This window comes from Ursus americanus, chromosome 30, assembly GCF_024610735.1.
Source record: "Ursus americanus isolate L20-20 chromosome 30, mUrsAme1.1.p, whole genome shotgun sequence".
NCBI classification, from domain to species: Eukaryota; Metazoa; Chordata; class Mammalia; order Carnivora; family Ursidae; genus Ursus; species Ursus americanus.
The window spans coordinates 34,138,242-34,419,739 of NC_142156.1; positions in this window are offsets into that span (position 1 = coordinate 34,138,242).

Consider the following 281,498-nt stretch of genomic DNA (forward strand, 5'->3'; position numbering starts at 1 on the left):
AAGCCCTGCCCCTTCTTTCGCCATGAATAACCGGCTGCGCCCTTAGCGGCCCGGGTGTGTCAAGGCGGCAGGGTGAGTCCGGCACTGGGGCTCGGGGGTCCACATTACCTGGCTTGCAGAGCTAGGCCCCTTGGGAGGATCCACTCGGGGGACGACCTAGGGTTAGGGTTAGCCCCCAGGAGGCCGGCAGGCCCTATTCGCTGGCTGTGCGGTGAGCTGATCAGTGGGCCGAGGTGAGGGCGCTGGCGAGTGGGAGCATGTGCCCAAGCATTTTGGCTCGGGGGGCCTTCGAAGGTCGCTGGGGCTCGGAGGGCCCTGACCGTTCTCCCATCCTGAATGACCAGCGGCACCCCTAGCGGCCCAGGAGGCGGCGGGGCGACAGGGTGAGTCCGGCGCCGGTGCTCTGGGGTCCCCAATCCCCGGCGTTGCGGTGCCAGTCCCCTTGGAAGGTGCCCCTCGAGGACTGACCTAGGGTTAAGTTAGACCCCAGGAGGGCAGCAGCCCCGATCGGTGTGCGGAGCAGCGGTCCGAGGTAAGGGAGTTGGTGAGCAGGAGCGTGGGCCAAAGCGTTTTGGCGTGGGTGCCTACGAACTTCGCCAGGGGCTCGGAGGGCCCTGCCCGTTCTTTCGCCCTGAATGACCTGCGGCGCCACTCGCAGCCCGGGTGTGGCGGGGCGGCAGGGTGAGTGCGGCACTGGGGCTCGGGGGTTCGAAATCCCTGGCGTTGCGGCACCAGGCCATCTGGGAGGTTCCACTTGGGGCCGACCTAGGGTTAGGGTTATCCCCCAGGAGGCCGGCAGGCCAGATCCACTGGCTGTGTGGTGTGCGAGCGGAGGGCGAGGTGAGGGCGCTGGCGAGCGGGAGCGTGGGCCCAAGCGTTTTGACCTGTTGGGCCTTCAAAAGTCACCGGGGGTTCGGAGGGCCCTGCCTGTTCTTCCCTGAATGACCGGTGGTGCCACTCAAGGCCCAAGTGGCATAGGGGCAGCAGGGTGAGTCCAGCGCTGGGGCTCGGCGGTGCCCAATCCCCAGCGTTGCAGCACAAGACCCCTTCGGAGGGGCCCCTCGGGGGCCAACCAAGGGTTAGGGTTATCCCCAGGAGGCCGGCCGGCCAGATCCACTGGCTGTGTGGTGTGCGGAGCAGCGGTCAGAGGTGAGGGCGCTGGCCAGAGGAAGCATGGGCCCCGGCGTTTTGGCGTGGTGGGCCTTTGAAGTTCGCCATGTCTCGGAGCGCCTTGCCCGTTCTCCCGTCCTGAATGAACGGCAGCACCCCAAACCCCTGGGCGGTGGCTCGGCATCAGGGTGAGTCCAGTGCTGAGGTTCGGGGTCCCCAATCCCGGGCGTTGCAGCACCAGGCCCCTTGGGAGAGGCCGCTCGGGGTCGATCTAGGGTTACGGTTGGCCCCCAGGAGGCCGGTGGACCCGATCAGCGGCTGTGCAGCACGCGGAGGGTTGGGCCGAGGTGAGGGCACTGGCGAGACGGAGCATGAGCCCAAGTGTTTTAGTGCGGGGGGTCTTCGAAGGTCGGTGGGGGCTCAGAAGGACCTGCCCGTTCTCCCACTCTGAATGACCGGTGGGGCCCCTAGAGGCTCTGGGGCCTGAAGGGCAGCAGGTTGAGACCGGCACTTGGGTTGGGGTCCCTATTCCCAGCGTTGTGGCGCCAGGCCACTTGGGAAGGGCCCCTCGTGGCCGACCTACAGTTAGGGTTAGCCCTCAGGAGGCCAGCAGGCTCGTACACCACCTGTGCATAGAGAGGACAGTTGGGCCGAGGTGAGGGTGCTGGTGAACATGAGCCTGGGCCCAAGCGTTTTGGTTCTGGGCGACTTCGAAGGTAGGCGGTTGTTCGGAGGGCCCTGCCAGTTCTCCCACCCCGAATGAATGGCGGCGCCACTAGCGGCCCGTGTGGGGCGGGGCGGCAGCATGCATCGGCGCTGGGGCTTGGAGTTACCCAATCCCCAGCGTTGCGGTGCCAGGCCCCTTAGAAGGGACCCTCACTGGCCGTCCTAGGGTTCTAGTTAGTGCCCAGGAGGCCGGCAGGCCCCAGTCGCCAGCTGTGCAAGGAGCGGAGGTGCAGGCCGAGTTGAGGGTGCTGGTGAACATGAGTCTGGGCCCAAGCGTTTTGATTCGGGGCGCCTTCGAAAGTAGGTGGGGGCTCGGAGGGACCTGCCCATTCTCCCGCTCTGAATGACCGGCGGTGCCCCTAGTGGCTCAGGTGGCTGAAGGGCAGCAGGGTGAGTCCGGCACTTGGGCTTGGTTGCCCCATCCCTGGAGTTGGGGCGCCAGGCCACTTGAGAAGGGCCCCTCGGGGGCCGACCTACAGTTAAGGTTAGCCCCCAGGAGGCTGGCAGGCCGTATACACCGCCTGTGCGTGGAGCGGAGAGTTGGGCCTAGGTGAGGGTGCTGGTGAACATGAGCCTGGGCACAAGCATTTTGGTTCTGGGCGCCATAGAAGGTGGGCGGGGGTTTGGAGGCCCCTGCCAGTTCTCCCACCCAGAATGAATGGCGTCCCATGTGGGGCGAGGCAGCAGGGTGCACCTGGCGCTGGGGCATGGGGGTACCCAATCCCCGGCATTGTGCCGCAAGGCTCCTTAGGAAGGGACCCTCAGGGGCCGTCCTAGGGTTAGGGTTAGTGCCCAGGAGGCCGGCAGGCCCAATCTGCCGGCTGTGCGAGGAGGGTGTTTTGGGCCGAGTTGAGGGGGGTGCGGAGAGGGAGCGTGGGCCCCAGCGTTTTGGCGTCCTGGGCCTTCGAATGTTGACATGTCTCTGAGGGCCCTGCCCATTCTCCTGCCCTGAATAACCAGCGGCGCCCTTAGCGGCTCCATTGGTGGTGGGGCTGCAGGGTGAGTCCTGAGCTGCGGCTCGGGGATCCCCAATCCCCAGCATTGTGGGGCCAGGCCCCTTGGGAGGGGCTCCTCGTAGGCCGACCTAGGGTTAGAGTTAACACCCAGGAGGCCGGCAGGCCCAATCCTCTGGCTGGGCGGCGAGAGGTGGGCAGGCCGAGGTAAAGGCGCTGGGGAGCGGGAGCGTGGGCCCCTGCATTTTGGCATGGGAGACTTCAAATTTTGTCCCTATCTCCAGGGCCCTGTCCGTTCCCCCGCCCTGAATGAGCGGCAGCGCCCCTAGCGGCCAGGGTGGCGGCGTTGCGGCATCGTGAGTCTGGTTCTGGGGCTTGGGGTCCCAGATCCCTGGCGTATAGGCACCAGAATCCTTGGGAGGGACCCTGGAGGGCCGACCTACGGTTAGGGTTAGCCCACACAAGGCCGGGAGGCCGGATCCGCCATCTGTGCAGGGAGCAGAGGGGCGGGCCGAGGTGAGGGCGCTGGGGAGCGGGAGCATGGGCACCAGGGTTTGGGAGCGGGGAGCCTTCATAGGTCTCCAGTGGCTCGGAGGACCCTGTCCATTCTCACGCCCTGAATGACCGGCAGCGCCCCTAGTGGCCTGAGTGGCAGCAGGGAGGCAGGGTGAGTCTGGCGATAGGGCCTGTGGTCCTAGTCCCAGGCTTGGTGGCGCCAGGCCCCTTGGGAGGGGCCCCTCTGGGGCCTGTCTAGCTTTAGGGTTACCCCCAGGAGTCCGGTGGCCTGATCCGCTGGCTGTGCATCGAGCGGAGGGGCGGGCCGACGTGAATGCGCTGGCGAGCGGGAGCGTGGGCCCAAGCGTTTTGGCGTGGGGGGCCTTCGAAGGTCACTGGGGGCTCAGAGGGCCCTGCCTGTTCTCTCGCCCTGTGAGGACGTTGCCCCTAGTGGGCCAGGTCACTGCGGGGCGGCAGGATGAGTCTGGAGCTAGGGCTCGTGGGTCCCCAATCCCCAGCGTGGCAACGCCAGCCACTTGGGAGTGGTCCCTCGGGGGCCACCTAGGGTTAGGGTTAGCCCAAAGGAGGCCAGCAGGCCCGTTCTGCCGGCTGTGCGGCGAGAGGAGTGGTGGGCCAAGGTGAGGGCGCTGGCGAGCGGAAGCGTGGGCCCAAGCGTTTTGGCGCGGGACTCCTTCAAAAGTCGCTGAGGGCTCAGAGATCCATGCCCCTTCTCCCGCCCTGAATGACTGGCGGCGCCCCTAGCAGCCAGGGTGGCGGCGGGGCGGCAGGGTGAGTCTGGCGCTCATGCTCGTGGGTGCCCAATCTCCGGCGTGGCAGAGCCAGTACCCTTGGGAAGGGCCCCTTGGGGGCCGACCTAGGTTTAGGGTTAGCCCCCAGGAGCCGGGCAGGCCCGATCCGCCAACTGTGTGGCGAGCAGAGGGGAGGGCTGAGGTGAGCGCGCTGGTGAGCAGGAGCGTGGGCCCAAGCGTTTTGGCGCAGGGGACCTTCGAAGGTCGCCAGGGATCGGAGGGCCCTGCCCCTTCCTCTGCCCCGAAGGACCGGTGGCGCCCCTAGCAGCCCGGGTGGCGGCGGGGTGGCAGTGAAAGTCCGGCGCTGGGGCTCGATTGTCCCCAATCCCTGGCTGGACGGCGCCAGTCCCCTTGGGAGGGGCTCCTCAGGGGCTGAACTAGGGTTAGGGTTAGCCCCCAGGAGGCTGGCAGGCCTGATCCGCTGGCTGTGTGGCAAGCGGAGGGCGGGGCCCAGGTGAGGGCGATGGTGAACAGGAGCGCGGGCCCTGCCGTTTTGGCGCGGGTTGCCTTCGAAGGCCGCAGGGTGTGCAGAGGGCCCTGCAAGTTCTCCCACTCTGAATGAGGACGGCGACCCTAGCGGCCCGGGTGTCGGCGGGGTGGCAGGGTGTGTCCCGCAGTTTGGCTCGGGGGTCCCCAATCACCGGCGTGGCAGCGCCAGGCCCCTTGGAAGGGGCCTCTCGTGAGCTGACCTAGGGAAGGGTTAGCCCCCAGGAGGCCAGCAGGCCCGATCCGCCGGCTGTGCAGCGAGTGAGGGGCGGGCTGGGTGAGCACGCTGGCGAGTGGGAGCGTGGGCCCAAGCATTTTGGCACAGGGGGCCTTCAAATGTCACTGGGGGCTCGGAAGGCCCTGTCCGTTCTCCCGCCCTGAATGACCGGTGGCGCCCCTAGCGGCCGGTGTGGTAGTGGACTGGCAGGGTGAGTCTGGAGCTGGGGCTCAGGGGTCCCCAATCCCGGCGTGACAGCGCCGGGCACTTGGGAGTGGTCCCTCGGGAGCTGACCTAGCGTTAGGGTTAGCTCAAAGGAGGCCGGCAGGCCCCATCCACCGGCTTTGCGGATTATGGAGTGGCGGGGCAAGGTGAGGGCTCTGGCTAGCGGGAGCATGGGCCCAAATGTTTTTGCGTGGGGGGCCTTCCAAGGTCGCCAGGGGCTCAGAGGTCCCTGCCTGTTCTCCCGCCCTGAATGAGCGTCGGCGCCCCTAGCAGCCCGGGTGGCTGCAGGGCGGCAGGGTGAGTTCGGCCCTGGTGCTTGGGGTCCCCAAGCAGGGGCGTGGTGGCTCCAGGCCCCTTGGGAGGGGCCTGTCGGGGGCTGACATAGGGTTTGTGTTAGCCCCCAGGAGGCCGGCAGTCCTGATCTGCCAGCTGTGCGGCGTGCAGAGGGGCAGGCTGAGGTAAAGGTGCTGGAGAGTGGGAGCGTGGGCCCAGGCGTTTTGGCGCGGGGGCCTTCGAAGATCGAGGGTGGCTCGGAAGGCTCTGCACGTTCTCCAGCCCGGAATGACCAGCGGTGCCCCTAGCAGCCCTGGTGGTGGCAGGGTGGCAGGGTGCGTCTGGTGTTGCGGCTCAGGGGTCCCCAATCCCTGGCGTGGCAGCGCCAGGCCCCTTGGGATGGGCCACTCTGGGGCCCACCTAGGGTTAGGGTTAGCCCCCAGGAGGATTGCAGGCCCGATCCGCCAGCTATTCAGAGAGTGGAGGGGTGGGCCGACATGAGGGCGCTGGTGAGTGGTAGCGTTGGCCCAAGCGTTTTGGCGCGGGAGGCCTTGGATGTTCACCGGGGGCTCGGAGGACCCTACCAGTTCTCCCGCCCTGAATGACCGGCGGCGCCCCTAGCAGCCACGGTGGCAGCAGGACACAGGGTGAGTCTGGAGCTGGGGCTCAGGGGTCCCCAATCCCGGTGTGGCAGCTCCAGGCACTTGGGGGGGAACCTCAGGGGCTGACCTAGGTTTAGGGTTAGCTCAAAGGAGGCCGGCAGGCCAGATACACCAGCTGTGCAGTGAGGGGAGTGGCGGGCCGAGGTCAGGGCGCTGGCGAGCGGGAGCGTGGGCCCAAGCGTTTTGGCGAGGGGGCCTTCGAAGGTCGCCGGGGGCTCAGAAGGGCCCTGCCCGTTCTCCCGCCCTGAATGACCGGTGGCACCCCTAGTGGGCCGGGTGACGGCGGGGCGGCAGGGTGTGTTCAGAGCTGGGGCTCAGGGGTCCCCAATCTCTGTTGTTGTGGTGCCAGGCCCCCTGGGAGGGGCCCCTTGGGCGCCGACCTAGAGTTAGGGATATCCCCCAGGGCACTGGCAGGCCCGATCTGCCGGCTGTGCAGTGACGGTGGTGCGGGCTGAGGTGAGGGCGCTGGTGAGTGGGAGCGTGGGCCCAAGCGTTTTGGCGTGGGGGGCCTTCAAATGTTGCCGGGGGCTCGGAGGGCCCTGCCCGTTCTCCCGCCCTGAATAACCGGCTGTGCCCCTGGCACCCCGGGTTGCGGTGGGGTGGCCGGATGAGTCTGGTGCTGGGACTCGGGGGTCCCCAATCCCAGGCCCTGCAGCTCCAGGCTCCTTGGGAGGGGCCCATCAGGGGCTGACCTAGGTTGAGGGTTAGCCCCCAGGAAGCTGGCAAGCTTCATCCACTGGCTGTGCTGCGAGCAGAGCTGCGCACCGAGGTGAGGGCGCTGGCGTACGGGGGCATGGGCCCAGCCTTTTGGCACGGGGGGCCTTCAAAAGTCCCTGGGGGCTCAGAAGGCCCTGCCCGTTCTCTCGACCTGAATGACCGGCGATGCACCTAGTGGCCCGGGTTGCGGTGGGGCAGCACAGTAAGTCCAGCGCTGGGGCACGGGGGTCCCCAATACTCGGCGTTGGGGCGCCAGACCCCTTGGGAAGGGCCCTCGGGGTCCGAACCAGCGTTAGTGTTAGCCTCCAGGAGTCTGGCAGACCCGATCCGCCAGCTGTGTAGCGAGCAGTGGGGCAAGCCGAGGTGAGGGCACTGTAGAGCGGGAGCGTGGGCCGAAGCGTTTTGGCGTGGGGGCATTTGAAAGTCACCGGGGATTCAGAGCGCACTTCCCATTCTACCGCGCTGAAAGCCCGACGGCGCACCTAGCGGCTTGGGTTGCAGAGGGGCGGCAGGGTGAGTCCGGTGCTGGGGCTCGGGGATCCCCAATCCCTGCCGTTTCGGCACCAGACCCCTTGGGAGGGGCCCCTCGGGGGCTGACTTAGGGTTTGGGTTAGCCTCCAGGAGGCCAGCAGGCCCGATCCGCCAGCTGTGCAGCGAGTGGATGGTCGGGCGGAGGTGAGGTCGCTGGCGATCGGGAGCGTGGGCCCAAGCATTTTGGGGTGGGGGGCATTCAAAGGTCGCCGGGGGCTCGGAGGTCCCTGCCCGATCTCCCGCCCTGAATGAGGACGTTGCCCCTAGCGGGCCGTTCGCAGTGAGGCGGTAGGGTGAGTCCGGCGCTGGGGCTCGGGAGTCCCCAATCCCCGGCATGGCTGTGCCAGGCCCCTTGGGAGGGGCCCCTTGGGGGCCGACCTAGGCTTAGAGTTAGCCCCCCGGAGGCCAGCAGCCCCGATCTGCCCGCTGTACGGCGAGTGATGTGGCGGGCCGAAGTGAGGGTTCTGGCGAGCGGGAGCGTGGGCCCGAGTTTTTTCGCATGGGGGGCCTTCGAAGGTCGCCGTTGGCTCGGAGGGCCCTGCCCGTTCTCCCGCCCTTAATGACCGGCGGGGACCCTAGCGGCCCGGGTGGCAGCGGGGCGGAAGGGTGAGGCTGGCAATGGCGCTCGGGGGACACCAAACCCCGATGTGGTGGCACCAGGCACGTTTGGAGAGGCCCCTCGGGGGCTGACTTAGGTTTAGGGTTAGCCCCCAGGAGGCCGGCAGGCCCGATCCGCTGGCTGTGCGGCGAGTGGAGGGGTGGGCCGAGGTGAGGGCGTTGGCGAGAGGGAGCGTGGGCCCAAGCGTTTTGGCAAGGGTGGCCTTCGAAGGTCGCCGGGGGCTCGGAGTGCCCTGCCCGTTCTCCTGCCCCGTGAGGACATTGCCCCTAGCAGGCTGGGTCGTGGTGGGGCAGCAGGGTAAGCCCGCAGCAAGTGCTCGTGGGTCCCCAATCCCCGGCGTGGCGGTGCCAGGCATTTGGGAGTGGTCCCTCGGGGGCCGACCTAGGGTAGGGTTAGCCTAAAGGATGCCAGCAGGCCCGATCCACCAGCTATGCGGCGAGCGGAGGGGCGGTCGGAGGTAAGGCCGCTGGCGATCTGGAGAGTGGGCGCAGGCGTTTTGGCGTTGGGGCCCTTCGAAGTTCGCCAGGGGTTCGGAGGCCCCTGCCCGTTCTCCTGCCCTGAATGACGGGTGGCTCCCCTAGCGGCCCTGGTGGAGGAGGGGCGTTAGGGTAAGTCGGGCGGTGGGGCTCGGGGGTTCCCAATCCTCGGCGTTGGGGTGCCAGGCCCCTTCGGAAGGGCTCTCAGGGGCCGACCAAGCGTTAGTGTTACCCCCAGGAGGCCGGCAGACCCGATCCGCCAGCTGTGTGGCGAGCACAGGGACGGGCCGAGGTGAGGGCGCTGGAGAGTGGGAGCGTGGGCCCAAGCGTTTTGGTGTGGGGGGCATTCGAAAGTCATCGGGGGCTCAGAGTGCCCTTCCCTTTGTACCGCGCTGAATGCCCGAAGGCCCACCTAGTGGCCTGGGTCCCCAATCCCTGGTGTTGCGGCACCACGCCCCTTGGGATTGGCCCCGAGGGGGCCAACCAAGGGATATTGTTAGCCCCCAGGGGTGGGGTGGGCTCGAATGGCCAGCTGTAGGGCGAGTGGAGGGGTAGGCCGAAGGGAGGGCGCTGGCGAGCGGGAGTGTGGGCCCAAGCGTTTTGGCGCAGATGGCGTTTGAAGGTCACTCGGGGCTCAGAGGGCCCTGCCCATTCTCCCGCCCTGAATGACCTGCGCAGCCCCAAGCAGCCCGGGTGGTGGAGGGGCGGTAGGTTGAGTCAGGCGCTGGGGCTCGGTGGTCCCCAATCCCCGACATTGCAGCACCAAGCCCCTTGGGAGGGGCCCCTGGGGTCCGACCTAGGGTTAGGGTTAGCCCCCAGGAGGCCGGCAGGCCCAATCCACCAGCTATGCAGCGAGCAGAGGGGTGGGCCGAGGGGCGGGCGCTGGAGAGCAGGAGCGTGGTCCTAAGCCTTTTGGCGCGGGGGGCCTTCGAAGTTCGCTGGGGGCTCAGAGGGCCCTACCCGTTCTCCCGCTCTGAATGACCTGCGGCGCCCCTAGCGGCCCGGAAGGCGGCGGGGCAGCAGCGTGAGTTTGGCTCTGGGGCTCGGTGTCCCCAATCCCCGGTGTTGGGCAGCCAGGCCCCTTGGGAGATTGCCTCAGGGGCCGACCTAGGGTTAGGGTTATCCCCCAAAAGCCTGTTAGGCCCGATCCGCCAGCTGTGTGGTGAGCGGAGGGGTGGGCCGAGGTGAGGGCGTTGGTGAGCGGGAGCGTGGGCCCAAGCGTTTTGGCGCAGGTTGCCTTCGAAGATCGCCGGGGGATTGGAGGGCCCTGCCCATTCTCCCTCCCTGAATGACTGGCGGCACCCCTAGCAGCCCGGGTGGCGGCGGCGCGACACGGTGAGTCTGGTGATGGGGCTCGGGGGTCCCCAATCCCAGGCATTGCGGTGCCAGGCCCCTTCGGAGAGGCCCCTCAGGGGCCCACCTAGGGTTATGGGTAGCCCCCAGGAGGAGGGCAGGCTTCATCTGCCGGCTCTCCGGTGAGCGGAGGGGCGGGCCGACGTGAGGGCGCTGAGGAGCGGGAGCCTGGGCTCAAGAGTTTTGGATGGGGGGGCCTTCGAAGGTCGCCGCAGGCTCGGAGGGCCCTGCCCGTTCTCCCGCCCTGAATGACCAGTGGCACCCCTACTGGACCGGGTGGCGGTGGGGCGGCACGGTGAGTTTGGCGCTGGGGCTCGGGGGTCCCCAATCCCCGGTGTTGCGGTGCCAGGCCCCTAGGGATGGCCCCCTAGGGGGCCTACCTAGGGATTGGGTTAGCCCCCAGGAGGCTGGGAGGCCAGATCCACCGGCAGTGTGGCAAGTGGAGGGGCAGGCCGAGGTAAGGGCGATGGCGAGCGGGAGCATGGTCCCAAGCACTTAGGCACGGGTGGCCTTCGAAGGTCGCTGGGGGCTCGGAGGGCCCTGCTCATTCTCCCGCCCTGAATGACCAGCGGAGCCCCTAGCGGCTCGGGTGGCAGTTGAGCCGCAGGGTGAGTCTGGCACTGGGGATCGGGGGTCCGAATCCCTGGCGTTGTGGGCCAGGCTCCTTGGGAAGGGCCCCTCGGGGGCCGACCTAGGGTTAGGGTTAACCCCAAATATGCTGGCAGGCCTGATCCGCCAGCTGTGGGGCGAGTGGAGGGGCAGGCCAAGGTGAAGCACTGGCGAGCAGGAATGTGGGCCAAGCGTTTTGGCGCGGGGAGCCTTTGAAGTTCGCCGAGGGCTCAGAGAGACCTACCGTTCTCCTGCCCTGAATGACCGGCGGCACCCCTAGCGGGCCGGGTGGTGGCGGGGTGGCACGGTGTGTTCGGAGCTCGGGCTCGGGGGTCCCCAATCCCCAGCGTGGCAGCGCCGGGCACTTGGGAGTGGTCCCTCGGGTGCCAACCTAGCGTTAGGGTTAGCTCAAAGGAGGCCGGCAGGCCCCATCCACCGGCTGTGCGGATTATGGAGTGGCGGGCCAAGCTGAGGGCTCTGGCGAGCGGGAGCGTGGGCCCCAGGGTTTTGGCGTCCTGGGCCTTTGAATGTTGCCATGGCTCGGAGGGCCCTGCCCTTTCTCCTGCCCTGAATAACCAGCAACGCCCCTAGGGGCTCCGTTGGCGGTGGGGCAGCAGGGTGAATCCCAGGCTGTGGCTCTGGGATCCCCAATCCCTGGCGTTGTGGTGCCAGGCCCCTTGGGAGGGGCTCCTCGTGGGCCGACCCAGGGTTAGAGTTAGCCCCCATAAGGCCGGCAGGCCAGATCCTCTGGCTGGGCGGTGAGAGGTGGGCGGGCCGAGGTAAAGGCGCTGGGGTGCGGGATTGTGGGCCCCTGCATTTTGGGGTGGGAGGCTTCAAATGTCGCCGGTTTCTCCAGGGCCCTGTCAGTTCTCCCGCCCTGAATGACCCGCGGAGCCCCTCGCGGCCCGGGTGGCAGCGTTGTGGGAGGGTGAGTCTGGCTTTGGGGCTTGGGGTTCCAGATCCCTGGCGTAGTGGCACCAAAACACTTGGGAGGGGCCCCTGGGGGGCCGACCTAGGGTTAGGGTTAGCCCCCAGGAGACCGTCAGGCCCAACCGCACACTGTGCAGCGAGCTGAGGTGCGGCCCAAGGTGAAGGCGCTGGGGAGCGGGAGCGTGGGCACCAGCGTTTTGGCACGGGGAGCCTTTGAAGGTCACCTGGGACTCAGAAGGCCCTGCCCTTCTCTTGCCCTCTATGACCCGCGGCGCCCCTAGCGGCCCAGGTGGGGACAGTGCGGCAGGGTGAGTCTGGCTCTGGGGCTCTGAGTCACCAATCCCCAGCATTGCAGAGCCAGGCCACTTGGGATGTCCCCACAGGGCCAACCTAGGGTTTTGGTTAGCTGCCAGGAGCCCGGCAGGCCCTATCCACCGTCCCTGAAGAAAGCGGTGGGGTGGGGCGGGCCTAGGTGAGGGCGCTGGCGAGCAGGATCCTGGGAGCCAACGTTTTTGCGCGGGGAGCCTTCAAAGGTCAGCGTGGGCTCGGAGGGCCCTGCCCGATCTCTTGCCCTGATTGACCTGCGGGGCCTCTAGTGGCTCGGGTGGCTGAAGGGCAGCAGGGTGAGTGCGGCACATGAGCTCGGGGTCCCCATCCCCAGCGTTGCGATGCCAGGCCCCTTGGGAAGTGCCACTCGGTGGCCGACCTATGGTTAGGGTTAGCCTCCAGGAGCCCCGCAGGCCCGATACACCGCCTGTGCGTCGAGCGAAGAGTTGGGCCGAGGCGAGGGTGCTGGTGAACATGAGCCTGGGCCCAAGCGTTTTGGTTCGGTGCGCCTTCGAAGGTCGGCAGGGGTTCGGAGGGCCCTGCCAGTTCTCCCACCCTGAATGAATGGCGGCGCCCCTAGCGGCCTGTGTGGGTTGGGGTGGCAGTGTGCATCCGGCGCTGGGGCTTGGGGGCCCCCAATGCCTGGCGTTGCAGCGCCAGGCCCCTTAGGAAGGGACCTTCAGGGGCTGTCCTAGGGTAAGGGTTAGCTCCCAGTAGGCCGGCAGGCCCGAGTCGCTGGCTCTGCGAAGAGCGGAGGTGCGGGCCGAGTTGAGGGTGATGCAGAGCGGGAGCGTGGTCCCCAGCGTTTTGGCGCCCTGGGCCTTCGACTGTTGCCATGGCTCCAAGGGCCCTGCCGGTTCTCCTGCCCTGAAGAACCAGCGGCGCCCTTAGCAGCTCCCTTGGCGGTGGAGCGGCATGTTGAGTCCATGCTGCGGCTCGGGGATCCCCAATCCCCAGCGTTGCGGGGCCAGGCCTCTTGGGAGGGGCTCCTCGTGGGCGGACCTAGGTTTAGTGTTAGCACCCAGGAGGCCAGCAGACCCAATCCTCTGGCTGGGCGGCGAGAGGTGGGCGGCCCGAGGTAAAGGCGCTGGCGATCGGGAGCGTGGGCCCCTGCATTTTGGCGCAGGAGGCTTCAAATATCGCCGGTTTCTCCAGGGCCCTGTCCCTTCTCCCGCCCTGAATGACGGGCGGCGCCACTAGCGGCCCGGGTGGCGATGTTGCGGCAGGGTGAGTCTGGCTCTGGGTCTTGGGGTCCCTGATCCCCAGTGTAGCGGCACCAGGACCCTTGGGAGGGGCCCCTGGGTGGCTGACCTAGGGTTAGGGTTAGCCCCCAGGAGGCCGGCAGGTGGGATCCGGCCACTGTCCGGGGAGCGGAGGGCGGGGCCGAGGTGAGGGCGTTGGGGAGCGGGAGCGTGGGCACCAGCGCTTTGGCACGGGGAGCCTTTGAAGGCCACCGGGGGCTCGGAAGGCCGTGCCCCTTCTCTCGCCCTGAATGACCCGCAGTGCTCCTAGCGGCCCGGGTGGCGGCGTTGCGGTAGGGTGAGTGTGGCTCTGGGGCTTGAGGTTCCCGATCCCCGGCGAAGCGGCACCAGGACCCTTGGGAGAGGCCCCTGGGTGGCCGACCTAGGGTTAGGGTTAGCACCCGGGAGGCCGGCAGGCGGGATCCGCCCGCTGTGCCTGGAGCTGAGGGGCGGGCCGAGGTGAGGGCGCTGGCGAGCAAGAGCCTGGGCCCAAGCGTTTTGGCACTGGGGGCCTTCGAATGTCTCCGGGGACTCGGCGGGCCCTGCCCATTCTCCTCCCTGAATGACCGGCAGCGCCCCTAGCAGCCCAGGTGGCGGCGGGGCGGCATGTAAGTCCGGGCATAGGGCTCGGGGGTCCCCAGTCCACCGCATTACGGCGCCAGGCCCCTTGGGAGGGGCCCCTCGGAGGCTGACCTAGGGTTAGGTTTAGCCCCTAGGATGCCTGCAGACCCTATTCGCCAGCTGTGTGGAGACTGGAGTGGTGGACTGAGGTGAGGGCACTGGTGAGCGGGAGCGTGGGCCTGGGTGTTTTGGCGCGGGGGGCCTTTGAAGGTCGCCATGTCTTGGAGGGCCCTGCCCGTGCTCCTGCCCTGAATGAACGGCACCACCGCAAGCCCCCGGGTGGCGGCTGGGTGGCAGGGTGAGTCCAGTGCTGAGGCTCGGGGGTCCCCAATCCCCAGCGTTGCGGCACCCGATCCCTTGGGAGGGGCCCCTCGGGGGTCGATCTAGGGTTCCGGTTAGCCCCCAGGAGGCCGGTGGACCTGATCAGCGGCTGTGCGGCACGCGGAGGGTTGGGCCAAGGTGAGGGCGCTGGCGAGACTGAGTGTGAGCCCAGGCGTTTTAGTGCGGGGGGCCTTCGAAGGTCGGTGGGGGCTCGGAGGGACCTGCCCGTTCTCCCGCTCTGAATGACCGGCGGGGCCCCTAGAGGCTCCGGTGCCTGAAGGGCAGCAGGGTGAGTCCGGCACTTGGGTTGGGGTCCCCATTCCCAGCGTTGTGGCGCCAGGCCACTTGGGAAGGGCCCCTCCGTGGCCAACCTACAGTTAGGGTTAGCCGCCAGGAGGCCAGCAGGCCCGATACACCGCCTGCGCGTCGAGCGGAGGGTTGGGCCGAGGTGAGGGTGCTGGTGAACATGAGCCCGGGCCCAAGCGTTTTGGTTCGGGGCGCCTTCGAAGGTCGGTGGGGCTTCGAAGGGCCCTGCCTCTTCTCCCACCCTGAATGAATGGCGGCGCCCCTAGTGGCATGTGTGGGGCGGGGCAGCAGGGTGCATCCAGCACTGGGGCTTGGGGGATCCCAATCCCCGGCGTTGCGGCGCCAGGCCCCTTAGGAAGCGACCCTCGGGGCCTTCCTAGGGTTAGGGTTAGCGCCCAGGAGGCCGGCAGGCCCCATCCGCCGGCTGTGCGAGGAGTGGAGATGCAGGCCGAGTTGAGGGCAATGGCGAGCAGGAGCGTGGGCCTCAGCGTTTTGGCGTCCTGGGCCTTTGAATGTTGCCATGGCTCGGAGGGCCCTGCCCTTTCTCCTGCCCTGAATAACCAGCAACGCCCCTAGCGGCTCCGTTGGCGGTGGGGCAGCAGGGTGAACCCCAGGCTGCGGCTCGGGGATCCCCAATCCCCGGCGTTTTGGTGCCAGGCCCCTTGGGAGGGCCTCCTCGTGGGCCGACCCAGGGTTAGAGTTAGCCCCCATAAGGCCTGCAGGCCAGATCCTCTGGCTGGGCGGTGAGAGGTGGGCGGTCCGAGGTAAAGGCGCTGGGGTGCGGGATTGTGGGCCCCTGCATTTTGGGGTGGGAGGCTTCAAATGTCGCCGGTTTCTCCAGGGCCCTGTCAGTTCTCCCGCCCTGAATGACCAGCGGCGCCCCTCGCGGCCCGCTTGGCAGCATTGTGGGAGGGTGAGTTTGGCTTTGGGGCTTGGGGTTCCAGATCCCTGGCGTAGTGGCACCAAAACCCTTGGGAGGGGCCCCTGGGGGGCCGACCTAGGGTTAGGGTTAGCCCCCAGGAGACCGTCAGGCCCAACCGCACACTGTGCGGCAAGGTGAGGTGCGGCCCGAGGTGAAGGCGCTGGGGAGCGGGAGCGTGGGCACCAGCGTTTTGGCACAGGGAGCCTTTGAAGGTCATCGGGGACTCAGAAGGCCCTGCCCTTCTCTTGCCCTCTATGACCCGCGGCGCCCCTAGCGGCCCAGGTGGGGACAGTGCGGCAGGGTGAGTCAGGCTCTGGGGCTCTGAGTCACCAATCCCCAGCATTGCAGAGCCAGGCCGCTTGGGATGTCCCCTCAGGGCCGACCTAGGGTTTTGGTTAGCTGCCAGGAGCCCGGCAGGCCCCATCCACCGGCTCTGAAGCAAGCGGTGGGGTGGGCCTAGGTGAGGGCGCTGGCGAGCAGGATCCTGGGAGCCAACGTTTTTGTGCGGGGAGCCTTCAAAGGTCAGCGTGGGCTCGGAGGGCCCTGCCCGATCTCTTGCCCTGATTGACCGGCGGGGCCTCTAGTGGCTCGGGTGGCTGAAGGGCAGCAGGGTGAGTGCGGCACATGAGCTCGGGGTCCCCATCCCCAGCGTTGCGACGCCAGGCCCCTTGGGAAGTGCCCCTCGGTGGCCGACCTATGGTTAGGGTTAGCCTCCAGGAGCCCCGCAGGCCCGATACACCACCTGTGCATCGAGCGGAGAGTTGGGCCGAGGAGAGGGTGCTGGTGAACATGAGCCTGGGCCCAAGCGTTTTGGTTCGGTGCGCCTTCGAAGGTCGGCAGGGGTTCGGAGGGCCCTGCCAGTTCTCCCACCCTGAATGAATGGCGGTGCCTCTAGCGGCCTGTGTGGGTTGGGGTGGCAGCGTGCATCCGGCGCTGGGGCTTGGGGGCCCCCAATGCCTGGCGTTGCAGCGCCAGGCCCCTTAGGAAGGGACCTTCAGGGGCTGTCCTAGGGTTAGGGTTAGCTGCCAGGAGGCCGGCAGGCCGGAGTCGCTGGCTCTGCGAAGAGCGGAGGTGCGGGCCGAGTTGAGGGTGATGCAGAGTGGGAGCGTTGGCCCCAGCGTTTTGGCACCCTGGGCCTTCGAATGTTGCCATTTCTGAAAGGGCCCTGCCCATTCTCCTGCCCTGAATAACCAGCGGTGCCCCTAGCGGCTCCATTGGCAGTGGGGCTGCAGGGTGAGTCCTGAGCTGTGGCTCAGGGATCCCCAATCCCCAGCATTGTAGGGCCAGGCCTCTTGGGAGGGGCTTCTCATGGGCAGACCTAGGGTCAGAGTTAGCACCCAGGAGGCCAGCAGGCCTAATCCTCTGGCTGGGAGGCGAGAGGTGGGCGGGCCAAGGTAAAGGCGCTGGTGAGCGGGAGCGAGGGCCCCTGCATTTTGGCGTGGGAGGCTTCAAATGTCGCCGGTTTCTCCAGGGCCCTGTCCCTTCTCCCGCCCTGAATGAGCGGCCACGCCCCTAGCGGCCCGGGTGGTGGCATTGCGGCAGCGTGAGTCTAGTTCTGGGGCTTGGGGTCCCAGATCCCTGGCATATAGGCACCAGAATCCTTGGGAGGGATCCTGGAGGGCTGACCTATGGTTAGGGTTAGCCCACACAAGGCTGGCAGGCCGGATCCGCCCTCTGTGCAGGGAGCAGAGGGGCGGGCCAAGGTGAGGGCGCTGGGGAGCGGGAGCGTGGGCACCAGGGTTTTGGCGCGGAGAGCCTTCGAAGGTCGCCAGTGGCTCAGAGGACCCTGTCCATTCTTGCGCCCTGAATGACCAGCGGCGCCCTTTGTGGCCCGAGTGGCAGCTGGGAGGCAGGGTGAGTCTGGCGATGGGGCCTATGGTCCTAGTCCCAGGCTTGGTGGCGCCAGGGCCCTTGGGAGGGGCCTCTCTGGGTCCTGCCTAGCTTTAGGGTTACCCCCAGGAGTCCGGCGGCCTGATCCGCTGGCTGTGCATCGAGCGGAGGGGCGGGCCGACATGAATGCGCTGGCGAGCGGGAGCGTGGGCCCAAGCGTTTTGGCACGGGGAGCCTTTGAAGGTCACCGGGGGCTCAGAGGGCTCTGCCTATTCTCTCGCCCTGTGAGGACGTTGCCCCTAGAGGGCCGGGTCATGGCGGGGCGGCAGGGTGAGTCTGGAGCTAGGGCTCATGGGTCCCCAATCCCCAGCGTGGCGTCGCCAGGCACTTGGGAGTGGTCCCTTGGGGGCCTACCTAGGGTTAGGGTTAGCCCAAAGGAGGCCGGCAGGCCCGTTCTGCTGGCTGTGCGGCGAGAGGAGTGGTGGGCAGAGGTGAGGGCGCTGGCGAGCGGGAGCATGGTCCCAAGCGTTTTGGCGTGGGGGGCCTTCGAAAGTCGCTGAGGGCTCAGAGATCCATGCCCCTTCTCCCGCCCTGAATGACTGGCGGCGCCCCTAGCAGCCCGGGTGGCGGCGGGGCAGCTGGGTGAGTCTGGCGCTCATGCTCGTGGGTCCCCAGTCCCCGGCGTGGTGGAGCCAGGACCCTTGGAAAGGGCCCCTCGGGGGCCGACCTAGGTTTAGGGTTAGCCTCCAGGAGCCCAGCAGGCCCTATCTGCCAGCTGTGTGTTCGAGCGGAGGGGCCGGCTGAGGTGAGGGCAATGGTGAGCGGGAGCGTGGGCCCAAGCGTTTTGGCGCAGGGGGCCTTCGAAGGTCACGGGGGGCTCAGAGGGCCCTGCCCCTTCTCCTGCCCCGAAGGACCGGCGGCGCCCCTAGCAGCCCAGGTGGCGGCGGGGTGGCAGTGAAATTCCAGCACTGGGACTCGATTGTCCCCAATCCCCGGCGTGACGGCGCCAGTCCCCTTGGGAGGGGCTCCTCAGGGGCTGAACTAGGGTTAGGGTTAGCCCCCAGGAGGCTGGCAGGCCCGATCTGACAGCTGTGTGGCGAGCAGAGGGTGGGTCCCAGGTGAGGGCAATGGTGAGCGGGAGCGTGGGCCCTAGCGTTTTGGCGTGGGTTGCCTTCAAAGGTCGCAGGGGGCACGGAGGGCCCTGCAAGTTCTCCCACTCTGAATGAGGATGATGACCCTAGCGGGCCAGGTCTCGGCAGGGCAGCAGGGTGAGTCCGGTGCTGGTGCTCGGGGTCCCCAATCCCCGGCGTGTTGGTGCCAGACCCCTTGGGAGGGACCCCTCGACAGCCAACCTAGGGTTAGGGTTAGACCCCAGGAGGCGGCCAGGCCCGATCCGCTGGTTGTGTGGCTTGCGGAGGGGCTGGCTGAGGTGAGGGCACTGGTGAGCAGAAGCGTGGGCTGAAGCATTTTGGCACAGGGGGCCTTCAAATGTCACCGGTGGCTCGGAGGGCCCTGCCCGTTCTCCAACGTAGATGACCAGCGGCACCCCTAGCGGCCTGGGTGCTGGCGGGGCGGCAGGGTGTGTCCGGCGGTTTGGCTCGGGGGTCCCCAATCACCGGAGTGGCAGCGCCAGGCCCCTTTGGAGGGGCCCCTCGTGAGCTGACCTAGGGTTAGGGTTAGCCCCCAGGAGGCCGGTAGTCCCGGTCCGCCAGCTGTGCTATAAGCAGAGGGGCGGGATGAGGAGAGGGTGCTGGCGAGCAGGAGCGTAGACCCAAGCATATTGGTGCGGGGGCCTTCAAAGTTCGCCGGGGGCTCGGAGGGCCCTGCCAGTTCTACCGCCCTGAATGAGGACGGCCCCCTAGTGCGCTGGGTTGGGGCGGGGCAGCAGGGTGAGTTCAGCGCTGGTGCTCAGGGGTCCCCAATCCCCAGCGTGGCAGGGCCAGGCACCTTGGGAGGGGCACCTCCTGAGCCGACCTAGGGTTAGGTTTAGCCCAAAGGAGGCCAACAGCACCGATCGACCGGCTGTGCTGCGAGCAGAGGGGTGGGCTGAAGTGAGCACGCTGGCGAGCGGAAGCGTGGGCCCAAGCGTTTTGGCACAGGGGGCCTTCGAAGGGGGCTGGGGGCTCAGAGGGCCCTGCCCATTCTCCATCCCTGAATGAGGACGGTGCCCCTAGCGGGCTGGGTTGCGGCGGGGTGGCAGGGTGGGTCTGGCGCTGGTGCTCAGGGATCCCCAATCCACGGCATGTTGGCACCAGGCCCTTTGGTAGGGGCCTCTCGTGAGCTGACCTAGGGAAGGGTTAGCCCCCAGGAGGCCAGCAGGCCCCATCCACCGGCTGTGCGGATTATGGAGTGGCGTGCCAAGGTGAGGACTCTGGCGAGTGGGAGCGTGGGCCCAAGTGTTTTTGCGCGGGGGGCCTTCCAAGGTCGCCAGGGGCTCAGAGGGCCCTGCCCGTTCTCCCGCCCTGAATGATAGTCAGCGCCCCTAGCAGCCCGGGTGGCTGTGAGGCGGCAGGGTGAGTTCGGCGCTGGTGCTTGGGGGTCCCCAAGCAGGGGCGTGGCAGCTCCAGGCCCCTTGGGAGGGGCCCGTCGGGGGCTGACATAGGGTTTGTGTTAGCCCCCAGGAGGCCAGCAGGCCTGATCTGCCAGCTGTGCGGCGTGCAGAGGGGCAGGCTGAGGTAAAGGTGCTGGAGAGCGGGAGCGTGGGCCTAGGCGTTTTGGCACGGGGGCCTTCGAAGATCGAGGGTGGCTCGGAAGGCTCTGCACGTTCTCCAGCCCGGAATGACCGGCGGTGCTCCTAGCGGCCCTGGTGGTGGCGGGGAGGCAGGGTGTGTCTGGTGTTGCGGCTCGGGGGTCCCCAATCCCTGGCGTGGCAGTGCCAGGCCTCTTGGGATGGGCCCCTCTGGGGCCGACCTAGGGTTAGGGTTAGCCCCCAGGAGGATTGCAGGCCTGATCCGCCAGCTGTTCAGAGAGTGGAGGGGCGGGCTGACCTGAGGGCGCTGGTGAGTGGTAGCGTTGGCCCAAGCGTTTTGGCGAGGGGGCCTCGAAGTTCGCTGGGGGCTCGGAAGGGCCCTGCCTGTTCTCCCACCCTGAATGACCGGTGGCGCCCCTAGTGGCCAGGGTGGCGGTGGGTCGGCAGGATGAGTCCGGATCTCTGGCTCAGGGGTCCCCAATCCCCAGCATGGCGGCGCCAGGCCCCTTGGGAGGGGACCCTCTTGAGCCGACCTAGGGTTAGGGTTAGCCCCCAGGAGGCCGGCAGGTCTGATCCACCAGCTGTGAGTCGAGCGTAGGGGCGGGTCGAGGTGAGGGCACTGGCGAGCGGGAGCATGAGCCCAAGCGTTTTGTTGTGGCGGGCCTTCAAAGGTCGCCGTGGGTTCGGAGGGCCCTGCCCATTCTCCCGCCCTGAATGAGGACAGCACCCCTAGCGGGCCTGCTCACAGCGGGGTGGCAGGGTGAGTCTGGCGATGGGGTTCGGGGGTGTCCAATCCCCAGCGAGGTGGCGCCACGCACCTTGGGAGGGGCCCCTAGGGGGCCGACCTAGGTTTAGGGTTAGCCCACAAGAGGCTGGCAGGCCGGATCCTCCAGCTGTGCGTGAGCGGAGGGGCGGGCCAGGGGAGTGCGCTTGTGAGCGGGAGCGTGGGCCCAAGAGTTTTGGCATGGCCAGCCATCGAAGTCCCCCGGGGGCTCAGAGGGCCCTGCCCGCCTCCCTCCTGGAATGAGGACAGCGCTCCTAGTGGGCCAGGTCGAAGCGGGGTGGCAGGGTGAGTTCAGCGCTGGTGCTCGGGGGTCCCCAATCCCTGGTCTGGCGGCCCCAGTCCCCTTCGGAGGGGCCCCTCGTGAGCCGACCTAGGGATAGGGTTAGACCGCAGGAGGCCAGCAGGCTGGATCTGCCGGCCTTGCGGCGAGCGGAGTGGCGGGGTGAGGTGAACGCACTGGTGCGCGGGAGTGTGGCCCAGGCGTTTTGGCGCAGGAGGCCTTCAAAGTTCGCCGGGGGCTCGGAGGGCCCTGCCCGTTCTCTCGCCCTGAATGACCCGTGGCGCCCTAGTGGCCCGGGTGGCGACAGGGTGGCAGGGTAAGTCCGGCGCTGGGGCTTGGGGGTCCCCAATCCCTGCCATGGCAGCAGCAGTCCCATTGGGAGGGGCTCCTTGGGGACCGACACTGGGTTAGGGTACGGGTTAGGGTTAGGGTACAGTTTAGGGATATGGTACAGGTTAGGTTATGGTTTAGGGTTAGGGTTAGGGTACGGGTTAGGGAACGGGTTAGGGATAGGGATTGGGTACGGTTTAGGGTTAAGGTATGGGTTTGGGTATGGGTTCGGGTACAGGTTAGGGTTAGGTATGGGTAGGGTATGGTTTAGGGTCCGGGTTAGAGATAGGGTACGGGTTAGGGTATGGGTTAGGGTTAAGGTAAGGGTACTGTTTATGGTTAGGGTACGGGTTACGGTTTAGGGTTACCGTTAGGGTACGGGTTAGGGTTAGCGTACGGGTAGGGTTAGGGTACGGGTTATGGTATGAGTTAGGGTATGGGTTAGGGTCAGTGTTTAGGGTTTAGGGTTAAGGTTAGGATATGGGTTAGGGTACTTGTTAGGGTTACGGTTAGGTTTAGGGTACGGTTTAAGTTACGGGTTAGGGTACAGTTTAGCGTTAGGGTTAGGGTACGGGTTAGGGTACGGGTTAGAGTACGTGTTAGGGTTACAGTTAGGGTTAGGGTACAGGTTAGGGGTAGGGTTAGGGTACGGGTTAGATTTAGGGTTAGAGTACATTTTAAGGTTAGGTTTAGGGTTAGGTTACGGGTTAGGGGTAGGGTTAGCTGATGTGGTAGGGTTAGGGGTAGGGTTAAGGGTATGGTTGGGGTCGGGGTAGGGTTAGGGTTTAGGGTTAGGGTTTGGGGTTTGGGGTTAGTGGTTAAGGTTAGGATTTAGTGTTTAGGGTTTCGGGATTAGGGTTAGGGATTAGGGTTTATGGTTTAGTGTTAATGTTAGGGTTTAGGGTTTAAGGATTAGTGTTTAGGGTGAGGTTAGGGTAGGGTTAGGGTTAGGGTAAGGGTTAGGGGTTAGGATTAGGATTAGGGGTTAAGGTTTGGGGTTTAAGGTTAGTGCTTAGGGTTTAGGGTTAGGGTTAAACCCCAGTAGGCCAGAAGGATGGATACGCTGGCTGTGCGACGAGCGGAGGAGTGGGCCGAGGTGAGGGCACTGGCGAGCAGGAGTATGGTATCCAGCGTTTTGGTGCAGGGGGCCTTTGAACATCACTAGAGGCTCGGAGGGCCCTGCCTGTTCTCTCGCCCTGAATGACCGGCGGCGCCCCTAGCGGCCTGGGTGGTGGCGGGGTGGCAGTGTGAGTCTGGCAGTGAGGTTTGGGGGTCTGCCATGCCATGCGTTGCAGCGCAAGGCCCCTTGGGAGGGGCCCCTCTGGGGCCGTCCTAGGGTTCGTGTTAGCACCTAGGAGTCCGGCAGGCATGATCCGCCAGCTGTGCGGTAGCGGAGGGCCAGGCCGAGGTGAGGGCGCTGGAGAGCTGGAGCGTGGGCCCAATAATTTTGGCACAGGGGGCCTTGGAAGGTCGCCAGGGGATTGCAGGGCTCTGCCAGTTCTCCCACCCTGAAGGAACATTGGCGCCCCTAGCGGCCTGTGTGGGGCGGGGTGGCAGGGTGCATCCGGCGCTGGGGCTTGGGGGTCCCCAATCCCTGGTGTTGCGGCACCAGGCCCATTAGGAAGGGACCCTCAGGGGCCATCCTAGGGTTAGGGTTAGTGCCCAGGAGGCCGACAGGCCTGATCTGCTGGCTGTGTGAGGAGAGGAGTTGCGGGCCGAGTTGAGGGCGATGGCGAGTGGGAGCGTGGGCCCCAGCGTTTTGGCGCCTTGGGCCTTCGAATGTTGCCATGGCTCATAGTGCCCTGCCCATTCTCCTGCCCTGAATAAGCAGCGGCACCCCTAGCGGATCCATTGGTGGTGGGGTGGCAGGGTGAGTCCTGCACTGCGGCTCGGGGATCCCCAATCCCCAGCGTTGCGGCGCCAGGCCCCTTGGAAGGGGCTCCTCCTGGGCCTACCTAGGGTTAGAGTTAGCCCCCAGGAGGACAGCAGGCGCAATCCTCTGGCTGGGCGGTGAGAGTTGGGCAGGCCGAGGTAAAGGCCCTGGCAAGCAGAAGCGTGTGCCCCTGCATTTTGGCATGGGAGCCTTCAAATGTCGCTGGTTTCTCCAGGGCCCTGACTGTTCTACCACCCTGAATGACCGGCAGCGCCCCTAGAGGCCCAGGTGGCGACAGTGTGGCAAGGTGAATCTGGCTCTGGGGCTCTGAGTCACTAATCCCAAGCATTGCAGAGCCAGGCCCCTTGGGATGTGCCCTACTGGGTCGACCTAGGGTTTTGGTTAGCCCCCAGGAGCCTGGCAGGAACTATCCACTGGCTCTGCAGCAAGCGGAGGGGCGGGCCGAGGTGAGGGCGCTGGCGAGCAGGAGCATGGGAGCCAACTTTTTTGTGCAGGGGGCCTTCGAATTTCGCAGGGGAAATGGAGGGCCCTGCCAATTATCCCAGTCTGAATGACCCGCGGGGACCCTAGTGGCCTGGGTGGTGGCGGGTCGGCAGGTGAGTCCGGCGCTGTGGCTCGGGGGTCCCCAATCCACCGCGTTGGGGCACCAGGCCGCTAGGGAGGGGCCCCTCGGGGGATGACCTAGGGTTAGGTTTAGCCCCCGGGACGTAAGCAGGCTCAATCCGCCAGCTGTGCGGCGAAAGGAGGGGTGGGTCGAGGTGAGGTCTCTGTGGAGCGGGAGCGTGGGCCCAAGCGTTTTGGCGCCAGGGTCCTTCGAATGTCTCCGGGTCTCGGCGGGCCGTGCCCATTCTCCTCCCTGAATGACTGGCGGCACCCCTAGCAGCCCAAGTGGCAGTGGGGCGGCAGGGTGAGTCAGGCAATGTGTCTCGGGTATCCCCAATTCCCCGCATTCTGGCGCCAGGCCCCTTGGGAGGGGCCCTTCGGGGGCCAACCTAGGGTTAGGGTAGCCCCTAGGAGGCCAGCAGGCCCTATTCGCCAGCTGTGTGGATAGCAGAGTGGCGGACCGAGTTGAGGGCACTGGTGAGCGGGAGCGTGGGCCCGGGTGTTTTGGCACAGGGGTCCTTTGAAGGTCGCCGTGTCTCGGAGGGCCCCATCCGTTCTCCCGCCCTGAATGAAGGGCAGGACCCCAAGACCCGGGTAGCAGCTGGCGGCAGGGTGAGGCCAGTGCTGAGGTTGGGGTCCCCAATCCCCGGCGTTGCGGCACCAGGCCCCTTGGGAGGGGCCCCTCAGGGGTCGATCTAGGGTTACGGTTACCCCCAGAAGGCCGGTGGACCCGATCAGCGGCTGTGCAACACGCGGAGGGTTGGGTCAAGGTGAGGGCGCTGGCGAGCCTGAGCATGAGCCCAAGTGTTTAGCGCAGTGGGCCTTCGAAGGTCAGCGGGGGCTGGGAGGGCCCTGACCGTTCTCCTTCCCTGATTGACCGGTGGGCCCCTATTGGCTCTGGTGGCTGAATGGCAGCAGGGTGAGTCTGGCACTTGGGCTCGGAGTCCCCATCCCCAGCATTGCAACGACAGGCCCCTTGGGAGGGGTTTTCGGGGGCCAACCTTGGGTTACGTTTAGCCCCCAGGAGCCCAGCAGGCCCTATCTGCCAGCTGTGTGTTCGAGCGGAGGGGCCGGCTGAGGTGAGGGCAACGGTGAGCGGGAGCGTGGGCCCAAGCGTTTTGGCGCAGGGGGCCTTCGAAGGTCACGGGGGGCTCGGAGGGCCCTGCCCCTTCTCCTGCCCCGAAGGACCGGCGGCGCCCCTAGCAGCCCAGGTGGCGGCGGGGGTGGCAGTGAAATTCCAGCACTGGGACTCGATTGTCCCCAATCCCCGGCGTGACGGCGCCAGTCCCCTTGGGAGGGGCTCCTCAGGGGCCGAACTAGGGTTAGGGTTAGCCCCCAGGAGGCTGGCAGGCCCGATCTGACAGCTGTGTGGCGAGCAGAGGGTGGGTCCCAGGTGAGGGCAATGGTGAGCGGGAGCGTGGGCCCTAGCGTTTTGGCGTGGGTTGCCTTCAAAGGTCGCAGGGGGCACGGAGGGCCCTGCAAGTTCTCCCACTCTGAATGAGGATGATGACCCTAGCGGGCCAGGTCTCGGCAGGGCAGCAGGGTGAGTCCGGTGCTGGTGCTCGGGGTCCCCAATCCCCGGCGTGTTGGTGCCAGACCCCTTGGGAGGGACCCCTCGACAGCCAACCTAGGGTTAGGGTTAGACCCCAGGAGGCGGCCAGGCCCGATCCGCTGGTTGTGTGGCTTGCGGAGGGGCTGGCTGAGGTGAGGGCACTGGTGAGCAGAAGCGTGGGCTGAAGCATTTTGGCACAGGGGGCCTTCAAATGTCACCGGTGGCTCGGAGGGCCCTGCCCGTTCTCCAACGTAGATGACCAGCGGCACCCCTAGCGGCCTGGGTGCTGGCGGGGCGGCAGGGTGTGTCCGGCGGTTTGGCTCGGGGGTCCCCAATCACCGGAGTGGCAGCGCCAGGCCCCTTTGGAGGGGCCCCTCGTGAGCTGACCTAGGGTTAGGGTTAGCCCCCAGGAGGCCGGTAGTCCCGGTCCGCCAGCTGTGCTATAAGCAGAGGGGCGGGATGAGGAGAGGGTGCTGGCGAGCAGGAGCGTAGACCCAAGCATATTGGTGCGGGGGCCTTCAAAGTTCGCCGGGGGCTCGGAGGGCCCTGCCAGTTCTACCGCCCTGAATGAGGACGGCCCCCTAGTGCGCTGGGTTGGGGCGGGGCAGCAGGGTGAGTTCAGCGCTGGTGCTCAGGGGTCCCCAATCCCCAGCGTGGCAGGGCCAGGCACCTTGGGAGGGGCACCTCCTGAGCCGACCTAGGGTTAGGTTTAGCCCAAAGGAGGCCAACAGCACCGATCGACCGGCTGTGCTGCGAGCAGAGGGGTGGGCTGAAGTGAGCACGCTGGCGAGCGGAAGCGTGGGCCCAAGCGTTTTGGCACAGGGGGCCTTCGAAGGGGGCTGGGGGCTCAGAGGGCCCTGCCCATTCTCCATCCCTGAATGAGGACGGTGCCCCTAGCGGGCTGGGTTGCGGCGGGGTGGCAGGGTGGGTCTGGCGCTGGTGCTCAGGGATCCCCAATCCACGGCATGTTGGCACCAGGCCCTTTGGTAGGGGCCTCTCGTGAGCTGACCTAGGGAAGGGTTAGCCCCCAGGAGGCCAGCAGGCCCCATCCACCGGCTGTGCGGATTATGGAGTGGCGTGCCAAGGTGAGGACTCTGGCGAGTGGGAGCGTGGGCCCAAGTGTTTTTGCGCGGGGGGCCTTCCAAGGTCGCCAGGGGCTCAGAGGGCCCTGCCCGTTCTCCCGCCCTGAATGATAGTCAGCGCCCCTAGCAGCCCGGGTGGCTGTGAGGCGGCAGGGTGAGTTCGGCGCTGGTGCTTGGGGGTCCCCAAGCAGGGGCGTGGCAGCTCCAGGCCCCTTGGGAGGGGCCCGTCGGGGGCTGACATAGGGTTTGTGTTAGCCCCCAGGAGGCCAGCAGGCCTGATCTGCCAGCTGTGCGGCGTGCAGAGGGGCAGGCTGAGGTAAAGGTGCTGGAGAGCGGGAGCGTGGGCCTAGGCGTTTTGGCACGGGGGCCTTCGAAGATCGAGGGTGGCTCGGAAGGCTCTGCACGTTCTCCAGCCCGGAATGACCGGCGGTGCTCCTAGCGGCCCTGGTGGTGGCGGGGAGGCAGGGTGTGTCTGGTGTTGCGGCTCGGGGGTCCCCAATCCCTGGCGTGGCAGTGCCAGGCCTCTTGGGATGGGCCCCTCTGGGGCCGACCTAGGGTTAGGGTTAGCCCCCAGGAGGATTGCAGGCCTGATCCGCCAGCTGTTCAGAGAGTGGAGGGGCGGGCTGACCTGAGGGCGCTGGTGAGTGGTAGCGTTGGCCCAAGCGTTTTGGCGAGGGGGCCTCGAAGTTCGCTGGGGGCTCGGAAGGGCCCTGCCTGTTCTCCCACCCTGAATGACCGGTGGCGCCCCTAGTGGCCAGGGTGGCGGTGGGTCGGCAGGATGAGTCCGGATCTCTGGCTCAGGGGTCCCCAATCCCCAGCATGGCGGCGCCAGGCCCCTTGGGAGGGGACCCTCTTGAGCCGACCTAGGGTTAGGGTTAGCCCCCAGGAGGCCGGCAGGTCTGATCCACCAGCTGTGAGTCGAGCGTAGGGGCGGGTCGAGGTGAGGGCACTGGCGAGCGGGAGCATGAGCCCAAGCGTTTTGTTGTGGCGGGCCTTCAAAGGTCGCCGTGGGTTCGGAGGGCCCTGCCCATTCTCCCGCCCTGAATGAGGACAGCACCCCTAGCGGGCCTGCTCACAGCGGGGTGGCAGGGTGAGTCTGGCGATGGGGTTCGGGGGTGTCCAATCCCCAGCGAGGTGGCGCCACGCACCTTGGGAGGGGCCCCTAGGGGGCCGACCTAGGTTTAGGGTTAGCCCACAAGAGGCTGGCAGGCCGGATCCTCCAGCTGTGCGTGAGCGGAGGGGCGGGCCAGGGGAGTGCGCTTGTGAGCGGGAGCGTGGGCCCAAGAGTTTTGGCATGGCCAGCCATCGAAGTCCCCCGGGGGCTCAGAGGGCCCTGCCCGTCTCCCTCCTGGAATGAGGACAGCGCTCCTAGTGGGCCAGGTCGAAGCGGGGTGGCAGGGTGAGTTCAGCGCTGGTGCTCGGGGGTCCCCAATCCCTGGTCTGGCGGCCCCAGTCCCCTTCGGAGGGGCCCCTCGTGAGCCGACCTAGGGATAGGGTTAGACCGCAGGAGGCCAGCAGGCTGGATCTGCCGGCCTTGCGGCGAGCGGAGTGGCGGGGTGAGGTGAACGCACTGGCGCGCGGGAGTGTGGCCCAGGCGTTTTGGCGCAGGAGGCCTTCAAAGTTCGCCGGGGGCTCGGAGGGCCCTGCCCGTTCTCCCGCCCTGAATGACCCGTGGCGCCCTAGTGGCCCGGGTGGCGACAGGGTGGCAGGGTAAGTCCGGCGCTGGGGCTTGGGGGTCCCCAATCCCTGCCATGGCAGCAGCAGTCCCATTGGGAGGGGCTCCTTGGGGACCGACACTGGGTTAGGGTACGGGTTAGGGTTAGGGTACAGTTTAGGGATATGGTACAGGTTAGGTTATGGTTTAGGGTTAGGGTTAGGGTACGGGTTAGGGAACGGGTTAGGGATAGGGATTGGGTACGGTTTAGGGTTAAGGTATGGGTTTGGGTATGGGTTCGGGTACAGGTTAGGGTTAGGTATGGGTAGGGTATGGTTTAGGGTCCGGGTTAGAGATAGGGTACGGGTTAGGGTATGGGTTAGGGTTAAGGTAAGGGTACTGTTTATGGTTAGGGTACGGGTTACGGTTTAGGGTTACCGTTAGGGTACGGGTTAGGGTTAGCGTACGGGTAGGGTTAGGGTACGGGTTATGGTATGAGTTAGGGTATGGGTTAGGGTCAGTGTTTAGGGTTTAGGGTTAAGGTTAGGATATGGGTTAGGGTACTTGTTAGGGTTACGGTTAGGTTTAGGGTACGGTTTAAGTTACGGGTTAGGGTACAGTTTAGCGTTAGGGTTAGGGTACGGGTTAGGGTACGGGTTAGAGTACGTGTTAGGGTTACAGTTAGGGTTAGGGTACAGGTTAGGGGTAGGGTTAGGGTACGGGTTAGATTTAGGGTTAGAGTACATTTTAAGGTTAGGTTTAGGGTTAGGTTACGGGTTAGGGGTAGGGTTAGCTGATGTGGTAGGGTTAGGGGTAGGGTTAAGGGTATGGTTGGGGTCGGGGTAGGGTTAGGGTTTAGGGTTAGGGTTTGGGGTTTGGGGTTAGTGGTTAAGGTTAGGATTTAGTGTTTAGGGTTTCGGGATTAGGGTTAGGGATTAGGGTTTATGGTTTAGTGTTAATGTTAGGGTTTAGGGTTTAAGGATTAGTGTTTAGGGTGAGGTTAGGGTAGGGTTAGGGTTAGGGTAAGGGTTAGGGGTTAGGATTAGGATTAGGGGTTAAGGTTTGGGGTTTAAGGTTAGTGCTTAGGGTTTAGGGTTAGGGTTAAACCCCAGTAGGCCAGAAGGATGGATACGCTGGCTGTGCGACGAGCGGAGGAGTGGGCCGAGGTGAGGGCACTGGCGAGCAGGAGTATGGTATCCAGCGTTTTGGTGCAGGGGGCCTTTGAACATCACTAGAGGCTCGGAGGGCCCTGCCTGTTCTCTCGCCCTGAATGACCGGCGGCGCCCCTAGCGGCCTGGGTGGTGGCGGGGTGGCAGTGTGAGTCTGGCAGTGAGGTTTGGGGGTCTGCCATGCCATGCGTTGCAGCGCAAGGCCCCTTGGGAGGGGCCCCTCTGGGGCCGTCCTAGGGTTCGTGTTAGCACCTAGGAGTCCGGCAGGCATGATCCGCCAGCTGTGCGGTAGCGGAGGGCCAGGCCGAGGTGAGGGCGCTGGAGAGCTGGAGCGTGGGCCCAATAATTTTGGCACAGGGGGCCTTGGAAGGTCGCCAGGGGATTGCAGGGCTCTGCCAGTTCTCCCACCCTGAAGGAACATTGGCGCCCCTAGCGGCCTGTGTGGGGCGGGGTGGCAGGGTGCATCCGGCGCTGGGGCTTGGGGGTCCCCAATCCCTGGTGTTGCGGCACCAGGCCCATTAGGAAGGGACCCTCAGGGGCCATCCTAGGGTTAGGGTTAGTGCCCAGGAGGCCGACAGGCCTGATCTGCTGGCTGTGTGAGGAGAGGAGTTGCGGGCCGAGTTGAGGGCGATGGCGAGTGGGAGCGTGGGCCCCAGCGTTTTGGCGCCTTGGGCCTTCGAATGTTGCCATGGCTCATAGTGCCCTGCCCATTCTCCTGCCCTGAATAAGCAGCGGCACCCCTAGCGGATCCATTGGTGGTGGGGTGGCAGGGTGAGTCCTGCACTGCGGCTCGGGGATCCCCAATCCCCAGCGTTGCGGCGCCAGGCCCCTTGGAAGGGGCTCCTCCTGGGCCTACCTAGGGTTAGAGTTAGCCCCCAGGAGGACAGCAGGCGCAATCCTCTGGCTGGGCGGTGAGAGTTGGGCAGGCCGAGGTAAAGGCCCTGGCAAGCAGAAGCGTGTGCCCCTGCATTTTGGCATGGGAGCCTTCAAATGTCGCTGGTTTCTCCAGGGCCCTGACTGTTCTACCACCCTGAATGACCGGCAGCGCCCCTAGAGGCCCAGGTGGCGACAGTGTGGCAAGGTGAATCTGGCTCTGGGGCTCTGAGTCACTAATCCCAAGCATTGCAGAGCCAGGCCCCTTGGGATGTGCCCTACTGGGTCGACCTAGGGTTTTGGTTAGCCCCCAGGAGCCTGGCAGGAACTATCCACTGGCTCTGCAGCAAGCGGAGGGGCGGGCCGAGGTGAGGGCGCTGGCGAGCAGGAGCATGGGAGCCAACTTTTTTGTGCAGGGGGCCTTCGAATTTCGCAGGGGAAATGGAGGGCCCTGCCAATTATCCCAGTCTGAATGACCCGCGGGGACCCTAGTGGCCTGGGTGGTGGCGGGTCGGCAGGTGAGTCCGGCGCTGTGGCTCGGGGGTCCCCAATCCACCGCGTTGGGGCACCAGGCCGCTAGGGAGGGGCCCCTCGGGGGATGACCTAGGGTTAGGTTTAGCCCCCGGGACGTAAGCAGGCTCAATCCGCCAGCTGTGCGGCGAAAGGAGGGGTGGGTCGAGGTGAGGTCTCTGTGGAGCGGGAGCGTGGGCCCAAGCGTTTTGGCGCCAGGGTCCTTCGAATGTCTCCGGGTCTCGGCGGGCCGTGCCCATTCTCCTCCCTGAATGACTGGCGGCACCCCTAGCAGCCCAAGTGGCAGTGGGGCGGCAGGGTGAGTCAGGCAATGTGTCTCGGGTATCCCCAATTCCCCGCATTCTGGCGCCAGGCCCCTTGGGAGGGGCCCTTCGGGGGCCAACCTAGGGTTAGGGTAGCCCCTAGGAGGCCAGCAGGCCCTATTCGCCAGCTGTGTGGATAGCAGAGTGGCGGACCGAGTTGAGGGCACTGGTGAGCGGGAGCGTGGGCCCGGGTGTTTTGGCACAGGGGTCCTTTGAAGGTCGCCGTGTCTCGGAGGGCCCCATCCGTTCTCCCGCCCTGAATGAAGGGCAGGACCCCAAGACCCGGGTAGCAGCTGGCGGCAGGGTGAGGCCAGTGCTGAGGTTGGGGTCCCCAATCCCCGGCGTTGCGGCACCAGGCCCCTTGGGAGGGGCCCCTCAGGGGTCGATCTAGGGTTACGGTTACCCCCAGAAGGCCGGTGGACCCGATCAGCGGCTGTGCAACACGCGGAGGGTTGGGTCAAGGTGAGGGCGCTGGCGAGCCTGAGCATGAGCCCAAGTGTTTAGCGCAGTGGGCCTTCGAAGGTCAGCGGGGGCTGGGAGGGCCCTGACCGTTCTCCTTCCCTGATTGACCGGTGGGCCCCTATTGGCTCTGGTGGCTGAATGGCAGCAGGGTGAGTCTGGCACTTGGGCTCGGAGTCCCCATCCCCAGCATTGCAACGACAGGCCCCTTGGGAGGGGTTTTCGGGGGCCAACCTTGGGTTACGTTTAGCCCCCAGGAGCCCAGCAGGCCCTATCTGCCAGCTGTGTGTTCGAGCGGAGGGGCCGGCTGAGGTGAGGGCAACGGTGAGCGGGAGCGTGGGCCCAAGCGTTTTGGCGCAGGGGGCCTTCGAAGGTCACGGGGGGCTCGGAGGGCCCTGCCCCTTCTCCTGCCCCGAAGGACCGGCGGCGCCCCTAGCAGCCCAGGTGGCGGCGGGGTGGCAGTGAAATTCCAGCACTGGGACTCGATTGTCCCCAATCCCCGGCGTGACGGCGCCAGTCCCCTTGGGAGGGGCTCCTCAGGGGCCGAACTAGGGTTAGGGTTAGCCCCCAGGAGGCTGGCAGGCCCGATCTGACAGCTGTGTGGCGAGCAGAGGGTGGGTCCCAGGTGAGGGCAATGGTGAGCGGGAGCGTGGGCCCTAGCGTTTTGGCGTGGGTTGCCTTCAAAGGTCGCAGGGGGCACGGAGGGCCCTGCAAGTTCTCCCACTCTGAATGAGGATGATGACCCTAGCGGGCCAGGTCTCGGCAGGGCAGCAGGGTGAGTCCGGTGCTGGTGCTCGGGGTCCCCAATCCCCGGCGTGTTGGTGCCAGACCCCTTGGGAGGGACCCCTCGACAGCCAACCTAGGGTTAGGGTTAGACCCCAGGAGGCGGCCAGGCCCGATCCGCTGGTTGTGTGGCTTGCGGAGGGGCTGGCTGAGGTGAGGGCACTGGTGAGCAGAAGCGTGGGCTGAAGCATTTTGGCACAGGGGGCCTTCAAATGTCACCGGTGGCTCGGAGGGCCCTGCCCGTTCTCCAACGTAGATGACCAGCGGCACCCCTAGCGGCCTGGGTGCTGGCGGGGCGGCAGGGTGTGTCCGGCGGTTTGGCTCGGGGGTCCCCAATCACCGGAGTGGCAGCGCCAGGCCCCTTTGGAGGGGCCCCTCGTGAGCTGACCTAGGGTTAGGGTTAGCCCCCAGGAGGCCGGTAGTCCCGGTCCGCCAGCTGTGCTATAAGCAGAGGGGCGGGATGAGGAGAGGGTGCTGGCGAGCAGGAGCGTAGACCCAAGCATATTGGTGCGGGGGCCTTCAAAGTTCGCCGGGGGCTCGGAGGGCCCTGCCAGTTCTACCGCCCTGAATGAGGACGGCCCCCTAGTGCGCTGGGTTGGGGCGGGGCAGCAGGGTGAGTTCAGCGCTGGTGCTCAGGGGTCCCCAATCCCCAGCGTGGCAGGGCCAGGCACCTTGGGAGGGGCACCTCCTGAGCCGACCTAGGGTTAGGTTTAGCCCAAAGGAGGCCAACAGCACCGATCGACCGGCTGTGCTGCGAGCAGAGGGGTGGGCTGAAGTGAGCACGCTGGCGAGCGGAAGCGTGGGCCCAAGCGTTTTGGCACAGGGGGCCTTCGAAGGGGGCTGGGGGCTCAGAGGGCCCTGCCCATTCTCCATCCCTGAATGAGGACGGTGCCCCTAGCGGGCTGGGTTGCGGCGGGGTGGCAGGGTGGGTCTGGCGCTGGTGCTCAGGGATCCCCAATCCACGGCATGTTGGCACCAGGCCCTTTGGTAGGGGCCTCTCGTGAGCTGACCTAGGGAAGGGTTAGCCCCCAGGAGGCCAGCAGGCCCCATCCACCGGCTGTGCGGATTATGGAGTGGCGTGCCAAGGTGAGGACTCTGGCGAGTGGGAGCGTGGGCCCAAGTGTTTTTGCGCGGGGGGCCTTCCAAGGTCGCCAGGGGCTCAGAGGGCCCTGCCCGTTCTCCCGCCCTGAATGATAGTCAGCGCCCCTAGCAGCCCGGGTGGCTGTGAGGCGGCAGGGTGAGTTCGGCGCTGGTGCTTGGGGGTCCCCAAGCAGGGGCGTGGCAGCTCCAGGCCCCTTGGGAGGGGCCCGTCGGGGGCTGACATAGGGTTTGTGTTAGCCCCCAGGAGGCCAGCAGGCCTGATCTGCCAGCTGTGCGGCGTGCAGAGGGGCAGGCTGAGGTAAAGGTGCTGGAGAGCGGGAGCGTGGGCCTAGGCGTTTTGGCACGGGGGCCTTCGAAGATCGAGGGTGGCTCGGAAGGCTCTGCACGTTCTCCAGCCCGGAATGACCGGCGGTGCTCCTAGCGGCCCTGGTGGTGGCGGGGAGGCAGGGTGTGTCTGGTGTTGCGGCTCGGGGGTCCCCAATCCCTGGCGTGGCAGTGCCAGGCCTCTTGGGATGGGCCCCTCTGGGGCCGACCTAGGGTTAGGGTTAGCCCCCAGGAGGATTGCAGGCCTGATCCGCCAGCTGTTCAGAGAGTGGAGGGGCGGGCTGACCTGAGGGCGCTGGTGAGTGGTAGCGTTGGCCCAAGCGTTTTGGCGAGGGGGCCTCGAAGTTCGCTGGGGGCTCGGAAGGGCCCTGCCTGTTCTCCCACCCTGAATGACCGGTGGCGCCCCTAGTGGCCAGGGTGGCGGTGGGTCGGCAGGATGAGTCCGGATCTCTGGCTCAGGGGGTCCCCAATCCCCAGCATGGCGGCGCCAGGCCCCTTGGGAGGGGACCCTCTTGAGCCGACCTAGGGTTAGGGTTAGCCCCCAGGAGGCCGGCAGGTCTGATCCACCAGCTGTGAGTCGAGCGTAGGGGCGGGTCGAGGTGAGGGCACTGGCGAGCGGGAGCATGAGCCCAAGCGTTTTGTTGTGGCGGGCCTTCAAAGGTCGCCGTGGGTTCGGAGGGCCCTGCCCATTCTCCCGCCCTGAATGAGGACAGCACCCCTAGCGGGCCTGCTCACAGCGGGGTGGCAGGGTGAGTCTGGCGATGGGGTTCGGGGGTGTCCAATCCCCAGCGAGGTGGCGCCACGCACCTTGGGAGGGGCCCCTAGGGGGCCGACCTAGGTTTAGGGTTAGCCCACAAGAGGCTGGCAGGCCGGATCCTCCAGCTGTGCGTGAGCGGAGGGGCGGGCCAGGGGAGTGCGCTTGTGAGCGGGAGCGTGGGCCCAAGAGTTTTGGCATGGCCAGCCATCGAAGTCCCCCGGGGGCTCAGAGGGCCCTGCCCGTCTCCCTCCTGGAATGAGGACAGCGCTCCTAGTGGGCCAGGTCGAAGCGGGGTGGCAGGGTGAGTTCAGCGCTGGTGCTCGGGGGTCCCCAATCCCTGGTCTGGCGGCCCCAGTCCCCTTCGGAGGGGCCCCTCGTGAGCCGACCTAGGGATAGGGTTAGACCGCAGGAGGCCAGCAGGCTGGATCTGCCGGCCTTGCGGCGAGCGGAGTGGCGGGGTGAGGTGAACGCACTGGCGCGCGGGAGTGTGGCCCAGGCGTTTTGGCGCAGGAGGCCTTCAAAGTTCGCCGGGGGCTCGGAGGGCCCTGCCCGTTCTCCCGCCCTGAATGACCCGTGGCGCCCTAGTGGCCCGGGTGGCGACAGGGTGGCAGGGTAAGTCCGGCGCTGGGGCTTGGGGGTCCCCCAATCCCTGCCATGGCAGCAGCAGTCCCATTGGGAGGGGCTCCTTGGGGACCGACACTGGGTTAGGGTACGGGTTAGGGTTAGGGTACAGTTTAGGGATATGGTACAGGTTAGGTTATGGTTTAGGGTTAGGGTTAGGGTACGGGTTAGGGAACGGGTTAGGGATAGGGATTGGGTACGGTTTAGGGTTAAGGTATGGGTTTGGGTATGGGTTCGGGTACAGGTTAGGGTTAGGTATGGGTAGGGTATGGTTTAGGGTCCGGGTTAGAGATAGGGTACGGGTTAGGGTATGGGTTAGGGTTAAGGTAAGGGTACTGTTTATGGTTAGGGTACGGGTTACGGTTTAGGGTTACCGTTAGGGTACGGGTTAGGGTTAGCGTACGGGTAGGGTTAGGGTACGGGTTATGGTATGAGTTAGGGTATGGGTTAGGGTCAGTGTTTAGGGTTTAGGGTTAAGGTTAGGATATGGGTTAGGGTACTTGTTAGGGTTACGGTTAGGTTTAGGGTACGGTTTAAGTTACGGGTTAGGGTACAGTTTAGCGTTAGGGTTAGGGTACGGGTTAGGGTACGGGTTAGAGTACGTGTTAGGGTTACAGTTAGGGTTAGGGTACAGGTTAGGGGTAGGGTTAGGGTACGGGTTAGATTTAGGGTTAGAGTACATTTTAAGGTTAGGTTTAGGGTTAGGTTACGGGTTAGGGGTAGGGTTAGCTGATGTGGTAGGGTTAGGGGTAGGGTTAAGGGTATGGTTGGGGTCGGGGTAGGGTTAGGGTTTAGGGTTAGGGTTTGGGGTTTGGGGTTAGTGGTTAAGGTTAGGATTTAGTGTTTAGGGTTTCGGGATTAGGGTTAGGGATTAGGGTTTATGGTTTAGTGTTAATGTTAGGGTTTAGGGTTTAAGGATTAGTGTTTAGGGTGAGGTTAGGGTAGGGTTAGGGTTAGGGTAAGGGTTAGGGGTTAGGATTAGGATTAGGGGTTAAGGTTTGGGGTTTAAGGTTAGTGCTTAGGGTTTAGGGTTAGGGTTAAACCCCAGTAGGCCAGAAGGATGGATACGCTGGCTGTGCGACGAGCGGAGGAGTGGGCCGAGGTGAGGGCACTGGCGAGCAGGAGTATGGTATCCAGCGTTTTGGTGCAGGGGGCCTTTGAACATCACTAGAGGCTCGGAGGGCCCTGCCTGTTCTCTCGCCCTGAATGACCGGCGGCGCCCCTAGCGGCCTGGGTGGTGGCGGGGTGGCAGTGTGAGTCTGGCAGTGAGGTTTGGGGGTCTGCCATGCCATGCGTTGCAGCGCAAGGCCCCTTGGGAGGGGCCCCTCTGGGGCCGTCCTAGGGTTCGTGTTAGCACCTAGGAGTCCGGCAGGCATGATCCGCCAGCTGTGCGGTAGCGGAGGGCCAGGCCGAGGTGAGGGCGCTGGAGAGCTGGAGCGTGGGCCCAATAATTTTGGCACAGGGGGCCTTGGAAGGTCGCCAGGGGATTGCAGGGCTCTGCCAGTTCTCCCACCCTGAAGGAACATTGGCGCCCCTAGCGGCCTGTGTGGGGCGGGGTGGCAGGGTGCATCCGGCGCTGGGGCTTGGGGGTCCCCAATCCCTGGTGTTGCGGCACCAGGCCCATTAGGAAGGGACCCTCAGGGGCCATCCTAGGGTTAGGGTTAGTGCCCAGGAGGCCGACAGGCCTGATCTGCTGGCTGTGTGAGGAGAGGAGTTGCGGGCCGAGTTGAGGGCGATGGCGAGTGGGAGCGTGGGCCCCAGCGTTTTGGCGCCTTGGGCCTTCGAATGTTGCCATGGCTCATAGTGCCCTGCCCATTCTCCTGCCCTGAATAAGCAGCGGCACCCCTAGCGGATCCATTGGTGGTGGGGTGGCAGGGTGAGTCCTGCACTGCGGCTCGGGGATCCCCAATCCCCAGCGTTGCGGCGCCAGGCCCCTTGGAAGGGGCTCCTCCTGGGCCTACCTAGGGTTAGAGTTAGCCCCCAGGAGGACAGCAGGCGCAATCCTCTGGCTGGGCGGTGAGAGTTGGGCAGGCCGAGGTAAAGGCCCTGGCAAGCAGAAGCGTGTGCCCCTGCATTTTGGCATGGGAGCCTTCAAATGTCGCTGGTTTCTCCAGGGCCCTGACTGTTCTACCACCCTGAATGACCGGCAGCGCCCCTAGAGGCCCAGGTGGCGACAGTGTGGCAAGGTGAATCTGGCTCTGGGGCTCTGAGTCACTAATCCCAAGCATTGCAGAGCCAGGCCCCTTGGGATGTGCCCTACTGGGTCGACCTAGGGTTTTGGTTAGCCCCCAGGAGCCTGGCAGGAACTATCCACTGGCTCTGCAGCAAGCGGAGGGGCGGGCCGAGGTGAGGGCGCTGGCGAGCAGGAGCATGGGAGCCAACTTTTTTGTGCAGGGGGCCTTCGAATTTCGCAGGGGAAATGGAGGGCCCTGCCAATTATCCCAGTCTGAATGACCCGCGGGGACCCTAGTGGCCTGGGTGGTGGCGGGTCGGCAGGTGAGTCCGGCGCTGTGGCTCGGGGGTCCCCAATCCACCGCGTTGGGGCACCAGGCCGCTAGGGAGGGGCCCCTCGGGGGATGACCTAGGGTTAGGTTTAGCCCCCGGGACGTAAGCAGGCTCAATCCGCCAGCTGTGCGGCGAAAGGAGGGGTGGGTCGAGGTGAGGTCTCTGTGGAGCGGGAGCGTGGGCCCAAGCGTTTTGGCGCCAGGGTCCTTCGAATGTCTCCGGGTCTCGGCGGGCCGTGCCCATTCTCCTCCCTGAATGACTGGCGGCACCCCTAGCAGCCCAAGTGGCAGTGGGGCGGCAGGGTGAGTCAGGCAATGTGTCTCGGGTATCCCCAATTCCCCGCATTCTGGCGCCAGGCCCCTTGGGAGGGGCCCTTCGGGGGCCAACCTAGGGTTAGGGTAGCCCCTAGGAGGCCAGCAGGCCCTATTCGCCAGCTGTGTGGATAGCAGAGTGGCGGACCGAGTTGAGGGCACTGGTGAGCGGGAGCGTGGGCCCGGGTGTTTTGGCACAGGGGTCCTTTGAAGGTCGCCGTGTCTCGGAGGGCCCCATCCGTTCTCCCGCCCTGAATGAAGGGCAGGACCCCAAGACCCGGGTAGCAGCTGGCGGCAGGGTGAGGCCAGTGCTGAGGTTGGGGTCCCCAATCCCCGGCGTTGCGGCGCCAGGCCCCTTGGGAGGGGCCCCTCAGGGGTCGATCTAGGGTTACGGTTACCCCCAGAAGGCCGGTGGACCCGATCAGCGGCTGTGCAACACGCGGAGGGTTGGGTCAAGGTGAGGGCGCTGGCGAGCCTGAGCATGAGCCCAAGTGTTTAGCGCAGTGGGCCTTCGAAGGTCAGCGGGGGCTGGGAGGGCCCTGACCGTTCTCCTTCCCTGATTGACCGGTGGGCCCCTATTGGCTCTGGTGGCTGAATGGCAGCAGGGTGAGTCTGGCACTTGGGCTCGGAGTCCCCATCCCCAGCATTGCAACGACAGGCCCCTTGGGAGGGGTTTTCGGGGGCCAACCTTGGGTTACGTTTAGCCCCCAGGAGGCCAGCAGGTCCTATTCGCAACCTGTGTGGAGAGTGAAGTGGCGGACCGAGGTGAGGGTGCAGGTGATTGAGAGCGTGGGCCTGGGCATTTTGGCGCAGGGGGCCTTCGAAGGTCACCGTGTCTCGGAGGGCCCTGCCCGTTCTACCGCCCTGAATGAAGGGCAGCACCCCAAGCCCCCGGGTGGTGGCTGGGCGACAGGGTGAGTCAGGTGCTGAGGCTCGGAGTCCCCAATCCCCGGCTTTGCAGCGCCAGGCCCCTTGGGAGGGGCCCTCGGGGGTCCATCTAGGGTTACAGTTAGCCCCCAGGAAACCGGTGGACCCGATCAGCGGCTGTGCAGCATGAGGAGGGTTCGGCCAAGGTGAGGGCGCTGGCGAGACTGGGCATGAGCCCAAGCCTTTTAGCGCGGGGGGGCCTTCAAAGGTCACCATGTCTCAGAGGACCCTGTCAGTTCTCCCAACCTGAATGACCCGCGGTGCCCCTAGCAGCCCAGGTGGCGGCGGGGCGGTTTGTGAGTCCGGTGCTGGGGCTCGGGGGTCCCCAATCTACAGCGTTGCAGCTTCAGGCCCCTTGGGAAGGGCCCCTCGGGGGCCTACCTATGGTTAGATTAGCCCCCAGGAGGCCGGCAGACCCGATACACCACCTGTGCATCGGGCAGAGAGTTGGGCCGAGGTGAGGGTGCTGGTGAACATGAGCCTGGGCCCAAGCGTTTTGGTTCGCGGCGCCTTTGAAGGTCGGTGCTGGTTCGGAGTGCCCTGCCCGTTCTCCCACCCTGAATGACCGGCGGCATCCCTAGTGGCCCAGGTGGTGACAGTGCAGCAGGGTGAATCCAGCTCTGGGGCTCTGAGTCACCAATCCCCAGCGTTGCAGACCAGGCCCCTTGGGATGTGCCCCACGGTGCCGACCTAGGTTTTCGGTTAGCCCCCAGGAGCCCGGCAGGCACTATCCACTGGCTCTGCAGCAAGCAGAGGGGCAGGCCGAGGTGAGGGCGCTGGCGAGCAGGAGCGTGGGAGCCAATTTTTTTGAGCGGGGGGACTTCAAAGGTCGCAGGGGAAACGGAAGGGCCTGCCAGTTCTCCCACCTGAATGACCCGTGGCTCCCCTAGCCGCCCGGGTGGCGGCAGGGCGGCATGTGAGTCCGACACTGGGGATCGGGGGTCCCCAATCCACCATGTTGTGGCGCCAGGCCCCTTGGGAGGGGCCCTTCGGGGGCTGACCTAGGGTTAGCGTGAGACCCCAGGACGCCAGCAGGCTCAATCTGCCAGCTGTGCGGGAAAGGAGTGGTGGATCGAGGTGAGATCTCTATGGAGCGGGAGCGTGGGCCCAAGCATTTTGGCACGGGGGGCCTTCGAATGTCTTCAGGGACTCGGCGGGCCCTACCTATTCTCCTCCCTGAATGACTGGCGGCGCACCTAGCTGCCCTGGTGGCAGCGGGGCAGCAGGGTGAGTCAGGCGCTTCGTCTCTGTTATCTCCAATCCCCAGTGTTGCAGCGCCAGGCCCCTTGGGAACGGCCCCTCAGGGATCAACCTAGGGTTAGGTTTAGCCCCTAGGATGCCGGCAGGCCCTATTCGCCAGCTGTGTGGATAGCGGAGTGGCGGACCAAGGTGAGGGCGCTGGTGAGCGGGAGTGTGGGCCCGGGCATTTTGGCGCCGGGGGCCTTTGAAGGTCACCGTGTCTCAGAGGGCCCTGCCCTTTCTCCCTCCCTGAATAATAGCAGCACCCCAAGACCCCGGGTGGCAGCTGGGCGGCAGGGTGAGTCCAGCGCTGGGGCTCAGGGGTCCCCAATCTCCAGCGTTGAGGCGCCAGGCCCATTGGGAGGGGCCATTCGGGGGTCAATCTAGGGTTACGGTTAGCCCCCAGAAGGCTGGTGGACCCGATCAGCAGCTGTGCAACACGCGGAGGGTTGCCCCGAAGTGAGGGCACTGGCGAGCCTGAGCATGACCCCAAGCATTTTAGCGCAAGGGGCCTTCGAAGGTCAGCGGGGGCTCGGAGGGACCTGCCCGTTCTCCCGCTCTGAATGACCGGCGGGGCCCCTAGAGGCTCCGGTGCCTGAAGGGCAGCAGGGTGAGTCCGGCACTTGGGTTGGGGTCCCCATTCCCGGCGTTGTGGCGCCAGGCCACTTGGGAAGGGCCCCTCCATGGCCGACCTACAGTTAGGGTTAGCCCCCAGGAGGCCAGCAGGCCCGATACACCGCCTGTGCGTCGAGCGGAGAGTTGGGCCGAGGTGAGGGTGCTGGTGAACATGAGCCTGGGCCCAAGCGTTTCAGTTCGGGGCACCTTCGAACGTCGGTGGGGGTTCGAAGGGCCCTGCCCATTCTCCCACCCTGAACGAATGGCGGCGCCCCTCGTGGCACGTGTGGGGTGGGGCGGCAGGGTGCATCCAGCACTGGGGTTTGGGGGTTTGCGGTCCGAGGTGAGGGGGCTGGGGAGTGGGAGCGTGGGCACCAGCATTTTGGCACCTTGAGCCTTGGAATGTTGCCATGGCTCGGAGGGCCCTGCCCTTTCTCCTGAACTGAATAACCAGTGAAGCCCCTAGCGGCTCCGTAGCTGTGGGGTGGCAGGGTGAGTCCTGTGCTGTGGCTCGGGGATCCCCATTCCCCAGAATTGCGGGGCCAGGCCCCTTGGGAGGGGCTCCTCTTGGGCCGACCTAGGGATAGAGTTAGCACCTAGCAGGCCGGCAGGCCCAATCCTCTGGCTGGGTGGTGAGAGGTGTGCGGGCCGAGCTAAAGGCACTGGGGAGCGGGATTGTGGGCCCCTGCATTTTGGTGCAGGAGGCTTCAAATATCGCTGGTTTCCCCAGGGCCCTGTCCCTTCTCCTGCCGTGAATGACCGGCAGCGCCCCTAGCGGCCTGGGTGGCAGTGTTGCGGCAGGGTGAGTCTGGCTCTAGGGCTTGGGGTCCCTGATCCCCAGAGTAGCAGCACCAGGACCCTTGGGAGGGGCCCCTGGGGGGCCGACCTAGGGTTAGGGTTAGCCCCAGCAGACCGGCAGGCCCGATCCGCCTGCTGTGCGGGGAGCAGAGGGGCAGGCCAAGGTGAGGGCGCTGGGGAGTGGGAGCGTGGGCACCAGCGTTTGGCGCGGGGATCCTTTGAAGGTGACCAGGGACTCGGAAGGCCCTGCCCCTTCTCTCGCCCTGAATGACCGGCGATGCCCCTAGCAGCCTGGGTGTCGACAGTGTGGCAGGGTGAGTCTGGCTCTGGGGCTCTGAGTCACGAATCCCCAGCATTGCAGAATCAGTCCCCTTGGGATGTGCCCGACGAGGCCGACCTAGGGTTTCAATTAGCCCCCAAGAGCACGGCAGGCCCTATCCACCGGGTCTGCATCAAGCGGAGGGGTGGGCCGAGGTGAGGGCACTGGCGAGCAGGAGCATGGGAGCCTACGTTTTTGCCCTGGGGGCCTTCGAAATTCAGGGGGCCTCGGAGGGCCTGCCCGTTCTCCTGCCCTAATTGACCGGTGGGCCCCTAGCGGCTCGGGTGCCTGAAGGGCAGAAGGGTGAGTCCAGCACTTGGGCCAGGGGTCCCCATCCCCGGTGTTGTGGCGCCAGGCCACTTGGGAAGGGCCCCTCGGGGGCCGACCTACAGTTAGGGTTAGCACCCAGGAGGCTGGCAGGCCCGAGACACCACCTGTGCGTAGAGGGGAGAGTTGGGCCAAGGTGAGGGTGCTGGTGAACATGAGCCTAGGCCCAAGCGCTTTGTTTCCAGGCGCCTTCGAATGTCGGCGGGGGTTCAGAGGGCCCTGCCAGTTCTCCCACCCTGAATGAATGGCGGCGTCCCTAGTGGCCCGTGTGGGGCGGGGCGGCAGCGTGCATCCGGCACTGGGGCTTGGGGGTCCCCAATCCCCGGCGTTGTGGCGCCAGGCCCCTTAGGAAGGGACCCTCAGGGGCCGTCCTAGGGTTAGGGTTAGTGCCCAGGAGGCCGGCAGGCCCGAGTCGCCGGCTCTGCCAGGAGCGGAGGTGCGGGCTGAGTTGAGGGCGATGCAGAGCGGGAGTGTGGTCCCCAGTGTTTTGGCGCCCGGGGCCTTCAAATGTTGCCATGGCTCGAAGGGCCCTGCCCATTATCCTGCCCTGAATAACCAGCGGCGCCCTTAGCGGCTGTGTTGCTGGTGGGGCGGCAGGGTGAGTCCCGCAAGGCGGCTCGGGTATCCCCAATCCACAGCGTTGCGGGGCCAGGCCCCTTGGGAGGGGCTCCTCGTGGACCGACCTAGGGTTAGAGTTAGCACCCAGGAAGCCAGCCGGCCCAATCCTCTGGCTGGGCGGTGAGAGATGTGTGGGCCGAGGTAAACGCTCTGGCGAGCGGGAGTGTGGGCCCCTGCATTTTGGCGTGGGAGGCTTCAAATATCGCTGGTTTCTCCAGAGCCCTGTCCGTTCTCCCGCCCTGAATGGCCGGTGGCGCCCCTAGCGGCCTGGGTGGTGGCGGGGCCGCAGGGTTCATCTTGTGGTGGGGCTCGGATGTCCCCAATCCCTGGCATGGCAGCAACAGGCCCCTTGCGAGGGGTCCCTCTGGGGCCTACCTAGCTTTAAGGTTAACCCCCAGGAGGCCAGCAGACCGGATCTGCCAACTGTTCGGCGAGCGGAGGGGCGTGCTGATGTGAATGCGCTGGCGAGCGGGAGCGTGGGACCAAGCGTTTTGGCACGGGGGGCCTTCGAAAGTCACCGGGGTCTAGGAGGGCCCTGCCTGTTCTCCCGCCCTGTGAGGACGTTGCCCCTAGCAGGCCGGAACAAAGGGGTGGCAAGATGAGTCCGTAGCTGGGGCTCGGGGGTCCCCAATCCCCAGCGTGGGATCGCCCGGCCCCTTGGGAGGGTTCCCTCTGGGCTGACCTACGGTTATGGTTAGCCCAAAGGAGGTCGGCAGGCCCGATCCGCCGGCTGTGCGGCGAGCGGAGGGATGGGCGGAGGTGAGGGCGTTGGCGAGTGGGAGCTTGAACCCAAGCGTTTTCGCGTGGTGGGCCTTCGAAGGTTGCTGTGGGCTCAGAGGGCCCTGCCCCTTCTTCCGCCCTGAAATAGGACAGCAACCCCAGCGGGTAGGGTCACGGTGAGGCGGCAGGTTGAGTCCGGCGCTGGTGCTTGTGGGTCCCCAATCCCTGGCGTGGCGGCACCAGGCCCCTTGGGAAGGGCCCCTCGTGAGCCGTCCTAGGGTTAGAGTTAGACCCCAGGAGGCTGGCAGGCCTGGTCTGCCAGCTGTGCGGGGAGCAGAGGGGCGGGCCGAGGTGAGGGCGCTGGCGAGCGGGATCCTGGGCCCTAGCGTTTTGGCGCGTGGGGCCTTTGAATGTCGCTGGGAGCTCGGAGGCCCCTGCCTGTTCTCCCGCCCTGAATACCCGGCGGCTACCTAGTGGCCAGGGTGGTGGAGGGGCGGCAGGGTGAGTCCGGAGCTGGGGCTCGGGGGTCCCCAATACCCGCCGTGGCACTGCCTGTCCCCTTGGGAGGAGTCCCTCGGGGGCCGACCTAGGGTTATTGTTAGCCCAAAGGAGGCTGGCAGTCCCGGTTCGCTGGCTATGCGGCATGCGGAGGGGCTGGCCTAGGTGAGGGCGCTGGTGAGCGGGAGCGTGGGCCCAAGCGTTTTGGCGTGGGGGCCTTTGAAGGTCGCCGGGGGCTTGGGAGGACCTGCCCCTCCTCTCGCCCTGAAAGACTGGCGGCGCCCCTAGCGCCCAGGTTGCTGCGGGGCGGCAGGGTGACTCCGGCGCTGGGCTCGGGGGTCCCCAATCCCCGGCGTTGTGGTGCCAGGCCCCTTGGGAGGGGCCCCTCGGGGGCCGACTAGGGTTACGGTTCATCTCCAGGAGGCCGGCAAGCCCGGCGCTAAGTGGTTCTGGCAATGTAACAAAAATGCCATGCACTTATCTGTAAGAAATAACAGTGTACAGGAACCCTCTTAGCCCTAACATCATCCTTTGTGAATATGGAAGCCAGCCCCAAAGTGTTCGTGGAAGTCTGACGAAAGAGCTAAGCACTTTCTCTGAGTCACCACACTATATAGGGAAAGACCAATGTACATCATCTTTCAGGAGTAGGAAGCATTAATGAAAAGGTTCTGGAATTTCGAGGACTCTGACCCATCCTTATTTGTAATAAACCACCCTGTACAGGAAAACACCTTCAACTCTCATCAGCGTCCTCAATCCTGATTCTGATTCAACTTTGGGTGTGTAGGACTAGGGAAATGTCCACATCTTATTGCTAAGAAAGAACGATGTCAGGGTAATGCCCTTCAAGTCACATCAGCCTTCCTGAAGACGGAAGCAGGAATCAAGGTGGTTATGTTACCATGAGGTAAGGAAGATGAGCATATAAGTGAGAAACAACAGTGGGCAGGACCTCTCTTCCAATGAACAATATCTTTGCTTAATGTTGAATCCCTATGGGGGCACCTGGGTAGCGCAGTCGTTAAAGCGTCTGCCTTCGGCACAGGGCGTGATCCCGGCGTACCGGGATCGAGTCCCACATCGGGCTCCTCCGCTGTGAGCCTGCTTCTTCCTCTCCCACTCCCCCTGCTGTGTTCCCTCTCTCGCTGGCTGTCTCTCTGTCACATAAATAAATAAATAAAATCTTAAAAAAAATGTTGAATCCCTATGGTAAGTGGTTGTGGGCATTTGTGAGGTCAAAATCTTGAGTGTTTTGTAAAACCTCTTGGTCATTCACAGTTGAGACTAAGGTAGTTTGGGACTCCTAGGCAGTGATTTGTCCACTGTCAAAAATATGAAAAGATAAAAGAGACAGATGGGGTCTCCTCAGGCATTGTCCTTTATCCTCATCCTCCGTGAGGATGGCCATCTCTGGACAGCTCAGTGGCAGGGTCTCATTCACAGTGGGGGCAGCTGTTCCTCACAGACATCAGGCAGGGAAATGGATTTGGTTCTCTGTGCCAGCCCAGCCACAGCTGAGTGTCACAGCACCCACTCGTGGGCTCATAAGAGTTTCACTGTCACCAGGTAGGTCATTGTATTTGATAAACCACTGTGAGAGTTTGCAATTGCCTTCATCTGCAACCTCCTAGAGGCAAATGCAGGGATCTGGTACCATGTGAAGTCATGTGAAGGCATTGTGAGAAAGTGTCATTTTGCTTAAGAAAAACATGGCTGGGGCTCCTGGCTGGCTCAGCCAGTTAAGCATGTGCCTTTGGCTCAGGTTATGATCTCAGGGTTCTGGGATCGAGCCCGGGCTCCCTGCTCAGCAGGAAAGGAAGTAGGGAAATAGCTTAGAACCCACAGAGAATGTGAATAAAGGGGAGTGAAATGGAACTTGGTCTGTGTTTTGCTTTAGGGATTGGAAGTTAGTTTTTTCTCAATTGTGATTGTTCTTGAAACAGAAAAGCTGTATTGTTTTTTTACCTTTAATTTTTTTTCTAATAATAATTTTTTATTATGATATGTTAGTCACTATACAGTATTTCCTTAGTTTTTGATGTAGTGTTCCGTGATTCATTATTTGCATATAACCCCCAGTGCTCCATGCAATATGTACCTTCCTTAATACCCATCACTGGCCCATCCCAATCCCCCACCCCTCTCCCCTCTGAAGCCCTCAGTTTGTTTCCCAGAGTCCATAGTCTCTCGTGGTTCATTCCCCCTTCTGTTTAGGGTCCATTGTTTAAAGGGACAGACAGTGGAAGTTCACCAAATATAAGATCGAAATTTAATTGTTCGTTATAGATGCCGCCAAGTAGTTCCCAGACATTTCATTCTACTGTAGTAATTCATTATACCTGTGCAGGTGCACGTGGAAGACAACTGATGCATGCATAGTGATAATAAAACACGCCCCTCAGTAGTAGAATAATAGGGGATGCATATGTGATTTTTGCTATTTCCTACTACTCCTATCTGTTTCTCATCTTTTTCTTTTATGGTAGGGGTTGGGAAGCAACCTTTGTGGTGTAGGAAGGGGTGTGGTAGTTGTCTGCCTTCACAGGACCGAATGATGCCTAGAAATTGTACTGTAGTTTGAGGTCAATTGTCCATCCTCTGAGTGTCAGGAATTCCATCACTTTACTTTGATGCTAGTCTGTTCTTCAAGCTGTCCTCAGAAATAAGGACGTCATCCAACTAGGGAATACTGGTTTCTGTGTATGTTTTCATTTTAGGAAAGGCCTTGCTGTTCCTGAAAATAATACTGTAGATCACCCTTTCCTGTTCTTATTGGCCATCAGTCAATCTTTTGTGAAGTATTCGTTTATAAATAGACTTCTTATGGTTGATGAGCAGGAATTCTTTATGGACAAGTCTTTGTCAGTGTGTGTATTGCAAATCTTTACTTCCCAGCCTCCAGTTCACTTTTTCATTTTCTTATGGTCATAAGATAAGGAGAAATGTCACATTTTTATGAAGTCCCACTGAATTCTTCTAAATGGTTAGTGCACCCTATGTCCTACCCCAAGATTGACAGGTTCTACATTTTCTTTCAGAAACTGTCCAATGGGAAGCTACAATCCATCTCAAATTTATAAATTGCATTTTTATTCTAATAGGGTATTTATAGACTGTTTTGAATTTTCTATGTACACAATCGTATTATCTGTGAATAGTCACAATTATCCCCTCAATTCTTATCCTTTTTGTTTCTCTTGCCTTCTAACACTGGTAGATTCTCCAATGCCACATTGAATAGAGCAGCATTGTTTGAAGATTTTAATATACCTTTCTCAAAATATGACAGAAAAAGCAGACAAAACATTGGTAACAAATGTGACCTAATTGACATATAGGGAACATTCCATAATAAGTGCAGAATACATTATTTTCAAGTGGTCATAGACTCTTTACCCAAATAGATGATAGGTGGGGCCACGAATCAAGGCTACAAATGTTAAACCCTGAAATTAACTAGATTCTATTCTTAGACCACAGGGGAATTGAGCCACAGTCATAGCGAAAAGAAAACCAGGAAGTCCTTCAATGTTTAAAAATTAAATGGAACTTTGCTACATATCCTGAAGGTCAGAGAAGGAATCTCAACGGAAATTCTGAACCTTTTCTACATGAGGGCTCACACACAATGGCACTTTCTTTGTGAAGAGCATTATAATAACCTAGACAGGAGTTGAGCCTTAAGTCAGAGTTCTGCCTGCCCCAGCCACACCTGGCAGCCTTGGGCTGTGGTCCCCCTCAGCTGTGATTTCTGGTGGCCCTGAGCTAAGGGGGTCAACATGGCCGTATGGAAATTAGAAGCTCCCCACTCTTAGTGATGACGTTGCTATCGTATCATCCTCACCAGTCCAACAACATGATTTCTGAGTGAAATATGACACAAGAGTGACTTCTTGGCCTTCCTTCAGGTTTGAAAATCATCTGGTGAGTCATCTATTAGGAATATGGATTCAACATGTGTTCTTTCTTCTGGAAAAGAAATAGACCCAATAGCAATTATGGCTTCCTGAGCACCTGTTCCTGAGAGACATCGTACTGGCTCTTTGTAGCATTCTGCCTCTTAAAATTCTCAACTACGGTGTAGATATTTTTAGGCACATTTTCAGGTGGTTAGACAGGGACTCAGATGATATGAGTCACAGAGGATTTTAGTGTCAGAAACCTAAGTGGGATCCCCAAATTGACTCCAAATCCCTTGTTATTCCATACAGGGTACTATTTCCCTCTTATCTCTGGTCTTCTCAATCTGGAAACCTATCAAGTATCTGGATTTTCTTCTCATGTGGAAAACTGGAATGAATTCAGCGGGCCTTTTCACCTCTGCCCATGGTGATCATTAAGATCATTATCTCAGTGGAGGACCTCTGGGTAAGATACTCAAAGATCCTTAGGAATACAGACAGTATAATATTTTCCTGGTATTAAAGTTACTGAAACCAACTATCTTTTTTAGTCCATTCAGGATCTGGTATGTTCAGAGGGTGCTGTAAAACAGGTCTGAAATAGTATTTAAAAACACTCAGCTCAGCCTCTTCTACAATGTGAGCCAATGATTATAAACATGGCTAAAATATTCCCTTACCTACGATGACTTCCCAGCCATCGCAGTGTTTATATGGTATGACTGTGACTTACATTAGTCAACATTTGCAGAGAAAGAACTTAGTGCATCCAGGGGGCACTTCATGTTGAAATTAGTTTGTGACAACGAGCTACTGTGTTTTATTCTGCAGTCCAAGGGAATGGTGCCAGACATCTCTAAGGTGTCTAGCAGTTCTACAATTCTGATTTTAAGTGGTCTGTGTGCTTCAGAGATTTGGGCAGGAGAAGGGCAGGAGTCCAGAGACTGTGAACACTTCTGTTACCTGTGCTGACCATGGAGCAGGCAGCCTTCTGTGGACATCATTTTGATTTCTTGGTACTCTTGTGAAAGGTGCTTTTGTCTCACATCGTCCATTTAGGAGTAATTATAATGATAAAAGTAATTTTTATCTTATATCATCTGTGGGCCCTGGTCCTGGGCTCCCATGGAAACTATCCTTTAACATTTTACCCAGTTCAAAATGACTGGGCAAAACCTGAAAGCATGGGCCCTATTTCTGCCCCAAGCACATGTTGTACATCTACTTTTAGAAGAAAACAATAACCAAAAATGCCAACATAAAGGTAAGAAAAAATAAAGAACCTCTTTGGCTCCCATAAGATTAAAGTCATACTGACATGTACATACTGAAAATGCATGAAATCATTGCATTTCCTAAAGCCCAAGTCTTGGAGGGTCTGAGAGTACTGACCTTGCCCAGAACCAGGCACACCCCAGCAGGGAGGGCTGGTGCAGAAAGGGAAGGGGCAGGACTCTGAGGGTGGTCTGCAGCTAGAGGGGTCCCTGGAAGGGGCCAGGTGTGTGTGGGGGCCCCAGCCCAGGAGCCCACCCATGCCTGTGCCTGGTCTTGGGTAGAGGAGGCTCCTCCTGGGCCCCCTGCACTTTCAGGGTTCCAGGGGCTTGAGGGAGGGTTGCCCAGCATCCAAGGAGCTCAGGCACCACCCTCCCAGACCATTCACAACTTGGGGGTGGAGCTACATCACTGTGGGCGGTCCCAGATTTGCAGTGGGTTGCAGACCTGGGGCAGAAGAAGGGGCACTGAGAGAGAGAGAGTTGCCCTGTGGAGATCCCTGCTGGTGAGTGAGCAGCATGCACTGGGGTGGGGGTCCAGGGGTAGGGTGCGCCCCAGGTGGGAGGCAGGGTTCTGGAAGGGAACCTGGAGAGGGTTCATTGTGGGGACTCAGGTGACTTTTCTTTTTCCCTTTAAAGTCTCTTCTGCCCCATGTCCTCAACTGACCTTATTCCCCATACCCATGAACTCCAGGGCGCCCGCTCACCTGAGCTTTGGTGGGATGGGTTGCAGAATTTCAGGGTTTCCCCTGTTCCCCTGGAAGAGTGTGGGAAAGGACCTCACACAATCCCCACCTCAGTTCCTTGACACAGTGCAGGTGATGCCTCTTGAGCAGTACCCCGAGTTCAGCAGGGTGTGCTCTGGTCCCCCAGGCACAGGTGTGGCAGTAGCAAGCCCCAGAGCCGTCCCCCAACTTCATCATTATGCCCCATGTGCCCCCAGGTTAGTGGTAATTGGCTATTAGAATCATGCAGGAAAATCCTCCAGGTGGGGGCCTGGAGGCGGACATAAACCAGACCCCACTCTAGTTGCATTGGGAATAGACGAATTGAGGGTTTCTTTAGAAGAGTAAGTCTCCTTTCCAGAAAAGGCAAGGTCATTGGTCTATTGAGAATGAAGATAATTACTGCTAAACAACAAGTATGTGTTGCCCCTTCGCCAAGAAACCGAAGCAGGTGTGCAGGCTTTAGGTCAGAGGTACCTTCTTGTCCCCAGCTGACAACACTTCTCTGCTCTGGCTCCAAGACACCCGAGGTTTTGAACGTCAGCATCGGAGTCAGCGAGGCAGCTTGTCACAGGACGCCGTGTTCAGAGAAAGCACAGGTATGTTTGGCAAAATGTCCTATCTATGTCAGGGCTGGAGGTAAAACCTCTCATTATCCCAAAACCTCCTGGGCTTTTCTCTTTTCTCTAGTTGGAACACAAAGTAAAATTGAAGTAGCTGTCAGCATTCTGGGTTTGGTGGAAGAATTACTTAGTTTCCCTGCTGGTAGAATTTTGCAGGGGATCACAAATTCTCTGTCCATTTATTGCTTACAAATGTATTTTGACCATCTGTTTCCTAGGAACCCTCTTTTATTAGAAAGGGAAGGTGAGATTCACTCTGTGCCTGTTTGTAACATCTCATTTGTTCCTTCATCTAACAGTGTTTATTCAATTGGGCCTAAGATATGGTTGAGTGGCCAGCATCTAGACTTAGGTGGCTTTTTTTCATCTGATACAGACTTGGATGGTGTCATTTAACAAAGGTGATGTTTCATCATTGATTAGTTTATTCATCAGAAGAGTTAAAATTAGGGTGGAGGGAAAATTGAAAATTATCCAAAGCGGCCTGTTCCTGTTTAAAAGTTGAGCTTGACTTTTTAGTTTTACGAAATGTATTATCTCGATATTTTGAGGTGCCATATTCTCTCTGTAGTTTCTTTGGTGGTGGAGTCAGAAGGAGAGTCTGGGAATTCTTTCGAATAGTGGCATGCTGGTGGCTTCAAAGGGCTTGGCGTCAGGAGCCTTGGGGTGAATTCTGCAACTGCTTGCCTGACCATGGGTACATCTCCCAGAGGTTTTGTTTCCTCTTATTAAATTGCCGGCAGATAATGTTCTGCTTAAAGGGGAACCCTCCCATCCTGTTGGTGGGAATGCAAAGTGGTGCAGCCAGTCTAGGAAACAGTGTGGGGGTTCCTCAAAAAGTTAAACATTGAACAACCCCATGATCCAGCTATTTCTTTCCTAGGTGTTTAACCAAAGGATACAAAAATGCGGATTCAAAGGGGGTCCATGCACCATGATGTTTATAGCAGAAATGTCCACAGTATCCAAACTATGGAGAGAATCCCAAAGTCCATGCACTGATGAATGGATCAAGCAGATGTGGGATACCTATATATAATGGAATATGACCCAGCTTCAAAAAGAATGAAATCTTACCATTTGCAAGGATGTGGATAGACCTAGAGTGTATTAAGCTAAGCAAAATCAGTGAGGAAAGACAAATATCCTATCATCCCACGCTTGTGGAATTTCGAAAAGAAAATAGATGAACATAGTTGAGGGGTGATTAGAGAGGCAAACAAGGAAATAGACTCAATCATGGAGAACAAACTGAGTGTTGGTGCAGGACAGGGGCGAGGGGTGTCAGAGTTAAATGGGTGAGTGGTATTAAGGAGGGTACTTGTGATGAGCACCAGGTACTGTATGCAGGTGAGGAATCACTAAATCCTACCCCTGAAGTGAATATTCCATGGCATGTGAACTAACTGGAATTTAGGTAAAAGAAGAAAGGAAAAAGTGTTCTGCTTCATGAAGAGTGAGGTAAAATTGTAGTGATTTGGGCTGTACTATTCTATAGATGAGAGTTGTAGAACACCCTGTTGTAGGATACACTAGTTTCTTATCACATAAGGAGTCCTCAGAAAGCTGCAATGAAAGATTCAGGTCTCAGAGCATGTTCATGTTCCACTGATATGTTACAATTTGCACAAGTAGGAAAGAAGGTGGAGAGAAAGGCAACAGAAGGGGAAAGTAGGTGTGAACCTTTCATTAGTTAGCATTATAGCTTTCTCATGAAAGCCTTGCGCCAGTGTGATTTTGAAAGAAGAGGGGGAATCCGGGAGCATTGCAGGAGACGGGTGGAGTTCCAGGTCTGGGTAAAGCTGACAGGGGTCCTAGATGAGAGCTGAATGCATTCTGCAGCAGGGTGTGGGCAGGGTGGGCTCCAGGGCTGGCTGTGGGTCTCCTGGGTGAGAGTTGTGACAGGTGAGGGCTGTGTGCAAGTTCCTGGCTGAGGACAAGTGAGGCACAGGCAGAGAGCTGGCAGAGAACCTTCTTCTGGGCCACCAGCCTCACCCACCACACACAGCCTCATCTTCTGTCCCTGTCACTCCAATTCAGACTTCTCAGAAGGTGAGTGAGAACACATCAAAAGCATTCTTAACAGAAGGGAAAGCATGTGCAAAGGCTTTGGGGCAGGAGAATTCCAGGTATGTCCAGGAGCAGCAAGAAGGCCCTGTGGCCACAGGAGACAGCTTAGGACATGAGCTCAGAGAGGTGAAAGAAAGCCATTGCAGGGCTATAACCCCATGAGACCCTGTTTCACTGGGCCATCCTGGCTACAGTGTTGAGAACAGATGAGAGAGGGTTGAAGACGGCAAGGCACGTCAATGATGAAGCATTTCCAGGAACTCAGTCACTGTGGACCAGACGGGTGGCCTTGGATGGAGTGGTTAGACCTATTCTGGGTCCATTTTGAAGATGGAGCTCACAGGATTTGCTGATGGGTTAGCTATTAGGAGCAGGAGAACGGAGGAGTTGGGGTAACTCCCAGCTGTTGCGGGTTATCCTGATCGAGGGGAAAGAGAGGGTTTCTGGGGTTAGGAGGTAGTCCGTGTTCCGCATGCTGAGGAAGGTGCCTTTCCCAGTGGATCTGCTGAGATTTGTGTCTGGGAGAGCCTTTCACATCTCCTCCCTCAGAAATGCTCAAGTACAAGTATCCCCCACTTTTTCAACGTTCACAGTAAGACACTGGGCTTTCTTGAAAGAACTATGTTATTACCCATCTTCAGTAAGAGGAAGAGACCTGAAGAGGCTTTCCCTCTTATGAAAAAAGGTGAACAGTGAGAATCGCGTTCAGCATCTGTTTTGGGGAGAAGCACGACAGAGGCGGCGTGCACCCCAACCAGGTCCTTCCGCTGGGAACATCTCTCCGCATCCAGCCACCAGCACTTTGAATGGTGTCTGTGAGCCTCTGCTGTGCTTTATCTTCATTTATGCTGGGCCTCCCTTAGAAACTTGTGTCCTGAGGCCTAAGAAAAGCCAAGGAGAAGGAATTTTGGAGTCTGAGCACACTGTCTAATTGTTCTTGTAAATTAATGGCCATTCCTTGTTGACACCATTTCTGCTGTGCAAGGTTTCTCAGAAGCCCTGTACTTTCAAAGAGCAGGGAAACCTATACCCGATGCTTCAGGGTTAGTTTTAGTCTCCATGCTGGACAGAACATTTCATGACTGTCGGATTTTCTCACTCAAACATTGAGACTTTGACTACCTTCACCCGTTTCTACCACCCCATCCCTGAATCTGGCACCTACCAATCTGCTCTCAGTGTCTATGTGTTCAGTATTTGTTTAATCCTCGTGGATTGTACATGAGAGCATCTGGTATTGGTCTTTCTGTGTCTGAGTTACTTGGAATTAGGCCCCCAAGGTCTGTGTTTCCATGTCTGGTTCTTGTGAATAAATCTGCAGTGAACGTGGGAGTGCATCTGTCTTTTTGAGGCAGCATTTTTTTGTTCTCCGAATCAATACTCAGTAGAGCCATTATTGGGTCATGTCGTAGTTGCTTTTATTTTTTCAGGAACCTCCATACCGTTTGTCACAGTGGCTGCACCAATTTCCATTCCTACCAACAGTGCACAATGTCTCCTCATCTGCACACCCTTGACCCCACCTGGTGTCTGTCTCTGGGACAATAGGTGTTCCAACAGCTGTGAGGGAATAGCCAATTGTGGGTTTGACTGATGTTTCCCTGACGATATTTAGTGATGTCGAACAACTTTTTCTGTCTGTTGGCACCTGTGTGCCGTCTTTGGAAAGTATCTATTCACATATTCCCCACATTTTTTATACAATTTTTTTTTTGGTTTTGATTTGTATGAGTGTTGTGTGTATTTTGGATATTAGCCTCTTCTCACACATATGATTCGCAGATATTTTTTTCTTATTGGGTCAGTGGCCTTGTAAGTTTTTGCTGGTTTCTTTTTCCGTGTGGAAGATTTCAGTTTGAAGTCGTTCTACTTGTTTATTTTTGCTTTTGTTGCTTTGCATTTGGTGTCCGATCTGAAGACTCTTTGCCAAAACTAATGTCGAGAGACTTAGTACCTGTGTCTTCTTGGTGGTTTATGGATTCAGGTCTTACGTTCAAATCATTCATCCATTAAAAATTTTGTGTGTGGTGTAAGAAAGTGACCCAGTTACATTCTTCTGCATTTAGTGTCCAGTTTGCCTGTTACCGCTCACTGAAGAGACAGTCCTTCCCTCATGGCATATCTTCTGCTGCTGTGTCGTAAGTTAGGATCAACTACCTGTGGGAAAGTTTCTGACCTTTCTGTTCTGTTCCACTGACCTGGTGTCTTGGTTTATGCCAGTACCATCCTGTTTTGATGACAACAGCTTTGTAATCTAGCTTGAAATCCAACAGTGTGTTGTCTGCACCTTTCTTTCTCCAGGTTCCTTTGGGTATTTGGGGTGTTTTGTGATTCCATACAAGTTTGAGGACTGTTTTCTATTTGCTCGAATAATGCTACTGGAATTCAGATAGGGATTTTATCACATCTGTCGATTGCTTTGGGTACGATGGACATGTTCACATAATTAACTCTTCCAGTTAAGGAGCGTGGCGTATGTTTCCATTTGTTTGTGTTGCCTTCCAAATCTTTGACCCATACATCCTGCCCCCCTCGACACACATGCTTTTCATTTCTTTTCTTCCATGTGTTGAGTGTACTATGTCTTTCTCATTCTTGGTTACTTTTATTCCTAGATTTTTTTTATGCAATTGTAAATGGCATTGCTTTCTTAATTTCTCTTTGCGAAAGTGTGTCATCAGTATACAGAAATGCAAGAAGTTGGGTCATCTGGGTGGCGCCATAGGTGAAGCATCTGCCTTCAGCTCAGGTCATGAACCCAGAGTTCTGGGATCGAGCCCCGTGTTGGGCTCCCCGCTTAGCGAGGGTCTGCTTCTCCCTCTTTCTCACACTCCCCCTGCTCGTGCTTTTTCTCTTACTGTCAAATAAATAAATAAAATTTGAAAATAAATAAAGACAGCAGGTCTCTGTATATTGACTTTATATCCTGCAGCTTTCTTGAATTTGTTTATTCTAACAGTTGTGTGTGTGTGTGTGTGTGTGTGTGTGTGTGTGGAATCATTCGGGATTTCATGTCATTTGCAAATTGTGACAGTTTTCCTGTATGGATTTCATATCTTTCTTTTTTTAAAATGATGTCACCCTACAGTACTTCATTTGTTTTTGATGTAGTGTTCCATGATTCATTGTTTGCATATAACACCTACTGCTCATTATGACACGTGCCCTCCTTTTTTTAAAAAGAATTTATTTATATATTCGACATATATAGAGACTGCCAGTGAGAGAGGGAACACAATTAGAGGGAGTGGGAGAGGAAGAAGCAGGCTCTCAGCGGAGGAGCCTGTTGTGGGGCTCGATCCCATAACGCCGGGATCACGCCCTGAGCCGAAGGCAGATGCTTAACCGCTGTGCCACCCAGGTGCCCCAACACGTGCCCTCCTTAATACCCATCACCAGGATAACCCATTCCCCTTCCCCTCCCTTTCTGCAACCTTCAGATTGTTTCCCAGTGTCAGTAGTCTCTCATGGTTCATCTCCCCCTCTCATTCCCCCCCTTCACTTTTCCCTTCCTTCTTCTAATGTCCTCCATGCTATTCCTTCCATTCCACATAGGAAGGAAACCATATGATAATTGTCTTTCTCTGCTTGACTTAATTTCACTTAGCATAATCCCCTCCTGGTCCATCCACGTTGGTGCAAATGGGGGGTATTCATCCTTTCTGATGACTGAGTAATATTCCATTGTATAGATGAACCACATCTTCTTTGTCCATTCATCTGCTGAAGGACATCTTGGCTCCTTCCAATGTTTGGCTATTATGGACATTGCTGCTATGAACATTGGGATACAGGTACCCCTTCTTTTCATTACTCTGTGTCTATGGGGTAAATACCCAGTAGTGCAATTGGTGGGTCCTAGGATAGCTCTGTGTTTAACGTCTTGAGGAACCTCCATATCGTTTTCAAAAGTGGCTGTACCAGCTTGAATTCTCACAAGTAGTGTAAGAGGGCTCCCCTTTCTTCACATCCTCTCTGACTTTTTTTTATTTCTGTCTTGTTAATTTTTTTTCAAGATTTTATTTATTCATTCCACAGAGATAGAGACACCAGCGAGAGAGGGAACACAAGCAGGGGAGTGGGAGAGGAAGAAGCAGGCTCATAACGGAGGAGCCTGATGTGGGGTTCGATCCCATAATGCCAGGATCACGCCCTTAGCCGAAGGCAGATGCCTAACCTCTGTGCCACCCAGGTGCCCCCTGCCTTGTTAATTTTAACCATTCTAAATGGTGTAAGGTGGTATCTCATTGTCATTTTGATTTGTATTTGCCTGATGGCAAGTGATATGGAGCATTTTTTCATGTGTCTGTTGGCCATTTGTAAGTCTTCTCTGGAGAAGTATCTCTTTGTGTCTTCTGCCCATTTTTTGGGTGTCGACTTTGAGGAGTTCTTTATAGATCTTGGATACCAACCCTTTATCTGTAATATCATTTGCAGATATCTTCTTCAATTCCATAGGTTGCCTTTTTGTTTTTTGATCATTTGCTTTGCCAAACAGAAGTTTTTTGTCCTGATGAAGTGCCAAAAGTTCATTTTTTGCTTTTATTTCCTTTGCATTTAGAGACGTGGCTTGCAAGAAGTTGTTGTGTCCAAGGTTGAAGAGTACTTTTGATTTTGATATGAGACAGGAATCCATTATCTTATTTTCCTGATTATATTCGAGTCCTCTGTCTTTCTTGGTGAGTCTAGCTAAGTTTGTCAGTTTTGTTTATCTTTCCAAAAAAGGCTGCTCTCATTTTCATTGATTTTTTTGTCTCTTTAGTCTCCGTTTGATTTATTTATGCATTCGTTTTTGTTATTTCCTTATTTCTACTAATTTGGGGCTTTGTTTGTTGTTTTTTTTTCTACTTCTTTACCACATAAATCAGGTTGTTTATTGGAGAGCATTTTCATGGATTGATGAAGACTTGAATTTCTATGAATGTCCCCCATAAAGCTACTTTTGCTGCATCCCATAAGTTTTTGTAGGTTGTCTTTTTCATCAGTGTCAAGGTACTTCTAAATTTTTTTTTATTTCTTCTTTGACTGTTGGTTGTTCAGTAGCATGTTGTTAAATCTCCACATATTTTTTTTAAGATTATTTAAGTATCTGACAGAGAGTGAGACAGCGAGAGAGGGAACACAAGCAGGATGGTGGGAGAGGGAGAAGCGGGCTTCCCACTGAGCAAGGAGCCTGATTTCGGGCTAGATCCCAGGATCCGGGGTCAAGATCTGAGCTGAAAGCACATCCTCAAGGACAGAATGACCCAGGCCCCAAAAATCTCCACCTATTTTTGACTGTCCCATTTTTTTCTTGAGACTGATTTCTATTTTCATATCATTGTGGTTGGACAAGATTTGAAGCAGAAGGTGAAGAGAGCATTCAGATGAAAGGTTTGTTTCCTGGAGGGTTTTCTGAGGGCAGACCATGAGTTCAGTGGGGATGGAGGAAGGTTTTGTGAGACGGGGGGTGGGGTTAACGCTTGTTAGAATTACTGACTACTACCATGCAGTCTGTGTGCTACCATTCACACCATAGTCCTGATGGACTTGTACTTCATTAAATATTTTCTAGGAGGTGTAGGCATAGCCTTCACTTAAAGAAAGGTGCCATGTGGGTTCATGGCATGACCCCAGGTCAGCAACCAGGATGTATGGTATTGTGGGGCATCAGAACCAGGCTTTCTGTGGGAAGTGACAGAAATAGGGTATGGTGAGCTCCATGACCATAGGTGAGGTCCCTAGTGACCCACTGGGTGTTGGGTTCTGTGGATCTGTCTCATCAGGTGCTGTGGAATTCAGGGACACCCTCCTGTCTGTGGACTTGTGTGGAGACAGGTAGACATCAGTGTCTGGTCAGGCACGAGGGTCGCACTGGACCAATACCAGAGGTGCAGCATGCGTGGGAGCCACTGCTTGGTTTCCACGAAAGCTGACCAGGGTCTGTGACCATGATTCCTAGCAGCTGCAAGGGGAGAGGAGGCCGGGGGTGGTGCACACTTCCTAGACTTGTGTTCAGGACTAGTCTGGAGCACACTGAAGTCAGCCACACCGGGCACAGAAGGCACCCAGTCAGTGTAGCTGTGGGCACTGCTCCCATGGCACTTTCGGGCTGGCTCCATGCTGCCACCCCCTGCTTTTCATCATCATCTTCAAGGTCATGTGCCTCTCCTCTTGCCCCATGGCCTCCGGGGTATTGTCCGTCCTCCATCTAGCCCTCGTCCCTGTTGCCCTGTGCAGTCCGATGCCAGGGTAGCCTTCTCGAGACAAACATCTGGCCCTGATGGAACACTTCCATGGATCTCGTGTGATGCGAGGATGATGCCCTGCCCTGGAAGGGGGCTGCAGGTCCCCAATCAGGAGAGCCATGTCTCCCTTTTCAGCATGGCCTGCCCTCCCCTCAGTCTTCTTCAGGGAAGCTCTCCCAACTTCCTGAGATGACAGGTCTGAACTTAAAAATGAATGTTATTTTACATATCTCTATGCCTTAGTTCATCCATGGCATGTCTTTCAACCCCGTTAGTGGGTATTTTTTAGCAGTTCTGAAGGGCTGTCTGCTCAAGGAGGGGATGACCTGGGTGGGGCAGCTTTCCCTCTCATCTCCCTCAGCATGTCTCTGAGCCCTGGGGCCAGCTGTCCCACTGAGGATTGAGGGACCCGAGCCAGCCCATCCTGAGCCTAGGCTGTGTCAGCTCATAGACTGATGCGTGTCGGAGCGGTGGGTAGCTGGCATGGGCCTGGGGCAGGCAGTGTCTCCCTCTCATTCCTTCCCTCCCTTCCTCCCAGAGGTAGCTCAGAGCAGCCTTCAACCCCTGCATCTCGAGATCCCTTGACCTGTGCCTCCTGTGTTCAGCTGGTGACCTTGGAGTTTCACATGGATTCTACCTCCTGTACCCTCTCCCGTAGCAGTTCCTGGATCTGGGGAGGCTGGGATCCTTGTCTGTTTTTGGTCTTCTTCCTGTCCCACACCAAGCCCACCCACCTTTGCATCTTCCATGTATGTGCTTGGAAGCAAGCCCATCCACAGGGAACCTATTAGCCAAATGGATCCAGGCAATGAACATTGAAGTAGAGATCCAGGATCCATAATAAACCTGCTCTGAAACCTGTCCCAAAGTCTGTGACTCTCTCACACTGAAATAGAAACAATAATAGCTTTCTGGACTGTGAAGTGACATGTGTCTCTACTTCCAATCTTGAATGCATAGGTGCTGAGCCTGGACAGAAAAGGACCATGGCTCCCGTGGGCTGGGATCCACAGTAAGAACTCAGTGAAATCTGAATTCGAGGCATAGAGTGAATAATTATTGTAGAGTGAATCCTCCCAAGTAGGGCTTATGCACATTGCACAGGAAAAACTTTTTCAAAGAGGTTCCTGAAAGAAAATTCTTTTTTAAATATATATTTTAATTCCAGTAGAGCTAACATACAGTGTTACATTCGTTTCAGGTGTACAATAGAGTGACTCAGTAATTCTCTATATTACTCAGTGGTCGTCAAGAAAAGCGTCCTCTTAATCACCTTCATCTATTTCACTCATCTCTCTATCCACTTCCTCTCTAGTAACCATCCGTTTGTTCTCTATTGATAAGAGTTTGTATTTTGGTGTGTCTCCTTTTTCTCCTTTAGTTATTTATTTTTGTTTGTTTCTTAAATTCCCTATTAGGGTGACATCGTATGGGATTTGTCTTTCTCTGACTGACTGATTTTAGTTTGGATAATACACTCTAGCTCCATCCATATGGCTGCAAATTGCAAGGTTTCATTCTTTTGCAAGCCGAGTAATACTCCATTGTGTGTGTGTGTGTCTGTGTGTGTGTGTGTGTGTGTGTGTATGTGTGTGAATACACACATCTATCATCTCATTTGTCAATTTTTCTACAGATACTTGGGTTGCTTCCATATTGTGATATTGTAAATAATGGTGCAAGACACATAGGGGTGCACGTATCCTTTTAAGTTACTGTTTTCCTATTCTTTGGGTAAATAGGAGGAGTATGATTATTGGATCGTAGGGTAGTTCTATATTTAATTTTTTGAGGAACCTTCATACTGTTTTCCAAGGTGGCCACCACAGTTTGCATTCCCACCCACAGTTCGCGAGGATTCCCCTTTATCCACAGCCTCCCAACAGCTGCTCTTTCTTGTGCTTTTGATGTTAGCCATTCTGACAAGTTTGAGGTATTACCGCATTGTCCTTTGGATTTACATTTTCCTGATGATGTGTGATGGTGAACATCTTTTCACGGGACTGTTGGCCATTTGTATTTCTTCTTTGGAGAAATGTCTGTCCATGTCTTCTGCCTATTTTTTAACTGGATAATTTGTTTTTTGGGGGTCGAGTAGTATCAGTTGTATATGTTTTGGACACTATCCCTTTATTGCATATGATCTTTGCAAATATCTTCTCCCTTTGAGTAGGTTGTCTTATTATTTTTACGTTTTCATTGTTCTTCTGTCGTGTGGAAACTTTTTATTTTGCTGTATTCCCAATAGTTTATTTTTGCTTTCATTTCCTTTGCCTCAGGACACAGTCTAGAAAAACGTTGGTATGGTCCATGTCAAGAAGTCACTGTCTTCCCTCCTGTAGGATTTTTATGGATTCAGGTCTCATATTGAGGTCTTGAAACTGTTTTGTGTTTGTCTGTATTCTGTAAGAAAGCAGTCTAATTTCATTCTTTTGTGCGTAGCTGTCTAGTTTTCCCAATACCATTTGTTGTAGAGACTGTCCGTTTCCCTTTTGATATCGTTGCTTGCTTTGTGGAAGATTCATGGACCACATAATTGTGGGTTTCTGTCTGAACTTGTATCCTGTTCCTTTGGTCGCTGTGTCTATTTTTGTGCCATACTCTCTTGTTAGGATGACTGCAGCTTTGTAGTATAACCTGAAATCTGAAATTGTGAGTCCTCCAGCTTTGTTTTTCTTTTCCACATTGCACTGCCTGTTCGGAATCTTTAGTGGTTCCATACAAATGTTTAGGATTGTTTATTCGAGGTCTTTTGTTCTTTAATTTAAATTCAATTAGCCGACTTACAGTACATCATTAGTTTCAGATGTAGTCTTCAATAAATTTTCAGTCGTGTGTAACACCCAGTGCTCATTGTATCATGTGACCTCCTTAATGCTACTCACCCAGATACACCCCCCCAAGTTCTCCTCCAACAATCATCAGTTTCTTGTGATAGTTAAGAGTCCATCATGGGTTTTCTTCCTCTCTGATGACTTCCCATTCTATTTTCCCTTCCTTCCCCTATGGTCTTCTTCCTTGTTTCTGATATTCCACATAGGAGTGAAAGCATATGATCATTGTCTTTCTTTCATTGACTTATTCCACTCAGCATAATACCCTCCAGCTCCACCCAGGTCGGTGTGATGGTAAGTATTCATCCTTTCTGATGGCTGAGTAATATTCCATTGTATATATGATCCACATCTTCTTTATCCATTCATCTATCCATGGTCATCTGCACTCCTTCCACAGTTTGTCTATTATGGATATTGTTGCCCTGAACACTGGGGTGCATGTGTCCCGTCTTCACTACCTCTGTCTCTTTGGGGTCAATACCCAGTAGTGCAATTGCTGGGACATAGGGTAGCTTTATTTATAACTTCTTGAGGAAACTCCATACCATTTTCAAGAGTGGCTGTACCGGACTGCATTCGTACAGGGCTGTAAGAGTGTTCCCGTTTCTCCACATCCTCTCCAACATGTATAGTTTCATGTCTTCTTATTTTTAGATATTCGGCCTCGTGTGATATGGCATCTATAGGGGTTTAGATTTGCATTTCCCTGAAGCCAAGTGATATGAAGCATTTATGCATGTATCTTTTGGTCACCAGTACGTCATCATCAGTGAAATAACTTCCCATTTTAATCCATCTCAAGACCTAAAGCTGGGTAAGGAACTGAAGCTGGATGATGCCATCGGTTGGAAGTGTGGAGAATTTCAAAAGATCTCCGTGGAGAGCAAGTTTAAAGGTCAGTGTGAAGCTACTAATTGGATCCGGGGAGTTCTCTGAAAGTGGGGGTTCCGTGGGATGGGCTAAGGGGGGCCCTCTGATTTTCCTGCTATGAATCCTTGCTGTAGCCCCAAACAGACAGTTTCCTGCTGTGGGTCATGCTGAGTCCTCTAGTCGTGCAGAGGTGAGCCCAATGCCTGGTACCTTGGAGGCAGGCAAATGGGGAGGGGACCCTCAGCAGAAGACCCAGGGTTAGGTTAGGCCTCAAGAGACAGCAGGTCTGAACTGCCCAGTGCTCAGAGAACTCACAGGCCGAGTGAGATGAGGGCACAAGGGCGGGTGAATGTGAGCCTTAGGGTTTCATCCAGAAGGGCCCACAAATGTCGGAGTTCACCAGCAGGGGCACTCAGGGGGTGCCCCAATTCTCTTGCCCTGAATGCTGTTTTGCCCCAAAATGGTACAGTTTACTGTGGGCTGCAGGCTGAGTCCTACAGTGGGGCTTGGGTGTCCCCAATCCCTCAGAGTGGGGTGCCAGGACCCTGGGGACTGGCCCGTCTGTGGCCAACCTAGGGTAAGGGTTAGGGTCCTGGAGACCGGCAGCGCCAATCTGCAGGCTGTGCGGTGAGTTCCATGGAGGGCTGAGATGAGGTCATGGGGGAGAGTGAACATGGGCCTTAGGGTTGGGGCACGGGGGCTGCCAAAGCTGAGGACAGGCTCCAGGGGCCTCCCCAAGTTCTCGAGCCCTGTATGCTCCATAGAGACCCAAGAGGCACAGTTTCCTGCGGGGTGGCGGGCTTTGTCCTGCAGTGGGGCTCAGGTGTCCCCAGTCCCCGGGGCTACAGCCCGGGCCCCGGGGGAGGGCCCTCCCCAGCCGACCTAGGGTCAGGGCTACGCCCCAGGAACCCGGCAGGCCTGATCTGCCGGCTTTGCGACGAGCTCGGTGGCAGGCTGAAGGGAAGGCATGAGGCCGGATGAGCGTGGGCATCAGGGTTGGGGTGTAGGGGGCCGCTGAGGATCGCTGGGGGCTCAGGTGGGCCTTACCAGTTCTCCTGCAGAGGATGCTCTGTGGCGCCCCAAGGGGCATGGTTTCCTGAGGGATGGCAGGCTGAGTCCCGTGGTGGGGTTCAGGTGTACCCAATCCCCAGGGTTAGGGTACAGATTAGGGTACGGGTTAGGGTTAGGGTATGGGTTACTGTTAGGGTACGGTTGAGGGTAGGGTTTAGGGTTAGGTTAAGGTGAGGGTATGGGTTGGGGTTGGTTTTAGGGGTTACAGGTTAGGGGTTATGGGTTAGGGTACGGATTAAGGTTTAGGGTACGGGTTAGGGATTAGGGTTTGGGTTTAGGTTAGGGTTAGAGTTGAAGTTCGGGTTAGTGTTAGGGTATGGGTTAGGGTTAGTGTACGGGTTAGGGTAGGCGTTAGGTACGGTTTAGGTTACGGGTTAGGGTACGGTTTAGGGTACAGGTTAGCATACGGGTTAGGGTACGGTTTAGGGTACGGTTTAGGGTTAGGGTATGGGTTAGGGTTATGATACGGGTTTGGTTACGGTTTAGGGTTAGAGTTAGGATACGAGTTAGGGAACAGGTTAGGGATAGGGTACGGTTTAGGGTTAGGGTATGGTTTAGGGTACATGTTAGGGTTAGGTTCGGGTTAGGGTATGGGTTAGGGTCCGGGTTAGGGATAGGGTACGGGTTAGCGTATGGGTTAGGGTACGGGTTAGGGTACGGTTTAGGGTTAGGGTACGGGTTAGGGTTATGCTACGGGTTTGGTTATGGTTTAGGGTTAGAGTTAGTATACGAGTTAGGGAACAGGTTAGGGATAGTGTACGGTTTAGGGTTAGGGTACAGGTTAGGGTACATGTTAGGTTTAGGTACAGGTTAGGGTATGGGTTAGAGTCCGGGTTAGGGATAGGGTACGGGTTAGTGTATGGGTTAGAGTACGGGTTAGGGGTAGGGTTAGCTGAAGGTGTAGGGTTAGGGGTAGGGTTGGGGGTAGGGTAGGGGTCGGGGTAAGTTTAGGGTTTAGGGTTAGGGTTTGGTGTTTGGGGTTAGCGGTTAGGATTAGGGTTTAGAATTTAGGCTTTCGGGTTTAGGGTTAGTGATTAAGGTTTAGGGATTAGTGTTAGGGTTTAGGGTTTAAGGTTTAGGGTTTAGGGTTAGGGTTAGGGTAAGGGTTAGGGTTTAGGGTTAGGGTTAGGGTTAGGGTTAGGGGTTAGGGTTTAGGGCTTAGGGTTAGGGGTTAGGGGTTAGGGTTAGGGTTAGACGCCAGTAGGCCAGCAGGCCCGATCCGCCTGCTGTGCCACGAGCGGATGGTCGGGCCGAGGTGAGGGCGATGGTGAGTGGGAGTGTTGGCCCCTGAGTTTTGGCGTGGGGTGCCTTCGAAAGTCGCCGGGGGCTTGGAGGGACCTGCCCATACTCCCGCCCTGAATGACCAGCGGCGCCTTTAGCAGACTGGGTGGCGGCGTGTCAGCAGAGTGAGTGAGGTGCTGGGGCTCGGTGTCCCCAATCCCTGGCATTGCTGCGCCAGGCCCCTTGTGAGAGGCCTCTCAGGGGCCCACCTAGTGTTAGGGTTAGCCCCCAGGATGCCAGCAGGCCCAATCCGCCAGCTCTGCAGCGAGCGGAGGGGTGGGCCGAGGTTAGGGCGCTGGGGAGCAGGCACATGCGAGCCAGAGTTTTTACGCAGGGGGCCTTTGAATGTCGCAGGTGGATCGGAGGGCCCTGCCCGATCTCCCTTCCTGAATGACTGGCAATGCCCCTAGTGCCCTGGGTGCTTGCGGGGTGGCAGAGTGAGTCCAGCACTGGGGCTCGGGGGTCCCAAATCCCCGGCATTGCGGTGCCAGGCTCTTTGGGAGGGGCCCCTCGGGGGCCAACCTAGGGTAAGTGTTAGCCCCCAGGAGTCCAGCAGGCCCGTTCCGCCAGCTCTGAGGCAGGTGGAGGGGCAGGCCGAGGTGAGGGCACTGGCGAGAGGGAGTGTGGGCCCAAGCGTTTTGGCCTGGGGGTCCTTCGAAGGTCGCCGGGGGCTTGGAGGGCCCTGCCCGTTCTCTCGCCCTGAAAGACTGGTGGCGCCCCTAGCAGCCCGCGTTGCTGCGGGGCGGAAGGGTGACTCCGGCGCTGGGCTCAGGGGTCCCCATTCCCCGGCATTGTGGTGCCAGGCCCCTTGGGAGGGGCCCCTGGGGGGCCCACCTAGGGTTGGTGTTAGTCCCCAAGAGGCCAGCAAGCCCGGTGCTAAGTGGTTCTGGCAATGTAACAAAAATGCCATACACTTATCTGTAAGAAATAACAGTGTACAGGAACCCTCTTAGCCCTAACATCATCCTTTGTGAATATGGAAGCCAGCCCCAAAGTGGTCGTGGAAGTCTGACGAAAGGGCTAAGCACTTTTCTCTGAATCACCACACTATACAGGGAAAGACCAATGTACATCATCTTTCACGAGTAGGAAGCATTAATGAAAAGGTTCTGGAATTTCGAGGACTCTGACCCGTCCTTATTGGTAATAAACCACCGTGTACAGGAAAACACCTTCAACTCTCATCAGCCTCCTCAATCCTGATTCCGATTCAACTTTGGGTGTGTAGGACTAGGGAAATGTCCACATCTTATTGCTAAGAAATCGATGTCAGGGTAATGCCCTTCAAATCACATCAGCCTTCCTGAAGACGGAAACAGGAATCAAGGTGGTTATGTTACCATGAGGTAAGGAAGATGAGCATATAAGTGAGAAACAACAGTGAGCAGGACCTCTCTTCCAAGGAACATTATCTTTGCTTAATGTTGAATCCCTATGGTAAGTGGTTGTGGGCATTTATGAGGTGAAAATCTTAGGTGTTTTGTAAAACCTCTTGGTCATTCACAGTTGAGACTAAGGTAGTTGGGGACTCCTAGGCAGTGATTTGTCCACTGTCAAAAATATGACAAGATAAAAGAGACAGATGAGGTCTCCTCAGGCATTGTCCTTTATCCTCATCCTCCGTGAGGATGGCCATCTCTGGACAGCTCAGTGGCAAGGTCTCATTCACAGTGGGGGCATCTGTTCCTCACAGACATCAGGCAGGGAAATGGATTTGGTTCTCTGTGCCAGCCCAGCCACAGCTGAGTGTCACAGCACCCTCTTGTGGGCTCATAAGAGTTTCACTGTCACCAGGCAGGTCATTGTATTTGATAAACCGCTGTGAGAGTTTGCAATTGCCTTCATCTGCAACCTCCTAGAGGCAAATGCAGATCTCTGGTACCATGTGAAGTCATGTGAAGGCATTGTGAGAAAGTGTCATTTTGCTTAAGAAAAACATGGCTGGGGCTCCTGGCTGGCTCAGCCAGTTAAGCATGTGCCTTTGGCTCAGGTTATGATCTCAGAGTTCTGGGATCGAGCCCGGGCTCCCTGCTCAGCAGGAAAGGAGGTAGGGAAATAGCTTAGAACCCACAGAGAATGTGAATAAAGGGGAGTGAAATGGAACTTGGTCTGTGTTTTGCTTTAGGGATTGGAAGTTAGTTTTTTCTCAATTGTGATTGTTCTTGAAACAGAAAAGCTGTATTGTTTTTTTTTACCTTTCATTTTTTTCTACTAATAATTTTTTATTATGATATGTTAGTCACTATACAGTATTTCCTTAGTTTTTGATGTAGTGTTCCGTTATTCATTATTTGCTTATAACACCCAGTGCTCCATGCAATATGTACCTTCCTTAATACCCATCACTGGCCCATCCCAATGCCCACCTTTCTCCCCTCTGAAGCCCTCAGTTTGTTTCCCAGAGTCCATAGTCTCTCGTGGTTCATTCTCCCTTCTGTTTAGGGTCCATTGTCTAAAGGGACAGACAGTGGAAGTTCACCAAATATAAGATCGAAATTTCATTGTTCATTATAGATGCCGCCAACTAGTTCCCAGACATTTCATTCTACTGTAGTAATTCATTATACCTGTACAGGTGCACGTGGAAGACAGTTGATGCATGTATAGTGGTAATAAAACACGCCCCTCTGTAGTAGAATAATAGAGGATGAACATGTGTAAAATTATTCGACTACAGCTTCCATGCTTTCCCTTTGGTTCCTTATTATCTATGAAATTGGACAATTTTTGTTCTCTAGGCCTAAAACTCATTGTCAGTATTCAGAGTTTTTCAATGCTGATCTTCTCCTGTATAAGTTACCAAAAACCTAAAATATGTATGAACTTTAAAAAACGCTATATTGAAAATTACAGCAGGGAAGTTCCATTTTGTGAATATTGTGTCAATGGATCTCTATTTTGACATCAGTGTTCATTAGAAATGATGAAATTTCATGTGAGTATAAATATCAATGTGAAAAAGAAAAGGTAGGAAGAACCTTGAATGTTTAAGTAATTGCTGAAATGACAGGTGTGTGTGTGTGTGTGTGTGTGTGTGTGTGTGTGTGTGTGTGTGTAATTGATTTTCAGTGAATGGTTCAGCTTCTTGTAGGGCCTCCGAGAGAGCCCAGGTGAACCTTTCAATGAGTTGGTATCTGTTTTCAGAACATGGGAATCTCTTAGTCCAATAGTCAATCAGGCAAGCTTTTAGGTCTTGAAGAGTTTCAGTCCTCAGCGATGGTGTTGCAGACCCTTGTGAGCAAACCCTAGGGTATGCTCATAGCCCTCATTAGCTCGTACCATGGTGTGACGATTTCAGACAGCATTTCCCAATGAAGTACCTCTTGAGTCTCTGTCCTTGTCAGTTCCCTACACTTCCTTACACTAATTATGTGATCAGTGTGTTTCAGGATAATCCCCACATGTGAGTTTTGCTATTTCCTACTAGTCCTATCTGTTTCTCATCTTCTTCCTTTATGGTAGGGGTTGGGAAGCAACCTGTGTGGTGTAGGAAGGGGTGTGGTAGTTGTCTGCCTTCAGAGGACCGAATGATGCCTAGAAATTGTACTGTAGTTTGAGGTCAATTGTCCATCCTCTGAGTGTCAGGAATTGCATCACTTTACTTTGATGCTAGTCTGTTCTTCAAGCTGTCCTCAGAAATAAGGACGTCATCCATCTAGGGAATACTGGTTTGTGTGTATGTTTTCATTTTAGGAAAGGCCTTGCTGTTCCTGAAAATAATACTGTAGAGCACCCTTTCCTGTTCTTATTGGCCATCAGTCAATCTTTTGTGAAGTATTCGTTTATAAATAGACTTCTTATGGTTGATGAGCAGGAATTCTTTATTGAAAAGTCTTTGTCAGTGTGTGTATTGCAAATCTTTACTTCCCAGCCTCCAGTTCACTTTTTCATTTTCTTATGGTCATAAGATAAGGAGAAATGTCACATTTTTATGAAGTCCCACTGAATTCTTTTAAATGGTTAGTGCACCCTATGTCCTACCCCAAGACTGACAGGTTCTAAGTTTTCTTTCAGAAACTGTCCAATGGGAAGCTACAATCCATCTCAAATTTATAAATTGCATTTTTAATTCTAATAGGGTATTTATAGACTGGTTTGGATTTTCTATGTACACAATCGTATTATCTGTGAATAGTCACAATTATCCCCTCAATTCTTATACTTTTTGTTTCTCTTGCCTTCTAACACTGGTAGATTCTCCGATGCCATGTCGAGTAGAGCAACATTGTTTGAAGATTTTAATATACCTTTCTCAATATCTGACAGAAAAAGCAGACAAAACATTGGTAACAAATGTGACCTAATTGACATATAGGGAACATTCCATAATAAGTGTAGAATACATTATTTTCAAGTGGTCATAGACTCTTTACCCAAATAGATGATAGGTGGGGCCACGAATCAAGTCTACAAATGTTAAACCCTGAAATTAACTAGATTCTATTCTTAGACCACAGGGGAATTGAGCCACAGTCATAGTGAAAAGAAAACCAGGAAGTCCTTCAATGTTTAAAAATTAAATGGAACTTTGCTACATATCCTAAAGGTCAGAGAGGGAATCTCAATGGAAATTCTGAACCTTTTCTACATGAGGGCTCACACACAATGGCACTTTCTTTGTGAAGAGCATTATAATAACCTAGAGAGGAGTTGAGCCTTAAGTCAGAGTTCTGCCTGCCCCAGCCACACCTGGCAGCCTTGGCCTGTGGCCCCCCTCAGCTGTCCTTTCTGGTGGCCCTGAGCTAAGGGGGTCAACATGGCCATATGGAAATGGGAAGCTCCCCTCTCATAGTGATGACGGTGCCCCCTCCCCAGCTGCCCTTTCTGGTGGCTCTGAGCTAAGGGGGTCAACATGGCCGTGTGGAAATTAGAAGCTCCCCACTCTTAGTGATGACGTTGCTATCGTATCGTCCTCACCAGTCCAACAACATGATTTCTGAGTGAAATATGACACAAGAGTGACTTCTTGGCCTTCCTTCCGTTTGAAAATCATCTGGTGAGTCATCTATTAGAAATATGGATTCAGGGGCGCCTGGGTAGCGCAGTCGTTAAAGCGTCTGCCTTCGGCTCAGGGCGTGATCCTGGTGATCATGGATCGAGTCCCACATCAGGCTCTTCCGCTGTGAGCCTGCTTCTTCCTCTCCCACTCCCCCTGCTGTGTTCCCTCTCTCGCTGGCTGTCTCTCTGTCACATAAATAAATAAAAAAAAATCGTAAAAAAGAAAAAAAAAAGAAATATGGATTCAATATGTGTTCTTTCTTCTGGAAAAGAAATAGACCTAATAGCAATTATGGGTTCCTGAGAACCTGTTCTTGAGAGACATCACACTGGCTCTTTGTAGCATTTTGCCTCTTAAACTTCAAACTAGGGTGTAGATATTTATAGGCACATTTTCAGACGGTTAGAAAGGGACTCAGATGATATGAGTCACAGAGGATTTTAGTGTCAGAAACCTAAGTGGGATCCCCAAATTGACTCCAAATCCCTTGTTGTTCCATACAGGGTACTATTTCCCTCTTATCTCTGGTCTTCTCGATCTGGAAACCTATCAAGTATCAGGATTTTCTTCTCATGTGGAAAACTGGAATAAATTCACCGGGCCTTCTCACATCTGCCCATGGTGATCATTAAGATCATTATCTCAGTGGAGGATCTCTGGGTGAGATCCTCAAAGATCCTAAGGAAAACAAACAGTATAATATTTTTCTGGTATTAAAGTTACTGAAACCAGCTATCTTTTTTAGTCGATTCAGGCTCTGGTATGTTCAGAGGGTGCTGTAAAACAGGTCTGAAATAGTATTTAAAAACACTCAGCTCAGCCTCTTCTACAAAGTGAGCCAATGCTTATAAACATGGCTAAAATATTCCCTTACCTACGATGACTTCCCAGCCATCGCAGTGTTTATATGGTATGACTGTGACTTACATTAGTCAACATTTGCAGAGAAAGAACTTAGTGCATCCAGGGGGCACTTCATGTTGAAATTAGTTGGTGACAACGAGCTACTGTGTTTTATTCTGCAGTCCAAGGGAATGGTGCCAGACATCTCTAAGGTGTCTAGCAGTTCTACAATTCTGATTTTAAGTGGTCTGTGTGCATCAGAGATTTGGGCAGGAGAAGGGCAGGAGTCCAGAGACTGTGAACACTTCTGTTACCTGTGCTGACCATGGAGCAGCCAGCCTTCCGTGGGCATCATATTGATTTCTTGATACTCTTGTGAAAGGTGCTTTTGTCTAAAATTCCTCCATTCAGGAGTAATTATAATGATAAACGGAATTTTTATCTTATATCATCTGTGGGCCCTGATCCTGGGCTCCCAGGGAAGCTATCCTTTAACATTTTACCCGGCTCAAAATGACTGGGCAACACCTCAAAGCATGGGCCCTATTTCTGCCCCAAGCACATGTTGTACATCTGCTTTGAGAAGAAAACAATAACCAAAAAATGCCAACATAAATATAAGAAAAAATAAAGAACCTCTTTGGCTCCCATAAGATTAAAATCATACTGACATGTACATACTGAAAACATAAGAAAGAGTCTGTCACTTTCTGTAATCCTAGAAGATCCTCATTGTGGTGTGTAACTCTGTACGTAAAACAAAACAGAAAAAAATATATAAGCCTGCCCCAAATGTTCTTTCCCCAGAGCAATCCCTTCTTGGTGAAGATTGTGTCTCCCAGGCAGCTGTCCTGACTTGGGTTTGAATAAAGGTCTCTTCCTTTCTCTCTAAAATGTTTTTAAAAGTTCATTCACGCAGTGTTGACAATAACAGTGTTTTCTATTTAAGTGAGAAATAAATGTTCCACTCTACTTGCATTGGGAATAGACGAATTGAGGGTTTCTTTAGAAGAGTAAGTCTGCTTTCCAGAAAAGGCAAGGCCATTGGTCTATTGAGAATGAAGATAATTACTGCTAAACAACAAGTATGTGTTGCCCCTTCGCCAAGAAACCGAAGCAGGTGTGCAGGCTTTAGGTCAGAGGTGGCTTCTTGTCCCCAGCTGACAACACTTCTCTGCTCTGGCTCCAAGACACCCGTGGTTTTGAACGTCAGCATCGGAGTCAGCGAGGCAGCTTGTCACAGGACGCCAGTGTTCAGAGAAAGCACAGGTATGTTTGGCAAAATGTCCTATCTATGTCAGGGCTGGAGGTAAAACCTCTCATTATCCCAAAACCTCCTGGGCTTTTCTCTTTTCTCTAGTTGGAACACAAAGTAAAATTGAAGTAGCTGTCAGCATTCTGGGTTTGGTGGAAGAATTACTTAGTTTCCCTGCTGGTAGAATTTTGCAGGGGATCACAAATTCTCTGTCCATTTATTGCTTACAAATGTATTTTGACCATCTGTTTCCTAGGAACCCTCTTTTATTAGAAAGGGAAGGTGAGATTCACTCTGTGCCTGTTTGTAACATCTCATTTGTTCCTTCATCTAACAGTGTTTATTCAATTGGGCTTAAGATATGGTTGAGTGGCCAGCATCTAGACTTAGGTGGCTTTTTTTCATCTGATACAGAATTGGATGATGTCATTTGACAAAGGTGATGTTTCATCATTGATTAGTTTATTCATCAGAAGAGTTAAAATTAGGGTGGAGATGAAATTCAAAATTATCCAAAGCGGCCTGTTCCTGTTTAAAAGTTGAGCTTGACTTTCTAGTTTTACTAAATGTATTATCTCGATATTTCGAGGTGCCATATTCTTTCTGTAGTTTCTTTGGTGGTGGAGTCAGAAGGAGAGTCTGGGAAGTCTTTTGGATAGTGGCATGCTGGTGACTTCAAGGGGCTTGGCGTCAGGAGCCTTGGGGTGAAGTCTGCAACTGCTTGCCTGACCCTGGGTGCATCTCACAGAGGTTTTGTTTCCTCTTATTAAATTGTCCGCAGATAATGCTCTGCTTAAAGGGGAACCCTCCCATTCTGTTGGTGGGAATGCAAAGTGGTGCAGCCAGTCTGGGAAACAGTGTGGGGGTTCCTCAAAAGTTAAACATTTATCAACCACAGGATCCAGCAATTGCTCTCCTAGGTATTTACCCAAAGGATACAGAAATGCAGATTCGAAGGGGGTCCATGCACCATGATGTTTATGGCAGTAATGTCCGCAGTAGCCAAACTATGGAGAGAATCTCAAAGTCCATGCACTGATGAATGGATAAAGCAGATGTGGGATACATATATATAATGGAATATGACCCAGCTTCAAAAAGAATGAAATCTTACCATTTGCAAGGATGTGGATGGATCTAGAGTGTATTAAGCTAAGCAAAATCAGTGAGGAAAGACAAATATCCTATACTCTCATGCTTCTGGAATTTCAGAAAAAAAACAGATGAGCAGAGTGGAGGGGTGATGAGAGAAGCAAACAAGGAAATAGACTCAACATTGGAGAACAAACTGAGTGTTGCTTCAGGACAAGGGTGTGGGGAGAAGTGTTAAATGGGTGAGGGGTATTAAGGAGGGCACTTGTGATGAGCACCGGGTACTGTATGCAGGTGAGGAATCACTAAATCCTACTCCTGAAGCAAATATTCCATGGCATGGGAACTAACTGGAATTTAAGTAAAAGAAAGGAAAAAGTGTTCTGCTTCATGAAGAGTGAGGTAAAATTATAGTGATTTGGGCTGTACTATTCTATAGAGGATAGATGTAAAACACCCTGTTGTAGGATACAATAGAGTCTTATCACATAAGGAGTCCTCAGAAAGCTGCAATGAAAGATTCGGATCTCAGAGCATGTTCGTGTTCCACTGATATGTTACAGTTTGCACAGGTAGGATAGAAGGTGGAGAGAAAGGCAACAGAAGGGGAAAGTACGTGTGAAACTTTCATTAGTTAGTGTTATAGCTTTCTCATGAAAGCTTGCGCCAGTATTATTTTGGAAGAAGAGGAGGAATCCGTGAACTTTGCAGGAGACAGGGGAGTTCCAGGTCTGGGTAAAGCTGACAGGGGTCCCAGAGGAGAGCTGAATGCATTCTGCATCAGGGTGTGTTCAGGGTGGGCTCCAGGGGTGGCTGTGGGTCTCCTGGGTGAGAGTTGTGACAGGTGAGGGCTGTGTGCAAGTTCCTGGCTGAGGTTAAGTGAGGCACAGGCGGAGAGCTTGCAGAGAACCTTCTTCTGAGCCACCAGCCTCACCCAACACACACAGCCTCATCTTCTGTCCCTGTCACTCCAATTCAGACTTCTCCGAAGGTGAGTGAGAACACATCAAGAGCATTCTGAACAGAAGGGAAACCATGTGCAAAGGCTCTGGGGCAGGAGAATTCCAGGTATGTCCAGGAGCAGCAAGAAGGCCCTGTGGCCACAGGAGACAGCTTAGGACATGAGTTCAGAGAGGTAACAGAGGGTGACAGAAAGCCATTCCAGGGCTATAACCCCATGAGTGGCTGTCTCACTGGGCCATCCTGGCTACAGTGTTGAGAACAGATGACAGAGGGTTGAAGATGGCAAGGCAGGTCAATGATGAAGCTTTTCCAGGAACTAAGGCACTGTGGACCAGACAGGTGGTCTTGGATGGAGTGGTTAGAACTATTCTAGGTCCATTTTGAAGATGGAGCGCACAGGATTTGCTGAGGGGTTAGCTATTAGGAGCAGGAGAACGGAGGAGTTGGGGTAACTCCCAGCTGTTGTGGGTTGTCCTGATCGAGGGGAAGGAGAGGGTTTCTCAGGGGGTAGGAGGTAGTCTGTGTTCTGCATGCTGAGGAAGGTGCCTTTCCCAGTGGATCTGCTGAGGTTTGTGTCTGGGAGGACCTTTCACATCTCCTCCCTCATCAATGCTCAGGTACAAGTATCCCCCACTTATAAACGTTCACAGTAAGACACTGGGCTTTCTTGAAAGAACTACGTTATTACCCAGCTTCAGTAAGAGGAAGAGACCTGAAGAGGATTTCCCTCTTATGAAAAAAGGTGAACAGTGAGAATCGCGTTCAGCATCTGTTTTTGGGAGAAGCACAACAGAGGCGGCAGCACCCCAACCAGCTTCTTTCTCTGGGAACCGCTCTCCGCATCCAGCCACCAGCACTTTGAATGGTGTCTGTGAGCCTCTGCTGTGCTTTATCTTCATTTATGCTGGGCCTCCCTTAGAAACTTGTGTCCTGAGGCCAAGAAAAGCCAAGGAGAAGGAATTTTGGAGTCTGAGCACACTGTCTATTTGTTCGTGTAAATTAATGGTCATTCCTTCTTGACACCATTTCTGCTGTGCAAGGTTTCTCAGAAGCCCTGTACTTTCAAAGAGCAGGGAAACCTATACCCCATGCTGCAGGATTAGTTTTAGTCTCCATGCCTGACAGAACATTTCATGACTGTAGGATTTTCTCACTCAAACATTGAGACTTTGACCACCTTTACCCTTTTCTACCACCCCATCCCCGAATCTGGCACCTACCAAACTGCTCTCAGTATCTATGCGTTCAGTATTTGTTTATTCCACGTGGAATGTACGTGAGAGCATCTGGTATTGGTCTTTCTGTGTCTGAGTTACTTGGCATAAGGCCCCCAAGGTCTGTGTTTCCATGTCTAGTTCTTGTGAATAATGCTGCAGTGAACTTGTGAGTGAATCTGTCTTTTTGAGGCAGCATTTTTGTGTTCTTCAAATCAATACTCAGTAGAGCCATTACTGGGTCATGGGGTAGTTTATTTATTTTTTCAGGAACCTCCATACCGTTTGTCACAGTGGCTGCACCAATTTCCATTCCCACCAACAGTGCACAGTGTCTCCTCGTCTGCACACCCTTGACCCCACCTGGTGTCTGTCTCTGGGACAATTGCTGTTCCAACAGTTGTGAGAGGATACCGATTGTGGGTTTGACTGATGTTTCTCTGACGATGCTTAGTGATGTCGAACAACTTTTTCTGTCTGTTGGCACCTGTGTGCCATCTTTGGAAAGTATCTATTCACATATTCCTCCCATTTTTTTATATAGTTTTTTTTTAATTTGTATGAGTGTTGTGTGTATTTTGGATATTAGCCTCTTCTCACACATATGATTCGCAGATATTTTTTTTCTTATTGGGTCCGTGGCCTATTAAGTTTTTGATGGTTTCTTTTGCCGTGTGGAAGATTTCAGTTTGATGTTGTTCCACTTGTTTATTTTTGCTTTTGTTGCCTTTGCATTTAGTGTCCGATCTGAAGACTCTTTGCCAAAACCAATGTTGAGAGACTTAGTACCTGTGTCCTCTTGGAGGTTTGTGGATTCAGGTCTTATGTTAAAATCATTCATCCATTAAAAATTTTGTGTGTGGTGTAAGAAAGTGGCCCAGTTATATTCTTCTGCATTTAGTGTCCAGTTTGCCTGTTACCGCTCACTGAAGAGACAGTCCTTCCCTCATGGCATATCTTCTGCTGCTGTGTTGTAAGTTAGGATCATCTCCGTGTGGGTAATTTTCTGAGCTTCCTGTTCTGTTCCACTGACCTGGTGTCTGTGTTTCTGCCAGTACCATCCTGTTTTGATGACAACAGCTTTGTAATCTAGCTTGAAATCCAGGAGTGTGTTGACTGCACCTCTTTCTCCAGGTTGCTTTGGGTATTTGGGGTCTTTTGTGATTCCATACAAGTTTGAGGACTGTTTTCTATTTCCTCGAATAATGCCACTGGAATTCAGATAGGCATTTAATCACATCTTTCGATTGCTTTGAGTATGATGGACATGTTCACATAATTAACTCTATCAGTTAAGGAGCATGGTGTATGTTTCCATTTGTTTGTGTTGCCTTCCAAATCTTTGACCCATACATTCTGCCCCCCTCGACATACATGTTTTTCATTTCTTTTCTGCCATGTGTTGAGTGTACTATGTCTTTCTCATTCTTGGTTACTTTTTTTTCTAGATTTTTTATGCAATTTTAAATGGTGTTGCTTTTTTAATTTCTCTGTGCGAAAGTGTGTCATCAGTATACAGAAATGCAAGAAGTTGGGTCATCTGGGTGGCTCCATAAGTGAAGCGTCTACCTTCAGCTCAGGTCATGATCCCAGAGTTCTGGGATTGAGCCCCGTGTTGGGCTGCCCGCTTAGCTAGGGTCTGCTTTTCCCTCTTTCTGGCACTCCCCCTGCTCGTGCTTTTTCTATTCCTGTCAAATAAATAAATAAAATCTGAAAAAAACAAAGACAAGAGGTCTCTGTATATTGACTTTATATCCTGAAGCTTTCTTGAATTTTTTTATTCTTTTTTTTTAAGATTTTATTTATTTATTCGACAGAGATAGAGACAGCAGCGAGAGAGGAACACAAGCAGGGGGAGTGGGAGAGGGAGAAGCAGGCTCATAGCAGAGGAGCCGAATTTTTTTTATTCTAACAGTTGTTTTTTTTTTTTTTTTTTTGTGGAATCATTCGGGATTTCATGTCATTTGCAAATTGTGACAGTTTTCCTGTATGGATTTCATATCTTTCTCTTTTATTAAAATTGTTATTCACCCTACAGTACTTCATTTGTTTTTGATGTAGTGTTCCATGATTCATTGTTTGCATATAACACCTACTGCTCAATATGACACGTGTCCTCCTTTTTTAAAAAAAGAATTTATTTATTTATTCGACAGAGATAGACACAGCCAGCGAGAGAGGGAACACAAGTAGGGGGTGTGGGAGAGGAAGAAGCAGGCTCACAGCGGAAGAGCCTGTTGTGGTGCTCGATCCCATAACGCCGGGATCATGCCCTGAGCCAAAGGCAGACGCTTAACTGCTGTGCCACCCAGGTGCCCCAACACGTGCCCTCCTTAATACCCATCACCAGGATAACCCATTCCCCTTCCCCTCCCTTTCTGCAACCTTCAGATTGTTTCCCAGTGTCAGTAGTCTCTCATGGTTCATCTCCCCCTCTCATTCCCCCCCTTCACATTTCCCTTCCTTCTTCTAATGTCCTCCATGCTATTCCTTCCATTCCACATAGGAGTGAAACCATATGATAATTGTCTTTCTCTGCTTGACTTAATTTCACTTAGCATAATCCCCTCCTGGTCCATCCACGTTGGTGCAAATGGGGGGTATTCATCCTTTCTGATGACTGAGTAATATTCCATTGTATAGATGAACCACATCTTCTTTGTCCATTCATCTGCTGAAGGACATCTTGGCTCCTTCCAATGTTTGGCTATTATGGACATTGCTGCTATGAACATTGGGTTACAGGTGCCCCTTCTTTTCATTACTCTGTGTCTATGGGGTAAATACCCAGTGGTGCAATTGGTGGGTCGTGGGATAGCTTTGTGTTTAACGTCTTGAGGAACCTCCATATTGTTTTCAAAAGTGGCTGTACCAGGTTGAATTCTCACAAGTAGTGTAAGAGGGCTCCCCTTTCTTCACATCCTCTCTGACTTTTTTTTATTTCTGTCTTGTTAATTTTTTTTCAAGATTTTATTTATTCATTCCACAGAGATAGAGACATCCAGCAAGAGATGGAACACAAGCAGGGGAGTGGGAGAGGAAGAACCAGGCTCATAACGGAGGAGACTGATGTGGGGTTCGATCCCATAATGCCAGGATCACGCCCTTAGCCGAAGGCAGATGCTTAACCTCTGTGCCACCCAGGTGCCCCCTGCCTTGTTAATTTTAACCATTCTAAATGGTGTAAGGTGGTATCTCATTGTCATTTTGATTTCTATTTGCCTGATGGCAAGTGATGGGGAGCAGTTTTTCATGTGTCTGTTGGCCATTTGTAAGTCTTCTCTGGAGAAGTATCTCTTTGTGTCTTCTGCCCATTTTTTGGGTGTCGAGTTTGAGGAGTTCTTTATAGATCTTGGATACCAACCCTTTATCTGTAATATAATTTGCAGATATCTTCTTCAATTCCATAGGTTGCCTTCTTGTTTTGTTGATCTTTTACTTTGCCAAGCAGAAGCTTTCTATCCTGATGAAGTGCCAATAGTTCATTTTTTGCTTTTATTTCCTTTGCCTTTAGAGACGTGGCTGGCAAGAAGTTGTTGTGTCCAAGGTTGAAGAGTTCTTTTGATTTTGATATGAGACAGGAATCCATTATCTTATTTTCCTGATTGTATTCGAGTCCTCTGTCTTTCTTGGTGAGTCTAGCTAAGTTTGTCAGTTTTGTTTATCTTTTCAAAAAAGGCTGCTCTCATTTTCATTTTTTTTGTCTTTTTAGTCTCCGTTGGATTTATTTATGCATTTGTTTTTGTTATTTCCTTATTTCTACTAATTTGGGGCTTTGTTTGTTGTTTTTTTTTCTACTTCTTTACCACATAAATCAGGTTGTTTATTGGAGAGCATTTTCATGGATTGATGAAGACTTGAATTTCTATGAATGTCCCCCATAAAGCTACTTTTGCTGCATCCCATAAGTTTTTGTAGGTTGTCTTTTTCATCAGTGTCAAGGTATTTCTAAATTTTTTTTGATTTCTTCTTTGACTGTCGGTTGTTCAGTAGCATGTTGTTAAATCTCCACATATTTTTTTTAAGATTATTTAAGTATCTGACAGAGAGTGAGACAGCGAGAGAGGGAACGCAAGCAGGGTGGTGGGAGAGGGAGAAGCGGGCTTCCCACTGAGTAAGGAGCCTGATTTCGGGCTAGATCCCAGGATCCGGGGTCGAGACCTGAGCTGAAAGCACATCCTTAACTACAGAGCGACCCAGGCCCCAAAAATCTCCACCTATTTTTTACTGTCCCATTTTTTTCTTGAGACTGATTTCTATTTTCATATCATTGTGGTTGGACAAGATTTGAAGCAGAAGGTGAAGAGAGCATTCAGATGAAAGGTTTGTTTCCTGGAGGGTTTTCTGAGGGCAGACCATGAGTTCAGTGGGGATGGAGGAAGGTTTGGTGAGATGGGGGGTGGGGTTAACGCTTGTTAGAATTACTGACTACTACCATGCAGTCTGTGTGCTACCATTCACACCATAGTCCTGATGGACTTGTACTTCATTAAATATTTTCTAGGAGGTGTAGGCATAGCCTTCACTTAAAGAAAGGTGCCATGTGGGTTCATGGCATGACCCCAGGTCAGCAACCAGGATGTATGGTATTGTGGGGGATCAGAACCAGGCTTTCTGTGGGAAGTGACAGAAATAGGGTATGGTGAGCTCCATGACCATAGGTGAGGTCCCGAGTGACCCACTGGGTGTTGGGTTCTGTGGATCTGTCTCATCAGGTGCTGTGGAATTCAGGGACACCCTCCTGTCTGTGGATTTGTGTGGAGACAGGTAGACATCAGTGTCTGGCCAGGCACGAGGGTCCCACTGGACCTCCACCAGAGGTACAGCGTGCGGGGGAGCCACTGCTTGGTTTCCACGGAAGCTGACCAGGGTCTGTGACTGTGTTTCCTAGCAGCTGCAAGGGGAGAGGAGGCCGGGGGTGGTGCACACTTCCTAGACTTGTGGTCAGGACTTGTCTGGAGCCCACTGAAGTCAGCCACACCGGGCACAGAAGGCACCCAGTCAGTGTAGCTGTGGGCACTGCTCCCATGGCACTTTTGGGCCTGCTCCATGCTGCCACCCCCTGCTTTTCATCATCATCTTCAAGGTCATGTGCCTCTGCTCTTGTCCCATGGCCTCGGGGGTATTGTTCGTCCTCCATCTAGCCCTCGTCCCTGTTGCCCTGTGCAGTCCGATGCCAGGGTAGCCTTCTCGACACAAACATCTGGCCTTGATGGAAAACTTCCATGGATCTCTTGTGATGCGAGGATGATGCCCTGCCCTGGAAGGGGGCTGCAGGTCCCCAATCAGGAGAGCCATGTCTCCCTTTTCAGCATGGCCTGCCCTCCCCTCAGTCTTCTTCAGGGAAGCTCTCCCCACTTCCTGAGATGACTGCTCTGAACTGAAAAATGAATGTTATTTTACATATCTGTATGCCTTAGTTCATCCATGGCATGTCTTTCAACCCCATTAGTGGGTATTTTTTAGCAGTTCTGAAGGGCTGTCTGCTCAAGGAGGGGATGACCTGGGTGGGGCAGCTTTCCCTCTCATCTCCCTCAGCATGTCTCTGAGCCCTGGGGCCAGCTGTCCCACTGAGGATTGAGGGACCCGAGCCAGCCCATCTGAGCCCAGGCTGTGTCGGCTTATAGACTGATGCGTGTCGGAGCAGTGGGCCGCTGGCATGGGCCAGGGGCAGGCAGTGTCTCCCTCTCATTCCCTCCCTCCCTTCCTCCCAGAGGTAGCTCAGGGCAGCCTTCAACCCCTGCATCTCCAGATCCCTTGACCTGTGCCTCCTGTGTTCAGCTGGTGACCTTAGAGTTTCGCATGGATTCTACCTCCTGTACCCTCTCCCATAGCAGTTCCTGAATCAGGGGAAGGGTCGGACCCTTGTCTGTTTTTGGTCTTCTTCCTGTCCCGCACCAAGCCCACCCACCTTTGCATCTTCCATGCATGTGCTTGGAAGCAAGCCCATCCACAGGGAACCTATTAGCCAAATGGATCCAGGCAATGAACATTGAAGTAGAGATCCAGGATCCATAATATACCTGCACTGAAACCTGTCCCAAAGTCTGTGACTCTCTCACACTGAAACAGAAACAATAATAGCTTTCTAGACTGTGAAGTGATATGTGTCTCTACTTCCAATCTTGAATGCATAGGTGCTGAGCCTGGACTGAAAAGGACCATGGCTCCCGTGGGCTGGGATCCACAGTAAGAACTCAGTGAAATCTGAATTTTAGGCATGAAGTGCATAATTATTGTAGAGTGAATCCTCCCAAGTAGGGCTTTTGACATTGCACAGGAAAAGCTTTTTCAAAGAGGTTTCTGAAAGAAAAATATTTTTTTAAAATTTATTTTAATTCCATTAGAGCTAACATACAGTGTTACATTCGTTTCAGGTGTACAGTAGAGTGATGCAGTAATTCTATATATTACCCAGTGGTCATCAAGAAAAGCGTCCTCTTAATCCCCTTCATCTATTTCACTCATCCCTCTATCCACCTCCTCTCTGGTAACCATCCGTTTGATCTCTATTGATAAGAGTTTGTATTTTGGTGTGTCTCCTTTTTCTCTTTTAGTTATTTATTTTTGTTTGTTTTTTAAATTCCCCATTAGAGTGACATCGTATGGGATTTGTCTTTCTCTGTCTGACTGATTTTAGTTTGGATAATACTCTCTAGCTCCATCCATGTGGCTGCAAATGGCAAGATTTCATTCTTTTGCAAGCCGAGTAATACTCCATTGTGTGTGTATGTGTGTGTGTTTGTGTGTGTGTGTGTGTGTGTGTGTGTGTGAATACACACATCTATCATCTCATTTGTCAATTTTTCTACAGACATTTGGGTTGCTTCCATATTGTGATATTGTAAATAATGGTGCAAGAAACATAGGGGTGCACGTATCCTTTTATGTTACTGTTTTCCTATTCTTTGGGTAAATACGAGTAGTGTGATTGTTGGATCGTAGGGTAGTTCTATATTTAATTTTTTGAGGAAACTTCATACTCTTTTCCACGGTGGCCACCACAGTTTGCATTCCCACCCACAGTTCATGAGGATTCCCCTTTATGCACATCCTCCCAACACCTGCTCTTTGTTGTGCTTTTGATGTTAGCCATTCTGACAGGTTTGAGGTATTACCTCATTGTCCTTTGGATTTACATTTTCCTGATGATGTGTGATGGTGAACATCTTTTCACGGGACTGTTGGCCATTTGTATTTCTTCTTTGGAGAAATGTCTGTCCATGTCCTCTGCCTATTTTTTAACTGGATTATTTGTTTTTTGGGGGTCGAGTAGTATCAGTTGTATATGTTTTGGACACTATCCCTTTATTGCATATGATCTTTGCAAATATCTTCTCCCTTTGAGTAGGTTGTCTTATTATTTTTACGTTTTCATTGTTCTTCTGCCGTGTGGAAACTTTTTATTTTGCTGTATTCCCAATTGTTTATTTTTGCTTTCATTTCCTTTGCCTCAGGACACAGTCTAGAGAAACGTTGGTATGGTCCATGTCAAGAAGTTACTGTCTTCCCTCCTGTAGGATTTTTATGGATTCAGGTCTCATATTGAGGTCTTGAAACTGTTTTGTGTTTGTCTGTATTGTGTAAGAAAGCAGTTTAATTTCATTCTTTTGTGCATAGCTGTGTAGTTTTCTTAACACCATTTGTTGTAGAGACTTTCCTTTTCCCTTTTGATATCGTTGCTAGCTTTGTGGAAGATTCATGGACCACATAATTGTGGGTTTCTGTCTGAACTTGTATCCTGTTCCTTTGGTCACTGTGTCTATTTTTGTGCCGTACTGTCTTGTTAGGATGACTGCAGCTTTGTAGTATAACCTGAAATCTGAAATTGTGAGTCCTCCAGCTTTGTTTTTCTTTTCCACATTGCACTGTCTTTTCGGAATCTTTAGTGGTTCCATACAAATGTTTAGGATTGTTTATTCGAGGTCTTTTGTTCTTTAATTTAAATTCAATTAGCCAACTTACAGTACACCATTAGTTTCAGATGTAGTCTTCAATAAATTTTCAGTCGTGTGTAACACCCAGTGCTCATTGTATCGTGTGGCCTCCTTAATGCTACTCACCCAGTTGTCCCCCCCTCCCCAACTTCTCCAACAATCCTCAGTTTCTTGCGATAGTTAAGAGTCCATCATGGGTTTTCTCCCTCTCTGATGACTTCCCATTCTATTTTCCCTTCCTTCCCCTATGGTCATCTTCCTTGTTTCTGATATTCCACGTAGGAGTGAAAGCATATGATCATTGTCTTTCTTTCATTGACTTATTCCACTCAGCATAATACCCTCCAGCTCCACCCAGGTCGGTGTGATGGTAAGTATTCATCCTTTCTGATGGCTGAGTAATATTCCATTGTATATATGATCCACATCTTCTTTATCCATTCATCTATCCATGGTCATCTGCACTCCTTCCACAGTTTGTCTATTATGGATATTGCTGCTATGAACACTGTGGTGCATGTGTCCCGTCTTCACTACCTCTGTCTCTTTGTGGTCAATATCCAGTAGTGCAATTGCTGGGACATAGGGTAGCTTTATTTATAACTTCTTGAGGAAACTCTGTACCATTTTCAAGCGTGGCTGTACCGGACTGCATTCATACAGGGGTGTAAGAGGGTTCCCGTTTCTCCACATCCTCTCCAACATGTATAGTTTCATGTCTTCTTATTTTTAGATATTCAGCCTCGTGTGATATGGCATCTATAGGCGTTTAGATTTGCATTTCCCTGAAGCCAAGTGATATAAAGCATTTATGCATTTATCTTTTTTTTTTACTGTGGAAAGGATAATTGTTTATAGTATCAGAACTGAAGAATGGAGACAGTGTGTTGCCTTGTTTGACCTTAGCTAGGAACATGTGCATTGGGTGCAGCTCATGTTTTTCAACACTCTGTACTCATTTGTGAATGACAACGAAAGCAGCATGAATATTGATTTTGAGGTTTCAAATAACTTTTGACAAGTAGACACATTTGCAAATATGGAATCCATGAATAATAATTGACTATATCCTTGCTCTTATGTTTTCTCTCTCATTAAATGACACCACCATCAAACCAGCTACCCAGGTTGGAAAACTCACGTTAGCTTGCTGTTTTTTCTGTCCTTCACCACCAATATCCAATCAATCATCAGCTTGTACCTCCTAAATATATATCAAGTTCATGCTGATCTTTTTGTATCTAGTGTTCCGTTTCTTCATTCTACTCAGTACATTGCAACTTACAAATGTCTAAAACTCTGATTGTCTCTAGAGTTGAAGTCCAAATATCTTAACAAAATTTACAAAGCCCTCCAGCCTTTATTTCTTGTCATTCCTCTCCCTTACACTCTGAAGGTCCTGCCATGAAGAACTTCTTTCAATTCATGGGATGTGTGATGCCTTTTTTCTTTGAACCTCTGTGTCTCTATGAGAAATATTTTCCCTTTCTTTTTACGTGGCTTATTCTGACTCATTCTTCAACTATGAATATAAATGGCATTTTTTTTTCCTGGGAAGCTTTTTCTGACATTCCTCCCACCCACCACACACACACACACACACACACACACACACACACACACTCCAATCCATAGGATTCTATAGTATTTTTTATTTAATTGTTAGTTTTCCATCATAGGCTATAAATTCAATGATGACAAGAACTATTCTTTATTGTATGTATGATATTATGTGTGTTAATTAATTATTACAAAGCCTTTGGACCACTGTAATACTAATGACATAAAATGAAAACAAACTAAAACAACTTTCACTGGCTGTTATTTTATATCTATTTCCTATACTTTCACTAGTTTTTGAGGGTTTTTTAAAATTAATATTAATGATTAGAGGAGCTTGAAACTGAAGTGGCAAACTTTTATAGTTCATCTGTTGTTGATCTGTTTGGAAAAAGACAGGCACTCAGCCAGACTGGTCAGACGTCCACTTCAAATTCCACCTGTAAGCATTGAGTTGACAAAATTGGCAGAGGAAATAGAATACTCAGAGGTGAATTTATTTAGCAGCCACTAGGGAAAATCTAACTCATTTTTGTAAATGGAGAAGCCAGAAGTATTAGATAAATTCATCTTTTTTGTGTTATTTTATCAAATGAATATTTGAAAGGCAAAACTGTATCTAGTTTAGAACTAAGTAGAGGTCTATGATAGGTTTTTTTTTTTATAATGATTTTTTATTATATTATGTTAGTCACCATACAGTACATCCCCGGTTTTCGATATAAGGCTCCATGATTCGTTAGTTGTGTATAACACCCAGTGCACCATGCAATATGTGCCCTCCTTACTACCCATCACCGGCCTATCCCATTCCCCCACCCCCCTCCCCTCTGGAGCCCTCAGTTTGTTTCTCATAGTCCATAGTCTCTCATGTTTCATTCCCCCTTCTGATTTCCCCCCCTTTCTTTATCCCTTTCTTCCCCTACTGATCATTCTAGTTCTTATGTTCCATAGATGAGAGAAATCATATGATAGTTGTCTTTCTCTGCTTGACTTATTTCACTTAGCATTATCTCCTCCAGTGCCGTCCATGTTGTAGCAAATGTTGAGAACTCGTTCTTTCTGATAGCTGAGTAATATTCCATTGTATATATGGACCACAACTTCTTAATCCAGTCATCTGTTGCAGGGCATCTCGGCTCCTTCCACGATTTAGCTATTGTTGACATTGCTGCTATGAACATTGGGGTGCATATGGCCCTTCTCTTCACTACGTCTGTATCTTTGGGGTAAACACCCAGTAGTGCAATGGCTGGATCATAGGGTAGCTCAATTTTTAACTTTTTAAGGGACCTCCACACGGTTTTCCAGAGTGGCTGTACCAACTTGCATTCCCACCAACAATGTAGGAGGGATCCCCTTTCTCCACATCCTCTCCAACAATTGTTGTTTCTTGCCTTGTCTATTTTTGCCATTCTAACTGGCGTAAGGTGGTATCTCAGTGTGGTTTTGATTTGAATTTCCTTGATGGCTAATGATTTTGAACATTTTTTCATGTGTCTGTTAGCCATTTGTATGTCTTCATTGGAAAAGTGTCTGTTCATATCTTCTGCCCATTTTTTGATTTGTTTATTTGTTTCTCGTGTATTGAGTTTGAGAAGTTCTTTGTAGATCTTGGATACCAGTCCTTTATCTGTAGTGTCATTTGCAAATATATTCTCCCATTCCGTGGGCTGCCTCTTAGTTTTTCTGACTGTTTCCTTGGCTGTGCAGAAACTTTTAATCTTGATGAAGTCCCATAAATTCATTTTATCTTTTGTTTCTCTTGCCTTTGGGGATGTATCATGAAAAAGGTTGCTTTGGCCGATGTCGTAGAGGTTGCTGCCTATGTTCTCCTCTAGAATTTTGATGGATTCCTGTCTCACATCGAGGTCTTTCATCCATTTGGAGTTTATTTTTGTGTATGGTGTGAGATAGTGGTCAAGTTTCATTCTTTTGCATGTAGCTGTCCAATTTTCCCAGCACCATTTATTGAAGAGACTGTCTTTTTCCCACCGGATGTTTTTTCCTGCTTTATCAAATATTAGTTGCCCAAAGAGCTGAGGGTCCATTTCTGGGCTCTCTATTCTGTTCCATTGGTCTATGTGTCTGTTTTTGTGCCAGTACCATGCTGTCTTTGTGATCACAGCTTTGTAGTACAGCTCAAAATCCGGCATTGTGATGCCCCCAGCTTTGTTTTTCCTTTTCTTTTTTTTTTTTTTAAGATTTTATTTATTTATTCGACAGAGAGAGACAGCCAGCGAGAGAGGGAACACAAGCAGGGGGAGTGGGAGAGGAAGAAGCAGGCTCATAGCGAAAGAGCCTGATGTGGGACTCGATCCCGGAACGCCGGGATCACGCCCTGACCCGAAGGCAGACGATTAACCGCTGTGCCATCCAGGCGCCCCTCCTTTTCAACAGTTCCTTGGAGATTCGGGGTCTTTTCTGGTTCCATACAAATTTAAGGACTATTTCTTCCAGTTCTTTGAAAAATGTCCTCGGTATTTTGATCGGGATAGCATTGAAAGTGTAGATTGCTCTGGGTAGCATGGACATTTTAACTATGTTAATTCTTCCGATCCATGAGCATGGAATATCTTTCCATCTTTTTATGTCTTCCTCAATGTCTTTTAAGAGTGATTTATAGTTTCTAGAATAAAGGTCCTTTACGTCTCTGGTGAAGTTAATTCCAAGGTAACGTATGGTTTTTGGTGCTATTGTAAATGGGATGGATTCCCTAATTTCTCTTTCTTCGTTCTCGTTATTCGTGTACAGAAATGCAACTGATTTCTGAGCATTGATTTTGTATCCCGCCACGTTACTGAATTGCTGTATAACTTCTAATAGTTTGGGAGTGGCTTCTTTTGCGTTTTCCATATAGAGTATCATGTCATCTGCGAAGAGAGACATTTTGACTTCTTCTTTGCCGATTTGAATACCTTTGATCCCTTTTTGTCTTCTGATTGCTGTTGCAAGGACTTCTAGTACTATGTTGAATAATAGTGGCGAGAGTGGGCATCCTTGTCGTGTTCCTGATCTTAAGGGAAAGGCTTCCAGCTTTTCCCCATTGAGAATAATATTTGCAGTAGGCTTTTCATAGATGGCTTTTATGAGATTGAGAAATGTACCTTCTTTTTTTTTTATTAATAATGATTTTTTATTATATTATGTTAGTCACCATATAGTACATCCCCGGTTTTCGATGTAAGGCTCGATGATTCATTAGTTGTGTATAACACCCAGTGCACCATGCAATATGTGCCCTCCTTACTACCCATCACCGGTCTATCCCATTCCCCCACCCCCCTCCCCTCTGTAGCCCTCAGTTTGTTTCTCATAGTCCATAGTCTCTCATGTTTCATTCCCCCTTCTGATTACCCCCCCTTTCTTTATCCCTTTCTTCCCCTACTGATCATTCTAGTTCTTATGTTCCATAGATGAGAGAAATCATATGATAGTTGTCTTTCTCTGCTTGACTTATTTCACTTAGCATTATCTCCTCCAGTGCCGTCCATGTTGTAGCAAATGTTGAGAACTCATTCTTTCTGATTGCTGAGTAATATTCCATTGTATATATGGACCACAACTTCTTAATCCAGTCATCTGTTGCAGGGCATCTCGGCTCCTTCCACGATTTAGCTATTGTGGACATTGCTGCTATGAACATTGGGGTGCATATGGCCCTTCTCTTCACTACGTCTGTATCTTTGGGGTAAACACCCAGTAGTGCAATGGCTGGATCATAGGGTAGCTCAATTTTTAACTTTTTAAGGGACCTCCACACGGTTTTCCAGAGTGGCTGTACCAACTTGCATTCCCACCAACAATGTAGGAGGGATCCCCTTTCTCCACATCCTCTCCAACAATTGTTGTTTCTTGCCTTGTCTATTTTTGCCATTCTAACTGGCGTAAGGTGGTATCTCAGTGTGGTTTTGATTTGAATTTCCTTGATGGCTAATGATTTTGAACATTTTTTCATGTGTCTGTTAGCCATTTGTATGTCTTCATTGGAAAAGTGTCTGTTCATATCTTCTGCCCATTTTTTGATTTGTTTATTTGTTTCTCGTGTATTGAGTTTGAGAAGTTCTTTGTAGATCTTGGATACCAGTCCTTTATCTGTAGTGTCATTTGCAAATATATTCTCCCATTCCGTGGGCTGCCTCTTAGTTTTTCTGACTGTTTCCTTGGATGTGCAGAAACTTTTAATCTTGATGAAGTCCCATAAATTCAACAAGAAAAGACTCAAGAACCATATGATCCTCTCAATCGATGCTGAAAAAGCATTTGACAAAATACAGCATCCTTTCCTGATTAAAACCCTTCAGAGTGTAGGAATAGAAGGTACATTTCTCAATCTCATAAAAGCCATCTATGAAAAGCCTACTGCAAATATTATTCTCAATGGGGAAAAGCTGGAAGCCTTTCCCCTAAGATCAGGAACACGACAAGGATGCCCACTTTCGCCACTATTATTCAACATAGTACTAGAAGTCCTTGCAACAGCAATCAGACAACAAAAAGGGATCAAAGGTATTCAAATCGGCAAAGAAGAAGTCAAAATGTCTCTCTTCGCAGACGACATCATACTCTATATGGAAAACCCAAAAGAAGCCACTCCCAAACTATTAGAAGTTATAGAGCAATTCAGTAACGTGGCGGGATACAAAATCAATGCTCAGAAATCAGTTGCATTTCTGTACACGAATAACGAGAACGAAGAAAGAGAAATCAGGGAATCCATCCCATTTACAATAGCACCAAAAACCATACGTTACCTTGGAATTAACTTAACCAGAGATGTAAAGGACCTTTATTCTAGAAACTATAAATCACTCTTAAAAGACATTGAGGAAGACATAAAAAGATGGAAAGATATTCCATGCTCATGGATCGGAAGAATTAACATAGTTAAAATGTCCATGCTACCCAGAGCAATCTACACTTTCAATGCTATCCCGATCAAAATACCGAGAACGTTTTTCAAAGAACTGGAAGAAATAGTCCTTAAATTTGTATGGAACCAGAAAAGACCCCGAATCTCCAAGGAACTGTTGAAAAGGAAAAACAAAGCTGGGGGCATCACAATGCCGGATTTCGAGCTGTACTACAAAGCTGTGATCACAAAGACAGCATGGTACTGGCACAAAAACAGACACATAGACCAATGGAACAGAATAGAGGGCCCAGAAATGGACCCTCAGCTCTTTGGGCAACTAATATTTGATAAAGCAGGAAAAAACATCCGGTGGGAAAAAGACAGTCTCTTCAATAAATGGTGCTGGGAAAATTGGACAGCTACATGCAAAAGAATGAAACTTGACCACTATCTCACACCATACACAAAAATAAACTCCAAATGGATGAAAGACCTCGATGTGAGACAGGAATCCATCAAAATTCTAGAGGAGAACATAGGCAGCAACCTCTACGACATCAGCCAAAGCAACCTTTTTCATGACACATCCCCAAAGGCAAGAGAAACAAAAGATAGAAATGTACCTTCTATTCCTACACTCTGAAGGGTTTTAATCAGGAAAGGATGCTGTATTTTGTCAAATGCTTTTTCGGCATCGATTGAGAGGATCGTATGGTTCTTGAGTCTTTTCTTGTTGATATGATGTATCACGCTGATTGATTTGCAAATATTGAACCACGCTTGCATCCCAGGTATGAATCCCACTTGATCGTGGTGGGTAATCCTTTTAATGAACTGTTGGATTCTATTAGCAAGTATCTTGTTGAGGATTTTGGCATCCATATTCATTAGGGAAATCGGTCTGTAATTCTCCTTTTTGAGGGGGTCTTTGCCTGGTTTGGGGATCAAGGTAATATTGGCCTCATAGAATGAGTTTGGTAGCTTTCCTTCTGTTTCTATTTTTTGAAATAGCTTTAGGAGAATAGGTATTATTTCTTCTTTGAATGTTTGGTAGAATTCTCCAGGAAAACTGTCCAGGCCTGGAGTTTTGTTATTTGGAAGGTTGTTTATCACTGACTCAATTTCTTCATAATTAATTGGCCTGTTTAAGAAATCAATTTCTTCCTGTTTCAATCTTGGTAGTTTATAGGTTTCCAGGAAGGATTCCATCTCTTCCGGATTGCTTAGTTTATTGGCATATAGCTGTTGATAAAAATTTCTAATAATCTTTCCAATTTCAATGGTGTTCGTCGTGACCTCTCCTTTTTCATTCATAATTTTAATAATCTGGGTCCTTTCTCTTTTCTTTTGGATAAGTCTTGCCAGTGGTCTGTCAATTTTATTGATTCTCTCCAAGAACCAGTTTCTTGTCCTGTTGATCTGCTCTACTGTACTTCTGGTTTCTGCCTGATTGATTTCAGCTCTAATTTTTGTCAACTGCTTCCTCGTGCGTGGATTAGGCCTGTCCCTCTGTTGCTGTTCCAGCTTCTTGAGGTGAGAATATAAAAACTGCATTTTAGATTTTTCTATTCTTTTGAGTGAGGCTTGGATGGCTATGTATTTCCCCCTTAGGACCGCCTTTGCAGTATCTCATAGGTTTTGGACTGTTGTATTTTCATTCTCATTGGTCTCCATAAATTGTTTAATTTGATTTTTGATTTCCTGGTTTATCAAGTCATTCCTGAGCAGGATGGTTCTTAGTCTCCAAGTGTTTGAGTTTCTTCCAAATTTTTCCTTGTGGTTGAGTTCCAATTTCAGAGCATTGTGGTCTGAGAATATGCAGGGGATAATTTCAATCTTTTGGTATCGGCTGAGACCTGTTTTGTGTCCCAGAACATGGTCTATTCTTGAAAATGTTCCATGGGCATTAGAATAGAATGAGTATTCTTTGGTTCTGGGGTGTAGTGTTCTATATATATCTAAGAGGTCCAACTCGTCGAGTATGGCATTCAAAGCCTTTGATTCTTTGCTTAGTTTTTGCCAGGGTGTTCTGTCTATTTCAGAGAGTGGAGTGTTGAGGTCCCCTACTATTAATGTATTTTTATTTATATGTCTCTTTATTCTGGTTAAGAGTTGGCTTGTGTATCTTGCTGCTCCCCTGTTGGGGGCATATATATTTATAATTGTCATATCCACTTGTTGAATACTTCCTTTAAGAATAATATAGTGCCCTTCTGCGTCTCTAACTATAGTCTGTAGTTTAAAATCCAGTTTATCTGATATGAGAATTGCTACCCCAGCTTTCTTTTGAGGTCCATTTGCGTGAAAGATGGTACTCCCTCCCCTTACTCTCAGTCTGAATGCATCTTTGGGTTCGAAATGAGTCTCTTGTAGACAGCAAATGGATGGGTCATTTCTTTTTATCCAATCTGCAACCCTGTGGCGTTTTAAGCAAGAATTTAAACCATTAGGGGTGCCTGGGTGGCACAGCGGTTAAAGCGTCTGCCTTCGGCTCAGGGCGTGATCCTGGCGTTCCGGGTTCGAGCCCCACGTCAGGCTCCTCCTCTGTGAGCCTGCTTCTTCCTCTCCCACTCCCCCTGCTTGTGTTCCCTCTCTCGCTGGCTGTCTCTATCTCTGTCAAATAAATAAATAAAAAATCTTAAAAAAAAAAAAGAATTTAAACCATTAATGTTAAGACTGGGTACTGAGAGATATGCTTTTAATTCTGCCATGTTCTCAGTAAAGTCTTTGTTTGTATTGGCTGTGACTTTCTGTTTTGTATCACTCTTGGGGCCTTTTTACTTTTATAGAACCCCCCGTAATACCTCCTGTAGGGCTGGTTTCATGGTTATGAAATTGGCTAGTGACTGTTGATTCTGAAATGTCTTTATTTCTCCATCAATTCTGAATGACAGCCTTGCTGGATAAAGGATCCTTGGCTGCATGTTTTTCTCTGAAAGAGCTTTAAAAATGCTCCCCCAACCCTTTCTCTCATTCCAGGTCTGTGTAGACAGGTCTGACATAATTCTGATGCCTTTGCCTTGGTACGTGAGAAATTTCTTTGCCCTGGCCACTTTCAATACTGTATCCTTGGATCTCATATTTGCGAATTGCACTATGACGTGACGTGGTGTAGGTCTGTCATGGTTGAGCTTGGGAGGGGTCCTCTCTGCCTCTTGGACACGAATTTTTGTTTCCCTTGCTAGATTAGGGAAGTTTTCATCTACAATTTGTTCAAATATCTCTTCTAGACCTCTGTTTTTCTCCACCCTCGTCGGGGATGCCAATGATTCTAACATTGGATCGTTTCGTTGAGTCAGTAATCTCCCGTAGCCAACATTCGTGGGCGTGGATTTTTTTAAGACCATCTTCTATTTTTAGTTCTTCCTCTATTAACCCATCCTCCAATTCACTAACCCTTTCCTCTGCTTCCGTGACCCTGGCCTTCAAAGCCTCTAGTTTTGCCTGCATTTGGCTCATAGAATTTTTGATTTCTGTCAAATTTGCTCTCATTTCCGCACTTAGGGATTCTATATTCTCAGTAACATTTTCCTTAATACTTTTTTCAAGTCTAATCATTATCTTGACCATTGTTACTCTGAATTCCATTTCTGATAATTTGGTTACATCCATATCTGTTACTTCTGTGGCAGAGGCCACAGATTCACTGTCTTTTCTTTGCTGGGGGGGCTTCTCCTTCTTGTCATTCTAATGAGGAGAGGTTGCGGGGTTGTCCAGAGCCCAAATTATTGACTGGGTCCCAGGCCGTGCCCCTTGTTTTATAGGGATCTTAGAGATGTGGGCTTCTTCTTTAAAGATTCTATTTATTTACTTATCTGAGAGAGGGAGACAGACAGTCAGCAAGAACGGAACAGAAGCAGGGGAGTGAGAGAGGAAGAAGCAGGCTCCCAGCGGAGGAGCCCGATGAGGGACTCCTTTCCGAAACGCTGGGATCATGCCCTAAGCCGGAGACAGGCGCTCAATGACGGTGCCACCCAGGCGCCTCGGGTTGTTGGCTTCTTGATTTTTCAGCCTGCCTTCTGTGTTCTTGGGGAGGGGCTTGCCGCGCCGATACTCAGGCAACCCTGTTTGGTTAGAGTCTCCATGTCCCCTGCGAGGGAGGATGGGGATGGGCACTCTCTGGGCCCGTATTTACAGGCTTTTGTTCTCTGGCGGCTTTCCCTGGCGGCCGGCTATGCCTCTTCTGAGGGTCAGAGCAGCAGAGGCTGCATTGTCACAGAACAGAGGGATTGCGGCCAGGTCTCCACTGATGTTCTGGCCACTTTAACTCTATTACTGTTGGTGCTGCTCAACCCTGCAGCGTCCCGGGATGTGCGCACCAACTCGGCATCCCTGCCCTCACTTCCAGGGCCGGCGCGTCTCTGTCCTTTCTGTTTCTAATGCCGCCAGCCACCGGCCGCCCCACACGCTCCTGGGTCTCCCGGTCTCAGTCTATGCCCGGTGAGCACACCTCGATTCCGGAGTTTCATGAGAAGCCTGGTGGCGCGCACACCCGGTTCAGGGTCTCAGTCTGCTGTTTCGCGGGTGCCAACCGTGAGTCCGCCCGCTCCCCCGTGCAGGTGGCCCGCCAGCCTCCAGCCGCCCCGCGCGTGCTCCGGGAGCTCCCGGTCTCAGTCTGGATCCCGTGAGCACACCGGGATTCCGGTGTTCTGGGAGATGCCTGGTGGCACGCATTCAAGGCTCACCAGTCTCAGTCCGCTCTCTTGCGGGTGCCCTCTGTGAGTCCGCCCTCTCCCCCTTGCAGGTGGCTGCCGCTTCCCGGCGCCCAAACGCGGTGGCTCCCTCCCCCTTCCGTTTATCTTCCGATATCTGTGCAGGGTTTACAGCTCCCCTCTTCGTACCTCAATAATCAGTGCTGGAGATGTTCATTTGTAGAGATCCAGATGCATCATCCTGTGTCTCAGGCTGATTCCGTGGTTATTTAGGCTGGTCTGGAACCTATCCAGCTCGACTCAGGGGACCGGCTGAAAAAGGGGTCCCCTACTCCTCCGCCATCTTAACTCCCTCTATGCATGTATCTTTTGGTCACCAGTACGTTATCATCAGTGAAATGACTTCCCATTTTAATCCATCTCAAGACCTAAAGCTGGGTAAGGAACTGAAGCTGGATGATGCCATCGGTTGGAAGTGTGGAGAATATAAAAAGATCTCCGTGGAGAGCAAGTTTAAAGGTCAGTGTGAAGCTACTAATTGGATCCAGGGAGATCTCTGAAAGTGGGGGTTGCTTGGGATGGGCTGAGGGGGGCCCTCCGATTTTCCTATGAATCCTTGCTGCAGCCCCAAATGGACAGTTTCCTGCTGTGGGACAGTGTGAGTCCTCTAGTCGTGCAGAGGTGAGCCCAATGCCTGGTGCCTTGGAGGCAGGCAAATGGGGAGGGACCCTCAGCAGAAGACCCAGGGTTAGGTTAGGCCTCAAGAGACAGCAGGTCTGAACTGCCCAGTGCTCAGAGAACTCCCAGGCCGAGTGAGATGAGGGCACAAGGGCGGGTGAGTGTGAGCCTTGAGGTTTCATCCAGAAGGGCCCACAAAGGTCAGGGTTCAGCAGAAGGGGCTCTCAGGGGGTGCCCCAATTCTCTTGCCCTGAATGCTCTGTTGTGCCCCAAAATGGTACAGTTTACTGTGGGTTGCAGGCTGAGTCCTACGGTGGGTCTTGGGTGTCCCCAATCCGCTGGAGTGGGGTGCCAGGACCCTGGGGAGGGGCCCCTCTGTGGCCAACCTAGGGTAAGGGTTAGGGTCCAGGAGCCCGGCAGGGACAATCTGCAGGTTGTGCAGCAAGCTCTGTGGAGTGCTGAGAGGACGCCATGGGGGAGGGTGAGCATGGGCCTCAGGGTTGGGGCACCGGGGGCTGCCAAAGGATGGGGATGGGCTCCGGGGGCCTCCCCAAGTTCTCGTGCCCTGTAGGCTCTGTAGAGCCCCAAGGGGCACGGTTTCCTGTCGGCTGGCAAGCTGAGTCCTGCGGTGGGGCACAGGTATCCCAATTCCCCGGGGCTGTGGTGTAAGGCTCCTGGGTAGGCCCCCACACCCATGGCAGACCTAGGGCTAGGGTTAGGCCCAGGAGCCCCGCAGGCCCAATCTGTTGGCTGTATGGCGAGCTACAGGGGCTGAGGTGAGGATGTGGGGAGGGTAAGCATGGGCCTCAGGGTTGGGGTGCGGGAGGCCGCCGAAGTTCGCTGGTGGCTCAGGAGGGCCCTCCTGGTTCTCCCGCCCTGAATGCTCTATGGCCTCCCAAGGCGCACGGTTTCCTGCAGGGTGGCAAACTGAGTCCTGCTGTGGGGCTCAGGTGTCCCGAATCCCCGCAGCTGCGGCTCCAGGCTCCTGGGGAGGGGCCCCTCCACAGATGAACTAGGGTTAGGGTTGGGGCCCAGGAACCCCACAGACCAGATCTGCCCACTATGTGGCGAGCTCCGCCCCAGGCTGAGTTGAGGGTGCGGGGTGCGGTGAGCATGGGCTTCACGGTTGGGTTTAGGGATCGCCGAAGTTCACCGGGGGCTCTGGGGGCCCTCCTGGTTCTCCCGCCCTGAATGCTCTACAGCCTCCCAAGGGGCACAGTTTCCTGCGGGCTGGCAGGCTTTGTCCTGCAGTGGAGCTCAGGTGTCCCCAGTCCCTGGGGCTGCGGCACCGGGCCCCAGGGGAGGGGGCCCTACCCAGCCGACCTAGGGTCATGTCTAGGCCCCAGGAACCCGGCAGGCCTGATCTGCCGGCTCTGCGACGAGTTCGGTGGCAAGCTGAAGGGAAGGCGTGGGGCGGGATGAGTGTGGGCCTCAGGGTTGGGGTGTATGGGGCCACCGAGGATCACTGGGGGCTCAGGGGGGCCCTACCAGTTCTCCTGCATGGGATGCTCTGTGGCGCCCCAAGGGGCATGGTTTCCTGAGGGGTGGCAGGCTGAGTCCCGTGGTGGGGCTCAGGTGTACCCAATCCCCGGGGTTAGGGTACGGATTAGGGTACGGGTTAAGGTTAGGGTATGCGTTAAGGTTAGTGTATGGGTTACGTTTAGGGTATGGGTTAGGGTAGGGGTTAGGGTTAGGGTAATGAGAGGGTACGGGTTAGGTTTGGGTTTAGGGGTTACAGGTTAGAGGTTATGGGTTAGGGTACAGGTTAGGGTTTAGGGTACGGGTTAGGGTTTAGGGTTCGGGTTTAAGGTTAGGGTTAGTGTTGGAGTATGGGTTAGGTTTAAGGTACGGGTTAGTTTTAGGGTACGGGTTAGGAAACAGGTTAGGGATAGGGATTGGGTACGGTTTAGGGTTAGGGTATGGGTTAGGGTATGGGTTAGGGTACAGATTAGGGTTAGGTATGGGTTAGGGTATGGGTTAGGGTCCAGGTTAGAGATAGGGTACGGGTTAGTTTATGGGTTAGGGTACGGGTTAGGGTATGGGTTAAGGTTAAGGTAAGGGTACTGGTTAGGGTTAAGTTACTGGTTACGGTTTAGGGCTTAGGGTTACGGTTAGGGTACGGGTTAGGGTTAGGGTACGGGTAGGGTTAGGGTACGGGTTATGGTATGAGTTAGGGTATGGGTTAGTGTCGGTTTTTAGGGTTTAGGGTTAAAGTTAGGGTATGGGTTAGGGTACTTGTTAGGGTTACGGTTAGGTTTAGGTTACCGTTTAAGGTACGGGTTAGGGTACAGTTTAGGGTTAGGGTAGGGTACGGGTTAGAGTACGTTTTAGGGTTACGGTTAGGGTTAGGGTACAGGTTAGGTTTAGGGTTAGGGTACGGGTAGGGTTAGGGTTAGGGTATGGGTTAGGGTTAGGTTTAGGGTTAGGTTACGGGTTAGGGGTAGGGTTAGCTGAAGGGGTAGGGTTAGGGGTAGGGTTAGGGGTATGGTAGGGGTTGGGGTAGGGTTAGGGTTTAGGGTTAGGGTTTGGGGTTTGGGTTAGTGGATAAGGTTAGGGTTTAGTGTTTAGGGTTTCGGGATTAGGGTTAGGGGTTAGGGTTTAGGGTTTAGTATTAATGTTATTGTTTTGGGTTTAAGGATTAGGGTTTAGGGTTAGGTTTAGGGTAGGGTTAGAGTTAGGGTAAGGGTTAGCGGTTAGGGTTAGGGTTAGGGTTAGGGGTTAAGTTTTAGGGTTTAAGGTTAGGTGTTAGGGTTTAGGCTTAGGGTTAGACCCCAGTAGGCCAGCAGGACTGATGCGCTGGCTGTGCGGGGAGTGGAGGAGTGGCACGAGGTGAGGGCGCTGGCGAGCAGGAGTATGGTATCCAGCGTTTCAGCGTAGGAGGCCTTTGAACGTCGCTAGAGGTTCGGAGGGCCCTGCCATTTTCCCGCCCTGAATGACTGGCGGAGCCCCTAGCGGCCCACGTGGTAGCGGGGTGGCAGTCTGGGTCTGGCACTGCTTTTTGGGGGTCCCCAATGCCATGCGTTGCAGCGCAAGGCCCCTTGGGAGGGGCCCCTCTGGGGCCGTCCTAGGGTTACTCTTAGCACCCAGGAGTCCGGTAGACATGATCCGCCAGCTGTGCGTTAGCAGAGAGCCAGGCCGAGGTGAGGGCGCCGGCGAGCTCCAGTGTGGGCCCCAGCGTTGTGGCGCGGATGGCCTTCAAAAGTTACCTGAGTCTCGAGGGCCCTGCCCATTCTCCCACCCTGAAGGACCAGCGACGCCCCAGCGGGCCGATGTCAACGGGGCGGCAGGGTGAGTTCAGCGCTGCGGCTTGTGTGTCCCCAATTCCCGGCTTTGGTCACCAGTCCCCTTGGGAGGGGCCCCTCTGGGGCCAACCTAGTGTTAGGGTTAGTCCCCAGGAGGCTGGCAGGCCCCATACCACAGCTATGCGGCGAGCGGAGGGGCGGGCCATGGTGAGGGCACTGGGAGCTGGAAGGTGGTACACAAATTTTGGCACCGGGGGCCCTCGAATGTCGCCAGGGGCTCGGAGGGCCCTGCCCGTTCCCCCACACTGAATGACCGGCGGTTCCCCAAGTGGCCCGGGTGGCGGCGGAGGGGCAGGTTGAGTACATCGCTGGGGCTTGGGGGTCCCCAATGTCCGGCGTCGCGGTGCCAGGCCCTTTGGGAGTGCCCTTCGGGGGCTGACCTAGGGTTAGGGTTAGCCCCCAGGAGGCCGGCAGTCCCGATACGATGGCTGTGGGGCGAGCGGAGGGGTGGGCCGAGGTGAGGGTGCTGGGGAGCACGATTGTGGGCCCCTGCATTTTGGCGCTGGAGGCTTCAAATGTCTCCGGTATCTCCAGGGCCCTGTCTGTTCTCCTGCCCTGAATGACCGGCCGTGCCCCTAGCAGCCCGGGTGGCAGCGTTTTGGGAGGGTGAGTCTGGCTCTGGAGCTTGGAGTCCCAGATCCCCAGCTTAGTGGCACCAGGACCCTTGGGAGGGGTCCCTGGGGGGCCGACCTAGGGTTAGGGTTAGCCCCAAGGAGACCGTGAGGCCCAATCCGCACACTGCGGCGAGCGGAGGTGCGGGCCGAGGTGAGGGCTCTGGGGAGCGGGAGCATGGGCACCAGCGTTTTGGCGTGGGGAGCCTTTGAAGGACACTGGTGGCTCAGAAGGCCCTGCCCTTCTCTCGCTCTTTATGACCGGCTGTGCCCCTAGCGGCGAGGGTGGGTACAGTGCGGCAGGGTGAGTCTGGCTCTGGGGCTCTGAGTCACCAATCCCCAGCATTGTAGAGCCAGGCCCCTTGGGATGTCCCCACAGGGCCGACCTAGGTTTTGGTTAGCTGCCAGGAGCCCGCAGGCCCTATCTACCAGCTCTGAAGCAAGCGGAGGGGCGGGCTGAGGTGAGGGCGCTGGTGAGCAGGATCCTGGCAGCCAACGTTTTTGTGCGAGGAGCCTTCAAAGGTCAGCATGGGCTCGGAGGGCCCTGCCCGATCTCCTGCCCTGATTGACTGGCGGGGCCTCTAGCAGCTCGGGTGGCTGAAGGGCAGCAGGGTGAGTCCGGCACATGGGCTCGGGGTCCCCATCCCCAGCGTTGCGATGCCAGGCCCCTTGGGAAGTGCCCCTCGGGGGCCGACCTATGGTTAGGGTTAGCCTCCAGGAGCCGTGCAGGCCCGATACACCACCTGTGCGTCGAGCGGAGAGTTGGGCTGAGGTGAGGGTGCTGGTGAACATGAGCCTGGCCCCAAGCGTTTTGGTTCGGTGTGCCTTCGAATGTTGGCAGGGGTTCGGAGGGCCCTCCAGTTCTCCCACCCTGAATGAATGGTGGCGCCCCTAGCAGCCCGTGTGGGGCGGGGCGGCAGCGTGAATCCGGCGCTGGGGCTTGGGGGTCCCCAGTCCCTGGCGTTGCGGCACCAGGCCCCTCAGGAAGGACCTTCAGGGGCTGTCCTAGTGTTAGGGTTAGTGCCCAGGAGGCCGGCAGGCCCAAGTCGCCGGCTCTGCGAAGAGTGGAGGTGCGGGCCGAGTTGAGGGTGATGCAGAGCGGGAGCGTGATCCCCAGCATTTTGGTGCCCTGGGCCTTCAAATGTTGCCATGTCTCGAAGGGCCCTGCCCGTTCTCCTGCCCTGAATAACCAGCGGCGCACTTTACGGCTCCGTTGGCTGTGGGGTGGCAGGGTGAGTCCCGTGCTGCAGCTCAGGGATCCCCAATCCCCAGCGTTGCGGGGCCAGGCCCCTTGGGAGGGGCTCCTTGCAGGCCGACCTAGGGTTAGAGTTAGCACCCAGGAGGCCGGCAGGCCCAATCCTCTGGCTGGGCGGCGAGAGGTACATGGGCCGAGGTAAAGGCTCTGGTGAGTGGGAGCGTGGGCCCCTGCATTTAGGTGCGGGAGGCTTCAAATGTCGCTGGTTTCTCCAGGTCCCTGTCCCTTCTCCCGCCCTGAATGAGAGGCGGCGCCCCTAGCGGCCTGGGTGGAGAAAGTCCGGCAGGGTGAGTCTGGCTCTGGTGCTCTGAGTCACCAATCCCCAGCGTTGCAGAGCCAGGCCCCTTGGGTTTTGCCCCATGGGGCCGACCTAGGATTTCAGTTAGCCCCCAGAATCCTGGCAGGCACTATCCACTGGCTCTGCAGCAAGCGGAGAGGCAGGCCGAGGTGAGGGCGCTGGCGAGCAGGAAGATGGGAGCCAATGTTTTTGCGCGGCGGTCCTTCGAAGGTCAGCGGGGACTCGGAGGGCCCTGCCCATTCTCCCGCCCTGATTGACCAGTGGTCTCTAGTGGCTCGGGTGGCTGAAGGGCAGCAGGGTGAGTCTGGCACTTGGGCTCGGGGTCCCCATTCCCAGCGTTGTGATGCCAGGCCCCTGGTACGTGCCCCTCGGGGTCTGAACTATGGTTAGGGTTAGCCCCCAGGAGGCCGGCAGGCCCGATATACCACCTGGGCGTCGAGCAGAGAGTTGGGCTGAGGTGAGGGTGCTCGTGAATATGAGCCTGGGCCCAAGCGTTTTGGTTCGGGGCGCCTTCGAACGTTGGCGGGGATTCGGAGGGCCCTGTCCATCCTCCCACCCTGAATGAATGGTGGCGCCCCTAGCGGCCCGGGTGGGGAGGGGCGGCAGGGTGCATCTGGCGCTGGGGCTAGGGGGTCCCCAATCCCCAGCATTGCGGCACCAGGCCCCTTGGGAGGGGCCCTTCGGGGGCCAACCTAGGGTTAGGTTTAGCCCCTAGGAGGCCAGCAGGCCCTATTCGTCAGCTGCGTGGAGAGCAGAGTGGCAGACCTAGGTGAGGGCGCTGGTGAGTGGGAGGGTGGGCCTAGGCGTTTTGGGGTGGGGGGCCTTCGAAGGTCGCTGTGTCTTGGAGGGCCCTGCCCGTTCTACCGCCCTGAATGAAGGGCAGTACCCCAAGCCCCGAGTGGTGGCTGGGCGGCAGGTGAGTCAGGTGCTGAGGCTCAGGGTCCCCAATCCCCAGTGTTGTGGTGCCAGGCCCCTTGTGAGGGGCCCCTCAGGGGCCGACCTATGGTTAGGGTTAGCCCCCAGGAGCCCGGCAGGCCCGATCCGCCCACTGTGCGGGGAGCGGAGGGGCGGGCCGAGGTGAGGGCGCTGGGGAGTGGAAGTGTGGGCACCAGCGTTTTGGCGCGGGGAGCCTCTGAAGGTCACCGGGGACTCTGAAGGACCTGCCACTTCTCTCGCCCTGAATGACCAGCGGCTCCCCTAGCTGCCCTGGTGGTGACAGTGTGGTAGGGTGAGTTCGGCTCTGGGGCTCTGAGTCACCAATCCCAAGCATTGCAGAGCCAGACCCCTTGGGATGTGCCCCACGGGGCCGACCTAGGGTTTCAGTTAGCCCCCAGGAGCATGGCAGGCACTATCCACTGGCTCTGCAGCAAACGGAGGGGCGGGCTGAGGTGAGGGCGCTGGGGAGCAGGAGCGTGGGCACCAGCGTTTTGGCACAGGGAGCCTTTGAAGGTCACCGGGGACTCAGAAGGCCCTGCCCTTCTCTAGCCCTGAATGACCGGTGGCGCCCCTAGAGGCCCGGGTGGCGACAGTGCGGCCGGGTGAGTCAGGCTCTGGGGCTCTGAGTCACCAATCCCCAGCGTTGTGGAGCCAGGCCCCTTGGGATGTGCCCCACGGGGCCAACCTAAGTTTTCGTTAGAACCAAGAGCCGGCAGGCACTATCCAACGGGTCTGAATCAAGCGGAGAGTTGGGCCGAGGAGAGGGTGGTGGTGAACATGAGCCTGGGCCCAAGCGTTTTGGTTCAGAATGCCTTCAAAGGTCGGTGGGGGTTCGAAGTGCCCTGCCAGTTCTCCCACCCTGAATGAATGGCGGCGCCCCTAGCGGCCCGGGTGGTGAGGGGTGGCAGGGTGAGTCAGGCCTTGCGGCTCGGGTATCTCCAATCCCCAGCGATGCGGCGCCAGGCCCTTTGGGTGGGGCCCCTCGGATGACAACTTAGGGTTAGGTTTAGCCCCTAAGAACTCGGCAGGTCCTATTTGCCAGCTGTGTGGAGAGTGGAGTGGCGGACTGAGGTGAGGGCGCTGGTGTTTGGGAGTGTGGGCACGGGCGTTTTGGCGCGGGGGGGATTCAAAGGTCACCGTGTCTCGGAGGGCCCTGCCCGTTCTCCCGCCCTGAATGAACGGCAGCACCCCAAGCCCCTGGGTGGCGGCTGGGTGGCAGGGTGAGTCAGTTGCTGAGGCTCAGGGTCCCCAATCCCCAGTGTTACGGCGCCAGGCCCCTTGGGAGGGGCCCCTCGGGGGTCGATCTAGGGTTATGGTTAGCCCCCCGGAGGTTGGTGGACCCAATCAGCGTCTGTGCGGCACGCAGCGGGGTGGGCCGAGGTGAGGGCACTGGCGAGCCTGAGCATGAGCCCAAGCGTTTTAGCGTGGGGGGCCTTCAAAGGTCGGCGGTGGCTCCGAGGGACCTGCCCATTCTCCCACTCTGAATGACCGGCGGGGCCCCTAGTGGCTCAGGTGGCTGAAGGGCAGCAGGGTGAGTCCGGCACTTGGGCTCGGTTGCCCCATCCCCGGCGTTGGGGCGCCAGGCCTCTTGGGAAGGGCCCCTCGGGGGCCGACCTACAGTTAGGGTTAGCTCCCAGGAGGCTGGCAGGCCCTATACACCGCCTGTGCATGGAGCAGAGAGTTGGGCCGAGGTGAGGGTGCTGGTGAACATGAGCCTGGGCACAAGCATTTTGGTTCTGGGTGCCTTCGAAGGTGGGCGGGGGTTCGGAGGCCCCTGCCAGTTCTCCCACCCAGAATGAATGGTGGCGCCCCTCGCGGACCATTGGGGGCGGGGCGGCAGGGTGCACTGGGCCCTGGGGCTTGGGGGTCGCCAATCCCTGGGGTTCTGCCGCAAGGCTCCTTAGGAAGGGACCCTCAGGGGCCATCCTAGGGTTAGGGTTAGCGCCCAGGAGGCCGGCAGGCCCGAACCGCCGGCTGTGCGAGGAGTGGAGGTGTGGGCCGAGTTGAGGGGGATGCCGAGTGGGAGTGTGGGCCCCAGCGTTTTGGCGTCCTGGGCCTTTGAATGTTGCCATGTCTCGGAGGTCCCTGCCCATTCTCCTGCCCTGAATAACCAGCGGCGCCCCTAGCGGCTCCCTTGGCGGTGGGGCTGCAGGGTGTGTTCAGAGCTGGGGCTCGGGGGTCCCCAATCTCTGTCGTTGCAGTGCCAGGCCCCTTGGGAGGGGCCCCTCGAGGGCCGACCTTGAGTTAGGGTTATTCCCCAGGGGATCGGCAGGCCCGATCCGCCGGTTGTGCGGCAATGGTGGGATGGGCTGAGTTGAGGGCGCTGGTGAGCGGGAGCGTGGGCCCAAGCGTTTTGGCGTGGGGGGCCTTCAAAAGTTGCCGGGGGCTCGGAGGGCCCTGCCCGTTCTCCCGCCCTGAATAACCGGTGGCGCCCCTGGTGCCGCGGGTTTTTGTGGGGTGGCCGGGTGAGTCTGGTGCTGGGGCTCGGGGGCCCCCAATCCCAGGCCTTGCAGCTCCAGGCTCCTTGGGAGGGGCCGATTGGGGGCCGACCTAGGTTTAGGGTTAGGCCCCATGAAGCTGGCAGGCCTCATCCGCTGGCTGTGCTGCGAGCAGAGCAGCGCGCCGAGGTGAGGGCGCTGGTGTACGGGGGCGTGGGCCCAGCCTTTTGGCGTGGGGGGCCTTCGAAAGTCGCTGGGGGCTTGGAAGGCCCTGCCCATTCTCCCGACCTGAATGACCGGTGGTGCCCCTAGTGGCCCGGGTTGCGGTGGGGCGGCACGGTAAGTCTGGCGCTGGGGCACGGGGGTCCCCAATACTCGGCGTTGGGGCACCAGGCCCCTTGGGAAGGGCCCTCGGGGCCCGAACCAGCGTTAGTGTTAGCCTCCAGGAGGCCAGCAGACCGGATCCGCCAGCTGTGTAGAAAGCAGTGGGGCAGGCCGAGGTGAGGGCACTGTAGAGCCAGAGCGTGGGCCCAAGCATTTTGGCGTGGGGGCATTCAAAAGTTGCCAGGGGTTCAGAGCACACTTCCCGTTCTACTGCGCTGAAAGCCCGGCAGCGCACCTAGCGGCTCGGGTTGCAGAGTGGAGCAGAGTGAGTCTGGTGCTGGGGCCCGGGGGTCCCCAATCCCCGGTGTTGCAGAGCCAGGCCCCTTGGGAGGGGCCCCTCGGGTGCGACCTAGTGTTAGGGTTAGCCCCCAGGAGGCCGGCAGGCCCGATCCGCCAGCTGTGCGGCGAGCAGAGTGGTGGGCCGAGGTGAGGGCGCTGGCGATCGGGAGCATGGGCCCAAGCGTTTTGGCACGGAGGGCCTTCGAAGGTCGCTGGTGGCTCTGAGGTCCCCGCCCATTCTCCCGCCCTGAATTAGGACAGCGCTCCTAGCGGGCCAGGTCCTGGCGAGGCAGCAGGGTGAGTCTTGCGCTGGTGCTCGGGGGTCGCCAAGCCCCGGCGTGGCGGTGCCAGGCCCCTTGGGAGGGGCCCCTCTTGGGCCGACGTATGGTTTGGATTAGCTCCCAGGAGGCTGTCAGGCCCGATCAGCCAGCTGTGCGGTGAGCGGAGGGGTGGGCCGAGGTGAGGCTGCTGGCGAGCGGGAGCGTGGGCCCAAGGGTTTTGGCGTGGGGAGCCTTCAAAGGTCTCCGGGTGCTCTGAGGGCCCTGCCCGTTCTCCTGCCCTGAATGACCGGTGGCACCCCTATCGGCCAGGGTGGAGGCGGGGCTACACGTTGAGTCCTGCGCAGGGGCTCGGGGGTCCCCAATCCCCACGTGCAGCACCAAGCCCCTTGGGAGGGGCCCTCGTGGGCCAACCTAGGGTTATGGTTATCTCCCAGGAAGCCAGCTGGCCCGATCCGCCAGCTGTGCGATGATCAGAGGGGCGGGCTGAGGTGAGGGCGCTGCCTAGCGGGAGCGTGGGCACAAGTGTTTTGATGCAGGGTGCCTTCGAAGGTCGCCTGGGGCTCGGAGCGCCCTGCCCTTTCTCATGCCCTGAATGACCTGCGGCGCCGCTAGCAACCCGGTTGGCCGCTGGGCGGCACGGTGAGTCTGGCGCTGGGGCTCGGGGGTTCCCAATACCCGGTGTTGTGGAGCCAGGCCCCTTGGGAGGGGCCCCTCGGGGACCGACCTAGTTTAGGGTTAGGCCCCAGGAGGCCAGCAGGCCCGATCTGCCAGCTGTGCGACGATCAGAGGGGCGGGCTGAGGTGAGGGCGCTGCCTAGCAGCATTGTGGGTGCAAGCGTTTTGATGCAGGGTGCCTTCAAAGGTCTGTGGGGGCTCGGAGGGCCCTGCCCTTTCTCACGCCCTGAATGACCTGCAGCGCCGCTAGCGGCCAGGGTGGTGGCGGGGCGGCAGGGGGAGTCAGGCGCTGGGGTTCGGGGGTCCCCAATCCCTGGCGTTGCAGTGCCAGGCCGCTTGGGAAGGGCCCCTCGGTGGTCGACCTAGGGTTAGAGTTTGCCCCCAGGAGGCCGGCAGGCCCGATCCACGGGCTCTGCTACGAGCGGAGGTGCGGGCCGAGATGAGGGTGCTGGCGAGCAGGAGCGTGGGCCCAACCGTTTTGGCGCGGGGGAACTTCATAGGTCACCAGGGGCTCGGAGGGCCCTACACGTTCTCCCGCCCTGAATGACCGGCGGCGCCCCTAGCGGCCCGGCCGCAGGCAGAGCGGTAAGGTTAGTCTGGTGCTGGGGTTCGGGGGTCCCCAATCCCCGCGTTCCGGTGCCAGGCCCCTTGGGAAGGGCCCCTCGGTGGTCGACCTAGGGTTAGGGTTAACCCCCAGGAGGCTGGTGGGCCCGATCCACCCATTGGGTGGCGAGCGGAGGGGCGGGCTGAGGTGAGGGCGCTGGCTAGTGCGAGCCTGGACCCAAGCGTTTTGGTGCGGTGGACCTTCGAAGGACAACGGGGGCTCGGAGGGCCCTGCCCATTCTCACGCCCTGAATGACCAGCAGCGCCTCTAGAGGCCCGGGTGTCAGCAGGGCAGCACGGTCAGTCCGGCGCTGGAGCTCGTGGTTCAGCAGTCCCAGGCGTTGAGGCACCAGGCCCCATCGGACGGGTCCCTCAAGGGCCGACCTAGGGTTTGAGTTATCCCCCAGGAGTTGGGCAGGCCCGAGCCGCCCTCTGTCGGGCGAGAGAAGGGGCAGGCCTAGGTGAGGATGCTGGCGAGCAGGAGTGTGGGCCAAGCGTTTTGGCGCAGGTCGCCTTCAAATGTCACCGTGGGCTAGGAGTGCCCTGCTTGTTCTCATGCCCTGAATGACTGGCGGCGCCCCTAGAAGCCCGGATGGTGGCGGAGTGGCAGGTTGAGTCCCACACTGGGGCTCTGGGGTCCCCAATTCCCGGCGTTGCGGCCCCAGGCTCCTTGGGAGGGGCCCCTTGGGGGCCAACCTAGGGTTAGGGTAACACCCAGGAGACCGGCCGTCCCGATCCGCCAGCTGTACAGCAAGTGGAGGGGCGGACGGAGGTGAGGGCGCTGGCGAGCGGGAGCGTGGGCCCAAGCGTTTGGCGCGGGGTGCCTACTAACGTCGCAGGGGCCTCGGAGGACCCTGCCTGTTCACCCGTCCTGGATGATAGGCGGTGCACCTAGCGGCCCAGGTGGCGGCGGGGCGGCAGGGTGAGTCCAGCGCTGGCGCTCAGGGTTCCCCAATCCCCGGCGTTGCGGCGCCAGGCCACTTGGGATGGCGCCCTAGGGGGCCTACCTAGGGTTAGTGTTAGCCCCCAGGAGGCTGGTAGGCCTGATCTGCCGGCTGTGCGGTGTGCAGAAGGGTGGGCCGAGGTGAGGGTGCTGGAGAGTGGAAGCGTGGGCCCAAGCGTTTTGGCGAGGGAACCCTTCGAAAGTTGCCGCGGCTCGGAGGGCACTGCCCATTTTCCCGCATTGAATGACCGGCAGTGACCCTAGCAGCCCTGGGGGCGGTGTAGCGGCAGTGTGAGTCCGGTGCTGGGGCACCGGGGTCCCCAATCCCCGTCAGTGTGGAGCCAAGCCCCTTGGGATGGGCCCCTAGGGGGCCTACCTAGGGTTAGTGTTAGCCCCCAGGAGGCTGGGAGGCTCGATCCGCTGGCTGTGCAGCAAGCAGAGGGGCGGGCCGAGGTGGGGGCACTGAGGAACGGAAGTGTTAGATGAAGCGTTTTGCCTTGGGGGGCTTTTGAAGGTCGCCAGGGGCTCGGAGGGCCCTGCCCGTTCTCCCGCCTTAAAGGACCATAGGGGCCCCTAGCAGCCCCGGTGGTGGTGGAGCGGCAAAGTGAGTCCGGCGCTGTGGCTCGGGGGTCACCAATCCCCGGCGTTGTGGCCCCAGACCCCTTGAGAGGGCCCCCTCGGGTGCCGACCTAGGGTTAGGGTTACCCCCAGGAGGCCAGTAGGCCGGATCTGCCGGCTGTGCGGTGAGCAGAGGGGTGGTTTGAGATGAGGGCGTTGGCGAGCAGGAACGTGGGCCCAAAGTTTTGGAGCGAGGGGCCTTCGAAGGTCACCAGGGGCTCAGAGGGTCCTGCCCGTTCCGCGCTGAATGACCAGGGGTGCCCCTTGTGGCCCGGGTGGCGGTGGGGGGCATGGTGAGTCCGGCGCTGGGGGTCAGGAGTCCCCAATCCCCGTCATTGCGGTGCCAGGCCCCTTGGGAGGGGCCACTAGGGGGCCGACCTAGGGTTTGGGTTAGCCCCCAGAAGGCCCCCAGGCCCGATCTGCCAGCTGTGCGGCGAGCGGAGGGGAGGGCCGAGGTAAGGGCGCTGGCCAGTGGGAGCGTTGGCCCAAGCGTTTTGGTGCGGGGGGCCTTCGAAGGTGGCCGGTGACTTGGAGGACCCTTGCCATTCTCCCTCGCTGAATGAATGGCGGCACCCCTAGCGGCCCAGGTGGCGGTAGGTGGGAGGGTGAGTTGGGCGCTGGAGCTCGTGAGTCCCCAATCCCCGGTGTTGCGGCAATAGAAACCTGGGATGGGCCCCTCGGGGGCCCACCAAAGTTTAGGGTAACACCCAGGAGGCTGGCAGTCCTGATCCACCGGCTGTGCAGCGAGTGGAGAGGCGGACCGAGGTGAGGGTGCAGGCGAGTGGGATCATGGGCCCAAGCGTTTTGGCGTGGGGGGCCTTCGAAGGTCGCCAGGTGCTTGGAGGGATCTGCCCGTTCTCCCTCCTTGAATGACCAACGGTGTTCCTAGCGGCCCGGGTGGTGGCGGGGCTACATGGTGAGTTCGGCACTGGAGCTCGGGGGTCCCCAATCCCAGGCATTGTGGTGCCAGGCCCCTTCAGAGGGGCCCCTCAGGGGCCAACCTAGGGTTATGGGTAGCCCCAGGAGGAGGGCAGGCCTCATCCACAGGCTCTGCAGGGAGCGGAGGAGCGGGCCAAGGTGAGGGCGCTGAGGAGCGGGAGCATGGGCTCAAGCGTTTTGGATGAGGGGGCCTTCGAAGGTCGCCGTGGGCTCGGAGGGCCCTGCCCGTTCTCCTGCACTGAATGACCAGTGGCACCCCTAGCGGCCCGGGTGGCGGCGGGGCAGCACGGTGATTCCGGCGCTGGGGCTCGGGGGTCCCTAATACCCGGCGTTGCGGCGCCAGGCCCCTTGGGACGGGCACCTTGGGGGCTGACCTAGGGATAGGGTTAGCCCCCAGGAGACTGGCAGGCTCGTTCCGCCCATGTGCAGTGAATGGAGGTGTGGGTCGAGGTGAGGTAGCTGGCGAGTGGGAGCGTGGGCCAGAGCATTTGGCTTTGGCTAGGGGTGCCTTCGAAGGTCATAGGTGGCTCGGAGGGTCCTGCCCGTTCTGTCACCCTGAAGGACTGGCGATGCCCCTAGCACCCCATGAGGCAGCGGGGCGGCAGGGTGCGTCCGGCGCTGGGACTTGGGGGTCCCCAATCCCTGACATGCGACGCCAGGCCACTTGGGAGGGGCCCCTTGGGGGTGACCTGGGGATACGGTTAGCCCCCAGGAAGCCAGCAGGCTGGATCCGCCAGCTCTGCAGCCAGCGGAGGGGTGGGCCGAGGTTAGGGCGCTGGGGAGCAGGAGCGTTGGAGCCAGAGTTTTTGCGCGGGGGGCCTTCGAAGGTTGCAGGTGGATCAGAGGGCCCTGCCCGTTCTCCCTTCCTGAATGACTGCCCACGCCCCTAGCGCTCTGGGTGCTTGCGGGGTGGCAGAGTGAGTCCAGCACTGGGGCTCGAGGGTCCCAAATCCCCAGCATTGCCTTGCCAGGCTCCTTGGGAGGGGCCTCTCGGGGCCGACCTAGGGTAAGTGTTAGCCTCCAGGATTCCAGCAGGCCCCTTCCGCCAGCTCTGCGGCAGGCGGAGGGGCAGGCCGAGGTGAGGGCACTGGCGAGAGGGAGTGTGGGCCCAAGAGTTTTGGCGCAGGGGGACTTCAAAGGTCGCCGGGGGCTTGGAGGACCCTGCCAGTTCTCTCGCCCTGAAAGACTGGAGGCGCCCCTAGCAGCCCGGGTTGCTGGGGGGTAGCAGGGTGACTCTGGCGCTGGGCTGAGGGGTCCCCAATCCCCGGCGTTGTGGTGCCAGGCCCCTTGGGAAGGGCCCCTCGGGGGCCCACCTAGGGTTAGGGTTCGTCCCCAGGAGGCCAGCAAGCCCGGCGCTAAGTGGTTCTGGCAATGTAACAAAAATGCCATACACTTATCTGTAAGAAATAACAGTGTACAGGAACCCTCTTAGCCCTAACATCATCTTTTCTGAATATGGAAGCCAGCCCCAAAGTGGTCGTGGAAGTCTGACGAAAGGGCTAAGCACTTTTCTCTGAGTCACCACACTATACAGGGAAAGACCAATGTACATCATCTTTCAGGAGTAGGAAGCATTAATGAAAAGGTTCTGGAATTTCGAGGACTCTGACCCATCCTTATTGGTAATAAACCACCGTGTACAGGAAAACACCTTCAACTCTCATCAGCCTCCTCAATCCTGATTCCGATTCAACTTTGGATGTGTAGGACTAGGGAAATGTCCACATCTTATTGCCCTGAAAAACGATGTCAGGGTAATGCCCTTCAAGTCACATCAGCCTTCCTGAAGACGGAAGCAGGAATCAAGGTGGTTATGTTACCATGAGGTAAGGAAGATGAGCATATAAGTGAGTAACAACAGTGGGCAGGACCTCTCTTCCAAGGAACATTATCTTTGCTTAATGTTGAATCCCTATGGTAAGTGGTTGTGGGCATTTGTGAGGTCAAAATCTTAAGTGTTTTGTAAAACCTCTTGGCCATTCACAGATGAGACTAAGGTAGTTGGGGACTCCTAGGCAGTGATTTGTCCACTGTCAAAAATATGAAAAGATAAAAGAGACAGATGAGGTCTCCTCAGGCATTGTCCTTTATCCTCATCCTCCGTGAGGATGGCCATCTCTGGACAGCTCAGTGGCAGGGTCTCATTCACAGTGGGGGCATCTGTTCCTCACAGACATCAGGCAGGGAAATGGATTTGGTTCTCTGTGCCAGCCCAGCAACAGCTGAGTGTCACAGCACCCACTCGTGGGCTCATAAGAGTTTCACTGTCACCAGGCAGGTCATTGTATTTGATAAACCACTGTGAGCGGTTGCAATTGCCTTCATCTGCAACCTCCTAGAGGCAAATGCAGGTGTCTGGTACCATGTGAAGTCATGTGAAGGCATTGTGAGAAAGAGTCATTTTGCTTAAGAAAAACATGGCTGGGGCTCCTGGCTGGCTCAGCCAGTTAAGCATGTGCCTTTGGCTCAGGTTTTGATCTCAGGGTTCTGGGATCGAGCCTGGGCTCCCTGCTCAGCAGGAAAGGAGGTAGGGAAATAGCTTACAACCCACAGAGAATGTGAATAAAGGGGAGTGAAATGGAACTTGGTCTGTGTTTTGCTTTAGGGATTGGAAGTTAGTTTTTTTCTCAATTGTGATTGTTCTTGAAACAGAAAAGCTGTATTGTTATTTTTTACCTTTTATTTTTTTATAATAACAATTTTTTATTATGATATGTTAGTCACTATACAGTATTTCCTTAGTTTTTGATGTAGTGTTCCGTGATTCATTATTTGCATATAACACCCAGTGCTCCATGCAATATGTACCTTCCTTAATACCCATCACTGGCCCATCCCAATCCCCCACCCTTCTCCCCTCTGAAGCCCTCAGTTTGTTGCCCAGAGTCCATAGTCTCTCGTGGTTCATTCCCCCTTCTGTTTAGGGTCCATTGTCTAAAGGGACAGAAAGTGGAATTTCACCAAATATAAGATCAAAATTTCATTGTTCATTATAGATGCTGCCAAGTAGTTCCCAGACATTTCATTCTACAGTAGTAATTCATTATACCTGTGCAGGTGCATGTGGAAGATAACTGATGCATGTATAGTGGTAATAAAACACGCCCCTCAGTAGTAGAATAATAGAGGATGCACATGTGTAAAATTATTTGACTACAGCTTCCTTGCTTTCCCTTTGGTTCCTTATTATCTATGAAATTGGACAATTTTTGTTCTCTAGGCTTAAAACTCATTGTCAGTATTCAGAGTTTTTCAATGCTGATCTTCTCCTGTATAAGTTACCAAAAACCTAAAACATGCATGAACTGTAAAAAACACTATATTGAAAATTACAGCAGGGAAGTTCCATTTTGTGAATATTGTGTCAATGGATCTCTATTTTGACATCAGTGTTCATTAGGAATGATGACATTTCATGTGAGTATAAATATCAATGTGAAAAAGAAAAGGTAGGAAGAACCTTGAATGTTTAAGTAATTGCTGAAATAACAGGTGTGTGTGTGTGTGTGTGTGTGTGTGTGTGTGTGTGTGTGTGTGTAATTGATTTTCAGTGAATGGTTCAGCTTCTTGTAGGGCCTCTGAGAGAGCCCAGGTGAACCTTTCAATTAGTTGGTATCCATTTTCAGAACATGGGAATCTCTTAGTCCAATAGACAATCAGGCAAGCTTTGAGGTCTTGAAGAGTTTCAGTCCTCAGCGATGGTGTTGCAGACCCTTGTGAGCAAACCCTAGGGTATGCTCAGAGCCCTCATTAGCTCCTACCAAGGTGTGACGATTTCAGACAGCATTTCCCAAAGAAGTACCTCTTGAGTATCTGTCCTTGTCAGTTCCCTACACTTCCTTACACTAGTTATGTGATCAGTGTGTTTCAGGATAATCCCCACATGTGATTTTTGCTATTTCCTACTAGTCCTATCTGTTTCTCATCTTCTTCTTTTATGGTAGGGTTTGGGAAGCAACCTGTGTGGTGTAGGAAGGGGTGTGGTAGTTGTCTGCCTTCAGAGGACCGAATGATGCCTAGAAATTGTACTGTAGTTTGAGGTCAATTGTCCATCCTCTGAGTGTCAGGAATTGCATCACTTTACTTTGATGCTAGTCTGTTCTTCAAGCTGTCCTCAGAAATAAGGACATCATCCATCTAGGGAATACTGGTTTGTGTGTATGTTTTCATTTTAGGAAAGGCCTTGCTGTTCCTGAAAATAATACTGTAGAGCGCCCTTTCCTGTTCTTATTGGCCATCAGTCAATCTTTTGTGAAGTATTCGTTTATAAATAGACTTTCTATGTTTGATGAGCAGGAATTCTTTATTGACAAGTCTTTGTCAGTGTGTGTACTGCAAATCTTTACTTCCCAGCCTCCAGTTCACTTTTTCATTTTCTTATGGTCATAAGATAAGGAGAAATGTCACATTTGCATGAAGTCCCACTGAATTCTTTTAAATGGTTAGTGCATCCTATGTCCTACCCCAAGATTGACAGGTTCTAAGTTTTCTTTCAGAAACTGTCCAATGGGAAGCTACAATCCATCTCAAATTTATAAATTGCATTTTTAATTCTAATAGGGTATTTATAGACTGGTTTGGATTTTCTATGTACACAATCGTATTATCTGTGAATAGTCACAATTATCCCCTCAATTCTTATACTTTTTGTTTCTCTTGCCTTCTAACACTGGTAGATTCTCCGATGCCATGTTGAGTAGAGCAGCATTGCTTGAAGATTTTAATATACTTTTCTCAATATCTGACAGAAAAAGCAGACAAAGCATTGGTAAAAATGTGACCTAATTGACATATAGGGAACATTCCATAATAAGTGCAGAATACATTATTTTCAAGTGGTCATAGACTCTTTACCCAAATAGATGATAGGTGGGGCCACGAATCAAGGCTACAAATGTTAAACCCTGAAATTAACTAGATTCTATTCTTAGACTACAGGGGAATTGAGCCACAGTCATAGCGAAAAGAAAACCAGGAAGTCCTTCAATGTTTGAAAATTAAATGGAACTTTGCTACATATCCTAAAGGTCAGAGAGGGAATCTCAATGGAAATTCTGAACCTTTTCTACATGACGGCTCACACACAATGGCACTTTCTTTGTGAAGAGCATTATAATAACCTAGACAGGAGTTGAGCCTTAAGTCAGAGTTCTGCCTGACCCAGCCACACCTGGCAGCCTTGGCCTGTGGTCCCCCTCAGCTGTCCTTTCTGGTGGCCCTGAGCTAAGGGGGTCATCATGGCCATATGGAAATCGGAAGCTCCCCACTCATAGTGATGGCGGTGCCCCCTCCCCAGCTGCCCTTTCTGGTGGCTCTGAGCTAAGGGGGTCAACATGGCCGTATGGAAATTAGAAGCTGCCCACTCTTAGTGATGACGTTGCTATTGTATCATCCTCACCAGTCCAACAACATGATTTCTGAGTGAAATATGACACAAGAGCGACTTCTTGGCCTTCCTTCAGGTTTGAAAATCATCTGGTGAGTCATCTATTAGAAATATGGATGCAACATGTGTTCTTTTTCTGTAAAAGAAATAGACCCAATAGCAATTATGGCTTCCTGAGCACCTGTTCTTGAGAGCCGTCATACTGGCTCTTTGTAGCATTCTGCCTCTTAAACTTCAAACTAGGGTGTAGATATTTTTAGGCACATTTTCAGGTGGTTAGAAAGGGATTCAGATGATATGAGTCACAGAGGATTTTAGTGTCAGAAACCTAAGTGGGATCCCCAAATTACCTCCAAATCCCTTGCTGTTCCATACAGGGTACTATCTTCCTCTTATCTCTGGTATTCTCAATCTGGAAACCTATCAAGTATCAGGATTTTCTTGTCATGTGGACAACTGGAACAAATTCAGCGGGCCTTTTCACCTCTGCCCATGGTGATCATTAAGATCATTATCTCAGTAGAGGACCTCTGGGTAAGATACTCAAAGATCCTAAGGAATACAGACAGTATAATATTTCCCTGGTATTAAAGTTACTGAAACCAACTATCTTTTTTAGTCGATTCAGGCTCTGGTATGTTCAGAGGGTGCTGTAAAACAGGTCTGAAATAGTATTTAAAAACACTCAGCTCAGCCTCTTCTGCAAAGTGAGCCAATGCTTATAAACATGGCTAAAATTTTCCCTTACCTACGATGACTTCCCAGCCATCGTAGTGCTTATACGGTATGACTGTGACTTACATTAGTCAACATTTGCAGAGAAAGAACTTAGTGCATCTAGGGGGCACTTCATGTTGAAATTAGTTTGTGACAACGAGCTACTGTGTTTTATTCTGCAGTCCAAGGGAATGGTGCCAGACATCTCTAAGGTGTCTAGAAGTTCTACAATTCTGATTTTAAGTGTCTGTGTGCTTCAGAGATTTGGGCAGGAAAAGGGCAGGTGTCCAGAGACTGTGAACACTTCTGTTACCTGTGCTGACCATGGAGCAGGCAGCCTTCCATGGACATCATTTTGATTTCTTGATACTCTTGTGAAAGGTGCTTTTGTCTCAAATTCCTCCATTTAGGAGTAATTATAGTGATAAAAGGAATTTTTATCTTATATCATCTGTGGGCCCTGATCCTGGGCTCCCAGGGAAGCTATCCTTTAGCATTTTACCCGGCTCAAAATGACTGGGCAAAACCTCAAAGCATGGGTCCTATTTCTGCCCCAAGCACATGTTGTACATCTGCTTCGAGAAGAAAACAATAACCAAAAAATGCCAACATAAACATAAGAAAAAATAAAGAACCTCTTTGGCTCCCATAAGATTAAAGTCATACTGACATGTACATACTGAAAACATAAGAAAGAGTCTGTCACTTTCTAGAGTCTAAGGAGATCCTCATTGTGGTGTGTAACTCTGTACATAAAACAAAACAGAACAAAATATATAAGCCTGCCCCAAATGTTCCTTTCCTGGAGCACTCCCTTCTTGGTGAAGATTGTGTCTCCCAGGCAGCTGTCCTGACTTGGGTTTGAATAAAGGTCTCTTCCTTTCTCTCTAAAATATTTTAAAAAATTCATTCACACAGTGTCGACAATAACAGTGTTTTCTATTTAAGTGCGAAATAAATGTTCCACTCTACTTGTATTGGGAATAGACGAATTGAGTGTTTCTTTAGAAGAGTAAGTCTGCCTTCCAGAAAATGCAAGGTCATTGGTCTATTGAGAATGAAGATAATTACTGCTAAACAACAAGTATGTGTTGCCCCTTCGCCCTGAAACCGAAGCAGGTGTGCAGGCTTTAGGTCAGCGGTGCCTACTTCTCCCCAGCTGACAGCACTTCTCTGCTCTGGCTCCAAGACACCCGAGGTTTTGAATGTCAGCATCGGAGTCAGCGAGGCAGCTTGTCACACGACGCCTATGTTCAGAGAAAGCACAGGTATGTTTGGCAAAATGTCCTATCTATGTCAGGGCTGGAGGTAAAACCTCTCATTATCCCAAAACCTCCTGGGCTTTTCTCTTTTCTCTAGTTGAGCCACAAAGTAAAATTGAAGTAGCTGTCAGCATTCTGGGTTTGGTGCAAGAATTACTTAGTTTCCCTGCAGGTAGAACTTTGCAGGGGATCACAAATTCTCTGTCCATTTATTGCTTACAAATATATTTTGACCATCTGTTTCCTAGGAACCCTCTTTTATTAGAAAGGGAAGGTGAGATTCACTCTGTGCCTGTTTGTAACATCTCATTTGTTCCTTCATCTAACAGTGTTTCTTCAATTGGGCCTAAGATATGGTTGAGTGCCCAGCATCTAGAGTTAGGTGGCTTTTTTTCATCTGATACAGACTTGGATGATGTCATTTGACAAAGGTGATGTTTCATCATTGATTAGTTTATTCATCAGAAGAGTTAAAATTAGGGTGGAGGGAAAATTGAAAATTATCCAAAGCGGCCTGTTCCTGTTTAAAAGTTGAGCTTGACTTTCTAGTTTTACTAAATGTATTATCTCGATATTTTGAGGTGCCATATTCACTCTGTTGTTTCTTTGGTGGTGGAGTCAGAAGGAGAGTCTGGGAAGTCTTTTGGATAGTGGCATGCTGGTGGCTTCAAGGGGCTTGGTGTCAGGAGCCTTGGGGTGAAGTCTGCAACTGCTTGCCTGACCCTGGGTGCATCACCCAGAGGTTTTGTTTCCTCTTATGAATTTGCCAGCAGATAATGTTCTGCTTAAAGGGGAACCCTCCCATCCTGTTGGTGACAATGCAAAGTGGTGCAGCCAGTCTGGGAAACAGTGTGGGGGTTCCTCAAAAAGTTAAACATTGAACAACCCCATGATCCAGCAATTGCTCTCCTAGGTATTTACCCAAAGGATACAGAAATGCAGATTCAAAGGAGGTCCATGCACCAGGATGTTTATGGTGGTAATGTCCACAGTAGCCAAACTATGGAGAGAACCCCAAAGTCCATGCATTGATGAGTGGATAAAGCATGTGGGATACATATATATAATGGAATATGACCCAGCTTCAAAAAGAATGAAATCTTAACATTTGTAGGATGTGCCTGGATCTATAGTGTATTAAGAAAAGCAAAATCAGTGAGGAAAGACAAATATCCTATGCTCTCACGCTTGTGGAATTTCAGAAAAAAAAACAGATGAACAGAGTTGAGGGGTAATGAGAGAGGCAAACCAGGAAATAGACTCAACCTTGGAGAACAAACTGAGTGTTGCTGCAGGACAAGGGTGTGGGGGGAAGTGTTAAATGGGTGAGGGATATTAAGGAGGGCACTTGTGATGAGCACCGGGTCTGTATGCAGGTGAGGAATCACTAAATCCTACCCCTGAAGCGAATATTCCATGGCATGTGAACTAACTGGAATTTAAGTAAAAGAAGAAAGGAAAAAGTGTTCTGCTTCATGAAGAGTGAGGTAAAATTGTAGTGAATTGGGCTGTACTATTCTATAGATGAGAGTTGTAAAACACCCTGTTGTAGGATACACTAGTTTCTTATCACATAAGGAGTCCTCAGAAAGCTGCAATGAAAGATTCAGATCTCAGAGCATGTTCATTTTCCACTGATATGTTACAGTTTGCACAGGTAGGAAAGAAGGTGGAGAGAAAGGCAACAGAAGGGGAAAGTAGGTGTGAACCTTTCATTAGTTAGCGTTATAGCTTTCTCATGAAAGCCTTGAACCAGTGTGATTTTGAAAGCAGAGGAGGAATCCGGGAGCTTTGCAGGAGATGGGGGAGTTCCAGGTCTGGGTAAAGCTGACAGGGGTCCCGGAGGAGAGCTGAATGCATTCTGCAGCAGGGTGTGGGCAGGGTGGGCTCCATGGGTGGCTTTGGTCTCCTGGGTGAGAGTTGTGACAGGTGAGGGCTGTGTGCAAGTTCCTGGCTGAGGACAAGTGAGGCACAGGTGGAGAGCTGGCAGAGAACCTTTTTCTGGGCCACCAGCCTCACCCAACACACACAGCCTCATCTTCTGTCCCTGTCACTCCAATTCAGACTTCTCCGAAGGTGAGTGAGAACACATCAAGAGCATTCTGAACAGAAGGGAAAGCATGTGCAAAGGATCTGGGGCAGGAGAATTCCAGGTATGTCCAGGAGCAGCAAGAAGGCCCTGTGGCCACAGGAAACAGCTTAGGACATGAGCTCAGAGAGGTGACAGAGGGTGACAGAAAGTCATTCCAGGGCTATAACCCCATGAGACCCTGTTTCCCTGGGCCATCCTGGCTACAGTGTTGGAACAGATGACAGAGGGTTGAAGATGGCAAGGCAGGTCAATGACGATGCTTTTCCAGGAACTCAGGCACTGTGGACCAGACAGGTGGCCTTAGGTGGAGTGGTTAGAACTATTCTGGGTCCATTTTGAAGATGGAGCTCACAGGATTTGCTGATGGGTTAGCTATTAGGAGCAGGAGAACGGAGGAATTGGGGTAACTCCCAGCTGTTGTGGGTTGTCCTGATCAAGGGGAAGGAGAGGGTTTCTCAGGGGGTGGAGGTAGTCCGTGTTCCGCATGCTGAGGAAGGTGCCTTTCCCGGTGGATCTGCTGAGGTTTGTGTCTGGGAGGACCTTTCACATCTCCTCCCTCTTCAATGCTCAGGTACAAGTATCCCCCACTTTTTAAACGTTCACAGTAAGACACTGGGCTTTCTTGAAAGAACTACGTTATTACCCAGCTTCAGTAAGAGGAAGAGACCTGAAGAAGATTTCCCTCTTATGAAAAAAGGTGAACAGTGAGAATCGCGTTCAGCATCTGTTTTGAGGAGAAGCACGACAGAGGCAGTGTGCACCCCAACCAGCTCCTTCGCTGGGAACCGCTCTCCGCATCCAGCCACCAGCACATTGAATGGTGTCTGTGAGCCTCTGCTGTGCTTTATCTTCATTTATGCTGGGCCTCAGTTAGAAACTTGTGTCCTGAGGCCTAAGAAAAGCCAAAGAGGAGGAATTTTGGTGTCTGAGCACACTAATTGTTCGTGTAAATTAATGGTCATTCCTTCTTTTTTTTTTTAAAGATTTTTTTTATTTATTTACTTGACAGAGATAGAGACAGCCAGTGAGAGAGGGAACACAAGCAGGGGGAGTGGGAGAGGAAGAAGCAGGCTCATAGTGGAGGAGCCTGATGTGAGGCTTGATCCCATAACGCCGGGATCACGCCCTGAGCCGAAGGCAGACTCTTAACCGCTGTGCCACCCAGGCGCCCCAATGGTCATTCCTTCTTGACACCATTTCTGCTGTGCAAGGTTTCTCAGAAGCCCTGTACTTTCAAAGAGCAGGGAAACCTATACCCCATGCTTCAGGGTTAGTTTTAGTCTCCATGCTGAACAGAACATTTCATGACTGTCAGATTTTCTCACTCAAACATTGAGACTTTGGCCACCTTCACTCGTTTTTACCACCCCATCCCCAAATCTGGCACCTACCAATCTGCTCTCAGTATCTATGCGTTCAGTATTTGTTTATTCCACGTGGAATGTACATGAGAGCAGCTGGTGTTGGTCTTTCTGTGTCTGAGTTACTTGGCATAAGGCCCCCAAGGTCTATGTTTCCATGTCTGGGTCTTGAGAGTAATGTTGCAGTGAACGTGGGAGTTCATCTGTGTTTTTGAGGCAGCATTTTTGTGTTCTCCAAATCAATACTCAGTAGAGCCATTACTGGGTCATGGGGTAGTTGTATTTATTTTTTCAGGAACCTCCATACCGTTTGTCACAGTGGTTGCACCAATTTCCATTCCCACCAACAGTGCACAGTGTCTCCTCGTCTGCACACCCTTGACCCCACCTGGTGTCTGTCTCTGGGACAATTGCTGTTCCAACAGTTGTGAGAGGATAGCCGATTGTGGGTTTGACTGATGTTTCTCTGACAATGATTAGTGAAGTTGAACAACTTTTTCTGTCTGTTGGCACCTTTGTGCCATCTTTGGAAAGTATCTATTCACATATTCCTCTCATTTTTTTATATAGTTTTTTTTGTTTGTTTGTTTTGATTTCTACGAGTGTTGTGTGTGTTTTGGATATTAGCCCCTTCTCACACATATGATTCGCAGATATTTTTTTCTTATTGGGTCAGTGGCCTTTTAAGTTTTTGCTGGTTTCTTTTGCTGTGTGGAAGATTTCAGTTTGATGTTGTTCCACTTGTTTATTTGTGCTTTTGTTGCCTTTGCATTTGGTGTCCGATTTGAAGACTCTTTGCCAAAACCAATGTCGAGAGACTTAGTACCTGTGTCCTCTTGGAGGTTTGTGGATTCAGGTCTTATGTTAAAATCATTCATCCATTAAAAATTTTGTGTGTGGTGTAAGAAAGTGGCCCAGTTATATTCTTCTGCATTTAGTGTCCTGTTTGCCTGTTACTGCTCACTGAAGAGTCAGTCCTTCCCTCATGGCATATCTTCTGCTGCTGTGTTGTAAGTTAGGATCATCTCCATGTGGGTAAGTTTCTGAGCTCTCTGTTCTGTTCCACTGACCTGGTGTCTGTGTTTATGCCAGTACCATCCTGTTTTGAAGACAACAGCTTTGTAATCTAGCTTGAAATCCAGGAGTGTGTTGACTGCACCTCTTTCTCCAGGTTGCTTTGCGGATTTGGTGTCTTTTGTGATTCCATACAAGTTTGAGGACTGTTTTCTATTTCCTCGAATAATGACAGTGGAATTCAGATATTGATTTCATCACATCTGTCGATTGCTTTGGGTACGATGGACATGTTCACATAATTAACTCTTCCAGTTAAGGAGCATGGTGTATGTTTCCATTTGTTTGTGTTGCCTTCCAAATCTTTGACCCATACATTCTCCCCCCCTCGACACACATATTTTTCATTTCTTTTCTGCCATGTGTTGAGTGTACTATGTCTTTCTCATTCTTAGTTACTTTTATTTCTAGATTTTTTTATACAATTGTAAATGGCGTTGCATTTTTAATTTCTCTGTGCGAAAGTGTGTCATCAGTATACAGAAATGCAAGAAGTTGGGTCATCTGGGTGGCTCCATGAGTGAAGCGTCTACCTTCAGCTCAGGTCATGATCCCAGAGTTCTGGGATCGAGCCCCGTGTTGGGCTCCCCGCTTAGCAAGGGTCTGCTTTTCCCTCTTTCTGACACTCCCCCTGCTCATGCTTTTTCTCTTCCTGTCAAATAAATAAATAAAATCTGAAAAAAAAAATAAAGACAACAGGTCTTTATATTGACTTTATATGCTGCAGCTTTCTTGAATTTGTTTATTCTAACAGTATTTTTTTTTGTGGAATCTTTCGGGATTTCATGTCATTTTCAAATAGTGACAGTTTTCCTGTATGGATTTCATATCTTTCTCTTTTTTTAAAATGATGTTAGTCACCCTTCAGTACTTCATTTGTTTTTGATGTAGTGTTCCATGATTCATTGTTTTCATATAATACCTAGTGCTCATTATGACACGTGCCCTCCTTTTTTTAAAAAGAATTTATTTATTTATTCGACAGATATAGAGACAGCCAGCGAGAGAGGGAACACAAGCAGGGGGCGTGGGAGAGGAAGAAGCAGGCTCATAGCGGAGGAGCTTGATGAGGGGCTCAATCCCATAATGACAGGATCACGTACTGAGCCGAAGGCAGGCGCTTAACCACTGTGCCACCCAGGTGCCCCCTGCCTTGTTAATTTTAACCATTCTAACTGGTGTAAGGTGGTATCTCATTGTCGTTTTGATTTGTATTTGCCTGATGGCAAGTGATGTGGAGCATTTTTTCATGTGTCTGTTGGCCATTTGTATGTCTTCTCTGGAGAAGTACCTCTTTGTGTCTTCTGCCCATTTTTTGGGTGTCGAGTTTGAGGAGTTCTTTATAGATCTTGGAGACCAGCCCTTTATCTGTAATATCATTTGCAGATATCTTCTTCGATTCCATAGGTTGCCTTTTTGTTTTGTTGATCGTTTGCTTTGCCGAGCGGAAGCTTTTTATCCTGGTGAAGTGCCAATAGTTCATTTTTGCTTTTATTTCCTTTGCCTTTAGAGACCTGGCTTGCAAGAAGTTGTTGTGTCCAAAGTTGAAGAGTTCTTTTGATTTTGATATGAGACAGGAATCCATTATCTTATTTTCCTGACCTGGGTCTGTGACCGTGATTCCTAGCAGCTGCAAGGGGAGAGGAGGCCAGGGTGGTGCACACTTCCTGACCAGGGTCTGTGACCACGATTCCTAGCAGCTGCAAGGGGAGAGGAGGCCGGGGTGGTGCACACTTCCTAGACTTGTGGTCAGGACTAGTCTGGAGCCCACTGAAGTCAGCCACACCTGACACAGAAGGCACCCAGTCAGTGTAGCTGTGGGCACTGCTGCCAGGTACTTTTGGGCCGGCTCCATGCTGCCACCTCCTGCTTTTCATCATCATCTTCAAGGTCATGTGCCTCTGCTCTTGCCCCATGGCCTCCGGGGTATTGTCCGTCCTCCATCTGGTCCTCGTCCCTGTTGCCCTGTGCAGTCCGATGCCAGGGTAGCCTTCTCGAGACAAATATCTGGCCCTGATGGAACACTTCCATGGATCTCGTGTGATGCGAGGATGATGCCCTGCACTGGAAAGGGGCTGCAGGTCCCAAATCAGGAGAGCCATGTCTCCCTTTTCAGCATGGCCTGCCCTCCCCTCAGTCTTCTTCAGGGAAGCTCTCCCCACTTCCTGAGATGACAGCTCTGAACTTAAAAATGATTGTTATTTTACATATCTGTATGCCTTAGTTCATCCATGGCATGTCTTTCAACCCCGTTAGTGGGTATTTTTTAGCGGTTCTGAAGGGCTGTCTGCTCAAGGAGGGGATGACCTGGGTGGGGCAGCTTTCCCTCTCATCTCCCTCAGCATGTCTCTGAGCCCTGGGGCCAGCTGTCCCACTAAGGATTGAGGGACCCGAGCCAGCCCATCCTGAGCCCAGGCTGTGTCAGATGTGTAGACGGATGCGTGTCGGAGCGGTGGGCAGCTTGCATGGGCCAGGGGCAGGCAGTGTCTCCCTCTCATTCCCTCCCTCCCTTCCTCCCAGAAGTAGCTCAGAGCAGCCTTCACCCCCTGCCTCTCGAGATCCCTTGACCTGTACCTCCTGTGTTCAGCTGGTGACCTTGGAGTTTCGCATGGATTCTACCTCCCATACCCTCTCCCGTAGTAGTTCCTGGATCAGGGGAGGGTCGGACCCTTGTCTGTTTTTGGTCTTGTTCCTGTCCCGCACCAAGCCCACCCACCGTTGCATCTTCCATGCATGTGCTTGGAAGCAAGCCCATCCACAGGGAACCTATTAGCCAAATGGATCCAGGCAATGAACATTGAAGTAGAGATCCAGGATCCATAATAAACCTGCTCTGAAACCTGTCCCAAAGTCTGTGACTCTCTCACACTGAAACAGAAACAATAATAGCTTTCTGGACTGTGAAGTGACATGTGTCTCTACTTCCAATCTTGAATGCATAGGTGCTGAGCCTGGACAGAAAAAGACCATGGCTCCCGTGGGCTGGGATCCACGGTAAGAACTCAGTGAAATCTGAATTTGAGGCATGGAGTGAATAATTATTGTAGAGTGAATCCTCCCAAGTAGGGCTTATGCACATTGCACAGGAAAAGCTTTTTCAAAGAGGTTCCTGAAAGAAAATTCTTTTTTAAAAATTTATTTTAATTCCACTAGAGCTAACATACAGTGTTACATTCGTTTCAGGTGTACAATAGAGTGATTCAGTAATTCTATATATTACTCAGTGGTCATCAAGAAAAGCGTCCTCTTAATCCCCTTCATCTATTTCACTCATCCCTCTATCCACCTCCTCTCTGGTAACCATCCCTTTGTTCTCTATTGTTAAGAGTTTGTATTTTGGTGTGTCTCCTTTTTCTCTTTTAGTTATTTATTTTTGTTTTTTTCTTAAATTCCCTATTAGAGTGACATCGTATGGGATTTGTCTTTCTCTGACTGACTGATTTTAGTTTGGATAATACTCTCTAGCTCCATCCATGTGTCTGCAAATGTCAAGGTTTCATTCTTTTGCAAGCCGATTAATACTCCATTGTGTGTGTGTGTGTGTGTGTGTGTGTGTGTGTGTGTGTGAATACGCACATCTATCATCTCATTTGTCAATTTTTCTACAGATACTTGTGTTGCTTCCATATTGTGATATTGTAAATAATGGTGCAAGACACATAGGGGTGCACGTATCCTTTTAAGTTACTGTTTTCCTATTCTTTGGGTAAATACGAGTAGTGTGATTGTTGGATAGTAGGGTAGTTCTATATTTAATTTTTGAGGAACCTTCATACTGTTTTCCACGGTGGCCACCACAGTTTGCATTCCCACCCACAGTTTGCGAGGATTCCCCTTTATCCACATCCTCCCAACAGCTGCTCTTTGCTGTGCTTTTGATGTTAGCCATTCTGACTGGTTTGAGGTATTACCTCATTGTCCTTTGGATTTACATTTTCCTGATGATGGGTGATGGTGAACATCTTTTCACGGGACTGTTGGTCATTCGTATTTCTTCTTTGGAGAATTGTCTGTCCATGTCCTCTGCCTATTTTTTAACTGGATTCTTTGTTTTGTGGGGATCGAGTAGTATCAGTTGTATATGTTTTGGACACTATCCCTTTATTGCATATGATCTTTGCAAATATCTTCTCCCTTTGAGTAGGTTGTCTTATTATTTTTACGTTTTCATTGTTCTTCTGCCGTGGGAAACTTTTTATTGTGCTGTATTCCCAATAGTTTATTTTTGCTTTCATTTCCTTTGCCTTAGGACACAGTCTAGAATAACGTTGGTATGGTCCATGTCAAGAAGTTACTGTCTTCCCTCCTGTAGGATTTTTATGGATTCAGGTCTCATATTGAGGTCTTAAAAATTTTTGTGTTTGTCTGTATTGTGTAAGAAAGCAGTCTAATTTCATTCTTTTGTGCGTAGCTGTCTAGTTTTCCCAACACCATTTGTTGTAGAGACTGTCCTTTTCCCTTTTGATATCGTTGCTTGCTTTGTGGAAGATTCATGGACCACATAATTGTGGGTTTCTGTCTGAATTTGTATCCTGTTCCTTTGGTCGCTGTGTCTATTTTTGTGCCGTACTCTCTTGTTAGGATGACTTCAGCTTTGTAATATAACCTGAAATCTGAAATTGTGAGTCCTCCAGCTTTGTTTTTCTTTTCCACATTGCACTGTCTGTTCGGAATCTTTAGTGGTTCCATACAAATGTTTAGGATTGTTTATTCGAGGTCTTTTGTTCTTTAATTTAAATTCAATTAGCCAACTTACAGTACATCATTAGTTTCAGATGTAGTCTTCAATAAATTTTCAGTCGTGTGTAACACCCAGTGCTCATTGTATTGTGTGACCTCCTTAATGCTACTCACCCAGATACGACCCCCCCCACCTTCTCCTCCAACTATCATCAGTTTCTTGCGATAGTTAAGAGTCCATCATGGGTTTTCTCCTCTCTGATAACTTCCCATTCTATTTTCCCTTCCTTCCCCTATGGTCTTCTTCCTTGTTTCTGATATTCCACATAGGAGTGATAGCATATGATCATTGTCTTTCTTTCATTGACTTATTCCATTCAGCATAATACCCTCCAGCTCCACCCAGGTCGGTGTGATGGTAAGTATTCATCCTTTCTGATGGCTGAGTAATATTCCATTATATATATGATCCACATCTTCTTTATCCATTCATCTATCCATGGTCATCTGCACTCCTTCCACACTTTGTCTATTATGGATATTGCTGTCCTGAACACTGTGGTGCATGTGTCCCGTCTTCACTACCTCTGTCTCTTTGGGGTCAATACCCAGTAGTGCAATTGCTGGGACATAGGGTAGCTTTATTTATAACTTCTTGAGGAAACTCCATACCATTTTCAGGAGTGGCTGTACCGGACTGCATTCGTACAGGGCTGTAAGAGGGTTCCCATTTCTCCACATCCTCTCCAACATGTATAGTTTCATGTCTTCTTATTTTTAGATATTCGGCCTCGTGTGATATGGCATCTATAGGGGTTTAGATTTGCATTTCCCTGAAGCCAAGTGATATGAAGCATTTATGCATGTATCTTTTGGTCACCAGTACGTCATCATCAGTGAAATGACTTCCCATTTTAATCCATCTCAAGACCTAAAGCTGGGTAAGGCACTGAAGCTGGATGATGCCATCGGTTGGAAGTGTGAAGAATTTCAAAAGATCTCCGTGGAGAGCAAGTTTAAAGGTCAGTGTGAAGCTACTAATTGGATCTGGGGAGATCTCTCAACGTGGGGGTTGCCTGGGATGGGCTGAGGGGGGCCCTCCGATTTTCCTATGAATCCTTGCTGCAGCCCCAAATGGACAGTTTCCTGCTGTGGGGCAGGCTGAGTCCTCTAGTCGTGCAGAGGTGAGCCCAATGCCTGGTGCCTTGGAGGCAGGCAAACGGGGAGGGACCCTCAGCAGAAGACCCAGGGTTAGGTTAGGCATGAAGAGAAAGCAGGTCTGAACTGCCCAGTGCTCAGAGAACTCCCAGGCCGAGTGAGATGAGGGCACAATGGCGGGTGAGTGTGAGCCTTGGGGTTTCATCCGGAAGGGCCCACAAAGGTCGGGGTTCACCAGAAGGGGCTCTCAGGGGGTGCCCAAATTCTCTTGCCCTGAATGCTGTGTTGTGCCACAAAATGGTATAGTTTACTGTGGGCTGCAGGCTGAGTCCTAAGGTGTGTTGGGTGTCCCCAATTCCCCGGAGTGTGGTGCCAGGACCCTGGGGAGGGGCCCCTCTGTGGCCAACCTAGAGTAAGGGTTAGGGTACAGGAGCCCGGCAGGGACAATCAGCAGGCTGTGCGGCGAGCTCTGTGGAGGGCTGAGAGGAGGCCATGGGGGAGGGTGAGCATGGGCCTCAGGGTTGGGGCACGGTGGGCTGCCAAAGGATGGGGACGGGCTCCGGTGACCTCCCCAAATTCTCGTGCCCTGTAGTCTCCATAGAGCCCCAAGGGGCACGGTTACCTGTCGGGTGGCAAGCTGAGTCCTGCGGTGGGGCACAGGTATCCCAATTCCCCGGGGCTGCGGTGTAAGGCTCCTGGGGAGGCCCCCACACCTGTGCCTGACCTAGGGCTAGGGTTAGGCCCCAGGAGCCCCGCAGGCCCGATCTGCTGGCTGTATGGCTAGCTACACGGGCTGAGGTGAGGGTGTGGGGAGTGTTAGCGTGGGCCTCAGGGTTGGGGTGCGGGAGGCCACTGAAGTTCACTGGTGGCTCAGGAGGGCCCTCCTGGTTCTCCAGCCCTGAATGCTCTATGGCCTCCCAAGGCGCACTGTTTCCTGCGGGGTGTCAGACTGAGTCCTGCTGTGGGGCTCAGGTGTCCCGAATTCCCGTGGCTACGGCTCCAGGCTCCTGGGGAGGGGCCCCTCCAGAGATGAACTAGGGTTAGGGTTGGGGCCCAGGAACCCCGCAGGCCAGATCTGCCCACTATGTGGCGAGCTCCGCCGCGGGCTGAGGTGAGGGTGCGGGGTGGGGTGAGCATGGGCTTCAAGGTTGGGTTTAGGGATCGCCGAAGTTCTCTGGGGGCTCTGGGGGCCCTCCTGGTTCTCCCACCCTGAATGCTCTACAGCCTCCCAAGGGGCATGGTTTCCTGCGGGCTAGCAGGCTTTGTCCTGCAGTGGGGCTCAGGTGTCCCCAGTCCCTGGGGCTGCGGCACCGGACCCCAGGGGAAGGGCCCTACCAAGCCGACTTAGGGTCATGTCTAGGCCCCAGGAACCCGGCAGGCCTGATCTGCTGTCTCTGCGACGAGCTCGGTGGTAAACTGAAGGGAAGGCGTGGGGCGGGATGAGCATGGGCCTCAGGGTTGGGGTGTATGGGGCCGCCGAGGATCGCTGGGGGCTCAGGGGGGCCCTACCATTTCTCCTGCACGGGATGCTCTGCGGCGCCCCAAGGGGCATGGTTTCCTGAGGGGTGGCAGGCTGAGTCCCTTGGTGGGGCTCAGGTGTACCCAATCCCCGGGGTTAGGGTATGGATTAGGGTACGGGTTAAGGTTAAGGTATGGGTTACTCTTAGGTTATGGGTGAGGGTATGTGTTAGGGTTAGGGGAAGGAGAGGGTACGGGTTAGGGTTGGGTTTAGGGGTTAAAGGTTAGAGGTTATGGGTTAGGGTACAGATTAGGGTTTAGGGTACGGGTTAGGGTTTAGGGTTTGGGTTTAGGGTTAGGGTTAGGGTTTTAGTATGGGTTAGGTTTAGGGTACGGGTTAGGTTTAGGGTATGGGTTATAGTACTCATTAGGGTATGGTTTAGGGTACGGGTTAAGGTATGGTTTAGGTTTAGTTTTGGCGTACGGATTTGGGTACGGTTTAGGCTTCGGGTTAGGGTTAGGGTACGAGTTAGGGTTAGGGTACAATTTAGGGTTATGGTACAGTTTAGGTTACGGTTTAGGGTTAGGGTTAGGGTACGGGTTAGGGAACGGGTTAGGGATAGTGATTGGGTTCGGTTAAGGTTTAGGGTATGGGTTAGGGTACAGGTTAGGGTTATGTATGGGTAGGGTATGGATTAGGGTCCGGGTTAGGGATAGGGTACGTGTTAGGGTATGGGTTAGGGTACGGGTTAGGGTATGGGTTAAGGTTAAGGTAAGGGTACTGGTTAGGGTTAGGGTATGGGTTACGGTTTAGGGTTTAGGGTTATGGTTAGGGTACGGGTTAGGGTTAGGGTACGGGTAGCATTAGGGTACAGGTTATGGTACGAGTTAGGGTATGGGTTAGGGTCAGTGTTTAGGGTTTAGGGTTAAGGTTAGGATATGGGTTAGGGCACTTGTTAGGGTTACGGTTAGGTTTAGGGTACGGTTTAAGTTACGGGTTAGGGTACAGTTTAGGGTTAGAGTTTGGGTACGGGTTAGGGTATGGGTTGGAGTACGTGTTAGGGTTACGGTTAGGGTTAGGGTACAGGTTAGGGGTAAGGTTAGGGTATGGGTTAGAGTTAGGGTTAGAGAACTGGTTAGGGTATGGGTTAGGGTTAGGTTTAAGGTTAGGTTACTGGTTAGGGGTAGGGTTAGCTGAAGGGGTAGGTTTAGGGGGTAGTGTTAGGGGTATGGTAGGGGTCGGGGTAGGGTTAGGGTTTAGGTTTAGGGTTTGGGGTTTGGGGTTAGTGGTTAAGGATAGGGTTTAGTGTTTAGGGTTTCGGGATTAGGGTTAGGGGTTAGGATTTAGGGTTTAGTGTTAATGTTAGGGTTTAGGGTTAAGGATAAGGGTTTATTGTTAGGCTTAGGGTAGGGTTAGGGTTAGGGTAAGGGTTAGGGGTTAGGTTTAGGATTAGGATTAGGGGTTAAGGTTTAGGGTTTAAAGTTAGGGGTTAGGGTTTAGGGTTAGGGTTAAACCCCAGTAGGCCAGCAGGACTGATGCGCCGGCTCTGCAGCGAATGGAGGAGTGGGCCGAGGTGGGGGCGCTGGCAAGCGGGAGTATGGTATCCAGCGTTTTGGCGCAGGGGGCCTTTGAACGTCACTAGAGGCTCGGAGGGTCCTGCCCGTTCTCTCGCCCTGAATGACCACTGGTGCCCCTAGCGGCCCGGGTGGTGGCGGGGTGGAAGTGTGAGTCTAGTAGTGAGGTTTGGGGGTCCCCAATGCCATGCGTTGCAGCGCAAGGCGCCTTGGGAGGGGCCCCTCTGGGGCTGTCCTAGGGTTCGTGTTAGCACCTAGGAGTCCGGCAGACATGATCCGCCAGCTGTGCGGTAGCGGAGGGCCAGGCCGAGGTGAGGGCGCCAGAGAGCTGGAGCGTGGGCCAATAATTTTGGCGCGGGGGGCCTTGGAAGGTCGCCGGGGGATTGGAGGTACCTGCCCATTCTCCCACCCTAAAGGAACGTTGGCGCACCAGTGGCCTGTGTAGGGCGGGGCGGCAGGGTGCATCCGGCGCTGGGGCTTGGGGGTCCCCAATCCGCGGTGTTGCAGCACCAGGCCCGTTAGGAAGGGACCCTCAGGGGCCATCCTAGGGTTAGGGTTAGCTCCCAGGAGGCCGACAGGCCCGATCTGCTGGCTGTGTGAGGAGTGGAGTTGCGGGCCGAGTTGAGGGCGATGGCGAGTGGGAGCGTGGGCCCCAGCGTTTTGGCTCCCTGGGCCTTCGAATGTTGCCAAGGCTCATAGCGCCCTGCCCATTCTCCTGCCCTGAATAAGCAGCGGCGCCCCTAGCGGATCCGTTAGTGGTAGGGCGGCAGAGTTAGTCCCGCACTAGGACTCGGGGATCCCCAATCCCCAGCGTTGCGGCGCCAGACCCCTTGGAAGGGGCTCCTCCTGGGCCGACCTGGGGTTAGAGTTAGCCCCCAGGAGACCGGCAGGCCCAATCCTCTGGCTGGGCGGCGAGAGGTGAGCAGGCCAAGGTAAAGGCCCTGGCAAGCGGGAGTGTGGGTCCCTGCATTTTGGCGCGGGAGGCTTCAAATGTCACCGGTTTCTCCAGGGCCTATGGTGAGCCTGAGCATGAGCCCAAGTGTTTAGCGCAGTGGGCCTTTGAAGGTCGGCGGGGGCTGGGAGGGCCTTGACCATCCTCCTTCCCTGATTGACCGGTGGGCCCCTAGCAGCTCGGGTGGCTGAATGGCAGCAGGGTGAGTCTGGCACTTGGGCTCGGGGTCCCCATCCCCAGCGTTGAGACGACAGGCCCCTTGGGAGGGGCTCCTCGGGGGCCAACCTAGGGTTAGGTTTAGCCCCCAGGAGGCTGGCAGGCCCTATTCGCAACCTGTGTGGAGAGTGAAGTGGTGGACTGAGGTGAGGGCGCTGGTGATTGGGAGCGTGGGCCTGGGCGTTTTGGCGCGGGGGGCCTTCGAAGGTCACCGTGTCTCAGAGGGCCCTACCCGTTCTCCCGCCCTGAATGAAGGGCAGCACCCCAAGCCCCCGGGTGGCGGCTGGGCGACAGGGTGAGTCAGGTGCTGAGGCTCGGAGTCCCAAATCCAGGGCTTTGTGGCGCCAGGCCCCTTGGGAGGGGCTCTCAGGGGTTGATCTAGGGTTACAGTTAGCCCCCAGAAAACCGGTGGACCCGATCAGCGGCTGTGTGGCATGCGGAGGGTTCGGCTGAGGTGAGGGAGCTGGCGAGACTGAGCATGAGCCCAAGCGTTTTATCGCAGGGGGCCTTCGAAGGTCACCATGTCTCGGAGGGCCCTGCCAGTTCTCCCACCCTGAATGACCCACGGCACCCCTAGCGGCCCGGGTGGCGGCGAGGCGGCTTGTGAGTCCGGCGCTGGGGCTCGGGGGTCCCCAATCTACCGTGTTGCTGCTTTAGGGCCCTTGGGAAGGGCCCCTCGGGGGCCGACCTATGGTTAGATTAGCCCCCAGGAGGCCGGCAGACCCGATACACCACCTGTTCGTCGAGCGGAGAGTTGGGCCGAGGTGAGGGTGCTGGTGAACATGAGCCTGGGCCCAAGCATTTTGGTTCGGGGTGCCTTTGAAGGTCGGTGCTGGTTTGGAGCGCCCTGCCCGTTCTCCCACCCTGAATGACCAGCGGCGTCCCTAGTGGCCCGGGTGGCGACAGTGCAGCAGGGTAAATCTGGCTCTGGGGCTCTGAGTCACCAATCCCCAGCATTGCAGAGCCAGGCCCCTTGGGATGTGCCCCACGGTGCCGACCTAGGTTTTCGGTTAGCCCCCAGGAGCCCGGCAGGCACTATCCACTGGCTCTGCAGCAAGCAGAGGGGCAGGCTGAGGTGAGGGCGCTGGTGAGCAGGAGTGTGGGAGCCAACTTTTTGAGCGGGGGGCCTTCGAAGGTCGCAGGGGAAACGGAAGGGCCTGCCAGTTCTCCCACCTGAATGACCCGTGGCTCCCCTAGCGGCCCGGGTGGCAGCAGGGTGGCATGTGAGTCCGGCGCTGGGGCTCGGGGTTCCTCAATCCACCACGTTGCGGCACCAGGCCCCTTGGGAGGGGCCCTTGGGGGGCCGACCTAGGGTTAGGGTTAGCCCTCAGGAGGCCGGCAGGCCCAATCCACCCACTGTGCAGCGAGCAGAGGGGCGGGCCGAGGTGAAGGCACTGGGGAGCGGGAGTGTGGGCACCAGCGTTTTGGCACCCTGGTCCTTCGAATGTTGCCATGGCTAGGAGGACCCTGCCAGTTCTCCTGCCCTGAATAAACAGCGGCGCCCCTAGCGGCTCCATTGCTGGTGGGGCGACAGGGGGAGTCCTGCACTGCAGCTCCGGGATCTCCAATCCCTGGCGTTGCGGCGCCAGGCCCCTCGGGATGGGCTCCTTGGGGGAAGACCTAGGCTTAGGGTCATCCCCCAGGAGGCCGGCAGGCCCGATGGGCTGGCTATGCGGTCTGCGGAGCAGCGGTCCGAGGTAAAGGCGTTCGAGAGCGGGAGCATGGGCCAAAGCATTTCGGCGTGGGTGCCTACGAAAGTCACCGGCGGCTCGGAGGGCCCTGCCTGTTTTTTCGCCCTGAATGACCTGCAGCGCCACTCGTGGCCCGGGTGTGGCGGGGCGGCAGGGTGAGTGCGGCACTGGGGCTTGGGGGTTCGAAATCCCTGGCGTTGCGGCGCCAGGCCACCTGGAAGGGTCCACTCGGGGCTGACCTAGGGTTAGCGTCAGCCCCCAGGAGGCTGGCAGGCCAGATCTACTGGCTGTGTGGTATGCGAGCGGAGGGCCGAGGTGAGGGTGCTGGCGAGCGGGAGCATGGGCCCAAGCGTTTTGACGTGGGGGGCCTTCGAAAGTCGCCGGGGGTTCGGAGGGCCCTGCCTGTTCTTCCCTGAATGACCGGTGGCGCCACTCAAGGCCCGGGTGGCATAGGGGCAGCAGGGTGAGTCCGGCGCTGGGGTTCGGGGGTCCCCAATGCCCAGGGTTGCAGCACCAGGCCCCTTTGGAGGGGCCCCTTGGGGCCTGACCATGGGTTAGGGTTATCCCTAGGAGGCCGGCAGGCCAGATCCACTGGCTGTGCGGTGTGCAGAGCAGCCGTCCGAGGTGAGGGCGCTGGCTAGTGGAAGCGTGGGCCTGGGCGTTTTGGCCTGGTGGGCTTTTGAAGGTCGCCGTGTCTCGGAGCGCCCTGCCCGTTCTCCCGCCCTGAATGAACGGCAGCACCCCAAGCCCCCGGGCGGTGGTTGGGCATCAGGGTGAGTCCAGTGCTGAGGCTCGGGGTCCCCAATCCCCGGCCTTGCAGCGCCAGGCCCCTTGGGAGAGGCCGCTCGGGGTCGATCTAGGGTTACGGTTGGCCCCCAGGAGGCTGGTGGACCGATCAGCGGCTGTGCAGCATGCAGAGGGTTGGGCCCAGGTGATGGCACTGGCAAACCTGAGCATGAGCCGAAGCGTTTTAGCACAGGGGGCCTTCAAAGGTCAGTGGCGGCTCGGAGGGCCCTGCCCGTTCTCCTGCCCCGATTGACCGGTGGGCCCCTAACGGCTCGGGTGGCTGAAGGGCAGCAGGGTGAGTCTGGCACTTGGACTCGGGATCCCCATGCCCAGCGTTCCGATGCCAGGCCCCTTGGGAACACCCCTCGGGTGCAACCTATCCTTGGAGTTAGCACCCAGGAGGCCGGCAGGCCCGATACACCACCTGTGTGTCGAGCAGAGAGTTTGGCCGAGGTGAGGGTGCTGGTGAACATGAGCCTGGGCCAAAGTGTTTTGGTTCGGGGCGCCTTCAAAGGTCGGCGTGGGTTCGGAGGGCCCTGCCAGTTCTCCCACCCTGAATGAATGTCAGCGCCCCTAGCGCCCCGGGTGGTGACAGTGCACCAGGGTGAGTCCTGCTCTGGGGCTCTAAGTCACCAATCCCACGCATAGCAGAGCCAGGCCCCTTGGGATGTGCCCCACGGGGCCGACCTAGGGTTTCGGTTAGCCCCCAGGAACCCAGCAGGCCCAATCCTCTGTCTGGGCGGTGAGAGGTGGGCGGGCCGAGGTAAAGGCGCTGGCGAGTGGGAGCGTGGGCCCCTGGATTTTGGCACGGTAGGCTTCAAATGTCGCCGGTTTCTCCAGGGCCATGTCCATTCTCCAGCCCTGAATGACCGGCGGCGCCCCTAGCGGGCCAGGTTGTGGTGAGGCAGCAGGGTGAGTCTTGCACTGGTGCTCGGGGGTCCCCAAGCCCCGGCGTGGCGGTGCCAGGCCCCTTGGGAGGGGCCCCTCGGGGGCCGACGTATGATTTGGGTTAGCTCCCAGGAGTCCGTCAGGCCCGATCAGCCAGCTGTGCGGTGAGCGGAGGGGCGGGCCGAGGTGAGGCTGCTGGTGAGCTGGAGCATGGGCCCAAGTGTTTTGGCGCGGGGAGCCTTCGAAGGTCTCTGGGTGCTCTGAGGGCCCTGTCCGTTCTCCCGCCCTGATGACCGGTGGCGCCCCTATCGGCCAGGGTGGAGGCAGGGCGGCACGTTGAGTCCGGCTCAGGGGCTCGGGTGTCCCCAATCCCCACGTTGAGGCGCCAAGCCCCTTGGGAGGGGCCCTCGTGGGCTGACCTATGGTTAGGTTTAGCCCCCAGGAGGCCGGCAGGCCCAATCCGCTGGCTGTGCGGCGTGCAGAGGGGCCGGCCGAGGTGAGGGCGCTGGCGAGCGGGAGCGTGGGCTCAAGCGTTTTGGTGCGGGGGGCCTTCAAAAGTCACCAGAGGCTCAGAGGGCCCTACCCGATCTCCCACCCTGAATGACGCGCGGCACCCCTAGTGGCCCGGGTGGCCTGGGGGCAGCAAGTTGAGTCTGGTGCTGTGGCTCAGGGGTACCCAATCCCCGGCGTTGTGGTGCCAGGCCTCTTGGGAGCCGACCTACGGTTAGGGTTAGCCCCCAGGAGGCCGGCAGGCCCGATCCGCCGGCTGTGCGCTGAGCGGAGGGCGAGCTAAAGTGAGAGCGCTGGCGAGTGGGAGCATGGGCCCAAGACTTTTGGCACGGTGGGCCTTCGAAAGACGAGGGGACTCGGAGGGCCCTGCCCATTCTCCCGCACTGAATGTCTTATGGCACCCCTAGCGGCCCATGTGGTGGCGGGGCTGCAGGGTGAGTCCGGCGCTGGGGGTCGGGTGTTCCCAATCCACTGCATTGCGTGGCCAGGCCCCTTGGGAGGGGCCCCTCGGGGGCAGACCTAGGGTTAGGGTTACCCCCTGGAGGCTGGCAGGCCTGATCCACCAGCTGTGAGTGAGCGGAGGGGCGGGCTGAGGTAAGGGCTCTGGCGAGCGGTAGCGTAGGCCCAAACGTTTTGGTGCAGTGGGACTTTGAAGGTCTCTGGGGGCACGGAGGGCCCTACACGTTCTTCCGCCCTTAAAGACCGGCCGCGCCCATAGTGGCCTGGGCGCCGGCGGGGCAGCAGGTGAGTCCGGTGCTGGGGCTCGGGGGTCCCCAATCCCCACATTTTGGCGCCAGGCCCCTTGGGAGGGTATCCTCGGGGGCCTCCCAAGGTGAGGGTTTCCCCAGGAGGCCGGCAGGCCCGATCCGCTGGCTGTGCAGCGAGCGGAGGGGCAGGCCGAGTTGTGGGCGCTGGCGAGCGGGAGCGTGGGCCCAAGTGTTTTGGCTCGGGGGGCCTTCGATTGTCGCTGGGGGCTCAGAAGGTCCTGCCCATTCTCCCGCCCTGAATGACCGGCCAGCGCGCCTAGCGGCCCAGGTTGCGGCAGGGCAGCAGGGTAGAGTCTGGCGCTGGGGCTCGGGGGTTTCCAATCCCAGGCGTTGCGGTGATAGGCGCCTTGGGATGGGCCCCTCGATGGCCGACCTAGGGTTAGAGTTTGCCCCCAGGAGGCCGGCAGTCCCGATCCGCCCGCTCTGCAACTAGCGGAGGGGTGGGCCGAGATGAGGGTGCTGGCGAGCAGGAGCGTGGGCCGAAGCGTTTTGGTGCAGGGGGCCTTCGAAAGTCGTTGGGGGCTCAGAAGGCCCTACTCGTGGTCCCGCCCTGAATGACTGGTGGCGCCCCTAGCGTCCCGGGTGGCGGCGGGACGACAAGGTGAGTCCTGGCTGTTGCTTGGGGGTCTGGAAACCCCAGCGTTGCAGCGCCAGGTCCCTTGTGTGGGGTCCCTTGGGGGCCGACCTAGGGTTAGGGTTAGCCCCCAGGAGGCCGGTAGGCCCGATCCGCCGGCAGTTCGGCGAGCAGAGGGGCGGGCCAAGGTGAGGGCGCTGGTGAGCCGGAGCATGGGCCCAAGCGTTTTGGCGCGGGCAGCCTTCGAAGGTCGCCGGGGAGTGGAGGGCCCTGCACGTTCTCCCGCGCTGAGTGACCGGCGATGCTAGCGGCCCGGGGGGCGGCGGTCCAGCAGGGTGAGTCCGGCGCTGGGGCTGGGGGTCCCCAATCCCCAGCTTTGCGGCTCTAGGCCCCTTGGGAGGGGCGCCTCGGGGCCCGACCTAGTGTTAGGGTGGGACACCATGATGCCGGGAGGCCCGATCCTCCAGCTGTGCGTGGAGAGGAGGGGCGGGCCGAGGTAAGGGCGCTGGCGATTGGGAGCGTGGGCCCAAGCTTTTTGGCGTGGGGGGCCTTCAAAGGTCTCTGGTGGCTCGGAGGGCCCTACCCGTTCTCCAGCCCTGAATGACTGGCAGCGACCTTAGCAGCCCGGGTGGCGGTGGGGCAGCAGGGTGTGTTCGGAGATGGGGCTCGGGGGTCCCCGATCCCCGCGTTGCGGCGCCAGGCCCCTTGGGAGGAGCTCCTCGGGAGCCGACCTAGGGTTAGGCTTAGCCCCCAGGAGGCCGGCAGGCCCGATCCACCCACTGTGCAGCGAGTGGAGGGGAAGGCCGAGGTGAGGGCGCAGGCGAGCGGGAGTGTGGGCCTAAGCGTTTTGGCGTGGGGGGCCTTTGAAGGACGACGGGGGCTAGGAGGGCCCTGCCTGTTCTCCCGCACTGAATGTACTGAGGTGCCCGTAGCGGACCATGTGGCGGCGGGGCGGAAGGGTGAGTCAGCGCTTGTTCTCAGGGGTCCCCAATCCCTGGCATTGCGGCGCCATGCCCCTTGGGATGGGTCCCTTGGTGTCCGACCTAGGGTTTGAGTTAGCACCCAGGAGGCTGGCAGGACCGATCCGCTGGCTCTGCGACGAGCGGAGGGGTAGTTCGAGATGAGCGCGCTGGAGTTCAGGGCCGTGGGACCAGGCACATTGGCGCGGGGGGTCTTCGATGGTCACAGGTGGCTCAGAAGGCCCTGCCCGTTCTTCTGCCCTGAATGAACGGCAGCGACCCTAGCGGCCCAGGTGGCGGCGGGGCAGCATTGTGAGTCCGGCGCTGGGGCTCGGGAGTCCCCAATCCCCGGTGTTGCGGCGCCAGGCCCCTTGGGAGGGGCCCCTCGGGGGCCAACCTAGGGTTAGGTTTAGCCCCTAGGAGGCAGGCAGGCCCTATTCGCCAGCTGTGTGGAAACTGGAGTGGCGGACCGAGGTGAGGGCGCTGGTGAGCGGGAGCGTGGGCTTGGGTGTTTTGGCATGGGGGGACTTTGAAGGTCGCCGTGACTCAGAGGGCCCTGCCCGTTCTCCCGCCCTGAATGAACGGCAGCACCCCAAACCCCCGGGTGGCGGCTGGGTGGCAGGGTGAGTCCAGTGCTGAGGCTCAGGATCCCCAATCCCCAGCTTTGCGGCGCCCGGCCCCTTGGGAGGGGCCCCTCGGGCGTCGATCTAGGGTTACGGTTAGCCAACAGGAGGCCGGTGAACCCAATCAGCACTGTGCGGCACGCAGAGGGTTGGGCCGAAGTGAGGGCGCTGGCGAGCAGGAGCATGGGAGCCAACTTTTTTGAGCGGGGGGCCTTCGAAGGTCGCAGGGGAAACGGAAGGCACTGCCAGTTCTCCGACCTGAATGACCCGTGACGCCCCTAGCAGCCTGGGTGGCAGCAGGGCGGCAGGTGAGTCCGGCGCTGGGGCTCAGGGGTTCCCAATCCACCACGTTGCGGCACCAGGCCCCTTGGGAGGGGCCCGTCGGAGGCTGACCCAGGGTTAGGGTCAGACCCCAGGACACCAGCAGGCTCAATCCGCCAGCTTTGCGGCGAAAGGAGTGGTGGGTCGAGGTGAGGTCTCTGTGGAGCAGAAGCGTGGACCTCGGCGTTTTGGTGCGGGGGCCTTCGAAGGTCACCGTGTCTCGGAGGGCCCTGCCCTTTCTCCCTCCCTGAATAATGGCAGCACCCCAAGACCCCGGGAGGCAGCTGGGCGGCAGGGTGAGTCCGGCGCTGGGGCTCTGGAGTCCCCAATCCCTGGTGTTGCAGCGCCAGGCCTATTGGGAGGGGCCGCTCGGGGGTCAATCTAGGGTTACGGTTAGCCCCCAGAAGGCCGGTGAACCCAATCAGCGGCTGTGCAACCCGTGGAGGGTTGCCCCGAGGTGAGAGCGCTGGCGAGCCTGAGCAGGAAACCAAGCGTTTTAGCGTGGGGGGCCTTCGAAGGTCGGCAGGGACTCGGAGGGCCCTGCTGGTTCTCCCACCCTGAATGAATGGCGGTGCCCCTAGCGGCCCGTGGGGGCGGGGCGGCAGGGTGCATCTGGCGCTGGGGCTTGGGGGTCCCAATCCCCAGCGTTGTGGCGCCAGGCCCCTTAGGAAGGGACCCTCAGGGGCCGTCCTAGGGTTAGGGTTAGCGCCCAGGAGGCTGGCAGGCCCGATCCACCAGCTGTGCGAGGAGCGGAGTTATGGGCCGAGTTGAGGGCGATGGCGAGTGGGAGCGTGGGCCCCAGTGTTTTGGAGCGCTGGGCCTTGGAATGTTGCCATGGCTCGGAGGGCCCTGCCCATTTTCCTGCCCTGAATAAAGAGCGGCGCCCCTAGCGGCTTTGTTGGCGGTTGGGCGGCAAGGTGAGTCTGGCGCTGTGGCTTGGGGTCCCCATCCCCAGTGTTGCGACGCCAGGCCCCTTGGGAGGGGCCCCTCAGGAGCCAACCTAGGGTTAGGTTTAGCCCCAGGAGGCCGGCAGACCCTATTCGCAACCTGTGTGGAGAGTGAAGTGGCGGACCGAGGTGAGGGCACTGGTGATTGGGAGCGTGGGCCTGGGTGTTTTGGTGTGTGGGGCCTTCGAAGTTCACCATGTCTTGGACGGCCCTGCCCATTCTACCGCCCTGAATGAACGGCAGCACCCCAAGCCCCCGGGGTGGCGGCTGGGCAGCAGGGTGGGTCAGGTGCTGAGGCTCGGGGTGCCCAATCCCCAGCGTTGCGGCACCAGGCCCCTTGGGAGGGGCCCTTGGGGGTCGATCTAGGGTTACGGTTAGCCCCCAGGAAGCCGGTGGACCCGATCAGCAGATGTGGGGCATGCGGAGGGTTCAGCTGAGGTGAGGGCACTGGCGAGACTGAGCATGAGCCCAAGCTTTTTAGCGCGGGGGGCCTTCGAAGGTCAGCGGCGGCTCGGAGGGACCTGCCAGTTCTCCTGCTCTGAATGACCGGCGGGGTCCCTCGTGGCTCGGGTGGCTGAAGGGCAGCAGGGTGAGTCCGTCACTTGGGCTTGGAGTCCCCATCCCCGGCGTTGCGGCGCAAGGCACTTGGGAAGGGCCCCTCGGGGGGCCGACCTACAGTTAGGGTTAGCCCCCAGGATTCTGGCAGGCCACAAACACCGCCTGTGCTTCGAGTGGAGAGTTGGGCCGAGGTGAGGGTGCTGGTGAACATGAGCCTGGGCCCAAGCGTTTTGGTTTGGGGCGGCTTCGTAGGTCTGCTAGGGTTCAGAGGGCCCTGCGCTTTCTCCCACCCTGAATGAATGGCGGTGCCCCTAGCGGCCCGGGTGGGCCGGGGCGGCAAGTTGCATCCAGTGCTGGGGCTTGGGGGTCCCCAATCCTGGACTTGTGGGGCCAGGCCTCTTGGAAGGGGCCCCTCGGGGGCCAACCTAGGGTTAGGTTTAGCCTGTAGGAGGCCGGCGGGCCCTATTCGCCAGCTGTGTGGAGAGTGGAGTGGCGGACCAAGGTGAGGGCGCTGGTGAGTGGAAGGGTGGGCCTGGGCGTTTTGGCGCAAGGGATCTTCAAAGGTCGCCATGTCTCGGAGGGCCCTGCCCGTTCTCCCGCCCTGAATGAAGGGCAGAACCCCAAGCCCCCGCATGGCGGCTGGGCAGCAGGGTGAGTCAGGTGCTGAGGCTCGGGATCCCCATTCCCCGGCGTTGCGGCACCAGGCCCCTTGGGAGAGGCCACTCGGGGTTGATCTAGCGTTAAGGTTAGCCCCCAGGAGGCCGGTAGACCCGATCAGCTCCTGTTCGGCACGTGGAGGGTTTGGCCGAGGTGAGGGCGCTGGCGAGACTGAGCAGGAGCCCAAGTGTTTTAGCGTGGGGGGCCTTAGAAAGTCGGTGGGGTCTCGGAGGGACCTGCCCGTTCTCCCGCTCTGAATGACCGGCGGGGCACCTACGGCTCGGGTGGCTGAAGGGCAGCAGGGTGAGTCCGGCACTTGGGCTTGGGGTCATCATCCCCAGCGTTGCAGCCCCAGGCCACTTGGGAGCGCCCCTGGGGGGCCGACCTAGGGTTAGGGTTAGCCCTCAGGAGGCCGGCAGGCCCGATCCGCCCACTGTGCAGTGAGCGGAGGGGCGGGCCAAGGTGAGGGCGCTGGGGAGTGGGAGTGTGGGCACCAGCATTTTGGTGCCCTGGGCCTTTGAATGTTGCCCTGGCTCAGAGGGGAATGCCCCTTCTCCTGGCTGAATAACCAGCAGCGCCCCTAGCGGCTCCGTTGCTGGTGGGGTGACGGGGGTAGTCCCGCACTGCGGCTCGGGGATCCCCAATCCCCGGCGTTGTGGCGCCAGGCCCCTTGGTATGGGCCCCTAGGGGGCAGTCCTATGCTTAGGCTTATTCCCCAGGAGGCCGGCAGGCCCAATTGGCTGGCTGTGCGGTCTGCAGAGCAGAGGTCCGAGGTGAGGGCGCTGGCGAGTGGGAGCGTGGGCCCAAGCTTTTTGGCGCGGGGGGCCTTCAAAGGTCGCCGGGGCTTGGAGGGCCCTGACCATTCTCCCATCCTGAATGACCGGTGGCGCCCCTGGCGGCCCAGGAGGCGGCAGAGCGGCAGGGTGAGTCCGGCGCTGGTGCTCGGGGGTCCCCAATCCCCGGCGTTGCTGCACCAGGCCCCTTGGGAGGTGCCCCTCGGGGACCAACCTAGGGTTAGGGTTTGACCCCAGGAGGCTGGCATCCAGGATTGGCTGGCTGTGCGGTGTGCGGAGCAGCGGTCCAAGGTAAGGGCGTTGGCGAGCGGGAGTGTGGGCCAAAGCGTTTCGGCGTGGGGGGCCTTCAAAGGTCGCCGGGGCTTGGAGGGCCCTGACCATTCTCCCATCCTGAATGACCGGCGGCGCCCCTGGCGGCCCAGGAGGCGGCAGAGCGGCAGGGTGAGTCCGGCGCTGGTGCTCGGGGGTCCCCAATCCCCGGCGTTGCTGCACCAGGCCCCTTGGGAGGTGCCCCTCGGGGACCGACCTAGGGTTAGGGTTAGACCCCAGGAGGCTGGCATCCAGGATTGGCTGGCTGTGCGGTGTGTGGAGCACCGGTCCAAGGTAAGGGCGTTGGCGAGTGGGAGTGTGGGCCAAAGCGTTTCGGCGTGGGGGCCTATGAAATTGCCGGGGACTCAGAGGGCCCTGACCGTTCTTCCACCCTGAATGACCGGCGGCGCCACTTGCGTCCTGGGTGTGGCGGGGCGGCAGGGCGAGTGCGGCAATGGGGCTCGGGGGTTCTAAATCCCTGGCGTTGTGGCAACAGACCACCTGGGAGAGTCCACTCGGGGCTGACCTAGGGTTAGGGTTAGCCCCCAGGAGGCCGGCAGGCCTGATCCACGGGCTCTGCCGCAAGCGGAGGGGCTAGCGGAGATGAGGGCGCTGGCGAGCGGGAGCGTGAGCCCAAGAGTTTTCGCGAGGGGTTTTCAAAGTTCGCTGGGGGCTCAGAGGGCACTGCCTGTTCTCCTTCCCTGAATGACCAGTGGCGCCCATAGAGGCCAGGGTGGCGGCGAGGCTGAAGGGTGAGTCCGGCGCTAGGGATCTGGCATCCCTTATCCCTGGCATGGCGACGCCAGGCCCCTTGGGAGGGGCCCCTCGGGGGCCGACATAGGGTTTGGAGTTAGCTCCCAGGAGGCCTACAGGCCTGATCCACCGGCTGTGTGGCGTGTGGAGGGGCTGGCTGAGGTGAAGGCACTGGCAAGCGGGAGCATGGGCCCAAGCTTTTTGGCGAGGGGGCCTTCGAAGGTCGCCTGGGGCTCTGAGGGCCCTGCCCGATCTCCCGCCCTGAATGACAGGCGACGCCCCTAGCCCGCTGGATCCTGGTGGGGTGGCAGGGTGAGTCAGGCACTGTTGCTCGCAGGTGCCCAATCCCCGGCGTGGTGGCGCCAGGCCCCTTGAGAGGGGCCCATCATGAGCCCACCTAGGGTTAGTGTTAGCCCCCGGGAGGCCAGCAGGCCTGATCCACCCGCTGTGCGGCCAGTGGAGGGGCGGGCTGAGGTGAGCGCGCTGGCGCACAGTAGGGTGGACCCATGCGTTTTGGCGCAAGCGGCCTTTGAAGGTCGCTGGGGGCTTGGGAGGCTGTGCCCGTTCTCTCGCCCTGAAAGACTGGCGGCCTCCCTAGCAGCCCGCGTTGCTGCGGGGTGGAAGGGTGACTCCGGCGCTGGGCTTGGGGGTCCCCAATCCCCGGCGTTGTGGCACCAGGCCCGTTGGGAGGGGCCCCTCGGGGGCCGACCTAGGGTTAGGGTTCGTCCCCAGGAGGCTGGCAAGCCCGGCGCTAAGTGGTTCTGGCAATGTAACAAAAATGCCATACACTTATCTGTAAGAAATAACAGTGTACAGGAACCCTCTTAGCCCTAACATCATCCTTTGTGAATATGGAAGCCAGCCCCAAAGTGGTCGTGGAAGTCTGACGAAAGGGCTAAGCACTTTTCTCTGAGTCACCACACTATACAGGGAAAGAACAATGTACATCATCTTTCACGAGGAGGAAGCATTAATGAAAAGGTTCTGGAATTTCGAGGACTCTGACCCGTCCTTATTGGTAATAAACCACCGTGTACAGGAAAACACCTTCAACTCTCATCAGCCTCCTCAATCCTGATTCCGATTCAACTTTGGATGTGTAGGACTAGGGAAATGTCCACATCTTATTGCTAAGAAAGAACGATGTCAGGGTAATGCCCTTCAAGTCACATCAGCCTTCCTGAAGACGGCAGCAGGAATCAAGGTGGTTATGTTACCATGAGGTAAGGAAAATGAGCATATAAGTGAGAAACAACAGTGGGCAGGACCTCTCTTCCAACGAACAGTATCTTTGCTTAATGTTGAATCCCTATGGTAAGTGGTTGTGGCCATTTGTGAGGTCAAAATCTTAAGTGTTTTGTAAAACCTCTTGGTCATTCACAGATGAGACTAAGGTAGTTGGGGACTCCTAGGCAGTGATTTGTCCACTGTCAAAAATATGAAAAGATAAAAGAGACAGATGAGGTCTCCTCAGGCATTGTCCTTTATCCTCATCCTCCATGAGAATGGCCATCTCTGGACAGTTCAGTGAGAGTTTGCAATTGCCTTCATCTGCAACCTCCTAGAGGCAAATGCAGATCTCGTACCATGTGAAGTCATGTGAAGGCATTGTGAGAAAGTGTCCTTTTGCTTAAGAAAAACATGGCTGGGGCTCCTGGCTGGCTCAGCCAGTTAAGCATGTGCCTTTCGCTCAGGTTGTGATCCCAGGGTTCTGGGATCGAGCCCGGGCTCCCTGCTCAGCGGGAAAGGAGGTAGGGAAATAGCTTAGAACCCACAGAGAATGTGAATAAAGGGGAGTGAAATGGAACTTGGTCTGTGTTTTGCTTTAGGGATTGGAAGTTAGTTTTTTTCTCAATTGTGATTGTTCTTGAAACAGAAAAGCTGTATTGGTTTTTTTTTACCTTTAATTTTTTACTACTAATAAGTTTTTATTATGATATGTTAGTCACTATACAGTATTTCCTTAGTTTTTGATGTAGTGTTCCGTGATTCATTATTTGCATATAACACCCAGTGCTCCATGCAATATGTACCTTCCTTAATACCCATCACTGGCCCATCCCAATCCCCCACCCCTCTCCCCTCTGAAGCCCTCAGTTTGTTTCCCAGCGTCCATAGTCTCTCGTGGTTCATTCTCCCTTCTGTTTAGGGTCCATTGTCTAAAGGGACAGACAGTGGAAGTTCACCAAATATAAGATCGAAATTTCATTGTTCATTATAGATGCCGCCAAGTAGTTCCCAGACATTTCATTCTACTGTAGTAATACATTATACCTGTGCAGGTGCACGTGGAAGACAGTTGATGCATGTAGAGTGGTAATAAAACAAGCCCCTCTGTAGTAGAATAATAGAGGATGCATATGTGTAAAATTATTCGACTACAGCTTCCATGCTTTCTCTTTGGTTCCTTATTATCTATGAAATTGGACAATTTTTGTTCTCTAGGCTTGAAACTCATTGTCAGTATTTAGAGTTTTTCAATGCTGATCTTCTCCTGTATAAGTTACCAATACATATTTTATATCTATGAACTTTAAAAAACGCTATATTGAAAATTACAGCAGGGAAGTTCCATTTTGTGAATATTGTGTCAATGGATCTCTATTTTGACATCAGTGTTCATTAGAAATGATGACATTTCATGTGAGTATAAATATCAATGTGAAAAAGAAAAGGTAGGAAGAACCTTGAATGTTTAAGTAATTGCTGAAATGACAGGTGTGTGTGTGTGTGTGTGTGTGTGTGTGTAATTGATTTTCAGTGAATGGTTCAGCTTCTTGTAGGACCTCCGAGAGAGCCCAGGTGAACCTTTCAATTAGTTGGTATCTGTTTTCAGAACATGGGAATCTTTTAGTCCAATAGTCAATCAGGCAAGCTTTGAGGTCTTGAAGAGTTTCAGTCCTCAGCGATGGTGTTGCAGACCCTTGTGAGCAAACCCTAGGGAATGCTCAGAGCCCTCATTAGCTGATAAAAACGTGTGATGATTTCAGACAGCATTTCCCAAAGAAGTACCTCTTGAGTCTCTGTCCTTGTCAGTTCCCTACACTTCCTTACACTAGTTATGTGATCAGTGTGTTTCAGGATAATCCCCACATGAGATTTTTGCTATTTCCTACTAGTCCTATCTGTTTCTCTTCTTCTTCTTTTATGGTAGGGGTTGGGAAGCAACCTGTGTGGTGTAGGAAGGGGTGTGGTAGTTGTCTGCCTTCAGAGGACCGAATGATGCCTAGAAATTGTACTGTAGTTTGAGGTCAATTGTCCATCATCTGAGCGTCAGGAATTCCATCACTTTACTTTGATGCTAGTCCCCTTTCTCCACATCCTCTCTGACTTTTTTTTATTCCTGTCTTGTAAATTTTTTTTCAAGATTTTATTTATTTATTCCACAGAGATAGAGACAGCAAGCGAGAGAGGGAACACAGGCAGGGGGAGTGGGAGAAGAAGAAGCAGGCTCATAGCGGAGGAGCCTGATGTGGGGCTCGATCCCATAATACCAGCATCACCCCCTTAGACGAAGGCAGACGCTTAACCACTGTGCCACCCAGGTGCCCCCTGCCTTGTTAATTTTAACCATTCTAACTGGTGTAAGGTGGTATCTCATTGTCGTTTTGATTTGTATTTGCCTGATGGCAAGTGATGTGGAGCCTTTTTTCATGTGTCTGTTGGCCATTTGTATGTCTTCTCTGGAGAAGTATCTCTTTGTGTCTTCTGCTCATTTTTGGGTGTCGAGTTTGAGGAGTTCTTTATAGATCTTGGATACCAGCCCTTTATCTGTAATATCATTTGCAGATATCTTCTTCGATTCCTTAGGTTGCCTTTTTGTTTTGTTGATCGTTTGCTTTGCCGTGCAGAAGCTTTTCATCTTGATGAAGTGCCAATAGTTCATTTTTGCTTTTATTTCCTTTGCCTTTAGAGACCTATCTTGCAAGAAGTTGTTGTGTCTAAGTTTGAAGAGTTCTTTTGATTTTGATATGATACAGGAAACCATTATCTTTCTTTCCTGATTGTATTCGATTCCTCTGTCTTTCTTGTTTAGTCTAGCTAAGTTTTTCAGTTTTGTTTATCTTTCCAAAAAAAGCAGCTTTCATTTTCATTGTTTTTATTTTTTTGTCTTTTTAGTCTCTGTTGGATTTATTTATGCATTCCTTTTTGTTATTTCCTTATTTCTACTAATTTGGGGCTTTGTTTGTTGTTTTATTTTCTACTTCTTTGCCACATAAATCAGGGTGTTTATTGGAGAGCGTTCTCATGGATTGATGAAGACTTGAATTTCTATGAAGGTCCCCAGTAGAGCTACTTTTGCTGCGTCCCGTAAGTTTTTGTAGGTTGTCTTTTTCATCAGTGACCAGGTACATCTAATTTTTTTTCTTCTTTGACTGTTGATTGTTCAGTAGCATGTTGTTAAATCTCCACATATTTTTTTAAGATTATTTTAGTATCTCACAGAGAGTGAGACAGCGAGAGAGGGAACGCAAGCAGGGGGTTGGGAGAGGGAGAAGCAGGCTTCCCATTGAGCAAGGAGCCTGATTCTGGGCTAGATCCCAGGATTCTGGGATCACGACCTGAGCTGAAGGCAGATCCTTAAGATTGAGCCACCCAGGCCCCCCAATCTCCACCTATTTTTGACTGTCCCATTTTTTCTTGAGACTGATTTCTAGTTTCATATCATTGTGGTTGGACAAGATTTGAAGCAGTAGGTGAAGAGAGCATTCAGATGAAAGGTTTGTTTCCTGGAGGGTTTTCTGAGGGCAGACCATGAGTTCCGTGGGGACGGAGGAAGGTTTTGTGAGACGGGGGGTGGGGTTAACCCTTGTTAGAATTACTGACTACTACCATGCAGGCTGTGTGCTACCATTCACACTGTAGTCCTGATGGACTTGTACTTCATTAGAAATATTTTCTAGGAGGTGTAGGCATAGCCTTCTCTAAAAGAAAGGTGCCATGTGAGTTCATGCAATGACCCCAGGTCAGCAACCAGGATGTATGGCATTGTGGGGGATCAGAACCAGGCTTTCTGTGTGAAGTGACAGAAATAGTTTATGGTGAGCTCCATGACCATACTTGAGGTCCCGAGTGACCCACTGGGTGTTGGGTTCTGTGGATCTGTCTCATCAGGTGCTGTGGAATTCAGGGACACCCTCCTCTCTGTGGATTTGTGTGCAGACAGGTAGACATCAGTGTCTGGCCAGGCACGAGGGTTGCACTGGACCACCACCAGAGGTGCAGTGTGCGGGGGAGCCACTGCTTGGTTTCCACGAAAGCTGACCAGGGTCTGTGACCCTGATTCCTAGCAACTGCAAGGGGAGAGGAGGCCGGGGGTGGTACACACTTCCTAGAGTTGTGGTCAGGACTAGTCTGGAGACCACTGAAATCAGCCACACCTGGCACAGAAGGCACCCAGTCAGTGTAGCTGTGGGTACTGCTCCCATGGCACTTTCGGGCTGGCTCCATGCTGCCACCTCCTGCTCTTCATCATCGTCTTCAAGGTCATGTGCCTCTGCTCTTGCCCCATGGCCTCCGGGGTATTGTCCATCCTCCATCTGGCCCTCGTCCCTGGTGCCCTGTGCAGTCCGATGCCAGGGTAGCCTTCTCGAGACAAACATCTGGTCCTGAAGGAACACTTTCATGGATCTCATGTGATTGAGGATGATGCCCTGCACTGAAAGGGGGCTGCAGGTCCCCAATCAGGAGAGCCATGTCTCCCTTTTCAGCATGGCCTGCCCTCCCCTCAGTCTTCTTCAGGGAAGCTCTCCCCACTTCCTGAGATGACAGCTCTGAACTTAAAAATGAATGTTATTTTACATATCTCTATGCCTTAGTTCATTCATGGCATGTCTTTCAACCCCGTTAGTGGGTTTTTTTTTTTAGCAGTTCTGAAGGGCTGTCTGCTCATGGAAGGGATGACCTGGGTGGGGCAGCTTTCCCTCTCATCTCCCTCAGCATGCCTCTGAGCCCTGGGGCCAGCTGTCCCACTGAGGATTGAAGGATCTGAGCCAGCCCATCCTGAGCCCAGGCTGTGTCAGCTGTGTAGACGGATGCGTGTCGGAGTGGTGGGCAGCTGGCATGGGCCAGGAGCAGGCAGTGTCTCCTCATTCCTTCCCTCCCTTCCTCCCAGAGGTAGCTCAGAGCAGCCTTCAACCCCTGCATCTCCAGATCCCTTGACCTATGCCTCCTGTGTTCAGCTGGTGACCTTGGAGTTTCGCACGGATTCTACCTCCTGTACCCTCTCCCGTAGCAGTTCCTGGATCAGGGGAGATGCCGGACTCTTGTCTGCTTTTGGTCTTCTTACTGTCCCCCACCAAGCCCACCCACCGTTGCATCTTCCATATATGTGCTTGGAAGCAAGCCCATCCACAGGGAACCTATTAGCCAAATGGATCCAGGCAATGAACATTGAAGTAGAGATCCAGGATCCATAATATACTTGCTCTGAAACCTGTCCCAAAGTCTGTGACTCTTTCACACTGAAGCAGAAACAATAATAACTTTCTGGACTGTGAAGTGACATGTGTCTCTACTTCCAATCTTGAATGCATAGGTGCTGAGCCTGGACAGAAAAGGACCATGGCTCCCGTGGGATGGGATCCACAGTAAGAACTCAGTGAAATCTGAATTCGAGGCATAGAGTGAATAATTATTGTAGAGTGAATCCTCCCAAATAGGGCTTATGGACATTGCACAGGAAAAGCTTTTTCAAAGAGGTTCCTGAAAGAAAATTCTTTTTTAAAAATTTATTTTAATTCCAGTAGAGGTAACATACAGTGTTACATTCATTTCAGGTGTACAAGAGAGTGATTCAGTAATTCTATATATTACTCAGTGGTCATCAAGAAAAGTGCCCTCTTAATCTGCTTCATCTATTTCACTCATCCCTCTATTCACCTCCTCTCTGGTAACCATCCGTTTGTTCTCTCTTGTTAAGAGTTTGTATTTTGGTGTGTCTCCTTTTTCTCTTTTAGTTATTTATTTTTGTTTCTTTCTTAAATTCCCCATTAGAGTGACATCGTATGAGATATGACTTTCTCTGACTGACTGATTTCAGTTAGGATAATACTCTCTAGTTCCATCCAAGTGGCTGCAAATGGCAAGGTTTCATTCTTTTTCAAGCCGAGTAATACTCCATTGTGTGTGTGTGTGTGTGTGTGTGTGTGTATGTGTGTGCATGTGTGTGAATACACACATCTGTCATCTCATTTGTCAATTTTTCTTCAGACACTTGGGTTGCTTCCATATTGTCATATTGTTATATTTTAAATAATGGTGCAAGAAAAATAGGGGTGCACGTATCCTTTTAAGTTACTGTTTTCCTAGCCTTTGGGGAAATACCAGTAGAGTGATTGTTGGATCGTAGGGTAGTTCTATATTTAATTTTTTGAGGAACCTTCATACTGTTTTCCACGGTGGCCACCACAGTTTGCATTCCCACCCACAGTTCGCGAGGATTCCCCTTTATCCACATCCTCCCAACACCTGCTCTTTGTTGTGCTTTTGATGTTAGCCATTCTGACAGGTTTGATGTAATACCTCATTGTCCTTTGGATTTACATTTTCCTGATGATGCGTGATGGTGATTATCTTTTCATGGGACTGTTGGCCATTTGTATCTCTTCTTTGGAGAAATGTCTGTCCATGTCTTCTGCCTATTTTTTAAATGGATTATATTTTTTTTGGGTTCAGGGAGTATCAGTTGTATATGTTTTGGACACTATCCCTTTATTGCATATGATCATTGCAAATATCTTTTCCCTTTCAGTAGGTTGTCTTATTATTTTTACGTTTTCATTGTTCTTCTGCCGTGTGGAAACTTTTTATTTTGCTGTATTCCCAATAGTTTATTTTTGCTTTCATTTCCTTTGCCTTAGGAGACAGTCCAGAAAAACGTTGGTATGGTCCATGTCAAGAAGTCACTGTCTTCCCTCCTGTAGGATTTTTATGGATTCAGGTCTCATATTGAGGTCTTGAAACTGTTTTGTGTTTGTCTGTATTTTGTAAGAAAGCAGTCTAATTTCATTCTTTTATGCGTAGCTGTCTAGTTTTCCCAACACCATTTGTTGTAGAGACTGTCCTTTTCCCTTTTGATATCGTTGCTTGCTTTGTGGAAGATTCATGGACCACATAATTGTGGGTTTCTGTCTGAACTTGTATCCTGTTCCTTTGGTCGCTGTTTCTATTTTTGTGCCGTACTCTCTTGTTAGGATGACTGCAGCTTTGTAGTATAACCTGAAATCTGAAATGGTGAGTCCTCCAGCTTTGTTTTTCTTTTCCACATTGCACTGGCTGTTCAGTATCTTTAGTGGTTCCATACAAACGTTTAGGATTGTTTATTCGAGGTCTTTTATTCTTTAATTTAAATTCAATTAGCCAACTTACAGTACACCATTAGTTTCAGATGTAGTCTTCAATAAATTTTCAGTCGTGTGTAACACCCAGTGCTCATTGTATCGTGTGGCCTCCTTAATGTCACTCACCCAGTTACCCCCCCCCCCAAATTCTCCTCCAGCAATCATCAGTTTGTTGCGATAGTTAAGAGTCTATCATGGGTTTTCTCCCTCTCTGATGACTTCCCATTCTATTTTCCCTCCCTTCCCCTATGGTCTTCTTCCCTTTTTCTGATATTCCACATAGGGGTGAAAGCATATGATCATTGCCTTTCTTTCATTGGCTTATTCCACTCAGCATAATACCCTCCAGCTCCACCCAGGTCGGTGTGATGGTGAGTACTCATCCTCTCTGATGGCTGAGTAATATTCCATTATATATATGATCCACATCTTCTTTATCCATTCATCTGTCGATGGTCATCTGCACTCTTTCCACAGTTTGTCTATTATGGATATTGCTGCTATGAACACTGGGGAGCATGTGTCCCGTCTTCACTACCTCTGTCTCTTTGGGGTCAATACCCAATAGTGCAATTGCTGGGACATAGGGTAGCTTTATTTATAACTTCTTGAGGAAACTACATACCATTTTCAAGAGTGGCTGTACTGGACTGCATTCATACAGGGGTGTAAGAGGTTTCCCGTTTCTCCACATCCTCTCCAACATGTGTAGTTTCATGTCTTCTAATTTTTAGATATTCGGCCTCGTGTGATATGGCATCTATAGGGGTTTAGATTTGCATTTCCCTGAAGCCAAGTGATATGAAGCATTTATGCATGTATCTTTTGGTCACCAGTACGTCGTCAGCAGTGAAATAACTTCCCATTTTAATCCATCTCAAGACCTAAAGCTGGGTAAGGAACTGAAGCTGGATGATGCCATCAATTGGAAGTGTGGAGAATTTCAAAAGATCTCCGCGGAGAGCAAGTTTAAAGGTCAGTGTGAAGCTACTAATTGGATCCAGGGAGATCTCTGAAAGTGGGCGTTCCCTGGGATGGGCTAAGGGGGGCCCTCCGATTTTCCTGCTATGAATCCTTGCTGTAGCCCCAAATGGACAGTTTCCTGCTGTGGGGCAGGCTGAGTTCTCTAGTCGTGCAGAGGTGAGCCCAAAGCCTGGTGACTTGGAGGCAGGCAAATGGGGAGGGACCCTCAGCAGAAGACCCAGGGTTAGGTTAGGCATGAAGAGAAAGCAGGTCTGAACTGCCCAGTGCTCAGAGAACTCCCAGGCCGAGTGAGATGAGGGCACAAGGGCGGGTGAATGTGAGCCTTAGGGTTTCATCCAGAAGGGCCCACAAATGTCGGAGTTCACCAGCAGGGGCTCTCAGGGGGTACCCCAATTCTCTTGCCCTGAATGCTCTGTTGTGCCCCAAAATGGTACAGTTTCCTGTGGGCTGCAGGCTGAGTCCTACAGTGGGGCTTGGGTGTCCCCAATCCCCCAGAGTGGGGTGCCAGGACCCTGGGGAGTGGCCCGTCTGTGGCCAACCTAGGGTAAGGGTTAGGGTCCAGGAGATCGGCAGCGCCAATCTGCAGGCTGTGCGGTGAGCTTCGTGGAGGGCTGAGATGAGGTCATGGGGGAGAGTGAGCATGGGCCTCAGGGTTGGGGCACGGGGGATGCCAAAGCTGAGGACAGGCTCCGGGGGCCTCCCCAAGTTCTCGAGCCCTGTATGCTCCATAGAGCCCCAAAAGGCACAGTTTCCTGCAGGGTGGCAGGCTTTGTCCTGCAGTGGGGCTCGGATGTCCCCAGTCCCCGGGGCTACGGCCCGGGCCCCGGGGGAGGGCCCTCCCCAGCCGACCTAGGGTCAGGGCTACGCCCCAGGAACCCAGCAGGCCTGATCTGCTGGCTTTGCGACGAGCTCGGTGGCAGGCTGAAGGGAAGGCGTGGGGTGGGATGAGCATGGGCATCAGGGTTGGGGTGTAGGGGGCCGCTGAGGATCACTGGGGGCTCAGGGGGGCCCTACCAGTTCTCCTGCACGGGATGCTCTGTGGCGCCCCAAGGGGCATGGTTTCCTGAGGGGTGGCAGGCTGAGTCCCGTGGTGGGGTTCAGGTGTACCCAATCCCCAGGGTTAGGGTACAGATTAGGGTACGGGTTAGGGTTAGGGTATGGGTTACTGTTAGGGTACGGATGAGGGTAGGGGTTAGGGTTAGGGTAAGGTGAGGGTACGGGTTGGGGTTGGCTTTAGGGGTTACAGGTTAGGGGTTATGGGTTAGGGTACGGATTAAGGTTTAGGGTACAGGATAGGGATTAGGGTTTGGGTTTAGGGTTAGGGTTAGGGTTGGAGTTTGGGTTAGTGTTAGGGTATGGGTTAGGGTTAGTGTACGGGTTAGGGTAGGCATTAGTTACGGTTTAGGGTACGGGTTAGGGTACGGTTTAGGGTACGGGTTAGCGTACGGGTTAGGGTACGGTTTAGGGTACAGTTTAGGGTTAGGGTATGGGTTAGGGTTATGGTACGGGTTTGGTTACGGTTTAGGGTTAGAGTTAGGATACGAGTTAGGGAACAGGTTAGGGATAGGGTACGGTTAAGGTTTAGGGTATGGGTTAGGGTACATGTTAGGGTTAGGTACGGGTTAGGGTATGGGTTAGGTTCCAGGCAGGGATAGGGTACGGGTTAGCATATGGGTTAGGGTACGGGTTAGGGTACGGTTTAGGGTACGGTTTAAGATTAGGGTATGGGTTAGGGTTATGGTAGGGGTTTGGTTACAGTTTAGGGTTAGAGTTAGGATACGAGTTAGGGAACAGGTTAGGGATAGGGTACGGTTTAGGGTTAGGGTACAGGTTAGGGTACATGTTAGATTTAGGTACTGGTTAGGGTATGGGTTTGAGTCCGGGTTAGGGATAGGGTACGGGTTAGCGTATGGGTTAGAGTACGGGTTAGGGGTAGGGTTAGCTGAAGGTGTAGGGTTAGGGGTAGGGTTGGGGGTAGGGTAGGGGTCGGGGTAGGTTTAGGGTTAGGGTTTGGGGTTTGTGGTTAGCGGTTAGGGTTAGGGTTTAGAATTTAGGCTTTAGGGTTTAGTGTTAGGGATTAAGGTTTAGGGATTAGTGTTAGGGTTAGGGTTTAGGGTTTAAGGTTTAGGGGTTACGGTTAGGGTAAGGGTTAGGGTTTAGGGTAGGGTTAGGGTTAGGGGTTAGGGTTTAGGGCTTAGGGTTAGGGGTTAGGGGTTAGGGTTAGGGTTAGACCCCAGTAGGCCAGCAGGCCCGATCCGCCTGCTGTGCCACGAGCGGATGGTCGGGCCGAGGTGAGGGCGATGGTGAGCGGGAGTGTGGGCCCCTGAATTTCGGCGTGGGGGGTCTTCGAAAGTCGCCGGGGGCTCGGAGGGACCTGCCCATACTCCCGCCCTGAATGACCAGCGGCGCCCGTAGCAGACCGGGTGGCGGCGTGTCAGCAGGGTGAGTGAGGTGCTGGGGCACGGTATCCGCAAACCCTGGCATTGCTGCACCAGGCCCCTTGTGAGAGGACCCTCAGGGGCCCACCTAGTATTAGTGTTAGCCCCCAGGATGCCTGCGGGCCCAATCCGCCAGCTCTGCAGCGAGCGGAGAGGTGGGCCGAGGTTAGGGCACTGGGGAGCAGGCTCATGTGAGCCAGAGTTTTTGCACGGGAGGGGGGGGCCTTCGAAGGTCCCAGGGGAATCGGAGGGCCCTGCGCGTTCTCCCTTCCTGAATGACTGGCAACGCCCCTAGCACCCTGGGTGCATGCGGGGTGGCAGAGTGAGTCCAGCACTGGGGCTCGGGGGTCCCAAATCCCGGCATTGCGGTGCCAGGCTCTTTGGAAGGGGCCCCTCGGGGGCCGACCTAGGGTAAGTGTTAGCCCCCAGGAGTCCAGCAGGCCTGTTCCGCCAGCTCTGAGGCAGGCGGAGGGGCAGGCCGAGGTGAGGGTACTGGCTAGAGGGAGTGTGGGCCCAAGCAGTTTGGCGCGGGGGGCCTTCGAAGGTCACCGGGGGCTTGGAGGGCCCTGTCCGTTCTATCGCCCTGAAAGACTGGCGGCGCCCCTAGCAGCCCGCGTTGCGGCGGGGCGGAAGGGTGACTCCGGCGCTGGGCTCGGGGGTCCCCAATCCCCGAAGTTGTGGCACCAGGCCCCTTGGGAGGGGCCCCTCGGGGGCCCACCTAGGGATAGTGTTAGTCCCCAGGAGGCTGGCAAGCCCGGCGCTAAGTGGTTCTGGCAATGTAACAAAAATGCCATACACTTATCTGTAAGAAATAACAGTGTACAGAAACCCTCTTAGCCCTAACATCATCCTTTGTGAATATGGAAGCCAGCCCCAAAGTGGTCGTGGAAGTCTGACGAAAGGGCTAAGCACTTTTCTCTGAGTCACCACACTATACAGAGAAAGACCAATGTACATCATCTTTCACGAGTAGGAAGCATTAATGAAAAGGTTCTGGAATTTCGAGGACTCTAACCCATCCTTTTTGGTAATAAACCACCCTGTACAGGAAAACACCTTCAACTCTCATCAGCCTCCTCAATCCTGATTCTGATTCAACTTTGGGTGTGTAGGACTAGGGAAATGTCCACATCTTATTGCTAAGAAAGAACGATGTCAGGGTAATGCCCTTCAAGTCACATCAGCCTTCCTGAAGACGGCAGCAGGAATCAAGGTGGTTATGTTACCATGAGGTAAGGAAAATGAGCATATAAGTGAGAAACAACAGTGGGCAGGACCTCTCTTCCAACGAACAGTATCTTTGCTTAATGTTGAATCCCTATGGTAAGTGGTTGTGGGCATTTGTGAGGTCAAAACTTAAGTGTTTTGTAAAACCTCTTGGTCATTCACAGATGAGACTAAGGTAGTTGGGGACTCCTAGGCAGTGATTTGTCCACTGTCAAAAATATGACAAGATAAAAGAGACAGATGAGGTCTCCTCAGGCATTGTCCTTTATCCTCATCCTCCGTGAGGATGGCCATCTCTGGACAGCTCAGTGGCAGGGTCTCATTCACAGTGGGGGCAGCTGTTCCTCACAGACATCAGGCAGGGAAGTGGATTTGGTTCTCTGTGCCAGCCCAGCCACAGCTGAGTGTCACAGCACCCTCTCGTGGGCTCATAAGAGTTTCACTGTCACCAGGCAGGTCATTGTATTTGATAAACCACTGTGAGAGTTTGCAATTGCCTTCATCTGCAACCTCCTAGAGGCAAATGCAGATCTCTGGTACCATGTGAAGTCATGTGAAGGCATTGTGAGAAAGTGTCCTTTTCCTTAAGAAAAACATGGCTGGGGCTTCTGGCTGGCTCAGCCAGTTAAGCATGTGCCTTTGGCTCAGGTTATGATCCCAGGGTTCTGGGACAGAGCCCGGGCTCCCTGCTCAGCAGGAAAGGAGGTAGGGAAATAGCTTAGAACCCACAGAGAATGTGAATAAAGGGGAGTGAAATGGAACTTGGTCTGTGTTTTGCTCTAGGGATTGGAAGTTAGTTTTTTCTCAATTGTGATTATTCTTGAAACAGAAAAGCTGTATTGGTTTTTTTTTAACCTTTAATTTTTTTCTACTAATAATTTTTTATTATGATATGTTAGTCACTATACAGTATTTTCTTAGTTTTTGATATAGTGTTCCCTGATTCATTATTTGCATATAACACCCAGTGCTCCATACAATATGTACCTTCCTTAATACCCATCACTGGCCCATCCCAATCCCCACCTCTCTCCCCTCTGAAGCCCTCAGTTTGTTTCCCAGAGTCCATAGTCTCTCGTGGTTCATTCCCCCTTCTGTTTAGGGTCCATTGTCTAAAGGGACAGACAGTGGAATTTCACCAAATATAAGATCGAAATTTCATTGTTCATTATAGATGCCGCCAAGTAGTTCCCAGACATTTCATTATACTGTAGTATTTCATTATACCTGTGCAGGTGCACGTGGAAGACAATTGATGCATGTAGAGTGGTAATAAAACACGCCCGTCAGTAGTAGAATATACAGGATGCATATGTGTAAAATTATTCGACTACAGCTTCCATGCTTTCCCTTTGGTTCCTTATTATCTATGAAATTGGACAATTTTTGTTCTCTAGGCTTAAAACTCATTGTCAGTATTCAGAGTTTTTCAATGCTGATCTTCTCCTGTATAAGTTACTAAAAACCTAAAATATGTATGAACTTTAAAAAACGCTATATTGAAAATTACAGCAGGGAAGTTCCATTTTGTGAATATTGTGTCAATGGATCTCTATTTTGACATCAGTGTTCATTAGAAATGATGACATTTCATGTGAGTATAAATATCAATGTGAAAAAGAAAAGGTAGGAAGAACCTTGAATGTTTAAGTAATTGGTGAAATGACATGGGGTGTGTGTGTGTGTGTGTGTGTGTGTGTGTGTGTGTGTGTGTGTAATTGATTTTCAGTGAATGGTTCAGCTTCTTGTAGGGCCTCCGAGAGAGCCCAGGTGAACCTTTCAATTAGTTGGTATCTGTTTTCAGAACATGGGAATCTCTTAGTCCAATAGTCAATCAGGCAAGCTTTGAGGTCTTGAAGAGTTTCAGTCCTCAGCGATGGTGTTGCAGACCCTTGTGAGCAAACCCTAGGGTATCCTCAGAGCCCTCATTAGCTCCTACCAAGGTGTGAAGATTTCAGACAGCATTTCCCAAAGAAGTACCTCTTGAGTCTCTGTCCTTGTCAGTTCCCTACACTTCCTTACACTAGTTATGTGATCAGTGTGTTTCAGGATAATCCCCACATGAGATTTTTGCTATTTCCTACTAGTCCTATCTGTTTCTCATTTTCTCCTTTTATGGTAGGGGTTGGGAAGCAACCTGTGTGGTGTAGGAAGCGGTGTGGTAGTTTTCTGCCTCAGAGGACCGAATGATGTCTAGAAATTGTACTGTAGTTTGAGGTCAATTGTCCATCCTCTGAGTGTCAGGAATTGCATCACTTTACTTTGATGCTAGTCTGTTCTTCAAGCTGTCCTCAGAAATAAGGACGTCATCCATCTAGGGAATACTGGTTTGTGTGTATGTTTTCATTTTAGGAAAGGCCTTGCTGTTCCTGAAAATTATACTGTAGAGCACCGTTTCCTGTTGTTATTGGCCATCAGTCAATCTTTTGTGAAGTATTCGTTTATAAATAGACTTTCTATGGGTGATGAGCAGGAATTCTTTATTCACAAGTCTTTGTCAGTGTGTGTATTGCAAATCTTTACTTCCCAGCCTGCGGTTCACTTTTTCATTTTCTTATGGTAATAAGATAAGGAGAAATGTCACATTTGTATGAAGTCCCACTGAATTCTTTTAAATGGTTAGTGCACCCTATGTCCTACCCCAAGATTTACAGGTTCTACATTTTCATTCAGAAACTGTCCAATGGGAAGCTACAATCCATCTCAAATTTATAAATTACATTTTTATTCTAATAGTGTATTTATAGACTGTTTTGAATTTTCTATGTACACAATCGTATTATCTGTGAATAGTCACAATTATCCCCTCAATTCTTATACTTTTTTTTCTCTTGCCTTCTAACACTAGTAGATTCCGATGCCACGTTGAATAGAGCAACATTGTTTGAAGATTTTAATATACCTTTCTCAATATCTGACAGAAAAAGCAGACAAAACATTGGTAAAAATGTGACCTAATTGACATATAGGGAATTTTCCATAATAAGTGCAGAATACATTATTTTCAAGTGGTCATAGACTCTTTACCCAAATAGATGATAGGTGGGGCCACGAATCAAGGCTACAAATGTTAAACCCTGAAATTAACTAGATTCTATTCTTAGACCACAGGGGAATTGAGCCACAGTCATAGCGAAAAGAAAACCAGGAAGTCCTTCAGTGTTTAAAAATTACATGGAACTTTGCTCCATATCCTAAAGGTCAGAGAGGGAATCTCAATGGAAATTCTGAACCTTTTCTACATGAGGGCTCACACACAATGGCACTTTCTTTGTGAAGAGCATTATAATAACCTAGACAGGAGTTGAGCCTTAAGTCAGAGTTCTGCCTGCCCCAGCCACACCTGGCAGCCTTGGCCTGTGGTCCCCCTCAGCTGTCCTTTCTGGTGGCCCTGAGCTAAGGGGGTCAACATGGCCATATGGAAATGGGAAGCTCCCCTCTCATAGTGATGACGGTGCCCCCTCCCCAGCTGCCCTTTCTGGTGGCTCTGAGCTAAGGGGGTCAACATGGCCATATGGAAATTAGAAGCTCCCCACTCTTAGTGATGACGTTGCTCTCGCATCGTCCTCACCAGTCCAACAACATGATTTCTGAGTGAAATATGACACAAGAGTGACTTCTTGGCCTTCCTTCAGGTTTGAAAATCATCTGATGAGTCATCTATTAGAAATATGGATTCAACATGTGTTCTTTCTTCTGGAAAAGAAATAGACCTAATAGCAATTATGGCTTCCTGAGAACCTGTTCTTGAGAGACATCATACTGGCTCTTTGTAGCATTTTGCCTCTTAAACTTCAAACTAGGGTGTAGATATTTATAGGCACATTTTCAGACGGTTAGAAAGGGACTCAGATGATATGAGTCACAGAGGATTTTAGTGTCAGAAACCTAAGTGGGATCCCCAAATTGACTCCAAATCCCTTGTTGTTCCATACAGGGTACTATTTCCCTCTTATCTCTGGTCTTCTCGATCTGGAAACCTATCAAGTATCAGGATTTTCTTGTCATGTGGACAACTGGAATGAATTTAGCGGGCCTTTTCACCTCTGCCCATGGTGATCATTAAGATCATTATCTCAGGGGAGGACCTCTCGGTAAGATATTCAAAGATCCTAAGGAATACAGACAGTATAATATTTTTCTGGTATTAAAGTTACTGAAACCAACTATCTTTTTTAGTCGACTCAGGCTCTGGTATGTTCAGAGGGTGCTGTAAAACAGGTCTGAAATAGTATTTAAAAACACTCAGCTCAGCCTCTTCTACAAAGTGAGCCAATGCTTATAAACATGGCTAAAATATTCCCTTACCTACGATGACTTCCCAGCCATCGTAGTGTTTATATGGTATGACTGTGACTTACATTAGTCAACATTTGCAGAGAAAGAACTTAGTGCATCCAGGGGGCACTTCATGTTGAAATTAGTTGGTGACAACGAGCTACTGTGTTTTATTCTGCAGTCCAAGGGAATGGTGCCAGACATCTCTAAGGTGTCTAGCAGTTCTACAATTCTGATTTTAAGTGGTCTGTGTGCTTCAGAGATTTGGGCAGGAGAAGGGCAGGAGTCCAGAGACTGTGAACACTTCTGTTACCTGTGCTGACCATGGAGCAGGCAGACTTCCGTGGGCATCATTTTGATTTCTTGGTACTCTTGTGAAAGGTGCTTTTGTCTCAAATTCCTCCATTTAGGAGTAATTATAATGATAAAAGGAATTTTTATCTTATATCATCTGTGGGCCCTGATCCTGGGCTCCCAGGGAAGCTATCCTTTAACATTTTACCCGGCTCAAAATGACTGGGCAAAACCTCAAAGCATGGGCCCTATTTCTGCCCCAAGCACATGTTGTACATCTGCTTCAAGAAGAAAACAATAACCAAAAAAATGCCAACATAAATATAAGAAAAAATAAAGAACCTCTTTGGCTCCCATAAGATTAAAGTCATCCTGACATGTACATACTGAAAACATAAGAAAGAGTCTGTCACTTTCTGGAATCTAAGAAGATCCTCATTGTGGTGTATAACTCTGTATGTAAAACAAAACAGAAAAAAATATATAAGACTGCCCCAAATGTTCTTTCCCCGGAGCACTCACTTCATGGTGAAGATTGTGTCTCCCAGGCAGCTGTCCTGACTTGGGTTTGAATAAAGGTCTCTTCCTTTCTCTCTAAAATGTTTTTAAAAGTTCATTCACACAGTGTCGACAATAACAGTGTTTTCTATTTAAGTGAGAAATAAATGTTCCACTCTAGTTGCATTGGGAATAGACGAATTGAGGGTTTCTTTAGAAGAGTAAATCTGCTTTCCAGAAAAGGCAAGGTCATTGGTCTATTGAGAATGAAGATAATTACTGCTAAACAACAAGTATGTGTTGCCCCTTCGCCCAGAAACCGAAGCAGGTGTGCAGGCTTTAGGTCAGAGGTGGCTTCTTGTCCCCAGCTGACAACACTTCTCTGCTCTGGCTCCAAAAAACCCGAGGTTTTGAACATCAGCATCTGAGTCAGCAAGGAAGCTTGTCACAGGACGCCAGTGTTCAGAGAAAGCACAGGTATGTTTGGCAAAATATCCTACCTATGTCAGGGCTGGAGGTAAAACCTCTCATTATCCCAAAACCTCCTGGGCTTTTCTCTTTTCTCTAGTTGGAACACAAAGTAAAATTGAAGTAGCTGTCAGCATTCTGGGTTTGGTGGAAGGATTACTTAGTTTCCCTGCTGGTAGAACTTTGCAGGGGATCACAATTTCTCTGTCCATTTATTGCTTACAAATGTATTTTGACCATCTGTTTCCTAGGAACCCTCTTTTATTAAAAAGGGGAGGTGAGATTCACTCTGTGCCTGTTTGTAACATCTAATTTGTTCCTTCATCTAACAGTGTTTATTCAATTGGACCTAAGATATGGTGGAGTGGCCAGCATCTAGGGTTAGGTGCCTTTTTTTCATCTGATACAGACTTGGATGATGTCATTTGACAAAGGTGATGTTTCATCATTGATTAGTTTATTCATCAGAAGAGTTAAAATTAGGGTGGAGGGAAAATTGAAAATTATCCAAAGTGGCCTATTCCTGGTTTAAAGTTGAGCTTGACATTCTAATTTTACTAAATGTATTATCTCGATATTTTGAGGTTCCATATTCTCTCTGTAGTTTCTTTGGTGGTGGAGTCAGAAGGAGAGTCTGGGAATTCTTTTGGATAGTGGCATGCTGGTGGCTTCAAGGGGCTTGGCGTCAGGAGCCTTAGTGTGAAGTCTGCAACTGCTTGCCTGACCCTGGGTGCATCTCCCAGAGGTTTTGTTTCCTCTTATGAAATTGCCGGCAGATAATGTTCTGCTTAAAGGGGAATCCTCCCATCCTGTTGGTGGGAATGAAAAGTGGTGCAGCCAGTCTGGGAAACAGTGTGGGGGTTCCTCAAAAAGTTAAACATTGAACAACCACATGATCCAGCAATTGCTCTCCTAGGTATTTACCCAAAGGATACAGAAATGCAGATTCAAAGGGTGAACATGCACCATGATGTTTATAGCACCAATGTCCACAGTAGCCACACTATGGAGAGAAACCCAAAGTCCATGCACTGATGAATGGATAAAGCAGATGTGGGATACATATATATAATGGAATATGTCCCAGCTTCAAAAAGAATGAAATCTTACCATTTGCAAGGATGTGGATGGATCTAGAGTGTATTAAGCTAAGCAAAATCAGTGAGGAAAGACAAATATCCTATCTCTCATGCTTGTGGAATTTCAGAAAGAAAACAGATGAACAGCGTTGAGGGGTGATGAGAGAGGCAAACAAGGTAATAGACTCAACCTTGGAGAAGAAACTGAGTGTTGCTGCAGGACAGCAGCATGGGGGGAAGAGTTAAATGGGTGAGGGGTATTAAGGAGGGCACTTGTGATGAGCACTGGGTACTGTATGCAGATGAGGAATCACTAAATCCTACCCCTGAAGCGAATATTCCATGGCATGTGAACTAACTGGAATTTAAGTAATAGAAGAAAGCAAAAAGTGTTCTGCTTCATGAAGAGTGAGGTAAAATTGTAGTTATTTGGGCTGTTATTCTACAGAGGATAGATGTAAAACACCCTGTTGTAGGATACACTAGTTTCTTATCACATAAGGAGTCCTCAGAAAGCTGCAATGAAAGATTCAGATCTCAGAGCATGTTCATGTTCCACTGATATGTTACAGTTTGCACAGGTAGGAAAGAACGTGGAGAGAAAGGCAACAGAAGGGGAAAGTAGGTGTCAACCTTTCATTAGTTAGCATTATAGCTTTCTCATGAAAGCCTTGCGCCAGTGTTATTTTGGAAGAAGAAGAGGAATCCGGGAGCTTTGCAGTAGACAGGGGAGTTCCAGGTCTGGGTAAAGCTGACAGGGGTTCCAGAGGAGAGCTGAATGCATTCTGCAGCAGGGAGTGGGCAGGGTGGGCTCTAGGGGTGGCTGTGGGTCTCCTGGGTGAGAGTTGTGACAGGTGCGGGCTGTGTGCAAGTTCCTGGTTGAGGACAAGTGAGGCACAGGCAGAGAGGTGGCAGAGAACGTTCTTCTGGGCCACCAGCCTCACTCAATACACAGCCTCAATTCTGTCCCTGTCACTCCAATTCACACTTCTCGAAAGGTGTGTGAGAACACATCAAAAGCATTCTGAACAGAAGGGAAAGCATGTGCAAAGGCTCTGGGGCAGGAGAATTCCAGTTATGTCCAGGAGCAACAAGAAGACCCTGTGGCCATAGGAGACAGCTTAGGACATGAGCTCAGAGAGGTGAAAGAGTGTGACAGAAAGCTCTTCCAGGGCTATAACCCCATGAGACGCTGTTTCACTGGGCCATCCTGGCTACAGTGTTGAGAACAGATGACAGAGGGTTGAAGATGGCAAGGCAGGTCAATGACAAAGCTTTTCCAGGAACTCAGGCACTGTGGACCAGACGGGTGGCCTTGGATGGAGTGGTTAGACCTATTCTGGGTCCATTTTGAAGATGGAGATCACAGGATTTGCTGATGGCTTAGCTATTAGGAGCAGGAGAACAGAGGAATTGGGGTAACTCTCAGGTGTTGTGGGTTGTCCTGATCGAGAGGAAGGAGAGGGCTTCTCAGGGGGTAGGAGGTAGTCCGTGTTCTGCATGCTGAGGAAGGTGCCTTTCCCGGTGGATCTGCTGAGGTTTGTGTCTTTGAGGACCTTTCACATCTCCTCCCTCAGCAATGCTCAAGTACATGTATCCCCCACTTTGTAAACTTTCAAAGTAAGACACTGGGCTTTCTTGAAAGACGTAGGTTATTACCCAGCTTCAGTAAGAGGAAGAGACCTGAAGAGGATTTCCCTCTTATGAAAAAAGGTGAACAGTGAGAATCGCGTTCAGCATCTGTTTTGGGGAGAAGCATGACAGAGGCGGCGTGCACCCCAACAAGCTCCTTCCTCTGGGAACTGCTCTCTGCATCCAGCCACCAGCACTTTGAATTGTGTCTGTGAGCCTCTGCTGTGCTTTATCTTCATTTATGCTGGGCCTCCCTTAGAAACTTGTGTCCTGAGGCCTAAGAAAAGCCAAAGAGAAGGAATTTTGCAGTCTGAGCACACTGTCTAATTGTTCGTGTAAATTAATGGTCATTCCTTCTTGACACCATTTCTGCTGTGCAAGGTTTCTTAGAAGCCCTGTACTTTCAAAGAGCAGGGAAACCTATACCCCATGCTGCGGGATTAGTTTTAGTCTCCATGCCTGACAGAACATTTCATGACTGTAGGATTTTCTCACTCAAACATTGAGACTTGGACCACCTTCACCCGTTTCTACCACCCCATCCCCGAATCTGGCACCTACCAACCTGCTCTCAGTATCTATGCGTTCATAATTTGTTTATTCCACGTGGAATGTACATGAGAACATCTGGTATTGGTCTTTCTGTGTCTGAGTTACTTGGCATAAGGCCCCAAGGTCTGTGTTTCCATGTCTGGTTCTTGTGAATAATGCTGCAGTGAACGTGGGAGTGCATCTGTCTTTTTGAGGCAGCATTTTTGTGTTCTTCAAATCAATACGCAATAGAGCCATTACTGGGTCATGGGGTAGTTGTATTTATTTTTTTCAGGAACCTCCATACCGTTTGTCACAGTGGCTGCACCAGTTTCCATTCCCACCAACAGTGCACAGTGTCTCCTCATCTGTACACCCTTGACCCCACCTGGTGTCTGTCTATGGCACAATTGCTGTTCCAACAGTTGTGAGAGAATAGCCGATTGTGGGTTTGACTGATGTTTCTCTGACGATGATTAGTGATGTCGAACAACTTTTTCTGTCTATTCACACCTGTGTGCCATCTTTGGAAAGTATCTATTCACATATTCCTCCCATTTTTTATATAGTTTTTTTTTGTTTTGATTTGCATGAGTGTTGTGTGTATTTTGGATATTAGCCTCTTCTCACACATATGATTCGCAGATATTTTTTTCTTATTGGGTCAGTGGCCTTTTAAGTTTTTGATGGTTTCTTTTGCTGTGTGGAAGATTTCAGTTTGATGTTGTTCCACTTGTTTATTTCTGCTTTTGTTGCCTTTGCATTTGGTGTCCGATCTGAAGACTCTTTGCCAAAAACAATGTCGAGAGACTTAGTACCTGTGTCTTCTTGGAGGTTTATGGATTCAGGTCTTATGTTCAAATCATTCATCCATTAAAAATTTTGTGTGTGGTGTAAGAAAGTGACCCAGTTATATTCTTCTGCATTTAGTGTCCATTTGCCTGTTACCGCTCACTGAAGAGACAGTCCTTCCCTCATGGCATATCTTCTGCTGCTGTGTCGTAAATTAGGATCATCTACATGTGGGTAAGTTTCTGAGCTTTCTGTTCTGTTCCACTGACATGGTGTCTGTGTTTATGCCAGTACCATCCTGTTTTGATGACAACAGCTTTATAATCCAGCTTGAAATCCAGGAGTGTGTTGACTGCACCTCTTTCTCCAGGTTGCTTTGCGGATTTGGTGTCTTTTGTGATTCCATACAAGTTTGAGGACTGTTTTCTATTTCCTCGAATAATGACACTGGAATTCAGATAGGGATTTCATCACATCTGTCGATTGCTTTGGGTATGATGGACATGTTCACATAATTAATCTTCCAGTTAAGGAGCATGGCGTATGCTACCATTTGTTTGTGTTGCCTTCCAAATCTTTGACCCATACATTCTGCCCCCCTCGACACACATATTTTTCATTTCTTTTCTGCCATGTGTTGAGTGTACTATGTCTTTCTCATTCTTGGTTACTTTTATTCCTAGATTTTTTTATGGAATTGTAAATGGCGTTGCTTTTTAAATTTCTCTTTGTGAAAGTGTGTCATCAGTATACAGAAATGCAAGAAGTTGGGTCATCTAGGTGGCTCCATAAGTGAAGCGTCTACCTTCAGCTCAGGTCATGATCCCAGAGTTCTGGGATCAAGCCCCGTGCTGGGCTTCCTGCTTAGAGAGGGTCTGCTTTTCCCTCTTTCTGACACTCCCCCTGCTCGTGCTTTTTCTCTTCCTGTCAAATAAATAAATAAAATTTGAAAAAATTAATGACAACAGGTCTCTGCATATTGACTTTATATCCTGCAGCTTTCTTGAATTTGTTTATTCTAACAGTATTTTTTTTTTTTGTGGAATCTTTCGGGATTTCATGTCATTTGCAAACTGTGCCAGTTTTCCTGTATGGATTTCATATCTTTCTCTTTTTTTAAAATTGTTATTCACCCTACAGTACTTCATTTGTTTTCGATGTAGTGTTCCATGATTCATTGTTTGCATATAACACCTAGTGCTCATTATGACAAGTGCCCTCCCTTTTTTAAAAAGAATTTATTTATTCCACAGAGATAGAGACAGCCAGCGAGAGAGGGAACACAAGCAGGGGGAGTGGGAGAGGAAGAAGCAGGCTCACAGCGGAGGAGCCTGTTGTGGGGCTCGATCCCATAACGCCAGGATCACGCCCTGAGCCGAAGGCAGACGCTTAACTGCTGTGCCACCCAGGTGCCCCCTGCCTTGTTAATTTTAACCATTCTAACTGGTGTAAGGTGTTATCTCATTGTCGTTTTGATTTGTATTCGCCTGATGGCAAGTGATGTGGAGCATTTTTTCATGTGTCTGTTGGCCATTTGTATGTCTTCTCTGGAGAAGTATCTCTTTGTGTCTTCTGCCCATTTTTTGGGTGTCGAGTTTGAGGAGTTCTTTATAGATCTTGAATACCAGCCCTTTATCTGTAATATCATTTGCAGATATCTTCTTCAATTCCATAGGTTGCCTTTTTGTTTTTTGATCATTTGCTTTGCCGAGCAGAAGCTTTTTATCCTGATTAATTGCCAATAGTTCATTTTTGCTTTTGTTTCCTTTGCCTTTAGAGACCTGGCTTGCAAGAAGTTGTTGTGTCCAAAGTTGAAGAGTTCTTTTGATTTTGATATGATACAGGAATCCATTATCTTTCTTTCCTGATTGTATTCGAGTCCTCTGTCTTTCTTGGGGAGTCTAGCTAAGTTTGTCAGTTTGTTTATCTTTCCAAAAAAGGCAGCTCTCATTTTCATTGTTTTTTTTTTTTTTTTTGTCTTTTTAGTCTCCGTTGGATTTATTTATGCCTTCCTTTTTGTTATTTCCTTATTTCTACTAATTTGGGGCTTTGTTGGTTGTTTTTTTTTTTCCAATTCTTTACCACATAAATCAGGTTGTTTATTGGAGAGCATTCTCATGGATTGATGAAGAGTTGAGTTTCAATGAATATCCCCCATAAAGCTACTTTTGCTGGATCCCATAAGGTTTTGTAGGTTGTCTTTTTCATCAGTGTCAAAGTACTTCTAAAATTTTTTTGATTTCTTCTTTGACTGTTGGTTGTTCAGTAGCATGTTGTTAAATCCCCACATATTTTTTTAAGATTATTTAAGTATCTGACAGAGAGTGAGACAGTGATAGAGGGAACGCAAGCAGCGGGGTGGGAGAGGGAGAAGCGGGCTTCCCATTGAGCAAGGAGCCTGAATCGGGGCTAGATCCCATGATCCTGGCATCACCACCTGAGCTGAAAGCACATCCTTAACGACTGAGCCACCCAGGCCCCAAAAATCTCCACCTATTTTTGACTGTCCCATTTTTTTCTTGAGACTGATTTCTAGTTTCATATCATTGTGGTTGGACAAGATTTGAAGCAGAAGGTGAACAGAGCATTCAGATGAAAGGTTTGTTTCCTGGAGGGTTTTCTGTGGGCAGACCATGAGTTCAGTGGGCAGGAGGAAGGTTTTATGAGATGGGGAGTGGGGATAACACTTGTTAGAATTACTGACTACTACCATGCAGGCTGTGTGCTACCGTTCACACCATAGTCCTGATGGACTTGTACTTCATTAGAAATATTTTCCAGGAGGTGTAGGCATAGCCTTCACTTAAAGAAAGGTGCCATGTGTGTTCATGGCATAACCCCAGGTCAGCAACCAGGATGTATGGTATTGTGGGGGATCAGAACCAGGCTTTCTGTGGGAAGTGACAGAAATAAGGTATAGTGAGCTCCATGACCATAGGTGAGGTCCCCAGTGACCCACTGGGTGTTGGATTCTGTAGATCTGTCTCATCAGGTGCTGTGGAATTCAGGGACACCCTCCTCTCTGTGGATTTGTGTGCAGACAGGTAGACATCAGTGTCTGGCCAGGCACGAGGGTTGCACTGGACCACCACCAGAGGTGCAGCGTGCGGGGGAGCCACTGCTTGGTTTCCACGAAAGCTGACCAGGGTCTGTGACCATGATTCCTAGCAGCTGCAAGGGGAGAGGAGGCCGGGGGTGGTGCACACTTCCTAGACTTGTGGTCAGGACTAGTCTGGAGCCCTGAAGTCAGCCACACCGGGCACAGAAGGCACCCAGTCAGTGTAGCTGTGGGCCCTGCTCCCATGGTACTTTCGGGCCAGCTCAATGCTGCCACCTCCTGCTTTTCATCATCATCTTCAAGGTCATGTGCCCCTGCTCTTGCCCCATGGCCTCCGGCGTATTGTCCATCCTCCATCTGGCCCTCATCCCTTGTGTCCTGTGCAGTCCGATGCCAGGGTAGCCTTCTTGAGACAAATATCTGGCCCTGATGGAACACTTCCATGGATTTCCTGTGATGCGAGGATGTTGCCCTGCCCTGGAAGGGGGCTGTAGGTCCCCAATCAGGAGAGCCATGTCTCCCTTTTCAGCATGGCCTGCCCTCCCCTCAGTCTTCTTCAGGGAAGCTCTCCCCACTTCCTGAGATGACAGCTCTGAACTTAAAAATGAATGTTATTTTACATATCTCTATGCCTTAGTTCATCCATGGCATGTCTTTCAACCCCGTTAGTCAGGTTTTTTAGCAGTTCTGAAGGGCTGTCTGCTCAAGGAGGGGATGACCTGGGTGGGGCAGCTTTCCCTCTCATCTCCCTCAGCATGCCTCTGAGCCCTGGGGCCAGCTGTCCCACAGAGGATTGAGGGACCTGAGCCAGCCCATCCTGAGCACAGGCTGTGTCAGCTCATAGACTGATGCGTGTCGGAGCGGTGGACAACTGGCATGGGCCAGGGGCAGGCAGTGTCTCCTTCTCATTCCTTCCCTCCCTTCCTCTCAGAGGTAGCTCAGAGCAGCCTTCAACCCCTGAATCTCTAGATCCCTTGACCTATGCCTCCTGTGTTCAGCTGGTGATCTTGGAGTTTCGCATGGATTCTACCTCCTGTACCCTCTCCCATAGCAGTTCCTGGATCAGGGGAAGGGTCGGACCCTTGTCTGTTTTTGGTCTTCTTCCTGTCCCGCACCAAGCCCACCCACCTTTGCATCTTCCATGCATGTGCTTGGAAGCAAGCCCATCCACAGGGAACCTATTAGCCAAATGGATCCAGGCAATGAACATTGAAGTAGAGATCCAGGATCCATAATAAACCTGCTCTGAAACCTGTCCCAAAGTCTGTGACTCTCTCACACTGAAACAGAAACAATAATAGCTTTCTGGACTGTGAAGTGACATGTGTCTCTACTTCCAATCTTGAATGCATAGGTGCTGAGCCTGGACTGAAAAGGACCATGGCTCCCGGGGGCTGGAATCCACGGTAAGAACTCAGTGAAATCTGAATTTGAGGCATGGAGTGAATAATTATTGTAGAGTGAATCCTCCCAAGTAGGGCTTATGCACATTGCACAGGAAAAGCTTTTTCAAAGAGGTTCCTGAAAGAAAATTCTTTTTTAAAATTTATTTTAATTCCAGTAGAGCTAACATACAGTGTTACATTCGTTTCAGGTGTACAATAGAGTGATTCAGTAATTCTATATATTACTCAGTGGTCATCAAGAAAAGCGTCCTCTTAATCCCCTTCATCTATTTCACTCATCCCTCTATCCACCTCCTCTCTGGTAACCATCCGTTTGTTCTCTATTGTTAAGAGTTTGTATTTTGGTGTGTCTCCTTTTTCTCTTTTAGTTATTTATTTTTGTTTGTTTTTTAAATTCCCCATTAGAGTGACGACATATGGGATTTGTCTTTCTCTGACTGACTGATTTTAGTTAGGATAATACTCTCTAGCTCCATCCATGTGTCTGCAAATGTCAAGGTTTCATTCTTTTTCAAGCCGAGTAATACTCCATTGTGTGTGTGTGTGTGTGTGTGTGTGTGTGTGTGTGTGTGTGTGAATACACACATCTATCATCTCATTTGTCAATTTTTCTACACACACTTGGGTTTCTTCCATATTGTGATATTGTAAATAATGGTGCAAGAAACATAGGGGTGCACGTATCCTTTTACGTTACTCTTTCCCTATTCTTGGGGTAAATACGAGTAGTGTGATTGTTGGATCGTAGGGTAGTTCTATATTTAATTTTTTGCGGAACCTTCATACTGTTTTCCACGGTGGCCACCACAGTTTGCATTCACACCCACAGTTTGCGAGGATTCCCCTTTATCCACATCCTCCCAACACCTGCTCTTTGTTGTGCTTTTGATGTTAGCCATTCTGACAGGTTTGAGATATTACCTCATTGTCCTTTGGATTTACATTTTCCTGATGATGGGTGATGGTGAACATCTTTTCACGGGACTGTTGGTCATTTGTATTTCTTCTTTGGAGAAATGTCTGTCCATGTCTTCTGCCTATTTTTTACCTGGAATATTTGTTTTTTTGGGGTCGAGTATTATCAGTTGTATATGTTTTGGACACTATCCCTTTATTGCATATGATCTTTGCAAATATCTTCTCCCTTTGAGTAGGTTGTCTTATTATTTTTATGTTTTCATTGTTCTTCTGCCGTGTGGAAACGTTTTATTTTGCTGTATTCCCAATAGTTTATTTTTGCTTTCATTTCCTTTGCCTCAGGACACAGTCTAGAAAAACGTTGGTATGGTCCATGTCAAGAAGTTACTGTCTTCCCTCCTGTAGGATTTTTATGGATTCAGGTCTCATACTGAGGTCTTGAAACTGTTTTGTGTTTGTCTGTATTGTGTAAGAAAGCAGTCTAATTTCTTTCTTTTGTGCGTAGCTGTCTAGTTTTTCCAACACCATTTGTTGTAGAGACTGTCCTTTTCCCTTTTGATATCATTGCTTGCTTTGTGGAAGATTCATGGACCACATAATTGTGGGTTTCTGTCTGAACTTGTATCCTGTTCCTTTGGTCGCTGTGTCTATTTTTGTGCCCTACTGTCTTGTTAGGATGACTGCAGCTTTGTAGTATAATCTGAAATCTGAAATTGTGAGTCCTCCAGCTTTGTTTTTCTTTTCCACATTGCACTGGCTGTTCGGAATCTTTAGTGGTTCCATACAAATGTTTAGGATTGTTTATTCGAGGTCTTTTATTCTTTAATGTAAATTCAATTAGCCAACTTACAGTACATCATTCGTTTCAGATGCAGTCTTCAATAAATATTCAGTCGTGTGTAACACCCAGTGCTCATTGTATTGTGTGACTTCCGTAATGCTACTCACCCAGTTACCCCCCCCAACTTCTCCTCCCACATTCATCAGTTTCTTGCGATAGTTAAGTCTATCATGGGTTTTCTCCCTCTCTGATGACTTCCCATTCTATTTTCCCTTCCTTCCCCTATGGTCTTCTTCCTTGTTTCTGATATTCCACATAGGAGTGAAAGTATATGATCATTGTCTTTCTTTCATTGACTTATTCCACTCAGCATAATACCCTCCAGCTCCACCCAGGTAGGTGTGATGGTAAGTATTCATCCTTTCTGATGGCTGAGTAATATTCCATTATATATATGATCCACATCTTCTTTATCCATTCATCTATCCATGCTCATCTGCACTCCTTCCACAGTTTGTCTATTATGGATATTGCTGCTATGAACACTGGGGTGCATGTGTCCCTTCTTCACTACCTCTGTCTCTTTGGGGTAAATACCCAGTAGTGCAATTGCTGGGACATAGGGTAGCTTTATTTATAACTTCTTGAGGAAACTCTGTACCATTTTCAAGAGTTGTTGTACCGGACTGCATTCGTACAGGGGTGTAAGAGGTTTCCCGTTTCTCCACATCCTCTCCAACATGTATAGTTTCATGTCTTCTTATTTTTAGATATTCGGCCTCGTGTGATATGGCATCTATAGGGGTTTAGATTTACATTTCCCTGAAGCCAAGTGATTTGAAGCATTTATGCATGTATCTTTTGGTCGTCATCATTGAAGTGACTTCCCATTTTAATCCATCTCAAGACCCAAACCTGGGTACGGCTCTGAAGCTGGATGATGCCATCGGTTGGACATGTGTAGAATTTCAAAAGATCTCCGTGGAGAGCAAGTTTAAAGGTCAGCGTGAAGCTATTAATTGGATGCGGGGAGATCTCTGAAAGTGGGGGTTGCCTGGGATGGGCTGAGGGGGGCCCTCCGATTTTCCTATGAATCCTTGCTGTAGCCCCAAATGGACAGTTTCCTGCTGTGGGGCAGGCTGAGTCCTCTAGTCGTGAGGAGGTGAGCCCAATGCCTGGTGCCTTGGAGGCTGGCAAACGGGGAGGGACCCTCAGCAGAGGACCCAGGGTTAGGTTAGGCCTCAAGAGACAGCAGGTCCGAACTTCCCAGTGCTCAGAAAACTCCCCGGCCGAGTGACATGAGGGCACAAGGGCCGGTGAGTGTGAGCCTTGGGGTATCATCCGGAAGGGCCCACAAAGTTTGGGGTTCACCAGAAGGGGCTCTCAGGGGGTGCAAAATGGTGCAGTTTACTGTGGGCTGCAGGCTGAGTCCTACGGTGGGGCCTGGTTGTCCCCAATCCCCCGAAGTGTGGTGCCAGGACCCTAGGGAAGGACCCCTCTGTGGCCAACCTAGGGTAAGGGTTAGGGTCCAGTAGCCCGGCAGGGACAATCTGCAGGCTGTGTGGCGAGCTCTGTGGAGGGCTGAGAGGAGGCCATGGGGGAGGATGAGAATGGGCCTCAGGGTTGGGGAACGGGGGGCTGCCAAAGGTAGGGACGGGCTCCGGGGGCCTCCCCAAGTTCTCGTGCCCTGTAGGCTCTGTAGAGACCCAAGGGGCATGGTTTCCTGTTGGGTGGCAAGCTGAGTCCTGCGGTGGGGCACAGGTATCCCAATTCCCCGGGGCTGCGGTGTAAGGCTCCTGGGGAGACCCGCAAACCCGCGGCCAGCCTAGGGCTATCGTTAGGCCCCAGGAGCCCCTCAGGCCCGATCTGCTGGCTGTATGTCGAGCTACACAGGCGGAGGTGAGGGTGTGGGGAGGGTGAGCGTGGGCCTCAGGGTTGGGGTGCGGGTGGCCGCTGAAGTTCGCTGGTGGCTCAGGAGGGCCCTCCTGGTTCTCCCGCCCTGAATGCTCTATGGCCTCCCAAGGCACATGGTTTCCTGCAGGGTGGCAGACTGAGTCCTGCTGTGGGGCTCAGGTGTCCCGAATCCCCGCAGCTGTGGCTCCAGGCTCCTGGGGAGGGGCCCCTCCAGAGATGAACTAGGGTTAGGGTTGGGGCCCAGGAACCCCGCAGGCCAGATCTGCCCACTATGTGGCGAGCTCCGCCGCGGGCTGAGGTGAGGGTGCGGGGTGCGGTGAGCATGGGCTTCAAGGTTGGGTTTAGGGATCGCCAAAGTTTGCCAGGGTCTCTGGGGGCCCTCCTGGTTCTCCCGCCCTGAATGCTCCACAGCCTCCCAAGGGGCACGGTTTCCTGCAGGCTGGCAGGCTTTGTCCTGCAGTGGGGCTCAGGTGTCCCCAGTCCCTGGGGCTGTGGCACTGGGTCCCAGGGGACGGGCCCTACCCAGCCGAACTAGGGTCAGGTCTAGGTCCCCGGAACCCGGCAGGCCTGATCTGCCGGCTCTGCGACGAGCTCAGTGGCAAGCTGAAGGGAAGGCGTGGGGCGGGATGAGCGTGGGCCTCAGGGTTGGCGTGTAGGGGGTCGCCGAGGATCGCTGGGGGCTCAGGGGGCCCTACCATTTCTCCTGCAGGGGATGCCCTGTGGCGCCCCAAGGGGCATAGTTTCCTGAGGGGTGGCAGGCTGAGTCCCGTGGTGGGGCTCAGGTGTACCCAATCCCCGGGGTTAGGGTACGGATTAGGGTACGGGTTAAGGTTAGGGTATGGGTTACGGTTAGGGTATGGGTGAGGGTAGGGGTTAGGGATAGGGTAAGGAGAGGGTACTCGTTAGGGTTGGGTTTAGGGGTTACAGGTTGAAGGTTATGGGTTAGGGTACAGATTAGGGTTTAGGGTACGGGTTAGGGTTTAGGGTTTCGGTTTAGGGTTAGGGTTAGGGTTGGAGTACAGTTTAGGTTTAGGTTACGGGTTAGGGTTAGGGTACGGGTTAGGGTGCACATTAGGGTACGGTTTAGGGTTCGGGTTAGGGTACGGTTTAGGGTAAGTGTTGGCGTACCGATTTGGGTACAGTTTATGGTACGGGTTAGGTTTAGGGTACCGGTTAGGTTTAGGGTACAGCTTAGTGTTATGGTACAGGTTAGGTTACGGTGCAGGTTTAGGGTTAGGGTATGGGTTAGGGAACGTGTTAGGGATAGGTACAGGGTATGGGTTAGGGTTAGGGTATGGGTTAGGGTACAGGTTAGGGTACAGGTTAGGGTTAGGGTCCGGGTTAGGGTCCGGGTTAGGGATAGGGCACGGGTTAGGGTATGGGTTATGGTACGGGTTAGTGTATGGGTTAAGGTTAAGTTAAAGGTGCTGGTTAGGGTTAGGGTACGGGTTACAGTTTAGGGTTTAGGATTACAGTTAGGGTACGGGTTAGGGTTAGGGTACGGGTAGGGTTAGGGTACGGGTTATGGTACGAGTTAGGGTATGGGTTAAGGTCAGGATTTAGGGTTAAGGTTAGGGTTCGGGATAGGGTACTTGTTAGGGTTATGGTTAGGTTTAGGGTATGGTTTAAGTTACGGGTTAGGGTACAGTTTACGGTTAAGGTTAGGGTACGGGTTAAGGGTACGGGTTAGAGTACGTGTTAGGGTTACGGTTAGGGTTAGGGTACAGGTTAGGGTTAGGGTACGGGTTAGAGTTAGGGTTAGAGTACGGGTTAGGGTACGGGTTAGGGTTAGGTTTAGGGTTAGGTTAGGGTTAGGGTAAGGGTTAGGGGTTAGGGTTAGGTTTAGGTTAGGGGTTAAGGTTTAGGGTTTAAGGTTAGGCGTTAGGGTTTAGGGTTAGGGTTAGACCCCAGTAGGCCAGCTGGACTGATGCGCCAGCTGTGCGGCGAGCAGAGGAGTGGGCCGAGGTGAGGGTGCTGGCGAGCGGGAGTATGGTATCCAGCGTTTTGGCGCCGGGGGTCTTTTAACGTTGCTAGAGGCTCAGAGGGCCCTGCCCGTTCTCCCGCCCTGAATGACCAGTGGTGCCCCTAGTGGCCCGGGTGGTGGCAGGGTGGCAGTGTGAGTCTGGCACTGCGGTTTGGGGGTCCCCAATGCCGTGTGTTGTAGCGCAAGGCCCCTTGAAGGGGCCCCTCTGGGGCCGTCCTAGGGTTAGTGTTAGCAACCAGGAGTCCAGCAGGCATGATCCACCAGCTGCATGGTAGCGGAGGACCGGGCCAAGGTGAAGGCGCCGGTGAGCTGGAATGTAAGCCCAAGCATTTTGGCGCTGCGGGCCTTTGAAGGTCTCTGGGGGCTAGGAGGGCCCTGCCCATTCTCCCACCCTGAATGTCCGGCGGCGGCCCTCGCAGCCCAGGTGGTGGCGGGTCAGCAAAGGGAGTCCTGGCTGGGGCTCGGGGGTCCCCAATCCCAAGCGTTGCGGCACCAGGACCTTTGGGGGAGGCCCCTTGGGGTCCGACCTAGTTTTAGGGTTAGCCCCCAGGAGGCCGGCAGGCCCGATCCGCCCGCTGTGCATGGAGCGGAGGGGTGGGCCAAGGTGAGGGTGCTGGGAGGCGGGAGCTTGGGCACCAGCATTTTGGCGCTAGGAGCCTTTGAAAGTCACCCAGGACTCGGAAAGCCCTGCCCCTTCTCTCGCCCTGAATGACCGGCGGCGCCCCTAGCGGCCCAGGTGGCGATAGTGCGGCAGGGTGAGTAGGGCTCTGGGGCTCTGAGTCACCAATCCCCAGTGTTGCAGAGCTGGCCCCTTGGGATTTGCCCCTCGGGGCCGACCTAGGGTTTTGGTTAGCCCCCAGGAGCCTGGCAGGCCCTATCCAATGGCTCTGAATCAATCGGAGGGGCGGGCCGAGGTAAGAGCGCTGGGAGCAGGAGCATGGGAGCCCACGTTTTTGCATGGGGGGCCTTCGAAAGTCAGCAGGGGCTCGGAGGTCCCTGCCTGTTCTCCTGTCCTGATTGACCGGTGGTCCCCTAGCGGCTTGGGTGGCTGAAGGGCAGCAGGGTGAGTCTGGCACTTGAACACGGGGTCCCCATCCCCAGCGTTGCGACGCCAGGCCCCTTGGGAAGGGCCCCTCGGGGGCCGACCTATGGTTAGGATTAGGCCCCAGGAGCCCCGCAGACCCGATACACCACCTGTGCATCGAGCGGAGAGTTGGGCCGAGGTGAGGGTGCTGGTGAACATGAGCCTGGGCCCAAGCATTTTGGTTCTGGGTGCCTTCGAAGGTCGGTGGGGGTTCAGAGGGCCCTGCCAGTTCTCCCACCCTGAATGAATGGCGGTGCCCCTAGCGGCCTGTGTGGGGCAGAGCAGCAGCGTGCATCCGGCGCTGGGGCTTGGGTGTCCCCAATCCCTGGCGTTGTGGCTCCAGGCCCCTTAGGAAGGGACCCTCAGGGGCCGTCCTAGGGTTAGGGTTAGCGCCCAGGAGGCCGGCAGGCCCGAGTTGCTGGCTGTGCGAGGAGCGGAGGTGCGGGCCAAGTTGAGGGTGCTGGTGAACATGAGCCTGGGCCCAAGTGTTTTGATTCGGGGAGACTTGGAACATAGGCGGGGGTTCGGAGGACCCTGCCCCTTCTCCCACCCTGAATGAACGGTGGCGCCCCTAGCGGCCCTGGTGGGGAGGGGCGACAGGGTGCATCCGGCACTGGGGCTTGGGGGTCCCCAATCCCCGGTGTTGCGGTGCCAGGCCCCTTGGGAGAGGCCCCTCTGGGGCAACCTAGGGTTAGGTTTAGCCCCCAGGAGGCCGGCAGGCCCTAGTCGCCAGCTGTGTGGAGAGTGGAGTGGTGGACCGAGGTGAGGGTGCTGGTGAGTGGGAGGGTGGGCCTGGGCGTTTTTGCGCGGGGGGGCCTCCGAAGGTCGCTGTGTCTTGGAGGGCCCTGCCTGTTCTCCCGACGTGAATGAACGGCAACACCCCAAGCCCCCGGGTGGCGGCTGGGCAGCAGGGTGAGTAGGTGCTGAGGTTCGGGGTCCCCAATCCCCGGCGTTGCGGCACCAAGCCCCTTGGGAGGGGACCCTTGGGGATCGATGTAGGGTTATGGTTAGCCCCAGGAGGCCGGTGGACCCGATCCGCGGCTGTGCATCACGCGGAGGTTTGGGACGAGGTGAGGGCACTTGCGAGTGGGAGCGTGGGCCCAAACGTTTTGACATGGGGGCCCTTCGAAGCTCGCCGGGGGTTCGGAGGGCCCTGCCTGTTCTCCTTCCTGAATGACCTGCGGCGCCACTCAAGGCCCCGGGTGGCATAGGGGCAGCAGGGTGAGTCTGGCACTGGGGCTCGGGTGTCCCCAATCCACAGCGTTGCAGCACCAGGCCCCTTTGGAGGGGCCCCTCGGGGGCCAACCAAGGGTTAGGGTTAGCCCCCAGGGGGCCGGCAGGCCCGATCAGCTGCCTGTGCAGTGTGCAGAGCAGCGGTCCGAGGTGAGGGCGCTGGCCAGCAGGAGCGTGGGCCCGGGCGTTTTGGCGCTGTGGGTCTTTGAAGGTCGCCGTGTCTCGGAGTGCCCTACCCGTTCTCCCACCCTGAATGAACAGCAGCACCCCAAGCCCCTGGCAGGCCCTGGGCCTTCGAATGTTGCCATGGCTCGAAGGGCCCTGCCCGTTCTCCTGCCCTGAATAACCAGCGGCGCCCTTAGCGGCTCCGTTGGCGGTGGGGCGGTAGGGGGAGTCCCGTGCTGCAGCTCTGGGATCCCCAATCCCCAGCGTTGTGGGGCCAGGCCCCTTGGGAGGGGTCGTAGGGGGCCGACCTAGGGTTAGATTTAGCACCCAGGAGGCGGCAGGCCCAATCCTCTGGCTGGGCGGCGAGAGGTGCGCGGGCCGAGGTAAAGGCTCTGGCGAGCGGGAGCGTGGGACCCTGCATTTTGGCGGGAGGCTTCAAATGTTGCTGGTTTCTCCAGGGCCCTGTCCATTCTCCCGCCCTGAATGACCGGCAGCGCCCCTAGCGGCCTGGGTGGCGATAGTGCGGCAGGGTGAGTCCGGTTCTGGGGCTCTGAGTCAACAATCCCCAGTGTTGCAGAGCCAGGCCCCTTGGGATGTGCCCCTCGGGGCCGACCTAGGGTTTCGGTTAGCCCCAGGAGCTTGGCAGGCCCTATCCACTGGCTCTGAATCAAGCAGAGGGGCGGGCCGAGGTGAGGGCGCTGGGAGCAGGAGCATGGTAGCCAACCTTTTTTGCGTGGGGGGCCTTCGAAGGTCAGCGGGGACTCGGAGGTCCCTGCCCGTTCTCCTGTCCTGATTGACCGGTGGTCCCCTAGCGGCTTGGGTGGCTGAAGGGCAGCAGGGTGAGTCCGGCACTTGGGCACGGGGTCCCCATCCCCAGCGTTGCGACCCCAGGACCCTTGGGAAGGGGCCCTCGGGGCCGACCTATGGTCAGGGTTAGCCCCCAGGAGGCCCGCAGGCCCCATACACCACCTGTGCATCGAGCGGAGAGTTGGGCCGAGGTGAGGGTGCTGGTGAACGTGAGCCAGGGCCCAAGGGTTTTGGTTCGGGGCACCTTCGAAGGTCGGCGGGGGTTCAGAGGGCCCTGCCAGTTCTCCCACCCTGAATATATGGTGGCGCCCCTAGCGGCTATTGTGGGGTGGGGCGGCACCGTGCGTCTGGCGCTGGGGCTTGGGGGTCCGCAATCCCCAGCGTTGTGGCGCCAGGCCCCTTAGGAAGGGATCCTCAGGGACCGTCCTAGGGTTAGGGTTAGCGCCCCGGAGGCCGGCAGGCCCGAGTCGCTGGCTGTGCGAGGAGCGGAGGTGCGGGCCGACTTGAGGGTGCTGGTGAACATGAGCTTGGGCCCAAGCGTTTTGATTTGGGGCACCTTCGTGCATAGGCGGGGGTTCGGAGGGCCCTGCCCGTTCTCCCACCCTGAATGAACGACGGTGCCCCTAGCGGCCTGGCAGGGAGGGGCGACAGGGTGCATCCGGCGCTGGGCCTTGGGGGTCCCCAATCCCCGGCGATGCGTCGCCAGGCCCCTTGGGAGAGGCCCCTCGGGGGCAACCTAGGGTTAGGTTTAGCCCCCAGGAGGCCGGCAGGCCCTATTCGCCATCTGTGTGGAGAGTGCAGTGGCGGATGGAGGTGAGGGCGCTGGTGAGTGGGAGCGTGGGTCTGCCGTTTTTGCGCGGGGGGCCTTCGAAGGTCGCCGTGTCTCGGAGGGCCCTGCCTCTTCTCCCGCCCTGAATGATCTGCAACACCCCAAGCCCCCGGGTGGTGGCTGGGCGGCAGGGTGAGTCAGGTGCTGAGGTTTCGGGGTCCCCAATCCCCGGTGTTGCTGCGCCAAGCCCCTTGGGAGTGGACCTTTGGGGATCGATTTAGGGTTATGGTTAGCCCCCTGGAGGCCGGTGGACCCGATCAGGAGCATGGGAGCCAACGTTTTTGCGGGGGGGCCTTCGAAGATCAGCGTTGGCTCGGAGGTCCCTGCCCGTTCTCCTGTCCTGATTGACCGGTGGTCCCCTAGCGGCTTGGGTGGCTGAAGGGCAGCAGGGTGAGTCCGGCACTTGGGCACGGGTTCCCCATCCCCAGCGTTGCATCACCAGGACCCTTGGGAAGGGCCCCTCGGGGACAAACCTATGGTCAGGGTTAGCCCCCAGGAGCCCCGCAGGCCTGATACACCACCTGTGCGTCGAGCGGAGAGTTGGGCCGAGGTGAGGGTCCTGGTGAACATTAGCCTGGTCCCAAGCGTTTCGGTTCTGGGCGCCTTCGAAGGTCGGCGGGGGTTCGGAGGGCCCTGGCAGTTCTCCCACCCTGAATGAATGGCGGCGCCCCTAGTGGCCCGTGTGAGGCGGGGCACAAGGGTGCATCCGGCCCTGGGTCTTGGGGGTCCCCAATCCCCAGCGTTGCGACGCCAGGCCCCTTGGGAAGGGCCCCTTGGGGGCCGACCTATGGTTAGGGTTAGCTCCCAGGAGGCCGGCAGGCCCTGGGCCTTCGAATGTTGCCATGGCTCGAAGGGCCCTGCCCATTCTCCTGCCCTGAATAACCAGCGGTGCCCTTAGCGGCTCCGTTGGCAGTGGGCAGCAGGGGGAGTCGCGCGCTGGGCCTCGGGGATCCCCAATCCCCAGCGTTGCGGGGCCAGGCCCCTTGGGAGGGGCTCGTAGGGGGCCGACCTAGAGTTAGAGTTAGCACCCAGGAGGCGGCAGGCCCAATCCTCTGGCTGGGCGGCGAGAGGTGCGAGGGCCGAGGTAAAGGCTCTGGCGAGCGGGAGCGTGGGACCCTGCATTTTGGCGGGAGGCTTCAAATGTCGCCCATTTCTCCAGGGCCCTGTCCCTTCTCCTGCCCTGAATGACCGGCGGTGCCCCTAGTGGCCCGGGTGGCGACAGTGCGGTAGGGTGAGTCCGGTTCTGGGGCTCTGAGTCACCAATCCCCAGCGTTGCAGAGCCAGGCCCCTAGGGATGTGCCCCACGGGGCTGACCTAGGGTTTTGGTTAGCCCCAGGAGCTTGACAGGCCCTACCACCGGCTCTGAATCAAGCGGCGGGGCGGGCCGAGGTGAGGGCGCTGGGAGCAGGAGCATGGGAGCCAACGTTTTTGCGCGGGGGGCCTTCAAAGGTCAGCGGGGGCTCGGAGGTCCCTGCCCATTCTCCTGTCCTGATTGACCGGTGGTCCCCTAGCGGCTTGGGTGGCTGAAGGGCAGCAGGGTGAGTCCGGCACTTAGGCACAGTGTCCCCATCCCCAGTGTTGCGTCACCAGGACCCTTGGGAAGGGCCCCTTGGGGGCCGACCTATGGTCAGGGTTAGCCCCCAGGAGCCCCGTAGGCCCGATACACCACCCGTGCATCGAGCGGAGAGTTGGGCCGAGGTGAGGGTGCTGGTGAACGTGAGCCAGGGCCCAAGGGTTTTGGTTCGGTGCGCCTTCAAAGGAGCATGGGTCAAGCGTTTTGACGCTGGGGGCCTTCAAATTCGCCTGGTGCTCAGAGGCCCAGCCCATTCTCCCACCATGAATGACCAGTGGTGCCCCTAGCGGCCCGGGTAGTGGCGGGGCAGCAGGGTGAGTCTGGCAAAGGGGCTCGGTGGTCCCCAATCCCGTCATGGATGAGATAGGCACCTTGGAAGGGGCCCTTCGGGGGCCGACCTCGGTTTAGGGTTAGCCCGCAGGAGGCCGAAAGGCACGATCCGCCAGCTGTGAGGCGAGCGGAGGTGCGGGCTGAGGTGCGGGTGCTGGCTATTGGTAGCGTGGGCCCAAGGGTTTTGGCATGGGTGGCCTTTGACAGTCGCTGGGGGGTCGGAGGGCCCTGCCCGTTCTCATGGCCTGAATGACCGGCAGCGCCCCTAGCAGTCCGGGTTGAAGCGGGGCGGCAGGGTGAGTCCGGAGCTGGCGCTCGGGGGTCCCGAATCCCCGGCATGGCTGTGCCAGGCCCCTTGGGAGGGGTCCCTCGGGGACCGACCTAGGGTTAGGGATAGGCCAAAGGAGGCCAGCAGGCCCAATCACCCGGCTGTGCGGCAAGCAGAAGGGTGGGCCAGGGGAGGGTGCTGGTGAGCGGGAGTGTGGGCCCAAGCGTTTTGGCAAGTCAGGCCTTAGAATGTCGCCAGGGGCTCAGAAGGCCCTGCCCGTTCTCCCGCCCTGAATGACCAGCGGCGACCCTAGCGGCCCTGGTGGTGGCGGGGTGGCAGAGTGTGTCTGTCGCTGGTTTTCGGGGTTCCCCATGCCCTGGTGTGGCGGCACCAGGCCCCTTGGGAGGGGCCCCGCGCGGGCCGACCTAGGGTTAGAGTTATTCCCCAGGAGGCCAGCAGGCCCGATCCACCAGCTGTGCGGCAAGCTGTGGGGCGGGCCGAACTGAGGGGGCTGGATTTCGGGAGCGTGGGCCCAAGCGTTTTGGCGCGGGGGGCCTTCGAATGTCCCCGGGGCCTCGGAGGGCCCTGCCCATTCTACGGCCCTGAATGATCAGCGGCACCACTAGCGGCCCGGTGGGGGCGGGGTGGAAGGGTGAGGCTGGCACTGGGGCCTGGGTTTCCCCAATCCTGGGCATTGCAGCAATAGGCCCCTTGGGATGGGCCCCTCGGGGGCCGACCTTCGGATAGGGTTAGCCCCCAGTTGGCCAGCAGGCCCTATCCGCCTGCTGTGCAGTGAGCGGAGGGGCGGGCCCAGATGAGGGCGCTGGCGAACTGGAGCGTGGGCCCAAGTGTTTTGGCGCGGGGGGCCTTCGAATATCGCCTGGGCTCGGAAGGGCCCTGCCCATTCTCCCGAGCTGAATTACCGGCAGCGCCCCTAGCAGCCCGGGTGGCGGCAGGGCTGCAGGGTAATTCCGGCACTGGGGCTCAAGGGTCCCCAGTCCCCGGCGTGGCAGCACCAGGCCCCTTGGGAAGGGCCCCTCTGGGGCCGACCTAGGTTTAGGGTTAGCCCCCAGGAGGCCAGCAGGCCCGATCAGCCGGCTGTGAGGCGAGCAGAGGGGCAGGCCAAGATGAGGGTGCTGGAGAGCAGAGGCGTGGGCCGAAGCATTTTGTCACAGGGGGCCTTTGAATATCACCGGGGGCTTGGAGGGCCATGTACGTTCTCCTGTCCTGAATGACCGGCGACGCCCCTATTGGGCTGGGTCTTGGTGGGGCGGCAGGGTGAGCCCGGATCTGGGGCTCGGGGGACCCAAATCCCCAGCGTGGCGGCGCCAGGAACCTTGGGAGGGGCCCCTCGGGGGCTGACCTAGGGTTATGGTTAGCCCAAAGGAGGCCAGCAGGCCGATCCAGCAGCTGTGCGGCGAGCGGAGGGGGGGCCGAGGTGAGAGCGCTGGTGACCGGAAGCGTGGCCCAAGCGTTTTTGGTGCGGCGGTCCTTCGAAGGTCCCCGGGGGCTCTGAGGGCCCTGCCCATTCTCCCGCCCAGAATGAGAACAACACCACTAGTGGGCCGGGTCATGGCAGGGCGGCAGGGTGAGTTCGGCGCTGGTGTTCAGGGGTCCCCAATACCCGGCCTGGTGGCTCCAGGCCCCTTCGGAGGGGCCCTTCGTGAGCCGACCTAGGGATAGGGTTAGACCGCAGGAGGCCAGCAGGCCGGATCTGCCAGCTGTGCAGAGAGCGGAGGGGTGGGCTGAGGAGAGCGCACTGGCGCACGGGAGCCTGGCCCAAGCGTTTTGGCGCAGGAGGCCTTCGAAGGTCGCTTGGGGCTTGGATTCCCTGCCCGTTCTCCCGCCCTGAATGACCCGCGGCGCCCTAGTGGCCAGGGTGGCGGCGGGGTGGCAGGGTAAGTCCAGTGCTGGGGCTTGGGGGTCCCCAATCCCTGCTGTGGCGGCACCAGATCCCTTGGGAGGGGTTCCTCGGGGACCGACCCTGGGTTAGGGTTAGCTCCCAGGAGGCCAGCAGGCCCGATCAGCCGTCTGTGAGGCGAGCGGAGGGGCAGGCCAAGATGAGGGCGCTGGCGAACTGGAGCGTGGGCCCAAGTGTTTTGGCGCAGGGGGCCTTCAAATGTCACCTGGGCTCGGAAGGGCCCTGCCCATTCTCCCGAGCTGAATTACCGGCAGCGCCCCTAGCAGCCCGGGTGGCGGCGGGGCGGCAGGTTAATTCCGGCACTGGGGCTCAAGGGTCCCCAGTCCCCGGCGTGGCGGCGCCAGGCCCCTTGGGAAGGGCCCCTCTGGGGCCGACCTAGGTTTAGGGTTAGCCCCCAGGAGGCCAGCAGGCCCGATCAGCCGGCTGTGAGGTGAGCAGAGGGGCAGGCCAAGATGAGGGCGCTGGCGAGCGGGAGTTGGGCCCAAGCGTTTTGGGGCGGGGGGCCTTCAAAGTTACCAGGGGCTTGGAGGGCCCAGCAAGTTCTCCCGCACTGAATGACAGGTGGCGCCCTAGCAGCCCGGGTGGCAGCAGGGCGGCAGGGTGAGTCCGGAGCTGGGTCTCAGGGGTCCCCAATCCCGGGCATTGCGGAGCCAGGCCCGTTGGGAGGGGCAGCTCCGGGCCCGTCCTAGGGTAAGTGTTAGCCCCAAGGAGGCCTGCAGGTCCGATCCAGCAGCTGTGCGGTGAGTGGAGGGTCGGGCCGAGGTGAGGGCGCTGGCGAGCGGGAGCGTGGGCTGAAGGGTTTTGGCGCGGGGGCCTTCGAAGGTCACTGGGGCCTTGGACGGCCCTGCCCGTTCTCCCGCCCTGAATGACCGGCGGAGCCCCTAGTGGCTCGGGTGGCAGTTGAGCCGCAGGGTGAGTCCGGCGCTGGGGCTCGGGGGTCCGAATCCCTGGCGTTGTGGGCCAGGCCCCTTGGGAAGGGCCCCTTGTGGGCCGACCTAGGGTTAGGTTTAGCCACCAGAAGGCTGGTGGGCCTGATCCGCCGGCTATCCGGTGAGCGGAGGGGTGGGCCAAAGTGAGGGCGCTGGAGTGCGTGAGCCTGGGCTCAAGGGTTTTGGCGCGGGGTCCCTTTGGAGGTCGCCGGGGGCTTGAAGGGCCCTGCCCGTTTTCCAGCCTTGAGTATCCGACGGCATCCCTAGCGGCCTGGGTGGCGGCGGGGCGGCAGGGTGAGTCCGGCGCTGGGGCACGGGGGTCCTCAATCCCCGGCGTTGTGGCACCAGGCCCCTTGGGAGGGGCCCTTTGGGGACCGAACTAGGGTTAGGGTTAGCCCCCGGGAGGCCGGCATTCCCTATCCGCCAGCTGTGCTTTGAGCGGAGGGGCGGGCCGAGGTGAGGGCTCTGGCGAGCGGGAGCGAGGGCCGAAGCATTTTGGCGTGGGGGGACTTCGATGGTAGCCGGGGGCTCGGAGGGCCTTGCCCATTCTGTCACCGTGAATGACCAGCGGCGCCCCTACAGGCCCAGGTGGCAGCGGGGCAGTAGGGTGAGTCCGGTGCTGGGGATCAGGGGTTCCCAATCCCCAGAATTGCTGCGCAAGGCCCCTTGGGAAGGGCCCCTAGTGGGCCGAACTAGTGATAGGGATAGTCCCCAGGAGGCCGGCAGGCCCGATCCGCCGGCTGTGCATCTAGCGGAGGGGCGGGCCGAGGTGAGGGCGCTGGCAAGCGGGAGCATGGGCCCAAGCGTTTTGGCACGAGTGGCCTTCGAAGGTCGCCAGGGGCTAAGAGGGCCCTGCCTGTTCTCCCTCCCTGAATGACCGGCGGCGCCCCTACCAACCCGGTTGGCGGCGGGGCAGCAAGGTGAGTCCGGTGCTGGGGCTCAGGGGTCCACAATCCCCGGCGTTGCAGCACCAGCTGCCTTGGGAGGGGCCCCTAATGGGCCAATCTAGGGTTAGGGTTAGCCCCCAGGAGGCTGTCAGGCCCGATCGGCCAGCTTTGCGGTGAGTGGAGGGGCGGGCCGAGGTGAGAGCGCTGACAAGCGGGAGCGTGGGTGCAAGCATTTTGATGCGGGGTGCCTTCGAAGGTCACCCATGGCTCAGAGGGCCCTGCCTCTTCTCACGCCCTGAATGACCAGCGGTGCAGCTAGCGGCCCGGGTGGCAGTGGGGCGGCACGGTGAGTCCGGCGCTGGGGCTCAGGGGTCAGCAATCCCAGGCGTTGTGGCGCCAGGCCTCATCGGACGGGCCCCTCAGGGGCCGACCTAGGGTTAGGTTTAGCCCCCAGGAGGCCGGCAGGCCCTATCCGCCAGCTGTGCGGTGAGTGGAGGGGTGGGCCGAGGTAAGGGCTCTGGCAAGCGGGAGCGTGGGCCGAAGCGTTTTGTCGCAGGGAGCCTTCAAAGGTCTCCAGGGGCTCAGAGGGCCCTACCCGTTCTCCCGCACTGAATGACCGGCGGCTCCCCTAGCAGCCCGGGTGGAGGCAGAGCGGCAGGGTGAGTCTGGCACTGGGGCTCGGTAGTCCCCAATCCCCGGCGTTGCGGCACCAGGCCCCTTGGGATGGGCCCCTAGGGGGCCTACCTAGGGTTAGGGTTAGCCCCCAGGAGGCTGGGAGGCCAGATCCGCCGGCTGTGCGGCAAGCGGAAGGGCAGGCCGAGGTAAGGGCGATGGCGAGTGGGACCGTGGTCCCAAGTGCTTTGGCGCGGGGGGCCTATGAATGTCGCTGGGGGCTCGGAGGGCCCTGCCCGTTCTCCCGCCCTGAATGACCGGTGGTGCCCCTTGTGGCCCGGGTGGCAGTGGGGGGCATGGTGAGTCTGGAGCTGGGGCTCAGGAGTCCCCAATCCTCGTCGTTGCGGTGCCAGGCCCCTTGGGAGGGGCCACGAGGGGGTCGACCTAGGGTTCTGGTTAGCCCCCAGAAGGCCCTCATGCCCGATACGCCAGCTGTGCGGTGAGCAGAGGGGAGGGCCAAGGTAAGGGCGTTGGTGAGCAGGAGCGTGGGCCCAAGCGTTGTGGTGCGGGGAGCCTTCGAAGGTCGCCAGTGGCTTGGAGGGCCCTGCCCCTTCTCCCTCCCTGAATGACCGGCGGCGCCCCTAGCGGCCCAGGTGGCGGTAGGGCGGGAGGGTGAGTCCAGTGCTGGGGCTCGGGAGTCCCAAATTCCCAGTGTTGCGGCAATAGGAACCTGGGATGGGCCCCTTGGGGGCCCACCAAAGGTTAGGGTAACACCAAGGAGGCTGGCAGTCCCGATCCACCAGCTGTGCTGCGAGCCAAGGGGCGGACCGAGGTGAGGGCATAGGCGAGCGGGAGCATGGGCCCAAGCATTTTGGCGCGGGGACCTTCGAATGTCTCCAGGAGCTTGGAAGGATCTTCCCCTTTTCCCTCACTGAATGACTGACAGTGCTCCTAGCGGCCCGGGTGGCGGCGGGGCGACACGGTGAGTCCGGCGTTGGGGCTCGTGTGTCCCCAATCCTTGGCATTGTGGTGCCAGGCCCCTTCGGACGGGCCCCTCAGGGGCCAACCTAGGGTTATGGGTAGCCTCCAGGAGGAGAGTAGGTCTCATCCGCTGGCTCTGCAGCGAGCGGAGGAGCAGGCCGAGGTGAGGGCGCTGAGGAGAGGGAGCGTGGGCTCAAGCGTTTTGGATGGGGGGGCCTTCAAATGTCGCCATGGGCTCAGAGGGCCCTGCCCGTTATCTCGCCCTGAAAGGCTGGCGGCGCCCCTAGCAGCCTGGGTTGCTGCGGGGCGGCAGGGTGCTTCCGGTGCTAGGATTTGGGGGTCCCCAATCCCTGGCATGCGGTGCCAGGCCCCTTGGGAGGGGCCCCTCGGGGGCCGACCTAGGGTTAGGGTTTGTCCCCAGGAGGCCGGCAAGCCCAGCTCTAAGTGGTTCTGGCAATGTAACAAAAATGCCACACACTTATCTGTAAGAAATAACAGTGTACAGGAACCCTCTTAGCCCTAACATCATCCTTTGTGAATATGGAAACCAGCCCCAAAGTGGTCGTGGAAGTCTGACGAAAGGGCTAAGCACTTTTCTCTGAGTCACCACACTATACAGGGAAAGACCAATGTACATCATCTTTCACGAGTAGAAAGCATTAATGAAAAGGTTCTGGAATTTCGAGGACTCTGACCCATCCTTATTTGTAATAAACCACCCTGTACAGGAAAACACCTTCAACTCTCATCAGCGTCCTCAATCCTGATTCTGATTCAACTTTGGGTGTGTAGGACTAGGGAAATGTCCACATCTTATTGCTAAGAAAGAACGATGTCACGGTAATGCCCTTCAAGTCACATCAGCCTTCCTAAAGACGGAAGCAGGAATCAAGGTGGTTATGTTACCATGAGGTAAGGAAGATGAGCATATAAGTGAGAAACAACAGTGGGCAGGACCTCTCTTCCAATGAACAGTATCATTGCTTAATGTTGAATCCCTATGGTAAGTGGTTGTGGGCATTTGTGAGGTCAAAATCTTAAGTATTTTGTAAAACCTCTTGGTCATTCACCGTTGAGACTAAGGTAGTTGGGGACTCCTAAGCAGTGATTTGTCCACTGTCAAAAATATGAAAAGATAAAAGAGACAGATGAGGTCTCCTCAGGCATTGTCCTTTATCCTCATCCTCCGTGAGGATGGCCATCTCTGGACAGCTCAGTGGCAGGGTCTCATTCACAGTGGGGGCATCTGTTCCTCACAGACATCAGGCAGGGAAATGGACTTGGTTCTCTGTGCCAGCCCAGCCACAGCTGAGTGTCACAGCACCCTCTCGTGGGCTCATAAGAGTTTCACTGTCACCAGGCATGTCATTGTATTTGATAAACCACTGTGAGAGTTTGCATGTGCCTTCATCTGCAACCTTCTAGAGGCAAATGCAGGTCTCTGGTACCATGTGAAGTCATGTGAAGGCATCATGAGAAAGTGTCCTTTTTCTTAAGTAAAACATGGCTAGGGCTCCTGGCTGGCTCAGCCAGTTAAGCATGTGCCTTTGGCTCACGTTATGATCCCAGGGTTCTGGGATCGAGCCGAGGCTCCCTGCTCAGCAGTAAAGGAGGTAGAGAAATAGCTTAGAACCCACAGAGAATGTGAATAAAGGGGAGTGAAATGGAACTTGGTCTGTGTTTTGCTTTAGGGATTGGAAGTTAGTTTTTTCTCAATTGTGATTGTTCTTGAAACAGAAAAGCTGTATTGGATTTTTTATTACCTTTAATTTTTTTCTAATAATAATTTTTTATTATGATATGTTAGTCACTATACAGTATTTCCTTAGTTTTTGATGTAGTGTTCCGTGATTCATTATTTGCATATAACACCCAGTGCTCCATGCCATATGTACCTTCCTTAATACCCATCACTGGCCCATCCCAATCCCCCACCCCTCTCCCCTCTGAAGCCCTCAGTTTGTTTCCCAGAGTCCATAGTCTCTTGTGGTTCATTCCCCCTTCTGTTTAGGGTCCATTGTCTAAAGGGACAGACAGGGGGCGCCTGGGTAGCGCAGTCGTTAAAGCCTCTGCCTTCGGCTCAGAGCGTGATCCCGGCGTTCCGGGATCAAGTCCCACATTGGGCTCCTCCTCTGGGAGCATGCTTCTTCCTCTCACTCGCCTGCTGTGTTCCCTCTCTCGCTGGCTGTCTCTCTGTTACATAAATAAATAAAGTCTTTAAAAAAAAAATAAAGGGACAGACAGTGGAAGTTCACCAAATATAAGATCGAAATTTCATTGTTCATTATAGATGCCGCCAAGTAGTTCCCAGACATTTCATTCTACTGTAGTAATTCATTATACCTGTGCAGGTGCACGTGGAAGACAATTGATGGATGCATAGTGGTAATAAAACACGCCCCTCAGTAGTAGAATAATAGAGGATGCATATGTGTAAAATTATTCGACTACAGCTTCCATGCTTTCCCTTTGGTTCCTTATTATCTATGACATTGGACAATTTTTGTTCTCTAGGCTTAAAACTCATTGTCAGTGTTTAGAGTTTTTCAATGCTGATCTTCTCCTGTATAAGTTACCAAAAACCTAAAATATGTATGAACTTTAAAAAATGCTATATTGAAAATTACAGCAGGGAAGTTCCATTTTGTGAATATTGTGTCAATGGATCTCTATTTTGACATCAGTGTTCATTAGAAATGATGACATTTCTTGTGAGTATAAATATCAATGTGAAAAAGAAAAGGTAGGAAGAACCTTGAATGTTTAAGCAATTGGTGAAATGACAGGTGTGTGTGTGTGTGTGTGTGTGTGTGTGTGTGTGTGTGTGTGTAACTGATTTTCAGTGAATGGTTCAGCTTCTCGTAGGACCTCCGAGAGAGCCCAGGTGAACCTTTCAATGAGTTGGTATCTGTTTTCAGAACATGGGAATCTCTTAGTCCAATAGTCAATCAGGCAAGCTTTGAGGTCTTGAAGAGTTTCAGTCCTCAGCGATGGTGTTGCAGACCCTTGTGAGCATACCCTAGGGTATGATCAGGGCCCTCATTAACTGATACCAATGTGTGACGATTTCAGACAGCATTTCCCAAAGAAGTACCTTGAGTCTCTGTCCTTGTCAGTTCCCTACACTTCCTTACACTAGTTATGTGATCAGTGTGTTTCAAGATAATCTCCACATGTGATTTTTGCTATTTCCTACAAGTCCTATCTGTTTCTCATCTTCTTCTTTTATGGTAGGGGTTGGGAAGCAACCTGTGTGGTGTAGGAAGGGGTGTGGTAGTTGTCTGCCTTCAGAGGACCGATTGATGCCTAGAAATTGTACTGTAGTTTGAGGTCAATTGTCCATCCTCTGAGTGTCAGGAATTCCATCACTTTACTTTGATGCTAGTCTGTTCTTCAAGCTGTCCTCAGAAATAAGGACGTCATCCATCTAGGGAATACTGGTTTGTGTGTATGTTTGCATTTTAGGAAAGGCCTTGCTGTTCCTGAAAATAATACTGTAGAGCAGCCTTTCCTGTTCTTATTGGCCATCAGTCAATCTTTTGTGAAGTATTCATTTATAAATAGACATTCTATGGTTGATGAGCAGGAATTCTTTATTGACAAGTCTTTGTCAGTGTGTGTATTGCAAATCTTTACTTCCCAGCCTGCGGTTCACATTTTCATTTTCTTATGTTCATAAGATAAGGAGAAATGTCACATTTTTATGAAGTCCCACTGAATTCTTTTAAATGGTTAGTGCACCCTATGTCCTACCCCAAGATTGACAGGTTCTACGTTTTCTTTCAAAACTGTCCAATGGGAAGCTACAATCCAATTTCTCTGTCCATTTATTGCTTACAAATGTATTTTGACTATCTGTTTCCTATGAAACCTCTTTTATTATTATTATTATTATTATTATTATTATTATAAATTGCATTTTTAATTCTAATAGTGTATTTATAGACTGGTTTGGATTTTCTATGTACACAATCGTATTATCTATGAATAGTCACAATTATCCCCTCAATTCTTATACTTTTTGTTTATCTTGCCTTAAAACACTGGTAGATTCTCCGATCCCACGTTGAATAGAGCAGCATTGTTTGAAGATTTTAATATACCTTTCTCAATATCTGACAGAAAAGGCAGACAAAACATTGGTAACAAATGTGACCTAATTGACATATAGGGAACATTCCATAATAAGTGCAGAATACATTATTTTCAAGTGGTCATAGACTCTTTACCCAAATAGATGATAGGTGGGGCCACGAATCAAGTCTACAAATGTTAAACCCTGACATTAACTAGATTCTATTCTTAGACCACAGGGGAATTGAGCCACAGTCATAGCGAAAAGAAAACCAGGAAGTCATTCAATGTTTAAAAATTAAATGGAACTTTGCTACATATCCTAAAGGTCAGAGAGGGAATCTCAATGGAAATTCTTAACCTTTTCTACATGAGGGCTCACACACATTGGCACTTTCTTTGTGAAGAGCATTATAATAACCTAGACAGGAGTTGAGTCTTAAGTCAGAGTTCTGCCTGCCCCAGCCACACCTGGCAGCCTTGGCCTGTGGTCCCCCTCAGCTGTCCTTTCTGGTGGCCCTGAGCTAAGGGGGTCAACATGGCCATATGGAAATGGGAAGCTCCCCACTCATAGTGATGATGGTGCCCACTCCCCAGCTGCCCTTTTTTGGTGGCTCTGAGCTAAGGGGGTCAACATGGCCGTATGGAAATTAGAAGCTCCCCACTCTTAGTGATGACGTTGCTATCATATCATCCTCACCAGTCCAACAACATGATTTCTGAGTGAAATATGACACAAGAGCGACTTCTTGGCCTTCCTTCAGGTTTGAAAATCATCTGGTGAGTCATTTATTAGGAATATGGATTCAACATGTGTTCTTTCTTCTGGAAAAGAAATAGACCCAATAGCAATTATGGCTTCCTGAGCACCTGTTCTTGAGACACATCATACTGGCTCTTTGTAGCATTCTGCCTCTTAAACTTCTCAACTAGGGTGTAGATATTTTTAGGCACATTTTCAGGTGGTTAGACAGGGACTCGGATGATATGAGTCACAGAGGATTTTAGTGTCAGAAACCTAAGTGGGATCCCCAAATTGACTCCAAATCCCTTGTTGTTCCATACAGGGTACTATTTCCCTCTTATCTCTGGTCTTCTCGATCTGGAAACCTATCAAGTATAAGGATTTTCTTGTCATGTGGACAACTGGAACGAATTCAGCGGGCCTTTTTTCCTCTTCCCATGGTGATCATTAAGATCATTATCTCAGTGGAGGACCTCTGGGTAAGATACTCAAAGATCCTTAGGAATACAGACAGTATAATATTTTTCTGGTATTAAAGTCACTGAAACCAACTATCCTTTTTAGTCCATTCAGGCTCTGGTATGTTCAGAGGGTGCTGTAAAACAGGTCTGAAATAGTATTTAAAAACACTCAGCTCAGCCTCTTCTACAAAGTGAGCCAATGCTTATAAACATGGCTAAAATATTCCCTTACCTACGATGACTTCCCAGCCATCGTAGTGTTTATATGGTATGACTGTGACTTACATTAGTCAACATTTGCAGAGAAAGAACTTAGTGCATCCAGGGGGCACTTCATGTTGAAATTAGTTGGTGACAACGAGCTACTGTGTTTTATTCTGCAGTCCAAGGGAATGGTGCCAGACATCTCTAAGGTGTCTAGCAGTTCTACAATTCTGATTTTAAGTGGTCTGTGTGCTTCAGCGATTTGGGCAGGAGAAGGGCAGGTGTCCAGAGACTGTGAACACTTCTGTTACCTGTGCTGACCATGGAGCAGGCAGCCTTTTGTGGGTATCATTTTGATTTCTTGGTACTCTTGTGAAAGGTGCTTTTGTCTCAAATTCCTCCATTTAGGAGTAATTATAATGATAAAAGGAATTTTTATCTTATATCATCTGTGGGCCCTGATCCTGGGCTCCCAGGGAAGCTATCCTTTAACATTTTACCGACTCAAAATGACTGGGCAAAACCTCAAAGCATGGGCCCTGTTTCTGCCCCAAGCACATGTTGGACATCTGCTTCGAGAAGAAAACAATAACCAAAAATACCAACATAATGATAAGAAAAAATAAAGAAAGTCTTTGGCTCCCATAAGATTAAAGTCATACTGACATGTACATACTGAAAACATAAGAAAGAGTCTATCACTTTCTGGAATCTAAGATAATCCTCATTGTGGTGTGTAACTCTGTACGTAAAACAAAACAGAAAAAAATATATAAGCCTGCCCCAAATGTTCCTTCCCCGTAGCACTCCCTTCTTGGTGAAGATTGTGTCTCCCAGGCAGCTGTCATGACTTGGGTTTGAATAAAGGTCTCTTCCTTTCTCTCTAAAATGTTTTTAAAAGTTCATTCACGCAGTGTCGACAATAACAGTGTTTTCTATTTAAGTGAGAAATAAATGTTCCACTCTAGTTGCATTGGGAATAGACGAATTGAGTGTTTATTTAGAAGAGTAAGTCTGCTATCCAGAAAAGGCAAGGTCATTGGTCTATTGAGAATGAAGATAATTACTGCTAAACAACAAGTATGTGTTGCCCCTTCACCCAGAACCCAAAGCAGGTTTGCAGGCTTTAGGTCAGAGGTGCCTTCTTCTCCACAGCTGACAACACTCTCTGCTTTGGCTCCAAGACACCCGAGGTTTTGAACATCAGCATCAGAGTCAGTGAGGCAGCTTGTCACAGGACGCCAGTGTTCAGAGAAAGCACAGGTATGTTTGGCAAAATGGCCTAACTATGTCAGGGCTGGAGGTAAAACCTCTCATTATCCCAAAACCACCTGGGCTTTTCTCTTTTCTCTAGTTGAGCCACAAAGTAAAATTGAAGTAGCTGTCAGCATTCTGGGTTTGGTGCAAGAATTACTTAGTTTCCCTGCTGGTAGAACCTTACAGGGGATCACAATTTCTCTGTCCATTTATTGCTTACAAATGTATTCTGACCATTTGTTTCCTAGGAACCCTCTTTTATTAGAAAGGGGAGGTGAGATTCACTCTGTGCCTGTTTGTAACATCTAATTTGTTCCTTCATCTAACAGTGTTTATTCAATTGAGCCTAAGATATGGTTGAGTGGCCAGCATCTAGAGTTAGGTGGCTTTTTTCATCTGATACAGACTTGGATGATGTCATTTGACAAAGGGGATGTTTCATCATTGCTTAGTTTATTCATCAGAAGAGTTAAAATTAGGGTGGAGGGAAAATTGAAAATTATCCAAAGTGGTCTGTTCCTGTTTAAAAGTTGAGCTTGACTTTCTAGTTTTACTAAATGTATTATCTCGATATTTTGAGGTGCCATATACTCTCTGTAGTTTCTTTGGTGGTGAGTCAGAAGGAGAGTCTGGGAATTCTTTTGGATAGTGGCATGCTGGTGGCTTCAAGGGGCTTGGCGTCAGGAGCCTTGGGGTGAAGTCTGCAACTGCTTGCCTGACCCTGGATGCATCTCACAGAGGTTTTGTTTCCTCTTATGAAATTGCCGGCAGATAATGTTCTGATTAAAGGAGAACCCTCCCATCCTGTTGGTGGGAATGCAAAGTGGTGAGCCAGTCTGGGAAACAGTGTGGGGGTTCCTCAAAAAGTTAAACATTGAACAACCATATGATCCAGCAATTGCTCTCCTAGGTATTTACCCAAAGGATACAAAAATGAAGATTCAAAGGGGGAACATGCACCATGATGTTTATAGCAGCAATATCCACAGTAGCCAAACTATGGAGAGAATCCCAAAGTCCATGCACTGATGAATGGATAAAGCAGATGTGGGATACATATATATAATGGAATATGACCCAGCTTCAAAAAGAATGAAATCTTACCATTTGCAAGGATGTGGATGGATCTAGAGTGTATTAAGCTAAGCAAAATCATTGAGGAAAGACAAATATCCTATGCTCTCACGCTTGTGGAATTTCAGAAAGAAAACAGATGAACAGAGTTGAGGGGTGATGAGAGAGGCAAACAAGGAAATAGACTCAACCTTGGAGAACAAACTGAGTGTTGCTGCAGGACAGGGTCATGGGGTGAAGAGTTAAATGGGTGAGGTGTATTAAGGAGGGCACTTGTGATGAGCACCGGGTACTGTATGCAGGTGAGGAATCACTAAATCCTACCCCTGAAGTGAATATTCCATGGCATGTGAACTAACTGGAATTTAAGTAAGAGAAGAAAGCAAAAAGTGTTCTGCTTCATGAAGAATGAGGTAAAATTGTAGTGAATTGGGCTGTACTATTCTATAGATGAGAGTTGTAAAACACCCTTTTGTAGGATACACTAGTTTCTTATCACATAAGTCGTCCTCAGAAAGCTTCAATGAAAGATTCAGATCTCAGAGCATGTTCATGTTCCACTGATATGTTACAGTTTGCACAGGTAGGAAAGAAGGTGGAGAGAAAGGCAACAGAAGGGGAAAGTAGGTGTGAACCTTTCATTAGTTAGCGTTATAGCTTTCTCATGAAAGCCTTGCACGAGTGTGATTTTGGAAGAAGAGGAGGAATCCGGGAGCTTTGCAGGAGACAGGGGAGTTCCAGGTCTGGGGAAACTGACAGGGGTCCCAGAGGAGAGCTGAATGCATTCTGCAGCAGGGTGTGGGCAGGGTGGGCTCCAGGGGTGGCTGTGGGTCTCCTGGGTGAGAGTTGTGACAGGTGAGGGCTGTGTGCAAGTTCCTGGCTGAGGACAAGTGAGGCACAGGCAGAGAGCTGGCAGAGAACCTTCTTCTGGGCCACCAGCCTCACCCAACACACAGCCTCATCTTCTGTCCCTGTCACTCCAATTCAGACTTCTCCGAAGGTGAGTGAGAACATATCAAGAGCATTCTTAACAGAAGGGAAAGCATGTGCAAAGCCTCTGGGGAAGGAGAATTCCAGGTATGTCCAGGAGCAGCAAGAAGGCCCTGTGGCCACAGGAGACAGCTTGGGACATGAGCTCAGAGAGGTGACAGAGGGTGACAGAAAGCCATTCCAGGGCTATAACCCTATGAGACCCTGTTTCACTGGGCCATCCTGGTTACAGTGTTGAGAACAGATGACAGAGGGTTGAAGATGGCAAGGCAGGTCAATGACGAAGCTTTTCCAGGAACTCAGGCACTGTGGACCAGACAGGTGGCCTTGGATGGAGTGGTTAGACCTATTCTGGGTCCATTTTGAAGATGGAGCTCACAGGCTTTGCTGATGGGTTAGCTATTAGGAGCAGGAGAATGGAGGAATTGGGGTAACTACCAGCTGTTGTGGATTGTCCTGATCAAGGGGAAGGAGAGGGTTTCTCGGGGGGTAGGAGGTAGTCTGTGTTCCACATGCTGAGGAAGGTGCCTTTCCTGGTGTATCTGCTGAGGTTTGTGTCTGGGAGAACCTTTCACATCTCCTCCCTCAGCAATGCTCAAGTACAAGTATCCCCCACTTTTTAAATGTTCACAGTAAGACACTGGGCTTTCTTGAAAGAACTACGTTATTACCCAGCTTCAGTAAGAGGAAGAGACCTGAAGAGGATTTCCGTCTTATGAAAAAAGGTGAACAGTGAGAATCGCGTTCAGCATCTGTTTTGGGGAGAAGCACGACAGAGGCGGCGTGCACCCCAACAAGCTCCTTCCTCTGGGAACCGCTCTCCGCATCCAGCCACCAGCACTTTGAATTGTGTCTGTGAGCCTCTGCTGTGCTTCATCTTCATTTTGCTGGGCCTCCGTTAGAAACTTGTGTCCTGAGGCCTAAGAAAAGCCAAAGAGAAGGAATTTTGGGGTCTGAGGACACTATCTAATTGTTCCGTGTAAATTAATGGGCATTCCTTCTTGACACCATTTCTGCTGTGCAAGGTTTCTCAGAAGCCCTGTACTTTCAAAGAGCATGGAAACCTATACCCCATGCTACGGGGTTAGTTTTAGTCTCCATGCTGGATAGAACATTTCATGACTGTCGGATTTTCTCACTCAAACATTGAGACTTTGACCACCTTCACCCGTTTCTACCACCCCATCCCCGAATCTGGCACCTACCAAACTGCTCTCAGTATCTATGAGTTCAGTATTTGTTTATTCCACGTGGAATGTACACGAGAGCATCTGGTATTGGTCTTTCTGTGTCTGAGTTACTTGGTATAAGGCGCCAAGGTCTGTGTTTCCATGTCTGGTTCTTGTGAATAATGCTGCAGTGAACGTGGGAGTGCATCTGTCTTTTTGAGGCAGTATTATTGTGTTCTCCGAATCAATACTTAGTAGAGCCATTACTGGGCCATGCGGTAGTTGCATTTATTTTTTCAGGAACCTCCATACCGTTTGTCACAGCGGCTGCACCAATTTCCATTCCCACCAACAGTGCACAGTGTCTCCTCGTCTGCACACCCTTGACCCCACCTGGTGTCTGTCTCTGGACAATTGGTGTTCCAACAGTTGTGAGGGGATAGCCGATTGTGGGTTTGACTGATGTTTCCCTGATATTTCGTGATGTCAAACAACTTTTTCTGTCTGTTGGCACCTGTGTGCCATCTTTGGAAAGTATCTATTCACATATTCCCCCCATTTTTTATACAGTTTTTTTTTTGTTTCTTTTGATTTGTATGAGTGTTGTCTGTATTTTGGATATTAGCCTCTTCTCACACATATGATTCGCAGATATTTTTTTCTTATTGGGTCAGTGGCCTTTTAAGTTTTTGCTGGTGTCTTTTGCCGTGTGGAAGATTTCAGTTTGATGTTGTTCCACTTGTTTATTTTTGCTTTTGTTGCTTTGCATTTGGTGTCCGATCTGAAGACTCATGCCAAAACCAACGTCGAGAGACTTAGTACCTGTGTCTTCTTGGAGGTTTATGGATTCAGGTCTTATGTTCAAATCATTCATCCATTAAAAATTTTGTGTGTGGTGTAAGAAAGTGACCCAGTTATATTCTTCTGCATTTAGTGTCCATTTGCCTGTTACCGCTCACTGAAGACACAGTCCTTCCCTCATGGCATATCTTCTGCTGCTGTGTCGTAAGTTAGGATCATCTACGTGTGGGTAAGTTTCTGAGCTTTCTCTACTGTTCCACTGACCTGGTGTCTGTGTTTATGCCAGTACCATCCTGTTTTGATGACAACAGCTTTGTAATCTAGCTTGAAATCCAGGAGTGTGTTGACTGCACCTTTCTTTCTCCAGGTTCCTTTGGGTATTTGGGGTCTTTTGTGATTCCCTACAAGTTTGAGGACTGTTTTCTATTTCCTCGAATAATGCCACTGGAATTCAGATAGGGATATCATCACATCTGTCGATTGATTTGGGTACAATGGACATGTTCACATAATTAACTCTTCCAGTTAAGGAGCATGGCGTATGCTTCCATTTCTTTGCGTTGCCTTCCAAATCTTTGACCCATACATCCTGCCCCCTTGACACACATGTTTTTCATTTCTTTTCTGCCATGTGTTGAGTGTACTATGTCTTTCTCATTTTTGGTTACTTTTATTCCTAGATTTTTTTGATGCAATTGTAAATTGCATTGCTTTTTAAAATTTCTCTTTGTGAAAGTGTGTCATCAGTATACAGAAATGCAAGAAGTTGGGTCATCTGGGTGGCCCCATAGGTGAAGCGTCTGCCTTCAGCTCAGGTCATGATCCCAGAGTTCTGGGATTGAGCCCGGTGTTGGGCTCCCCGCTTAGCGAGGGTCTGCTTCTCCCTCTTTCCTACCCTCCCCCTGCATGTGCTTTTTCTCTTCCTCTCAAATAAATAAATAAAATCTGAAAAAAATAAAGACAACAGGTCTCTGTATATTGACTTTATATCCTGCAGCTTTCTTGAATTTGTTTAAACTAACAGTTTTTTTGTGGAATTTTTCAGGATTTCATGTCATTTGCAAATAGTGACAGTTTTCCTGTATGCATTTCATATCTTTCTCTTTTTTAAAAATGATGTTAGTCACCCTACACTACTTCATTTGTTTTTGATGAAGTGTTCCATGATTCATTGTTTCCATATAACACCTAGGGCTCATTATGACACGTGCCCTCCTTAATACCCATCACCAGGATAAGCCATTCCCCTACCCCTCCCTTTCTGCAACCTTCAGTTTGTCTCTGTGTCAATAGCCTCTCATGGTTCATCTCCCCCTCTCATTCCCCACCTTCACTTTTCCCGTCCTTCTTCTAATCACCTCCATGCTATTCCTTCCATTCCACATAGGAGTCAAACCTTATGATAATTGTCTTTCTCTGCTTGACTTAATTTCACTTAGCATAATCCCCTCCTGGTCCATCCACGTTGGTGCAAATGGTGGGTATTCATCCTTTCTGATAACTGAGTAATATTCCATTGTATAGATGAACCACATCTTCTTTGTCCATTCATCTGCTGAAGGACATCTTGACTCCTTCCACAGTTTGGCTATTATGGACATTGCTGCTATGAACATTGGGATACAGGTACCCCTTTTTTCATTACTCTGTGTCTATGGGGTAAATACCCAGTGGTGCAATTGGTGGATTGTAGGATAGCTCTGTGTTGAATGTCTTGAGGAACCTCCATCTTGTTCAAAAGTGGCTATACCAGCTTGAATTCTCACGAGTAGTGTAAGAGGGCTCCCCTTTCTCCACATCCTCTCTGACTTTTTGTAATTTCATGTCTTGTTATTTTTTTTTCAAGATTTTTTTTATTTATTCCACAGAGATAGAGACAGCCAGCGAGAGAGGGAACACAAGCAGGGGGAGTGGGAGAGGAAGAAGCAGACTCATAGCAGAGGAGACTGATGTGGGGCTCGATCCCATAATGCCAGGATCACGCCCTGAGCCGAAGGCAGACGCTTAACCGCTGTGCCACCCAGGTGCCCCCTGCCTTGTTAATTTAAACCATTCTAACTGATGTAAGGTGGTATCTCATTGTCGTTTTGATTTGTATTTGCCTGATGGCAAGTGATGTGAAGCATTTTTTCATGTATCCGTTGGCCATTTGTATGTCTTCTCTGGAGAAGTATCTCTTTGTGTCTTCTGCCCATTTTTTGGGTGTCGACTTTGAGGAGTTCTTTATAGATCTTGGATACCACCCCTTTATCTGTAATATCATTTGCAGATATCTTCTTCAATTCCCTAGGTTGCCTTTTTGTTTTGTTGATCGTTTACTTTGCCGTGCAGAAGCTTTTTATCTTGATGAAGTGCCAATAGTTCATTTTTGCTTTTATTTCCTTTGCCTTTAGAGACGTGGCTTGCAAGAAGTTGTTGTGTCAAAGTTTGAAGAGTTCTTTTGATTTTGATATGAGACAGGAATCCATTATCTTTCTTTCCTGATTGTATTCGAGTCCTCTTTCTTGGTGAGTCTAGCTATGTTTTTCAGTTTTGATTATCTTTCCAAAAAAGGCAGCTTTCATTTTCATTGTTTTTGTTTTTTTGGTCTTTTTAGTCTCTGTTGGATTTATTTATGCATTCCTTTTTGTTATTTCCTTATTTCTACTAATTTCGGTCTTTGTTTGTTGTTTTATTTTCTACTTCTTTACCACATAAATCAGGTTGTTTATTGGAGACCATTCTCATGGATTGATGAAGACTTGAGTTTCTATGAATGTCCCCCATAGAGCTACTTTTGCTGCATCCCATAAGTTTTTGTAAGTTGTCTTTTTCATCAGTGTCAAGGTACTTCTAAAATCTTTTTTTGATTTCTTCTTTGACTGTTGGTTGTTCAGTAGCATGTTGTTAAATCTCCACATATTTTTTTAAGATTATGTAAGTATCTGACAGAGAGTGAGACAGTGAGAGAGGGAACGGGAGCAGGGGGGTGGGAGACGGAGAAGCGGGCTTTCCGCTGAGCAAGGAGCCTGGTTTGGGGCTAGATCCCAGGATACTGGGACCACGACCTGAGCTGAAAGCACATCCTTAACGACTGAGCCACCCAGGCCCCAAAAATCTCCACCTATTTTTGACTGTCCCATTTTTTTCTTGAGACTGATTTCTAGTTTCATATCATTGTGGTTGGACAAGATTTGAAGCAGAAGGTGAAGAGAGCATTCAGATGAAAAGTTTGTTTCCTGGAGGGTTTTCTGAGGGCAGACCATGAGTTCAGTGGGGATGGAGGAAGGTTTTGTGAGATGGGGGGTGGAGTTAACGCTTGTTAGAATTACTGACTACTATCATGCAGGCTGTGTCCTACTGTTCACACCATAGTCTTCATGGAATTGTACTTCATTAGAAATATTTTCTAGGAGGTGTAGGCATAGCCTTCACTTAACGAAGGGTGACATGTGGGTTCATGGCATGACCCCAGGTCAGCAACAAGGGTGTATGGTATTGTGGGGGATCAGAACCAGGCTTTCTGTGGGATGTGACAGAAATAAGGTATGGTGAGCTCCATGACCATAGGTGAGGTCCCGAGTGACCCACTGGGTGTTGGGTTCTGTGAATCTGTCTCATCAGGTGCTGTGGAATTCAGGGACACACTCCTGTCTGTGGATTTGTGTGGAGACAAGTAGACATCAGTGTCTGACCAGGCACGAGGGTCGCACTGGACCACCACCAGAGGTGCAGCATGCGGGGGAGCCACTGCTTGGTTTCCACGAAAGCTGACCAGGGTCTGTGACCGTGATTCCTAACAGGTGCAAGGGGAGAGGAGGCCAGGGGTGCTGCACACTTCCTAGACTTGTGGTCAGGACTAGTCTGGAGCACACTGAAGTCAGCCACACCGGGCACAGAAGGCACCCAGTCAGTGTAGCTGTGGGCATTGCTCCCATGGCACTTTCGGGCCGGCTCCATGCTGCCACCTCCTGCTTTTCATCATCATTTTCAAGGTCATGTGTCTCTGCTCTTGCCTCATTGCCTCCCGGGTATTGCCCGTCCTCCATCTGGACCTCGTCCCTGGTGCCCTGTGCAGTCCGATGCCAGGGTAGCCTTCTCGAGACAAACATCTGGCCCTGATGGAACACTTCAATGGATCTCGTGTGATGCGAGGATGATGCCCTGCCCTGGAAGGGGGCTGCAGGTTCCCAATCAGGAGAGCCATGTCTCCCTTTTCAGCATGGCCTGCCCTCCCCTCAGTCTTCTTCAGGGAAGCTCTCCCCACTTCCTGAGATGACAGCTCTGAACTTAAAAATGAATGTTATTTTACATATCTCTATGCCTTAGTTCATCCATGGCATGTCTTTCAACCCTGTTAGTGGGGTTTTTTTTAGCAGTTCTGAAGGGCTCTCTATTCAAGGAGGGGATGACCTGGGTGGGGCAGCTTTCCCTCTCATCTCCCTCAGCATGTCTCTGAGCCCTGGGGCCAGCTGTCCCACTGAGGATTGAGGAACCCGAGCCAGCCCATCCTGAGCCTAGACTGTGTCAGCTCATAGACTGATGCGTGTCGGAGCGGTGGACAAGTGGCATGGGCCAGGGGCAGGCAGTGTCTCCTTCTCATTCCTTCCCTCCCTTCCTCCCAGAGGTAACTCAGAGCAGCCTTCAACCCCTGCATCTCCAGATCCCTTGACCTGTGCCTCCTGTGTTCAGCTGGTGACCTTGGAATTTCGCACGGATTCTGCCACCTGTACTCTCTCGTAGCAGTTCCTGGATCAGGCGAGGGATCGGACCCTTGTCTGTTTTTGGTCTTCTTCCTGTCCCGCACCAAGCCCACCCACCTTTGCATTCTTCCATGTATGTGCTTGGAAGCAAGCCCATCCACAGGGAACCTATTAGCCAAATGGATCCAGGCAAGGAACATTAAATAGAGATCCAGGATCCATAATAAACCTGCTCTGAAACCTGTCCCAAAGTCTGTGACTCTCTCTCACTGAAACAGAAACAATAATAGCTTTCTGGACTGTGAAGTGACATGTGTCTCTACTTCCAATCTTGAATGCATAGGTGCTGAGCCTGGACAGAAAAGGACCATGGCTCCCGTGGGCTGGGATCCATGGTAAGAACTTAGTGAAATCTGAATTTGAGGCATGAAGTGAATAATTATTGTAGAGTGAATCCTCCCAAGTAGGGCTTATGCACATTGCACAGGAAAAGCTTTTTCAAAGAGGTTCCTGAAGGAAAGATCTTTTTTAAAAATTTATTTTAATTCCAGTAGAGCTAACATACAGTGTTACATTCGTTTCAGGTGTACAATAGAGTGATTCAGTAATTCTATATATTACTCAGTGGTCATCAAGAAAAGCGTCCTCTTAATCCCCTTCATCTATTTCACTCATCCCTCTATCCACCTCCTCTCTGGTAACCATCCGTTTGTTCTCTATTGTTAAGAGTTTGTATTTTGGTGTGTCTCCTTTTTCTCTTTTAGTTATTTATTTTTGTTTGTTTCTTAAATTCCCCATTAGAGTGACATCGTTTCGGATTTGTCTTTCTCTGACTGAATGATTTTAGTTAGGATAATACTCTGTAGCTCCATCCATGTGTCTGCAAATGTCAAGGTTTCATTCTTTTTCAAGCCGAGTAATACTCCATAGTGTGTGTGTGTGTGTGTGTGTGTGTGTGTGTGTGTGTGTGTGAATACACACATCTATCATCTCAATAGTCAATTTTTCTACATACCCTTGGGTTGCTTCCATAATGTGATATTGTAAATAATGGTGCAGAAACATAGGAGTGCACGTATCCTTTTACGTTACTGTTTTCCTATTCTTTGGGTCAATATGAGTAGTGTGATTTTTGGATCATAGGGTAGTTCTATATTTCATTTTTTGAGGAACCTTCATACTGTTTTCCACGGTGGCCACCGCAGTTTGCATTCCCACCCACAGTTTGCGAGGTTTCCCCTTTATCCACATCCTCCCAACACCTGCTCTTTGTTGTGCTTTTGATGTTAGCCATTCTGACAGGTTTGAGATATTACCTCATTGTCCTTTGGATTTACATTTTCCTGATGATGCGTGATGGTGAACATCTTTTTACGGGACTGTTGGCCATTTGTATTTCTTCTTTGGAGAAATGTCTGTCCATGTCCTCTGCCTATTTTTTAACTGGATTATTTGTTTTTTGGGGGTCGAGTAGTATCAGTTGTATATGTTTTGGACACTATCCCTTTATTGCATATGATCTTTGCAAATATCTTCTCCATTTGAGTAGGTTGTCTTATTATTTTTACGTTTTCATTGTTCTTCTGCCGTGTGGAAACGTTTTATTTTGCTGTATTCCCAATAGTTTATTTTTGCTTTCATTTCCTTTGCCTCAGGACACAGTCTAGAAAAACGTTGGTATGGTCCATGTCAAGAAGTTACTGTCTTCCCTCCTGTAGGATTTTTGTGGATTCAGGTCTCATACTGAGGTCTTGAAACTGTTTTGTGTTTGTCTTTATTGTGTAAGAAAGCAGTCTAATTTCATTCTTTTGTGCGTAGCTGTCTAGTTTTTCCAACACCATTTGTTGTAGAGACTGTCCTTTTCCCTTTTGATATCTTTGCTTGCTTTGTGGAAGATTCATGGACCACATAATTGTGGGTTTCTGTCTGAACTTGTATCCTGTTCCTTTGGTCGCTGTGTCTATTTTTGTGCCGTACTGTCTTGTTAGGATGACTGCAGCTTTGTAGTATAACCTGAAATCTGAAATTGTGAGTCCTCCAGCTTTGTTTTTCTTTTCCACATTACACTGGCTGTTTGGAATCTTTAGTGGTTCCATACAAATGTTTAGGATTGTTTATTCGAGGTCTTTTGTTCTTTAATTTAAATTCAGTTGGCCAACTTACAGTACATCATTAGTTTCAGATGTAGTCTTCAATAAATTTTCAGTCGTGTGTAACACCCAGTGCTCATTGTATCGTGTGGCCTCCTTAATGCTACTCACCCAGTTACCCCCCCCCCAACTTCTCCTCCTACAGTCATCAATTTCTTGCGGTAGTTAAGAGTCCATTATGGCTTTTCTCTCTTTCTGATGACTTCCCATTCTATTTTCCCTTCCTTCCCCTATGGTCTTCTTCCTTGTTTCTGATATTCCACATAGGAGTGAAAGCATATGATCATTGTCTTTCTTTCATTGACTTATTCCACTCAGCATAATACCCTCCAGCTCCACCCAGGTTGGTGTGATGGTAAGTATTCATCCTATCTGATGGCTGAGTAATATTCCATTATATATATGATCCACATCTTCTTTATCCATTCATCTATCCATGCTCATCTGCACTCCTTCCACAGTTTGTCTATTATGGATATTGCTGCTGTGAACACTGGGGTGCATGTGTCCCTTCTTCACTACCTCTGTCTGTTTGGGGTAAATACCCAGTAGTGCAATTGCTGGGACACAGGGTAGCTTTATTTATAACTTCTTGAGGAATCTCTTTACCATTTTCAAGAGTTGTTGTACCGGACTGCATTCGTACAGGGGTATAAGAGGGTTCCCGTTTCTCCACATCCTCTCCAACATGTATAGTTTCATGTCTTCTTATTTTTAGATATTCGGTCTCGTGTGATATGGCATCTATAGGGGTTAGATTTGCATTTCCCTGAAGCCAAGTGATATGAAGCATTTCTGCATGTATCTTTTGGTCACCAGTACGTCGTCATCAGTGAAGTGACTTCCCATTTTAATCCATCTCAAGACCTAAAGCTGGGTAAGGCACTGAAGCTGGATGATGCCATCGTTTCGAAGTGTGGAGAATATCAAAAGATCTCCGTGGAGAGCAAGTTTCAAGGTCAGTGTGAAGCTACTAATTGGATCCGGGGAGATCTGTGAAAGTGGTGGTTGCCTGGGATGGGCTGAGGAGGGCCCTCCGATTTTCCTATGAATCCTTGCTGCAGCCCCAAATGGAGAGTTTCCTGCTGTGGGGCAGGGTGAGTCCTCTAGTCATGCAGAGGTGAGCCCAATGCCTGGTGCCTTGGAGGCAGGCAAACGGGGAGGGACCCTCAGCAGAAGACCCAGGGTTAGGTTAGGCCTCAAGAGACAGCAGGTCCGAACTGCCCAGTGCTCAGAGAACTCCCCGGCCGAGTGACATGAGGGCACAAGGGCCGCTGAGTGTGAGCCTTGTTGTTTCATCCAGAAGGGCCCACAAAGGTCAGGGTTCACCAGAAGGGGCTCTCAGGGGGTGCCCCAATTCTCTTGCCCTGAATGCTCTGTTGTGCACCAAAATGGTACAGTTTACTGTGGGTTGCAGGCTGAGTCCTACAGTGGAGATTGGGTGTCCCCAATCCGTTGGAGTGGGGTGCCAGGACCCTAGGGAGGAGCCCCTCTGTGGCAAACCTATTGTAAGGGTTAGGGCCCAGGAACCCAGCAGGGACAATCTGCAGGCTGTGCGGCGAGCTCTGTGGAGGGCTGAGAGGAGGCCATGGGGGAGGGTGAGCATGGGCCTCAGGGTTGGGGGGCTGCCAAAGGATAGGGATAGGCTCCGGGGGCCTCCCCAAGTTCTCTTGCCCTGTAGGCTCAGTAGAGCCCCAAGGGGCATGGTTTCCTGTCGGGTGGCAAGCTGAGTCCTGCGGAGGGGCACAGGTATCCCAATTCCCCGGGGCTGCGGTCTAAGGCTCCTGGGGAGGCCCCCACACCCACGTTGACCTAGGGCTAGGGTTAGGCCCAGAAGCCCCGCAGGCCCGATCTGCTGGCTGTATGGCGAGCTACACGGGCTGAGGTGAGGGTGTGGGGAGGGTGAGCGTGGGCCTCAGGGTTGGGGTGTGGGAGGCCGCCGAAGTTCGCTGGTGGCTCAGGAGGGCCCTCCTGGTTCTCCCGCCCTGAATGCTCTATGGCCTCCCAAGATGCACAGTTTCCTGCGGGGTGGCAGACTGAGTCCTGCTGTGGGGCTCAGGTGTCCCGAATCCCCACAGCTGTGGCTCCAGGCTCCTGGGGAGGGGCCCCTGCACAGATGAACTAGGGTTAGGGTTGGGGCCCAGGAACCCCGCAGGCCAGATCTGCCCACTATGTGGCGAGCTCCGCCGCGGGCTGAGGTGAGGGTGCGGGGTGGGGTGAGCATGGGCTTCAAGGTTGGGTTTAGGGATCGCCGAAGTTCGCCGGGGTCTCTGGGGGCCCTCCTGGTTCTCCCGCCCTGAATGCTCTACAGCCTCCCAAGGAGCACGGTTTCCTGCGGGCTGGCAGGCTTTGTCCTGCAGTGGGGCTCAGGTGTCCCCAGTCCCCTCCAGGCTCCTGGGGAGGGGCCCTACCCAGCCGAAGTAGGGTCATGTCTAGGCCCCAGGAACCCGGCAGGCCTGATCTGCCGGCTCTGCGACGAGCTCGGTGGCAAGCTGAAGGGAAGGCGTGGGGCAGGATGAGCGTGGGCCTCAGGGTTGGGGTGTAGGGGGCCGCCGAGGATCACTGGGGGCTCAGGGGGGCCCTACCAGTTCTGCACGGGATGCTCTGCGGCTCCCCAAGGGGCATGGTTTCCTGAGGGGTGGCAGGCTGAGTCCCGTGGTGGGGCTCAGGTGTACCCAATCCCAGGGGTTAGGGTATGGATTAGGGTATGGGTTAAGGTTAGGGTATAGGTTACGGTTAGGGTACGGGTGAGGGTAGGGTTTAGGGTTAGGGTAAGGAGAGGGTACGGGTTAGGGTTGGGTTTAGGGGTTACAGGTTAGAGGTTATGGGTTAGGGTATAGATTAGGGTTTAGGGTACGGGTTAGGGTTTAGGGTTTGGGTTTATGGTTAGGGTTAGTGTTGGAGTACGGGTTAGGTTAAGGGTACGGGTTAGGGTTAGGGTACGCATTAGGGTACGGTTTAGGGTATGGGTTATGGTACGGTTTAGGGTAAGTGTTGGCATACAGATTTGGGTATGGCTTAGGGTACGGGTTAGGGTTAGGGTACGGGTTAGGGAACGGGTTAGGGAGAGGGATTGGGTACGGTTTAGGGTTAGGTATGGGTTAGGGTATGGGTTAGGGTCCAGGTTAGAGGTAAGGTACGGGTTAGGGTATGCGTTAGGGTACGGGTTAGGGTATGGGTTAAGGTTAAGGTAAGGGTACTGGTTAGGGTTAGGGTATGGGTAGGGTTAGGTTACGGGTTATGGTACGAGTTAGGGTATGGGTTAGGGTCAGGGTTTAGGCTTTAGGGTTAAAGTTAGGGTATGGGTTAGGGTACTTGTTAGGGTTATGGTTAGGTTTAGGGTACAGTTTAAGTTACGGGTTAGGGTACAGTTTAGGGTTAGGGTTAGGGTAAGGGTAGAGTTAGGGTTAGGGTATGGGTTAGGGTTAGGTTTAGGGTTAGGTTACGAGTTAGGGGTAGGGTTAGCTGAAGGGGTAGGGTTAGGGGTAGGGTTAGGGGTATGGTAGGGGTCGGGGTAGGGTTAGGGTTTAGGGTTAGGGTTTGGGGTTTGGGGTTAGTGGTTAAGGTTAGGGTTTAGTGTTTAGGGTTTCGGGATTAGGGTTAGGGGTTAGGGTTTAGGGTTTAGTGTTAATGTTAGGGTTTAGGGTTTAAGGATTAGGGTTTAGGGTTAGGTTTAGGGTAGGGTTAGGGTAAGGGTTAGGGGTTAGGGTTAGGGTTAGGGGTTAAGATTTAGGGTTCAAGGTTAGGGGTTAGGGTTTAGGGTTAGGGTTAGACCCCAGTAGGCCAGCAGGTACGATGCGCCGGCTGTGCAGGGAGTGGAGGAGTGAGACGAGGTGAGGGCGCTGTCCAGCAGGAGTGTGGTATCCAGCGTTTTGGCACAGGGGGCCTTTCAACGTTGCTAGAGGCTCAGAGGGCCCTGCTTATTCTCCCGCCCTGAATGACCGGCGGCGCCCCTAGTGGCTCGGGTGGTGGCGGGGTGGCAGTGTGAGTCTGGCACTGCAGTTTAGGGGTCCCCAATGCCATGCATTGCAGTGCAAGGCCCCTTGGGAGGGGCCCCTCTGGGGCCGTCCTAGGGTTACTGTTAGCAACCAGAAGTCCGGTAGACATGATCCGCCAGCTGTGCGGTAGCGGAGGGCCACGCCGAGGTGATGGCGCCGGCGACCTCCAGCGTGGGCCCCAGCGTTGTGGCGTGGATGGCTTTCCAAAGTCACCGGAGTCTCGAGGCCCTGCCCATTCTCCCACCATGAAGGACCAGTGGTGCCCCAGCGGGCCCGATGTCGACGGGGTGGCAGGGTGAGTCCGGCGCTGCGGCTCGGTTTTTCCCAATCCCCGGCTTTGGTCACCAGTCCCCTTGGGAGGGGCCCTTCTGGGGCCAACCTAGGGTTAGGGTTAGCCCCCAGGAGGCCGGCAGGCCCCATACGCCAGCTGTGCAGTGAGCGGAGGGGCGGGCCATGGTGAGGGCACTGGCGAGCTGGAAGGTGATTCCCAAAGTTTTGGCGCCGGGGGCCCTCGAATGTCGCCAGGGACTCGGAGGGCCCTGCCCATTCTCCCACCCTGAATGAGTAGCGGCTCCCCTAGCAGCCCGAGTGGTGGCGGGGCGGCAGGGTGGGTCTGGAGCTGAGGTTCGGGGGTCCCCCATGCCAGGCTTTGTGGCACTAGGCTCCTTGGGAGCGTCCCCTTGGGGGCCGACCTAGGGTAAAGGTTAGCTCCTGGAGGCCGGCAGGCACGATCCGCAGTCTGGGGCAAATGGAGGCACGGTCGAAGATCAGGGCGCTGGCGAGCAGGAGAGTGGGCCCCAGCGTTTTGGCGCTGGGGGCCTTCAAAGGTCACCGGGCAGGGAGGGCCCTGCCCGTTCCCCCTCCCTGAATGATTGGCGGTACCTTAGCGGCCCGGGTGTGGGCGGGGCGGAACGGTGAGTCCAGCGTTGCGACTCGGGGGTCCCCAATCCCTGGCGTTTGGCGGCAGTCCCTTTGGGAGGGGCCCCTTGGGGGCCGACCTAGGGTTAGGGTTAGCCCCCAGAAGGCCACCAGTCTCAATCCACCGGCTCAGTGGCAAATGGAGGGGTGGGCCAAGGTGAGGTCGCTGGCGAGCAGAAGCGTGGGCCCCAACATTTTGGCTCGGTGGGCCTTCGAATGTTGCAGGGGGCTCGGAGGGCCCTGCTCATTCTCCTGCCATGAAGGACCGGCGACGCCCCTAGCTCCCCGGGTGGCAGCGGGGTGGCAGGGTCACTCCGGCAGTGGTGATTGGTTTTCCCCAATCCCCAGCGTTGTGGCGCCAGGCCCCTTGGGAGGGGCCCCTCAGGGACTGTCCTAGGGTTAGGTTAACCCCCAGGAGGCCAGCAGTCCCGATCCGCCAGCTGTGCAGCGAGCGGAGGGATTGACCGTGGTAGGGCGCAGTCGAGCAGTAGCATGGTACCCAGCGTTTTGGCGTGGGGGGCCTTCACCAGAGGCTCGGAGGGCCCTGCCGGTTATCCTGCCCTGAATGCCCAGCGGCACCCCTAGCGGCCCACGTTGAGGCAGGGCGGCAGGGTGAGGCCGGCGCTGGGGCTTGCGGGTCCCCAATCCCTGCCGTTGTGGCACCAAGCCTCTTGGGAGGGGCCACTCTGGGGTCCACCTAGGGTTATGGTTAGCCCCGAGGAGCCCGGGAGGCCGGATCCGCCAGCTGTCTGGCTAGAGGGGGGGGCGGGCCAGGTGAGGGCGCTGTAGAGCGGGAGCGTGGGCCTCAGCCTTTTGGCGCGGGGGACCTATGAATGTCGCTAGGGGCTCGGAGGGCCCTGCCAGTAACCCCATCCTGAATGACCGGCGGCGCCCCAAGTGGCCAGGGTGGCGGCGGAGGGGCAGGTTGAGTACATCGCTGGGGCTTGTTGGTCCCCAATTTCCGGCGTCGCGGCACCAGGCCCTTTGGGAGTGCCCTTTGGGGGCCGACCTAGGGTTAGGGTTAGCCCCCAGGAGGCCTGCAGACCCCATAAGATGGCTGTGGGGCGAGCGGAGGGGTGGGCCGAGGTGAGGGCACTGGGGAGTGGTATCGTGGGCCCCTGCATTTTGGCACTGAAGGCTTCAAATGTCGCCAGATTCTCAGGGGCCCTGTCTGTTCTCCCGCGCTGAGTGACTGGCGGCGCCCCTAGCGGCGCGGGTGGCAGTGTTGTGGGAGGGTGAGTCTGGCTCTGGGGCTTGGGGTCCCAGATCCCTGGCGTAGTGGCACCAGGACCCTTGGGAGGGGCCCCTGGGGGGCCGACCTAGGGTTAGGGTTAGCCCCAAGGAGACCGTCAGGCCCAATCCGCACACTGTGCGGAGAGCGGAGTTGCGGGCCAGGGTGAGGGCGCTGGGGAGCGGGAGCGTGAGAACCAGCGTTTTGGCGTGGGGAACCTTTGAAGGTCACCGGTGGCTTGGAAGGCCCTGCCCTTCTCTCGCCCTCTATGAACAGCGGCGCCCCTAGCAGCCCGGGTGGGGACAGTGCGGCAGGGTGAGTCTGGCTCTGGGGCTCTGAGTCACCAATCCCCAGCATTGCAGAGCCAGGCCACTTGGGATGTCCCCACAGGGCCAACCTAGGGTTTTGGTTAGCTGCCAGGAGCCAGGCAGGCCCTATCCACTGGCTCTGAAGCAAGCGGAGGGGCGGGCCATGGTGAGGGCGCTGGCGAGCAGGATCCTGGGAGCCAAGGTTTTTGCGCGGGGAGCCTTCAAAGGTCAGCGCGGGCTCGGAGGGCCCTGCCCGATCTCCTGCCCTGATTGACCGGCGGGGCCTCTAGCGGCTCGGGTGGCTGAAGGGCAGCAGGGTGAGTCCGGCACATGGGCTCGGGGTCCCCATCCCCAGCGTTGCGACGCCAGGCCCCTTGGGAAGGGCCCCTCGGGGGCCGACCTATGGTTAGGGTTAGCCTCCAGAGCGCCGCAGGCCCAATACACCACCTGTGCGTTGAGCGGAGAGTTGGGCCGAGGTGAGGGTGCTGGTAAACATGAGCCTGGGCCCAAGCATTTTGGTTCGGTGCACCTTCGAATGTCGGCAGGGGTTCAGAGGGCCCTCCAGTTCTCCCACCCTGAATGAATGGCGGCGCCCCTAGCGGCCCGTGTGGGGTGGGGCGGCAGCATGCATCCGGCGCTGGGGCTTGGGGGTCCCCAATCCCTGGCGTTGTGGCGCCAGGCCCCTCAGGAAGTGACCTTCAGGGGCTGTCCTAGGGTTAGGGTTAGCGCCCAGGAGGCCGGCAGGCCCGAATCGCTGGCTCTGCGAAGAGCGGAGGTCGGGCCGAGTTGAGGGTGATGCAGAGCAGGAGTGTGGTCCCCAGCGTTTTGGCGCCCTGGGCCTTCGAATGTTGCCATGTCTCGAAGGGCCCTGCCCCTTCTCCTGCCCTGAATAACCAGAGGCGTGCTTTGCGGCTCCTTTGGCAGTGGGGAGGCAGGGTGAGTCCCGCGCGGCAGCTCAGGGATCCCCAATCCCCAGCGTTGAGGGGCCAGGCCCCTTGGGAGGGGCTCCTCGTGGGCCGCCCTAGGGTTAGAGTTAGCACCCAGGAGGCCGGCAGGCCCAATCCTCTGGCTGGGCGGCGAGAGGTACACGGGCCGAGGTAAATGCTCTGGCGAGCGGGAGTGTGGGCCCCTACATTTTGGCGCAGGAGGCTTCAAATGTCGCTGGTTTCTTCAGGGCCCTGTCCATTCTCCCGCCCTGAATGAGGGCGGCGCCCCTACAGGCCTGGGTGGCGACAGTGCGGCAGGGTGAGTCTGGCTCTGGGGCTCTGAGTCACCAATCCCCAGCGTTGCAGAGCCAGGCCCCTTGGGTTGTGCCCTACAGGGCCGACCTAGGATTTCAGTTAGCCCCCAGGAGCCTGGCAGGCACTATCCACTGGCTCTGAAGCAAGCGGAAGGGCGGGCCTAGGTGAGGGCGCTGGCGAGCAGAAGGATGGGAGCCAATGTTTTTGCGCGGGGGGCCTTTGAAGGTCAGCGGGGGCTCAGAGGGCCCTGCCCATTCTCCCGCCCTGATTGACCAATGGTCTCTAGTGGCTCGGGTGGCTGAAGGGCAGCAGGGTGAGTCCGGCACTTGGGCTCGGGGTCCCCATCCCTGGCGTTGTGATGCCAGGCCCCTGGGAAGTGCCCCTCGGGGGCCGAACTATGGTTAGTGTTAGCCCCCAGGAGGCCGGCAGGACCTATACACCACCTGGGCGTCGAGCGGAGAGTTGGGCTGAGGTTAGGGTGCTCGTGAATATGAGCCTGTGCCCAAGCGTTTAGGTTCGAGGCACCTTCGAAAGTTGGCGGGGATTTGGAGGGCCCTGTCCATATTCCCACCGTGTATGAACGGCGGCGCCCCTAGCGGCCTGGGTGGGGAGGGGCGGCAGGGTGCATCTGGCGCTGGGGCATGGGGGTCCCCAATCCCCGGCCTTGAGGCACCAGGCCCCTTGGGAGGGGTCTTCGGGGACCAACCTAGGGTTAGGTTTAGCCCCTAAGAGGCCAGCAGGCCCTATTCCCCAGCTGTGTGGAGAGCAGAGTGGCAGACCTAGGTGAGGACCCTGGTGAGTGGGAGGGTGGGCCTGGGCGTTTTGGCGTGGGGGGCCTTCGAAGGTCGCCGTGTCTGGGAGGGCCCTGCCCATTCTCCCACCCTGAATGAACGGCAGCACCCCAAGCCCCCGAGTGGCGGCTGGGCGGCAGGTGAGTCAGGTGCTGAGGCTCAGGGTCCCCAATCCCCGACGTTGTGGCGCCAGGCCCCTTGGCAGGGGCCCCTCGGGGGCCGACCTAGGGTTAGGGTTAGCCCTCAGGAGGCCGGCAAGCCCAATCCGCCTGCTGTGTGGGGAGCAGAGGGGTGGGCCGAGGTGAGGGCGCTGGGGAGTGGAAGCGTGGGCAGCAGCATTCTGGCACGGGGAGCCTTTGAAGGTCACCGGGGTCTCGGAAGGACCTGCCACTTCTCTTGCCCTGAATGACCGGTGGCTCCCCTAGCGGCCTGGGTGGGGACAGTGCGGCAGGGTGAGTCTGGCTCTGGGGCTCTGAGTCACCATTCCCAAGCATTGCAGATTCAGACCCCTTCGGATGTGCCCCACGGGGCCGACCTAGGGTTTCAGTTATCCCCCAGGAGCCTGGCAGGCACTATCCACTGGCTCTGCAGCAAACCGAGGGGCGGGCCGAGGTGAGGGTGCTGGTGAGCGGGAGCGTGGGCCAAAGGGTTTTGGCGCGGGGGGCCTTCGAAAGTCGCTGGGGGCTTGGAGGGCCCTGCCCGTTCTCCCGCCCTGAATGACCGGCGGAGACCCTAGCGGCTTGCGTGGCAGTTGAGCCGCAGGGTGAGTCCGGCGCTGGTGCTCGGGGGTCCGAATCCCTGGCATTGCGGGCCAGGCCCCTTGGGAAGGGCCCCTCGGGGGCTGACCTAGGGTTAGGGTTAGCCCCAAATATGCTGGCAGGCCTGATCCCCCGGCTTTGTGGCGAGCGGAGGGGCGGGCCGAGGTGAAGCGTTGGCGAGCGGGAGCGTGGGCCCAAGCATTTTGGTGCAGGGAGCCTTTGAAGGTCGCCGGGGGCTCGGAGGGACCTACCCATTCTCCCACCCTGAATGACCGGCGGCGCCCCTAGCGGACCGGGTGGCGGCGGGGCAGGGCGGCACAGTGTGTTCGGAGCTCGGGTTCGGGGGTCCCCAATCCCTGCGTTGCGAGGCCAGACCCCTTGGGAGGGGCTCCTTGGGGGCCAACCTAGGGTTAGGGTTAGCCCCCTGGAGGACGGCAACCCCGATCCGCCATCTGTGCAGCAAGCGGAGGGGCAGGCCGAGCTGAGGGCACAGGCAAGCGTGATCGTGGGCCCAAGCGTTTTGGCGCGGGGTGCCTTTGAATGTCGTCTGGGGCTTAGAAGTCCCTGCCCCTTCTCACAACCTGAATGATCAGCGGCGCCGCTAGTGGCCTGGGTGTTGGCGGGGCGGCAAGGTGAGTCTGGCCCTGCAGCTCAGGGGTCAGCAATCAGACACGTTGTGGCGCCAGGCCCCATCGTACGAGCCCCTCTGGGGCCAACCTAGGGTTAGGGTTAGCCCCCAGGAGGCCAGCAGGCCCAATCCGCCATCTGTGGGGCGAGGGGAGGGGCGGGTCGAAGTGAGGGCACTGGCGAACGGGACCGTGGGCCCAAGCATTTTGGCACAGTTCTCCTTCGAATGTCATCGTGGGCTAGGAGAGCCCTGCTTGTTCTCCCGCTCTGAATGACCAGCGGTGCCCCTAGCGGTCCAGGTGGCGGCGGGACAGCCAGGTGCATCCTGGCTGGGGCTCGGGGGTCCCAATCTCCAGCTTTGCCATGCCAGACCCCTTGGGAGGGGCCCCTTGGGAGCCGACCTAGGGTTAGTGTCAGCCCCCAGGAGGCCAGCAGGCCCGATCCACCGGGTGTGCAGCAAGCAGAGGGGCGCGGAGGTGAAGGTGCTGGCGAGCCGGAGCATGGGAACAAGCATTTTGGCTTGGTGGGCCTTCGAAGGACGACGGGGACTTGGAGGGCCCTGTCCCTTCTCCCGCAGTGAATATCCTGCAGGCCCTGGTTGGCGGTGGGGCGGCAGGATGCGTCCGGCGCTGGGGCTCGGGGGTTCCCAATCCCCGGTGTTGTGCCACCAGGCTCCTTGGAATGGAACACTCGTGGGCCGACCTAGGGTTAGGGTTAGCCCCCAGGAGGCCAACAGGTTCGATCTGCCGGCTGTGCGGCGAGTAGAGGGGTGGGCCAAAGTGAGGGCACTGACTAGCGGGAGCATTGGCCCAAGCGTTTTGGCGCAGGGGGCCTTCAAAGGTCTCCGGTGGCTCGGAGGGCCCTTCACGTTCCTCCGCCCTGAATGACCGGCGGCGCCCCTACTGGCCCGGGTGGCGGCGGGGCGGCAGGTTGAGTCCAACGCTGGGGCTCTTGGGTCCCCAATCCCTGGCGTTGTAGTGCCAGGCCGCTTGGGAGGTGCCCCTCGGGGGCCAACCTAGGCTTAGGGTTAGCCCCCAGGAGGCCGGTAGGCCCAATCCGCCGGCTGTGCAGCGAATGGAGGGACACGCCGATGTGAGGGCGCTGGAGAGAGTGAGCCCGGGCCCAAGAGTTTTGGTGCGGGGGACCTTCGAAAGTCGTCGGGGGCTCGGAGGGCCCTGTCTGTTCTCCCGCCCTGAGTGACCAGTGGCGCCCATAGTGGCCCGGGTGGCGGCGGTCCGGCAGGGAGAGTCTGACACTGGGGCTCAGGGGTCCCCAATCCCCGGCGTTGCAGCTCTAGGCCCCTTGGGAGGGGCACCTCAGGGGCTGACCTAGGATTAGGATTAGTCCCCAGGAGGCCGGCAGGCCCGATCCGCCAGTTGTGCAGGGAGTGGAGGGACGGGCCGAGGTGAGGGCACTGGCGAGCGGGAGTGTGAGCTGAAGCGTTTTGGCGGAGGTGCCTTTGAAGGTGGCCTGGGGCTTGGAGGGCCCTGCCCGTTCTCACGCCCTGAATGACCGGCGGCGCCGCTAGCGGCCCGGGTGTCGGTGGAGCAGCACGGTGAGTCCGGCAATGCGGCTCGGGGTTCAGCAATCAGAGACGTGGCGCCAGGCCCCATGGGATGAGCCCCTCGAGGGCTGATCTAGGTTTAGGGTTAGCCCCCAGGGGGCCAGAGGCCTGATCCGCCGGCTGTGCAGCGAGCGGAGGGGCAGGCCGAGGTGTGGGCGCTGGCGAGCGGGAGCGTGGGCCCAAGCGTTTTGGCGTGGGGGGCCTTCGAAGGTGGCTGGGGGCTCAAAAGGCCCTTCCCGTTCTTCCGCCCTGAATGACCGGTGGCGCGCCTAGCGGCCCGGGTAGTGGCGGGGCGGCAGGTTGAGTCTGACGCTGGGGCTCTGGGGTCCCAAATCCCCGGCTTTGTGGCGCCAGGCCCCTTGGGAGGGGCCCCTTGGGGGCCGCCCTAGTGATAGTGTTAGCTCACAGGAGGCCAGCAGGCCTGATCCGCCGGCTGTCTGGCGAGCGGAGGGGCGGGCCGAGATGAGGGCGCTGGCGAGAAGGAACGTGGGCCCAAGCGTTTTGGCATGGGGGGCTTCAAAGTTCGCAGAAGGCTCAGAGGGCCCTGCCCGTTCTCCCGCCCTGAATGACGCGCGGCGCCCCTAGCGGACCAGGTGGCCGGGTGGCGGCAAGTTGAGTCCAGCGCTGGGGCTCGGGGGTACCCCATCTCTGGCGTTGCGGTACCCAGCCTCTTCGGCGCAGACCTAGGGTTAGGGTTAGGAAGCTGGCAGGCTCGATCCACCAACTGTGGGGCGAGTGGAGGGGCAGGCCGAGGTGAGGGTGCTGGCGAGCGGGAGCGTGGGCCAGAGCATTTTGGCTTTGGCTCGGGGTGCCTTCGAAGGTCACAGGTGACTCGGAGGGTCCTGCCCGTTCTGTTGCCCTGAAGGACTGGCGACGCCCCTAGTGCCCCATGTGGTGGTGGGGTGGCAGGGTGCGTCCGGCGCTGGGACTTGGGGGTCCCCAATCCCTGGCATGCGGTGCCAGGCCACTTAGAAGGGGCCCTTCGAGGGCGACCAAGGGATAGGGTTAGCCCCCAGGAAGCCAGGAGGCCTGATCCGCCAGCTCTGCAGTGAGCTTAGGGGTGGAGCGAGGTTAGGGTGCTGGTGAGCAGGAGGGTGGGAGCCAGAGTTTTTGCACGGGGGGCCTTCGAGGTCGCAGGGGGATCAGAGGGCCCTGCCCGTTCTCACTCTCTGAATGACTGGCAACGCCCCTAGCACCCTGGGTGCTTGGGGATGGCAGAGCGAGTCCAGCTCTGGGCTCGGGGGTCCCAAATCCCCGGCATTGCGGTGTCAGCTCCTTGGGAGGGGCACCTCAGGGGCCGACTTAGGGTAAGTGTTAGCCCCCAGGAGTCCAGCAGGCCCAGCAGGTGGAGGGGCAGGCCGAGGTGAGGGCGCTGGCGAGAGGGAGTGTGGGCCCAAGCGTTTTGGCGCGGGGGGCCTTCGAAAGTTGCCGGGAGCTTGGAGGGCCCTGCCCGTTCTCTCGCCCTGAAAGACTGGTGGCGCCCCTAGCAGCCCGGGTTGCTGCGGGGCGGCAGGGTGACTCCGGCGCTGGGCTCGGGGATCCCCAATCCCCGGCATTGTGACGCCAGGCCCCTTGGGAGAGGCCCCTCAGGGGCCGACCTAGGGTTAGGGTTTGTCCCCAGGAGGCCAGCAAGCCCAGCGCTAAGTGGCTCTGGCAATGTAACAAAAATGTCATACACTTATCTGTAAGAAATAACACTGTACAGGAACCCTCTTAGCCCTAACATCATCCTTTCTGAATATGGAAGCCAGCCCCAAGGTGGTCGTGGAAGTCTGACGAAAGGGCTAAGCACTTTTCTCTGAGTCACCACACTATACAGGGAAAGACCAATGTACATCATCTTTCACAAATAGGAAGCATTAATGAAAAGATTCTGGAATTTCGAGGACTCTGACCAATTCTTATTGGTAATAAAGCCCCCTGTACAGGAAAACACCTTCAACTCTCATCAGCCTCCTCAATCCTGATTCCGATTCAACTTCGGGTGTGTAGGACTAGGGAAATGTCCACATCTTATTGCTAAGAAAGAACGATGTCAGAGTAATGTCCTTCAAGTCACATCAGCCTTCCTGAAGATGGCAGCAGGAATCAACGTGGTTATGTTACCATGAGGTAAGGAAGATGAGCATATAAGTGAGAAACAACAGTGGGCAGGACCTCTCTTCCAACGAACAGTATCTTTGCTTAATGTTGAATCCCTATGGTAAGTGGTTGTGGGCATTTGTGAGGTCAAAATCTTAAGTGTTTTGTAAAACCTCTTGGCCATTCACAGATGAGACTAAGGTAGTTGGAGACTCCTAGGCAGTGATTTGTCCACTGTCAAAAATATGAAAAGATGAAAGAGACAGATGAGGTCTCCTCAGGCATTGTCCTTTATCCTCATCCTCCGTGAGGATGGCCATCTCTGGACAGCTCAGTGGCAGGGTCTCATTCACAGTGGGGGCATCTGTTCCTCACAGACATCAGGCAGGGAAATGGATTTGGTTCTCTGTGCCAGCCCAGCCACAGCTGAGTGTCACAGCACCCTCTCGTGAGCTCATAAGAGTTTCACTGTCACCAGGCAGGTCATTGTATTTGATAAACCACTGTGAGACTTTGCATGTGCCTTCATCTGCAACCTCCTAGAGGCAAATGCAGGTCTCTGGTACCATGTGAAGTCATGTGAAGGCATCGTAAGAAAGTGTCCTTTTGCTTAAGTAAAACATGACTGGGGCTCCTGGCTGACTCAGCCAGTTAAGCATGTGCCTTTGGCTCAGGTTATGATCACAGGGTTCTGGGATTGAGTCCGGGCTCCCTGCTCAGCAGGAAAGGAGGTAGGGAAATAGCTTAAAACCCACAGAGAATGTGAATAAAGGGGAGTGAGATGGAACTTACTCTGTGTTTTGCTTTAGGGATTGGAAGTTAGTTTTTTCTCAATTGTGATTGTTCTTGAAACAGAAAAGCTGTATTGGTTTTCTTTTTACCTTTAATATTTTTCTAATAATAATTTCTTATTTTGATATGTTAGTCACTATACAGTATTTCCTTGGTTTTTGATGTAGTGTTCCCTGATTCATTATTTGCATATAACACCCAGTGCTCCATGCCATATGTACCTTCCTTAATACCCATCACTGGCCCATCCCAATCCCCCACCCCTCTCCCCTCTGAAGCCCTCAGTTTGTTTCCCAGAGTCCATAGTCTCTCGTGGTTCATTCCCCCTTCTGTTTAGGGTCCATTGTCTAAAGGGACAGACAGTGGAAGTTCACCAAATATAAGATCGAAATTTCATTGTTCATTATAGATGCTGCCAAGTAGTTCCCAGACATTTCATTCTACTGTAGTAATTCATTATACCTGTGCAGGTGCACGTGGAAGACAATTGATGCATGTAGAGTGGTAATAAAACACGCCCCTCAGTAGTAGAATAATAGAGGATGCACATGTGTAAAATTATTCCACTACAGCTTCCATGCTTTCCCTTTGGTTCCTTATTATCTATGAAATTGGACAACTTTTGTTCTCTAGGCCTAAAACTCATTGTCAGTATTCAGAGTTTTTCAATGCTGATCTTCTCCTGTATAAGTTACCAAAAACCTAAAATATGTATGAACTTTAAAAAACGCTATATTGAAAATTACAGCAGGGAAGTTCCATATTGTGAATATTGTGTCAATGGATCTCTATTTTGACATCAGTGTTCATTAGAAATGATGAAATTTCATGTGAGTATAAATATCAATGTGAAAAAGAAAAGGTAGGAAGAACCTTGAATGTTTAAGTAATTGCTGAAATGACAGGTGTGTGTGTGTGTGTGTGTGTGTGTGTGTGTGTGTGTGTGTGTGTAATTGATTTTCAATGAATGGTTCAGCTTCTTGTAGGGCCTCTGAGAGAGCCCAGGTGAACCTTTCAATGAGTTGGTATCTGTTTTCAGAACATGGGAATCTCTTAGTCCAATAGTCAATCAGGCAAGCTTTGAGGTCTTGAAGAGTTTCAGTCCTCAGCGATGGTGTTGCAGACCCTTGTGAGCATACCCTAGGGTATGCTCAGAGCCCTCATTAGCTGGTACCACGGTGTGACGATTTCAGACAGCATTTCCCAAAGAAGTACCTCTTGAGTCTCTGTCCTTGTCAGTTCCCTACACTTCCTTACACTAGTTATGTGATCAGTGTGTTTCAGGATAATCCCCACATGTGAGTTTTGCTATTTCCTACTAGTCCTATCTGTTTCTCATCTTCTTCTTTTATGGTAGGGGTTGGGAAGCAACCTGTGTGGTGTAGGAAGGGGTGTGGTAGTTGTCTGCCTTCAGAGGACCGAATGATGCCTAGAAATTGTACTGTAGTTTGAGGTCAATTGTCCATCCTCTGAGTGTCAGGAATTCCATCACTTTACTTTGATACTAGTCTGTTCTTCAAGCTGTCCTCAGAAATAAGGACGTCATCCATCTAGGGAATACTGGTTTGTGTGTATGTTTTCATTTTAGGAAAGGCCTTGCTGTTCCTGAAAATAATACTGTAGAGCACCCTTTCCTGTTCTTATTGGCCATCAGTCAATCTTTTGTGAAGTATTCGTTTATAAATAGACTTTCTATGGTTGATGAGCAGGAATTCTTTATTGACAAGTCTTTGTCAGTGTGTGTATTGCAAATCTTTACTTCCCAGCCTGCGGTTCACTTTTTCATTTTCTTACGGTCATAAGATAAGGAGAAATGTCACATTTTTATGAAGTCCCACTGAATTCTTTTAAATGGTTAGTGCACCCTATGTCGTACCCCAAGATTGACAGGTTCTAGGTTTTCTTTCAGAAACTGTCCAATGGGAAGCTACAATCCATCTCAAATTTATAAATTGCATTTTTAATTCTAATAGGGTATTTATAGACTGTTTTGGATTTTCTATGTACACAATCGTATTATCTGTGAATAGTCACAATTATCCCCTCAATTCTTATACTTTTTGTTTTTCTTGCCTTCTAACACGGTAAATTCTCCGATGCAACGTTGAATAGAGCAGCATTGTTTGAAGATTTTAATATACCTTTCTCAATATCTGACAGAAAAAGCAGTCAAAACATTGGTAACAAATGTGACCTAATTGACTTATAGGGAACATTCCATAATAAGTGCAGAATACATTATTTTCAAGTGGTCATAGACTCTTTACCCAAATAGATGATAGGTGGGGCCACGAATCAAGGCTACAAATGTGAAACCCTGAAATTAACTAGATTCTATTCTTAGACCACAGGGGAATTGAGCCACAGTCATAGCGAAAAGAAAACCAAGAAGTCCTTCAATGTTTAAAATTAAATGGAAATTTTCTACATATCCTAAAGGTCAGAGAGGGAATCTCAATGGAAATTCTGAACATTTTCTACATGAGGGCTCACACACAATGATACTTTATTTGTGAAGAGCATTATAATAATCTAGATAGGAGTTGAGCCTTAAGTCAGAGTTCTGCCTGCCCCAGCCACACCTGGCCGCCTTGGCCTGTGGTCCCCCTCAGCTGTCCTTTCTGGTGGCCCTGAGCTAAGGGGGTCAACATGGCCATATAAAAATGGGAAGCTCCCCACTCATAGTGATGACGGTGCCCCCTTCCCAGCTGCCCTTTTTTGGTGGCTCTGAGCTAAGGGGGTCAACATGGCTGTATGGTAATTAGAAGCTCCCCACTCTTAGTGATGACGTTGCTGTCGTATCACCCTCACCAGTCCAACATGATTTCTGAGTGAACTATGACACAAGAGTGACTTCTTGTCCTTCCTTCAGGTTTGAAAATCATCTGGTGAGTCATTTATTAGGAATATGGATTCAACATGTGTTCTTTCTTCTGGAAAAGAAATAGACCCAATAGCAATTTTGGCTTCCTGAGCACCTGATCTTGAGACACATCATACTGGCTCTTTGTAGCATTCTGCCTCTTAAACTTCAAACTAGGTATAGATATTTTTAGGCACATTTTCAGGTGGTTAGACAGGGACTCAGATGATATGAGTCACAGAGGATTTTAATGTCAGAAACCTAAGTGTGATCCCCTAATTGACTCCAAATCCCTTGTTGTTCCATACAGGGTACTATTTCCCTCTCATCTCTGGTCTTCTCGATCTGGAAACCTATCAAGTATCAGGATTTTCTTGTCATGTGGACAACTGGAACAAAGTCAGCGGGCCTTTACACCTCTGCCCATGGTGATCATTAAGATCATTATCTCAGTGGAGGACCTGTGGGTAAGATACTCAAAGATCCTTAGGAATACAGACAGTATAATATTTTTCTGGTATTAAAGTCACTGAAACCAACTATCTTTTTTAGTTCATTCAGGCTCTGGTATGTTCAGAGGGTGCTGTAAAACAGGTCTGAAATAGTGTTTAAAAGCACTCAGCTCAGCCTCTTCCACAAAGTGAGCCAATGCTTATAAACATGGCTAAAATATTCCCTTACCTACGATGACTTCCCAGCCATCGTAGTGTTTATATGGTATGACTGTGACTTACATTAGTCAACATTTGCAGAGAAAGAACTTAGTGCATCCAGGGGGCACTTCATGTTGAAATTAGTTGGTGACAACGAGCTACTGTGTTTTATTCTGCAGTCCAAGGGAATGGTGCCAGACATCTCTAAGGTGTCTAGCAGTTCTACAATTCTGATTTTAAGTGGTCTGTGTGCTTCAGCGATTTGGGCAGGAGAAGGGCAGGAGTCCGGAGACTGTGAACACTTCTGTTACCTGTGCTGACCATGGAGAAGGAAGCCTTTTGTGGGTATCATTTTGATTTCTTGGTACTCTTGTGAAAGTTGCTTTTGTCTCAAATTCCTCCATTTAGGAGTAATTATAATGATAAAAGTAATTTTTATCTTATATCATCTGTGGGCCCTGATCCTGGGCTCCCAGGGAAGCTATCCTTCAACATTTTACCAGCTCAAAATGGCTGGGCAAAAACCTCAAAGCATGGGCCCTATTTCTGCCCCAAGCACATGTTGTACATCTGCTTCAAAGAGAAAACAATAACCAAAAAATGCCAACATAAATATAAGAAAAATAAAGAACCTCTTTGGCTCCCATAAGATTAAGGTCATACTGACATGTACATACTGAAAACATAAGGAAGAGTCTGTCACTTTCTGGATCTAAGAAGATCCTCATTGTGGTGTGTAACTCTGTACGTAAAACAAAACAGAAAAATATATATAAGACTGCCCCAAATGTTCCTTCCCCGGAGCACTCCCTTCTTGGTGAATATTGTGTCTCCCAGACAGTTGTCCTGACTTGGGTTTGAATAAAGGTCTCTTCCTTTCTCTCTAAAATGTTTTCAAAAGTTCATTCATGCAGTGTCGACAATAACAGTGTTTTCTATTTAAGTGAGAAATAAATGTTCCACTCTAGTTGCATTGGGAATAGACGAATTGAGTGTTTCTTTAGAAGAGTAAGTCTGCTTTCCAGAAAAGGCAAGGTCATTGGTCTATTGAGAATGAAGATAATTACTGCTAAACAACAAGTATGTGTTGCCCCTTCGCCCAGAAACCAAAGCAGGTGTGCAGGCTTTAGGTCAGAGGTGCCTTCTTCTCCCAGCTGACAGCACTTCTTTGCTCTGGCTCCAAGACACCCGAGGTTTTGAACGTCAGCATCGGAGTCAGCGAGGCAGCTTGTCACAGGACGCCAGTGTTCAGAGAAAGCACAGGTATGTTTGGCAAAAGTTCTAACTATGTCAGGGCTGGAGGTAAAACCTCTCATTATCCCAAAACCTCCTGGGCTTTTCTCTTTTCTCTAGTGGAGCCACAAAGTAAAATTGAAGTAGCTGTCAGCATTCTGGGTTTGGTGCAAGAATTACTTAGTTTCCCTGCTGGTAGAACTTTGCAGGGGATCACAAATTCTCTGTCCATTTATTGCTTACAAATGTATTTTGACCATCTGTTTCCTAAGAACCCTCTTTTATTAGAAAGGGGAGGTGAGATTCACTCTGTGCCTGTTTGTAACATCTAATTTGTTCCTTCATCTAACAGTGTTTATTCAATTGGGCCTAAGATATGGTGGAGTGGCCAGCATCTAGGGTTAGGTGGCTTTTTTCATCTGATACAGACTTGGATGATGTCATTTGACAAAGGTGATGTTTCATCATTGATTAGTTTATTCATCAGAAGAGTTAAAATTAGGGTGGTGGGAAAATTGAAAATTATCCAAGGCGGCCTAATCCTGTTTAAAAGTTGAGCTTGACATTCTAGTTATACTAAATGTATTATCTCGATATTTTGAGGTGCCATATTCTCTCTGTAGTTTCTTTGGTGGTGGAGTCAGAAGGAGAGTCTGGGAATTCTTTTGGATAGTGGCATGCTGGTGGCTTCAAGGGGCTTGGCGTCAGGAGCCTTGGGGTGAAGTCTGCAACTGCTTGCCTGACCCTGGGTGCATCTCCCAGAGGTTTTGTTTCCTCTTATGAAATTGTCGTCAGATAATGTTCTGCTTAAAGGGGAACCCTCCCATCCTGTTGGTGGGAATGCAAAGTTGTGCAGCCAGTCTGGGAAACAGTGTGGGGGTTCCTCAAAAAGTTAAACATTGAACAACCATATGATCCAGCAATTGCTCTCCTAGGTATTTACCCAAAGGATACAGAAATGCAGATTCAAAGGGGGAACCTGCACTATGATGTTTATAGCACCAATGTCCACAGTAGCCAAACTATGGAGAGAAACCCAAAGTCCATGCACTGATGATTGGATAAAGCAGATGTGGGATACAAATATATATAATGGATTATGAGCCAGCTTCAAAAAGAATGAAATCTTACCATTTGCAAGGATGTGGATGGATCTAGCGTATATTAAGCTAAGCAAAATCAGTGAGGAAAGACAAATATCCTATCTCTCACACTTGTGGAATTTCAGACAGAAAATAGATGAACAGAGTTGAGGGGTGATGAGAGAGGCAAACAAGGAAATAGACTCAACCTTGGAGAACAAACTGAGTGTTGCTGCAGGACAGGGACATGGGGGGGAAGAGTTAAATGGGTGAGGGGTATTAAGGAGGGCACTTGTGATGAGCACTGGGTACTGTATGCAGATGAGGAATCACTAAATCCTACCCCTGAAGCGAATATTCCATGGCATGTGAACTAACTGGAATTTAAGTAAAAGAAGAAAGGAAAAAGTGTTCTGCTTCATGAAGAGTGAGGTAAAATTGTAGTGATTTGGGCTGTACTATTCTATAGAGGATAGATGTAAAACACCCTGTTGTAGGATACACTAGTTTCTTATCACATAAGGAGTCCTCAGAAAGCTGCAATGAAAGATTCAGATCTCAGAGCATGTTCATGTTCCACTGATATGTTACAGTTTGCACAGGTAGGAAAGAAGGTGGAGAGAAAGGCAACAGAAGAGGAAAGTATGTGTGAACCTTTCATTAGTTAGCATTATAGCTTTCTCATGAAAGCCTTGCGCCAGTGTTATTTTGGAAGAAGAGGAGGAATCCGGGAGCTTTGCAGGAGACAGGGGAGTTCCAGGTCTGGGTAAAGCTGACAGGGGTCCCAGATGAGAGCTGAATGCATTCTGCAGCAGGGTGTGGGCAGGGTGGGCTCCAGGGGTGGATGTTGGTCTCCTGGATGAGAGTTGTGGCAGGTGAGGGCTGTGTGCAAGTTCCTGGTTGAGGACAATGAGGCACAGGTGGAGAGCTGGCAGAGAACCTTCTTCTGGGCCACCAGCCTCACCCAACACACAGCCTCATCTTCTGTCCCTGTCACTCCAATTCACACTTCTCGAAAGGTGAGTGAGAACACATGAAGAGCATTCTGAACAGAAGGGAAAGCATGTGCAAAGGCTCTGGGGCAGGAGAATTCCTGTTATGTCCAGGAGCAACAAGAAGACCCTGTGGCCACAGGAGACAGCTTAGGACATGAGCTCAGAGAGGTGAAAGAGTGTGACAGAAAGATATTCCAGGGCTATAACCCCTTGAGATGCTGTTTCACTGGGCCATCCTGGCTACAGTGTTGAGAACAGGTGACAGAGGGTTGAAGATGGCAAGGCAGGTCAATGACGAAGCTTTTCCAGGAACTCAGGCACTGTGGACCAGACAGGTGGCCTTTGATGGAGTGGTTAGACCTATTCTGGGTCCATTTTGAAGATGGAGCTCACAGGATTTGCTGATGGGATAGCTATTAGGAGCAGGAGAACAGAGGAATTGGGGTAACTCTCAGGTGTTGTGGGTTGTCCTGATCGAGAGGAAGGAGAGGGTTTCTCAGGGGGTAGGAGGTAGTCCGTGTTCCGCATGCTGAGGAAGGTGTCTTTCCCGGTGGATCTGCTGAGGTTTGTGTCTGGGAGAACTTTTCACATCTCCTCCCTCAGCAATGCTCAAGTACAAGTATCCCCCACTTTTTAAACGTTCACAGTAAGACACTGGGCTTTCTTGAAAGAACTATGTTATTACCCAGCTTCAGTAAGAGGAAGAGACCTGAAGAGAATTTCCCTCTTATGAAAAAAGGTGAACAGTGAGAATCGTGTTCAGCATCTGTTTTGGGGAGAAGCACGACAGAGGCGGCGTGCACCCCAACCAGCTCCTTCCTCTGGGAACCGCTCTCCGCATCCAGCCACCAGCACTTTGAATTGTGTCTGTAAGCTTCTGCTGTGCTTCATCTTCATTTTGCTGGGCCTCCGTTAGAAACTTGTGTGCTGAGGCCTACGAAAAGCCAAAGAGAAGGAATTTTGGAGTCTGAGCACACTGTCTAATTGTTCGTGTAAATTAATGGTCATTCCTTCTTGACACCATTTCTGCTGTGCAAGGTTTCTCAGAAGCCCTGTACTTTCAAAGAGCAGGGAAACCTATACCCCATGCTGCGGGATTAGTTTTAGTCTCCATGCCTGACAGAACATTTCATGACTGTCGGATTTTCTCACTCAAACATTGAGACTTTGACCACCTTCACCCTTTTCTACCACCCCATCCCTGAATCTGGCACCTACCAAACTGCTCTCAGTATCTATGCGATCAGTATTTGTTTATTCCACGTGGAATGTACGTGAGAACATCTGGTATTGGTCTTTCTGTGTCTGAGTTACTTGGCATAAGGCCCCCAAGGTCTGTGTTTCCATGTCTGGTTCTTGTGAATAATGCTGCAGTGAACGTGGGAGTGCATCTGTCTTTTTGAGGCAGCATTTTTGTGTTCTTCAAATCAATACTCAATAGAGCCATTACTGGGTCATGGGGTCGTTGTATTTATTTTTTCAGGAACCTCCATACCGTTTGTCACAGTGGCTGCACCAATTTCCATTCCCACCAACAGTGCACAGTGTCTCCTCGTCTGCACACCCTTGACCCACCTGGTGTCTGTCTCTGGGACAATTTCTGTTCCAACAGTTGTGAGAGGATAGCCGATTGTAGGTTTGACTGATGTTTTCTTTTTTTTTTTTTTTTAAAGATTTTATTTATTTTTTCGACAGAGAGAGAGACAGCCAGCGAGAGAGGGAACACAAGCAGGGGGAGTGGGAGAGGAAGAAGCAGGCTCATAGCGGAGGAGCCTGATGTGGGGCTCGATCCCATAACGCCGGGATCACGCCCTGAGCCGAAGGCAGACGCTTAACCACTGTGCCACCCAGGAGCCCCTGACTGATGTTTTCTGACGATGATTAGTGATGTCGAACAACTTTTTCTGTCTGTTGGCACCTGTGTGCCATCGTTGGAAAGTATCTATTCACATATTCCTCCCATTTTTTATATAGTTTTTTTTTTGTTTTGATTTGCATGAGTTTTGTGTGTATTTTGGATATTAGCCTCTTCTCACACATATGATTCGCAGATATTTTTTTCTTATTGGGTCAGTGGCCTTTTAAGTTTTTGCTGGTTTCTGTTGCCGTGTGGAAGATTTCAGTTTAATGTTGTTCCACTTGTTTATTTTTGCTTTTGTTGCCTTTGCATTTGGTGTCCGATCTGAAGACTCTTTGCCAAAAGCAATGTCGAGAGACTTAGTACCTGTGTCTTCTTGGAGGTTTATGGATTCAGGTCTTATGTTCAAATCATTCATCCATTAAAAATTTTGTGTGTGGTGTAAGAAAGTGGCCCAGTTATATTCTTCTGCATTTAGTGTCCATTTGCCTGTTACCGCTCACTGAAGAGACAGTCCTTCCCTCATGGCATATCTTCTGCTGCTGTGTCGTAAGTTAGGATCATCTACATGTGGGTAAGTTTCTGAGCTTTCTGTACTGTTCCACTGACCTGGTGTCTGTGTTTATGCCAGTACCATCCTGTTTTGATGACAACAGCTTTATAATCCAGCTTGAAATCCAGGAGTGTGTTGACTGCACCTCTTTCTCCAGGTTGCTTTTTGGATTTGGTGTCTTTTGTGATTCCATAGAAGTTTGAGGACTGTTTTCTATTTCCTTGAATAATGACACAGGAATTCAGATAGGCATTTCATCACATCTGTCGATTGCTTTGGGTATGATGGACATGTTCACATAATTAACTCTTCCAGTTAAGGAGCATGGCGTATGCTACCATTTGTTTGTGTTGCCTTCCAAATCTTTGACCCATACAATCTGCCCCCCTCGACACACATATTTTTCATTTCTTTTCTGCCATGTGTTGAGTGTACTATGTCTTTCTCATTCTTGGTTACTTTTATTCCTAGATTTTTTTATGGAATTGTAAATGGCATTGCTTTTTTAATTTCTCTTTGTGAAAGTGTGTCATCAGTATACAGAAATGCAAGAAGTTGGGTCATCTGGGTGGCTCCATAATGGAAGCGTCTACCTTCAGCTCAGGTCATGATCCCAGAGTTCTGGGATCGAGCCCCGTGTTGGGCTCCCTGCTTAGCGAGGGTCTGCTTTTCCCTCTTTCTGACACTCCCCCTGCTCGTGCTTTTTCTCTTCCTGTCAAATAAATAAATAAAATTTGAAAAAAAATAATGACAACAGGTCTCTGCATATTGACTTTATATCCTGCAGCTTTCTTGAAATTTTTTATTCTAACAGGTTTTTTTTGTGGAATCTTTCGGGATTTCATGTCATTTGCAAATTGTGCCAGTTTTCCTGTATGGATTTCATATCTTTCTCTTTTCTTAAAATTGTTATTCACCCTACAGTACTTCATTTGTTTTCGATGTAGTGTTCCATGATTCATTGTTTGCATATAACACCTAGTGCTCATTATGACAAGTGCCCTCCTTTTTTTTAAAGAATTTATTTATTTATTCAACAGAGATAGAGACAGCCAGCGAGAGAGGGAACACAAGTAGGGGGAGTGGGAGAGGAAGAAGCAGGCTCACAGGGGAGAGCCTGTTGTGGGGCTCGATCCCATAACGCCAGGATCACGCCCTGAGCCGAAGGCAGATGCTTAACCTCTGTGCCACCCAGGTGCCCCCTGCCTTGTTAATTTTAACCATTCTAACTGATGTAAGGTGGTATCTCATTGTCGTTTTGATTTGTATTTGCCTGATGGCAAGTGATGTGGAGCATTTTTTCATGTGTCTGTTGGCCATTTGTATGTCTTCTCTGGAGAAGTATCTCTTTGTGTCTTCTGCCCATTTTTTGGGTGTCGAGTTTGAGGAGTTCTTTATAGATCTTGAATACCAGCCCTTTATCTGTAATATCATTTGCAGATATCTTCTTCAATTCCCTAGGGTGCCTTTTTGTTTTGTTGATCGTTTGCTTTGCCGAGCAGAAGTTTTTATCCTGATGAAGTGCCAATAAATCATTTTTGCTTTTATTTCCTTTGCCTTTAGAGACGTGGCTTGCAAGAAGTTGTTGTGTCCAAAGTTGAAGAGTTCTTTTGATTTTGATATGATACAGGAATCCATTATCTTTCTTTCCTGATTGTATTCGAGTCCTCTGTATTTCTTGGTGAGTCTAGCTAAGTTTGTCAGTTTGTTTATCTTTCCAAAAAAGGCAGCTCTCATTTTCATTGTTGTTTTTTTTTTTTTTGTCTTTTTAGTCTCCGTTGGATTTATTTATGCCTTCCTTTTTGTTATTTCCTTATTTCTACTAATTTGGGGCTTTGTTGGTTGTTTTTTTTTTTAATTCTTTACCACAGAAATCAGGTTGTTTATTGGAGAGCATTCTCATGGATTGATGAAGACTTGAGTTTCAATAAATATCCCCCATAAAGCTACTTTTGCTGCATCCCATAAGTTTTGTAGGTTGTCTTTTTCATCAGTGTCAAGGTACTTCTAAAATTTCTTTGATTTCTTCTTTGACTGTTGGTTCAGTAGCATGTTGTTAAATCTCCACATATTTTTTTAAGATTATTTAAGTATCTGACAGAGAGTGAGACAGCGAGAGAGGGAATGCAAGCAGCGGGGTGGGAGAGGGAGAAGCGGGCTTCCCACTGAGCAAGGAGCCTGATTCCGGGCTAGATCCCAGGATCCTGGGATCACGACCTGAGCTGAAAGCACATCCTTAACGACTGAGCCACCCAGGCCCCAAAAATCTCCACCTATTTTTGACTGTCCCATTTTTTTCTTGAGACTGATTTCTAGTTTCATATCATTGTGGATGGACAAGATTTGAAGCAGAAGGTGAAGAGAGCATTCAGATGAAAGGTTTGTTTCCTGGAGGGTTTTCTGTGGGCAGACCATGAGTTCAGTGGGCAGGAGGAAGGTTTTCTGATATGGGGGGTGGGGATAACCCTTGTTAGAATTACTGACTACTACCATGCAGGCTGTGTGCTACCATTCACACCATAGTCCTGATGGACTTGTACTTCATTAGAAATATTTTCTAGGAGGTGTAGGCATAGCCTTCACTTAAAGAAAGGTGCCATGTGGGTTTATGGCATGACCCCAGGTCAGCAACCAGGATGTATGGTATTGTGGGGAATCAGAACCAGGCTTTCTGTGGGAAGTGACAGAAATAAGGTATGGTGAGCTCCATGACCGTAGGTGAGGTCCCGAGTGACCCACTTGGTGTTGGGTTCTATGGATCTGTCTCATCAGGTGCTGTGGAATTCAGGGACACCCTCCTGTCTGTGGATTTGTGTGGAGACAGGTAGACATCAGTGTCTGGCCAGGCACGAGGGTTGCACTGGACCACCACCAGAGGTGCAGCGTGCGGGGGAGCCACTGCTTGGTTTCCACGAAAGCTGACCAGGGTCTGTGACCATGATTCCTAGCAGCTGCAAGGGGAGAGGAGGCCGGGGGTGGTGCACACTTCCTAGACTTGTGGTCAGGACTAGTCTGGATCCCACTGAAGTCAGCCACACCGGGCACAGAAGGCACCCAGTCAGTGTAGCTGTGGGCACTGCTCCCATTGTACTTTCGGGCCAGCTCAATGCAGCCACCTCCTGCTTTTCATCATCATCTTCAAGGTCATGTGCCTCTGCTCTTGCCCCATGGCCTCCAGCGTATTGTCCGTCCTCCATCTGGCCCTTGTCCCTTGTGCCCTGTGCAGTCCGATGTCAGGGTAGCCTTCTTGAGACAAATATCTGGCCTTGATGGAACACTTCCATGGATCTCCTGTGATGCGAGGATGATGCCCTGCCCTGGAAGGGGGCTGCAGGTCCCCAATCAGGAGAGCCATGTCTCCCTCTTCAGCATGGCCTGCCCTCCCCTCAGTCTTCTTCAGGGAAGCTCTCCCCACTTCCTGAGATGACAGCTCTGAACTTAAAAATGAATGTTATTTTACATATCTCTATGCCTTAGTTCATCCATGGCATGTCTTTCAACCCCGTTAGTGGGTTTTTTTCTTTTTTAGCAGTTCTGAAGGGTTGTCTGCTCAAGGAGGGGATGACCTGGGTGGGGCAGCTTTCCCTCTCATCTCCCTCAGCATGTCTCTGAGCCCTGGGGCCAGCTGTCCCAGTGAGGATTGTGGAACCCGAGCCAGCCCATCCTGAGCCCAGGCTGTGGCAGCTCATAGACTGATGCATGTTGGTGGGCAAGTGGCATGGGCCAGGGGTAGGCAGTGTCTCCTTCTCATTCCTTCCCTCCCTTCCTCCCAGAGGTAGCTCAGAGCAGCCTTCAACCCCTGCATCTCCAGATCCCTTGACGTATGCCTCCTGTATTCAGCTGGTGACCTTGGAGTTTCGCATGGATTCTACCTCCCATACCCTCTACCATAGCAGTTCCTGGATCAGGGGAGGGGTCGGACCCTTGTCTGTTTTTGGTCCTCTTCCTGTCCCGCACCAAGCCCACTCACCTTTGCATCTTCCATGTATGTGCTTGGAAGCAAGCCCATCCATAGGGAACCTATTACCCAAATGGATCCAGGCAATGAACATTGAAGTAGAGATCCAGGATCCATAATAAACCTGTTCGGAAACCTGTCCCAAAGTCTGTGACTCTCTCACACTGAAACAGAAACAATAATAGCTTTCTGGACTGTGAAGTGACATGTGTCTCTACTTCCAATCTTGAATGCATAGGTGCTGAGCCTGGACAGAAAAGGACCATGGCTCCCGTGGGCTGGGATCCACAGTAAGAACTCAGTGAAATCTGAATTTGAGGCATGGAGTGAATAATTATTGTAGAGTGAATCCTCCCAAGTAGGGCTTATGCACATTGCACAGGTAAAGCTTTTTCAAAGAGGTTCCTGAAAGAAAAATCTTGTTTAAAATTTATTTTAATTCCAGTAGAGCTAACATACAGTGTTACATTCGTTTCAGGTGTACAATAGAGTGATTCAGTAATTCTATATATTACTCAGTGGTCATCAAGAAAAGCGTCCTCTTAATCCCCTTCATCTATTTCACTCATCCCTCTATCCACCTCCTCTCTGGTAACCATCCGTTTGTTCTCTATTGTTAAGAGTTTGTATTTTGGTGTGTCTCCTTTTTCTCTTTTAGTTATTTATTTTTGTTTGTTTCTTAAATTCCCCATAAGAGTGACATCGTATGGGGGGCGCCTGGGTGGCACAGCGGTTAAGCGTCTGCCTTCGGCTCAGGGCGTGATCCCAGCGTTATGGGATCGAGCCCCACATCAGGCTCTTCTGCTATGAGCCTGCTTCTTCCTCTCCTACTCCCCCTGCTTGTGTTCCCTCTCTCGCTGGCTGTCTCTCTCTCTGTCAAATAAATGAATAAAAAATCTTAAAAAAAACAGTGACATCGTATGGGATTTGTCTTTCTCTGACTGACTGTTTTTATTTAGGATAATACTCTCTAGCTCCATCCATGTGTCTGCAAATGGCAAGGTTTCATTCTTTTTCAAGCCTAGTAATACTCCATTGTGTGTGTGTGTGTGTGTGTGTGTGTGTGTGTGTGTGTGTGTGTGAATACACACATCTATCATCTCATTTGTCAATTTTTCTACACACACTTGGGTTGCTTCCATATTGTGATATTGTAAATGATGGTGCAAGAAACATAGGGGTGCACGTATCCTTTTACGTTACTCTTTTCCTATTCTTGGGGTAAATACGAGTAGTGTGATTGTTGGATCGTAGGGTAGTTCTATATTTAATTTTTGAGGAACCTTCATACTGTTTTCCACGGTGGCCACCACAGTTTGCATTCCCACCCACAGTTTGCGAGGATTCCCCTTTATCCACATCCTCCCAACACCTGCTCTTTGTTGTGCTTTTGATGTTAGCCATTCTGACAGGTTTGAGATATTACCTCATTGTCCTTTGGATTTACATTTTCCTGATGATGCGTGATGGTGAACATCTTTTTACGGGACTGTTGGCCATTTGTATTTCTTCTTTGGAGAAATGTCTGTCCATGTCCTCTGCCTATTTTTTAACTGGATTATTTGTTTTTTGGGGGTCGAGTAGTATCAGTTGTATATGTTTTGGACACTATCCCTTTATTGCATATGATCTTTGCAAATATCTTCTCCATTTGAGTAGGTTGTCTTATTATTTTTACGTTTTCATTGTTCTTCTGCCATGTGGAAACTTTTTATTTTGCTGTATTCCCAATAGTTTATTTTTGCTTTCATTTCCTTTGCCTCAGGTCACAGTCTAGAATAACGTTGGTATGGTCCATGTCAAGAAGTTACTGTTTTCCCTCCTGTAGGATTTTTATGGATTCAGGTCTCATATTGAGGTCTTGAAACTGTTTTGTGTTTGTCTTTATTGTGTAAGAAAGCAGTCTAATTTCATTCTTTTGTGCGTAGCTGTCTAGTTTTCCCAACACCATTTGTTGTAGAGACTGTCCTTTTCCCTTTTGATATCGTTGCTTGCTTTGTGGAAGATTCATGGACCACATAATTGTGGGTTTCTGTCTGAACTTGTATCCTGTTCCTTTGGTCGCTGTGTCTATTTTTGTGCCGTACTGTCTTGTTAGGATGACTGCAGCTTTGTAGTATAACCTGAAATCTAAAATTGTGAGTCCTCCAGCTTTGTTTTTCTTTTCCACATTGCACTGGCTGTTCGGAATCTTTAGTGGTTCCATACAAATGTTTAGGATTGTTTATTCGAGGTCTTTTGTTCTTTAATTTAAATTCAGTTAGCCAACTTACAGTACATCATTAGTTTCAGATGTAGTCTTCAATAAATTTTCAGTTGTGTGTAACACCCAGTGCTCATTGTATCGTGTGACCTCCTTAATGCTACTCACCCAGTTACATCCCCCCCCCCAAGTTCTCCTCCCACATTCATCAGTTTCTTGCGATAGTTAAGAGTCTATCATGGGTTTTCTCCCTCTCTGATGACTTCCCATTCTATTTTCCCTTCCTTCCCCTATGGTCTTCTTCCTTGTTTCTGATATTCCACATAGGAGTGAAAGCATATGATCATTGTCTTTCTTTCATTGACTTATTCCACTCAGCATAATACCCTCCAGCTCTACCCAGGTCGGTGTGATGGTAAGTGTTCATCCTTTCTGATGGCTGAGTAATATTCCATTATATATATGATCCACATCTTCTTTATCCGTTCATCTATCCATGCTCATCTGCACTCCTTCCACAGTTTGTCTATTATGGATATTGCTGCTATGAACCTGGGGTGCATGTGTCCCGTCTTCACTACCTCTGTCTGTTTGGGGTAAATACCCAGTAGTGCAATTGCTGGGACATAGGGTAGCTTTATTTATAACTTCCTGAGGAAACTCTGTACCATTTTCTAGAGTGGTTGTACCGGACTGCATTCGTATAGGGGTGTAAGAGGGTTCCCGTTTCTCCACATCCTCTCCAACATGTATAGTTTCATGTCTTCTTATTTTTAGATATTCGGCCTTGTGTGATATGGCATCTATAGGGGTTTAGATTTGCATTTCCATGAAGCCAAGTGATATGAAGCATTTCTGCATGTATCTTTTGGTCACCAGTACGTCGTCATCAGTGAAGTGACTTCCCATTTTAATCCATCTCAAGACCTAAAGCTGGGTAAGGCTCTGAAGCTGGATGATGCCATCGGTTGGAAGTGTGGAGAATTTCAAAAGATCTCCGTGGAGAGCAAGTTTCAAGGTCAGTGTGAAGCTACTAATTGGATCCGGCAAGATCTCTGAAAGTGGGGGTTGCCTGGTATGGGCTGAGTGGGCCCCTCCGATTTTGCTATGAATCCTTTCTGCAGCCCCAAATGGAGAGTTTCCTGCTGTGGGGCAGGCTGATTCCTCTAGTCGTGAGGAGGTGAGCCCAATGCCTGGTGCCTTGGAGGCAGGCAAACGGGGAGGGACCCTCAGCAGAAGACCCAGGGTTAGGTTAGGCCTCAAGAGACAGCAGGTCCGAACTGCCCAGTGCTCAGAGAACTCCCCGGCTGAGTGACATGAGGGCACAAGGGCCGGTGAGTGTGAGCCTTGGGGTTTCATCCGGAAGGGCCCACAAAGGTCGGGGTTCAGCAGAAGGGGCTCTCAGGGGGTGCCCCAATTCTCTTGCCCTGAATGCTCTTTTGTTCCCCAAAATGGTGCAGTTAACTGTGGGCTGCAGGCTGAGTCCTACGGTGGGGCTTGGGTGTCCCCAATCCCCCGGAGTGTGGTGCCAGGACCCTAGGGAGGGACCCCTCTGTGGTCAACCTAGGGTAAGGGTTAGGGTCCAGGAGCCCGGCAGGGACAATCAGCAGGCTGTGCGGCGAGCTCTGTGGAGGGCTGAGAGGAGGCCATGGGGGAGGGTGAGAATGGGCCTCAGGGTTGGGGAACGGGGGGCTGCCAAAGGTAGGGACGGGCTCCGGGGGCCTCCCCAAGTTCTCGTGCCCTGTAGGCTCCGTAGAGCCCCAAGGGGCACAGTTTCCTGTCGGGTGGCAAGCTGAGTCCTGCGGTGGGGCACAGATATCCCAATACCCCAGGTCTGTGGTGTAAGGCTCCTGGGGAGACCCCCAAACCTGCGGCCAGCCTAGGGCTAGCGTTAGGCCCCAGGAGCCCCTCAGGCCCGATCTGCTGGCTGTATGTTGAGCTACACAGGCTTAGGTGAGGGTGTGGGGAGGGTGAGCGTGGGCCTCAGGGTTGGGGTGCGGGTGGCCGCCGAAGTTTGCTAGTGGCTCAGGAGGGCCCTCCTGGTTCTCCCGCCCTGAATGTTCTATGGCCTCCCAAGGTGCACGGTTTCCTGCAGGGTGGCAGACTGAGTCCTGCTGTGGGGCTCAGGTGTCCTGAATCCCCGCAGCTGTTGCTCCAGGCTCCTGGGGAGGGGACCCTCCACAGATGAACTAGGGTTAGGGTTGGGGCCCAGGAACCCCGCAGGCCAGATCTGCCCACTATGTGGCGAGCTCCGCCGTGGGCTGAGGTGAAGGTGCGGGGTGGGGTGAGCATGGGCTTCAAGGTTGGGTTTAGGGATCGCCGAAGTTCGCCGGGTTCTCTGGGGGCCCTCCTGGTTCTCCCACCCTGAATGCTCCACAGCCTCCCAAGGGGCACGGTTTCCTGCGGGCTGGCAGGCTTTGTCCTGCAGTGGGACTCAGGTGTCCCCAGTCCCTGGGGCTGCGGCACCGGGCCCCAGGGGAGGGGCCCTACCCAGCCGAACTAGGGTCAGGTCTAGGTCCCAGGACCCCGGCAGGCCTGATCTGCCGGCTCTGCGACGAGCTCAGTGGCAAGCTGAAGGGAAGGCGTGGGGCGGGATGAGCGTGGGCCTCAGGGTTGGGGTGTAGGGGGTCGCCGAGGATCGTTGGGGGCTCAGGGGGGCCCTACCAGTTCTCCTGCAGGGGATGCTCTGTGGCGCCCCAAGGGGCATGGTTTCCTGAGGGGTGGCAGGCTGAGTCCCGTGGTGGGGCTCAGGTGTACCCAATCCCCGGGGTTAGGGTACGGATTAGGGTACGGGTTAAGGTTAGGGTATGTGTTACAGTTAGGGTATGGGTGAGGGTAGGGGTTAGGGATAGGGTAAGGAGAGGGTACTGGTTAGGGTTGGGTTTAGGGGTTACAGGTTGGAGGTTATGGGTTAGGGTACAGATTAGGGTTTAGGGTACGGGTTAGGGTTTAGGGTTTCAGTTTAGGGTTAGGGTTAGTGTTGGAGTACGGGTTAGGTTTAGGGTACGGGTTAGGGTTAGGGTACGGGTTAGGGTGCGCATTAGGGTACGGTTTAGGGTACGGGTTAGGGTACGGTTTAGGGTAAGTGTTGGCGTACCGATTTGGGTACGGTTTAGGGTACGGAGTAGGGTTAGGGTACAGTTTAGGGTTATGGTACAGGTTAGGTTACGGTGTAGGTTTAGGGTTAGGGTACAGGTTAGGGAACATGTTAGGGATAGGTATAGGGAATGGGTTAGGGTTAGGGTATGGGTTAGGCTACGGGTTAGGGTACAGGTTAGGGTTAGGTATGGGTTAGTGTCCGGGTTAGGGATAAGGCACGGGTTAGGGTATGGGTTATGGTATGGGTTAGGGTATGGGTTAAGTTTAAGGTAAAGGTACTGGTTAGGGTTAGGGTATGGGTTACGGTTTAGGGTTTAGGGTTACAGTTAAGGTACGGGTTAGGGTTAGGGTTCGGGTAGGGTTAGGTACGGGTTGTGGTACGAGTTAGGATATGGGTTAAGGTCAGGATTTAGGGTTAAGTTTAGGGTTCGGGTAAGGGTACTTGTTAGGGTTACGGTTAGGTTTAGGGTATGGTTTATATTACGGGTTAGGGTACAGTTTACGGTTAAGTTTAGGGTACGGGTTAAGGGTACGGGTTATAGTACGTGTTAGGGTTATGGTTAGGGTTAGCGTACAGGTTAGGGTTAGGGTTAGGGTACGGGTTAGAGTTAGAGTTAGAGTACAGGTTAGGGTACGGGTTAGGGTTAGGTTTAGGGTTAGGTTAGGGTTAGGGTAAGGGTTAGGGGTTCGGGTTAGGTTTAGGTTAGGGGTTAAGGTTTAGGGTTTAAGGTTAGGCGTTAGGGTTTAGGGTTAGGGTTAGACCCCAGTAGGCCAGCAGGACTGATGCGCTGGCTGTGCTGCGAGCGGAGGTGTGGGCCGAGGTGAGGGTGCTGGCGAGCGGGAGTATGGTATCCAGCGTTTTGGCGCCGGGGGCCTTTTAACTTCGCTAGAGGCTCGGAGGGCCCTGCCCGTTCTCCCGCCCTGAATGACCAGTGGTGCCCCTAGTGGCCCGGGTGGTGGCGGGGGTGGCAGTGTGAGTCTGGCACTGCGGTTTGGGGGTCCCCAATGCCGTGTGTTGTAGCGCAAGGCCCCTTGGGAGGGGCCCCTCTGGGGCCGTCCTAGGGTTAGTGTTAGCAACCAGGAGTCCAGCAGGCATGATCCACCATCTGCGTGGTAGCGGAGGACTGGTCCAAGGTGAAGGCGCCGGCGAGCTGGAATGTGAGCCCAAGCATTTTGGCGCGGGAGGCCTCTGAAGGTCTCTGGGGGCTAGGAGGGCCCTGCCCATTCTCCCACCCTGAATGATCGGCGGCGCCCCTAGCAGCCCAGGTGGCAGCGGGTCGGCAAAGTGAGTCCTGGCTGGGGCTCGGGGGTCCCCAATCCCAAGCGTTGCGGCACTAGGACCCTTGGGAGGGGCCCCATGGGGTCCGACCTAGGGTTAGGGTTAGACCCCAGGAGGCCGGCAGGCCCAATCCGCCCACTGTGCATGGAGTGGAGGAGCGGGCCAAGGTGAGGGTGCTGGGAGCGGGAGCTTGGGAGCCCACGTTTTTGCGTGGGGGGCCTTCGAAGGTCAGCGGGGGCTCGGAGGTCCCTGCCCGTTCTCCTGTCCTGATTGACTGGTGGTCCCCTAGTGGCTTGGGTGCCTGAAGGGCAGCAGGGTGAGTCCGGCACTTGAACACGGGGTCCCCATCCCCAGCGCTCTGACGCCAGGCCCCTTGGGAAGGGCCCCTCGGGGGCCGACCTATGGTTAGGGTTAGCCCCCAGGAGCCCCGCAGGCCCGATACACCACCTGTGCATTGAGCGGAGAGTTGGGCCGAGGTGAGGGTGCTGGTGAACATGAGCCTGGGCCCAAACGTTTTTGTTCTGGGCGCCTTCGAAGGTTGGCGGGGGTTCAGAGGGCCCTGCCAGTTCTCCCACCCTGAATGAATGGCGGCACCCCTAGCGGCCCGTGTGGAGCGGAACGGCAGCGTGCATCCGGCGCTGGGGCTTGGGGGTCCCCAATCCCCGGCGTTGTGGCTCCAGGCCCCTTAGGAAGGGACCCTCAGGGGCCGTCCTAGGGTTAGGGTTAGCGCCCAGGAGGCCGGCAGGCCCGAGTCACTGGCTGTGCGAGGAGCGGAGGTGCGGGCCCAGTTGAGGGTGCTGGTGAACATGAGCCTGGGCCCAAGTGTTTTGATTCCGGGAGACTTGGAACATAGGCGGGGGTTCGGAGGGCCCTGCCCCTTCTCCCACCCTGAATGAACGGTGGCGCCCCTAGCGGCCTGTGTGGGGCAGAGCGGCAGCGTGCCTCCGGCGCTGGGGCTTGGGGGTCCCCAATCCCCGGGGTTGCGGTGCCAGGCCCCTTGGGAGAGGCCCCTCTGGGGCAACCTAGGGTTAGGTTTAGCCCCCAGGAGGCCAGAAGGCCCTATTCACCAGCTGTGTGGAGAGTGGAGTGGCGGACCGAGGTGAGGGCACTGGTGAGTGGGAGGGTGGGCATGGGTGTTTTTGCGCGCGGGGGCCTTCGAAGGTCGTTGTGTCTCCGAGGGCCCTACCTGTTCTCCCGACCTGAATGAACGGTAACACCCCAGGCCCCCGGGTGGCGGCTGGGTGGCAGGGTGAGTCAGGTGCTGAGGTTCGGGGTCCCCAATTCCCGGGGTTGCAGCGCAAAGCCCCTTGGGAGGGGACCCTTGGGGATCAATGTAGGGTTACGGTTAACCCCAGGAGGCCGATGGACCTGATCAGCGGCTGTGCTGCACGCGGAGGTTTGGGACCAGGTGAGGGCACTGGGGAGACTGAGCATGAGCAAAGAGTTAGTGAGGGGGGCCTTCGAAGGTCGGCGGGGGCTCGGAGGACCTGCCCGTTCTCCCACTCTGAATGACCGGTGGGGCCCCTAGCGGCTGGGGTGGATGAAGGGCAGCAGGGTGAGTCCACACTTGGGCTTTGGGTCCCCATCCCCAGCGTTGCGGCACAAGGCCACTTGGGAAGGGCCCCTCGGGGGGCCGACCTACAGTTAGGTTTAGCCCCCAGGAGGCCAGCAGGCCCGGTACACCACCTGGGCGTCGAGCGGAGAGTTGGGCCGAGGTGAGGGTGCTGGTGAACATGAGCCTGGGCACAAGCGTTTTAGTTCGGGGCGCCTTCGAAGGTGGGCGGGGGTTTGGAGGGCCCTGGCAGTTCTCCCACCCTGAGTGAATGGCGGCGCCCCTAGCGGCCCCTCTGAGGCGGGGCGGCAGGGTGCATCCGGCGCTGGGGCTTGTGGGTCCCCAATCCCGGGCATTGCGATGCCAGGCCCTTTGGGAAGGGCCCCTCGTGGGCCAACCTATGGTTAGGATTAGCCCCAAAGAGGCCGGCAGGCCTGATCGGCTGGCTGTGCGGTGTGCGGAGCAGCGGTCCGAGGTGAGGGCGCTGGGGAGCGGGAACGTGAGCCCCGGCGTTTTAGCGCGGTGGGCCTTTGAAGGTCCCAGTGTCTCGGAGCGCCATGCCCATTCTCCCACCCTGAATGAATGGCAGCACCCCAAGCCCCAGGGTAGTGGCTGGGCGGGAGGGTGAGTCCTGTGCTGAGCCTCGGGGTCCCCATTCCCCGCTGTAGCGGCGCCAGGCCCCTTGGGAGTGGCTCCTCCTGGGCCGACCTGGGTTAGAGTTAGCCCCCATGAGGCCGGCAGGCCCAATCCTCTGGCTGGGCGGAGAGAGGTGGGCGGGCCAAAGTAAAGGCGCTGGGGAGTGGGATTGTGGGCCCCTGCAATTTGCCCCAGGAGGCTCCAAATTTCGCCGGTTTCTCCAGGGTCCTGTCAGTTCTCCCGCCCTGAATGACTGGCGGCGCCCCTTGTGGCATGGGTGGCGGGGTTGCGGCAGGGTGAGTCTGGCTCTGGGGCTTGGGGTCCCCGATCCCTGGTGTAGCGGCACCAGGACCCTTGGGAGGGGCCCCTGGGGGGCCGACCTAGGGTTAGGGTTAGCCCCCAGGAGGCCAGCAGGCCCTATCTGCCCGCTGTGCGGCGAGTAGAAGGGTGGGCCGAGGTGAGGGCGCTGGGGAGTGGGAGCGTGGGCACCAGCGTTTTGGTGCGGGGAGCCTTTGAAGGTCACCGTGGGCTCAGAAGTCACTGCCCCTTCTCTCTCCCTGAATGACCGGCGGCGCCCCTAGCGGCCCAGGTGGCGATAGTGCGGCAGGGTGAGTCGGGCTCTGGGGCTCTGAGTCACCAAGCCCCAGCTTTGCAGAGCCAGGCGCCTAGGGATGTGCCCCACGGGGCCGACCTAGGGTTTTGGTTAGCCCCCAGGAGCCTGGCAGGCCCTATCCACCGGCTCTGAATCAAGCGGAGGGGCGGGCCGAGGTGAGGGCGCTGGGAGCAGGAGCATGGGAGCCAAGGTTTTTGCACGTGGGGCCTTTGAAGGTCAGCGTGGGCTCGGAAGTCCCTGCCCGTTCTCTTGTCCTGATTGACCCGTGGTCCCCTAGCGGCTTGGGTGGCTGAAGGGCAGCAGGGTGAATCCGGCACTTGGGCACGGGGTCCCCATCCCCAGCGTTGCAACGCCAGGCCCCTGGGGAAAGGCCCCTCGGGGACCGACCTACGGTTAGGGTTAGCCGCCAGGAGCCACGCAGGCCCGATACACCACCTGTGCATCGAGAGGACCGTTGGGCCAAAGTGAGGGTGCTGGTGAACATGAGCCTGGACCCAAGCGTTTTGATTCTGGGCGCCTTCGAAGGTCGGCGGGAGTTCGGAGGGCCCTGCCAGGTCTCCCACCCCGAATGAATGGCGGCGCCACTAGCGGCCCGTGTGGGGCGGGGCGGCAGCGTGCATCCGGCGCTGGGGCTTGGGGGTACCCAATGCCCGGCGTTGCGGTGCCTGGCCCCTTAGGAAGGGACCCTCAGGGGCCGTCCTAGGGTTCTAGTTAGCGCCCACGAGGCCGGCAGGCCCGAGTCGCCGGCTGTGCAAGGAGCGGAGGTGCGGGCCGAGTTGAGGGTGCTGGTGAACATGAGCCTGGGCCCAAGCGTTTTGATTCGGGGCGCCTTTGAAAGTAGGTGGGGGCTCGGAGGGCCCTACCCGTTCTCCCGCCCTGAATGACCGGCGGCGCCCCTCGCGGCCTGGGTGGCGGCAGGGTGGCAGGGTGAGTCCGGCGCTGGGGCTCAGGGGTCCACAATCCCCGGTGTTGCGGTGCCAGGACCCTTGGGAGGGGCCCTCGGGGGTCGATCTAGGGTTACGGTTAGCCCCCAGGAAGCCGGTGGACCCGATCAGCGGCTGTGCAGCACGCGGAGGGTTGGGCCGAGGTGAGGGCGCTGGCGAGACTGAGCATGAGCCCAAGTGTTTTGGTGCGGGGGGTCTTCGAAGGTCGGTGGGGGCTCGGAAGGACCTGCCCGTTCTCCCGCTCTGAATGACCGGTGGGGCCCCTAGAGGCTCCGGAGCCTGAAGAGCAGCAGGTTGAGACCGGCACTTGGGTTGGGGTCCCCATTCCCGGCGTTGTGGTTCCAGGCCACTTGGGAAGGGCCCCTCCGTGGCCGACCTACAGTTAGCGTTAGCCCTCAGGAGGCGAGCAGGCCCGATACACCGCCTGTGCATCAAGGGGAGAGTTGGGCGAGGTGAGGGTGCTGGTGAACATGAGCCTGGGCCCAAGCATTTTGGTTCAGGGCGCCTTCGCAGGTGGGTGGGCGTTCGAAGGGCCCTGCCCGTTCTCCCACCCTGAATGAATGGCTGCGTCCCTGGCGCCCCGTGTGGGGCGGGGCGGCAGGGTGCATCCAGCACTGGGGCTTGGGGGTTCCCAATCCTTGGCGTTGTGGCGCCAGGCCCCTTAGGAAAGGACCCTCAGGGGCCCTCCTAGGGTTAGGATTAGCGCCCAGGAGGCCGGCAGGCCCCATCAGCCAGCTGTGCGAGGAGTGGAGATGCGGGCCGAGTTGAGGCCAATGGCAAGCGGGAGCATGGTCCCCAGCGTTTTGGCATCCTGGGCCTTCGAATGTTGCCATGGGTCGGAGGGCCGTGCCCGTTCTACTGCCCTGAATAACCAGCGACGCCCCTAGCGGCTCCGTTGGCGGTGGGGTGGCAGGGTGAATCGCACGCTGCGGCTCGGGGATCCCCAATCCCCGGTGTTGCGGTGGCAGGCCCCTTGGGAGGGGCTCCTCGTGGGCCGACCTAGGGTTAGAGTTAGTCCCCGTGAGGCCGGCAGGCCCAATCCTCTGGATGGGCGGCGAGAGGTGGGCGGGCCGAGGTGAAGGCGCTGGGGAGTGGGATTGTGGGCCCCTGCAATTTGGCGCGGGAGGCTTCAAATGTCACCGGTTTCTCCAGGGCCCTGTCAGTTCTCCCGCCCTGAATGACTGGCGGCGCCCCTAGCGTCCCGGGTGGCAGCGTTGTGGGAGGGTGAGTCTGGCTCTGGGGCTTGGGGTCCCAGATCCCCGGTGTAGTGGCACCAGGACCCTTGGGAGGGGCCCCTGGGGGGCCGACCTAGGGTTAGGGTTAGCCCCAAGGAGACCGTGAGGCCCAATCCGCACGCTGTGAGGCGAGCAGAGGTGTGGGCCAAGGTGAGGGCACTGGGGAGCGGGAGCGTGGGCACCAGCGTTTTGGCGCGGGGAGCCTTTGAAGGTCACCGGTGGCTTGGAAGGCCCTGCCCTTCTCTCGCCCTCTATGACCAGCGGCGCCCCTAGCGGCCTGGGTGGGGACAGTGCGGCAGGGTGAGTCTGGCTCTGGGGCTCTGACACCAATCCCCAGCGTTGCAGAGCCAGGCCGCTTGGGATGTCCCCACAGGGCCGACCTAGGGGTTTGGTTAGCTGCCAGGAGCCCGGCAGGCCCTATCCACCGGCTCTGAAGCAAGCGGAGGGGCGGGCCGAGGTGAGGGCGCTGGCGAGCAGGATCCTGGGAGCCAAGGTTTTTGCGCGGGGAGCCTTCACAGGTCAGCGTGGGCTCGGAGGGCCCTGCCCGATCTCCTGCCCTGATTGACCGGCGGGGCCTCTAGCGGCTCGGGTGGCTGAAGGGCAGCAGGGTGAGTCCGGCACATGGGCTCGGGGTCCCCATCCCCAGCGTTGCGACGCCAGGCCCCTTGGGAAGGGCCCCTCAGGGGCCGATCTATGGTTAGGGTTAGCCTCCTGGAGCCCCGCAGGCCCGATACACCACCTGTGCGTCGAGGGGAGAGCTGGGCCGAGGTGAGGGTGCTGGTGAACATGAGCCTGGGCCCGAGGGTTTTGGTTCGGTGCGCCTTCGAATGTCGGCAGGGGTTCGGAGGGCCCTCCAGTTCTCCCACCCTGAATGAATGGCGGCGCCCCTAGCGGCCCGTGTGGGGCGGGGCGGCAGCGTGCATCCGGCGCTGGGGCCTAGGGGTCCCCAATCCCCGGTGTTGCGGCTCCAGGCCCCTTAGGAAGGGAGCTTCAGGGGCTGTCCTAGGGTTAGGGTTAGCGCCCAGGAGGCCGGCAGGCCCGAGTCGCCGGCTGTGCGAGGAGCAGAGGTGCGGGCCAGGTTGAGGGCGATGCCCAGCAGGAGCGTGGTCCCCAGCATTTTGGCGCCCTGGGCCTTCGAATGTTGCCATGGCTCGGAGGGCCCTGCCCTTTCCCCTGCCCTGAATAACCAGCGACGCCCCTAGCGGCTCCATTGGCAGTGGGGCGGCAGGGTGAGTCCCGCGCTGCGGCTCGGGGATCCCCAATCCCCAGCGTTGCGGGGCCAGGCCCCTTGGGAGGGGCTCCTCGTGGGCCGACCTAGGGTTAGAGTTAGCACCCAGGAGGCCGGCAGGCCCAATCCTCTGGCTGGGCGGCGAGAGGTGGGTGGGCATAGGTAAAGGCGCTGGAGAGCGGGAGCCTGGGCCCCTGCATTTTGGCGCGGGAGGCTTCAAATATCTCTGGTTTCTCCAGGGCCCTGTCCCTTCTCCCGCAGTGAATGACTGCGGCGCCCCTTGCGGCGTGGGTGGCGGGGTTGCGGCAGGGTGAGTCTGGCTCTGGGGCTTGGGGTCCCCGATCCCTGGTGTAGCGGCACTAGGACCCTTGGGAGGGGCCCCTGGGGGGCCGACCTAGGGTTAGGGTTAGCCCCCAGGAGGCCAGCAGGCCCTATCTGCCCGCTGTGCGGCGAGTAGAAGGGCGGGCCGAGGTGAGGGCGCTGGGGAGTGGGAGCGTGGGCACCAGCGTTTTGGTGCGGGGAGCCTTTGAAGGTCACCATGGGTTCAGAAGTCCCTGCCCCTTCTCTCTCCCTGAATGACCGGCGGCGCCCCTAGCGGCCCAGGTGGCGATAGTGCGGCAGGGTGAGTCGGGCTCTGGGGCTCTGAGTCACCAAGCCCCAGCTTTGCAGAGCCAGGCCCCTAGGGATGTGCCCCACGGGGCCGACCTAGGGTTTTGGTTAGCCCCCAGGAGCCTGGCAGGCCCTATCCACCGGCTCTGAATCAAGCGGAGGGGCGGGCCGAGGTGAGGGCGCTGGGAGCAGGATCATGGGAGCCAAGGTTTTTGCACTTGGGCCTTTGAAGGTCAGCGCGGGCTCGGAGGTCCCTGCCTGTTCTCTTGTCCTGATTGACCCGTGGTCCCCTAGTGCTTGGGTGGCTGAAGGGCAGCAGGGTGAGTCCGGCACTTCGGCATGGGGTCCCCACCCCAGCGTTGCGGCTCCAGGCCCCTTAGGAAGGGAGCTTCAGGGGCTGTCCTAGGGTTAGGGTTAGCGCCCAGGAGGCCGGCAGGCCCGAGTCTCCGGCTGTGCGAGGAGCGGAGGTGCGGGCCAGGTTGAGGGCGATGCCCAGCAGGAGCGTGGTCCCCAGCATTTTGGCGCCCTGGGCCTTCGAATGTTGCCATGGCTCGGAGGGCCCTGCCCTTTCTCCTGCCCTGAATAACCAGCGACGCCCCTAGCAGCTCCGTTGGCAGTGGGGCGGCAGGGTGAGTCCCGCGCTGCGGCTCGGGGATCCCCAATCCCCAGCGTTGTGGGGCCAGGCCCCTTGGGAGGGGCTCCTCGTGGGCCGACCTAGGGTTAGAGTTAGCACCCAGGAGGCCGGTAGGCCCAATCCTCTGGCTGGGCGGCGAGAGGTGGGTGGGCATAGGTAAAGGCGCTGGCGAGCGGGAGTCTGGGCCCCTGCATTTTGGCGCGGGAGGCTTCAAATGTCTCCAGTTTCTCCAGGGCCCTGTCCCTTCTCCCGCCGTGAATGACTGGCGGCGCCCCTTGCGGCGTGGGTGGCGGGGTTGCGGCAGGGTGAGTCTGGCTCTGGGGCTTGGGGTCCCCGATCCCTGGTGTAGCGGCACCAGGACCCTCGGGAGGGGCCCCTGGGGGGCCGACCTAGGGTTAGGGTTAGCCCCCAGGAGGCCAGCAGGCCCTATCTGCCCGCTGTGCGGCGAGTAGAAGGGCGGGCCGAGGTGAGGGCGCTGGGGAGTGGGAGCGTGGGCACCAGCGTTTTGGTGCGGGGAGCCTTTGAAGGTCACCGTGGGCTCAGAAGTCACTGCCCCTTCTCTCTCCCTGAATGACCGGCGGCGCCCCTAGCGGCCCAGGTGGCGATAGTGCGGCAGGGTGAGTCGGGCTCTGGGGCTCTGAGTCACCAAGCCCCAGCGTTGCAGAGCCAGGCGCCTAGGGATGTGCCCCACGGGGCCGACCTAGGGTTTTGGTTAGCCCCCAGGAGCCTGGCAGGCCCTATCCACCGGCTCTGAATCAAGCGGAGGGGCGGGCCGAGGTGAGGGCGCTGGGAGCAGGAGCATGGGAGCCAAGGTTTTTGCACGTGGGGCCTTTGAAGGTCAGCGTGGGCTCGGAAGTCCCTGCCCGTTCTCTTGTCCTGATTGACCCGTGGTCCCCTAGCGGCTTGGGTGGCTGAAGGGCAGCAGGGTGAGTCCGGCACTTGGGCACGGGGTCCCCATCCCCAGCGTTGCGACGCCAGGCCCCTGGGGAAAGGCCCCTCGGGGGCCGACCTACGGTTAGGGTTAGCCCCCAGGATCCACGCAGGCCCGATACACCACCTGTGCATCGAGAGGACCGTTGGGCCGAAGTGAGGGTGCTGGTGAACATGAGCCTGGACCCAAGCGTTTTGGTTCTGGGCGCCTTCGAAGGTCGGCGGGGGTTCGGAGGGCCCTGCCAGGTCTCCCACCCCGAATGAATGGCGGCGCCACTAGCGGCCCGTGTGGGGCGGGGCGGCAGCGTGCATCCGGCGCTGGGGCTTGGGGGTACCCAATGCCCGGCGTTGCGGTGCCTGGCCCCTTAGGAAGGGACCCTCAGGGGCCGTCCTAGGGTTCTAGTTAGCGCCCACGTGGCCGGCAGGCCCGAGTCGCCGGCTGTGCAAGGAGCGCAGGTGCGGGCCGAGTTGAGGGTGCTGGTGAACATGAGCCTGGGCCCAAGCGTTTTGATTCGGGGCGCCTTTGAAAGTAGGTGGGGGCTCGGAGGGCCCTACCCGTTCTCCCACCCTGAATGACCGGCGGCGCCCCTCGCGGCCTGGGTGGCGGCAGGGTGGCAGGGTGAGTCCGGCGCTGGGGCTCAGGGGTCCACAATCCCCGGTGTTGCGGTGCCAGGACCCTTGGGAGGGGCCCTCGGGGGTCGATCTAGGGTTACGGTTAGCCCCCAGGAAGCCGGTGGACCCGATCAGCGGCTGTGCAGCACGCGGAGGGTTGGGCCGAGGTGAGGGCGCTGGCGAGACTGAGCATGAGCCCAAGTATTTTGGTGCGGGGGCTCTTCGAAGGTCGGTGGGGGCTCGGAAGGACCTGCCCGTTCTCCCGCTCTGAATGACCGGTGGGGCCCCTAGAGGCTCCGGGGCCTGAAGGGCAGCAGGTTGAGACCGGCACTTGGGTACAGGGTCCCCATCCCCAGCGTTGCGATTCCAGGCCCCTGGGGAAGGGCCCCTCGGGGGCCGACCTACGGTTAGGGTTAGCCCCCAGGAGCCACGCAGGCCCGATACACCACCTGTGCATTGAGAGGGCAGTTGGGCCGAAGTGAGGGTGCTGGTGAACATGAGCCTGGACCCAAGCGTTTTGGTTCTGGGCGCCTTCGAAGGTCGGCGGGGGTTCGGAGGGCCCTGCCAGGTCTCCCACCCCAAATGAATAGCGGCGCCACTAGCGGCCCTTGTGGGGCGGGGCGGCAGCATGCATCTGGCGCTGGGGCTTGGGGGTACCCAATGCCCGGCATTGCGGTGCCAGGCCCCTTAGGAAGGGACCCTCAGGGGCCGTCCTAGGGTTCTAGTTAGCGCCCACGAGGCCGGCAGGCCCGAGTCGCCGGCTGTGCAAGGAGCGGAGGTGCGGGCCGAGTTGAGGGTGCTGGTGAACATGAGCCTGGGCCCAAGCGTTTTGATTCGGGGCGCCTTTGAAAGTAGGTGGGGGCTCGGAGGGCCCTACCCGTTCTCCCCGCCCTGAATGACCGGCGGCGCCCCTCGCGGCCTGGGTGGCGGCAGGGTGGCAGGGTGAGTCCAGTGCTGGGGCTCAGGGCTCCACAATCCCCGGTGTTGCGGTGCCAGGACCCTTGGGAGGGGCCCTCGGGGGTCGATCTAGGGTTACGGTTAGCCCCCAGGAAGCCGGTGGACCCGATCAGCGGCTGTGCAGCACGCGGAGGGTTGGGCCGAGGTGAGGGCGCTGGCGAGACTGAGCATGAGCCCAAGTGTTTTGGTGCGGGGGGTCTTCGAAGGTCGGTGGGGGCTCGGAAGGACCTGCCCGTTCTCCCGCTCTGAAAGACCAGTGGGGCCCCTAGAGGCTCCGGGGCCTGAAGGGCAGCAGGTTGAGACCGGCACTTGGGTTGGGGTCCCCATTCCCGGCGTTGTGGCGCCAGGCCACTTGGGAAGGGCCCCTCCGTGGCCGACCTACAGTTAGCGTTAGCCCTCAGGAGGCGAGCAGGCCCGATACACCGCCTGTGCATCAAGGGGAGAGTTGGGCGAGGTGAGGGTGCTGGTGAACATGAGCCTGGGCCCAAGCGTTTTGGTTCAGGGCGCCTTCGCAGGTGGGTGGGCGTTCGAAGGGCCCTGCCCCTTCTCCCACCCTGAATGAATGGCGGCGTCCCTGGCGCCCCGTGTGGGGCGGGGCGGCAGGGTGCATCCAGCGCTGGGGCTTGGGGGTTCCCAATCCTTGGCGTTGTGGCGCCAGGCCCCTTAGGAAAGGACCCTCAGGGGCCGTCCTAGGGTTAGGATTAGCGCCCAGGAGGCCGGCAGGCCCCATCAGCCAGCTGTGCGAGGAGTGGAGATGCGGGCCGAGTTGAGGCCAATGGAAAGCGGGAGCATGGTCCCCAGCGTTTTGGCATCCTGGGCCTTCGAATGTTGCCATGGGTCGGAGGGCCGTGCCCGTTCTCCTGCCCTGAATAACCAGCGACGCCCCTAGCGGCTCCCTTGGCGGTGGGGTGGCAGGGTGAATCGCACGCTGCGGCTCGGGGATCCCCAATCCCCGGTGTTGCGGTGGCAGGCCCCTTGGGAGGGGCTCCTCGTGGGCCGACCTAGGGTTAGAGTTAGCCCCCGTGGGTCCGGCAGGCCCGATCCTCTGGATGGGCGGCGAGAGGTGGGCGGGCCGAGGTGAAGGCGCTGGGGAGTGGGATTGTGGGCCCCTGCAATTTGGCGCGGGAGGCTTCAAATGTCACCGGTTTCTCCAGTGCCCTGTCCGTTCTCCCGCCCTGAATGACTGGTGGCGCCCCTAGCGGCCCGGGTGGCAGCGTTGTGGGAGGGTGAGTCTGGCTCTGGGGCTTGGGGTCCCAGATCCCCGGTGTAGTGGCACCAGGACCCTTGGGAGGGGCCCCGGGGGGGCGACCTAGGGTTAGGGTTAGCCCCAAGGAGACCGTGAGGCCCAATCCGCACGCTGTGAGGCGAGCAGAGGTGTGGGCCGAGGTGAGGGCACTGGGGAGCGGGAGCGTGGGCACCAGCATTTTGGCGCGGGGAGCCTTTGAAGGTCACCGGTGGCTTGGAAGGCCCTGCCCTTCTCTCGCCCTCTATGACCAGCGGCGCCCCTAGCGGCCTGGGTGGGGACAGTGCGGCAGGGTGAGTCTGGCTCTGGGGCTCTGAGTCACCAATCCCCAGCGTTGCAGAGCCAGGCCGCTTGGGATGTCCCCACAGGGCCACCCTAGGGTTTTGGTTAGCTGCCAGGAGCCCGGCAGGCCCTATCCACCGGCTCTGAAGCAAGCGGAGGGGCGGGCCGAGGTGAGGGCGCTGGCGCACAGGATCCTGGGAGCCAAGGTTTTTGCGCGGGGAGCCTTCACAGGTCAGCGTGGGCTCGGAGGGCCCTGCCCGATCTCCTGCCCTGATTGACCGGCGGGGCCTCTAGCGGCTCGGGTGGCTGAAGGGCAGCAGGGTGAGTCCGGCACATGGGCTCGGGATCCCCATCCCCAGCGTTGCGACGCCAGGCCCCTTGGGAAGGGCCCCTCGGGAGCCGATCTATGGTTAGGGTTAGCCTCCTGGAGCCCCGCAGGCCCGATACACCACCTGTGCGTCGAGGGGAGAGCTGGGCTGAGGTGAGGGTGCTGGGCCCGAGGGTTTTGGTTCGGTGCGCCTTCGAATGTCGGCAGGGGTTCGGAGGGCCCTCCAGTTCTCCCACCCTGAATGAATGGCGGCGCCCCTAGCGGCCGTGTGGGGCGGGGCGGCAGCGTGCATCCGGCGCTGGGGCCTGGGGGTCCCCAATTCCCGGCGTTGCGGCTCCAGGCCCCTTAGGAAGGGAGCTTCAGGGGCTGTCCTAGGGTTAGGGTTAGCGCCCAGGAGGCCGGCAGGCCCGAGTCGCCGGCTGTGCGAGGAGCAGAGGTGCGGGCCAGGTTGAGGGCGATGCCCAGCAGGAGCGTGGTCCCCAGCATTTTGGCGCCCTGGGCCTTCGAATGTTGCCATGGCTCGGAGGGCCCTGCCCTCTCTCCTGCCCTGAATGACCAGCGACGCCCCTAGCGGCTCCGTTGGCAGTGGGGCGGCAGGGTGAGTCCCGCGCTGTGGCTCGGGGATCCCCAATCCCCAGAGTTGCGGGGCCAGGCCCCTTGGGAGGGGCTCCTCGTGGGCCGACCTAGGGTTAGAGTTAGCACCCAGGAGGCCGGCAGGCCCAATCCTCTGGCTGGGCGGCGAGAGATGGGTGGGCATAGGTAAAGGCGCTGGAGAGCGGGAGCCTGGGCCCCTGCATTTTGGCGCTGGAGGCTTCAAATGTCTCAGGTTTCTCCAGGGCCCTGTCCCTTCTCCCGCCGTGAATGACTGGCGGCGCCCCTTGCGGCGTGGGTGGCGGGGTTGCGGCAGGGTGAGTCTGGCTCTGGGGCTTGGGGTCCCCGATCCCTGGTGTAGCGGCACCAGGACCCTTGGGAGGGGCCCCTGGGGGGCGACCTAGGGTTAGGGTTAGCCCCCAGGAGGCCAGCAGGCCCTATCTGCCCACTGTGCGGCGAATAGAAGGGCGGGCCGAGGTGAGGGCGCTGGGGAGTGGGAGCGTGGGCACCAGCGTTTTGGTGCGGGGAGCCTTTGAAGGTCACCGTGGGCTCAGAAGTCCCTGCCCCTTCTCTCTCCCTGAATGACCGGCGGCACCCCTAGCAGCCCAGGTGGCGATAGTGCGGCAGTGTGAGTCGGGCTCTGGGGCTCTGAGTCACCAAGCCCCAGCTTTGCAGAGCCAGGCGCCTAGGGATGTGCCCCACGGGGCCGACCTAGGGTTTTGGTTAGCCCCCAGGAGCCTGGCAGGCCCTATCCACCGGCTCTGAATCAAGCAGAGGGCGGGCCGAGGTGAGGGCGCTGGGAGCAGGAGCATGGGAGCCAAGGTTATTGCACGTGGGGCCTTTGAAGGTCAGCGCGTGCTCGGAGGTCCCTGCCCGTTCTTTTGTTCTGATTGACCCGTGGTCCCCTAGCGGCTTGGGTGGCTGAAGGGCAGCAGGGTGAGTCCGGCACTTGGGCACGGGGTCCCCATCCCCAGCGTTGCGACGCCAGGCCCCTGGGAAAGGGCCCCTCGGGGGCCGACCTATGGTTAGGGTTAGCCCCCAGGATCCACGCAGGCCCGATACACCACCTGTGCATCGAGAGGACCGTTGGGCCGAAGTGAGGGTGCTGGTGAACATGAGCCTGGACCCAAGCGTTTTGGTTCTGGGCGCCTTCGAAGGTCGGCGGGGGTTCGGAGGGCCCTGCCAGGTCTCCCACCCCGAATGAATGGCGGCACCACTAGCGGCCCGTTTGGGGCGGGGCGGCAGCGTGCATCCGGCGCTGGGGCTTGGGGGTACCCAATGCCCAGCGTTGCGGTGCCAGGCCCCTTAGGAAGGGACCCTCAGGGGCCGTCCTAGGGTTCTAGTTAGCGCCCACGTGGCCGGCAGGCCCGAGTCGCCGGCTGTGCAAGGAGTGGAGGTGCGGGCCGAGTTGAGGGTGCTGGTGAACATGAGCCTGGGCCCAAGCGTTTTGATTCGGGGCGCCTTTGAAAGTAGGTGGGGGCTCGGAGGGCCCTACCCGTTCTCCCGCCCTGAATGACCGGCGGCGCCCCTCGCGGCCTGGGTGGCGGCAGGGTGGCAGGGTGAGTCCGGCGCTGGGGCTCAGGGGTCCACAATCCCCGGTGTTGTGGTGCCAGGACCCTTGGGAGGGGCCCTCGGGGGTCGATCTAGGGTTACGGTTAGCCCCCAGGAAGCCGGTGGACCCGATCAGCGGCTGTGCAGCACGCGGAGGGTTGGGCCGAGGTGAGGGCGCTGGCGAGACTGAGCATGAGCCCAAGTGTTTTGGTGCGGGGGGTCTTCGAAGGTCGGTGGGGGCTCGGAAGGACCTGCCCGTTCTCCCGCTCTGAATGACCGGTGGGGTCCCTAGAGGCTCCGGGGCCTGAAGGGCAGGAGGTTGAGACCCGCACTTGGGTTGGGGTCCCCATTCCCGGCGTTGTGGCGCCAGGCCACTTGGGAAGGGCCCCTCCGTGGCCGACCTACAGTTAGGGTTAGTCCTCAGGAGGCGAGCAGGCCCGATACACCGCCTGTCCGTCGAGGGGAGAGTTGGGCGAGGTGAGGGTGCTGGTGAACATGAGCCTGGGCCCAAGCGTTTTGGTTCAGGGCGCCTTCGCAGGTGGGTGGGCGTTCGAAGGGCCCTGCCCGTTCTCCCACCCTGAATGAATGGCGGCGTCCCTAGCGCCCCGTGTGGGGCGGGGCGGCAGGGTGCATCCAGCGCTGGGGCTTGGGGGTTCCCAATCCTTGGCGTTGTGGCGCCAGGCCCCTTAGGAAAGGACCCTCAGGGGCCGTCCTAGGGTTAGGATTAGCGCCCAGGAGGCCGGCAGGCCCCATCAGCCAGCTGTGCGAGGAGTGGAGATGCAGGCCGAGTTGAGGCCAATGGCAAGCGGGAGCATGGTCCCCAGCGTTTTGGCGTCCTGGGCCTTCGAATGTTGCCATGGGTCGGAGGGCCGTGCCCATTCTCCTGCCCTGAATAACCAGTGACGCCCCTAGCGGCTCCGTTGGCGGTGGGGTGGCAGGGTGAATCCCACGCTGCGGCTCGGGGATCCCCAATCCCCGGCGTTGTGGTGGCAGGCCCCTTGGGAGGGGCTCCTCGTGGGCCGACCTAGGGTTAGAGTTAGCCCCCGTGGGTCCGGCAGGCCCGATCCTCTGGATGGGCGGCGAGAGGTGGGTGGGCCGAGGTAAAGGCGCTGGGGAGTGGGATTGTGGGCCCCTGCAATTTGGCGCGGGAGGCTTCAAATGTCCCCAGTTTCTCCAGGGCCCTGTCTGTTCTCCCACCCTGAATGACCGGCGGCGCCCCTAGCAGCCTGGGTGGCAGCATTGTGGGAGGGTGAGTCCATCGCTGGGGTTGGGGGGTTCCCAATCCCCAGTGTTGCGGCACCAGGCCCCTTCGCTGTGGCCCCTGGGAGGCTGACCTAGGGTTATGGTTAGCCCCCAGGAGGCCCCAGGCCCAATCCACTGGCTGTGTGGTGAGCAGAGGGGAGTGCCGAGGTGAGGGCGCTGGCGAGCGGTAGCGTAGGCCCATGAGTTTGGGCGCGGGTGGCCTTCGAAGGTCGCTGGGGCTCAAGGAGCCCTGCGAGTTCTCCCACACTGAATGTCCGGCGGTGCCCCTAGCGGCTCAGTTGCCGGCGGGGGAGCATGGTGAGTTGGATGCTGGGGCTAGGGGTCCCCAAACCCCGGTGTTGTGGTGCCAGGCCCGTTGGGAGGGGCCTCTCGGGGGCCGACGTAGGGATAGGGTTAGCCCCCAGGAGGCTGGCGGGCCCTATCCGCCGGCTGTGCGGCGAGCAGAGGGGTGGGCCGAGGTGAGGGCACTGGCTACCGGGAGAGTGGGCGCAAGCTTTTTGGCGCTGGGGGCCTTCGAAAGAGGCCGGGGGCTCCAAGGGCCCTTCCCGTTCTCCCGCCCTGAATGACCGGCGGCGCCCCTAGCGGACTGGGTGGTGGTGGGGTGGCAGGGAGAGTCCAGCACTGGTGCTCGGGGGTCCCCAATCCCCGGCATTGCGATGCCAGGCCCCTTGGGAGGGGCCCCGTGGGGGCAGACCTAGGGTTAGGGTTACACCCAGGGGGCTGACAGGCCAGATCCTACGGCTGTGCGGCGAGCGGAGGGGCGGGCCGAGGTGAGGGCGCTGGCTAGCAGGAGCGTGGGTCAAGTGTTTTGGTGCGGGGGGCCCTTCGAAGGTCGTGGGGGGATCGGAGGACCCTGCCCGTTCTCCCGCACTGAATGACCGGTGGCGCTCCTAGTGGTGCAGGTGGCAGCGGGGCGGCCGGGTGAGTCCGGCACTGGGGTTCAGGGTTCCCCAATCCCCAGCGTTATGACTCCAGGCCCCTTGCTAGGGGCCCCTCGGGGGCCGACATATGGTTAGGGTTAGCCCCCAGGAGGCCCGCAGGCCCGATCCGCCAGCTCTGCGGTGAGTGGAGGGGTGGTCGGAGGTGAGGCCGCTGGCAATCTGGAGAGTGGGCCCAGTCATTTTGGCGCGGGGGTCCTTCGAATGTCGCCAGGGGTTCGGACGGCCCTGCCCGTTCTCCCGCCCTGAATGACGGGCGGCTCCCCTAAAAGCCCTGGTGGAGGAGGGGCGGTAGGGTGAGTCGGGCGCTGGGACTCAGGGGTTCCCAATCCCAGGCGTTTTGGCGCCATGCCCCTTGGGAGGGGCCCCTCGGGGACTCACCTAGGGTAAGGGTTAGCTCCGAGGAGGCCGGCAGGCCCGATCCGCCGGCTGTGTGGTGAGCAGAGGGGCAGGCCGAGGTGAGGGCGCTTGTGAGCAGGAGCGTGGGCCCAAGCGTTTTGGCGCGGGGGGCCTTGGAATGTCGCCAGAGGCTCTGAGGGCCCTGCCCGTTGTCCCGCCCTGAATGACCGGCAGCGCCCCTAGTGGCCCATGTGGCAGCGGGGCAGCCGGTTGGGTCCAGCGCTGGAGCTCTGGGTTCTCCAATCCCCGGTGTTGTGGCTCTAGGCCCCTTGCTGGGGCCCCTAGGGGGCCGACCTATGGTTAGATTTAGCCCCCAGGAGGCCGGAAGCCCGATCCGCCAGCTCTGCGGCAAGCGGAGAGGCGGGCGGAGGTGAGGCCGCTGGCGAGCGGGAGCGTGGGCTCAGGCGTTTTGGCGCGGGGGTCCTTCGAAAGTCGCTGGGGGCTCGGAGGGCCCTGTATGTTCTTCTGCCCTGAATGACCGGCGGCTCCCCTAGCGGCCCGGGTGGAGGAGGGGTGTTAGGGTGACTTGGGCGCTGGGGCTTGGGGGTCCCCAATCCTCGGCGTTGGGGCGCCAGGCCCCTTTGGAAGAGCTCTAGGGGGCCGACCAAGGGTTATTGTTAGCACCCAGGGGGCCAGCAGGCCCGATCCGCCGGCTGTGAGGCGAGCGGAGGGGTGGACCCAGGTGAGGGCGCTTGATAGCAAGAATGTGGACCCAAGCGTTTTGCCACGGGGGGCCTTCGAAGGTCATCGGGGGTTCGGAGGGCCCAACCCGTTCTCCTGCCCTGAATGACCAGCGGTGCTACTAGCGGCCCGGGGGGGCGGGGCGGCAGGGTGAGTCCGGCACTGGGGCTTGGGGGTCCCCAATCCCCGGCGTTGCGGGGGCAGACCCTTGGTAGTGGCCCCTCGGGGGCCGACCTAAGGTTACAGTTAGCCCCCAGGAGGCCGGCAGGCCCGATGTGCCAGCTGTGCGGCGAGCGGAGGGGCGGGCCGAGGTGAGGGCGCGGGCGAGCGGGAGCTTGGCCGAAGCGTTTTGGCGCGGGAAGCCTTCGAAGGTCGCCGGGGGATCGGAGGACCCTGCCCGTTTTCCCGCCCTGAATGACCTGTGGCGCCCCTGGGGCCCGGGTGGCGGCAGGGCGACAGGGTGAGTCCATCGCTGGGGTTGGGGGGTTCCCAATCCCCGGTGTTGCGGCACCAGGCCCCTTCGCAGGGGCCCCTCGGAGGCTGACCTAGGGTTATGGTTAGCCCCCAGGAGGCCGCAGGCCCAATCCACCGGCTGTGCGGTGAGCAGAGGGGAGGGCCGAGGTGAGGGCGCTGGCGAGCGGTAGCGTAGGCCCATGAGTTTTGGCGCGGGGGGCCTTCGAAGGTCGCCGGGGCTCAAGAAGCCCTGACCGTTCTCCCGCACTGAATGTCCGGCGGTGCCCCTAGCAGCTCAGTTGCCGGCGGGGGAGCATGGTGAGTCGGATGCTGGGGCTAGGGGTCCCCAAACCCCGGTGTTGCGGTGCCAGGCCCGTTGGGAGGGGCCTCTCGGGGGCCGACGTAGGGATAGGGTTAGCCCCCAGGAGGCTGGCGGGCCCTATCCGCCGGCTGTGCGGCGAGCGGAGGGGCTGCCCGAGGTGAGGGCACTGGCTACCGGGAGAGTGGGCGCAAGCTTTTTGGCGCGGGGGGCCTTCGAAAGAGGCCGGGGGCTCCAAGGGCCCTTCCCGTTCTCCCGCCCTGAATGACCGGTGGTGCCACTAGCAGCCTGTGTGGCGGCAGGGCAGCACGGTGAGTCCAGCACTGTGGCTCGTGGGTCTCCAATGCCCGGCATTGCCGCTCCAGGCACCTTGGGATGAGCCCCTCCAAGGGTGAGCTAGGGTTAGGGTTAGCCCCCAGGAGGCCGGCAGGCCCGATCTGCCAGCTGTGTGGCGAGCGGAGGGGCAGGCCGAGGTGAGGGCGCTGAAGAGCAGGAGCGTGGGCCCAAACGTTTTGGTGCGGGGGCCTTTGAAGGTCACCAGGGGCTCGTAGGACCCTGCCCGTTCTCCCGCCCTGGATGACCGGCGGTGCCCCTAGAGGCCCGGGTGGCAGCGGGGCGGGAGGGTGAGTCTGGCACTGGGGCTTGTGGGTCCCGAATCCCTGGCGTTGCGGCACCAGGCCCCTTGGGAGGGGCCCCTCGAGGGATCGAGCTAGGGTTAGGGTTAGCCCCCAGGAGACCGTCAGGCCCAATCCGCCGGCTGTGCAGGGAGCGGAGGGTGGGCTGTAGTGATGGTGCTGGCGAGCAGGAGCGTGGGCCCAAGGGTTTTGGCGCGGAGGGCCTTCAAACGGCGCTGGGGGCTCCGAGGGCCCTGTCCGTTGTTCTGCCCTGAATGACCGACAGCTCTCCTACCGGCCCGGGTGGCGGCGGGGCGGCACGGTGAGTCCAGCGCTGGGACTCGGGGGTCACCAATCCCAGGCATTGCAGCGATAGGCCCCTTGGGAGGGGCCCCTTGGGGGCCGACCTAGGGTTCGGGTTAGCCCCCAGGAGGCTGGCAGGCCCGATCCGCCGGCTCTGCCACATGCGGAGGGGCTAGCCGAGGTGAGGGCGCTGGCGAGCGGGAGCATGGCCCCAAGCGTTTTGTCGCGGGGGACCTTCGAAGGTCGCCGGGGGCTCGGGGGGCCCTGCCCGTTCTAACGCCCTGAATGAGGACGGCGCCCCTAGCGGGCCGGGTGGTGAGGAGCGGCAGAGTGCGTCCGGCGGTGGGGTTCGGGTGTCCCCAATCCCCAGCGTGGCGGCGCCAGGCCCCTTGGGAGGGGCTCCTCTGGGGCCGACCTAGGTTTAGGGTTAGCCCAAAGGAGGCCGGCAGGCCCGAACCGCTGGCTGTGCAGCGAGCAGAGGGGCGGGCCGAGGTGAGGGCGCTGGCGAGGGGGAGCGTGGGCCCAGGCGTTTTGGCACGGGGGGCCTTCGATTGTCGCTGGGGGCTTGGAGGGCCCTGCCCATTCTCACACCCTAAATGACCGGTGGCGCCCCTAGCGGCCAGGGTGGCGGCGTGTCGGCAGGATGAGTCTGGAGCTGGGGCTCAGTGGTCCCAGATCCCCGGCGCGGTGGCTCCAGGCACTTGGGAGGGGTCCCTGGGGGGCCGACATATGGTGAGTGTTAGCCCAAAGGAGGCCGGCGGGCCCAATCCGCCGGCTGTGCAGCGAGCGGAGGGGTGGGCCGACATTAATGCGCTGGCAAGCGGGAGCGTGGGCCCAAGCGTTTTGGCATGGGGGGCCTTCGAAGCTCACCGGGGGCTCGGAGGGCCCAGCAAGTTCTCCCGCCCTGAATGCCCGGTGGCTCCCTAGCGGCCAGGGTGGCGGCGGGGAGGCAGGGTGAGTCCGGAGCTCGGGCTCGGGGGTCCCCAATACCCAGCGTGGCATTGCCAGGCCCCTTGGGAGGGGTCCCTCGGGGGCCGAGCTAGGGTTATCCTTAGCCCAAAGGAGGCCGGCAGGCCCGATTGGCCGGTTGTGCGGCGAGGGGAGGGCTGAGCCAAGGTGAGGGCGCTGGCGAGCGGGAGCTTAGGCCCAAGCATTTTGGTGCGTGGGGCCTTGGAAGGTCATCGGGGGCTCGGAGGGCCCTGTCCGTACTCCCTCCCTGAATGACCGGTGGCGCCCCTAGCGTCCCGGGTGGCGGCGGGGCGGCAGGGTGAGTCTGCAGTAGGGCTCAGGGGTCCAAATGCCCCGGCGTGGCGGCGCCTGGCCCCTTGGGAGGGGTCCCTTGGGGGCCGACCTAGGGTTGAGGTTGGCCCAAAGGAGGCCGGGGCCCGATCCGCCGGCTGTGCAGAGAACGGAGGGGCGGGGCGAGGTGAGGGCGCTGGCGAGCGGGAGCGTGAGCCCAAGCGTTTTGGCGTGTCGGGCCTTCGAAGGTCACCGGGGACTCAGAGGGCCCTGACCGTTCCCCAGCCCCGAATGAGGACGGTGCCCCTAGCGATCCGGGTCGCAGCGGGGCGGCAGGGTGAGTTCAGCCCTGGTGCTCGGGGGTCCCCAATCACCCGCGTGGCGGCGCCAGGCCCCTTGGGATGGGCCCCTCGGGAGCCGACCTAGGGTTAGGGTTAGCCCCAGGAGGCCGGCATTCCCGATCTGCCAGCTGTGCGGGAGCGGAGGGGCGGGCTGAGGAGAGGGTGCTGGGGAGCAGGAGCCTAGGCCCAAGCGTTTTGTCACGGGGGGCCTTCAAAGGTCACTGGGGGCTTGGAGGGCCCTGCCCGTTCTCCCGCCCTAAATAACCGGTGGCGCCCCTAGCAGCCCAGGTGGCGGCAGGGCGGCAGGGTAAGTAATGCGCTGGGGCTTGAGGGTCCCCAATCCCCGGCGTGGCGGCGCCGTGCACTTGGGAGTGGTCCCTCGGGGGCCGACCTAGCGTAGGGTTAGCCCAAAGGAGGCCGGCAGGCCCGATCCGCCAGCTGTGCGGCGAGCTGAGTGGTGGGCCGAGGTGAGGGCACTGGCGATCGGGAGGGTGGGCCCAAGCATTTTGGCACGGGGGGCTTCAAAGGTCGCTGGTGGCTCGGAGGTCCCTGTCCGTTCTCCGGCCCTGAATGAGGACGGTGCTCTTAGCGGGCCGGGTCGCAGCGAGGCGGCAGAGTGAGTCTTGCGCTGGTGCTCGGGGGTCCCCAAGCCCCGGCGTGGCGGTGCCAGGCCCCTTGGGAGGGGCCCCTCGGTGGCTGACTTATGGTTTGGGTTAGCTCCCAGGAGGCCGGTAGGCCCGATCAGCCAGTTGTGCGGTGAGCGCAGGGGCAGGCCGAGGTGAGGCTGCTGGCGAGCGGGAGCATGGGCCCAAGCGTTTTGGCGCAGGGAGCCTTCAAAGGTCTCTGGGTGCTCTGAGGGTCCTGCCCGTTCTCCCGCCCTGAATGACCGGCGGCACCCCTATCGGCCAGGGTGGAGGCGGGACGGCACGTTGAGTTCGGCACAGGGGCTCGTGGGTCCCCAATCCCCACGTTGCAGCACCAAGCGCCTTGGGAGGGGCCCTCGTGGGCTGACCTATGGTTAGGGTTAACCACCAGGAGGCCAGCAGGCCAGATCCGCCAGCTGTGCCGCGAGGGGAAGCATGGGCTGAGGTGAGGTCGCTGGCGAGAAGGAGCATGGGCCTAAGCGTTTTGGGGCAGGGGGCCTTGGAATGTCACAGGGGGCTCGGAGGGCCCTGCCTGTTCTCCCGCCCTGAATGACCGGCGGCACCCCTAGCGGCCCAGGTAGAGGCGGGGTGGCAGGGTGAGTCTGGCGCTGGGGCTCGGGGTCCAAAATCACGGGCGTTCCGGCGCCAGGCCTGTTTGGAGAGGCCCCTCTGGGGCCGACCTAGGGTTAGTGTTAGCCCCCAGGAGGCCTGCAGGCCCGATCCGCTGGCTGTGCGGTGAGTGTAGGGGCGAGATGAGGTGAGGTTGCTGGTGAGCGAGAGCTTGCGTCCAAGTGTATTGGTGTGGGGGGCCTTCAAGGTCGCCAGGGGCTCGGAGGGCCCTGCCCGTCCTCCCGTCCTGAAAGACCGATGGCGCCCATAGTGGCCCGGGTGGCGATGGGGAGGCACGGTGAGTCCGATGCTGGGTTTCGTAGGGTCCTCAATCCCCGGTGTTGCGGTGCAAGGCCACTTAGGAGGGGCCCCTCAGGGGTCAACCTAGGTTTAGGGTTAGCACCCAGGATGCCAGCAGGCCCCATCCACCCGCTGTGTGGCGAGCGGAAGGGCAGCCCAAGGTGAGGGCGCTTCGAGCGGAAGCGTGGGCCGAAGTGTTTTGTCGCGGGGAGCCTTCAAAGGTCTCCAGGGGCTCAGAGGGCCCTACCCGTTCTCCCGCACTGAATGACCGGCGGCTCCCCTAGCGGCCCGGGTGGTGGCAGAGTGGCAGGGTGAGTCCGGTGCTGGGGCTCGGGAGTCCCTAATACCCAGCGTTGCGGAGCCAGGCCCCTTGGTCGGGCCCCTCGGGAGCCGACCTAGGGTTAGGGTTAGCCCCCAAGAGGCTGGCAGGCTCGTTCCGCCCATGTGTGGTGAATGGAGGTGTGGGTCGAGGTGAGCTAGCTGGCGAGCGGGAGCGTGGGCCAGAGCATTTTGGCTTTGGCTCGGGGTGCCTTCGAAGGTCGCAGGTGGCTCGGAGGGTCCTGCCCGTTCTTTCACCCTGAAGGACTGGCGATGCCCCTAGCGCCCCATGTGGCGGTGGGGCGGAAGGGTGCGTCCGGCGCTGGGACTTGGGGGTCCCAAATCCCTGGCATGCGGCGCCAGGCCACTTGGGAGGGGCCCCTCGGGGGCGACCTAGGGATAGGGTTAGCCCCCAGGAAGCCAGCAGGCCCGATCCGTCAGCTCTGCAGGGAGTGGAGGGGTGGGCCGAGGTTAGGGCACTGGCGAGCAGGAGCGTGGGAGCCAAAGTTTTTGCCCGGGGGGCCTTCGAAGGTCACAGGGGGATCGGAGGGCCCTGCCCGTTCTCCCTTCCTGAATGATTGGCAACGCCCCTAGCGCCCTGGGTGCTTGGGGGGTGGCAGAGTGAGTCCAGCACTGGGGCTCGGGGGTCCCAAATCCCCGGCGTTGTGGCACCAGGCCCCTTGGGAGGGGCCTCTTGGGGGATGACCTAGGGTTAGGGTTCGTCCCCAGGAGGCCGGCAAGCCCGGAGCTAAGTGGTTCTGGCAATGTGACAAAAATGCCATACACTTATCTGTAAGAAATAACAGTGTACAGGAACCCTCTTAGCCCTAACATCATCCTTTGTGAATATGGAAGCCAGCCCCAAAGTGGTCGTAGAAGTCTGATGAAAGGGCTAAGCACTTTTCTCTGAGTAACCACACTATACAGGGAAAGACCAATGTACATCATCTTTCACGAGTAGGAAGCATTAATGAAAAGGTTCTGGAATTTTGAGGACTCTGACCCATCCTTATTGGTAATAAACCACCGTGTACAGGAAAACAGCTTCAACTCTCATCAGTCTCCTCAATCCTGATTCCGATTCAACTTTGGGTGTGTAGGACTAGGGAAATGTCCACATCTTATTGCTAAGAAAGAACGATGTCAGGGTAATGTCCTTCAAGTCAGATCAGCCTTCCTGAAGATGGAAGCAGGAATCAAGGTGGTTATGTTACCATGAGGTAAGGAAGATGAGCATATAAGGGAGAAACAACAGTGGGCAGGACCTCTCTTCCAATGAACAGTATCTTTGCTTAATGTTGGATCCCTATGGTAAGTGGTTGTGGCCATTTGAGAGGTGAAAATCTTAAGTGTTTTGTAAAACCTCTTGGTCATTCACAGATGAGACTAAGGTAGTTGGGGACTCCTAGGCAGTGATTTGTCCACTGTCAAAAATATGAAAAGATAAAAGAGACAGATGAGGTCTCCTCAGACATTGTCCTTTATCCTCATCCTCCGTGAGGATGGCCATCTCTGGACAGCTCACAGACATCAGGCAGGGAAATGGATTTGGTTCTCTGTGCCAGCCCAGCCACAGCTGAGTGTCACAGCACCGTCTTGTAGGCTCATAAGAGTTTCACTGTCACCAGGCAGGTCATTGTATTTGATAAACTACTGTGAGAGTTTGCAATTGCCTTCATCTGCAACCTCCTAGAGGCAAATGCAGGTCTCTGGTACCATGTGAAGTCATGTGAAGGCATTGTGAGAAAGTGTCCTTTTGTTTAAGAAAAACATGACTGGGTCTCCTGGCTGGCTCAGCCAGTTAAGCATGTGCCTTTGGCTCAGGTTATGATCCCAGGGTTCTGGGATCGAGCCCGGGCTCCCTGCTCAGCAGGAAAGGAGGTAGGGAAATCGCTTAGAACCCACAGAGAATGTGAATAAAGGGGAGTGAAATGGAACTTGGTCTGTGTTTTGCTTTAGGGATTGGAAGTTAGTTTTTTCTCAATTGTGATTGTTCTTGAAACAGAAAAGCTGTATTGGTTTTTTTTTACCTTTAATTTTTTTTCTAATAATAAATTTTTATTATGATATGTTAGTCACTATACAGTATTTCCTTAGTTTTTGATGTAGTGTTCTGTGATTCATTATTTGCATATAACACCCAGTGCTCCATGCAATATGTACCTTCCTTAACACCCATCACTGGCCCATCCCAATACCCCACCCCTGTCCCCTCTGAAGCCCTCAGTTTGTTTCCCAGGGTCCATGGTCTCTCGTGGTTCATTCCCCCTTCTGTTTAGGGTCCATTGTCTAAAGGGACAGACAGTGGAAGTTCACCAAATATAAGATTGAAATTGAATTGTTCATTATAGATGCCGCCAAGTAGTTCCGAGACATTTCATTCTACTCTAGTAATTCATTACACCTGTGCAGGTGCACGTGGAAGACAATTGATGCATGCATAGTGGTAATAAAACACGTCCCTCAGTAGTAGAATAATAGAGGATGCATATGTGTAAAATTATTTGAATAGAGCTTCCATGCTTTCCCTTTGTTCCTTATTATCTATGAAATTGGACAATTTTTCTTCTCTAGGCTTAAAACTCATTGTCAGTATTTAGAGTTTTTCAATGCTGATCTTCTCCTGTATAAGTTACCAAACACCTAAAATATGTATGAACTTTAAAAAATGCTATATTGAAAATTACAGCAGGGAAGTTCCATTTTGTGAATATTGTGTCAATGGATCTCTATTTTGACATCAGTGTTCATTAGAAATATGACATTTCATGTGAGTATAAATATCAATGTGAAAAAGAAAAGGTAGGAAGAACCTTGAATGTTTAAGTAATTGGTGAAATGACAGGTGTGTGTGTGTGTGTGTGTGTGTGTGTGTGTGTGTGTGCGTGATTGATTTTCAGTGAATGATTCAGCTTCTTGTAGGGCCTCCGAGAGAGCCCAGGTTAATCTTTCAATTAGTTGGTATCTGTTTTCAGAACATGGGAATCTCTTAGTCCAATAGTCAATCAGGCAAGCTTTGAGGTCTTGAAGAGTTTCAGTCCTCAGCGATGGTGTTGCAGACCCTTGTGAGCAAACCCTAGGGTGTGCTCAGAGCCCTCATTAGCAGGTAGCAACGTGTGACGATTTCAGACAGCATTTCCCAAAGAAGTACCTCTTGAGTCTCTGTCCTTGTCAGTTCCCTACACTTCCTTACACTACTTATGTGATCAGTGTGTTTCAGGATAATCCCCACATGTGATTTTTGCTATTTCCTACTAGTCCTATCTGTTTCTCATCTTCTTCTTTTATGGTAGGGATTGGGAAGCAACCTGTGTGGTGTAGGAAGGGGTGTGGTAGTTGTCTGCCTTCAGAGGACCAAATGATGCCTAGAAATTGTACTGTAGTTTGAGGTCAATTGTCCATCCTCTGAGTGTCAGGAATTCTATCACTTTACTTTGATACTAGTCTGTTCTTCAAGCTGTCCTCAGAAATAAGGACGTCATCCGTCTAGGGAATACTGGTTTGTGTGTATGTTTTCATTTTAGGAAAGGCCTTGTTGTTCCTGAAAATAATACTGTAGAGCACCCTTTCCTGTTCTTATTGGCCATCAGTCAATCTTTTGTGAAGTTTTCATTTATAAATAGACTTTTTATGGTTGATGAGCAGGAATTCTTTCTTGACAAGTCTTTGTCAGTGTGTGTATTGCAAATCTTTACTTCCCAGCCTGCGGTTCACTTTTTCATTTTCTTAAGGTCATAAGATAAGGAGAAATGTCACATTTTTATGAAGTCCCACTGAATTCTTTTAAATGGTTAGTGCACCCTATGTCGTACCCCAAGATTGACAGGTTCTAGGTTTTCTTTCAGAAACTGTCCAATGGGAAGCTACAATCCATCTCAAATTTATAAATTGCATTTTTAATTCTAATAGGGTATTTATAGACTGTTTTGGATTTACTATGTACACAATCGTATTATCTGTGAATAGGCACAATTATCCCCTCAATTCATATACTTTTTGTTTCTCTTGCCTTCGAACACTGGTAGATTCTCCGATGCCACGTTGAATAGAGCAGCATTGTTTGAAGATTTTAATATACCTTTCTCAATATCTGACAGAAAAAGCAGACAAAACATTGGTAAAAATGTGACCTAATTGACATATAGGGAACATTCCATAATAAGTGCAGAATACATTATTTTCAAGTGGTCATAGACTCTTTACCCAAATATATGATAGATGGGTCCACGAATCAAGTCTACAAATGTTAAACCCTGAAATTAACTAGATTCTATTCTTAGACCAAAGGGGAATTGAGCCACAGTCGTAGCGAAAAGAAAACCAGGAAGTCCTTCAATGTTTAAAAATTAAATGGAACTTTGCTACATATCCTAAAGGTCAGAGAGGGAATCTCAATGGAAATTCTGAACCTTTCCTACATGAGGGCTCACACACAATGGCACTTTCTTTGTGAAGAGCATTATAATAACCTAGACAGGAGTTGATCCTTAAGTCAGAGTTCTGCCTGCCCCAGCCACACCTGGCAGCCTTGGCCTGTGGGCCCCCTCAGCTGTCCATTCTGGCCGCCCTGAGCTAAGGGGGTCAACATGGCCATATGGAAATGGGAAGCTCCCCACTCATACTGATGGCGGTGCCCCCTCCCCAGCTGCCCTTTCTGGTGGCTCTGAGCTAAGGGGGTCAACATGGCCGTATGGAAATTGGAAGCTCCACACTCTTAGTGATGACGTTGCTATCGTATCATCCTCACCAGTCCAACAACATGATTTCTGAGTGAAATATGACACAAGAGCGACTTCTTGGCCTTCCTTCAGGTTTGAAAATCATCTGGTGAGTCATCTATGAGAAATATGGATTCAACATGTGTTCTTTCTTCTGGAAAAGAAATAGACCCAGTAGAAATTATGGCTTCCTGAGCACCTGTTCTTGAGAGACATCATACTGGCTCTTTGTAGCATTCTGCCTCTTAAACTTCAAACTAGAGTGTAGATATTTTTAGGCACATTTTCAGGTGGTTAGACAGGGACTCAGATGATATGAGTCACAGAGGATTTTAGTGTCAGAAACCTAAGTGGGATCCCCAAATTGACTCCAAATCCCTTGTTGTTCCATACAGGGTACTATTTCCCTCTTATCTCTGGTCTTCTCGATCTGGAAACCTATCAAGTATCAGGATTTTCTTGTCATGTGGACAACTGGAACGAATTCAGCGGGCCTTTTTACCTCTGCCCACGGTGATCATTAAGATCATTATCTCAGTGGAGGACCTCTGGGTAAGATACTCAAAGATTCTTTGGAATAGAGACAGTATAATATTTTTCTGGTATTAAAGTTACTGAAACCAACTATCTTTTTTAGTCGATTCAGGCTCTGGTATGTTCAGAGGGTGCTGTAAAACAGGTCTGAAATAGTATTTAAAAACACTCAGCTCAGCCTCTTCTACAAAGTGAGCCAATGCTTATAAACATGGCTAAAATATTCCCTTACCTACGATGACTTCCCAGCCATCGTAGTGTTTATATGGTATGACTGTGACTTACATTAGTCAACATTTGCAGAGAAAGAACTTAGTGCATCCAGGGGGGCACTTCATGTTGAAATTAGTTTGTGACAACGAGCTACTGTGTTTTATTCTGCAGTCCAAGGGGATGGTGCCAGACATCTCTAAGGTGTCTAGCAGTTCTACAATTCTGATTTTAAGTGGTCTGTGTGCTTCAGAGATTTGGGCAGGAGAAGGGCAGGAGTCCAGAGACTGTGAACACTTCTGTTACCTGTGCTGACCATGGAGCAGGTAGCCTTCTGTGGGCATCATTTTGATTTCTTGGTACTCTTGTGAAAGGTGCTTTTGTCTCAAATTCCTCCATTTAGGAGTAATTATAATGATAAAAGGAATTTTTATCTTATATCATCTGTGGGCCCTGATCCTGGGCTCCCAGGGAAGCTATCCTTTAACATTTTACCCGGCTCAAAATGACTCGGCAAAACCTCAAAGCATGGGCCCTGTTTCTGCCCCAAGCACATGTTGTACATCTGCTTCGAGAAGAAAACAATAACCAAAAATGCCAACATAAAGATAAGAAAAAATAAAGAACCTCTTTGGCTCCCATAAGTTTAAGTCATACTGACATGTACATACTGAAAACATAAGAAAGAGTCTGTCACTTTCTGGAATCTAAGAAGTTCCTCATTGTGGTGTGTAACTCTGTACGTAAAACAAAACAGAAAAAAATATATAAGCCTGCCCCAAATGTTCCTTCCCCGGAGCACTCGCTTCTTAGTGAAGATTGTGTCTCCCAGGCAGCTGTCCTGACCTGGGTTTGAATAAAGGTCTCTTCCTTTCTCTCTAAAATGTTTTTAAAAGTTCATTCACGCAATGTCGACAATAAGAGTGTTTTCTATTTAAGTGAGAAATAAATGTTCCACTCTAGTTGCATTGGGAATAGACGAATTGAGGGTTTCTTTAGAAGAGTAAGTCTGCTATCCATAAAAGGCAAGGTCATTGGTCTTTTGAGAATGAAGATCATTACTGCTAAACAACAAGTATGTGTTGCCCCTTTGCCCAGAAGCCGAAGCAGGTGTGCAGGATTTAGGTCAGAGGTGCCTTCTTGTCCCCAGCTGACAGCACTTCTCTGCTCTGGCTCCAAGACACCCGAGGTTTTGAACGTCAACATCGGAGTCAGCGAGGCAGCTTGTCACAGGACGCCAGTGTTCAGAGAAAGCACAGGTATGTTTGGCAAAATGTCCTATCTATGTCAGGGCTGGAGGTAAAACCTCTCATTATCCCAAAACCTCCTGGGCTTTTCTCTTTTCTCTAGTTGAGCCACAAAGTAAAATTGAAGTAGCTGTCAGCATTCTGGGTTTGGTGCAAGAATTACTTAGTTTCCCTGCAGGTAGAACGTTGCAGGGGATCACAATTTCTCTGTCCATTTATTGCTTACAAATGTATTTTGACCATCTGTTTCCTAGGAACCCTCTTTTATTAGAAAGGGAAGGTGAGATTCACTCTGTGCCTGTTTGTAACATCTAATTTGTTGCTTCATCTAACAGTGTTTATTCAATTGGGCCTGAGATATGGTTGAGTGGCCAGCATCTAGAGTTAGGTGGCTTTTTTCATCTGATACAGACTTGGATGATGTCGTTTGACAAAGGTGATGTTTCATCATTGATTAGTTTATTCATCAGAAGAGTTAAAATTAGGGTGGAGGGAAAATTGAAAATTATCCAAAGCGGCCTGTTCCTGTTTAAAAGTTGAGCTTGACTTTCTAGTTTTACTAAATGTATTATCTCGATATTTTGAGGTGCCGTATTCTCTCTGTAGTTTCTTTGGTGGTGGAGTCAGAAGGAGAGTCTGGGAATTCTTTTGGATAGTGGCATGCTGGTGGCTTCAAGGGGCTTGGCGTCAGGAGCCTTGGGGTGAAGTCTGCAACTGCTTGCCTGACCCTGGGTGCATCTCCCAGAGGTTTTGTTTCCTCTTATGAAATTGCCGGCAGATAATGTTCTGCTTAAAGGGGAACCCTCCCTTCCTGTTGATGGCAATGCAAAGTGGTGCAGCCAGTCTGGGAAACAGTGTCGGGGTTCCTCAAAAAGTTAAACATTGAACAACCCCATGATCCAGCAATTGCTCTCCTAGGTATTTACCCAAAGGATACAAAAATGAAGATTCAAGCGGGGAACATGCACCATGATGTTTATAGCAGCAATGTCCACAGTAGCCAAACTATGGAGAGAATCCCAAAGTCCATGCACTGATGAATGGATAAAGCAGATGTGGGATGCATATATATATATATATATATAATGGAATATGACCCAGCTTCAAAAAGAATGAAATCTTACCATATGCAAGGATGTGGATGGATCTAGAGTGTATTAAGCTAAGCAAAATCATTGAGGAAAGACAAATATCCTATGCTCTCATGCTTGTGGAATTTCAGAAAGAAAACAGATGAACAGAGTGGAGGGGTGATGAGAGAGGCAAACAAGTAAATAGACTCCACCTTGGAGAACAAACTGAGTGTTGCTGCAGGACAAGGGCGTGGGGGGAAGATTTAAATGGGTGAGGGGTATTAAGGAGGGCACTTGTGATGAGCACCGGGTTCTGTATGCAGGTGAGGAATCACTAAATCTTACCCCTGAAGCGAATATTCCATGGCATGTGAACTAACTGGAATTTAAGTAAGAGAAGAAAGGAAAAAGTGTTCTGCTTCATGAAGAATGAGGTAAAATTGTAGTGAATTGGGCTGTACTATTCTATAGATGAGAGTTGTAAAACACCCTGTTGTAGGATAAACTAGTTGCTTATCACATAAGGAGTCCTCAGAAAGGTGCAATGAAAGATTCAGATATCAGAGCATGTTCATGTTCCACTGATATGTTACAGTTTGCACAGGTAGGAAAGAAGGTGGAGAGAAAGGCAACAGAAGGGGAAAGTAGGTGTGAACCTTTCATTAGTTAGCGTTATAGCTTCTCATAAAAGCCTTGCGCCAGTGTGATTTTGGAAGAAGAGGAGGAATCCGGGAGCTTTTCAGGAGACGGGGGAGTTCCAGGTCTGGGTAAAGCTGACAGGGTCCCAGAGGAGAGCTGAATGCATTCTGCAGCAGGGTGTGGGCAGGGTGGGCTCCAAGGGTGGTTGTGGGTATTCTGGGTGAGAGTTGTGACAGGTGAGGGCTGTGTGCAAGTTCCTGGCTGAGGACAAGTGAGGCACAGGCAGAGAGCTGGCAGAGAACCTTCTTCTGGGCCACCAGCCTCACCCAACACACAGCCTCATCTTCTGTCCCTGTCACTCCAATTCAGACTTCTCCAAAGGTGAGTGAGAACACATCAAGAGCATTCTTAACAGAAGGGAAAGCATGTGCAAAGGCTCTGGGGCAGGAGAATTCCAGGTATGTCCAGGAGCAGCAAGAAGGCCCCGTGGCCACAGGAGACAGCTTAGGACATGATCTCAGAGAGGTGACAGAGGGTGACAGAAAGCTATTCCAGGGCTATAACAACATGAGACCCTGTTTCACTGGGCCATCCTGGCTACAGTGTTGAGAACAGATGACAGAGGTTGAAGATGGCAAGGCAGGTCAATGACGAAGCTTTTCCAGGAACTCAGGCACTGTAGACCAGACAGGTGGCCTTGGATGGATTGGTTAGACCTATTCTGGGTTCATTTTGAAGATGGAGCTCACAGGATTTGCTGATGCATTAGCTATTAGGAGCAGGAGAACGGAGGAATTGTGGTAACTCCCAGCTGTTGTGGGTTGTCCTGATCGAGGGGAAGGAGAGGGTTTCTGGGGGTAAGAGGTTGTCCGTGTTCCACATGCTGAGGAAGGTGCCTTTCCCGGTGGATCTGCTGAGGTTTGTGTCTGGGAGAACCTTTCAGATCTCCTCCCTCAGCAATGCTCAAGTACAATTATCCCCCACTTTTTAAACGTTCACAGTGAGACACTTGGTTTTCTTGAAAGAACTATGTTATTACCCAGCTTCAGTAAGAGGAAGATACCTGAAGAGGATTTCGGTCTTATGAAAAAAGGAGAACAGTGAGAGTCGCATTCAGCATCTGTTTTGGGGAGAAGCACGACAGAGGCGGCGTGCACCCCAACCAGCTCCTTCCGCTGGGAACCGCTCTCCACATCTAGCCACCAGCGCTTTGAATGGTGTCTGTGAGCCGCTTCTGTGCTTTATCTTCTTTTATGCTGGGCCTCCGTTAGAAACTTGTGTCCTGAGGCCTAAGAAAAGCCAAAGAGAAGGAATTTTGGAGTCTGAGCACACTGTCTAATTGTTCCCTGTAAATTAATGGCCATTCCTTCTGGACACCATTTCTGCTGTGCAAGGTTTCTCAGAAGCCTTGTACTTTCAAAGAGCAGGGAAACCTATACCCCATGCTGCGGGGTTAGTTTTAGTCTCCATGCTGGACAGAACATTTCATGACTGTCGGATTTTCTCACTCAAACATTGAGACTTGGACCACCTTCCCCTCATTTCTACCACCCCATCCCTGAATCTGGCACCTACCAATCCGCTCTCAGTATCCATGCATTCAGTATTTGTTTATTCAACGTGGAATGTACATGAGAGCATCTGGTATTGGTCTCTCTGTGTCTGAGTTACTTGGCATAAGGCCCCCAAGTTCTGTGTTTCCATGTCTGGTATTTGTGAATAATGCTGCAGTGAATGTGTGAGTGCATATGTCTTTTTGAGGTAGTATTTTTGTGTTCTCCAAATCAATACTCTGTAGAGCCATTACTAGGTCATGTGGTAGTTGTATTTATTTTTTCTGGAACCTCCATACCATTTGTCACAGTGGCTGCACCAATTTCCATTCCCACCAACAGAGCACAGTGTCTCCTCGTCTGCACACCCTTGACCCCACTTGGTGTCTGTCTCTGGGACAATTGCTGTTACAACAGTTGTGAGGGGATAGCCGAATGCGGGTTTGACTGATGTTTCCCTGAGGATGATTAGTGATGTTGAACAACTTTTTCTGTCTGTTGGCACCTGTGTGCCATCTTTGGAAAGTATCTATTCACATATTCCCCCCATTTTTTATACAGTTTTTTTTTGTTTCTTTTGATTTGTATGAGTGTTGTGTGTATTTTGGATATTAGCCTCTTCTCACACATATGATTCACAGATATTTTTTTTCTTATTGGGTCAGTGGCTTTTTAAGTTTTTGCTGGTGTCTTTTGCCGTGTGGAAGATTTCAGTTTGATGTTGTTCCACTTGTTTATTTTTGCTTTTGTTGCCTTTGGATTTGGTGTCCGATCTGAAGACTCTTTGCCAAAACCAATGTCAAGAGACTTAGTACCTGTGTCTTCTTGGAGGTTTATCGACTCAGGTCTTATGTTCAAATCATTCATCCATTAAAACTTTTGTGTGTGGTGTAAGAAAGTGGCCCAGTTATATTCTTCTGCATTTAGTGTCCAGTTTGCCTGTTACCGCTCACTGAAGAGACAGTCCTTCCCTCATGGCATATCTTCTGCTGCTGTGTCGTAAGTTAGGATCATCTACGTGTGGGTAAGTTTCTGAGCTTTCTGTTCTGTTCCACTGACCTGGTGTCTGTGTTTATGCCAGTACCATCCTGTTTTGATGACAACAGCTCTGTAATCTAGCTTGAAATCCAGGAGTGTGTTGACTGCACCTTTCTTTCTCCAGGTTGCATTGGGTATATGGGGTCTTTTGTGATTCCATACAAGTTTGAGGACTGTTTTCTATTTCCTCGAATAATGCCACTGGAATTCAGATAGGCATTTCATCACATCCGTTAATTGCTTTGGGTACGATGGACATGTTCACATAATTAACTCTTCCAGTTAACGAGCACGGCGTATGCTTCCAGTTGTTTGTGTTGCCTTCCAAATCTTTGACCCATACATCCTGCCCCCCTCGACACACATGTTTTTCATTTCTTTTCTGCCATGTGTTGAGTGTACTATGTCTTTCGCATTTTTGGTTACTTTTATTCCTAGATTTTTTTTGATGCATTTGTAAATGGCATTGCTTTTTTAATTTCTCTTTGCGAAAGTGTGTCATCGGTATACAGAAATGCAAGAAATTGGGTCATCTGGGTGGCCCCAAAGGTGAAGCGTCTGCCTTCAGCTCAGGTCATGATCCTAGAGTTCTGGAATCGAGCCCCGTTTTGGGCTCCCCTCTTAGCAAGGGTCTGCTTCTTCCTCCTCTGACACTCCCCCCGCATGTGCTTTTTCTCTTCCTCTCAAATAAATAAATAAAATCTGAAAAAAAATAAAGACAACAGGTCTCTGTATATTGACTTTATACCCTGCAGCTTTCTTGAATTTGTTTAAACTAACAGTTTTTTTAGGAATTTTTCGGGATTTCATGTCATTTGCAAATTTGACAGTTTTCCTGTATGGATTTCATGTCTTTCTCTTTTTTAAAAATGATGTTAGTCACCCTACAGTACTTCTTTTGTTTTTGATGAAGTGTTCCATGATTCATTGTTTGCATGTAACACCTAGTGCTCATTATGACACGTGCCCTCCTTAATACCCATCACCAGGATAACCCATTCCCCTCCCCTCCCTTTCTGCAACCTTCAGTTTGTTTCCCAGTGTCACTAGTGTCACTAGTCTCTCGTGGTTCATCTCCCCCTCTCATTCCCTTCCTTCTTCTAATGTCATCCATGCTATTCCATCCATTCCACATAGGAGTCAAACCTTATGATAATTGTCTTTCTCTGCTTGACTTAATTTCACTTAGCATAATCCCCTCCTGGTCCATCCACGTTGGTGCAAGTGGTGGGTATTCATCCTTTCTGATGACTGAGTAATATTCCATTGTATAGATGAACCACATCTTCTTTGTCCATTCATCTGCTGAAGGACATCTTGGCTCCTTCCACAGTTTGGCTAGTATGGACATTGCAGCTATGAACATTGGGATACATGTGCCCCTTCTTTTCATTACTCTGTGTCTATGGGGTAAATACCCAGTGGTGCAATTGGTGGGTCATAGGATAGCTCTGTGTTTAATGTCTTGAGGATCCTCCATGTTGTTTTCAAAAGTGGCTGTACCAGCTTGAATTCTCACGAGTACTGTAAGTGGGTTCCCCTTTCTCCACATCCTCTCTGACTTTTTTTAATTTCCTGTCTTGTTAATTTTTTTTCAAGATTTTATTTATTTATTCCACAGAGAGAGAGACAGCCAGCGATAGAGGGAACAGAAGCAGGGGGAGTGGGAGAGGAAGAAGCAGGCTCATAGCGGAGGAGCCTGATGTGGGGCTCTATCCCATAATGCCAGGATCACGCCCTTAGCTGAAGGCAGACGCTTAACCGCTGTGCCACCCAGGTGCCCCTGCCTTGTTAATTTTAACCATTCTAACTGGTGTAAGGTGGTATCTCATTGTAGTTTTGATTTGTATTTGCCTGATGGCAAGTGATGTGGAGCATTTTTTCATGTGCCTGTTGGCCATTTGTATGTCTTCTCTGGACAAGTATCTCTTTGTGTCTTCTGCCCATTTTTTGGGTGTTGAGTTTGAGGAGTTCTTTATAGATCTTGGATACCTGCCCTTTATCTGTAATATCATTTGCAGATATCTTCTTCGATTCCATAGGATGCCTTTTGTTTTGTTGATCATTTGCTTTGCCATGCAGAAGCTTTTTATCTTGATGAACTGCCAATATTTCTTTTTTGCTTTTATTTGCTTTGCCTTTAGAAACCTGGCTTGTAAGAATTTGTTGTGTCCAAGTTTGAAGAGTTCTTTTTTTTGATATGATACAGAAATCCATTATATTTCTTTCCTGATTGTATTTGAGTCCTCTGTCTTTCTTGGTGAGTCTAGCTACGTTTGTCAGTTTTGTTTATCTTTCCAAAAATGGCAGCTCTCATTTTCATGTTTTTTTTTTTGTCTTTTTAGTCTCTGTTGAATTTATTTATGTATTCCTTTTTGTTATTTCCTTATTTCTACTAATTTGGAGCTTTGTTTGTTCTATTATTTTCTACTTTTTTACCACATAAATCAGGTTGTTTATTGGAGACCATTCTATGGATTGATGAAGACTTGAGTTTCTATGAATGTCCCCCGTAGAGCTACTTTTGCTGCATCCCATATATGTTTTTGTAAGTTGTCTTTTTCATCAGTGTCAAGGTACTTCTAAAATTTCTTTTGATTTCTTCTTTGACTGTTGGTTGTTCAGTAGCATGTTGTTAAATCTCCACATATTTTTTTTATGATTATTTAAGTATCTAACAGAGAGTGAGACATTGAGAGAGGGAACGCAAGCAGGGGGGTGGGAGAGGGAGAAGCGGGCTTCCCGCTGAGCAAGGAGCCTGATTCCAGGCTAAATCCCAGGATCCTGGGATCAGGACCTGAGCTGAAGGCAGATCCTTAACAACTGATCCACCCAGCCCCCCCAATCTCCACCTATTTTTGACTGTCTCATTTTTTTCTTGAGACTGATTTCTAGTTTCATATCATTGTGGTTGGACAAGATTTGAAGCAGAAGGTGAAGAGAGCATTCGGATGAAATGTTTGTTTCCTGGAGGGTTTTCTGAGGGCAGACCATGAGTTCTGTGGGAGAGAGGAAGGTTTTGTGAGATGGGGGGTGGGGTTAACCCTTGTTAGAATTACTGACTACTACCATGCAAGCTGTGTGCTACCATTCACACCGTAGTCCTGATGGACTTGTACTTCATTAGAAATATTTTCTAGGAGGTGTAGGCATAGCCTTCACTTAAAGAAAGGTGCCATGTGGGTTCATTGCATGACCCCAGGTCCTCATCCAGGATGTATGGTTTTGTGGGGGATCAGAACCAGGCTTTCTGTGGGAAGTGACAGAAATAGGGTATGGTGAACTCCATGACCATAGGTGAGGTCCCGAATGACCCACTGGGTGTTGGGTTCTGTGGATCTGTCTCATCAGGTGCTGTGGAATTCAGGGACACCCTCCTGTCTGTGGATTTGTGTGGAGACAGGTAGACATCACTGTCTGGCCAGGCACGAGGGTCTCACTGGACCACCACCAGAGGTGCAGCGTGTGGGGGAGCCCCTCTTGGTTTCCACGAAAGCTGACCAGGGTCTGTGACCATGATTCCTAGCAGCTGCAAGGGGAGAGGAGGCCGGGGGTGGTGCACACTTCCTAGACTAGTGGTCAGGACTAGTCTGGAGCCCACTGAAGTCAGCCACACTGGGCACAGAAGGCACCCAGTCAGTGTAGCTGTGGGCACTGCTCCCATGGCACTTTTGGGCCAGCTCTATGCTGCCACCTCCTGCTTTTCATCATCATCTTCAAGGTCATGTGCCTCTGCTCTTGCCCCATGGCCTCCGGGGTATTGTCCGTCCTTCATCTGGCCCTCGTCCCTGGTGCCCTGTGCAGTCCGATGCTAGGGTAGCCTTCTCGAGACAAACATCTGGCCCTGATGGAACACTTCCATGGATCTTGTATGATGCGAGGATGATGCCCTGCCCTGGAAGGGGGCTGCAGGTCCCCAATCAGGAGAGCCATGTCTCCCTTTTCAGCATGGCCTGCCCTCCCCTCAGTCTTCTTCAGGGAAGCTCTCCCCACTTCCTGAGATGACAGCTCTGAACTTAAAAATGAATGTTATTTTACATATCTCTATGCCTTAGTTCATCCATGGCATGTCTTTCAACCCCGTTAGTGTTTTTTTTTTTTAGCAGTTCTGAAGGGCTGTCTGCTCAAGGAGGGGATGACCTGGGTGGGGCAGCTTTCCTTCTCATCTCCCTCAGCATGTCTCTGAGCCCTGGGGCCAGCTGTCCCACTGAGGATTGAGGGACCTGAGCCAGCCCATCCTGAGCCCAGGCTGTGTCAGGTGTGTAGACGGATGCGTGTCGGAGCGGTGGGCAGCTGGCATGGGCAGGGGGTAGACAGTGTCTCCTCATTCCTTCCCTCCCTTCCTCCCAGAGGTAGCTCAGAGCAGCCTTCAACCCCTGCATCTTCAGATCCCTTGACCTATGCCTCCTGTGTTCAGCTGGTGACCTTGGAGTTTCGCATGGATTCTACCTCCTGTACCCTCTCCCGTAGCAGTTCCTGGATCAGGGGATGGGTCGGACTCTTGTCTGCTTTTGATCTTCTTCTGTCCCGCACCAAGCCCACCCACCTTTGCATATTCCTTTTATGTGCTGGAAGCAAGCACATCCACAGGGAACCTATTAGCCAAATGGATCCAGGCAATGAACATTGAAGTAGAGATCCATGATCCATAATAAACCTGCTCTGAAACCTGTCCCAAAATCTGTGACTCTCACACTGAAACAGAAACAATAATAGCTTTCTGGACTGTGAAGTGACATGTGTCTCTACTTCCAATCTTGAATGCATAGGTGCTGAGACTGGACAGAAAAGGACCATGGCTCCCGTGGGTTGGGATCCACAGTAAGAACTCAGTGAAATCTGAATTCGAGGCATAGAATGAATAATTATTGTAGAGTGAATCCTCCCAAGTAGGGCTTATGAACATTGCACAGGAAAAGCTTTTTCACAGAGGTTCCTGAAAGAAAAATCTTTTTTAAAATTTTATTTTAATTCCAGTAGAGCTAACATACAGTGTTACATTCGTTTCAGGTGTATAATAGAGTGATTCTGTAATTCTATATATTACTCAGTGGTCATCAAGAAAAGTGTCGTCTTAATCCGCTTCATCTGTTTGACTCATCCCTCTATCCACCTCCTCTCTGGTAACCATCTGTTTGTTCTCTATGTTAAGAGTTTGTATTTTGCCGCACCAATACTCAGGCATCATTGTTGGGGTAGAGTTGCCCTGTCCCCTGTGAGGGGGGATGGGTGTGGGCACGCTGTGAGCTGGTATTTCCAGGCTTTTGTTCCCTGGCGGCTTTCTCTGGCAGTCTGCTGTGCCTCTTCTGAGAGTCAGAGCAGCAGAGGCTGAATTGTCACAGAACAGAGGGATTGCGGCCTGTTCTCCACTGATGTTCTGGCCACTTTAACTCCGCTACTTTTGGTGCTGCTCAACCCCATAGTGCCCTGGATGTGCGCCCCACACCTGGTGTCCCTGCCCTCACTTCCAGGGCAGGAGCATCTCTGTCCTTTGTGTTTCTAAGGCCACCAGACACCAGCCGCCAGCCACCCCTGCCAGCTCCCAGATCTCCAGGTCTCAGTCTGGATCCTGTGAGCACACCAGGATTACAGAGTTTCCTGAGAAGCCTGGTGGCATGCGCACCTCCTTCAGGGTCTCAGTCTGCTGTTTCCCGGGTGCCAACCGGGAGTCCGCCAGCTCCCCCATGCAGGTGGCCCACCAGCCGCCAGCCGCCCCGCGTGCTCCCGGGTCTCTGGGTCTGTCTATGCCAGGTGAGCACACCGGGATTCCGGAGTTCTGTGGGAAGCCTGGTGGCGCGTGCACCTGGTTCAGTGTCTCAGTCTCCTGTTTCGTGGGTTCTGACCATGAATCTACCCGCTCCCCTGTGCAGGTGGCCTGCCAGCCTCCAGTGGACCCGCACGCACTCCAGGAGCTCCCAATCTCATTCTGGATCCCGTGAGCACACTGGGATTCCGGTGTTCCGCGAGATGCCTGGTGGTGCGCTCTCTGGGCTCACTAGTCTCAGTCTGCTCTCTTGGGGTGCCTTCCTTGAGTCTGCCTGCTCCCCCTTGCAGGTGGCTGCTACTTCCCAGCGCCCAAATGCGGCAGCTCCCTCCCCCTTCCTTTTATCTTCCAATATCTGTGCCAGGTTTCAGGACTCCCCGCTTCCTACCTCAATACTCAGCGCTGGAGATGTTCATTTGTAGAGATCCAGATATATCTTCCTGCCTCTCAGGCTGATTCCGTGGTTGTTTAGTCTGGTCTTGTACCTATCCAGCTGGACTCAGGGGACCTGCTGAAAAAGGGGTCCCCTACTCCTCCGCCATCTTAACTCCTCTCTTGTACCTGAAATAGTATTTAAAAACACTCAGCTCAGCCTCTTCTACAAACTGAGCCAATGCTTATAAACATAGCTAAAATATTGCCTTACCTACGATGACTTCCCAGCCATCCTAGTGTTTAAATGGTATGACTGTGACTTACATTAGTCAACAGTTGCAGAGAAAGAACTTAGTGCATCCAGGGGGCACTTCATGTTGAAATTAGTTTGTGACAATGAGCTACTGTGTTTTATTCTGCAGTCCAAGGGAATGGTGCCAGATATCTCTAAGGTGTCTAGCAGTTCTACAATTCTGATAATAAGTGGTCTGTGTGCTTCAGAGATTTGGGCAGGAGAAGGGCAGGAGTCCAGAGACTGTAAACACTTCTGTTACCTGTGCTGACCATGGAGCAGGTAGCCTTCTGTGGGCATCATTTTGATTTCTTGGTACTCTTGTGAAAGGTGCTTTTGTCTCAAATTCCTCCATTTAGTAGTAATTATAATGATGAAAGTAATTTTTATCTTATATCATCTGTGGGCCCTGATCCTGGGCTCCCAGGGAAGCTATCCTTTAACATTTTACTCGGCTCAAAATGATTGGGCAAAACCTCAAAGCATGGGCCCTATTTCTGCCCCAAGCACATGTTGTACATCTGCTTCGAGATGAAAACAATAACCAAAAATGCAAACATGAAGATAAGAAAAAATAAAGAACCTCTTTGGCTCCCATAAGATTAAAGTCATACTGACATGTACATACTGAAAATGCATGAAATCATTGCATTTCCTAAAGCCCAAGCCTTGGAGGGTCTGAGAGCCACTGATCTTGCCCAGAACCAGACACACCCCAGCAGGGAGGCCTGGTGCAGAAAGGGAAGGGGTAGGACTATGAGGGTGGTCTGGAGCTAGAGGGCTCCATGGAAGGGGCCAGGTGTGTGGGGGGAGCCCAGCTCAGGACCCCACCCATGCCTGTGCTGGGTTTTGGGTAGAGGAGGGACCTCTTGGACCCCCTGCACTTTCAGGGTTCCAGGGGCTTGAGGGCAGGTTGCCTGGCATCCCAGGTGCTGGGGTACCACCCTCCCTGACCAATCACCGCTTGGGGGTGGAGCTACGTCTCTGTGGGCTGTTCCAGATTTGCAATGGGGTGCAGACCTGGGGCAGAAAAAGGGGCACTGGGAGAGAGACAGTTGCCCTGCGGAGGTCCCGGCTGGTGAGTGAGCAGCATGCACCGGGGGCGGGGAGTCCGGGGGTAGGGTGCGCCCCAGGTGGGAGGCAGGGTTCTGGGAGGGCACTTGGAGAGGGTTCATTGTGGGGACTCAGATGAGTTTTCTTTTCCCCTTTAAAGTCTCTTCTGCCCCATGTCCTCAACTGGCCTTATTCCCCATACCTGTGAACTCCAGGGCGCCCAATCACCTGAGATTTTGTGGGATGGCTTGCAGAATTTCAGGGTTTCTCCTGTTCCCTGGGAAGAGTGTGGGTAAGGACCTTACAGAGTCCCCACCTTCAGTGATGTGTCCCCCGGTTCTCTGACACAGTGCAGGTGATGCATCTTGAGCAGTATCCCGAGTTCAGCAGGGTATGCCCTGGTCCCCCAGGCACAGGTGTGGAAGTAGCAAGCCCCAGATCCGTCCCCAACTTCAGCATTATGCCCCGTGTGCCCCTGGGTTAGTGGTAATTGGCTGTTAGAATCATGCAGGAAAATCCTCCAGGTGAGGGCCTGGAGGCGGGCATAAACCAGACCCCACTCTAGTTGCATTGGGAATAGACGAATTGAGGGTTTCTTTAGAAGAGTAAGTCTGCTTTCCAGAAAAGGCAAGGTCATTGGTCTATTGAGAATGAAGATAATTACTGCTAAACAACAAGTATGTATTGCCCCTTCGCCCAGAAACCAAAGCAGGTGTGCAGGCCTTAGGGCAGAGGTGCCTTCTTCTCCCCAGCTGACAGCACTTCTCTGCTCTGACTCCAAGACACCCGAGGTTTTGAACGTCAGCATCTGAGTCAGCGAGGAAGCTTGTCACAGGACGCCAGTGTTCAGAGAAAGCACAGGTATGTTTGGCAAAATGTCCTATCTATGTCAGGGCTGGAGGTAAAACCTCTCATTATCCCAAAACCTCCTGGGCTTTTCTCTTTTCTCTAGTTGAGCCACAAAGTAAATTTGAAGTAGCTGTCAGCATTGTGGGTTTGGTGCAAGAATTACAAGTTTCCCTGCTGGTAGAACGTTGCAGGGGTCACAATTTCTCTGTCCATTTATTGCTTACAAATGTATTTTGACCATCTGTTTCCTAGGAACCCTCTTTTATTAGAAAGGGAAGGTGAGATTCACTCTGTGCCTGTTTGTAACATCTCATTTGTTCCTTCATCTAACAGTGTTTATTCAATTGGGCCTACGATATGGTTGAGTGGCCAGCATCTAGAGTTAGGTGGCTTTTTTCATCTGATACAGACTTGGATGATGTCATTTGACAAAGGTTATGTTTCATCATTGATTAGTTTATTCATCAGAAGAGTTAAAATTAGGGTGGAGGGAAAATTGAAAATTATCCAAAGCGGCCTGTTCCTGTTTAAAAGTTGAGCTTGACTTTCTAGTTTTACTAAATGTATTATCTCTATATTTTGAGGTGCCATATTCTCTCTGTAGTTTCTTTGGTGGTGGAGTCAGAAGGAGAGTCTGGGAGTTCTTTTGGATAGTGGCATGCTGGTGGCTTCAAGGGGCTTGGCGTCAGGAGCCTTGGGGTGAAGTCTGCAACTGCTTGCCTGACTCTGGGTGCATCTCCCAGAGGTTTTGTTTCCTCTTATGAAATTGCCGGCAGATAATGTTCTGCTTAAAGGGGAATCCTCCCATCCTGTTGGTGGCAATGCAAAGTGGTGCAGTCAGTCTGGGAAAAAAGTGTCGGGGTTCCTCAAAAAGTTAAACATTGAACAACCCCATGATCCAGCAATTGCTCTCCAAGTATTTACCCAAAGGATACAAAAATGCAGATTCAAAGGGGGAATATGCACCATGATGTTTATAGCAGCAATGTCCACAGTAGCCAAACTATGGAGAGAATCCCAAAGTCCATGCACTGATGAATGGATAAAGCAGATGTGGGATACATATATATAATGGAATGTGACCCAGCTTCAAAAAGAATGAAATCTTACCATTTGCAAGGATGTGGATGGATCTAGAGTGTATTAAGCTAAGCAAAATCATTGAGGAAAGACAAATATCCTATGCTCTCATGCTTGTGGAATTTCAGAAAGAAAACAGATGAACAGAGTGGAGGGGTGATGAGAGAGGCAAACAAGGAAATAGACTCAACCTTGGAGATCAAACTGAGTGTTTCTGCAGGACAGGAGCGTGGGGGGAAGAGTTAAATGGGTGAGGGGTATTAAGGAGGGCACTTGTGATGAGCACCGGGTTCTGTATGCAGGTGAGGAATCACTAAATCCTACCCCTGAAGTGAATATTCCATGGCATGTGAATTAACTGGAATTTAAGTAAGAGAAGAAAGGAAAAAGTGTTCTGCTTCATGAAGAGTGAGGTAAAATTGTAGTGATTTGGCTGTACTATTCTATAGATGATAGTTGTAAAACACCCTGTTGTAGGATAAACTAGTTGCTTATCACATAAGGAGTCCTCCGAAAGCTGCAATGAAAGATTCAGATATCAGAGCATGTTCATGTTCCACTGATATGTTACAGTTTGCACAGGTAGGAAATAAGGTGGAGAAAAAGGCAACAGAAGGGGAAAGTAGGTGTGAACCTTTCATTATTTAGCCTTATAGCTTTCTCATGAAATCCTTGCACCAGTGTGATTTTGGAACCAGAGTGGGAATCCGGGAGCTTTGCAGGAGACGGGGGAGTTCCAGGTCTGGGTAAAGCTGACAGGGTCCCAGAGTTGAGTTGAATGCATTCAGCAGCAGGGTGTGGGCAGGGTGGGCTCCAGGGGTGGCTGTGGGTCTCCTGGGTGAGAGTTGTGACAGGTGAGGGCTGTGTGCAAGTTCCTGGCTGAGGATAAGTGAGGCACAGGCGGAGAGCGGGCAGAGAACCTTCTTCTGGGCCACCAGCCTCACCCAACACACAGCCTCATCTTCTGTTCCTGTCACTCCAATTCAGACTTTTCCGAAGGTGAGTGAGAACACATGAAGAGCATTCTTAACAGAAGGGAAAGCATGTGCAAAGGCTCTGGGGCAGGAGAATTCCAGGTGTGTCCAGGAGCAGCAAGAAGGCCCTGTGGCCACAGGAGACAAGTTAGGACATGAGCTCAGAGAGGTGTCAGAGTGTGACAGAAAGCCATTTCAGGGCTATAACCCCATGAGACCCTGTTTCACTGGGCCATCCTGGCTACAGTGTTGAGAACAGATGACAGAGGGTTGAAGATGGCAAGGCAGGTCAATGACGAAGCTTTTCAGGAACTCAGGCACTGTGGACCAGAGAGGTGGCCTTGGATGGAGTGGTTAGAGCTATTCTGGGTCCATTTTGAAGATGGAGCTCGCAGGATTTGCTGATGGGTTAGCTATTAGGAGCAGAAGAATGGAGGAATTGGTGTACCTCCCAGCTATTGTGGGTTGTCCTGTTCGAGTGGAAGGACAGGGTTTCTGGGGGTAGGAGGTAGTCCGTGTTCCGCATGCTGAGGAAGGTGCCTTTCCCGGTGGATCTGTTGAGGTTTGTGTCTGGGAGAACCTTTCACATCTCCTCCCTAAGCAATGCTCAAGTACAAGTATCCCCCACTTTTTAAACGTTCACAGTAAGACACTTGGTTTTCTTGAAAGAACTACGTTATTACCCAGCTTCAGTAAGAGGAAGAGACCTGAAGAGGATTTCCCTGTTATGAAAAAGGGTGAACAGTGAGAATGGCGTTCAGCATTGTTTTGGGGAGAAGCACGACAGAGGCGGCGTGCACCCCAACCAGCTCCTTC